The following is a 249,822-nucleotide window of genomic DNA, read 5'->3' on the forward strand; positions in this document are numbered from 1 at the left end:
ATCATGTAAATCTACTTATTTTGTTATCTATCGGTCCTCTGCTTTTATGGACTTCTTATGGCAACTGTTTTATGTTTGGGGACTGCGGATGAAATCTAGCAACAGTGCTAAGTCCAGTGTATGTCCATCAATATGCACTGTCCCGTGTAAATAAACAAATAAATAAATTAAAATAAACACATGCAAAAAAAAAAAAGGTTCTATCAAATCACCAAAGTTTTGAAATATGTGAGTATTTTCATTTATGTTCCTTCTATGTATCTGTTGAAGTTTGAACGTGTGGTTCCTGAACTTTTTGAGCCCTAAAGTGATAACACACAATCATTTCATAAAACACAGAATACAGCAATAATGACAATACATTTGTGTAGCAGAAATGAATCAATTATCATAGAATGAACCACCACCAGATGTATCATATAAGCCTTTGGAGTGAACCTGACCCTCAGGTTAGGAACTGAACTATCAAATAATGTTTGGACTTGTTGACACACATAAGTGCACTCACACATACAGTACACACACCAACACACAGCACAAACATACTATGAATGCACTCAACACTCTATTTGTAGCACTGAGCATACAGTATCTGAGTAACAGGGTTTTAACAGAAGAGACTGAAAGATGAAATTAAAGCAGATAATTATTTATTCATTCATTATATTTCCAGTAGCTTGAATATCATACTTGCACTAAAAGGATAAACTTAAATAGAGACAAAGAAAGCATCTGTTAGTAGAAATCTCTTTCTTAAATACAAAACCCTTTGCAATACTGTCGGAAAAAGAGCATCATTTTGGCAGTATAATGGGACTGCGTAGAACCAATACAAATCAAAGTAATATCATCCTGTGCATCAATTTATATTGTCCCTACACCCTCTAGGTTGTTGTACAATACCAAAGTTATACAACTCGCTGACGAGCAAATCAGAAAACAATCAGAATCCAAATTCATATGCACTTCTCTGTGCAGTTGGTTACAGTACAATGTACATTGTGCACAGCAAGGAGAAAATGAATATAGATATTCTCTACAGTAATCTATATTTAATACAGTCCTATCAACAAGTTAAACAATATCATGCACAATATTGCCTCTCTGTCTGCCTCAGAGGCTGCTTGTCCCTGTACAGTCAATTAAAGTATTTACAAATTCAACAAATACACGTCCTTAAAAAAAAATAAAACTTGATGCAAGTTAAGAGAAAAGAAATCTTGATCCCATCCAAAGGCCCTCAAGTGTAGTTAGTACAAGTGAACTTTTTTTTTTCCTAATGGGAATTGAATTTTGTACCATATCTGCACACATGCACACGCACGCACACAACCGATACTCAGATAATCATACATTCATACACTGCAGAAATACAATCAGGTACTGTACATACTGACTGCAGAGTTTGTGTACCAGAAATGGTTTTAAGATTTGAGCCCGATCCAGTGTGGCTATAGCAGGTTTTGCTTCTTGGAAGAATCAAAGCCAGTCCAGTGTCTCCAAGTCTTTAAAGAGAGATTTGAAGAAGGATGTACTGTATGAATTGAATGATTTGCTCCTCTCTCCACAGGGTCTTCTTCTCAAGCTTATGTTATCCATCCTGGGATATGACTTCTGCAGTCCAACTATTGTCTCTGTTCCAGTCACTGAACTCACTTCAGAATTGAGTTGTGGTTTTTTCTTTTTTTTTGAAGGAAAGGCACTACCTGCTGAAGGAGCACTGCAGGGACTGACACCAGAAGCTGTGATACCCTCAGAGTTTCCCCACCAGCCCTCAGATCAAGCTCAATAAGAGGATGTCACATGCAGGGCAAAGGTCATTTTGACATGCCATGCAGCATTTTCAGCTTCCTCCTCCATAGGTGCAGATGGATCATTCAACACAGTGGTGACAGATGAAGATGTGTCAATGCAGCAAATCTAAGGCGTGCTGTGTGCACTGCTCCCAGAATTCAGTTTACAGATAGTTCATTTATATAGAAGTATATATACACTCACTGTACATGATCTGCATTGTGCATTGTAAATGCATGTTGGAAATACATGAATTAATTACATTATTAAATACAGATTCCTGTACAAGCCTCTGTGTTGGAAAGAAATACATGGGATAATAATGATTTAGTGTAGACACTGATTACTATTTGAACATAGTAGATAATATAATAACTGATAACAAAAACAAGTATAGTTCAGACGAGCACTGCATAGTCCTGGTACAGCAAGAATGCAACACTAGTTAATATCAAAGTGTTAATTTATATAATATATAATATGGATTTAGGTAATATTGGGTGTTTCATGCACTGTTATTAAATTTATATGACTGGTTGTGCTATTTCCTATATAATGAGCTATGGGGTTTCCACACCACTCCATAGAGAGAGAGAGAAGATGTTCAAGTGAAAACAGAAATGCCTTTGCAGAGTCGTGGGTATTGAACGTGGCATGTGTGGCACCGGGGATGGACGTGTGATCATAAAGCCATGCAGTGTTGGGACAGAGAGATGTGGGGGATTGAGCAGTCAGTCAGTGCAGCGCCTCATGCTGGTCTGCGAGGACTGATCGGCTACACAAAAGAGTTCAAGGAGTTCATGGCGTTAATAGGAGACGGGGCCTCTGAGCTCTCGTGGCCCTCAGCAGTGTCCCTGCTGGCGCTCTTTCCGCTATACTGGCCGATAAACGAGCCATCCTCGTTGAACTGTCCGTCTCCTCCTTCCCCGTAGTCAACTAAACTGTCGTCACTGTCTTCTCTCTTAACCGTCCCATTAGACGGTGTGCGGCTCCCTTTTAACGGTTTATGGTCCTCATTGTCACTGAAGGAGAAAATAACATGCGGGTGTTACAGGTGAGATGATGTGACAGATGCAACAAGGAGATTAGTGGTTTACTTTTTTTTTAGATGGAGCACCAAACAGCCAATGGTTACTTTTACCACCATCTGCTGTGAGTTCAGAAGGTCACGATAAAGTTTTTTTTTCCATGTTGAAAGTAAGTTGACTTATTTTTTTTTAAACTAAACTCAGCAGCTTTCATTAGTATTCAACAGTGAACACTTCTGCCCACTGCACAGGAAGCAAATTTGAATTTGGCTTGCTCCATGTCTAAAAAACTGCAGCTATGAATGATTAGTTGGTTTCCATCAGGCAACAGGGGAATAACGCTCAAGCAATCATATCCTGTTCAAATTCCCCCTGAAACCAAAAAAATGAGGTGGTAAATGTGTTGTTTGACAAAAGCATTGCTCCCCTCCCCCGACCACCCAAAGACAGAGGTTGTGATGGAAAACAGAAAAATCCACAGCGATGGCATGAGTACGTAACACTTGGAAAGCAAAAGTTTTCAGCCAGACATCCCCCAAAGCAAGCATGATAATAATCACAAATTGGCAAAATGCATGGAAAATCTGCAAAGAAAGTTTTCTTTGGATATCAGATACGGTAGACAACATTCCACATCCATGAGTTGAATATCAATGGGATAAGATCAAAAAGCCATCATGATGCTGGGATATTCTTATAAATTATAATCAAATATGCAAAAGCATTTTTGAAAAAGGACAGTAAAACTGCAGATTGACTTCTCTATGCACCGTACATGATGAAGGCTTTATGACCAAATATTAAACTTGATGACAGCTGTGAAAACCTGGGATGTGTATACAGCGGGCATTTTTCTCCACAGTGACCGAACTATCCACTTAACCCTGCTTGCATGCTAGGTTTGCAGAATGATGACCCTCACACCCCCCCTCACACACCACCGTCACCCTTACCTTTCCTGAGACCTACACCCCTGGGTTCGGATGAGGAGATCCAGCTGATATCCCACACAACACAACAGTCACTCCTAGACATGATTGCACTATGCACACACTTTAAAAACAAGTTGTATGTAAGCGTGGCACTCGGACGGGTACAGCCATGTACATGTAGAGTCTGAACTGACAGTACGCTCTCCTGCAGTCACACAAGAACAGCTCAGTTGAGTTGAGTTATGCCTTTATTGACATACTTTAAGGTTCCAGCTGAGCCTAATGAAACAGCATGGATATCACTTTTACTCTCACAAAGGCACTATAATATTTGTACACTTTGCCTTGTGATTTATTGTCTACTGTGTTCTGTGATGTGTTTCTGTGGTGTAATAGGCTCTTCTTCATATCTTCCAAGACTATAAGTTTAACGATTCTACAGTTTTCTTATTGGCATAAAATCCCATGAAAAGACAAAAAAAAACCAATGAATTAATTGTGCTCACAAGTGTCATACATTTCATTCCCTTGTCGCATAGAGCTCCATTATTGTTCTAAATCTGCTAATAACATATGGCTAAATGGTTTAGCCATATGTTATTGTGGTTATTGTAAACCCAAAATGTTGCGCAGTGAAACATGCTCCTTCATTATGGACACTGTGGTCTATTTTTAGTCCCTCCTTTATCATTCTGCTGCTTTAAATGTGTAACAAGTTTAACATATCACCTGCGGAAAATAGCCCCCAATAAATGCATATTACAAAAAGCTACAGTATCCAGCTGTGATAGGAAAATGTTCTGCTTTTAAAACACAAAAGTATTTTTTTTAATGTTCTTAAAGATTTAAATCTTCGTTAAAAGTACTGAAATAGAATTACTCATTGTGGGTTTTGGTCTTTTTACAGAATTTTTTTGACAATAAAAAAGTAGAATTCTCCAGACTCATCCTTTAAGATGATTTCTTCTGGCCTGTTATTAACAGCATTAATTAGCTCTTGCATACTCTGTGATGTCTGCTTCTCTCAAACATGCTGATAATTTCATAGTAGATCCATATGCATCTATATATTGTATATCTATATATATGACCAGTAATTCCATTCAACACATTATTGCCTAGAGCAGATTTTTTCAGATCTTCACACCATGCACATCACATATTATATATATATATCTATATATATATACTGTATATATCGATATGTATTTATCACAGCAGAAAATCCATAGAATAGATTTATGTATACATAATACAAAAAGGAATATAAAATATAAAAGCAAGACATCTTATAAATCGACTTATATAAAAACAATATTCAAAAATGCTAGCTATACAGAAGTAAAGTGCTTCATTTTTCTTTATTCTGCGTGCGATTGGAGAAGCAGCCTAAAAAGAGGATGCCAACAAGCATACTGTAGCTTGGTAACTGCTGGAAGTGAGCAGGAATGATCGCTTCAATGATTTTCAATCCTCTGGGTGTCAGTAGCAATACACTAGGCAAAGTGTTAATACTATATACTTTACACACAATGTATTATGAGTAGCTTATTAGTTGAAATGGGATTTGACGATTGGGATCATTTTTTTGTGTGTGATGAAGATGAATCTAGCTTATTTTTTTCCTGACTGTCTGTTTTGAAGTTTTAGAACACCCAAACCCCTACATCCCTTGAACCTGAAGAATCCTGCTTCTCAAATGACACCACAATGTCAAGTCAAGTACATACAATACAGAGTCCAACATAAGTAGCATCCAGGACGTCCCAAAACCCAGGAGAGAAAAACAAAATCTTGTGCTTCACGGTGGTAGAGGTTGAAATGTGAGGGGGCACTTCTTCTTGTTTTGAATTTCTGTTACTGGTGATCCTGGATCATTTATTGGTCAGCTGTAAGGGTTGAGAGGAGGGAGGGAGTGCAGAGCTCCAGCCCTGCCAGAGAGAGGAGATCTGGGCACAAATCAGGGACGGGGCAAGGGTTGATGGGTAAAATTGGCTCTGGGGACTCCAGAGGCCGGAGCACTTTCTCTCACCTGTATTCCCCAAAAGTGCAGTCGTCTTCTTTCATGGGCTGGAACTCTGGGTCTGTGTGTGCGTCCTCCTTCTCTTTGACTGGTGGGAGAAGAGGAGAGAATTGAGAACAATGCAGCTTATGAAGCAGAGAAACCTGTGAGGGTGTAAACTCAGTCTGCACCCAGGACAGTATTTCTACCACACTGACACAATTTTTGTAACAAGATTTTGGCATTTTCTTGCAACTGGAGAGTTCTGTTTTACTAACAAAATTTAGAAATGTACTTTTCATATATTGTCTAAAAAAGTTCCCTGTTTTAATGGAAAACATTTTTTCCATAGATTTTCTGTGATAGCGAGTAATAACAATAATCATTTTGTGGTATACAATAAAGACATTATCTTTACACGGAGAAACCTTTCATGCGTTTATGGTGAGAATGGAAAAAATGTCAATAAAACACAAAACAATATCGTAATGTAATTGACCACCGGCAAATAAAGAAATAAAGAGTGGGTTTATATACGAGTGTGCCTACGATGGTCTCTGTCTGACTGCTCACCTGGGTATTTCCCTCCTTTATTCCTCTGGATGAAGCAGATAATGAGGAGGATGAGGATCAGCAGGGCGATGGCACACATGAGGCCAATGAACCATCCCTGAGTGGCGATGTCCACCTGTCTGCTTGCCACAGCTGGCCAGAGGAAGAGGAGAGGAACACTTAATTTATGGCTGGACTTTATTTTCTCCATTTTAAAGGAAAGACCAATGATCCATAATTATGTGTTAAAACAAAGATATAACATGTAATAAGTTAGCGTTTAATGTGTTTTAGCATTGTCCTAGCTCAAGTTAGAGATTTCAGTTTACGAGTGGACCATGACTGCTTATGGTTACAAATATGGGTTAGATTTAGGTTTGACCCAAATATAACTTTTATGTTAGACAAGTTAGAAATCTCTTAGATCGAGTTAATGGTGACCTGAAGTCATTGAAACCACATTAGTGCTGAATGTAGATCAATCTTTGTCTCACAGCCGCACACAAAGACTGCCACGGACACACAGAAACACAGACATACACACAATTACACACAAACGGGTAGGTTTACGGGGTTATATTAGGTTGGATATTATAGCACTAAACATATAGTATTTCACCTTTATATTAGAGTGAAATCCAATTTTCTAATTACCAAATCTACAAGACTGACTTGGTTATGCCGACATTAGGTAAACCAAACAATCATGCACGTTGTATCTACATCACTACAGTACATGCCTTGCATACGGAGCGAACCCATGCTTGACTGGGCTCAACAACACAAACTAATACACACTCTACACACGACACAGTGCAAGGCCAGGCCGAGGTGGAGGCGACCGCCCAGGAACTGCCTCACCTGGTACCGTAACCACTAGCTCCTCAGAGTGGTGGAGCGGCTGGTCCTGGTGACCTTTGGCCACCAGACGCACCCTATAGGCAAGGCCCCCCTTTAAGCCCTTCAGCATAACGTTCTGAGAGCCGTTCACAAGCTCTTTCTGCCATTCCTCTTCCCCTTCACCTGCAGGAAGGACGGTCATGAAGAGAGGTTTGATGGAACGAGCACAACTTCAAATGAGCCACAGAGGTCAGCACATCACTAGCTGGTTGATTAAAGAAGCATCTACAAGGATGAGATTACACTACGGCCTATGCTAACTGTTTTAACTTACTTTAACAGCTCAATCGTTAATTTAAAAGAATAGTTCACCCAAAATTCAAATTGCACTCATTATCTACTCACCCTCATGTCGACTAAGGGCTGGGAGAAGTTTCAGAGTCCTCCGTGGCTTCTCTGAATTACAGGGGGTCTCGGCGTAGCAGTGCATGTCCATATAACGGTTGCAAATGGATACCAACTGTCTTCGTTACAAAAAGACACACCAAAAAACATCCAAATACCTCCATGCTGCTCGTATGTAATGTCCGTCTTGTATAGAAGCCCCGAAATGCGAAATTGTTCCGAAAAAAATTAAATAAGTCTATATTTCAAGCTTGTTTGCAGCAGGAAACTCTTTTTCCTGGTCCGTCCAAATCTCGCGAGATTTGCGCCGCCGTCATTTCAGGGCTTCAATAAAAGACGGACATTACATACAAGCAGCATGGACGTATTTGGATGTTTTTTGGTGTGTCTTTTTGTTACGAAGAAAAAGTGGTATCCATTTGCAACCGTTATATGGACATGTACTGCTGCACAGAGCCCCGCTGTAACTCAGAAAGCCACGGATAACTCTGAAACTTCTCCCAGCCCTTAGTCCACATGAGGGTGAGTAGATAATGAGTGAAATTTCAATTTTGAGTGAACTATCCCTTTAATCTATATGAATGAGTTATTACTGAGGCCTTGGGAGCACAACGAACTATAATTTCACTCACTTCACAGCACATGTGTAGGATTTAGAAAAAAACGTAGGAACCTGCAACCAATTACAGAAATGTTACACCTCAAAAAGTTTCATAAGTCTCAATCGGGTAATAAAAACTAAATTGTTGTTCCCTTGAAACAGGGCAGTTGTGTTCAGTGTTAAATTGTTGTTTTCTCTGTTTGTTTTGAGTAATACCACACAAAATGTTTTTTAATGTCAGTCCATTACTTTGGTTCAGACTGAAATCATATCATCATATCCACAGGATGGACTGAAACAGAGGATGATTCATACTGTTGTCAGTTATCACCTTCATCATCTTCCCTGGTAAAGCCATGATGTGATTTTTAGTGAAGTTTTTTTCCATCTAGCTCCACTGTCAGATCAAAATCTCAGTTAATCCAAAACTTTATCGACAATCCCAATAGCATCAGTTGTACTTTGTGTTTTTAGCAAATATTAGCATGCTAGACTACAATGGTGCAAATATATAACACCTGTTAACAAGTTAGCATGGTCATTGTGAACATGTCAGCATGCTAATGTTAGCATTAGTGGCTGTTATTACAGCCTCACAGAGTCATGGCAGTTACAGCCTACACTTGTTTTCTGAACGCTGCACATGTGTTGTCAAATGGCTGACGCTGTTTTCATCATTTGGTCTGTTTGCATGTGTTCTCTTAAAGGTACATTGTGTAAGAATTACTCCCATCTAGCGGTTCAGTTGTAGATCGCAAACAACTCAGTCGTATTTTTCATGCTGCATTCACGTGAAATCGGTTAGATGGCAGACGGACAACAGCCGCTGCACGTAACGGCTTAAACAAGCCTCTATGTAAACAAGTGGTCCGTCAGCACGAGGCAAAACAATACACGTGACAATATGTTGTCATGGCGATGTGGTATTGTTGACCTGACCCACGTTTTACCGGCTTTCTCTCGACTTCTGTGACTAAAATGACATCTGGTTTGTTACTGACGGCCGTTTTTCCGACTGCACCTGAATGCAGCATCAGTGTAACGCTCCATCCCTCCTCACTGCGTTACCGCGGTGACTTTTCACAGACGCCACCTCGACCTGAGCCGACAGCTCCGGTGTCTCCGCTGAGTTTCCGTGGTTTCCTACTGTCACGCTGCCACTGAACGTAAAAACATGGCGACACCACATGGCAGCAGCACCGAGCTTACCCGCTCCATGGAGATATGAATGATATGAACGGCTCATTCAGAGCTGAAAGGAACACTTCACTTTGTTGATGGGGGGGATTACTGGTTAATGAAAAACAGACTTTTGAATGAAATAATCGATTACACAATGTACCTTTAAGTGACACAGGGTTGAGCTCTCAGGGCCGCTCATCATAACGTGAGGAAGAGCTAAATGTGAAAAAGGTCTGACTAATGGGATCTATGACCATGATATCTCCCTAATCTAATTCATTAGCAGTAGGTGTGAGAGAGCCATACTACAACAACATGGTGCTTGTCATCCTCACTGCAGGTGGATAAAAACAATGGAGAGCCCTCCAGTCAAAATCAATTGGCATAGCCGGAATGGTCGTGCTGCTTTTTGTGAAGTTTCTCTACATTAACTCCAGCAAAGATTATCACGGGGAAATGCGCGCAACTCTAGTCAATAACAGCACTGGGTAATTAGCAATCCAATCACAGGCAGCCTTGTTTATCACATCTGGGTCCACGTTGGCAGAAGCCAGCAGCGATATGACTGCCAATATTTCTATTCACCTGCACAAGCCAATAATGAAGTAGGGATCTCTTGCCACCTATGTGTAGAGCTAACACAAACAAAGACGCCGTTGCTTACTGTTTTGCACTATGTATTCTACATAAATGTTTTTTCCCGGGCCCCAGTATTCCCAACTGATCAGGGCCCCGTCCTCTCCGACCGAGGAGCTAACGTTCCCAAACGGACTCACAGGCCGCGCTGAGTACACAAGAAAGAAGACAACCATCAAGATATAGGTCTGTTGATCAAAGGACAATCCAATGACTGGCACTTAAAGGGATGGTTCACCCAAAATTCAAATTTCACTCATTATCTACTCACCCTCATGTCGACTAAGAGCTGTGAGAATTTTCAGAGTCCTCCGTTTCTTCTCTGAGTTATGGGGGGGTCCGCGCAGCAGTATTTGTCCATATAATGGTTGTCAATGGATACCAACTTTCTTCATCCAAAAAGACACACCAAAAAACATCCAAATACCTCCATACTGCTCATCTGTAATGTCCCTCTTGTATTGAAGCCCCGACATGAGAAATTGTTCCGCCGGTCAGTGCAAATCACGCGAGATTTGCACTGACACAGGAAGAGCAGTGAACTGAGACACTGGGAGCTTCCGCTACAAACAAGCTTAAAATATTTAACTTATTTAATTTTTTTCAGAACAATTTCTCATGTCGGGGCTTCAATACAAGAGGGACATTACAGACGAGCAGTATGGAGGTATTTGGATGTTTTTTGGTGTGTCTTTTTGGACGAAGAAAGTTGGTATCCATTCACAACCATCATATGGACAAATACTGCTGCGCGGACCCCCCCTCCTGTAACTCAGAGAAGGCACGGAGGACTCTGAAAATTCCCACAGCTCTTAGTCGACATGAGAGTGAGTAGATAATGAGTGAAATTTGAATTTTGGGTGAACTATCCCTTTAAATGCTTTCATTTCATTATAGTCTCTGAATCTAGACAATCACAGCCTTGTACTATAACAATGTCAAGTCAGGAGGAACCATGAGATGGGATGAGAGGTTTGAGGATTTCCTGTATACTACTGTCAGTATAGAGGGGTAAAGATTGCATAACACACAAGACACACAAAAAAACAAACACTTTCCACAGACAGGGACACGACAAACACTGAAGTCATGATACACACTGCACACAGATCACTGGCACGCCAAGCAAAGCCTCGCCATGCAGCGGGAAGCAGCACCAGCAAACACGGAAGAAATGAGAGGAGGTCAAAGTTGCCAGAGGCGCTTACAATAAAAAATGTAGCCAAGTGCTTTGAAAAGACTTGTGTAACTCTATCACATGACATTATAAAGGCACACATCACACGGCATCTTTATCTAACGTGGCTTTGAACTTCTCCAGCTTTGAACACACTGGAGCGTTTTTGGTGGGCAGCAGAATTTAAAAGAGGTAGGGGGGGAAATTCATGCTCGTGGTGGGTTTCTGAAGCCGCGGTTTGAACACAGAGAAACAACAGGACGGTGAGACATTCAGCTGGTCATGCTGTGTCATGCAAGAGTGAATGCAATGTAAAGTGATCGGTCTGAGGTTTCATAACAGCATGGGTCACCGTTTACAGCAATGTAACTGGATCACACGCATGTTCTACACTACAGGAACATGTGTGTGATCACTGGATGAAATAACTAAGTACAGTATGACATGTTTGTAAAATATCCAAAAATAAACTCAAAGTGCTGTGGAATGATGTGCATTAAACTATACATTGAACATTTCACATACACAAGTAACATTACATTATTAACAATCTGACGATTACGATCACAGCTAACATTTTCATCAATTCTTTTTCCATTCTTCCACTAAATTGTCTTGTCTAGAAAATGTCAGAAAATTGCTTGTTGTCTGCTGACTATTTCCAAAGAACAACATGGCCGATATAAAGGATAAAAGGGGTTTCTGAGTTGTTGTCATCTTGTCAATTGGTTTTTTCGACTAATTTATAAATGAAGTGGTGTTTTCAGCACTACTTTACAGAGAGCACTCACCATCAGAACACCATGCTTTACAACAAACTGCATTCTGGGGTCTGGGGTCAGTTTGTCAATGTGAACAATAAATCAAGACAGAGGGGCAGTTGTGTGTGAGTGTGATTACAACACATGCCACAACTCTCCTCTATAAGACCACACTTGATTTGTGTAATGTTTTGACCATCTGGCCTCCATTAGGTCTTACCATCATGTTTTTAATTTGATCTTTTTTTTTTATTGAATTTTTTTTATAAGAAATGAGAATGTGAAAAGCCAACTTTTCCAAAAATATTTATCTTTTGACTTTTTAACCATCCTGATGAAGGTCAGATGGATGAAAACACTGAGTAAAGTATGGTGAACTGAAGAGCTCTGTGATTAACTTTAATTTTTTTTGCTGGACTTGGACTTAAAATGTTTGGATCTTACTATATTGAAAACAAAAAACAAAAAAACACATTCATCACCTTAAATATACGTAAGTGTATGTTTCCAGCTGCAGAAACAAGAATACTGTTTCCATCAGCTTCTTTTAGTCGTCTACTTTTGTTGACTTACCTTCATCCATGATGGTGGATGCTTCCTGAGTAATGGCTGGACCTTCTCCCTCGCTTGTTTTCGCGTTCAAATAAAACTTGTAGCGTGTGTTGTACTTGAGGTTGGGCAAAGTGACTGAGGTCTCATTGGCCAGCAGGGCCAGCTGCTCCTCTGGGCCCAGCTCATTGGAGTTATTGACTACAGGGCGGAGGGAGGTCGGGTGACAAGAAAAAAACGGGATGGAAGGGGGGTGGAAGTAGTAAAGGTAAGTTGAATGGAAGGGGAGGAGGGGGTCGTAGATGGGGTTCGAGTGTCAAAATGACAAAGGTGGAAATGAAAGCATTTGAAGCACGGAGGTGTGGGGTTCAGAAGGTGTAGAAGGTGGGAGTGACAAAAGTTGACTTGTTAATTTGTGTTGTAATTTAAGCAAAATGACTTGTTTGAAATGATTTTAGACTATTCTCGTTATTCCTATCTGTCTCATTATCCGACTTTGAACAGAATGGCAGTACAGGACATGAAGAAGAATGACAAAACTACAAACTACATGACAGAAGGTGACATTTAACGCTGGGCTCACTGAGGCCTGAAGCTACTGTAGGATTCATTACTTTAAAAGCCTCACCTGGCTGATACTTGAGGGTGTAGCCAGTGATGCGTCCGTTACGCTCATGAGGAGGACTCCACTGAAGGGTTAAAGAGTCTGTGTTTGAGTTGGTGGCCACCAGAGAAGTCGGCATCCCAGGCGCTGTGGAGGGAAAAAAACACAAGATCATGAAAGCAAAGCTACTGTAGGGTAACATCATAATAATTATCTGAATCAATGACTGTGGAGGATTTTTAACCTTCACATAATAAAGTATAATGAAGTGAAACCTGCAACACCCACACACTGAGAACCAACTCCCAGCCATTCAACTTTTATTTTCATATATCTTTAATGGTTTGCAGTGGGAGTATTTCATTTATTGATCAAATGCATTTTAAACTGAATCCACTTGTCTCGTATTTAAAGATAACATGAGCTGTCATGATGCTGCGGCTGTGTTAAAAATGTAACCTACTTATTAAACACTGAAGGAAGGTCGGCTTTGTGATTTTCACCATAGATGGAAAGAATAATTACCATTTTGAAATTCCTTTACAATTCATACAGTAATATAACAGCAGACAGGTTTAAAAAAGAGAGTGCATGTCTTCTCTTACCTCCCTCAGGCGTCTCAAACTTCTGGGTGGGGCTTGGGGGACCTTCTCCTTTGCCATTAAAAACTCGAACATTAAAGGAGTAGAGACTGAAGGGGTGCAGGCCGGGCAGCAGGCCGCGGCTGTGGTTGCCACTGAAGGTCAGGATCAGCTTCTCCATGTGGTTGGGGTTGTGTTTGTGGAGGCTGCGCTCTCTCCAGTAGTACACCTACAAGATGCAGTTCAATTGTAGTGAGCATGGCTGTGTCTGGTGGCAAGGCAAGGTATCTTTATTTATATAGCACATTTCATACCAAGGCAACTCAATGTGCTTTATATAAAGACAAATTTTTTTTTTTTTAAAAAGAAAAAAGAATAGCATAAAACAGCATAAAAACAAAAAGCACAGAGTTAAAAGCAGGAGCAAAGAAGAATAAAAAAGTAAAATAAGAGAAAATAGATAAAGTTTAAAGTTATTAAAAAGAGCTCAGCTATATGCTCACAGTTGGGGCTGATCTCAGTTCTGCTGATAGTTTGCTCCAGTTGTGTGCAGCATAACAGCTAAATGCTGCTTCACCATGTCTGGTTTGAATTCTGTTCTCCACTATCTGACCTGAGTCAGTAGATGTCAGAGCTCTACTGGGTTTATACTCATTCATGTATTCTGGACCTAAACCATTCAGTGAGCAGAACTTTAAAATCTATTCTGTAGCTGACTGGGAGCCAGTGTAAGGTCTGAAGAACTGAGGTGATGTGATCTGATCTCTTTGTTCTGGTTAAAACTCCAGCTGCAGCTGTTTGATATTTTTTTGGGGGGAGTCCAGTCCGAAGACCGTTACAGTAGTCGAGTCTATTGGAGATGAAAGCATGAATCAGCTTCTCTTGATCTGTTTGGGACATACAACCCTTAAAACCCTGGTGGTGGGATTGTTGCACATGGTACATTGCATGTCGACCCTTAATACTGGACCTTATATCCTTTGAGATGTCCCCGGATCACTCTGGGAGGCACCGGCTCCCAGTGCACCTCCACCAGGGTGCTGTTCAGCGCCACAACGTGGACAATTTTTGGAGCTTCTGCAGGCACTGTACAACAGACAGGGGGACACAAGAGTTAAATCTAACAGCCAAAACACTGAGTAAAATGTTACATGTCAGACAGCCAAATGCATCAACTCAGGCTCTCGCACACAGTCCAAAAGAGTCCGTCGGCCTAACTCACAGTCCTCTCCAGAGTAGCCGTGGGCAATAGCGGGCTCGGGTCCAGCTCCGTGGTCGTTCACAGCCTGAACTTTCAGCTCATATGGAACAAATGTGGGCGTTCCAGAAACAACAAACTTGGAGTTGTTGGCCACGGTCACTGATGTCCAGTCGCTTTCCATTCCCTTCTGCCTCCACATTACTCTATAATGAAGCCCCGGAGCATTGGACTGGAAGCCTGTCAGCGGCTGCAGAAAAGAAAGTTTTCAGTGTTTTCAACTCAATTTTCAACAGAAAACTTAAAGAGTTTTAAATCATGTAATTTATGATTGTGTGGGCAGATTAGAAAGTAGAACATTTTGAAAAGAACAAAGGAAAGTAGTAGTAGTAGTAGAAGTAGTCCCTGGACACCACTAAATGCCTCAGGATTACAATGGATAGCCCTGTACAATTTTATTACCTTCCATGAAATTACAAGATTGTCACGTTCTGTTCCAAATCCCTGCACACCTGCTGGGTTCTCATCTGGAGCTGGAGAAATGATTAATACAGACAAAATGAAACATTATCCAACAGAAACCCTTCCAACCTTTCTCTGAGGCTCATTTCAGCATATTCACTTGTTTCTGAAATGAAGCATCCATCTTATATTAAAGGGATAGTTCACCCAACATTCAAATTTCACTCATTATCTACTCACCCTCATGTCGACTAAGAGCTGTGAGAATTTTCAGAGTTATCCGTGGCTTCTCTGAGTTACGGGGGGGGAGGGGGTCCGTGCAGCAGTATTTGTCCATATAATGGTTGTCAATGGATACCAACTTTCTTCGTCCAAAAAGACACACCAAAAAACATCCAAATACCTCCATACTGCTCGTCTGTAATGTCCCTCTTGTATTGAAGCCCCGACATGAGAAATTGTTCCGCCGGTGATTTGCACTGACACAGGCAGAGCAGTGAACCGAGACACTGGGAGCTTCTGCTACAAACAAGCTTAAAATATAGACTTATTTTATTTTTTTCTGAACAATTTCTCATGTCGGGGCTTCAATACAAGAGGGACATTACAGACGAGCAGTATGGAGGTATTTGGATGTTTTTTGGTGTGTCTTTTTGGACGAAGAAAGTTGGTATCCATTGACAACCATTATATGGACAAATACTGCTGCATGGAGCCACCCCGTAACTCAGAGAAGGCACGGAGGACTCTGAAAATTCTCACAGCTCTTAGTTGACATGAGGGTGAGTAGATAATGAGTGAAATTTGAATTTTGGGTGAACTATCCCTTTAATATGTTTATTCATGGTTTAATAGTGCTGGTGGATTCACTAGAGCTGAGTCTCTACCTGCAGCCTCTGTCTTGTACATCCTGGAGGGGAAGCTGGGGCGGCTGAGACCCACACCGTTGTAGGCCACCACTCTGAAGGTGTAGTGGACATAGGGGGACAGTTTGAGGTGAGCCGTTGTCCTGGTCCCAGGGACCTCAGTAAGGTTGTGCCAGTGACCTCGGTGGTGCAGCGCGTCTTCGTACTGGATCAGAAATTCTGTTTTTGAATTTGAAAGAAGAAAAAAAAAAAGAAAAAGAAAAGCACCATGCATAACTGAACAGTTGATACACAGCCTGATGTCACGATCACAACACTGGAACGAATGCCCTCATGGTTTATTTGGCGTCTGTTTCTCAAAAAGCAAAAGCTTTCGCCAAAATATGTCTAAATATGCTACTTCCAGCAGTGCAATGATGAGTGTTCACAACATGCTGACAACACTAATAGACAGTGGGGCGGTGACACATGCTGCACTGGTGGAACCAGACTCTTCTATGAATAGCTTGTTGTTTTTATACCAAGAAAACTTGTCACCACCGAAATGCATCATTACCTCTGATTCAGACCTACCAACTTCCTATGGATCTGTCTCTGAAACACAGCTTGGGTGTTTTCTTTCTTTCTTTCTTTGCAATCTGTGAAACTGAATTATGATTTTGTGCACATGTCTCCACACTCTGCTTGGGGGAGTCTAAATCTAAATACAGAACATGTAATTAATTGTGTCCATAATGTTGTGACTCATCGTGATATGAATCTAGAAACAGTGGATTTACTGTTAGAGGACATAATAAAACTGTCCTCACATGTTACATGCCTCATGACTGAGCTGTGAAAATATGTGAAAATCAGTTGAGTGGCCCTTTTTAAAACTGCTTCACTCTGAATGGGTTAATGGGTTTGTGTACACCCAAATACAAAGCCTCAGATACAAAGAGGCTCCACACACACACACACACACACACACACACACACACACACACACTTAAGACATACTCTGAATAGGACTGTTATGTTCATCCCCAGGGGTCCAAGTGAGCTGAACACTCCTCTTTTTCTGGTCCGTCAGCTCGAGGTCAGTTGGGGGGTCGGGTTGCTCTGGGGGGAGACGCATCACAAGGAGCAACATTAACACATTACACCGGGACAATATCCACAGTGATGTCCTATCACAGTTAAGGAGATGGAGGATCCATGCCATGACAAGATGAAGCAAAAACAAAACAGGTTTCATTCATTTGTTTCCATATAATTATTACATAGTATGTTGTTTGAACCGAGCACACGGTTTCTTTACATGTTATTTAAGTTATTTGATCTTCGATACGCATGCAGACGCCACATCATGCATATGAAACGGCTGATGCTCAGTCTCAGCATCTTCCATAATCACGCCGCATGAAATCGAGTCTCAGCCTCACCAGAGAGGCTAAATTGATGCTCATGTTTTGAAATTGCAGCGATAAAGTCAAATGCATGCTTTGAATAAATGAGCGACGAGCAAATGGTGCATTTGAAAATATCCCAAGTGCTGGAATGGAGAGAGATGTTTGCTTTATAAATTGTCTTCCCATTCAAGTGTGAGAGGAAATTGCTTCCCCTTGTGCCTAAATGTTTAATTTTTGCATCAGTGGCTTAATGAATTCAAAATTACAAAAATGAAAAGAAAAAAAAAAGGACTTGGGGGGAGTTGTGTAAAAAAAAAAAAGACAAACAAATCAACACTGGTAGATCAAAAAGGAAGAAAATAAATATTCAAAATGGTTCGTGATTGTCAAAAACAAACAGCATCTTCAGGCCACAACATGCTTCACTAAACAGAAACATGGAGAACAACACAAGGCCAACGTCAGCAGGGCACATCTGGATGGCCGTGCGTGCTTGCAGGTTTACCGTATAAAACAGCTGGTGTTGGTGTGGCCTCTGCCGGGTCGGGGGGGGGGGGCAGGAGTGAAATGAGGAGTTTAGTGGTCAGTCAGCCAGAAGACAACAAGAAGATTATCTGGCTCGCTAAGAAGGCAACAGTTAAATATTCATGCCGATGACAGGACAGGATAGCTGATTAAATCCGCTCCAGCCCTCTTAAGTAAACTCTCAGGCAATTAACCTTGGAGGACTGAAATTCAATCTGCTGCGCTGGTTAAGTTATTGGACAGATTCACTTTTCTGTGAAGACCTGAGATGGAGAGGTTACACTTTAATCATCCTGAGTTTTGTTTTACCAGTCAGTGAAAAATAGCTTCCACAAAGCAGTACATGTACATACCAACAACAGTGAGTTCAGCGCTGGCTGAGTCATGGTCCAGAGTGGTGTTCATGATGCAGGTGTATGTTCCCGCGTCGCTCTCCGTCACATCAGTGATGGTGAGGCTGTCGGAGTCTACAATCAGTCTGTTGAAAAGAGCAGTTCATACAGACAGATCAGCACCTCCACATTAAATATACTGATAAAGCTATTTCACTTGTTTTACCATCAGGTGGTCAAGATGAGAACAAGCACCCAAGCCGATACAAGAAAGGGAACAAAAGGTCATTTTAGGAGGTTGGGACCTCAAGCAGAGCCAGGCTCAGGGTGGGTGGGTGGGTGGCCGTCTGACTCGACCGGAAAAACCGCCATAAACAAATTCTAACTAGAACAGCTGATGTAAAATGACAGCAAACACGAGGTTAATGGTCTGGAACGTAGGAAAGCATCTGACCTTTCGTCATCAGGCAGCTCTCCATCATCTTTGAGCCAGGTCATGGTGGGGATGAGCGACGGGTCGTGTTTCACTTTACACTCAAACACCACAGACCGGCCCCTCTGGACCTCTTTGTACTCGGGCTGCCTCAGGATACGGGTGGGTTCTGGTGGGACGGGAGGGACGAGGTCAGGGACAGTCGAAACTCATTCTATAAACCCTATCAGCATCCTGTTCTGCACACCTTGTGTTTGGTATTGGGGTAGACATAAATAGTTTATATTGTGATTCAACTGAAGGTAATTTTTCTTCATAGAAATCTATAGGATTGTTTTAATTAATAAATTAATCATAACTCAATAAATTATTAAAAAGACTGACAGCTGTCTATTTAAGCTTTACAGTTTATGGTATTTGCTCACTTGCTGAAAGTTTGATGAGAAGCGTGCACCCCTTTCCTAACTACAAAAAGAAAATGAACAGGCCTGAATGATAATAATATAATTATAATCAACAATGCAATAATTGAATAAAAACAATGGAAGGACCAGAATGAACTATTCTTTGACTGATTTATACATTTGTTCAGTAAAGAAAAAATCATTTGAGTGCCTTACATTAAACAACATTGATATAGAGTACATTGTATTACTCAATACAATTCAATGTAGTTGTTCTTCAAGATGACTTGATGACAAGATGAAGTAATCTACAATTATAGAATCTGGAGCTCAGCTAATCATATAAAGAATCTCATAGAGGCATTGTTTTATTGTTTGTGTACTGTAAGGCTGCCCAAGTTAAAATACAATGGTGCATTGTTTTAAATGTTGCTGTCACAAGCAGTTGTGGGATGACATTATCTCTTATCCTTTCACAAGTGAATCCTACGTTAAAGGAGATAAGACAGCGAGCATTGAAACTCCTTCCTCAGCATTTAGAGAAGTGGACCAGCTCTTATCGTGGCTGCCACTTAGATATAAAGCAAGAAAAAAGAAGATTTTTTTGACCATTGTAACATTTTTGGTCGAGAGGTTACGTACAGTATGTGCTACATTGAAGAGGAAGAATGTGATTCAAGTCATACACATTTAAGTGATTCTTTTGTCCGTCATTTCCATTCTAAGCATCACACTGTAACACTGTGTCAGTTACTTGTAAACACAGAGATTTTCTGACCTTTGACCTCCAGGAAGACGTGATTCTCGTAGATACCAAGAGTGTTTCTGGCCACGCAGATGTATTTGCCGCTGTTTCGAGTCTGAGCTATGTGGATCTCTAAAGTCCCGTTGTCATGGTGGATGTAGGGGTCTCCGCCCAGGGTGCTGGACCGACTGTCTTTGAACCTGAGAGAAAAAAGAGAGAGGGCGAACCCACTGTGAGTGCTTGAAGCAACATAATTCCAGCGCCCCTCTATAAAAGTTCATTAACTCACCATGTAATTTCAGGGATGGGTGACCCAAAGGAGGCGCAGTCTATCAGGGCCCGGTGGTTTTTGATGACCTGGTAGACTTTGTTGGCTGGTGTCAGCACTCTGGGCGGCTCCACTGCAGCGAGGCAGCGGCAATTATTGACATGTTATTACACTCCAGAAATCAATGTAAATGGAAAACACAGCATTCAAACACAAATGGATCCAGTGCAGTGAACTCACAGAGGACGTTGACAAAGGCGTTGGCCAGGAGGTAGCCGTAGTCGTTGGACACGTTACACTGGTAGACGCCGCTGGACGCCGTCTGTACGTCGGTGAAGATGATGGTGTCGTCCTCCACCTTTCTGCTGAGGTCTCTGGGAGCGTCTGTTTGTGGATAACAGAGGGATGTGAGATGATACTCCGGCCTTGTGAATTTTGGTTGAAATCAATGAACATAACTATTGATGTGCGCTCTCATTCCTGCATCACACACTGGCTGTATTTCAAACTTCAGCTCTTTTTCAGTAGCAACCAAAACACGTCCACAAAGTTCAGTACTGAAAGAAATTATCAGCAGACAGATTCTGTGAGGGACACTACTTTTTAGCCTTGTTTTTGTATTAATTGATTTTACAAATTATAATTCTTTTAAGCTGTGTTTAATTTGTTGAAGTTCTGGGAATTAAACATTTAGTATTCTGGGAAATATTCAGTGTATTTGGTTTTTTGTTAAGGTAGATAATAAAACAGATACCTCTCATATTTGTGCACTAACAACAAAGCTGCTAACCAGTAACCATTTATCTAAGCTTAGAATAAAGACTAGAAACAGGGTGAGTCATCAAACTAATTAGCACAGAATATGTTGTGTTTTTTTAATCTTTAGAAAAACAAAATGTGGAAATAACAAGTTGTGAATTTACAGCTGGTTGTGTGCAGAGACTAATTTTTTTTGGTGGTCGCTGATAAAACATGAAAATAAGAGTTGTTTCACAAAATGTTGAACTAATCCTTTAAAATAAAATACTGTAAGACATGGACACAGCTTAGAGCAGTGGTTCCCAACCCTTTTTGGCTTGTGACCCCATTTTGACATCACAAATTTCTGGTGACCCCACGATCACGGCTGTCAGTCAAGATATTTCTATATGCTGCATTTTTGAACTCGATTTATATTCGAGAAAGTGAAAGTTTAGAATACAGTTATTTAAAGCAGAAGTAAGCGATCCGGTGGTTTTGGCTAACTTCTTGTCAGCCGATGGAGTTAGCAGTCCCCGCCCTCGTCCCTACGTCACCACATTCACGCGCATCCCTTGGCTGCACACACAGAGAGGACCGCCCCTTTATGCCGTTCTCTCTCCTCATTGGATAAAGGTTGTAGGATACAAGGAAAGTTTTCTCCTCGGCTTACAGCAGAGCAGAGTGACTGACAGACCCGTGTTTCAGACCAAACACTCTATATAAGTGATTGCTGTCGGAAGATATAACTATTTAAGACTTATATTAACACAAACATTCCGCTTACTTCTGCTTTAAGATTGTGTGTAATTTTAAAAAGAACAATAATTAGTTTAAAAAAATAATTTTATTTCTCAATTACTAGACATTTCAGGCCCCAGGTCCCAACCCCAAGGTTGAAAAACACTGGCTTAGAGCTTTGTCTAACTTTATACGTGATACAGAAAAAAACATCTTGCTCTTCATCACTGAGTTGTTTTACTGGCAGTATAAAAATGTAATGAGTGAGTAAATAAATAAAATCGTATTTCATATAATAGAATTTGATATTATATCAACTCATGAAAAATGACCACCTATACTGCAAATTCATTTTCAAAGCTGGTTGAGCTTTAGTCAGACGGAGCCGGTTGCACTCACTCTCCACGGCGATGCCGTTCATCGCCCAGGTGACAGAGGGTTTGGGCGTGCCGCTGGCCCTGCAGGTCAAAACGCCGTTCTCTCCTGGAGCTAGGACAAGGTTCCTGGGGGGGCTGCCGATCCAATATGGAGCAGCTGAAAATAGAACAGGAGGCTGGAGAATTAATCACCGAACACACTGCCCCTGTTGGCATCTGCGCATAAATCAATTATGAGACGGAGGGAGAGGGAGAGTGAAGTGACAGAAAAGAAGGAGCGACTGTGCCTCCTCCAACAGCGAGGCCTGGCCCCCCCGATTGGACAGCGTGCGTTTCATCATCACTGACACACACACACACACACGTTGATGAAAAGAAGGGGTCACCGCCGACACGTCTTTTCTTGCATTCAAAAAGAGTTTATTACAAGAAGAACAGTGTCTAAAAATGCCGAATCGTGGAGCATCTCTGGTGCCAAAATTAGATCTCTCTCTCTTGGCCTAAACCCCAAACCTTATATACGTTTTCTAAAACTCCACCTTTTTCCAATATAAGGATATGTCTGTCCAAGATGGTCAGACAAAGACAGGATCTAAAAACAGAATCTAACCTATGCCTTCTGACATTTAACCTCTTGACCAAGCTAACTTAAACATAGATACAGTGTCAAGTATCCCCAAAACTATGACCCACAGAGATGGGTAGATGACAAGGAACACATTTCTCAGGGTACATTCCACACTACTACTAGACACCTAATCTAAACATCTTGCTGTAAATGTATGTGTGTGCCTTTTCTCTCTTGTAACATCTGAATTTATTTATATTTATTCCATTTAACTGTAAACTGTTACTTATCACAAATGAAGTTCCTATCCAAATGGTGAATGACCTCTGACATATCCCTTAACTTTTAGGCTAAGAAAACACCATGAAGAACATAAGATAATTGAAGATATTAAAGCAAAAATGTTCAGGTGGATAATACACTACATACCTTTGACACTGACGCGGATGGTGTGGTGCACCGTGCCGTGCCGATTCCTGGCGGTGCAGCGGTATTCTCCGGCGTCCGACTCCGACACGTTGACGATGCGCAGCGTCTTCTGGTAGTGCAGGAAGAAGGTGCGCTTGGCGGGGAATTCGCCGCTCACTTTGGCCCAGGAGAGGTCGGGCGTGGGCCTGGATTCACAGTGGAAGAGAGAGAGAGAGAGAGAAAGGGGGGAAAAGGCAGAGGGATGTTGACACTGGAGCAGGTGGCCACTTGAGGCTCTCGGGACTGAAGTAATGGCCGATTCTTTCACTTACAGTCCGTCTGCAATGCACTCGACCTCCAGCACCTGTCCTCTCAACACCATCTTGGAACTGGAGGGGCCAGATGGGGTGAGGAAGGCTGGCTTCCTCTCATCCACTGGGTCTTCTGTGGTCACACACACACAGACACACACACACACACACACACACACACAGATGCACAAAGAAAGCTGTCACCATCTCTTCTGCATGAGTTCATCAGAGAGTGAGAATCTCAATCCTTTCTGGCTCTGCTAAGGTTTATAATAAAAAAAGCTCTGCTCACAATTTGCTCATGTTATAGTTACATGTTGTGTTCCTCCTCTAATAATAAAGACTAAAATTGACTTATTCTAAAATTGAGAATTAATAAAGATACAAAGATCTGATTTCTGCGACTGTGACTCATCAAAGAAGTAATCTGTGAAACTAAAAAAAATACTAAATCTAGGTAAATCTTTATGATAATATTTAAACAAAAATAGAAACTGAGCCATGACTAAAATGAAGCGAGATGAAAACAGCAGGTGACAGGAAGATAAACAGCTAGGAGTGCTCTAAAATTAGGCAGAGCAGGAGGAAAGAGTGATTTAAAGATGAGGACTGCAGCCGTTTGTTTGACAGGTGAGGAAAGAGGAAGAATTATAACTAATCCTCACTTTAAGGAGTCGTGTTAATATCAGATAGATTGTTTGTCATTGTTAATGTGTTCAAATTACCACCTTACTAATGTGTTTTTGTAGATATGTAGTTTGTTTTTTTCACATGTCTGCTCTGATTGTCAGAACTGTCCAGATGTCTCAGTTATGTAATCAGCTCAGGCGGCGCTGGAGTCATCATGCAGTGCTGGTTGAAGCGGTTCATAGGAGGAAGTGAATAGATATCAAAGGCGGGGGTGGGGGGGGGATTTGAATGGATAGAGCAGGAATACAGCGGGATACAGAATTACCATGAGATCTGAGGTTTAAAGGTTAGTGTCGGTGGGTAACAGCTCTGTGTGGGGGTAAACACTAGAGGGTGCCAGATCCCACCCCAGAATACACCAGTGTGATTATAGGAAGCCTCAGGGTTGTCAGGATGGAGGGTTAGTGTTAGTGGGTGAGAGCCAGAGTTGGAGCACTACTGTAGGTTGAGGGGGAGTAAACACTAGGGGATGCCAAAACTCACCACTAAATAAATCAGTGTCATTGTAAAAAGCTGCCATTGTGTCATTGATTGCATCCACTGTAACACAACAGAAAAATTGCACACGCCACAAGTTGAAATCATTAGAACAAAGAAAAAAAACAAAAACACATGCAACATGAAATTAAAACTGAACAGAACTAAACTTGAAATAAAATGAGGAGCCACCGTCACAAGACTCTTGTGGGAACAGCCCGTCGTCACGTCGACAACAAACACAGGACTGAATGAGAGTGGTCTTTGTTGTTGTGAGTGCAGACGTTTCGCACGAGAAATAAAACGAGCGCCGGCTTGGCAGAGCGCGCGGGGCGTCGTGAGAGAGAGAGTTCTGACAATATGTCTTTTCAGTGGGATGACGACCACTGGCGTCTCTCAGGATGGGATTAGAGATAGGACACGCTGTCTCCCTCCTACACAGCCCAGCTTCAACATACTACTGTAATTGAACCGCCTCACACAAACACACACACACCGTATACACACACACGTACGCTAGCGCTCTATTCGTCTCAGTCATGCTACCTCATTACATCTTCTGTGGATTTGGGCGCTTTCTTCTGCTCGCGCCGAGTCAGACTTACGGTTAAGGACCTTGACGGTGATGGGTTGTTTCTGCTGGATGGTTTGTGTGTGTGGGAAGCGGGCGTAGCAGATGTAGTCGTTCCTGGAATCCTCCCGGAGCACATTAGCAAAGTAAAGGTCTCCGTTCAGGGACTGGGACACCCTGGCGCTCTGAGGCAGCCTCTGGAAGTCTGAAATGTACAGCAATTTAAAATTCTCATGTGTCCGGTAGTTTAAATAAGTACTTGTTAAAGCTGCATGTCCTGCCTTCTTTAGAGATCCAATTTAGAGAAAGAAATCTAATCGTTTGGAGAATTTCTGCCTGAAGAAAAAGCCCCTGTTTTCAAAGTATCCTCAGGACTATCTGAGGTAAGAAAATCTATTTCAGAAAAGAAATGTGGTGGTTAAATTGATGAGTGAAAACCACAAGCGCAACTTTAATAACTTCCATTTGTCCTCAGGCATAAATCTCAGAGACAGAAATGTTAAAACCTGAAGAAATGAACCCAAACTGCTGCTGACTAGACAATCTCGTCACCAGGTCCAAGTGTCTTTCATCAGTGCACAATCTTCCTCAGCAGGTGCAGCTGCACAGGACTGATGAAGAAGTGGATACGATACAATGAAAAGCTACTTAGTGAAGCAGCTATTGAGGTCGACTTTGCAGCTGCAGAAGTTTTAATTTAAATTTCTGAGTCAATGTGGGGAAAAGTTTTTAATTACTAAGAAAAAATGAAGTTAGAAGATCCAGTTTTCTGTGTGATACATCAAAAGCTATAGAAAAGACACTGTGGTGGGGTGTTGTCAACTAAAGCTCAGTCTGTATCGCTACATTTGGGTGTGTGTGCGTGCTGATAGACTCAGATCTGACCTTCAACAGCCATATCAAATCAGTCACTAAAACATCAACAACTTAAGAACATATTCAGAATTAAGGGTTTTATGTCCCAAACAGATCAAGAAAAGCCGATTCATGCTTTCATCTCCAATAGACTCGACTACTGTCTTCTGACTGGACTCCCCCAAAAAAGAGTTTTAACCTGAACAAAGAGATCAGATCACATCACCCCAGTTCTTACGTCTCTATATTGGCTGCCAGTCAGCTACAGAATAGATTTTAAAGTTGTGCTCCTGGTCTACAAATCACTGAATGGTTTAGGTCCAGAATACATGAATGACATGTTAGTAGAGTATAAACCCAGTAGAGCTCTGAGATCTACTGACTCAGGTCAGATAGTGGAGCTCAGAGTTCAAACCAGACATGGTGAAGCAGCATTTAGCTGTTATGCTGCACACAAGTGGAACAAACTACCAGCAGAACTGAAATCAGCCCCAACGACTAAAGAACTTTAAACTTAATCTATTTTTCTTTTATTCTACTTTTTTAAAATTCTTCTTTGCTCTTGCTTTTAACTCTATGTTTACATTTTTTTTTTTCAATTTTTAAAAAATTGTTTGCTTTTATGCTGTTTTATGCTATTATTTTTAAATGTTTTGTCTTTATGGAAAGCACATTGAGTTGCCTTGGTATGATTTATCTGTATAAATAAAGATGCCTTGCCTTACATTTAAAAGTGCATAAAGTGATCAATTATGGTGTGCATGTTCGACTAAAAAGAAATCAATCTTCCATGAATAAAGTGCTTACTATTGTCCATCCAGAATATTATGGGAGGGGGCAAGCCAGCAGGGGGTTGGCACGGCAGCACCAAGGACACGCCCTCCTGAACGACGATTGGCTTGATTTTCTCCTTTGACCACAAGGGAGACCCTGGATTGGTTGAGGTGGGGGGGAAAAAAGAAAAAGAAACACACATCAGTGGAAGAGGAGTGTCATAACCTGAAGGCTGCTAATGGACTGTCGCTGACGTGATGACAGAGGTGACGAGGCGAGGTAAGAGGGACGGTGCCTGACTGAATGACAATATGCCGGAGGAAAAACACAGAGGGATGTTGGGCTCTGTCCACAAGCAGAGCCTGCACAGTAAAACATGCTGCTTTCTATTCTACATGCACCTTTACCTTTCAGGAGCACGCTTAAGATGGACAATGCAACTTAATTGTTGGAAAAAGAAAAGAAATGAATTGGTTTAACATGTTGTGAGATATGAATGGTATTAAAATGGTGGAGGAAAAGAAAAAAATGAGATCAAAAATGAGAAAAATGAGACTCACTGGACTGTCGGACGACTATGTTGTGGGAGACGGCGGTTCCATGTTTGTTTCTGGCTGTGCACTGGTACACCCCCTCGTAATACTCAGCCTTCTCCCTGCTGATGTCCACCACCAGGGTCCCAGAGTGGGGCTTCATGTTCACATTGGTGTCTTGTTCGATGTCAAAGTGGACTCCATTTCTAGTCCAGGAGAAACTGAGCAAAAAAAAAAGGGGTCATCAGCTAATAATCACTGTAAAGCACATGTGTCAAACTCAAGGCCCGCCATGTCATTTTATGTGGCCCGCGAGTGCTTAATTATGTCCAATTATCTTTGGCCCGCTTGATAGTATCTAATTAGTCAGTGCACGTCTATCATAGAAGTTAAAAAAATATTAATCAGTCAAAGTTCTTGATATTGGTTAATGGTTAATCATGTGCATCCCTAATTAGAAATGACTATGGAAAGCTGCAGATAGAGCCATTAGAAATGAATGCAACTGATTTTTTATTTTTTATTTAATGATTATTGTTGTTTTATATGCAATAACTTACAAGCTTTATTAGTTTTAGGTTCAATATGTGTAAAAAGGTAATTTCAATAATTTCTCAATAAACAACCATGTGGCCCTCAACTTGTACCATTTCTTTAATTCTGGCCCGCGGCGTATTTGAGTTTGACACCCCTGCTGTAAAGGGATGGATCATCAAATTTTAATCACCAATCTGAGTCCCATTGAATCTGATCAAACTGTTCCTGATGAGGCAGATATGTTTTAACCTCATAATAGATGAGGTTAAAACTTTTCAGGGATTTTAAAAGAGCGTCTCAAAAGAGTTCCTCAGATCCTAAACCCTTATCGGTTTACATGAGACTTGGTTTTAGAGTACGTGCAGGTTAAGAGCTACAGTACTGTATGAGATGTATTTTGCCAATGAGTTGAATACAAACACTTATGTGTGGGCTCGTGTTGGTGCCAGCAAATTAATGAGGTGTTACACTCAGATAAATAAAGGAAGGATGGTGGGATAATTTGGAGCAAAGGAATCAAATGAGCTCACACTGGCCTCTGGCAAGGATAGTGTGTACTGTACTGGAAAGGAAATATTCTTTATTTATTAGAAAGTTTGTATAAACTAAACCTGTATCCATCACACTTTAGACTGAATTTCTGGAGAGCTGCTGTCAGCTGAGGCCTCTTACTGAAAATTTGATAGGTGGGTGTTGAATCCACACCTGGAATATGTTTTTTCTTCTTCTAACAGCATCGCTAATGCAAAATCACAGTCCACAGATTCCTACCTGGGATGAGGCTTCCCCTTGGCATCGCAGTGGATTATAATGTTCTCCCGTGGGTCTACGATGTAATCCTTGGGGGACTGGTGAGTTATGGTCGGCGGCTGCGGCACTAAAGGCGATCAGAAAGAGAACGATATTTAATCATGACCTCCACTGCATGGCTAAGCTGTTTTTTGTGTTGCAGTATTGACCACACAAGCCGTCGCTGATACCAGCTGCATGCAGACTTACCACACCGGCTCAAACACACGGCAGTTTGCTGACAGGCACAAAAAAAAAACCCTCTGAGAACACGTACAGCAGCAAAAAAAAAAAGGCATGCAGACTGCTCAGGTACGTTTCACTTTATTGTAATGATCCGATGCTTTAATGTATTCCTGCCAGCACTGGGGAGATAACTAATGGACTATGACAGAACAAATGACATAAGAACTCATGCTGTCTGCAATATGGCTCTATGAAAAAGGCTCTACCGCTGCAGGAGCACACAACAAAAACAGCAAAAAAAACAAAAAACAACTTAGGGATCAATGCATGCAATATATTCCACTCCAAACCACACTCAGCATTTCATAACATAAAACAGACAAAATCTAATACAAAATATAGTCATAAAGCAAAATATAAACCTCAGTGCAAAACAGAAGAAAAAAAACACACACAAAAAAAACGGCGAACACAACCTCTGCAGTGATTTCACACGGTTTGACACTTACATCCTTCCAGAACTTTTGTGTTTTCCCCAAGAATCAGCAAACAAGAAAGAAAAAATTGTGACAGTAAAGAGAACCAGACATTAGTGGGGAAAAATCTGTTCCTGCATTATTTATGCTTCAGAACAAGCTCTGGACAAGGCCAGTTCCCACACGAGCAATGCCTGTCTCCAATGATGAACAGCTCCGACCAAGAAATAGAAGATGAAGGTCAGTCTGGAAAGCTCTTTGCTTTTCCACATCAGACGCAGCCAGAATGATTGTGTCTAACTGTTGCTTTATGAAACCAATTCAACTACATGTACAGTTGGTGTTTATGTTGAAAACAGGAATATGACTTTAGAGATCTGTTCAATCTAATGTCAATATAATAAAAGGCACAGCTTTAAATAATGTCAAATGCTGACTTGCTCTTGCAAAGATCTGCACCATTCTCATGTTGAGTTTGTATATATTTATATATAGTTTATTATTATATTATGTTATGTTTATTTATTTGATATGGACATCACAAATACATTGAGACTGTTCCAGTGGACAGAACAGATGCTTTGCTTGGGTGTGTTTAGCACATGGGCTAATTTTCAACACCAGTCCATAAGCGGCAATATACAGTATATATATATATTATTATATGTTAATGTTAATATAAGACAGCAAATCCTCAATTCAGAATTCAATTTCCTGCCAATCAACTCATACATTTACTGCAACAAGATAAAAAAAAACCTGACTCCTGTCATCAGTCCATGTTCTGTGTCTTGGATTTCAATGTGCTGCTGTGTGGTGTGTTCGTCATCTGTTGCCTTACGGTCTAGTGGGACCTCCAGCGCCGCGGCGAGGTGTCCCATTAACAGCACCAGCAGCGCTATGTCCATCCTCCTCCTCTCCATCATCGGCGTGTGATGCGTAAGGTCTGCCCCCTGATACGGTGACGTCCCGCCTCTCCGCTGGGTCACACAGTCTGAGGACACGTGCGCACTCTACAACTGTGAAAGACAGAAGGACAGAGAGAGAGAAACAAGAAGTGTCAGAGATGAGAGGGTGGAAGCTGCAGCACAGATTACTGAGTTGAAGAGCGCGTATAGTTACTGAGGCCATCAATCATAATACTGAGTTTGTTCCATTTTGTATCCATCGGCTGCTGAGAGAGAGACAAAGGGAGAATGAGCGAGACAGACACATATAGCTCTGGCCACAGATCGATGTTGGTTGCCATGCAGTGCAGTTTGCTGGAAGCTATCTTTTTGATCTAGTGCAGTCCAACGGGGACCGACGCGGCCCACATGGGCTCATTTTGCTCAGCTAATCACTGCCGCGGCCGTGATGCCATTAGGCTTCTCTGCCATATCGATCACATCAGCCCGGCAGATGACAAGCCAAGGGACAAGACGGAGAGGAGGGGGTACACACTTCACTTTCCATTCGTCTCTCAGCTTTATCTGACTGACTGAACGACTGACTCACTGAGCCAGAAGCAAACTGACCTGCAATTAGGTCACATTTCAGACCACGAGCCATCGTGCTTTCATGGGATGTCATGTTGCGGTGGGATGTGTCATAAGTGATGGAGCACATCTTCCATCTCTGACGTCTGCTCCAGTGGGGACAGACGGTAAAAAGTTCAACAGGGTGTTCAGGTTCAAGTTCAGGTTGGATCAGACTAACTGGCCACTGATTAAAGGGATAGTTCACCCAAAATTGAAATTTCACTCATTATCTACTCACCCTCATGTCGACTAAGGGCTGGGAGAAGTTTCAGAGTTATCCGTGGCTTCTCTGAGTTACAGGGGGTCTCGGCGTAGCAGTGCATGTCCATATAACGGTTGCAAATGGATACCAACCAACCATCCAAAACCTCCACGCTCCACGTATGTAATATCCATCTTGTATTGAAGCCCCAAAATGCAAAATTGTCCAGAAAAAAATTAAATAAGTCTATATTTCAAGCTTGTTTGTAGCGGAAGCTTTGACGGTTCGTCAAATTTGGACGAACCAGGGTCTGTCCTCTTCCCAGTTCGTCCATTTCGCATTTCGGGGCTTTAATACAAGACGGACATTACATACGAGCAGCATGGAGGTATTTGGATGTTTTTTGGTGTGTCTTTTTGTTACGAAGACAGTTGGTATCCATTTGCAACCGTTATATGGACATGCACTGCTACGCAGAGACCCCCTTTAACTCAGAGAAGCCACGGATAACTCTGAAACTTCTCCCAGCCCTTAGTCGACATGAGGGTGAGTAGATAATGAGTGAAATTTCAATTTTGGGTGAACTATCCTTTTAATGAAGTGAGGATTTTTCTTTTAATACAATCTCAACACAACTTGGACGGTAGACACACGGGGGAACAGACAGGAAACCAAAGCTGAAATGCGTGTTATCATATGAAGCATAGTGATTTTCTTTCCTCTTGTTGCCAGGCAGCTTGAGTGCTGCCTTATCACACCTCCATCCAACCAGAAGCAATTAAACCGAGTGTTTAGAATAATCGCCGTCATGGTCATCAAAACCAGACGATAACTCAAGCTTCAGAGAATAATACCAACCGCTGAGTTAAAATGACTTTGCTCATTGAATTTATATTCAGCTGCATAATTCAGCGCTGACACGATGAAATGATCAGTGTTATTCATTATTTTTATGTTCATGTGGATGGATAAAAAAAAGGAGGAAACGGAAACAGGAGAGGACGTGTTCTGTCTTTTAACAACAGCAGTCTGACCTGTTTTTTTTTTTTATCTGGCTCTCCTGCCTGTCTCACCCAAGGCATCCTCTGGCACAGTATTAAAATGTCACAGCTTAATTTAGAGCCCAGGCAGACTCATTTGCTGCGTTATCACAACACCACACGATCAAATTTGGGACATTACTGTATGAAAGAATCAAATCAAGCAGCATTTTTAAAAAAAAGGTGGAGCTGCGTGTAGCGGCCTCCTCCTGCCTTTTGGGTGTGAGCTGGGTCAGATGAGGTGGTGGGAGCCGTTGTCTGGGACTCTGGGCCAGACCGCGAGGCAGTCAGACCCTGACCCACTCCTCTCTGGGGGGAAGTGATAGATTTGTTAGTGTTGCCCTGCAGTGGTGATTCAGTACGGGCCCCAGAGCCGGCGTCTGGTAGCATGGGAAGAGACCCAGGCTAACGTCTGCTGCCCCAAGCTCCCACTATGTTTCTCTAGGGAGAGTCTGTTTTATTCGCTCAGGGCACCCAATCACGATGCTGTGTACACCATCAGGCAGCTCCATCTCGGGGTCTGACATACAAAGATCCAGGGTTGGGGGGTTGGGGGGTTGGGGGTGGGGGTGAGCGGTGGGATTTCATCAAGTTAATTTGCAGGCTGCAGGCTGAGGCAGAGATGCTGAGGCCAGCTCTGAGTAGAAAAGCTGCATCAGACTCTCACCTTCAATTTGTTATATCAAAAATTCATCATCAGCTGTCACTTACCCAAAATCCATCCAAAATGAGCAACATACAGTATTATACTGTGATCATTTCTCACCTCCAATCCTCCTTTCAAAAACTTTGTCACTGTGAACAAATTTAACAAAAAAAACTATAGTAATTTGAAAATTAAAGGGATAGATCACCCAAAATTCAAATTTCACTCATTATCTACTCACCCTCATGTCGACTAAGAGCTGTGAGAATCCTCCGTGGCTTCTCTGAGTTACGGGGGGGTCCGCGCAGCAGTATTTGTCCATATAATGGTTGTCAATGGATGCCAACTTTCTTCGTCCAAAAAGACACACCAAAAAACATCCAAATACGTCCATAGTGCTCGTCTGTAATGTCCCTCTTGTATTGAAGCCCCGACATGAGAAATTGTTCCGCCGGTCAGAGCAAATCACGCGAGATTTGCACTGACACAGGAAGAGCAGTGAACCGAGACACTGGGAGCTTCCGCTACAAACAAGCTTAAAATATAGACTTATTTAATTTTTTTCGGAACAATTTCTCATGTCGGGGCTTCAATACAAGAGGGACATTACAGACGAGCAGCATGGAGGTATTTGGATGTTTTTTGGTGTGTCTTTTTGGACGAAGAAAGTTGGTATCCATTGACAACCATTATATGGACAAATACTGCTGCGTGGACCCCCCCCCCGTAACTCAGAGAAGGAACGGAGGACTCTGAAAATTCTCACAGCTCTTAATCAACATGAGGGTGAGTAGATAATGAGTGAAATTTGAATTTTGGGTGAACTATCCCTTTAACATTTATATAAATAGATGAAGTACGGCCTGAACTTGGCAATGCACAGTCTCAGGCCTGTGACAGTGAGAGAATAAATGTGTTAATTATACATTTTACGGTGAATCCCCAAACGCCTGATGATTCTTATCTGGAAAGGAGCCAGCTCTTCATTCAGGATTCATTTCCCAATTTAATGAGGTGTAGCAGCTCAGCACCAGCCGGTCAGCATGTGCGTGTCTTTGTGTGCGTACTGTATATGTGCGCTGGTATTTGTTTGTTTGTGGGCACTATAATTATCCCTCTGAGCTGCAGTGATACAGGCCAAGCCCTCACATCCCTCTCAAGTGAGGGGCTCTAAAGACGATGAACCAGCCACTGGGGCTTTAAACTCCTCACATCCTGAGTGAATGGTGATCATAAAAATGATGAGAAATAGCCCCCATTTCAACCTATTCATGTAAAGATGTGGAGAATTCATGTTCTGTATTCTAAGACCTTCACTTTAGCTATAAGGCAAAAGCCTGCATAATGAATACACTTAAAGCTTCAAGTTAAAGAAGCCCTGCATCTTAAAGAAGCAGCTGCGATTCAAAGCCCACATCTTATGCAGAATACAATTCTTCGCGGGGACACACAATCAGAAGATATTCATCACTATTGTTGGGCCCTCCTATGCATCTTGTGCTGACAGAACTGGAAAAGCCAAAGTCAATAAAGCTCATTTCAGTGCAGGCTGCTGAGGCCAAGATAAAACCAGGGCTGTGTTTGGGGTGCTGTGCCAGGAGCTGTCAGGCGGCGGATAAAAATCGAACAGTAAATGGTCTCTTAGAGAGAAACACGACAGGTTGGGAAGGACACTTCCAGTGAGGATTTTTAGCTATTTTTCAAAACAGATGTGGTCAAGTAGATAATAAACTGAGGTGCTGTCTCACACGGAAAATTCAATACAATAGTGACTAAAGACACTGCCTCATGAAGACAACTTCAAGTGTACTTACTGGACCGTGAAGTGATTTTACCAGGGAAAGCTCCAGCTCCTTAAACCTGCATCAACTGATTTCTTTGTGCCACACGAGGGCAGCGGATACAAATTGTACAAACATACATTACGTTCTCACCCCCTGCTGGTAGTACGCAAAATATGTTGTTTTAAGTATCGCCTGTTTTCTCAATTGAGCCACGTCTGGGCTGATTGGTGGATAACGAAATCTATAAAACCAACAGGGATCCCAGCCTAGAGACTCTCTCCGCGGTTTTCCAGCCACAGCTGTGGTAGCCGTGTCCAGGGTTTTAGTTTCTTTGTTTTGACTGATGGATCATTTGATCTCTGGTTAGAGCTGGATTTAGAGGGAAGACACCAAATCCTATGAGCCATTGTGGGTGGGTCTTGTGTCTTCACTTCTTGTGTTGTTTTCTCTTTTTGTTGTTGTGTTGCTAGGTAGAGTCAGTCAAACTTCTTGTTCTTCTTGTTTGTTTGTTTTTTTTTTTCATTCCAAGGTTCTGGCTAAATTTTGTATGTTTGGAGACTTCAATTGTACTTAAATATCTCTGAGATCACATATCCCCATGATTTAAAGGGATAGTTCAACATTTTGGCAAATTGGCCCATTGCCATAATCGTTATAGTCATAGCAGTAGGACCGTTATCTTTATTTGTTGGTGCAAGCTATTTTTAGAACGGTGGAGCAGAGCCGCAAGCTGCTCAGAGCTACGCTACGGAGGCTTATGGGATGTCTTGGTTTCCCTCATTAAACTCATCAAATACACAATCCAACAACTCCAAAACGCTCTGGTGGACAAGTTGTGACCTGCACATTCACCACGATATGAGATAATAACACAATGTTACAAGTCCACGAGAGCGTTTTGGAGTTGTTGGATTGTGTATTTGATTAAAGGTACGAACCTACCCCTGGCAATGGGCCAATTTGCCAAAATGTTGAACTATGCCTTTAAGTAGATAAGTAGAACATTGACTCATCTTTTAGCTTTGTTTTTGGTCTCCACCCAATCCTGAGGGAAGCATCTGACTCTTTAGCTACTAACTATTCACTAGCTAGTTGCCAAGCCAGGCAACTAGCCAGCCTCCATGACACATGGTGATGTGTTTTTGCTTTCATTGAATCAACCCTTGATTAAACTGCATTAGAGTGACACAATAAGTTCACTCAATTTCCTAATGATTTTCCAGTGGTTCAGAAATTAATGAAAGTTAATGGCTGTTTGAAATGGGTGGAAAACACAAACCTGAAACACAATAGTGCAGTTAGCTATGATGCTAAAGAATTGTATTAAAAGAGGCCGACGTGAGCAAAATCACAGTTAAGGACCTTTAAATGCCAGTACACAAGCTGACTAGTTGCATTTCTGCAGAGGCAAACAATGTCAGCACAGTGAAAAGCTGTGACGTTAATTACTGTCTACAACTACATGAGACCACCTTCACTCAGGACTTGCCGCTATTCTCTCCGCTCATTTTGTCCGTGGAGAAAACACTCAGCACTTGTGTAAAAGCTGCATTGAGCTGTCTGGCCTCTCATTCAGCCAGCCTCTTCAATTACTCCATTGTCATTTTCCCATGGCCAGCTACTTCGCCATCCCAAAACTAATTGGTTTTGTGCACATGTCGGAGACGTAACACATGGGCAAAGACACATTCATGCACACTGGCTACGGAACGTGTGGGTCAGGACACGTCTCAGCACACAGATGGAGCTGACAGGGGCACGAGCACCGAGCACCGAAACACTCCAGTAGCATTCAGCGCTGCAGGAGGAAAAAAGAGCCCCCACTGAATCTCCCTTACAGCATCAGATAATACTACACCATATGCTTTATGCTAACCACTACAAAAGATATTGTCTCTGCCAAACAATAGTGATGCAACACTGCAACACCAAGAGAATGGCTGCTGTTGCATCAGTGGCATACAGTTTTCACATCTATGATGAAAGACAAGTCTCTCATGCAGGCACCCTAATTAACTCCTATAATCAGTGCTATTGATGGCTCAGGCAATCAGGGGTTTGTGAGCCTCGGTATGGCCTTAATGGAGCAGCGGGGATCCCCTGCAGACGGTTGAAAAGTGGGGGTATAATGATGAGAATGGGCTCAGCACTCAGGAAGGTGGTGATGAGAAAACGGATACGGTTGGAGGGGTTTATTTTTCGGAGGCTGCCGGCTTCTCCCACTGCAGCTCAGGATGTCTCTGCCTGCCATTCACACCCTGGGCTGCATCCCATTTCTCTGTGCCATTAAACAGCTACGGGGGGAGGGGAGGGGGAGTGAGGGTTGCTTCTGAAGGCTCTGCTGTAGGAGACAGAGGAGCAGTCCTTCAGGCAAAGTTTTCGAAAGTCACAATCGTACAGGATTTGAGCATTAAACAGAGTTGTCACTAATAGTCCTCCAGTGTCCTCTGCTTAAAACAAAAGCTGAGAGAAACATCCAGCAGCTGTCTTTAATTGCTTTATGGATTCACAGCTAATGTAGTGGACAGGCATTAGCAACGAACTATCGCTATTATGTATGAGGTTGAATGTTCACTGGCTTTGACTAATACCTCTCACAGGCCTATTATCTGCAGCTACAGGATCACAATGGAAATTCTGCGCGCCGGCATCAGCGTGCGTTTCCCATAATCTTCTCATTAGCTTTTATAATTGGGGATCGTATGCAAATAATTGGTGTGGTTAACATATGAATTGGGGTCCTGTTGTTCGGAAAGACCCCGCAGTTCAAAAACACTTTGTGTCCTTTCCATGTGCACTGTACAATACCAGACAACAAAGTGAGGATCTTTGATTCATCTCCTCCACTGTAAACCTGTTGTTTATATCCTCTTTTCTCTTGTCTGATAAATACTGCAAGCTCCAATTACTGAATACATGACTCATATTATTTATACATCTAAGCTTTGTCTATTGACATTTACTGAAAACAAACCATCTCATCTATGACGGACTCAAGAGACGGTCCATTAGTTTACATGTAGTAGACCTAAAATCTAAATTGGGCTTAGAGATGACATGTTTTTTGGTCTGAGTTACAAACTAGCAGTGTGGAGTTTTAAAAAAACATGGGAATTCACCAGGCAGAAGTGTTAACAAGTTGCACTGGGAAATTGGAGGCTCTGGTGTTGTTGGATCTTGATCCACAATAGGAAATACAAGTCACGATGTGTCTTGTCTCTGCTGGAACATTTGAACAGAAGTTTTTCAAAACTGTCTGAGTTAAGTCGGTAAAACTTTATGAAAGTTCAGTATCACAGCTCTGTATCCCTTTAAATATGCGTCGCTCTGTTTCCGATATCCCAGCTATCATTCCACTACAGCTTTTAATGCAAATCGGCATCAGCTACTAATGCAACGTGTCCGGCAATTTGTTTGGTCCTCCTCCTTTCACATTGGCATTCAATAAGCTTCCTCCCCATGCACGCCAAAAACACTCTGGGATTTTGCTTTCTGTCCCCTCTGCCCAAATGCTAATCACCGCCGGCGCCGGCACTTCTGAGGGGAGGGAGGGGGGGTCTTTTTAGCATGCAGATGGAAGCAGCACATCAAGATGAGATACAAGTGTTACGGAGGAAATCCCAGCCCTGTTCAATCTGAATGGAACTGAAAGGTGTTTTGCTTTCATCTCATCACATCACCGCAACCAGCTAAATATAACATAGTGTATAGTCGGTGAGACGCATCTTCACCGCATTGGTATGGGTGCATGAAAGCCTTTTCTCTCTCCTTAGGATAATTGCTGGTGGCAAATTAGAGGTCTTTCGATTTCTCCACAGCCTCGCGATGTAGTAACTGTTTAAACCATTAATTAATAAAGTAGCAATGGCAGCGAGGTTGCAGGAAGTTAAGTCTCCAAAGTACATTTGTACACTTGTCTGACACCTGACTTGTACAGTGGCTCATTACTGGAGAATTAAGGGAGCTGGGAGGAGCGTCTCTAAAAAGCATTCATTAAAATGAGATCAGGAGAGGAAGCACAGGGATGAATGAGCAACTGTAGATATGAACTTGACCTTTATTTGATAGCTGATCCCCACACTGTAATTACTGCTTAAGAGAGGATGCTTCAATATCCTCTAGCAGTGCTGCTCATGTGTATGTGTGTGTGTGAATTCATACTCCATTACATTCATTTGCATATGCATCTTCCTTGTTTATATGGAGTTCACAGTGGAAGGGTCAGTGTAGGATGTCACACACTTTGAGGATGGATCTTGAGAGCGCTCGCCCCGGCCACATGAGAGTGCTATGGGTGAGGCCATTCATATGCTGAGCAGAGGTTCATTATCATGAGCAAATGCAGGAAGAGTGGGAGGAATGCATGCCGACTGGCTTTCTGAATAGCTAAAAGGACTCTCAAAATCCCTGGCATACAACATCACAAGACACACTTTAGCTACAGAAACATAACAGCTTTGAGAAAGTAATCAACATAAAACCAATCTGCGGTGGGAGGACAAGCAAATCCTTTGAGACAGCAGACAGAAACCTTCATGCATGTGTGGAAACAGACACAAATGCTGTTCTTATAGTTATACAATATAAGCCATCAGGCCTCATAGTTTAGCAAATGAAAGAAAATGTTTTATTGCTAAATATAGGGACTCTCCAATAGACTTTCAAGCAGAGCAGACCCACTCAAAATTGCTCTCTAAAAGGGCACTCTGTATCCATGGCAATCTCCCCGGAGCTTTCAGATCTCCATGCTGACAAAAAGATGTCAACCCTCTCATCAAACACAGGCATATAGACAAAAAAAAGCAGAGGGACAAAGATGCCCAGACCCATTTGTCATCTCATAAGTAACCTTGGAGAGAAACTGTACGCTTGACATCTGCTCGGCTTTAAAAAACGTCTCAACCTCCTACAAGCTCAACAAAAGAGGTATGATTACAATCTCAGTTTGCCACCGTGTCTGCACCGGATGGCTTACTCCACGTGTGAAGGGGTCTCTCAAGATGGGGCCAATATGTGGAGTTTACTTTAAGCTTAGTGGTGCAACAAAAAGAGTCTGCGTGAGACAGGCAGTGCAGGAAATGTTCACCTCAAGCACACAAAAACCAGCAGCTGCGATGTTTTTGCACCATATGAATCCCCGTGGGTCATGTCAGCCAAGGTAACATACAGAAACAGTGTTTATATGTGATTGCTCCCAGTCAACAGTTAATGCAACCGGGTCTTTCTAGAAAAGCGCTGCTCTATAATACACACTCTACTGGTGGAATTTGAATTGTGCTGATACAGTACAGGCAGGCACGGAGCGATGGGTCATTTAGAGCTATGTGCACTTTGTATGGTACCATTCAGTCTAGCAAAATCTGCCGACAACATCAGATAACAAAGCGTGAACACTGACTGTGCAGTGGAACAATCTGTTACCACTGCTTGTTACCAGAACATGTCATTTGCCAGTGAAAATGTAGCAGGTGGACGGAGGCATCGAGGTCGAGTCCATGTCAGAACTCTCAATCATGGGATTCATTCACAGTGAGCGAAATGTTACATAAATCAAACTAGACAACCTCTTAATCACACAGATTAAAAGAACATGCTGAATTGAGACAAGACCTTCAGTCTACAGCCAAACTAGTGAGCTGGATGCTAACATCAGCATGCTATGAATGAGATAAAACTTTATCCTCCATTTGCATTAGATGGAAATTTGACAACAAAAATATAGAGAAAATACACAAAAGCCATTGTTGATGTTAGCATGTTTGTTCACAATATGTGTTTAGCATGCTAGCATTAAAGCTGTACAGAAAAGAAAATTGAATTTGAGCCCACTGTGGGTCCTAACATTAGTGTAATAACTCATCTATCAGACGATGTAGCCCAAACTTTGTGCCAAATTCTATTTTTAAGTAAATCTGGGATGAAAGTGTGTCGCATTGGATAATGCAGGCACACAAATTATGCGTCACCCTGCTCACGATTCATCAGCCACTGATATTGGATCCGTCATCCGTCAATCAAAACGTCTGAGACACACACACACCGAGCCTCAAACATTGAATATCCCGCCCGCTCGATAACGACCAATCAAATTTGTTTTCCTTACTCGGGTAAACTCGTGCAGCAACTCGTGGAAACTCGGCGCGACAAACAGGACAAACAGCCATTTCTGAAGACCTTTAACATTTGGGTGAGGCTCTTGGGGATGTCATCAGTTTTGCAACTTGGTCATTGGTCAGTGTTGGACAAACTCACATGGTACTTTGAAACATTTCACCACAAAACTATAAATATGAACCTCAGTGGTGAAAAGTGAGAGAAGATAGAGGGTTAAAATACGCTATACATGACCAGGAACTGGAGTCTTTGGGAGGTAATACAGTAGGCCTACATGTAAAAAAAAAAATCATGGCCATCTTCCTGTATTGTTGTTTCAGATGTTTCAGTCTCAACAAAACCATCCAAACACCAACACTCCCTTCGTCCATGCTGTTAACATGGCTAAAAAAAGAGCACATCGTACTGCTCCAGCAACATCAGATAAGAAGGCGTGCAGACTTGAGTGTGTGGCGCAACAATTTGTTACCACTGTGTTACTCGAACATGTAATTTAGCAGTGAGAAAGTAGCGGTGAGAAAATCCCCGGCAGGTGGACAGAGGCAGAGGGGTCTAGTGTTATTGAGTGCCACCTCCACATTCACAACGTACCACAATAGGCCTCTCCTGCCGCTCCCCTCCTCCTCCTCCAGCCCCTTCCACTCCACCCCACCTGTGTCTGTGAAAGGTCAGCGCAGAGGAGGGTCCTCACCCCCTCCCTGAACCCACAGCTCCCACTCCACAATCATCCCCAACACTGGAGCCCAGTGCCAGGAAACGCAATCAAAGAGGGGCTTCAGAGGGCTCCAGACCTCTCAAAACCCTCCATTGTCTCCAGAAGGCTTCCCCACACCGTGGCCGGTCTATATGTAACACTGTAAGAGGAGTTGCTCATTACTGCCCGTCCCCGGTTCCACTTTGTCTCCTTTGTGCAGCTGACAGAAGAATCCAGTTGCCATAGCCTGGCCAATAAAAGAGAGTGTAGTTACGTAAAAAAAAAAAAGAAGAAAAAAAGAAAAGAAAAGAAAAAGAAAGAAAGAAAATGAGAAAAGGGATTCATTTGTAGGAGTGGATGATGTGAAGACACATATGTTGCGTGTTGTGTTGGTGGAGTTGTTGGTCTGGCGTGAAGGCGACGCGTAATGCATAACTGTCACCTGAGAAATGGGTCTTTAATGGCATCTGTTTAAAATTTGCCATTCATCCCACGAGTTAGTGAGTATTGACTGATAGACACACCGCACCACAATGTGTGTGAATGTCAGAGCAATCCATTATCACATAAAGGAAGCACTATGTAGTAGCCCTCTCTCTCTCCCTCAGCCCCTCCTCAGCTCTATTCACATACTGCAGGTGAATACAAATCATTTCCCCTCCGCTGCTGTCCAAAAGGACTCACCATCCAATTTCAGACATAGAGGACACAAACAATAGTCCTTTCAAAGTGTGAGAAAATCAAATCAAGGCCTTTTTTTTTTTTTAAATGGAAGACGCAATCAGGAGTTAACCCTTCCAAGATGTTAAACTCGGAAAACAGAAAATTTGTTTTTTATCTTTCTCTCACAAAGACTCAATTGATCTATTTTTAACTTAAGTTTACACAATGGAAGTTCAATATTGATTAATGTGTTGCTTTTGATCGGGACAATGATGGCAGTACATCCTGTGTGTCAGTGCCACAGGTTGAGAAGCCTGTAAGGAGGAGATATTTCTGTTTCCTGTCAGGATCCTACCTGTGTGATTGTGCAGGTGCATGCAGAGTAGACTGCATCGTTACAGTAATTCATTCACACATCCAATAGTCAATTTTTCATATCATGCAAACTAACTGTCATACATCTTGTTATTGCTTTCTACTCAGTAACAGTCTTGTCCAAGAGAAGCTGGATAAACAACTCAACATGATCAGGCGTTTCCATTCTGATGACTGACTAATTGATTCACTGACTAATCATCCCGGCACTTGATTGAAGTTTGTAAGATATTTCCATCACTTGCATTTTCACTGAAAGCTATCAAAGCAATTGTTCTTAAACTGGACACATGATGCCATTCACTTTTGCTCATTGTCTATGAAACGTGTCTAAGCTTTTACAATGGTTTTCGTTTCGCATTTTCCATTAGTCATACTTGTCTGTCATTGTTTTTGTTGACAAATGAAAAAATAAAAGCAACACATCTTTGTGAAGGCAGCAGATGCTCCATAAATGATTTGCAACAATGAATTCACTCATTTAAATTGTTGAGATTTATAATGACTAATGGTCAGCCCTGCTTTGAAGTGACATTTTCTTTCCGGCTGAGTATTTGAGACATTTTATATTCACTCTGGTGTACACAGAGGCAGTGACTATGAATGATTAATCAATAATCAAATTAGACATCAATGAATACTCTCAAAGTTGACTATTAAATTGACTAATTGTTTCTATTGTATGTAACATCACTGAGTGACATATTACAAGTTGCAATTAATATCTGCACACACTGCTGTTCTCCAAAGCTGGCCGATATGAAGACTGACTCTTACAGAGTATAATTACACTAACCCATGCAGAGGATATAGACCTTGCTGCAGTCGGCCCCAGTTCGAATCCCGCAGCGGGCGGCTCTTTACTGCATTTCATTCCCCCTCTGTCTGCCTCCACATTTCCTGTCTCTCTCAACTGTACTATCGAATAAGGCAAAAAAAGCCCAAAAGGAAACTTAAAAATAAAAAAACACAACACATGCAGAAAATATGCTGAATGTGAGAATAATGTGTGTGCCACCCGGGCCGATCAAACACTCTCTTTTAGCCAAGTCTCAATGAGCTTTGATTACACTGGCCTGAGCTATGGCCACTCTTTTCCTCGACTCTGGTTTTCATATGCTAAACTCAACAAACAACTCATGGGGAAGTGAACAATTCATCAAAGATGGCCCTGAGCGAACCCCTCTGACTGCATTCTAATCAAAGAGTGGCGCTGTGGATTTTTTCATTATAAATCTTTGTCGTCCAAAGACTTTTGATGGAATTTGATCTAATTAAGTTCTTAGACTGAGAAATGTGTAATATTTTGTCAAAAAAACATGAAAAACAGAGAGACAACATCTCCCTTAAGCGAATGGAAATATTTTTTTGTTGAGAAGTAATTGGATGACCCCGTTTTATTTGAAGCACTGTTTTTAATGAAATGAAAAAGGGGGAATTTCTAAGATTAAAGAATACAATGAAAAGCCCCTGGTGGTGAGTGACTGATAGCGTGCTGGCACTTCATCAAGGCTTAGAGTGAGCATGTTTCTATCTGTCTCATGGGTCCAGATGACTGAAATGTAAGCTAATGAGTATTAATGATACTAATGAAGCTTACAGTAGCTTACTCATAGAGGAAGATCCTTTATGAGCTGTAACACTCTCCTCACAAGTTCAGTTGAGGATGTGAAGTGAAGACACAGCAGAGACTCAACACAGGGAAAAATAAGGTTTTCTGGTGCTACAGTTTAGAGATTTTCCCGATTCCATCCATCATTTGGAGAGTTTGAGTATGTTTGGAGTGGGTTTGGTGCTTTTTACCCAGAGGGCGATGCAGCACAGACAAAACAGTGCTCCATCCTTACACATCGCCTGGCCCCATCAGAAATAATGGCCCAGACAAGAACTGCTCCATCAGCCCTCATTTGTCAAACGGTGATTCCGGAGGAAGCATCGCTCCCATTTAACACTAACAGTCCGCCTGGCTTCCGCTAACAGCCTCTGTCCTGTGTCTGCGTTTGACGGGATGAGACCGGTCGCTAATGCGGGAGAAGTGTTGGCTGAGTGCTGGATAATGCCTGTGTAGTGGAGCTGGTGGGTTTTCTTTTTTCTAACTGCGTCAGTCTCTCAGTGCAGGCACAGAAAAGGTCAGCAGCGGGAGCTGATAACGGGCCGGCTGGACCCGGAGAGCTTGACTCGCCTCTGGGGAAGGAGACCATGGGGTGTTTCTGTTTGTTTGTGTCCCTCAGGGTCGAACATGACAGAGGAATGAATTACTACTTTAACAGATAATGGCCCCACTATCTGTGCAGGGACCGCCTCGCCCTCCACTGTCTACATATGAAGAATGGATAGTGAGTGTGCATTTTATGGTCTCTTGTACTGTACATGTAGCATAAATGTTAAACAGTGTTTCAGTTAATACTTGTTCTGGTAACACTTGACCTTCCTGATGCTGCAGCTGATGCAGTATCTGAGTTTCTACATCGCAAATCCCAACCTCTGGATACAAACAACACAACACAAGAAAAGACCAAACCTCTCTCACTAAAATGCTCTTAAAGCGACATTTTTGGACAATTTCACACAGTCAATTTCACAAACCAAATCAAAAAATACTTTGGTCGAAACGTCTGTGCTTGCCTGTCCTGCAATAAAAAAATTCAGTTTGCTGCTGTAGTCGTGCACCTCCTTAAGTTGCTTGCTTCTCCCTCTTTTTTTCACACACCAAATCACACACAACCTGATAAATACATAGACCACAAATTTGAAGACACATTTAAGGCCAGCTCTTGGTGTATGAGCAACACATTTTGCTCTTGATTATTTTTTTTTTATTTTTTTTTTTTACTAGCAAACGATAGAAAGATAGAATAAACTTTTATTGTCCCACAGGGGAAATTTGTTGTGGACTCAAGTGCATGGTAAAAGCTGCCTTAATATACATAAAATACAAATAAAATACACAATGTTCAAAACAATATGGTAATCATTTGCTATAGCCTATTAGCAAATATAGAACCAGAAAAAAATGTAGTTGTAGTTAGTTTATCATCTCTACGTGCCTTGATTTTAAAACCTTTAACACTCAGACCAGTTGTTTTCATTTCCCCTGGCTGATCAAACACCACATCTTGTGGTGGGAGCTAAAAAAAAAAAAAAAAAAAAAAGGGTAAGAAGTTTGGAAGTTATACAGTTGGCTGTGTGGACATTCTGTGTAATGACATTACAGTCAGTGCCATATAAATCACATTTCAGTTTAATTACACACACAACAGATTTTGGCTGATGTGTGGCATCAATGTTGGCTTTAAGGGCTCCAAGTTGGAGCTATTGCTTTTAATTAAAGTAAAAGCCTGTAATAAAAATCAAAGCCCCGACATTTGTAATTGTATGTTGGCATCGGAACCTTGGAACTCACAGGTTACAGGTCTCAATAATGGCATTAATAATGGCTTCTTTCTATTTAAGCATCTAAATAGCTACTCCATGATAGGCAGATAGGCAGTCATCAAGCACGACTTGACACATAAGTGGAATAAAACACGAATGTTATTAACTACACTCATGTCTTTCTGCTATGAAATGTCAAAATGTCACAATGAAAAAAACATTAGGAATAATAAAGATGGACATTCTCCTCCTTAGATGCAACAGTAGTAAGAGGAAAAGGTCAATAAAGCACAGTCTGCATGCCCACACATCCCTATAGAGTGGTCTAAACAGGCAGAATAAATTAAAACACCTGTGGAGATGTACCAATGTGACAGAGAGGCTTTCAATTATCCTGAACATTAAAATTCATAAAGGCCAAATCTAAAGATACTTAATGTGGGAATGGAAAGGATATAGATCCAATGCTGCTATTCTGCTTTCACACTCAATCCAACACCAACGATATGAATGAATAAAGATGGATACGTTTGTCTTTGATTCAGTAATTCAGTATCCAATGGTGTGGGAATGAAAACTAGAAACAGAACAAACAGATTGGTATAGATGGAGGCTTGATGTAATTTACCCAGCAGTAGAAACCCACCGACAGAAGCCTGTAAACAGCCGGCTGCTCCGGTCTGCTCTCACCTTTCATATTTAGTCATTCCTTTGCTCTCTCTATCTCCCTCTCTTTCTCAGAGGGGAGAGATTTCTCATTAGAATTGGCTTAGATGCAGGTGAGCGAGGGGTTACATCTAAATTCAGCCATTTGTATTCCACCACAACACCCGGGGAGTCGGCTGTTTGTATTGATGAGCAGATAGACTTGGCCTTGGACCAAGACCTGCACCTAACAGCCACATAAATCATTTGGTTTCTTAGAGGCCCTTCCAAACAGACAGATCCCACCAGCTTATGACGGCGCGAGGACAATCTTCTGTGTCCTGAAGCCGCGTCAATACTAAACACACCTTTGGAAACAATCTGCAGTGTGAAAATGGATTAGCTTTTTTCCAAGTCAAAAGGATTAAACAAAAATACCTTTAACCACACTGAATTTCTCAGATACAATGTTTGCTGGAAAAAAGAACATATTTTCCCTTAAGGTGGTAACATGGTCTGGATTTTAATCGCATGTGTGGCCACTGTGAGCATTATTTCCTTTACTACTTGCTCACTGTCTAAATAGCCTGAAGAGAAAAACCACTCAGGGCAAGTGGACTACAAGGTCTTATCTTGCTCTTGTTTTGGAAAATATTATATTCCTGTCAGGGCGGTCAAGTATTCTGTCGGAACATCTTTTTTTTCTGCAGCTGAAGTGAGAAACAGCTACTTAAGTATTATGCGTGGAGGGTACGAGCAACATCTTGGAAACAAGAAGTGGAGCACTCTATTGAAGGAAAAGCTTGACATTTTGGAAAATATGCTTTTTTGAAAACCGGATCACAAAATGAAGCTATAGAGCTAGAAAACTGGGAGCTCGGAAGCTTTTCTTACTGTAGTTGATATCATAGAGCACTGGAGGTCTTGGGACTGCTAGATCTTGAAGCCTTTGGGTAGTTATCATCAATGTGCTAACAGGTTTAGTTGAGGTTTAGCACAGAGTTATGTGCTACAGCTATTTCTTTGACAGAGCCAAGCTAGTCATATCCCTCTGCCTCCAGTCCATGTTAAAACACCCACCTGGGGGTTGTACAGTAGCTACTGCCTCCAATGCATCCGGAGCCCATTGGCCTGACTAGTGGGTTAAAGTTGTTAAGCTAATTCCATATCTGGCATTATATAAACAAATAAAAATAAACAACAACGGGAATGAGGTGTTCTTCAAAATGTCAAACTACGGTATTTCTCACTAAGAGCAAGGACTTTACTCTTTACAAAGGCAGAGGACAGTTAGCCTAAGAAATACAGAAATGGTGAACATGAGACAGTTACATTGTAATAGCTATGGAAGTTGTAGAACATTTATAAACTGGCTTTTTTTCCCGGTACAAAGATGTTGATTAAAATCTTTGAATTGCATGTACATAGTTGCCATGTTTATCTTTAGCTTAAGTTAGCTTTATACTTAGCATGAACTGCTAAATTCATATAAGATCAGGTGGTCTGACTCAGTCACTGCGATATGGCTCTGTGGAGCAGCACTGAAATAAGGAGACTGCAGTGCAAACTGCTGTTTAAAAATGACATTATAATATTAATTGAGTCATTGCAATGAGAAACAGGTACATACAGGGTGATGGAAAAACTGCATTCAGCTGTACAAATGAGAAATATATTGAGGCCGGGCCGGATAATTGAACAGACAGGACGAGTGGTGAAGGTAGATCGAGGCCTAGAGGAAGGTTGTCCAGGTGAGGGAAGGAGGAAGGAGATGGGGAGAGACAGAGACACCAGATATAGAAGAGTGTCTCCTCTCTCCTACTCTTCAGGCTGTCTGCTAAACAGTTAGCGAGTCAGATTTGCATGAAGCCGACTTTCCTCCACAAACCCTGGGAGATGGAGCAGGGGAGCAGAAGCCCCTCAGGACTGGCCTCGCAACCTCTTTCACATCACTCCGACTCTTTCTCTCTCTCTGTGTCTTTGTATCCATCTATTCATCCTGTTTGTTTATTCATGTCTTTCTTTCTGACACTTAGCTGCTTCTCCTGGCACCTCCCTATGTCTCTGTGTGCTATAGAACCACACAGACGCTGAAAAACACACACACATGCGCCCAGTCAATCCACGCACTGCCTCTTTCTCACACGCAGCAGCTCTTAAACGTAACGCGCACAGGCAGGAGTGTTGACACAGGGAACCGTCGGAGAATCGTCAAGACACGTATCAAAGAGACACCTAAGAGAAATATCCCGACGCGCTCATCTGAGACGACGTGCACAGCCCAGGGCCCCGCTGTGTGTGTACGAATCCCTCTACTCATCTGCAAACTCGTCTGATCTCAGAACTGCTGCTGCGCAATATCACTACGTTATAAGCACGTACATATGAGAGGCTCCTGTTTCACTCGTTCAGGTGCTTTCACGTTAATGGAATAGAGGTACTTATTGAGAGAGTGAGTGGCTCACAGTGCAGCATTCAGCACCACAAGTTACAGCCATTTTAACACATGACCATGAAACATCATTTGACAAATTCATAGAGAAATTCTGGTTTGTGAAAAATATTTGGAATAGGAAAAATTTGATTATTGCAAAAACCGATACTGATTACTTTTAACGGTACTTCAAAGTATTTCTGTGACATGACAGGAAATGAGGAAATGATATTCTGATCTACACAGGCAGGCAGACACAGTCCAACTGCAGACTTTCGCCTCCTCATACTAAATATTTGGTTGCAAATCCTTTGACTGGCTGAAATCTAAGACTCACAGACATCAGTAGAGGGCTGGCGTCGGCCCCGGCTCTGTTCTGCCAGGACTCTGCTGCAGCCATCTGCACTTCTTGCATGTGTCAGGGGATTTTTCATCTTTAGCCTGGACTCCAGCGAGTGAAACACATGATTAGCTGGTCTGAGGTCAGCTGACTGAGTTGGACAATAAAGAGTTGGGTACTAAAACGCCTCTTTAGCCAATTCTGTGTTTTGTTCGACTATTGGGGCAATAAAAGGAGATAAGAGCCCTACTGAACGTGCTGTTTGCTATATGCACTTAACGGGAGTGAACACAAACAGCTGCCATTAAAACTGATCATCAGCACTTTAAAGGGATAGTTCATTTTGGCAAATTGGCCCATTGCCATAATCCCTATAGTCATAGCAGTAGGTTCATTACCTTTATTTGTCGGTGCAAACTATTTTTAGAACGGCGGAGCAGAGCTGCTCAGAGCTACAGTACGCTACGGAGGCTAAAGGAATTTTTAGGTTTCCCTCATCAAACTCATCAAATACACAATCCAACAAGTCCAAAACACTTTCGTGGACCAGTTGTGACCTGCACAATCACCACGCTATGAGATAATAATGGAACGTTACGAAACTGAGCCGTTTTCGAGGTAAATACAGGGTAAATACGGAGTCTGCTTGCTGAAAAACTGTCCCTGAACACAACGCGCATCAGTGATTTTGCATGAATTTACCTCTAAAACAGCTCCGTCTCGTAACGTTCCGTTATTATCTCATAGTGTGGTGAATGTGCAGCTCACAACTTGTCCACCAGAGCATTTTGGAGTTGTTGGATTGTGTATTTGATGAGTTTGATGAGGGAAACCAAGAAATTCCCTTAGCCTCCATAGCGCCGTTCTAAAAATAGCTTACACCGACAATTAAAGGTAACGAACCTACTGCTATGACTGTAGCGATTATGGCAATGGGCCAATTTGCCAAAATGTTGAACTATCCCTTAAACCTCATAGTTTTCACTTCAGGGTGCCAGAATGGAGTCAAAGAGAGAGAAAATGCTTCCGTTCATAAATACTATGTGACTGCACTGTATAAGAAAAGATCACATTACGTAATTCCGTCTCAGAGATTTACAGTCACACGTATAGAACTATTTCTGGAGAGGCAGGGCTCAGATTGGGTGATACTCTATATTTTTTTTCATCCTCCCCCACCAAGCATCAAAACACACAAACAATAATAGCACACTCCCTGACGGCCACGTGAGAGAAACCAGTCAAAGACAGCAGTGTGGAGGTAAACAGAAACCTCTGCAGAGCTTCTATTGAAGGGCCTGGGACCTGAATGCTGCTGCTCACAATGGACGCTTCACGCCTCAGTGTGTTTCAAACCACCAATGCGGTCTGCAGCTCCTAAGTGTGGCCCTCTATGACTCGGGCCCATTGAAAACTGTGGACTCAGCCTCTCTCCGGCGGACAGGCACACACATTCACAACAACAACCCACACTCACTGCCACGGCACGGCTATGACAAGAGAGAAACGGGAAGAATGAGGCAAACAAGATTGACAGATGGGCACAGGCGAAAGCGAAAGATTGAAGCAGGCACACAAATGGATGAACTAGGAGTGAGATAGAGAGAATGAGAGGGAGGGAAAGAGAGAAATCCCCCCCTCCCCTCCGTATCGCCTAAAATAAAACAAGCGTAGCGCCGACAGCAGAGGCAGATGAGCTCCGAGCCGTCAGAGTCCCTTAACTCTCCTCTCTGCTGTGAGAGCGGCCTCCCCTCCCCTCGCCGCCGCGGCCCGGCCCGGCCCGGCGTGCAGCGCAGCGAGGTGGGATCCTTTCTTCACACTCGGCTGGGCGGTGGACACACATCACACCGTGTCACCTCCACTCACGGGGCATTAGATCAACTCCCCGCTGAATCACAGACACACTCTCAGCCCCGCAGAATGAGGGGATGAACTAGAGGTTACAGAGGGTCATTTTCAAAATGAGCTGCGAGTCAATTCTCTGGGCTCTAATGCACATGGAGACAAGGGAGACCTACTTCAGCTCTTAATTGTCCAAACTGCCATTAGGGGAACTTTTTCTATCTGTGCGAGGCTCCATTACGACACATTATGTGTCAATAAGAGCGGCACTAGGCACAGTTTAGGCTTTGAGTGCTGTTTTGTGATTTCTGAGTATTGACGCCCACTGTCACAGCAGTGGGCAAGGCGAGAGAGAGAGTGTGTTACCTTGACAACCATACGCATCAAACAGATAGTTGGACACCAGCGTACAGTGTTCTGTTTTTCATTCCCTGCCAAAAGCTGGCTGCCAGAATGGATGCCGACACAAAAACACACTTTGCCAGAGGAACAAATGCCAGTCAAGCAAGCGGTGACCTTTGCCTTCCAGTCGGAACAAAAGTAGAGACGCCACAATGGAGATCGGAGGAGAAAAGAAGTCGCAGCGGCAGGAAAGGTTCGGTTGTTGTTGAGGGACTTTGGAGGTCTGCAGAGAGTGTTAATATTAATACATTCACACTCTGGCTGTATCACAGATGAAGATATTTGGACTGGTGAGACTTGCCAAGCATGGCAAACAGACTGACACTTGTGTGCGTTCACATCCTACGGGAGGAAAATTCCTTGTTTGATTCTGAAAGGCCCGGAAGTTCATACTGTTTTGGAAAAAGAAATCGTGTTGCTGGTGGAGATGATCTGAAGAGAGTTGGGGGAAAAGGAATCAGACAACCAGGCTGGAGCAGAAATGTTTCTATCTTACCAGAGAAAGCCCTCGTTCCTCCTCCTCCCTGGCTGCTCGCCTTGTTGCTTCTTCCTCTGTGGCTGTCTTCAGTCTGGTTAAACAAAAAATGGAAGAGAATAACAAATTTTAGTATTCATAATTTAGATTTTCCCTCCTCTCCCTTTGTGGCAACCACCAGGACTTTAAAAACCAAGATAGGAAAATCCAGTGGTTCTTAATAAGGTTTCTGGGGAGAAAGTTTTGCAAAGCGATGCATGTTTTTTTTTTCCCGACATCCAGTGCATCAATTTAACTACACAATGGGCCCACTGCTCTGTGTTTGGGTTTATTATAAGCTGCTGAAATCCTCTTCATACAGGAGGTCTCCTGCTCTGCCACAGCCACACCACAGGTTGGCTGCCTCAACACCAGGACGCTCCCACATTAAACCTCTTCTTCTCATCAAAAGACCAGCGTCGGGGAAAGCAGGGATTCCTTTCTTTCTCTCTAAAGCGTAATCATCATCTGTGAGTGTGTTGGTTCTGTGGGAAATACACTTTAAACACTTCCAACAGTGACAAGTCTTGGTGGTGAAAAGAAAGCAAACACCCAAGCTGTGTAAACCAGAGTGTGGACAAGGATTTTCAGAGGCAGGAGTGTGTAATCCAAACTGATAGACACTAAAGCCTGTGGCTGAAAACTGGTGAGAGAGACATGTCTCCTCCTATGTCTCTCCTCTTGTCTTGTCTTATCTTCTTTATCTCTTGCTCTCTCTTCTCTGTCCTCCTCTCCTCTCCTTCTACCTGCAGCCATCCTCGCTCCTGTCCTCTGCTCTCACCCTCTTCCCTTTCACCTCGTCTCCTCTTTTGTCTTTCCTCTGATCTTCAGTCGTCTTCATTTCCCTCCTCTCTCCTCACTCGTTCTGTCTTATCTCCTGCTTTCTAACCTGCCATGACCAATCCCCTTTTCTCCTCTCCTCTCCTCTCTCATTTCATCTCCTTTCTTCTCTCCTATCTCCAAATTTTTCCAGCATTAAGGTCAGAACCCTGTGTGAGCGGTGAAAATATGCAGAAAGTCACGCTACATTTCAACAGCTGTTTGTCTTGACATCGCTTCAAAGTCGCATTGTGATTTCCCTCTCTGTTCTCTCACATGACAACTTTAAATATGGCAACATTAAAGTCTGAGATAAACTACCCTGCCCTCTTGTTTTTATCTCCTCTCATCATCATCTCACACCAGCTCCCTTCTCTTTATTACCCTCCTGTTCTTTTCTACCTGTTTAAGACATGTTCACATTAAAGTGAGGACGCTCGATCTCAGAAAGTGAAAGATGCTTGTTTTTGTCTCAAAAATGCTTCTTGAACCTGATGAACGAGACAAATCTTTGCACCAATCAGGAGAATCTGGGACTGAAACCACGAGCCAGAAAAGACTGAGACATCCTACTCTATTCTGTCTTTGTCTTTTCTCTCCTTTCTCTCCAACCATGTCCTCTCATCATCCTCTACTCCCTCACACTCTTCATCCTTAAGATCAAAAGCAGATGCAGATGTGGGCTACGCTATCAAACACAGTCAGGCATGTCAAATTAAAGGTTTATAGCCTACTAACCTACTACCCTGGCACCAAAGAGCACCCTCTTTTACTTTTTTTCCCCTTTACTCGAGTCACGCGTATTCATATTGACATATTTTATCTAATTTCAAATGACAACTGGTGACAACTCCAGGCTCTGATCATGTAAATGTGTTGGATAGCTGCCCTGTTCTGATCTTTCACACCCTCTTCTTTAATCCCCTCCTCTCTAATCACATCCTCCTCTCCTCACATCACCTTTCCTCCTCCTGCCTACGTCTTTAACTGCCAAATGTCTTTGTTTTGCTCGACTCTTTGTTTTCTTGCAACCCAGTCCTCTCTTCTAATCTCCTCCCTTCTCTTTCATCGCAGAGTTTCTCAGCTTTAAGGTGGAGAGCCCCCCTGCAGACAGCCGCACACAGTTTATATGCAGTGTTTTCAATTGGGAAAATGATTTTTGAGATTCATCTCCCAACATCTTTAAGGGCGATAAAAAAAAAATGTTTCATGTGACTTTCCTCAGCTGTTCTTTTCTCTTTTTATTTGTTCTTTTTCCTTCCTGTTCTGTTCAGCTCTTCTTTGTTTAATAGCCAAACTAACCCCCTCTCCTCCGACGCTGTCACAACCAACACAGACACACCAATGAACACAGACACACCAATCGGCAGTGATGGACAAAATGATTGAAGAAGCCAATCCAATTTACTTCTAGCCAAGACCGATCGACTTCAGTCTGCTGCTGTAAATAATAGTGTGGAAACCCCATTGAGAGGGGCCACTGTTTCCATTCAGTTAAATATGAACACAGCTGTCACTACACAGGCACAATTGTGAACTATTGGTTGACATTAATTTTGTTTCACACAATCACATGTTTTTGTTCTTTTTGTTTTTTTGTTGAGTCTATTATCACCTATGATTCAGGTTATTTCTAGCTAAATCTACGCTATTTACATCAAGCTATTCTAATTCACAGATCTGGAAAACCTTGACACCTGTATCTTCAGTAGCTTATTACCTCTTACACACTGTTACAACCAAATCTGATGTTCACACACCTCTGAATTCCAAAAGGAACCTGACCCAGATTTGAAAAACCACTGAAATACAGCATCGCATTATATTACTGCTGACACCTTACCTGAGCACAGACAGCACAGCTATCATCTTGTTCAGCTCTTGCAGTTCAACCTTATATAATTTCTGCCTCACTGTGCACTTACTAGATAGCTGCGAAACAGCTGATTACGGCCAAGATCTATGAATAAAACACAACAAAATGACCTTTTCCACATCCTGTGTGAATGGGCAGAAGGCTGATCCCATCAAACGCAGCCTCACCCCATGACATTGAGCCAGACATCCCACCAGCCCCACCTCTGCCCTTAGACACCACAGAGTCGGGGCTGAGCTCCGTCCAGCTCGGCTGCCATGGTGATAAGCATAGGAACGGAGGGCCAAGACTGAAAATAGCCGGAGATGGGATGCCGGCAGTCGGCAGTGAGCAGAAGTACAAAACGCCTCACAGCGAGAGACCCGCGGTGCCCTCAATACCTCAGGGAGCTCTCTCGTGCCATGAGTGCTGCTCAACAGAAAAGAAAGCTGAATCGTTGATGGACGTACAGCAGCATTTCACCACTAACAAAAGAGCCAAAGGCAAATAATCTGACACGATGATCTTAAAACATAAAGCTGCTCTTATCAATAATTTTAGGTACAATAAATCAGTAACATCATGACTATGTGATAAGGATAAACTCACAGACAACCCTGCTACCCTGTTCAGTTTTGAGCATCTTTTAGCGCTTTTGTTTTGGTTTTACTGTTGGTTAACTTCACTGTTGTAAACCATATGTGGAAAGGCACTGACAAAGCTACTTTGTATTGCCTGCCAATCACAAAACAGCAGACAAAATGGGCAGCTAGCTGGTGAATGTAGCGGTGTAGCAGTTAGCAGCTTAAGAACCCGATGTTTCAATCAGGAGTTGGTGGAGACCCAAACAGAGCTAAAAGACACATCAAAATTTATCAGGTGAACAAGGCCCCAAATGAGTGCTAATTCAGCTCCATGTGTGTTTGTTGTAGATAGTTCATATTTGTGTTTACAGCTTGTTGCGCCAAAAAAGTAACAGTAATAGAACAAGCTGTAAAAAGCTATATGTTTACTGTAAGAAGAAATTAAAATTGCATTACTAATGAGGACTCTTAGCTTGGTTGTTTTTACCAAACAAGCTGAACATCAAAATAAATTCAATGTATAAAGATTTAAAGGGACAACGAGGAGTTTTGGAAAAGCAAAGCGTTTTCACACTAGAGGTTCGAAGACGATCAGATACCGTCGTAGTCCCGACCATAAACGGCGATTCGGCGGCGTTATTATCATGACTCACGAAACCGAAAGTAAGGAAACGCTGGTCGGCTCACCCAGCATTTCCGCCACCACTAATAATAACAAAATAACGATAGAGACAAAACGATATATTTATCTAAAATGGAGCCATTAACAAGTGTGGGTAACGTAGATTCATCCACATTAATATGAGACTTTTTTATTGTCGCAGAATTTTTTGTTCCGCCGATGGAGAAACTCCTCGTTGTCCCTTTAATACTATGAATATGCTAAATAAACACAAACATGTCTTTTCATTTGTGAGCCATACACTGAAAAACACTTCAAGCCACTTAATTGTAATGCAGCAGCCTCCAAGGACATAGTATATGTTTCTGTTTGTCACATCATGCAAAATATGACACGTGTGCTTCCATGTTGAGTAAAGTAAGATGTCCACAGGCTGAATAAGCACCGCTCACTGCAGATGATACCAGGTAGTGAGGTGTCACATGTTTCTGTAATGACAGTCTGTTGGTTTTCTCCTCCAGGCTCTGTTGTTTTGATGTGTGTGTGCCCACCTGTGTGTGTGTTATGTGTGTGTCATCAGACCGGGGAAGGGGGCTCAGCCTGTGGGTTTAATTTTAGACTCTTTGCTAATGAGAGGCAGAGCGTGGCTGTGGACGATACCGCTTTCCCGATGAAGCATCATTACCACCAAAGACGGGAGAAATAATTAGAGCCGCAACACTTTTTTCCCCCTCCATATGAATTTACATAAGGGGACGTGGCTCGCAGAGACAGAGATCAGCCATTAAACTCAAGACAAGCTGCGATTCAGCAGAATAAACAGCAGAGTGAAGATGATATGTTGATGTTGCAAGTGCTGGAAAAGTGCAAACTATCCATGAAAATGTTCATAGCAAAGCTTAATGTCTCACTTGAGAAAAAAAGTCTGCGAAGGAAATTTTGAACCACACTGCAAGGAACATCCTCACACCTTCACCGACACCTTCACAGACAGAGCCAGTCAAAATCACATGGATTTGCCATTTAGGAGAAATTGTGAGGATCTTAAGATCGATTGATGATTATATACCTCACCAATTAATCTGCAGATTCTATTTCCTAAAGTTATTTACCTATCAATCGATGTTAAACTGTGAAAAACATACATTAATAAATAAATATACGTAACAACAGCAGCCTAGCCTAAAAACATTAGAGTAAGTAGAACATCTCTAAATTGAAAAGCTTAAATTTGGTGAAAAATTAAATATCAGAATAGTTTTTGGATCAATTTACTTCATCATCAACTGCATCACAATTGTTTAGCCTATAATCAACGGGTTGTTATGTTTGACCAGTACTCAATGACTCAAACTCACAATGTTAAAAACCAGAACAACAGTAAAACCTGCTATGTTTTTGAAGTGGCTCAGAAGCATCCAGGAGGTTTCATTATTTTAGGAGTTAGAGAAATCCACCTGCACCATCACCATCACCTGCTGATCTCCGGGAGCATCCCAGGCTTTACTTTCCACACCACAGGTGATTATACGCCTCATGATCCCCGTGAACAAAGTGGAGTATACATCACCTTTATCTGTGCACGTGTCAGTGAGAATAAATCCCCTCGGTGTGGGAGTCCGCTGCTTCAGAGTATAGTTCAGTTTGTCTTAATCCCGGTGGCTGCGTATTCCTCGATGTGTCTGCTGTGACTGAGTGACAGTAAAGAGAGAGGAGTCGATTCCCTCACAAAATCAACCCCCCACTCCCCCTCCCTCCCTCCCCCCTGCAACACACCCACAGCCCCTCCTCCCACGTCCCTCCCCTGACCCTCCCTCCCCTCTCACAGTGGGATTAAAACAACCTTTTGTCTCTCCACAATAGGGGTTAAACATTTCCTGGTATCACATGGACAGCAACCAGAATCCACAAAGTTACCGGGTGGGTTTTTCTTTTTTTTTCTTTATTTCTTTCTCTTTTTTTTTCTTTTTTTCTAAACATGTTTGCACATGAACATTAAATATTCAAAAAGTTATTTGTTTTGCATCAGACGCAACTGTCGGCAGGATGAAGCGATGACAGAGCATAACATCCTTTGCAATATGAATTTGGCAGAGCATAAAAGCAAAATTGACACTATAATTGTGGGTTAAATCAAATGGAGCCCAGTGTACACCACAATAACTGTCAGCTGCACTGATTGTGCTCGAGTCAATGCAGCTCTCTGGATGTTCAAAAGAGGGCGGAGGTGCAGCAGAGGCAGCACAGCAGCACAAATAAAAAAGGGAAAAAGCCTGGAGGCACATCCTGAGGACTTCCTTTCCCATACAGTGAGAAGCCAGAGAAAGTGCTCACCTACACTCAACAGATGTCCCCATGCAATCTAATCTAGTTGACTCGGTGAGGGGAAGCGTATTTATTGCCGACTCCTCGCCGGTATTATTGCCGCCCGTTTTAAAAGAATAGATGTGAAAAAGGTCTTTTGGTGTCCGTTAGCTATGGTTGCAGAGGACAACAAAGGTTTGAAAGAGTCACTATTCTCTGGGCTCGGCCCTAAATAATGGACCTCTCACCACAAAAGCACAGAAAATGTAACATAATCTGTCTCAAAGAACATTGTCCATCACAGAGAACAATGATTTTAGACTCCAGTATCCGAAAAACACAAAAACATTATTTTACACCTCGGCCATGCTCAGTTACACTGCTGGAATGTAACTAAATACACTTGTGTAACTGTACAACAACAAATTTGAGTTCTTTCACATTGAGTCTTTCCATTACATGTTTCTTCATGATGGTTTGAGCCATGTTCAGTTACATCAAAGACGTATTTCCCTCTTTTTTTTGTAATTAAAGGAATAAAGGAAGAAAAATAAATAAGTATGGGTTTGTTTATCTTCTCCCTCATCAATCATCTCACGAGTCTGCAGATTAGTGACCTTTCTGAGGGCCCCAAACCTTAGGTTGGGAACCACTGAACCAAACTGTCAAACAGTGTGTGGTTAGAACTAGCTCCGACTTGATCAGCTCCCACAACGCAATGCTGCCGACACGCCCATGCGTCTGTTGTAACGATATAATAATGTCATAATCCATAATGTATCAGTCCCAAGAAAACACTGCACTGCTGAACCAGTTCATTTACTTTTCATTCCCTGATAAGACATCTGTGTTCACAATCCTACTGTACAGCAGCCAAAACAGGACAGGACTTGTTGTTTTGGAACTTTTATTTATTTAGTTTCCACTGGTGTGTGGTACAGCTTCTAGGCAAATAACCACTTAATAATCCCACAAAGGCATATGACTTCTGTCTGCACCAAGAGGACGTACTCAATAGCTTCACAACATGCTCATTGTTGCATGGCGCTGAGACTCTATAATGTCCACCCACGTAGCGCGGTGAAACCATCAGAGCCACATTGGTGGTCGAGACGAGACCTGAAGCCTCTGAGTCTGCGCTGGAACTTCCACCTTAATTCGCTAATGAAAACTCCCTCAGTCGATTGATTTCTATGTAAACATAACTCAGCACATTAAGCTCCCTCAGCATCTAACGTCACCGCATGAGAAGCCATTAATTAAAAAAATGTTTCATAAATAAAAAGCATTCATCGTGGCAGAAATCTTTCAGAGATGATGGATGGCAGCGAGGTGTATGGATTATGGTATGAAATGAGTGAAAGGGACATAATTCATTGAGTGAGGGGCGTGATTGACCAAGTTTAATGGGCATTATTTCTGCACACTGACTCCGTTGAGCAGAGACACTGGGCGATCCCCGCCGACCCATTGCTCCTTCAGACTCACACTGAGACAGGAGCGGCAAGCCTCCCCGCTCTTTGTCACCACACCAATGGAAGAACGATATTTCAATAGCAACTGCATATTTCAATGGCAACTTTTAGCAGAACAAAGTTCACGCTGTGGTCTAGACCAAGCCCTCCTAACTAGACGTGCATGTGTGTGTGCAGTTGTGTGTTTCTATGTCTGTGTGAGTGTGTGTCCATGCATTGGGCTATCAGTGGGTGTTCGTGGTGAGGACTCCCTTTGAGTTTCCTATTCAGAAAAGTGAATGGAAGTGAAATATGATTGGCCCCGGGAAGAGAATAAGGGGCTGGGTTCACAAGGCTATCGAGGCAGGGTGGGGGGGTGAGGGTGGGGTGGGGGGGGCACTTCACCACTGTCAGAGACACACTGAAAGGACAAGTATAGATGATTTAGTCCTCTTAAGATCGCTGCGAACGCATTCCTACAAGTGATTTTCAACGCTTGTTTGTTTGAGTTCTCTCAACAGTTATTGTTTTGGAGGTCACATCACATCAGTAATTCCACTAATAAACCATGACAATGCCTTGATAAGACAGGACGGCACTGTCCTCTGGCACTCGCTCCACTTTCCACTTTGTCCTTGTCCGTGTGTCAATTTTCTCCTCGCCAACTCTGGCTGAACTCTTCGCGGCACAGCGAGACAGAGGAGTCTGGTGTCAAACGTATCACATGGCAACGCTATCGCGATAACTTGAGGTATCACGTTCACTATCGAAGATGCAACATGAAGGAATTTCACACCGTCATCAATCAAAAGTTTGCATCAATCAAAAGTTTGCATCAATCTGCAGCGTCACATTCAGGTTGTGTTGGACAATGAGGAAAACAAAGCGGTCGGGGTCTTAAGGGAATTTACATGAATTACAGCATGAGGCCTATAGGCACGGCCGCGACCTCTCCTCAGCTTTTTGAAACCAAACAAGACCGTGATCCCTCCCAGTCACACACACACACACACACACATACACGTATCCACAAAGACACGCTGATAGAGAATGGTGTGACCGGTTTCCATGGTGCCAGGAGGCTCACTGACAGGGCTGGAGTGTTAACATGCTCACGGACAACAGAGAGGATGATGGAGAGAAAAAGAAAAGGACAGAGGGAGAGAGAGAGGCAGAGAGAGCGCAGTAAAAAAAACAAAAAAACAAAGGAAGAGAGAATGGGAGAGATTTACCACACACAGGCAGCAGACCATCCCCGAGGTTAAGGACCTGTAGTGTCGTGTATCGTATTTCTTTTTAACTCAAAGTCCCTCACTGACACAAATCGAAACAGTTCAACTTAACAGAAGCCGGAGCAGCGGCAGCCTCTTCCTCTCTGACCCATACAGCATTAATGCTGTTGCTGTGTTGCACGTTATTGGAGGATCACTCTGCCTTTGATTCAATTTGGCTCTCATTTTTGTAGTTTTTGGCCGTCATTAACACTGCGCTTGCTGAGTCCATTGCTTAGATCTGGGAATGCAGCAGATATGACGGCTGACAGGACATGAAACGAGCAGCCGGACGATTATACCACTTTTAAATTTGAAGAAAGCAATCTCAAAATCCTGGATTTCTGCTGATACATGTGCGCAATCACTTTAAAAAGATAATCTGCTTAATATAATGCAACAGCAGGACTAAATAATTCTCAGTCATCTACAGTCAAAGGAAAACTGCACTTTATTATGACTTTTAATTTTGTAGCTCAGCCGCTTGGGTCCCAAGCTGATAACAGCTGATCCCTAGCAGAGGAAGCTAAAAGCTGTTTTTATACTGCTCAAATAAATATGCTAATGTATGTGTTACACAGACTTGACATAGACATAGACTCATTTAAATGTGTCACCATTTTCTGTTGTGATTTCTCATGAACGTATAGGTAGCTAGATTCCCCAACCTTACTCCCATCCACCGACCGGCTGTTTGTCCAGTAGCAGATCTAATAGAGGAGTTCAACAGCTGAAATGTAAGAGCTGATTCAGAAGTCTGGGACAGGGTTAGTCAGTATGAGTCAAGGAAGTATTGTACTCAACATCTCCTGACCTGACTTTTTAATATAAGATGCAAAGTACTCAATTATAGATTTACACCCAAACAGCCAAATAAGTAGCAAAATACTGAAAATAGGTCCAATAATAAAAGCAGAAGAGGCCAGATGATCAGACAGGCTGTAAACAAGAAAATATGTAAATAATAATCCCTCCCAGCTGAGGCAAACTGTGAATGCACAAGACCAGAAAGTACAGTGGGTTAAAGCTCAACCAGTAAAGCCATCTGTCAGTAACAGATGTTTCTATCAGACACTTTAGGTTATACTTTTACTGCCTCACTTCATTTTCTCTTCTACATAAGTTTGTCTGACCTGAGGTCTGTTTATCACTTACAATATATGATGGACTGAGTGCTTGTGTTTGTCCTCCTGTTGTTTCAATTTGGAGTAACACCGCTGTGCTAACATCTCAGTAATTACTTTGGTGAATATAACACACTCACATTCACAGGTCCTAGAAACTGAGGCCAGAGCTTCAGAATGAAAACACTAGTTGCAATTAACCAGAGTTTTTCGTCATCACACACTCTGTATCTCAGAAGAAGTAAAAAGCGAATAAACTTGTCAAGGAGAATAATGTACTTGTTATCCATATTATTTCTGTTTGACTGCACTGTTCCCTACGGTTCCTTTACTTTTGTTTGTATTGTCTGCTTGCACTTTGTTGTATTGAGCAGCTTCCCTGTGCAATATGGAATTATAATGATATTTCCACTGTGGTGGAGCCGAAGTTAAATCCATTGGCTTGTACACAGCATGTTTGATGATCTAACTCTGAGACTGTATTATATCAATGTTGTTGTGTTCACAGGTTTCATGACTTAAAGGGATAGTTCAACATTCTGGCAAATTTGCCTATTGCCATAATCCCTAAAGTCATAGGGGTAGGTTCATTACTTTTACATGTAATTATCGGTGCATGTTTTGTTTGTTTTTTTGAGATTTTGAGATCCAAGAGAGAATTTTGGAGTTGTTGGATTGTGTATTTGATGGGTTTGATGAGGGACAGGGGACCTACCATTCATCTCAATTGTGTTTGCTGAGCAGCTTGCGTCTCTGCCCCGCCGATCTCAAAACAACATGCACTGATAATTAAAGGTAATAAACCTATAGGGATTATGACAATAGGCAAATTTGGCAAAATGTTGAACTATCCCTTTAACTTGGTGAACACAAAGTAAACAGAAAGCTACAATAAACCATCTGAAACTGGTGTCCCTCCTCCTTTTTGCTATTGTTAGCTCGCCGTGAACGAGCCAGTGACTTTGAGTGACTTGCCAACAATAGTCATACAAGTATATGGCAACCATTCATGTGTTAATGAAGCAGGAGAGGAAACTCTACAGCCTGGTTTGATACAGTATGTATGGGGCAGGCCTCCAACTGCAGAGAGCACCAGCTGAGGACATGACGGGAGGTGGAAGAGATCCAAGTGTTTTCTGCAGGAAAAGAGGGGGAAAGGCCCACGGAGCGGCTCCTCTGCTCTATATGCACCATACCGCCACCAATAAGAAGATCATCCACGGTCCAGCGAGCATCGACAGACGTCAATAAACACACCCTGCCACACACACACACACACATACATTGGACACACACATGGCCCCCCTGTTCCTCTCTCAGTATGTACATGTGTGCTGATCCCTGCTCCCATATGTGTCTACAGAAGGTGTAGGCATGTGTGCACCTCCTTCGCTTCCCCACCAGGACCAATTTCCCTCCACCGTCTGTGTGGGAGTGTGAGATCGATGCTGCAAGGGGCGCGTCATCCTGGCTGTTCATTACTGCTGGCAAACGCTGCAGCCACAAGCACAAACAACAACAACAACGCGCCCCATTGACGTATCGCACGCTATCCACAGCCGGATGGGTGGACGGGTGGACGGCAGCTTCGTTTAATGCCGGGCAGTGACATTACACACAGCTATGAGTTAAAAAAAAAAGCAGAACTGCTCGGCTGCCATTCCTGATTAACATTTCATTACTTTTCATTAGTTTCATTAGCGAACCACAACAACAGCTGAGGGAGCCTGGAGTCGTCAGAAGCCATCTTTGAAGTGCATGTTTGTGGCAGCAGGAGGGGAATGAGATTTCCCTTCTTCTCCTCTTCTTCATCCTCACCCACGCTGTGTCCATCTCTCACACCACCTGTCTCCTCAAAACCACCTCAACCTCTCTAGAGGAGCTCACAGTCATCACATCCATTCCACACTAACACAAACAAGGTATGATGGAAGTAATGTCAAGTACTGTAAGAGGTAAACAGGACTAAAGCTGAGTCCAGACTACTTTTTCATTTAAAACATTTCAAATCATTTACACTCTTTCCTGATGGCTGTTTTCAATCCACAGCTTAAGACACATTTCACACAAACATCCATGTACACTACACACACATACACAGGAAGCAGATTGTCTACTCTGCAGTTGGATGGTTGCAGTAAATGATACAGACAAGGAAGAGAGAAGCAGCTGTAGCATTAAAATTAAGAATTCATCTACATGACAACTTCTAGAAAAGATGACAAGATGAGTAACACTTGGTGTATGTTGTGTTGCATTTATAGATGGTAGTTGTGACTGATAAGGCCTGGAGCAACTATAGAGGTCTACTTCATCGTTTCCAGACGTTTCTCTCCATCCAAACCACAACACAGCCCCAACGTTTTCACACAACTACAACAGGACCAGCAGCCTAAGATGAAGTTAAAGGGATAGTTCAACATTTTGGCAAATTGGCCCATTGCCACGATCCCTATAGTCTTACGGCTGAAATACACTGGGAACGGCCGCGACGCGCAACACCTGCAGCAGCTTGCGCCCATTTAGTCAATGGAAGCTCCTCCAGTGGCCATGTGACCAACGTGCACTCCAGCGGCCGTCGCGCGGCGTTGTTGTTGTTGTTGTTGTTGTTTCTATGAGACCAAAATTTCCACACCGTGGACAATAAATGAAACTAACTAACTAACTAAAACGAATATATTACATTTAAAAGTGAGTAAAATAAATGTCTCATGTACCAGAGGCAATGCCAGTAGCAGTGCAACATTATAGGGTTTGTTTTTTACATTGTACGATGTGGATCAATGATGCTGTAGTTAAACACTCCAGTTAATTGATACCGTTTTATATAGTCTGCACTTGCAAACCCTACATAGTCAGCAAATTACCTGTGACAAGGTGAAGCTGACAGCTGCGTCGCGTCATGTCCGTGCCTGGTGTAGCAGGTAAAAAACTCATTCCCAGTGTACTCCTGGCATTAGGAGTAGGTTCATAATTGGGTTCAACCTTTAATTGTCGGTGTGAGCTATTTTTAGAACGGTGGAGCAGAGCCGGTTTCCCTCATCAAACACATCAAATACACAATCCAACCACTCCAAAACGCTCTTGTGGACAAGTTGTGATGGAACGTTACGAGACAGAGTTGTTTTCGAGGTAAATGCTGATGGGCGTTGTCTTCAGGGGCAGTCTCTGCATTTGCCTTGAAAACAATTTGTAACGTTCTGTTATTATCTCATAGCGTGGTGAATGTGCAGGTCACAACTTGTCCACCAGAGCGTGTTGGAGTTGGTGGATTGTGTATTTGATGAATTTGATGAGGGAAACCAAGAATTCCATTAGCCTCCGTTGCGTAGCTCTGAGCAGCTCATGGCTAAAGGTAACAAACCTACTCCTATGACTATAGGGATTATGGCAATGGGCAAATTTGCCAAAATGTTGAACTATCCTTTTAAGCTTAGGTTCAGGGTTAGCTAACCCTCTTTTAAATCTAAAACATAGAATTGCTGACATACAGGTGCTAACACGCTCAGTCATGCGATATTCATCAGGTGCGATGCTCACCATCTTACCTGAGCATACTAACATGATACAGTAACGTGTGAATTTGAACTACACAAAAAGTACAGTACTGGTTGATAAAGTCATAAACCAAGAGAAAACAATACTTGAAATTGAGACCTGGTTGGTTGGTGCTGGGTAGAAATTCTGTAGCACTAGTTGTCAGGATATTTCTCTTACAAGCACAAATGTGACACTAGAGTTTCATGAGAATATTCAAAGTCAGTAGGATTTATTCTCTGGGGACAGAGACTCTGCATGAAATTTCAAAATCCATCAAATAGCTGCTGAGATTTTTAAGTCTGGACAGAGCAGTGACTGACCAATGATGAAGAGAAGTCTAACTTGCATGTATCTATGATGTTTTGCATCAGCTTAAAAACTGAACACTGCATCACTTGAACCTGCAGTGTAGTGAATGAGCAGAGGAAAGTGATAAAGCTTTCCACGGGCTAAATAAAAGCATTGGCTCAAACACACGGCTAGATGCAGCTTCAAAGATAGAACAGATGGCAAAGCAAAAGCCATGAGAGACACCTTGAAGCACCTGCATAATAGGAAATACATTATCATGCGGTGCTTCTCTTTTTTCATTAGCACAAACATAAAATTATGGGCTTTTTAGTGAGTCCAAAAACTGACGGGCTGATCTTTCACCTCCTCCTCGTCCTCTGACGTAGAGTCCATATGGCTCTAAATGAGTCAAGCTGAGAAAAGGAGCATTTATGTTCTCTCCCTCCGTCCAGATATTCTTGATATTCCTATATGAATAAATAACTTTGATACTAGTGAACCCAAGTGGAGACAGCTGGAAGGATGGGAGTGGCAGTGGCAGTGACGTGGGTTTGTGTGGAGGTGTGCTGAGACAGAGCTGAAGGGGTTTAATCAGCCTGTCTACAGCAGACTGACGCATGCACGCGCGCACACACACACGCACGCACGCACGTCAGGTTGCTACAGGTGCTGAGATAAAAATGCAGAGGGAAGGAGACAGAGATGTGAAATATAGCAAAGAAAGGAGATATGCCAAAGGCAGGAGCAAATGAGCAGAGCAGCAGAGGAAGAGACAGGAAGGTGTGGAGGTGTTTGCTTGTTAGCCACTGTCTGTGTGTACCCAGTGGACAGTACATATATTTATATGTGTGTGTGTGTGTGTGTGTGCAGTGGAAAGGGAGAAGTGTGTGTACATTCCTGCAACACGAATCTGAAAGTGTTTGCGCTTGTAAGTGCGCAAGTGTGAGCTTGTGTGTCTGTTTGACATAGGAGTACACAACACTGAAACACGAATCCCCTGTGAGTGTTAGTGTGTCTGTGTGTGTGTGTGTTCTTGTACAGCTATACATGTGAGGACCAGTTTGAGTTTTAAACCATCAGAGTGAGGACATTTTGGGAATGTGAGGACATTTTGGCCGATCCTCCTCACGTACTCTGTTTGAGGGTTAAGACTTTAGGTTAATAGGTTTAAATCTGGTTAAGAGTAATGGTTGAGGTTAGGCATTTGCTTTGGATGGTTAAAGGTATAATATGTAGGAATTCCCCCCATCTAGCAGTGCGGTTGCATATCTGAACGTATTCTTGATGTTGCATTCACGTGAAATGGGGCAGACGTCAGACAGACAACAGACGCTGCATGTAACAGGATAAACAAGCGTCTATGTAAACAAGTGGTCCGCCAGCACGAGGCAAAACAATAAAGGCATGACAATATGTTGTCATGGTGATGTCGTATTGTTTACCTGACCCACGTTTTATCGTCTTTCTCTCGTGGAGTAAAACGACATCCGGTTGGTTTGCCGACGGCCGTCTGCCTGACTGCACCTGAATGCAACACCAGTGCCTCCGTCCTTCCTCACACTACACAGTGGTGACAGTTTTAACAGGCCGAGCCGACAGCTACGCTGAGTTTCCGTGGTTACCTACGGTCACGCTGCCACTCAACGTAAAAAATGGCGATGCAACATGGCCGCCTCGGTTCGGTGCGTCGCCCACTTATGTATTTGTAACCACTTGTAACAACTCATTCGAAGGTACGAGAAAGCTTTCGTTTGTATGCGGGTGTGATTCGACTTCAGTTAAATACGTATTTATGAAAGCAATATTTGATTTTTGCTTATAAAAAGCCAAATAAGTTACATACTGGGGCTTTGAGGTTAGGGTAAGGGGCTAGGGAAAACCTTATGCCAATGAGTGTCCTCACAACTACAAACGTGTGTGTGTGCTATAGCCAGCAGCTGGCTAACTTAGCTGGAAACAGGGTGAAACAGCTTGGTCAGGTCTGCCCACCTGTTTCTCTGAAGCTCACTGACTTACATGTTGTGTTGTTTGCTGAACACAGGCGATAAGAGAAGGCTGTGTGTACTTGAACACATCTTGGCCACTACTGTATGTGAGAATCTAAAGTATGTGCACTACAGTACAGTAAATAACCACTGCCTGGTCATCTCAGAGTGTCCACCTGCCCCAGTGGAGGGAGACCAGACCACGCAGTCCTCCATCCGTCCTCTGCCTCTTTTCTCTCTCCACCTCTCCTTCCCTCCCCTCTTTATTTTTCCCAGACTCCCCTGCTCTTTGGTGCAGGTGACAGCGCGGGGACAATGGGATGATATCACTGGTCAGCTCCTCAGCAGCCTGCCTGCCTGCATGCCGCACAATAACAGACGGCTGCAGCAGCTCTAGTGTGGCACATTGTGAAGTTTGTGGGAGAGAGCGAGAGAGGAAAGGCTTTACAAAGAGAGGGTGAGAGACAGAGAGAGACAAACAGTGCTGCTCGACAAAGACTGAAGGAGGGTGGAGGGAGAGCGAGGAGCAGAGATACTGAGTTGTCTGTGTGTAGCATTATGTGAACACTATGGTGGTCGTGTGTGTATGCAAAGTACACTGAGCCTATAGCCTGTGTGTGTGTGTGTGTGTGTGTGTGTGTGTGTGTGTGTGTGTGTGTGTGTGTGCCTATAGCTGAATGAATGTGTGTGGGCAAGGACTGCAGCAGTCTGTGCTGCCTTTTAATTACACCACCGCTCCTTCCTCCTCACACACACACACAAAAACACACAGCACACGGCGCACCTGCCATGAGCCAGATTGGATTTACACTGCATCAATAATTCACCCACACATATATCCCCAAACACACGTGAAAAACACACACACACACACGCATACACTTGACACAGGTTGTCATTGAGTAACCGATAGCATTTAGAGGAGGCAGTGGTCACAGGCTGCAGGAGCACACACAGTGACACGGAGCAGATAACCGTGGTTGGAGGCTAAACATGTTCCGCTGAACTGATCCTGCATCAGTGCAGCTCACATTACCTCAGCTATTAAAGCTGAGTGAAAACAACATCCCTGGGCCTCCTGCTCCGGAGCTCCGTCATTAGGCTTCATGGGAGACAGGTTGAGCAGCAGCAGCCACTCAGTTGGAGAGAGCCTTTCATCTGCTGCCCTGCTTTCTACTATACCAGATGCAAAATGGCTTCTCTTACTGTTATTTCAGCCCCACTGCTTTTACTTAGCCAGAAGTGTTGTCTGTAATGAACACTTGACCGGTAACCAATGACAGGAAGAACTGATTAATGGGCGGCTAGACGATCAAATGTTCAGGTCAGGTGCTCTGGTTTCACAGTTAAAGCAGAAGTAAGCGGAATGTTTGTGTTAATATAAGTCTTAAATATAATATCTTCCGACAGCAATCACTTATATAGAGTGTTTGGTCTGAAACACGGGTCTGTAGTTGCGTTTACATCCACCTTTTTTTATTTGCATTTTCTTTTGTTCATGACGGTTAAGACTACACAAACACACACCATAACATCGTATATGTTTTGTAACGTTATCCCCCGCTCCATTTATTGATTTTTCACCGGCTTTGTTGTCAACAGATGCACATGGGCGAGAGGAGCGTAACCAAAACAGCGGAAAAGCGAGCAGACTTTCACAGTTCAACTGTCTTTCTGTGTAAATATCTCATGTTACAACATGAAAACCTGAGGCTTATATTCAAGTGCGGCCTATATGTATTTTCTTTTCAAATTTAGCTGGTGCGGCTTATACAGGTGCGTCTATAGTCCGGAAAGTACGTAAATTGTCCATGATGTTGAGTGTCAGCTGAGTGTCAACTGTTGGATACATTCACGCTCTCTTATGACGTAATCTCACGGTGCACTCCTCCTCTCCCAATAACATGAATGAAAACGGTCATAAATTCACATTTGCTTTTTGCGCATTTTCACAAAATCCGCTCTTAAATTCGATACATTTGGATGGAAATCCAGCTTGTCAGTCACTCTGCTCTGCTGTAAGCCAAGGAGAAAACTTTCCTTGTATCCTACAACCTTTATCTAATGAGGAGAGAGAACGGCATAAAGGGGCAGTCCTCTCTGTGTGTGCAGCCAAGGGATGCGCGTGAATGTGGTGACGTAGGGACGAGGGCGGGGACTGCTAACTCCATCTGCTGACAGGAAGTTAGCCAAAACCACCGGATCGCTTAGCCTACTTCTGCTTTAACACATCAGACACAGGAAGTTAAAATGTTGTTTCTGAATACATAAAAAAAAACAGTGGACAAGCTATTCTCTGTTCAACCTGTATATTTCATTTTGAGATCTGAAAAATGCCACTGCAGGTTTCTGTTCTGTTGACCTATAGCTGTGTCTGATCATTAATCAGCCGAGGGAGGAGGGAGACGGAGAGGAGGGCCAGGTCTCGGTACAGCGCTCTGCTCTCAGAGCCGGAGGGCTCAATGTGTTTTTGTTTTATTCATCTGTTTATACGTTAGAAAGACTGGGAACTATTTGCTATATATTTGAATAAGTTATTCAATATTCTCCTACATGGGAGAGGATATTATGCTGGTAATACACGGCGGACGAGGGGGCCAGAGGCTTTAATGTGTGTTTTGTTTACAGACGCTCATCTGTTCTAAACATCACACTTTAATCTTGTCGAATAAAGAGAACAAGCTGAAAGAGAAAAATCTAAACACCTTATTATATCTCTGCTGTGTGATTAGATGTAGATCATCAGACGTGATTACTGAGGATCTAACCTGTGTTTAGAGTCGGTTTTGATGTGCTCTCTTTGAATATTACACATGCTACAAACAATTACTAATTAACAATTACTCTTTCATCTCTGTTAAATGTCATTCCTCAGGGCTCCAGGTCATGTTTTCATAACAGCCTGTTTGGATTAACCAACAGTCTCAGCAAAAGATATTCAATTTACATGAATATAAAACAACAACTAAGCAATTTAGGAGGTGGAATAAAGTACTGTTTGTTGCTGATGATTAAAAAACCGCAAGTTCATTTTTCGTTAGTTCAATAATTGGCTCACGTTTTCATCGGTAGTAAATATACAAAAGGGACCAAAGTTGTCTGTAACTATATGTGACAGGAGCCATGTGGTTCCTGTCACAGGGAGAAATGTGCTGCTGAGTTAGATAGCACATGAAATAGAAGAATATTTATTCAAGTTAACAATAAGCAAATACATGAGAATTTAACAAGGACACGACTACTTTGTTTTACTATTTTACTACACTTTCTCCATTTTCTTAATCATTTCTAAAAACTGTGATGTCTTTACTGTATGTGGAAATGTAAAATGTAATATGAAATATAAAAAATCTAATATCTGGAAAATACAGACTTTTAAATTAAAATGTCCATGGGGCACCTTAAAGTCAGGCAGTTGAGCATGCTTACAGAACGTCTTAGAGATATAAACCAGTTGTACTACTTATACCAGTTACTAGTTAACTTTTTTTCTCCTTATATAAAATGTTTGCACATAAACAAACCAGAAACCTAATAACTCTATTTCAGACATTACAAATTAGGTTTTTCTTTTGGGTTTATGTTTATATTACTGCAAACTATCTTGTTATATAGTGCTGTCTGATATACAGAAATGATAGGCCAAAACTTTGGACCAGCACCAGTAAGTATCACTTTGTATCAGGATGGCCCATGAAATGAAACAAACTACATCCATAAATGTCCTATTGCAACTCAGATGGCGCCTGGATTAAAGTGAACACTTACAGAGCTCTCCTATTCAACCATCTTTATAATTTACAGTGGAAATGCTCATGTATTGATCAAACCACCCATTAGCACTGTCCAACAGGACTGTATTGGAAACACTTTAAGTGCATTCCTTTTAAATGTTTTGAGAAAATGGATCCCCAGCCTTCTCCGCTGGTATCTTATAATGCACTCATGGTGGATACATGCTTCCATTAGACTGAGGACTATATGAAAATCTTCCGTAATGCAAACCAACAATACCGGTCGACCTTGGAGGGTAATTCTTACTGAAATAATCTAATGCACTGTTGTTCTAAGAAGATCCTGTGGAGGGACGCTGGAATATTTTCTTGGGTCTAGTAATTTATTCACTTGGATGATGAACACAGGAGGGGGCAGGAATTTTGAGGAGTGTGTAACAATTGGGCTTTTCTTTCCCCAAATCTGCATAATTATTGAGGTTAATTCAACTCAGAGCTTGTGCACCATTGTCTTTGAATGTGGCTGCCACTGCTTAAATGAATAAATTAGTGACAAAACGAAGCAGACAGACAAGCTCTGCCTGAATGCACGGTGTCAAAGAAACTGGCTCCGAAGAAGAAGAAGAAGAAGAAGCTGCAGGAAAAAGCCTCCACTTGATTTACTGGGGACAACAGGCTTGTCATTTACGGGCCTGAGTTTTCTTCGTGATATGTTTTTCACTAGTATCTGTACAGTACATGCTTAGTTATTCACAACCTAGAGGGATTTCGACTGCTTCTACTGTCTGTGCGTTGAGTCTTTGTGGTCTGTGTTCCCTCTGACACACTCTTGATAAGAAAAACTAACGTCGCTACAGTTGTGACAAGAAACCGTGTATTCTTCAGGGGGATGATAAAAACAAAATGGGACAGATGCTCACCGCTGAAAAAAAAACAAAAAAGACAGATAACAGCACAGAGAGTGACATAATAAGAAAAGTGATGGAATATATGTTTTTGATTAACAGATCACTATCACTATTTAAATTCAAAATATAGCTGGAGGGGATTTGTTGCAGACTGGCTGTATTGACAGCGTGCTTTAAAGCGTTTCCCTTATTACCAACAGCAGATGTCTTTTATGGACAGGTTGGGGAGAAAACAGCAAATTGGTATTCAACAAACTCCTCTCAAAGATGCTGTGGAGCATGTACAGCCACAGAGTGCTTCACACGAATCATCTCCTTATCATATCTCAACACTTTGTTTTGTCAGAAAGTAAAAAAAAAAAGAAAAGGTACATGACCTTGGTGTGTGTTTCTATCCCCTTGAACACCAGTAGTTATTTAAAGGTTTTATTGGTGCATGTTACCTGTCTGTAATTATAATGTGAAGATATATTAGATTTTTTCAACTGTGTTTTGCTATATCATCATTCATTCACTGCATCCACTTGTAGAGGACCACAAGAGAAATTACAGTTGTTAACACATACATATCTTACAACCGCATTATGCTGGTGTTAATCTAAACTCGGACTTAACGATGACAAAAGGTCAGGGGCTGGTCAGAGTGAATTCATCCCAAGGGGGGCATGAATGTCAATATCGGATTTCTTGGCAATCCATCCAATCATTTCTCAGATAGCCTCACTAAAGGAAAAGTTACAGAATTATAAGGATGGTTACAGATAGCCTCACTAAAGGAAAAGTTGCAGAATTATAAGGATACATCCCACCACTCCGACATACCACCGTTTAGACGTACCGCTATCCCGACATACCGCTTTTCTGACACGCCATCATTCCACCATTCCGACAAGGTTTTCAATATAAGGACATGTGCGTTACTCAACAGGCGACTCCCTCCTACTTATCTGGAGTCTATACTTCTGGACTCTCTCCATCTATCTGTCCTGTCTAGCCTCCACCTTATCTTTTTTACTAAACTTATACAACTGCTTTCTTCATTGCCTAAACCCAACCAGTGCAAAATCTTTTGGGGAAAAAATACGCTATTAAAAGAGTTAAAAGCAGGATGTTTAAAAAAAGAAAAAAAATATCGTCATTCCGCCCATAGGAGGCAAGAATTGTCGGAATGATGGGACATTTGATAGAAAATTAAGTACTTGCCATTTAGACAATTAGAGGCCTTATGGACTGGTGGGGTATCGGAATGGTGGTTGCCTCCCATAAGGATTCATCCTCTACAATCAGCGTCTGTACGATACAGTATATATATATGTCACAATCTAAAAGCTGGTGAGACATTTCACACCGTCTAAGACAAACTTTGACCTGATGACGGCACTAAATAAAGAGTTCTGTACAGACCAAGGTCAGTTAATCGAGTCTGTGTTGTTGAGATGTTTCAGTCTGAACTACAATGGTTACTTCACTTGGTTTAAAATGAGCCATATGCTGTATTTACTGAAAAAAACAGATGCAAAGCTTTGCTCAAACAGCAGCACTGTTCTCTCAGCTCCACATTCGCTCCACTGCAGTGCTACCAACCCACTGCACAGGCAGAAATCAAACTGTACAATTGGTTTATACACCCACGGTTACTTCCCTCTCTCCCACTGTGACATCCCTCCTCTGAGGTGGGACCAGATTTGGGTTAATGCACTTAAACGTGTCCCTGTCTGGGCTTTTATGTGTGCAGTGCTGCCGTTATTTCTTCAGGCTCTTGACATGATGTATATATGTGTCCTTGACGTGACTGATGACCAACTGGAGACCCCAGAGAGCTCTTGTCAGAGTGGATAAGCCCCCTGAGTGGTGCTGGGGAGCCGGTGGACACCTCAGCTTCAGGAGGACGTCTGAGTGCTGCCTGTCTCCAGCAGCAAGTCCTTCTGGTCCTTCTCATGTCTGTGAAGGGCGGCTGACGAAGCGGGCCTGTCTGGGCCGGGTACCTCTGGCCTTTCAAGGTCTCTCTCTGCTTGAGTGCTCAATTAGTAACTAAGAGTCTTGCCGACAGACTACCATTAAGCCCTCCAGCAGTGCTGTTTCAACATTGTCTCAGTTGTTTTTGAAAGAGGGTGACTTCACCATGAACACCGGGCCCTGAGGACAGACAACGATGACAAGAAGTTGAGCCCCTTCAACTCACTGACAACAAGCGGCGAGACGCGAGGAGACAGGTACTAGTCACACAAAGGAAGCTAATCATTTAACTGCAGGGCTTTTTCTGATCCCCTGGTTAAGCCTCTGTAGTCAAGCTGTTTTCACTTCACTTTTTACTTCTTGATTTGTTGACATAAAGAGAAAAAGGTCTGAGAAGATCAGTTTCAAGAGGACACCTGCTACAGAGCTATCTGAGGTCACAGACTGCTGCCAAAAAACATCCACTAAAATTATCTTTTGGAGGATTCAGTCATTTTTGGGTATGATCCTTTTTTTTTCAGGTGGACAAATATTCAAACTGCAGGTTTTCTTGTCTATTCATCTGTTGTGGGTGTAGCTGCTGACAGGCTCATTGGATGCCACAGTAATCTCTGTATTCTAGTAAATATAAAACAGTCCCGGCCTTGGAAGAATAGCCTGGATCAGCACTTTATACTGCGTTTCCTCTCTCTATGCAGCGATCACAATGCCAGTTAAAGCCTGCCTGCTCCTTTTCCTTCCAGTGTGTACACATTATAGAGTGGCAAGTCAAAAAGCCCCACACAGTGGTAGGCATCCTGATCCCGGTGTGCCTTTCACATGTAAAACAGTTTCAGATGGGCCCAGCATTGTGCCACTATAATACAGCATCTGCTTTATGGCATGGAAAAAATGCATTGTCACCGAGCGGCAGTGAAAGAGCCATTGAAGGACAGCCAGGGGCTTCGCTAAAATACTGGGGCTTTGACCGTGACACAGACTGGTGGGTGGTGGTCAGCCGACCTGCACAGTACAGACACTGAGGTTGTGAGGGGGATAAAAAAAAAAGGGCCAAGATGGAAAATGAAAAATAAATGCACAAGAGTCAGTTCATTGAGGAACTTTACATTCCGGCCAAAGTTTGAAAACAGACGACTGAACTGCACAAACTAGTCGATAAACCGCATAACTTCATGGAGCTAAAACGTCTTTAATGAGGCCTTGTATCTGGTCTCAATGCAGCAGTGTTGTGGGTCAGACTGCTGCAGTGAGAACTGGAGCTCGGCCAGGTGGGAATGAGACACTAGAGACAGAAGATGCCCCTCATCCCTTAACTCTCCATTAAACATTTAGAGCAGTGCTCCTGCACTCAGAGCTCAGAGCTGCTATTGTGTGAATCTACAAGAGAAAAATGTCCCAGAGCTGCACATGTGTTGATTTAAGCTGCATCTAACAACAGTTTTGTAAGTCATCCAGGACAAAGCATGTTTAAGAAGTAAGAAAGCTTAGTTCTGTGTAGGAGATTAAGGTGAAGGAAGCAGAGGGATAAACAGAACAAGACCCTGGCAGGGGTTATTTAAAATTAGCCCATGGGGATTATGAAGATGTTATCTAGCATTATATTAATCCACGCACTGCCAAAGTTATGGGCTGAGTGGTTTGGTTGATCATCATGATCCAAGTTTAAAGCTTAGGAAATGACTGATCCATGTGTGACTGTCCCACTTCAAATCATCTAATCACTTCAGTGACACCATGAGAGCAAAGGCAAAGACAGGATAAAGCCTTTCTCATTAGAGCTGACATAACAATGCAATACATAGCGTGTCTGATGAATAGTGACAAATTAAAATGTCTCATTTTGTCTGACCAACAGTCCAAAACGTTACTCAGTTAATGAATATGTATAACTAATAAAAAATAATGTTTTAGAGGATGAAGCCAGTAAATGTTAATGTTGATGTTGATCGGACAATGATTCAATGATAAATAAATGATCAAAAAATCTGCTGATTAATTAAAGTGTTTCAGCTCTGCCATTTATAATCAGATACTTGTGTGTACTATTATAGCTAACTGTTAAATGTCTTAAGGTACATGAGAGCATGCACCTATGGACAATTTCACAGGTCTGTCATATGTGCAATACAAAAAAACCTTAATGTGGTATATAATGTGGTGAATTTATCAAGAACAGACATTCCTGCCTGACTGTGTTCCCTAAAGAAGTCTCTCATTGTGGAGTTTGAGTCATGTCAGTGCAGGAGGTCGTGACACGTGAGGGCACTTCATTCACCGAGGGCCAAAATATGTGGCTGAAAGCTCTGGAAAAAATGAGCAAGAAGAGCTTGTGGTAAGAATTCTTTGACATGCTGCTATCACCAAGGTCAAGAGTGGTCAATAAAGGCAAACAAAAACTTGACTCACAATAAATACCAATATTCAACTGTGAGTGCCATCCAGACCTCCCCAAATTGTCCAACCAAAAACAACTTATTTCCAGTCTGATCTAAGAAGCCAGTCAGTTCTTGGCACATATTCATGGCGAAAACAGAAAATTAACTCTTAAACACTGTTCTCTTGCCCTATTACCATATCAAGCACATGCCTCAGATTCTGCTAATTTTAGCATCACAAAACACAGATATGTTGAGGTTGCTCCAGTTTGAATTCACAGAGGCCCGGTGGTGAATGAAGGAGGTTAGGCATGCAATTGTCCAGTGTTATGTAAAAGAGCCACTTTTATACCATTTTACCATGTCTGATGTGAAAAAACAAGTGGCGTGTCAATCAAACTCCAGTGCTATGACAAGCTGTCCTGGGTGGTTTCTCTGTGGTCACCTACCCCATTATCCTTCAACCCCAAACAATATGAGTCACAGGAGTAAGAAGGGATGGCTTCACAGGACATTTAAAAAAAAAATAGACCCCCATCATAGCAGAGCATTAGATCGGTGGCGGGTTTTAATCAGAGTCCTCTTTTCATTCTTTAAACCAGCCACTGGAAGGAATTAATTCAACGGGGCAGTCAAGGACACGGCCCTGCCTCTGCTGCCAACGCCGCTTCCACTCGAAATTCATATCCAGAGTCCCATTTCAGCTGAATCACAGCTTAGATAAACAGACAGAGTGAAACAAATTCAGGAGCTTTTGTTTTGAGGCCATAGGAGCATTTTCTGCTCTCACTCCAGCTGCAATTTGATGCTAGACTGGGAAACAACCCTCAAACAATTGAATCCCATGAGAAAGCAAAGAAAACATAATAAGCTCTTCTAACTTTTGTTTTTTGTAGTGGAACAGAAAAGAAAAGCTATTGTCCAAACAAAGTTGCATAAGAGATAACAGAATACTGGAGGCTTTATTCAGATGGGCACAGATCAGTGATACCTTGAGGAAACGGGGAAAGGACACATGGGGACAGAACGTGTCCCCAGGCCTCCAGCAGGTGCATTGTTTCCAGCATCAAAGGAGAAGAGCCATATTTCAGACTTGGCTGCATCCTGGTGAGAGGGAGAGAGCATGTCCTGGTCACCGGCTCTTCCCCGTCTCTCACCTCGTCCTGACCCCCTCACTTTCCTTCACCTCCTCCTTCCTTGTTCCTTACCTCCTATAGGGCCAAACGACTGATCAATTGTGGCCTCCCGTTGTGACTTTTATTCTCTTCGCAAACGGACTCTTTCAAGGACTGTTAAACTGCTATGGCCACAGTAAACATGTACTTTCACTCCGTCACAAAACAGAGTGAAAAGAAAAACTCATACATCCAACCCACATCCTAAAGTTGGGACAAAAGGGAGGATACTTTACTGGGTTTTATTTTGTCTCTAAAAGCAGATTTGAGGAGGAGGGGGGACAGGGGAGGGGGGTTAAATTCTCTTCCAAAGCATGTTTTCTGTTCTCTAATCTGTCTGTTGTTTCCACCCATACAGACACACATCTAATTTGACTTCAAAGCACGGGGGACTGTGAGCGATACGGATGGAACTCTGCATGAAATCAGTTTTTCTATCATTATCTCCTCCCAAACAGGCTGATGTTACTGTAGCTATGTGCACCACTTCCTGCTGTGGCGCTGAGCGTTAACACAGGCTCCACTTTGGCAAAAAAAAATAAAGAAATAAATAAATCTCAAACTGCAGTGTCTGATTTGAACTTAATTTACCTGATTCTTTTCACTGTTTGCAGGATGACGTGAGCGACATACTACTGAACCTGCGGTGACGTCAGATTCTGTTTGCATGGGTTTCATCATGAACCCCCCCTGGAGTCAGCCCCGGCCTCAGATTACGGGAGTCTAGTTATCACTCTCTCCCAGGGTTGGGTTTTGGGTGCAGGGCCAGGGTAATCCTGAGGAGATTGACTTGCGACGCCCGAGGCTTAATTAGACATTTTTCACTGCTGGTGACTGTGGAGAATCCAATCAGCCCGACCTCCATGTAGCTTCCTTATTCTGGTCCGATTAGCCACTACAGCAGTGAATAACGCCTACATTAAAAGCAGTGTTGGAAACAGGGAAATATGCAAGAATATAATAAACGCTACTAGTTTGCCTGAGGCTCTGACTCTGGAGAAGATTGTCTAAACATGGAAGCTTGCTGAATTATAACAACCTAACCAACTAGCTGATGAGCTAACTTACCTAACTGACAACTAACATTAGCTTGCTAATACATTACCGATTTAGAGTAAAACAGAAAATGAGATAAGAACACATCTTGTGTGAATAGTTGAAAGCAGAATTTGACAAAGCACAACAGAATCAGACTCAGCAAACACAAAAGGCTCCCATAGAGTCAGGTACTGTGTGCATACTGTGAGCGGTGTGCACTGTCCAAGGACGTTTGAGTCCACGCGGTCGTAAAAATTGAGCTTTGCGTGGACGTGTCCGGCGGACATCCGATTTGGGTTGGCATTGAGTCCGTCTCAAGTCCTCCACCCAACTATGTGGGGGCCTTAAAGGGATAGTTCACCCGAAATTGAAATCGCACTCATTATCTACTCACCCTCATGTGGACTAAGGGCTGGGAGAAGTTTCAGACTCCTCCGTGGCTTCTCTGAGCTACAGGGGGTCTTGGCGTAGCAGTGCATGTCACACACCAAAAAACATCCAAATACCTCCATGCTGCTCGTATGTAATGTCCGTCTTGTATTGAAGCCCCGAAATGCGAAATTGTTCCGAACCAGGGTCCGTCCTCTTCCCAGTTCGTCCAAATTTGACAAACCGGGAAGAGGAGCTTCAAGAAGCTTCCGCTACAAAACAAGCTTGAAATATAGACTTATTCAATTTTTTTCGGGACAATTTCGCATTTCGGGTCTTTAGCACAAGACGGACATTACATACGAGCAGCATGGAGGTATTTGGATGTTTTTTGGTGTGTCTTTTTGGACGAAGAAAGTTGGCATCCATTGACAACCATTATATGGACAAATACTGCTGCTTACGAAGACAGTTGGTATCCATTTGCAACCGTACCATATGGACATGCACTGCTACGCCGAGACCCCCTGTAACTCAGAGAAGCCACAGAGGACTCTGAAACTTCTCCCAGCCCTTAGTCGACATGAGGGTGTCAGAGTGAGTAGATAATGAGTGAAATTTCAATTTTGGGTGAACTATCCCTTTAATGAAGAAACTGCAGACAAAAACACTAGGTCTGTGTGCAGTGATGGAGACTGTTCTGTTCCTCAAATGATTACATACAATAAACAAAAGCCATATTTTTAGCTTGAGATGTGAATGGCACCTTTTAATAAGACTACATCATCTTGTTGCAAATCTTTTCTTCTGTAATGGTTTAATGGCACCCGAACGGCAGAGCCAGCATCTCCACCTGTTCTCCACCTGTTCTCCTGACTAACTAACTCTCACACTCAACAGCTGTGGATGGAAACATAGTTGACAGTTTCCTTTGCTGAATTTCTACAGTTCAGATATCAATAACATCAACTATCTTTTAGTCAGAGATTCCATGCACTCATAATGAGTATGGATGTTAAGCTAACTGCAAAGCACACATTTCTTCATGTATGAACATACGAATAAAAATTAGGATCAACTAAGGATTGACAGCTGTATTTACAGCAAACTTTGCTTTAACACTGCACAACTGTATATGGACTGCATTTATCCTTTTATCTCATGACATTTACACATATACTATTCTTTACTAGCAAAGATATTTCAGTTTTAACAGTCAAATTTGAGTTTTTTTTTAAATCACCACCCACACACAAGACACTAGTGATGGATTTAAAAATAGCCTTCTGGTCCAGGTTCATGTTAAAAGCAAGTTAGCGAATGCAGATTTGAAATATACTCCAAGAGTGATATAGAAGGAACAGAGTCAGAAAGGAAAGGAAATAATCAGAGGAACAGAGACCAAGACAGAGAGACAGAAACACAGTGGTACAGATCGGTTCATAATCTGTTCTCAGGGCAGCAACGGCTCCTTCATTTAAATCACATGGCTACAAGCTGAGATTATAAAACAGGTTTTTAATAATTCTGTAAGTGCCGCACATATCATGGTCTCAGAGGAAGGCTGTGGAAATGAAACTACAATTTTTGTAATCATTATTATTCAATCAGGGAAGATTGAGATTTTTTTTACTGAGAGGGTTTTCTTTTACTAATTATGTAAAAGCTTCAGATGTTCACTTAAGTTTAGCTCAGATATCTGAAAAAAATTGCTATAAGCTTGGAGCAGCCAACTGCACCCCCCCAGTACATTAACAATTTCATCTGTTACTCCACACGTTCCCTGAAAGCAGTTGTGAACATCTAAAGATTGCCTCTTGACTCAGAACTAAGCCGTTCCCGCACCTTGAAATGTCAACTACAATCAAGACACTGACTTCCAGACTAAGAGCTTTATGAATTCCACCTCAGTGACACATCACAAATGACCGACGAGGGAAAGCGTCCTATTTTCCTACTCACAGGATCTGTGGAGGCGTGCTCTCTGTCACGCACAAGCCCCTTTGAGTAACACGTCCACCATGGCTCCGCACATGGAGAGATGTGGTCATTGTGCCTTGAGCCCTGAGAGGCCCGAAACCAGCCAACCCCGAAGACCCGAGCATTAGGTCTGCCTCAGACCGGAGTCTTTTCAACCTCTGCCAGCACAATACCGACTAAAGCAAATATAAGGAATGCCATTCATTTCCAAGATTCAGAAATACAATGGGGTGATTGTGTGTCAATACGGGGCACATGGAAACAACGATTTCCACCACTTTAAATCTCTGCAAACATAAAGATTATTAGTGTCATTTTCTCTCCGAGACTCTGCATTAACGCCGCAGAGCTTTGGCCATAAAACAGTGGCAGCCTGACAAAGACTCATTGATATTTCCACACAGACAAGCAGACTGCTGAAACAGCCCAGTGTTGGCCCAGACGCCTCTCGGCCACACTAGACATTTGACTGGGTTATCAGGCCAGCGAGCCTCTGAGGAGACTCTGATAAATGAAGTTGCCATTTGTCCGTCCTTCCCTCCTCACTGCTGTGCTTGCCCACAGCAAGGAATTATCTTAGTGACAATTACATTCCTCCAGCTCCTAAAGGATGCCCCGCACTGAGAAACCAGCAAAGGACTGACTGCAAGGAGATTATACTGATTGCTATTCCATTGCCTCGCATTTGATCTTCAATTTCTCTGGCGCGGCGCCCGGGCAGTCAACTCCATTGTGGATGCCCTGTTTTTTGGAAGGGTTTTTTTTTTTTGTTGATAAATAAAATTCACAGACATTTTTCTTTCCATGGTGCTTTAAAAATTATGACCATGATAAAAGCAATCCTGAAAGATGCTCAAACCTGTTTAGTGAGCTGTATTGTGTTTACAAGGGACAGCGAAACCAATTCAACATGGCATCCATAAAGCCTGGAGTACAGTAGAGCAGATAGGGCTGTTTTTACGTTTGACTGACATCTGTTCATTGCACCAGTTCAGATCAACAACATAACATATCCTAGTCCAAGATGTCTGCGGCTACAATTAATCATTATTTCCATTATCCATCAATCTGTGAATTCGTTTTTACCAATTTGTTTAGTTTGTACAATGCCAGAAATGACAAAATGCCAGGAGCACTGGATGATCGATGGTCTCTGTCCCACCACCAGTAAAAAAAACAAACAAATATGTTCAATTTAGAATGAGAGAAAACAGAGGAAAGCAGCAAATCCCCACATGTCAGAGGATGGAACCGAAAGCTGATTCACATACTTGATAAATGACTTGAAAAGGCAACATGGCAACATGATTATTTAGACTGACGATGATGAATTCAATTAACACATTTCCCACTGTAACCTCTGCACCCACTTTGGGCGGCTCAGCTGACTGCTGTAAAGGAGGGGAAGGGGATTTTGACAGCAGCACCAAATTTTATGATTCTAATGGTTTTCTGACCTCAATCTTCCCTAATCATTTTGAAGCCTGGACAAAGATTATCCGGGTATAGATTATGTTTTTTTCACAACACGTGGCAACAGCACAATAAAAAAAATATTTCAAAAAAACAGACAGTAGCTGAAGTCGGCACTGTGTTTTCTGCTTTTGATATCCCATGGGACACGCACATTTATCTTCTGCTGAATGGAGAAATCTTGGATCTACACTTGGATTTGTTTACCATCCCATTCCTTTGTCTCCCCCTGGAGAATTTTTTTTTCCCAGGATTCCTGTGGCTGTGTTTGGGGGGTTTAAGGGATGAAAAAGAGGGAAAAGAAAAGCCCATTGGTCTCAGCAGCACAGAAACAGCATCCAGAGCCAAGCTGTCATCCCACTTGGATTAAGGGCCCTTCACTGGTAGCTGCTGAGCTGCTAACATGGTGTCTTACCCCTGGGCCAGGGTGTGGGAGGGGGTACAGGGTGGAGCAGAGGGTAGGGGCATTAAGGGGCCTGGCCTAAATAAGACCTCGGGGTCAGGGAGCCTTCTGAACCATGGCAAAGCCACTTTGTGTTTCCATGTCAACTTTATTCATGAGCTGACAGCTAAGTGTCCCCTTCTTTCCTGTTGATTCAGCCACTGTTGCATCATGTGCTGGGGCGACGGAGATAATCTACGCCTTCGCCCCGCTTATCTCTGCAGACCCCCACTTCCACGACAAGTTTATAAGCTGTAACGTTCCACAGCAGCCTGTGGAGGCTTGTGCTGGAATTCTTGGTGGGGTCCGTCCTTTACATCTCCATCCCTGTTACGAGCAGAATAAAAGCCGTGCGGATGATATTTGCTGAGCTATTAGACATCACGAGTGGGCAGCGTCGCTGTGCCAACACAGAGTGGGATGTGTGGCCGAGAATTTCTTAAGCTCTATGCAAATAGGAGGAGGATGCTTAACTAGAAAGCATTCAAGTACATACTCCTTCCTGAATTCCCTGTGATTTTGGCGAGCCTACGCGCTGCCGGTGGAGCGCTGCCCACCTCCTGTTGTTCGGCGAACAGGAAAGGGAAGCACCGGTCCTTGTTATGTGCTGCCACTGGGCCACCGACTACCTCTCAAACATCTGCTGCCCATCCAAAGTTGGCCGGGGCTTCAACGGGGCCTGGAGGCTCTCGGTGGCGAGGACGGCCTCTCCAGACCCTCTTCAGCAGGAACAAAATGTGTGTTCAAACAAGAGGCTCCAGCACCAGAATTTCTATTGTGGGTCTCTTCGGGCATAACCCTGCATCACCCCCCTAACACTGCAAGAAAGAGGCTGGAACAGCCGCCCCACCAGTGTAGACGGGGGGGAAAACAGACCCCCTTTGTTCCCCCTGCCCCTTCTCAGCGTCGACTGAGGTACATGATCCACCCCCTCCTCCCCCCTCCACAATCCTGGAAGCTTCAAAACAGTCCCACTTTTTTACTTTCCCTCCCTTTGCTTCTTCAATTGGGGCGGGGCAAGACAGCAAGACATCTTAAAGACCCCCTCCCATGAAAATCGTGTTTTTCGTGCTTTTCACATGTTCCTGTGGCATTTCTCTTGTGTTAGAGGACATATCAGCAGAAAAGGAAGTGCAAAATTGCATTTCTGAGTTTTTCTGCCTTCAAATTGCTGTGAACCAATGGCAGACGCAAACTGGCAGTTTCAGGGAGACTGGGGTTGACGTGTCACAACCCCAGGGGAGGGCACTAGTGCTACAAGCTCCCGCCCCGCTCTGCATCTGGCTCAGAGGTGAAAGGCTTGACAGCTCAGTGTAGCTGTACAGCGCAGTCTCCGCCCGCCCTCCAGAGGTGCATTGCTAATGAGCTGCTGGTGCTGTGCAGAAGGAGAACCCTGGGAAATGGCACAGGTTTTGTGATTTTGGCTAAAAACTTCATAATCACAATTAAAGACCACAGAGAATGTTTTAAAATAAACAAAAATGGTCGCGGGAGGGGGACTTCATATTAAAAAATGCTTGGAGAACACATGTCAAACCTCGTCTTCATTTGTTCACCTCAGGTCCCTTAATTCAAGGTTGACTAGTGGGAGTCAGATCCAGTGCTACACAGAGCCAGTTAACCTGTCAGGCAGTCTGCCGGGAGCAGAGGGAACACAAAACCCACAATATTACATTCCATTATCCCGACCTCCCACTTCAAAAGGAGGAATCTATTGCCGTCGCTCTGTGGCGGTCGGTGTGGACAGAGAGGAGCGTCTCTGAATGCTTTGTTCTCACTAAGGGGTGTAATAACCCGATGTGGGCGATAACAGCGTTCCCCGGGCAACCTTGAGTGATTGAGCTTGATGACTGTCATGGTGTAAAAAGCTCTGGTGTAATGATTCAGTCACAGTGAAGCATCCAGGGACACCCGCACTGACCGCTACTCATCCGCCATCTGTCCAAACTGCCTACTGCCCAAAAATTACAAGCTAATCTAAAAGTGCAGCAGCATACCACAGTGTAAAGGGCTGCAAACTGACCACTTTATTACAGTAATCACTGGTTTATATGTTCAGTTATTCTTTTGGTTTAGAAAACATCCAGAAATAGTTGTTTTTCACGAAGTTGACATTTTCAGCAGTCTGAAACCAAAGGATACAGTGTTTTTGTTTGGTAAAATGAGTCAGTCAGGAAAATTGTTGCCAATCTTCAACCAATCACTGAATCAACAAATCGTTTCCTTTCAATATGCCAAAGCATCACAGGGCTGCGACCTCTGTTTGTTTCATCTCCAGTTTTCTTTGTCAATTATGTTTTGATGATTTGATCAGTCTTAAACTGACAGAGAAAGTGAAGTGTCCATCGAATAGTCTTTTTGCAGTGACAAAACACAGAAAAGAGCAGTAAATCCTCACATTTCAGAAACTGAAACCTGGATATTTTTCACACTTTGTCTTGATGAATATCTTAAATGATCGGGTCTGCAACCTGATCGTTGCAGCAGACCCGATCAATATTCATTATTCATCGTTATAGATTAGTCATTAAGAATTTATGTCATGTTTTGTCCAAGCAGCATCAAGACCCAAATTTACAATTACACGAAGCAGAAAATCCTGAAAATCTTCACTTTGGAGAGGCTGGAACTGCGACATGTTTGGAAGTCGCTTAAATGATTCATCAATTATCAAAAGACTTGCTGAATAATTTCCTCTCTGTCGACTCATCAACTGATTCTTTCGGGGAAAACTTAGCATAAGTCACCGAAGCGGCAGATAAAAGAGGAAAGAACAAAGCAACCGCACAGCTTCAAATCTAATTTACTCAGCCAACCCGTCTGAGTCCATCTCTGAGCAACACATAAATCACCTGGCATTCATTTTTCACAGTGATCTGTCTGTCACCATCACTCCTCTTAATATAATACAGGTCTAGGATGTAAACATCAACAGTTGCAGCTGTGTGGAGTGGATTCGCAGGAACGTGTCAATCCCCATTAGAGCTGCTGCCTAACTGAGTGTGAAACCCTAATTGCGCCAACCAGCTTGCAACCATGCAGACCCCACTCACAGAGGGACACAGAAAGTGAAACACACGTGTGTATGTATGTGTGTGTGTGCATGTGCGTGCGTGTGTGTATATCTTTCTTTACATGTCCTCATGCCCCTTGCATATATTTGTCCAAATTACCACCAAGCAAAGTGTTCAGGCAGCCGTGAAGCGGGCGGGGACACCTCTCCCGCTGCGGTCCTCTAATGAGGCGCTCATCAGTCCCAAAATGAGACGAACATGACTGTGACAAGGAGGTGCAGGCGTTGTCAGAGCGCTGAGCTGCTGTGTGTGACGGGGGGGGGGATCACCGGGAAGAATCACCCACACCGCGGTGACACTAATGGATAGGCATGGGCCTCCGTCAGGTCCCCGGAGGTTCGGCCTCATCACAGCTGAGCAGCACAGCTCTTCTATTCACAACGGCTGCTGGATCGTCTCCACTCAAAAAGTACACGTGTCTCTCCAGAACACACTCAATCATTCAGTCAATCAGCCGCAGTGACCAATGATGGCACGTTATTGAACTTGGCCCTGTGCAACTGTGCATGAAAAAGAAATTACTGTGCCACTTTATTATCTTCAACTGGGATCTCTCAGTTTTAATAGCCGGGCTCAGTGCTGTCTTCCACTATAATGAAAACACTGTTGTGGCTGACATATCTGCTGGAATCTGAGAACATACTGTACCAGTAAACAGGAAGTCAGATGACGACAAAAACCTCAATCACAGGGTCAGATGATCAGATATGTTTTGAACCAGCTCCTGGGTCAATTAAACTAGGGAGAGTAAATGAACTGCAATGATCCCCCAAACCATCCACTGTAAACATCAGCTGCTGTTCACAGACCAACACCAGTTCAACCTACTACAGTATGAAGTATGAAGCACCTGTGACCTAACTGTCTGATGGAGAGCTGAAACTATTCATTTTTATTATTGAAAAAATGCTGTTTATTTTCTAGGGCTGCCCCCCAAATAGTCGACCAAGCACTGGTCGACCAAAAAATCATTAGCCAAACAAAATCTCATTGGTCAATTGGTCGTAGGAAAAACAAAAAAACATTTGGAGCCGTGTCTTGTCAAAATTAAGTCAAAAGCAATATGATTTTGATTTAAAGGGATAGTTCAACATTTTGGCAAATGGGCCCATTGCCATAATCCCTATAGTCATAACAGTAGGTTCGTTACCTTTATTTGTCGGTGTAAGCTATTTTTAGAACGGCGGAGCAGAGCCATGAGCTGCTCAGAGCTACGCTACAGAGGCTAATGGGATTTCTTGGTTTCCCTCATCAAACTCATCAAATACACAATCCAAAAACTCCAAAACGCTCTGATGACCTGCACATTCATCACCCTATGAGATAATAACGTAACGTTACGAGACTGCGTTGTTTTAGAGGTAAATTCATGCAAAACCGCTGATGCGCATTGCCTTCAGGGACAGTTTTTCAGCAAGCAGTCTCTGTATTTACCTCGACAACGGCTCCGTCTCGTAACGTTCTGTTATCATCTCATATCGTGGTGAATGTGCAGGTCACAACTTGTCCACCAGAGTGTTTTGGAGTTGTTGGATTGTGTATTTGATGAGTTTGATGAGGGAAACCAAGAAATCCCATGAGCCTCCATAATGTAGCTCTGAGCAGCTCACGGCTCCGCCGTTCCAAAAATAGCTTGCACCGACAAATAAAGGTAACAAACCTACTGCTATGACTATAGGGATTATGGCAATGGGCCAAAACGTTGTTGTTGTTGTTTTTTCAAGGCACGGCAGATCTCTCTCTCTTTTTATTCAAAAGCGACTTTTACCGATCATGTTGTTACAGACATTTTTGGTTTAGAGACTCCGATGTAAAAGTATGTATCAGCGCTGTTTTCAACAATTAGCAGGTGCTGTCAGCGGTCGATTAGTCGACTAATCGCCATAAATGACGACTACTGGTCGACCAAGAAAATCTTTGGTCGGGGGCAGCCCTATTATTTTCTTGGTGTATGACATGTCAGAAAATGTATAATTTTTCCAACAAAGAGTGGAATCAAACTGTCACATGTGAGAAGCTGGAACCAGAGAATTTGTAACATTTCTGCTTGAAAAGGGTCGATTTTGCCAATTTGTTCAACACACAACTAATCAACAGTCATGTCTGTTACACTCATCAGAAAACCCATCAAAGCTAAATCAGAGAAATTATAGACCAGACTTCAAACTCAGACCCGCATCAAGCCATTAAATCAAGTGAAATTGTTGAGTTTTTCAATGCCATTCAATGGAAAGGTCTTTGAGTTTCTTCTTTTTTAAATGTCTATACCATACTATTAACTTCTAATGTCTGTCACGCTGACTGCACTTATTTGTTAAGGAATGTGAATATCCTTGAATCTCTGAATACAGCAAATAAACCGTCCTTGGTTAATTCATCAAAAGAAAAGTCTCTCAAGTTCACATCAGTTCCTCAGAGAAATGATGTCATTGTCATCACCAGAAGTGACACAGAACAAGTCTCTCTATCTATGAGACACTTTGTCTGGTCCATGTGGTTGGCGGAGTTCACAATGCCACAGACGGCAGCTTACAGAAGGAGCGTTGATCATTCTCGCAAAAAATACTCGGCGTGTTTCCCCGGCCCACGGAGTAAAATTAGTGGCATTTTCCCTCCCAACACCCAAGCTTTTCCCATAGCCCCCGGCCCGGGGAGCGGAGCTGCTGCTGCCCCGCCACTGGTTTTTCAGGTCAGCAGTGTGACTGACTGCTGCTCTCACAATAACTCCGGCCAACGTGTGTCATGATAATCCCTGAGTTATGCAAATCTGCCAGGCCTGGTGGTGCCGTTTGTGCTGAGGGTGAAAGTAAAGATGGCAGCCAAATGTAGGCCACTATCTTGTCCTGATTTCTCCACATTTGTGAAATGAGCTCGAAAAGTCCTGTCAGTGGAGCTCCGGTGGCCGTGGAGTGATGGCTGGCTCTTTCTCTCTCTCTCTGGGCTCTGGCTACATCCTGACTCACCACAATTCAAACTCAGACTGAGTGAGAAGGCCTCCGAAAAAAATAAAGAAAATTTAAAAAAAGCTCACAAACAGTCCCGGACGTGCATCTGTAAAGCGTTGTCACACATTTTGCCGCCTGTTTCTGAATGAATGCAAAGCAGACATAAGGCAAAGGATAGGGGGGACATTGTTATCTTCTTAAACAGATTAACAGTAGTCTGCCCGGGGTGAATAAACATTACTAGAAAGTGTGTCAGCCCTCTCAGAGAGCAGTATGAGCGGGAGCCTCAGACAATGAAGAGGGGGTCATTAGCATTGTATTAATGTGGCTATCTGAGCAGTTAGAGAAAGTGTGCAGCTATAGGCATGTGTGTTTGGGTGTGTATGAGTGAGAGTGTCTGGGGATGAGCAAAGGGGGGAGAGAGAGAGGAGGGAGGGGATGAGGAGGGGGGGAGGGTCCCCCCTTGACTGGAGCTTTGACCAAGAGGAGACAGAGGGGGGAGGAGGAGGGGGAGGAAGAGGGGATTGAGTGAGAATGGAGGGAGAGGAGAGGAGTGGGGGTCTTCCAGTGAAGCATTGTGAGATACATGGTGAATCAGAGAGTGATGTGAGTGTGATGAGGGGAAATTAGAGCAAATAAACTGAGTGGTCAGTCAAAACAAGACAGAGTGTGTGTGTGGAATTAAACATGTGGGGAGGAGATCAGCTTAGGACATGAGGGATTTTGTGTATGATGACAGCAATGTCATCAACACAAAACACACATACACACACAAAAAAAAAAACAGCTGCTGTCAAATACAGCAGGTCTGTCTGTCTTTTCTTCAGCGTGGTGGGAACAGAACAGATCGTATCACAGGTTCAAGCGGAGCAGTGACAGTACAGTGTCTCAGCATCTTCTCCAGCAGCTCGCCTCGCCGTGTGTCCGGCTGTAGGGTTTGACAGCCGTGCACACCTGCACCTGCTCCCCCCGCTGATGACCACCGAGCTGCCGCCTCGTCTTGAGAAGTGCGGCTGTGTATTTATAGAGATTCAGCTTTGAAAACAACCCCCGCGCGCACTGAGAGGAGAAGGAGAGAGAGAAAAAAAAAGCTGCAAAGAGCTCAGTGATTTTCCGGGCAGCCTTTCAGCATCCAGCTGAGTGTACCCCGGCTACTCCCCCCCCACCACCACCAGCACCAGCAGCACCACAAACTCCTGACACTGAACTGGAAGCTACACGACACGTGTTTATCGTGAATGGCATCGTTTAACTCACCTTATCTCTTCTCCTCCGCGGTGTGAACACACGAAGCCCGCTCTGCTCTCTCCGCTCCCCGGCCACGTAGCGCGACTCTCGGCTGTTTATTTACGTGCAGTCCCGTCCAGCGCCAGAGCCTCCCGCACTTGTCTCCTCTGCCTCAGTCACTGGTCCTCCTCTCCTCTCCTCTCCTCTCCCACCAGTTCACTGACACACACATACAAGCGGGCGGGGGCGCGCAGCAGCGCTCCGGGGCGTGCGCACGCCCTGTGCGCGCACTGCAGCGCCGCTGCCGATGTATGGTGGCCTCAAGGAAGAAAAAAAAACAAAAACATTGTAGCAAATTGTTATCCAAAATATTCCCGCTAATAATACCTACAGTAGTGTAACCCCCTGCACAGATGGACAACAGCTGGACCACTTTTAGGATAAAACAAGCCAAAAGTTGTCTTTTAATGCTCAGCAATGTTCTTTTCTGTTATTTAACAGCAGGGAGCAGCTTTTCAATTTAGCTGCTGTATAATCATTGTTAGGTTTAAGCGTCATGAAAATGCCAAAAGCACTAGCAATGTTCAACACAGAAATAATTCCAAGCCTTAAAGGCTCAATAATCCCTCACATTTTCATTAACAGGCAGGAAAAAAAGTGAAGTGAGGTGAAAACAAAACTGGAGTAAAACATCAAACCCACTACAATTGGTTGGATAGGAGTACTTTCACTGTTTAGACACTGAACTTCATCCCAGCTGTTGTGGATCTTAATTGCTTGGAGCCATTTGCATGCCCTGATACACTCTCTCATTTTGCCCTGAGAGCAGGATTGCACTAATAATCATACAGTAGCCTGCGGGATCAACCAAGACTCTGCAGGGTGAGGTCATGTGACTTTAAAAGCGACATTTTCCCTTTCGTTCAGTCTGCTGCCATGCTCTCCTTTTCTCAGTGCATGTCACACACATGCATTATCCCAGGCTTAGCAATGGTAGCCATCTGCAGCCATAGCACCAAACACACAGAGAGCAAGTGATGCAGTTATTACTGGGATAAGCCTGGTTTGGCAAGAATACAGGGTTTTCTGGTTGGAGTTGCCATCGAGACACTGGTTGATGGAGATTAGCTAAAATTAGGCTGAGGCACAGATCTGAAGCAAGATGATAATGTGTTGACAGTTAATAATCGTTTTCAAATGTGCTGAGGAGCACTTCATCAGAAGGTGCCTAAAGAATGAAACTAAATTGCCTTTTCAAAGGATAAAATCCATAATCCCCTCCAACGTTTTGTCACTTTCTTCGCTTCTCCATCTTTTCTATTGATATGTGAAACATAATTTCTAAAGGCGTTCTGCTTAAATAAACAGCAAGGACTCAAATCTGACTGGAAATCGAAAGAAAGAGGAGCTGACATGCAGCCAAGGTCATTTTCTGGACGTAATCCCCCGTGTGGAAAGCAGCAGTTTCCCTAATCAACCAGGGACCAGGGAATTCTTTTCCACATCTGCCTTCCCAGTGCCACACTGGAAGTATTGTAATTGCCCTTGCCTCTCATTTCAGAACGCCTCCAGATACGTCTGAATACCTTTAGAATCTCATTATAATATTCTCTTAATTTCCCCAATGCATATTATCCATAAAATACTCAATGGGATTTTTATAAGTTCATGGACACAGCACCATGGAAACAAAGTTGGCGCTTTGCAGCTTGCAAAGTGGATATTTTGTCAGGGCTTTGTGTTGGAATGCAAGAAAAAAAGAAACACCAGAGAAGACATCGTCTCTGCTTCACTGGTAACTCCAATTATTGTGCCCATTACTGCGGCAGCTCCTTGAAGTCCTCTGCTCGCCGAGATGCAAAACTTCACACATGGCGTGGGTATTGTGCAGGAGAGACAGAGTCATCACTTGGCCTGTTTTCTTCACTGATTCAGTGTTATTTCTCTATTCTTTCCAAAACAAAGTGGATAACAGATGCAGCACCGAGCCAAGCCAACCATGAAACGGCCTGGCTCCCATCAGAGGTGATGATTAAGTAACACAGATTCAACAGAGATCAGCAGGCTCGGATCACAGCAGCCTGAAACAGCATCAGTCAGAATCCAGAATGCAGTCTTTTGGTTATGATGAAACAAGAGCTCGGTTTTAACAGTGCTGTTTATCTGTTGTGTGAAAGTTTACCACTCTCTCAATGTCGTCATCTTGTGTTTGTCCTTCTATCACTTGTGCATCTGCCAGTTGTTGTTGTTTTTTCCAAATGTGGCGATCATATTTTAAATTAAACTCTTTATGTCGTATCTGAAAATCAGCCGCTCGCTCCAGAACTAATTAAGTGCTAATGAGCTGGGTGTGTGTGCTGAGGCTAAATGTTAGGTGTAATTGAGTAGCAGCCACCCTGAGGGTAGAACAGTTGTTACATAACAGCGGAAGATGGGGAGAACAACAGTACCTGTCAAAACCTCCTCGAGATACGCTCCAGACAGGCAGCGGAGAGGCGTATTGATATTCAGAGTCTGGAGGTTTGGCCAAAGGTGCAAGAGAAATCCAATTACTGATGTGATTACTGCTGGGGGACGAGTTCATGAGTCAGATCTGTTTACATCAGAGGGGGATGCATTTCCTCCCTCAGTCTGCTGTTTCATTACATTATGACTTCTCTATATTGAGTGGGAGCAGCCTTTACTGGATGCCTAATCATGTTAACTCACAGGGGGGCAAACGCCTGACATGAATCCACTAAATACAGCACAGTGACAACACGTGGAGCACCTGTGCCCCAGTGGGTAACATGTTGAATATCTAATCCATCCATCCATCCATCCAACCATCCATCCATCCATCCATATAGGGCAAGGGATGGTACAGTACTTGCTGAACGTCACCAGCCTGACAGAGACTTTACATATAGAGTCAAACAACCTCACATTCACATTCATGCCTAAGGGCAATTAAGTGTTTCCAATCCACCCTAATGTGCATGTCTTTGGATTGTGAGAGTAAGGCTGAGAACCTATAGAGAACCCATACAGGCACAGGAAGAACATGCAAATACCACCAAGAAAGGCCCCAGGCCTGGGAATCAAACACACAACTTTATTTCTGAGAGGCAACAGTATAAACCCCAGTAGTTACCCCCGTGCTGCGCTATGTTGAATAATACTGGAAACATCGCACATGTGAATCATTGGTTTGTGTTTTGATAGGCTTTTTCTTACTACATATAGTGAGAAATATTTGTAACGTATACCGCGGGTATAGTCACAGTCACGAGGTACCAGTGAGGAGAAGTAACAACATCTGGCGGTTAGCGGTACTGAAGTTAAACTCACTCACCCATAAGAGACGTGCTAACCCACTTACCAAGTGGCCATTGACCTCTTGGTGAAACGGTTAGCCTCGTCGCCTGCGGTGTGGGAGACCCGGGTTCACAACTCGCTCAGGGCAGGTCACAGAACAACTTCGGTCATATATATGGGCTAGGCTTAAGACCTTCCTCTATAACAGAGCTTTTAGTTAGGGCTGGTTCAGGTAGCTCTGAACCATTTTATAGCTACGCTGCTATAGGCTTAGACTGCTGGGGGACACATCTGGTTACATGGAGCCCTCTCCTCTCCTCTCCTCTCCTATTTTCTCCTTTCCTCTCCTCTTCTCTCCTCTCCGCATATTTTGAACTGTCATTATCATTATCTGTTGCATTTTGTAGTTTGGCCTTGGTGTCTCCACTCTCTGTGTTTCCACAGATCCACCGGAGCTCCATCGCCCCCCTACCCCCTCTTTTCTCCCCTGCTGTTATGTAAACCGGCCTGCGCTCCCCTCCTATGCACCAGTCTGTCATCAGGTACTCCCATTACTGTAAGCTGGCCTGCCCTCCCTGCTTTTCCTTCCACCAGAAGCTGCCTTAATCAACTCTTGTTAACATTTCTATGTTTTCCACATTCTGTGTTATAAACTGTTTTCTTGTCTGTAACAACATCTATTGCACGTCTGCCCGTCCTGGGTGAGGGATCCCTCCTCTGTTGCTCACCCTGAGGTTTCTCCAATTTTTCCCTGTTAAAAGGGTTTTCTATGGTGTTTTTCCTCAGTGGATGTGAGGGTCTAAGGGCAGAGGATGTTGTTATGATGCCTTGTAAAGCCCTTTGAGACAAACTGTTTTTTAAAAACGGGCTATACAAAAAAAAATTGCCTTACCTTGCCTTGCCTTGCCTAGGGCTGGGGCCCTTCTATATGGAGTTTGCATGTTCTCTCCGTGCATGTGTAGATTCTCTCTGGGTACTCCGGCTTCCTCCCACAGTCCAAAGACATACAGGTTAAGTTAATTGGCGCCTCTAAATTGCCCACAGGTTTTGAATGTGAGTGTGAATGGTCATCTGTCTGTCTGTAAATGTCCCTGTGATTGACTGGGGACCTGTCCAGGGTGTACCCGCCTTGCCCTAAGTCAGCTGAGATGGCTCCAGCTCCAGCTCCCCTGTGACCCTAGTGAGGATAAGCGGTACAGAAGATGAATGAATAAATTAATGAATATTTATATATATATATACTTTGTGATAATTTAATATCACTTGCGAACCATGAATGAAAAGACTGTAATGAATATCATCTTTTCTGTTAACAAGTTCAAGCTCTTGGCCATGGTCAGCACATCTGTGTTTTTACAGCACCATTCACTCCATGATGTTCTTCATTCAGCCCTGGGAATGTGTTTTTAATGACCACATATCTGGGTTTAATTATTCCTCACTGCTGTGTCAGAGTGTGAACTTGCTCTGAAAAGATGCCACCGGACCAAATTAAAAAGTAGAAAACACGTAAGGTCACCACTGAAAGTCGAAGTCATCAACCTCAGCGCCTGAATAAAAAGAAGCAAAGTCAGTGCATAGACAGCTTATAGTATTAACTCTAAATCCTAGAGTATGTGGGAAGACCTGTCTCACAGTTTGAAGTTAATAAACTGTCCCTTAGCTTTAAAAAAAAAACACATCTATGCTCTTTGCAGTCTCTCAGAAGCTTTGGTGCACTGAAAAAAGCTCCTTGATAATTTGTCACGGGGTTAACAGTTCTCCTTTATATTCTGCACCCATGACCTTCAGTGAAAGCCACAAAAGAAATCATTTAAAATATGTGTAACATGTTTGAGTGCAGTAAGGTGAATGCAGTGTGTAATGGCTTTCTCCTTATTCACTTAAGTCACTGTAGAGCAGGATGTTCCCAAGGTTAGACCAGATTCAGTGAAGTGACCAGAGGAGCAGGCCAGGCTCCCACAGATCACATAAAGATTTACTAATGGATGTGTATTTACAACATAGTGGACAGAGGATGCACTCAGATGCACTCATCTTGTCACACTGCTCCCTACAAGGTCAGCAGCAAAGAGGTGTGATCCACACCTTCTGGAAATTCATGCAACCAGGGATGCTATGCTAAAAAACAGCCTTCACTATCAGTCTGCTACTAATTGGAGTTTAATTTATTAACCTTCATGATTATGTCTGTGTTTTTATTTGTTAGTTTGTAATTCTCATATCTGTGTGAATCCATGTGTTGTTCTTAAATTAGTAGTCGGAAAATCTATACAGGTTTTCACCTGTATAGATTATACTACACGTAGATGGAAACTGAAATGTCAACATATTCTTCATATCATCAGATATTGATAGAACACACTAACCAATGTGTTCTAATTGTCCTCTTTTTGTATTGTGCATGATAGTATTGATGGGAGATTGTGGGAGGAAACAGTGCAGGGATTCTTAATCTGCTGCTTATCTGATGATTAGCTGCACTGTGTTGTAAGACTGGTGACTCTCCAGTCCATTCTCCAAAAATCTGATTTTCCACTTGCAGGATATGAGTTATATTGTTGTTGAGAAAAAGGCATCTCTTGAATACTTTATATTGATTATCTAAGTATTTAAGTGTCAATAAATGAATCTGGCAGCATATCATGGAACAACAACTTCCTCTCTTTCTGTGTGATGAGTCTATATTTAGGCTACTGCTGCTTTGCTTTTGTGTGTTAACTAGAGAAAGCTGTTAACCACATAATCATTTTCAAAGCACAGAACCTGTTACATTAGAGGAGATGAAAGCCCTTCATCAACTAATGATAGAGTTATTCTCTATTTTTTTGATATTCAAGATGTTATTTTTTTGCTGGGTTAACAATCAAACTAATATTTGTTAATGATAAAAAAAATTATATTCTTCTTTTATTCAAATGTTTTCCATGATTCTTTAATGTGACCTCTTGTATTCCTTTTGAATGACCTACATCCTGTGTTCTCTCCTCTACAGACCAGTGTTGATGCTGTTTGTTGTGTCCTCTGCCTTCTGCGGCCATCGCTGTGTTTTCATGCGTGTAAACAGTCGGTGGAGAGCCGTGTCAGTATAAGGTGTTTACGCTGGAGGGAAATGTGATCCATCACTGGCTGGGGCTTTTACCCAGGTGTCTGAGCACAGCCTTGCACAGTCATCTCATCTCGCCTTCCTCTCATTTATGACAGACAGCTCAGGGATGGGCCTTGAGATTACCCTCTCCTGGAAGATACAACCTTTACACACACAGAGAGAGAAAAAACAACTTATATTTGAGAAAGAAGGAGAACAGATACTGGCTGTTCCTGATGCGCCTACTGTGGTGATTTTCTATATTAGTATTTGAAGCTAATCAAGCTACGCACCTTGAAAAATTGAGGTGAGGGTGCATATCAGTCCAGATCTCTGTTGGAATAATTATGTAGTCATGTGTACAAGTTAGCAACTTAATATCTGCACGTCCCTGCGATGATCCACAGCAGCTTTCCTCAGATCACAATCAGCTAATCTTCATATAATTAGGAGGCAGGATGCAGCGAGGTTTGGTGATGGGTTTTTAATTACATACACTCTCAAACAGTCTTTATACACGATCAACAGGAGAACAGTGGAATTATATTAATCTGGGTAATATCTGTGTCCATTTTTTTTTACAACAGGTCCTCCGGGGCCAGTTATACAGTACTTGACCAGGTTTAACACGAAAATGAACATTTGCAGTGCATTTTTTTTTGTTGAAAAGCAGCAACACAGTATAATTTTTTTCAGCCATGAAAAATCAATAAGCGGGTGCCTCTTTTAAGTCAGTCTCAGCTAAAGCCTGAATGATTTCAACAAATGTTACAGTGAAGCAGAGTGGGGACTAAAACACAGCACTTCAAGGTAGAAAGGGCAAAAAGCGGCTTTTGAGAGGGGGCATCAAAGGGAATGAGGGCAGACTGAAGACAGCAGAAAATGTGCATAGCCGGTGGGGAATCCATAAAACCAAACAATCAAGCACACAATGATAAAAGCATTTGAAGCAACTAAAGTCAAACACTTTGAGGCTATATGATACATAAAAGTACATCCTTATGACAATCAGGGTCCATCTGGATATTTATTCAAATGTTATATACCTGTATATTTTTTTAGTGTATTACAATTAAATATGCAACTTCCATTTTGACTTGTCTCTGTGTAAAATGTAACTCTAACATGCATTTACATAAAACTGACTGTATGTAATACAGTAACACTTGAAGTGGGCCCTCATGCACCAATGTTACTATTATATATAAACACTGACAAGTCGCTGCATTGTTAAATGTGCAAATTTTAAGTCATTACAACGGAGAAATGTCAGACCTTGATTAGTCTATTTAAAAAAAAAAAAGAAAAGAAATTTCTCATCTTTTCTTTTGACATTATTACATGTTGGCAACTTAGCTTAACAAATACTTACATTACATTTCTTCCTATATAACCCATCTACAGATTTTTCTGTTAAAATACAAATACAGGTTCATGAGGATATATTGGTTGTCATAACAAATCTTTCTAAGGACAGCAAACGGTTAAAAGTGCTCACTTGGGAGAACAGTCTCTGGGCTACTGTATACGTTTACAGTATTCTGCTTTTTAAAAGGATACTTTAGGAAATACACTTAGTTCTTAAACATGCAGCTTTCCTACTTAAAGTTGGACGAGAGGATCATTACCGGTCTCAATTATCCTAGAGCTGGCAGCGGGGTATAGGTTAGCCTAGCATGACTGGAAACAAGAAAACAGCTTTTTAAGAAGGTACTGTTATTGTGGACAGAGCCAGACAGTCGTTTCCTCCCCTACTTTATGCTAAGCTAAGCAGCTACTTGATACTCACCGTAATGACATGACTTGGGGGTATTGATCTTATCATCCAGCTATGAGCAAAGAGGTGAATAAGTGCATTTCCCTGACATGCTGAACTGTTCCTTCAATCATACAAGATGCATTTGCCTGCACGGCTGACATCCCCTCTACGGGGAGTTCCCAAATCCACACATCATTTGACACGTCTTCTTTGAAACAGTGCTAAGTCGAGAGCTGCCAACCACAGTGGCAAACAGATGCTTTTTAGTTGCCAAAACTGTAACACATTAACACTAAGATTACCGACAAAGTCTGATGAGTGAGTGAGTGAGGAGGAAGGTAGTGTTTGGCATGTTGGATGCATTACATATTTGTGAATTTACACAATGTTCTTCAAAGCTACCAGTCGAGAAGTCCACAACTATGACACGCTAATCACATTAAAGGGATAGTAGCATTTTTTTTTAAAGTGAGGTTGTATGATCTACAAATAGCCCCAAAGTACTTTAATTGCAGTAGAAGACTCTCTACACTCCTCTACACCCGTTAGCAACGCCAGCCCATAGCCCTGCCCAGAGATTTACAACATACAGTGTTGTGAACAGACCCAAAGAAACAGCCTATTTTCGCGGCCTAAAAGAGGTTTTACTGAAAAAAAAATACACAGTTCCATTGTTCGCTATAATATAATTGTTTCCACCCCCTCAAAGTGCAGGAAAAACACAGTTTTTATTTGGACCTAACCAACTGCTGATCGGCGCTAACCCTGGGCGGAGGGATACGTGAGTTGGTTAGGTCCAAATAAAAACTGCGTTTTTCCTGCATTTTGAGGGGCTGGAACAAAATATATTATAGCGAACAATGGAACTGTGTATTTTTTTTCAGGTAAAACCTCTTTTAGGCCGCGAAAATAGGCCGTTTCTTTGGGTCTGTTCACAACACTGTATGTTGTAAATCTCTGGGCAGGGCTATGGGCTGGCGTTGCTAACGGGAGGAGTGCAGAGAGTCTTCTACTGCAATTAAAGTACTTAGGGGCTATTTGTAGATCATACAACCCCACTTTAAAAAAAAATGCTACTATCCCTTTAACCTGATGAGAAGAGTTTCCATGTGAGGTAAAGGTGGATTGTGGTAGATCTACAGCTTAGAGGAGTGAAAGGACGGACCATTATACATGTCCGCCCTCAGCCGGAGCCACTCTGCCATCCTCTGGACGGAGCTTTTCTCTTGGGTGAGGATGCCGGTGACCTTCCTCAGCTTCTCCTCGTTCCTCTCCAGGTAGCGGGCGCCCTCGGCCTGCAGCAGGTTCAGCTTATCGTGTCGGCTTTCGTCCATGGAGATGTCCTCGCTCATGTACGGGTTGAAGCGGAAGTAGGTGTCGGGGGGGAGGAAGGCGGCGAGCATGGCGTGAACCTCTGGAGGGGAGAGAGAGAGAGGTGAGAGGGAGGCCACAGACGACACAAATCGTAAACACGCAATTAACTTCTCCCATTTATGCAAACATTCAAATATTGTGTTAAGAGTGGAAAAGGCCACGCAAAGTATAAAGTAGACTGTCAACACTGTGACAGCGGTACATGTGTTCCAGAGAAAGCGCTTGAGGCTGAGAGTGTGAGGTAATAACAAGTGAACATGTCATGGCTGTTTTCATCTGAGAGGTTTAAAATCAACAACGTACAAATGCAAACAAACAGGCAGCTGCTAACAATAATGGGGTGGATGTGGGGTGACAGTCAGATTTTTTTTTCTGTCCATGTTCCCACAGTAGTTAAACAGAGCAAACACCGGACACAATGTCCAAATATGGCTTCTGTTCAAATGAGGTGATTTTAAGGCCAGAACTCTATAAAGAATAATTCACATGAGGATTACTTGCAGTGTTTCATTTTTTGTATTTTTTATATGATGTAAGGTTCCAGATTGGCCCTGAATGGAGGCATTTTTCCCTTAAAATTTGAGACAAGTGAATTTCTTTATCTACTTGCGCATGTGCAACCACTAAATTTGCTGGGTTTTTTTTTGTTTTGGTGAATCGTGGAAGGGGTAAGTAAGAAAGGTTTATTTATTTATATAGCACTTTTCACAGATAGAAATCACAAAGTGCTTCACAATAAAATAAAATACAACAGTAAAAACATAAAAATACAACACCAGGTGACTCAAAGAATCTGGAATTTGTCATTCGAGTTGGCAGGCCAATGTGTGAATGAAAAGGAGATGTGAATACAGGTGCATTTCAATTAATTAGAATATGACATAAAAGTTTATTTATGTCAGTAATTCAATTCAAAAAATGAAACTAATACATTGCATAGATCTATTACACACAGAATGAAACTTTTCCTGTCTTTTAATTTCTTTTAGTTCTAATGATTATGGCTTACATTTAACGAAAACCTAAAATTCAGTATCTCAAATAAATTGAATATAGACCAACTGAAAAACACAAACAAACAAAAAAACATTTTTAATATGGAAATGTTGGCCTTCTGAAAAGTGTGCCCATCTATATGCACTCAATACTTGGTTTGGGCTATTTGACTTGAACTACTGGAAACTAACTTTTCCATGATATTCTAATTTATTGAGATGCACCTGTATTTGCTTTGCAAGTCGCATTCCTAAAATCTTAAGTAAGGGACCACTATGCTCCTAGTAAGTTAGTAAGTTAGTCTGGAGCCCTGCTGTACTACATGAGTTGTACTGGTGGTGAGCATGTAAATAACCTACGCTGGCTGATGTTGAGAAGCTGTAGACTGTGGCAGCTTTTCCTCAATTCAAGTTAAAAAACTGAATCTGAAGTTCCTTTAGCAGTTGTGTGTAGCAGAGTGGAGTAGTAAACAACTCTGAGTCTGGTTGAATCAAGGTTGACTGTGATTGGCTTTCGTCTGACTGCCACTTGCACGGCTTCTCAACTTTCTCCAGTTGGGCGCTTTTTGAGTCTGTTGAGTTCAGCCTGGGGTGAAAGGCTTCAGATCCAGGTCTCTTTCAAAATAAATAGCAGCTGTTGCTCTGTTATATGTGTGAACACAAAGTTTGATGTAAATAAACTGCAGAACTTCCCTTGCCTGCAGGTGGAAACATCAAGACGTCTACATCGGCATGTCTAAACTGATGCTGCTGTTTCACTCCTTTTCTGAATCTGTAGATGCTGACCTGACGTGCACTGAAGTGGTCCGACATACCCAAACAGCTCAACCTAATCTGTGCTCCACCAAACATAACTTAAGTGAGATTGTGAACAAGGTATGAGCTACTTCCATAAGAAGCTTTGTTTAGATCTAAAAACCCACTTAGATCACCCTTATCTGCCCACAACAACAAACAAGCCCTGCTGATACAGCTCCAACAAAGTAGGAGGCCGGGACAGGAAGGGAGCTTTTGAAAAGAGGAAAATATGTGATAAACATTCTTACTAATCTGCTGTTTCTAAATAACAAAGGCCGTCGGAAAGCTGGGGGAGCGCTTAATCCCAAATACAGGAGGAGCAAGTGCAGAGAAGCATCTAGGTCACACACTGCACCACAGCAGCAGCAACAGGGAGGGGACCGAGCCAAATTTAGGCACAGTGGAGGTGCCCGTGTCCAGAGGTGATAAGGAGACAGAAGAGGTTGCCACCACAGTGGGCACAATGGGATGCATCCAGAACAAAGTCTAACCTGCAGTGCAGTATTTTCTGCACCGACATCAAAACTCAATTCATTCCCCTGGAAATGATGCAGAAACAGGGAACATCATTTATCTCTCTTACTAGTTAAAATGATTTCATCTACAGAAGCAGACAACATAATGCACGCATAATTAAATCTACAATACTAACAATACCAGTGGCTCATATTAGGTTACATAATATTTACATCAATATACTGTGTGGCTGGCCCCTGATGAGGTTCGTGTTTGGACCAGTTCTCCTCTTTGTTGATGCCACTTGTCTGTGTTTGTATGTGCTGGCAGGAGATGTCCAGATTTTTGGAACAGTTTCCCTTGGGTTGGGTTGGTGTTTTAAATTCAACAGAAATTATAGCTGCTGCACAACAATGGTCGGGGACGGGCAATTTTAGGCAAAATTAGGGCAATTTGGAAGTGAAAGTTCCAAAGCTGTAGCACATATGGTTGATTTGTTATGAATTTTCAAAGTTTTGAAATGTAGATGCTGTAACGCCACCATCAGGACTATTGTCTTGTGTTTCCAAGTGAGGACAGGACATCTCGCATTTTGATGTGTCATCGTCATCACCCTTGCTGGGGCTTGAACTCACAACCTCTGACACAAAGAATGAGCTCCTAACTCATTGAGAGTTAGACATATTGGCTAGAAGTGGAGCCCACCAGGCTTCACTTCACAAATAGACTCAGGTAGTCACCAGCCAGGCAGCAGTTGTCAACGCAGATTTAAAAAATTGTCAAAATGTCAGAAATACTGTTATCTAAACAAAAATTTGATAATACATAAATTGCATCTTGACAGCATGGAAATGTTGGTGATTTGTTTTTAATGATGATGTGAAAGTGTTTTACTTTATAAGAGAAAATGTGATGTTTAAAAATGCCACTCTTACATTGACTGCAGTTGTTCCCATGAGAGCAGAATTTAAAATGTTCTCAGAAATTCTGTTTCTGAGATAAAATTCTGATATTTGCCAAACTTCATCAACCACGACTCCAAAATATTGCCAATTTCTTCAGGAAGATTGAAAATGTATATGGCAAGAATTGGATGGTATATGTTTACAGTACTGTTTACAGTCAAATCTTTTCATTCACTGTAGGCTCAATTTTTGATAAATCGAACATCTGTGTGGATCGTTTGTGGAGGACACAAAATTATGGGAGGAGACAGGTTTAATACGTTTTACAGTAAAAAAAAAAAAAAAAAAAAACAGACTGATGGACTTTGTAATGAGTCTAAGTGGACAAAAGTTTCAGCAGTATTGGGCCTACATTTTGGTGAAAGGTTTAAAACTGTAGCATGTACCATTGGTTTGGTAGGAATTTAATTTTTTAATTTTCTATTTAAACGCTTATTGTCCTGGCAGCTTACACTGCACAGCCACTAATAATGACACTGTGCCTGCTGTGAATAAATGAGCTATAAAACATGCCTGACCTCTTTCAGTTATATCCAATCGACCTTACACAAACCATTTTTGCATTTTATGATCAAAGTAGAGATGAGACAATATGGAGTGCCATTTATTTATTGTCTCACTCACAAAGCACAATAATGTCCTGACTTTTAGACCCTCACATAAGTCAAGCTCTAAAGATAGAATCAAGATAGAATCAGGTCCAATTCAGATGGACATCAACATTCTGACAAGTCTAAATAACACAATGCATCTCTAAGGTTTCACAGCGACCGTCACTTACCTTCAGTGTCTGTGGCGCTGCTGATGACGTTGGTGAGTTTGGTTTTGAGGCTCGTGTAGGTGGCGCTGTTCTTCCCGGGGTTTTCGAATCGTCCTGTGCCCAGGGACACCACACACTCCAGAGGCGTGTTAGGCCACAAACACTTACACTCGTGGATAGCCAGAGCTGTGGGGTTGTTAATCAGCAGACCTCCATCCTGTGCACAAAACGGAAGAAGGGCCATGTTAGGGACTTGATTTACAGCCTCTCAATGGTGTTTTATGCCAGAGTCATGGCGAGACCAATTAATTGGCATTTGAAACCTAAAACCTTTCATGGATTTTAACAGTCAATAGATGAAAATTTTAAAGAACATCTGATGAAACAAAAAGAGCAGATCAATGTGCTGTTTTTCCATAGCTGTGTGTGTGTAAGTCTACAAAGCACAGAGCTAAATTGTTGTGTTTTTTTTTCTCTCACATTTTCAGTTAGACTGGCTTTGATATCGAACAAGCGCCCAGGAGTGCTTTTGCTAAGGATCCATAGTCTACCCAAGGCAATGGGGGAGTAACTGGAGAGGGTGTGGGGATTGTTGAATAGGCATGAGGCTGAGGGGCCGCGGGGCTGTGGGCTGGCAGCAGGATCAAACACACAGGGGCTAGTCCTCATTAAAGAGGCCAGGCTGGGGGGTGGGAGCTGCAGGGCCCCCGGGCTCCAGGGACACTCTGGGGGGAAGAGTGCTTGTTTATGTGACTGAGTGTGTCTGCGCATGTTTGATCGAAGGCTCATGCCTGCTTAGAGTCGATGCATATAATAATGCGGGTACGTGATTCTGACAGCGTGTGCCACATGGACTCATACACAGTAAAGCTTGGGGAGAGGGGGGAAGAGAGGGGGTGGGGTGGAGTGGGGGGTGTCCCTTCTTTCTGCGGCCTAATGACAGTTCTGTACAAATCTGTCAGAGTACACACAGCCTGCTGGAGAATGAGGGCTGCCTACAAAGGCAAAGATCTGCAAATCATCAGGGGAGATGGACTGAAAAATTGTATCATCAATCCAGAGAGGGGGAAAATAAAATTGCAAAGGAGACTGACAGTGGTTGTTAGACCGGGGCACCGTGTCAAGAAATAGCTCCAGTGATAGCAGGTGTTTTTGAATGACTTGTCTCTTTTAACATACTGCACATGGTGGTTCTCAATGAAAGTTACTAGTCAAACAAGACTAAGATTATACACACTCAGGTGCTCTGAACTGAATGCTATAGGAAGAACTGTCACATCTTCACTATTAACAATACTAACATGCTTCTGTTTTGCAGTTACTTTGCTCAGCATGCATGGATAAAGCTGATGAAGCCAAACCATTACAGTTGCAAAGATGAATTTATCATCCAATCAAGAGAAAATAAAGTGGCAACTACATCATACTCAAGGGACTATGAGGAGTTTTGGAAAGCTTAGTGTTTTCACACTACATTTCCCATGAGCCTCTGGGTGTACGGTGAAATTCTTGGACCGGCGCAAGACGGACGAAAGTGAAAACATTTGCCAAGAATGTTTCATTAATCAAGAACAAAAGTCAGAGTTTTGAAGATGATCAGATACCGTCGTAGTTCCGACCAAATACGATGCCAACTAGCGATCCGGTGGCGTTATTCCCATGACCCGTCGGGCAGAGTCCGGGAAACCAGGAAATTCTGGGCGAACCAAAAGCACTGCACTTCTCGGGGTCTCTTTAAATGATTGATAATTTTGCATCCATTATAAAGAAAGAAAGCCGAAATACTTTACATTTTCTGGTTTTCTTCTATGATAAACTGAAGACATGATAGTTTTGTACTGTTGGTCGGACAATACAAGACAGTTTGAGATGAGCACCATGGGCTCAGGGAATATGTGATGGGCAGTTCTACCTCATTTCTATTTTGAGAAAATGATTGACAGTTTAATCATTCATACAAGTAATTGGGAGTTGAAGCCCTACATTAGACACTTTTGACAAATTCTGACATGCTGATGGCACTATAGATAACAACTTAAGGTGTCTGCTCCCAGTTGTTGCCAATCCATTAATGGATGTTTGAAACATAGTTGTGAGTAGAATACATCCCTTGGGGAGGATTGAATGCCTGTGTGAATGTTCACAGCAATCCAACCAAAAGCTGTGGAGGTATTTCAAAGTGATGAATTGACTGACAGTCTCACTGTGTCATCCATTCTGCTGGAATGGCTAAAAATGAAGATGAAATGTGAAAAACTACAGAGTCAAACTGTCAGGTGAAGGAACTTTCTGTGATTTGTAAGAAGAAATCTGTTATGATAATGTATAATGTATAATGTATGAATCATTTAATGTTATATTAGGTTATTAAAGAGAAACTCTGGTGGTAGCTGAAGCCTGAGAGAGCAGCGCAACCATCTCACTAGCTCAGACGGACAAGGAGGGTTTCACTCTGTCACAAAGCATGGAAGAACTGCTGAGGTAGACATTTGTCCAAAGCATGTCATTATGCACCAGTAGGGTGTCTGGCAGACCAAGAAATGAATCACAGAAAAGGGAGAAAATGCCTGGATTGGAGTTCTTCCTAATGGAGACTTGCACTGCAGAGAGCACCAGACAGACCCAGCTGGAAACAAAACAACTAAGCAGTTTTCTTATCACTCACACCACTGAGTGGCTCCATTTTCTGAACTCAGTGGAAATTACGGCAACAGTCTGAGTCTAGTTATGGGTCCATTGTGCCGATAGCTGGGGGGCAAGTTTCACAGGCACAGTGGCCGGCCTTGCAGACGGAGCCAAGGCATGTAACATTAGGAGCCGACCGAACAATGCTCCTGTGAGTTGGGAGTTGAATGCTGTAACTTGTCTCCATTTCACTGCACCTGCTTCAGCAATTTCGAGCTGGTGAGTATAGTTGTGTCCATGGAGGAAAGTCTGGTTTTTTAGCACTGAGGGAGGTTTGTGGTGGTGCCACTGGAAGACATGTTGGATGTCTCTGTGTGTGGCACTCGGAGCCTTTCAAAAGATATTTCGCATCCATCATCTTCTTCTACGGTTGTCAAGAGCAAACAAGCTTCCTCAACAGAAGGTACCAGGCACAACATACAGTGAGAACAGTTTGGCAGTGGTAGAGCTTGGGCTCTTTAAAGCCACTTTTCAGTGAGATATCCATACTTGGTCCACTGCCACATTCTCACACAAGGGTGTCTTGAGGCCGGGGCATATTTGAATGAGGATTTAAGTTTGAAACAATGATCTACTTAGGACAAACTGCGAAGGAGCTTTGCATACAAAATGGCCAAACTCAAGCTGCCCGTCAAACACCCAGTATGACGCAAGGCAAAGGTCACTTGCCTTTATAAGGATTTAGAGCTGTAATGCTGCCTGTATTTACAATGACTCCATCCAACTGGGGAGAAACGTGCCATGTGTCCTCAGAGGGTAGACCCCCTGTCTGACATGTTTAACCCCAGAGTCTGACAGGAAACAGAATTATTTTGAAATGTTAAGTTTGGACTCCAGCTTCCTGAAAGGCTTAATGATTTCCTCCGACAGCCATTCTGGATTCCGGGGAAGCTCACTTGTCAATACTCCTGAGGATCAGGGCTCATCTAGCCTCGCCTTTTGCCCTTCGGGGGCTAATGGCTGATTTACAAATCGTCTCCTTATTTTCCTGTGCGCGAACAAGGCAAGTTCTCAGCTAATTAGGGTCTCCTGTACCTATGGGAACATGTTTCACTTCTTCAGATGGCCAATTAAACCCCAAAAAAAAAAAAAAGCTTTAAAAAAGAATAAGTTCTTACAGCATACTCTGAAATAAACTACACGGATGACATGAGCTGTAATAAATAAACAAAATTAAGATGTGCCTGATTTGTAGGCTCCTTGAATTGCTGTTTGAAATGTCTCTGCTGTCATTAACTTTTGGAAGCTTATCTTCATTGTGCCTGTTTAAGCTGTCTTAGAGGGGGAGTGCTGATTTGAATAGGAAAGAGGTGCTATCGTCAGGATCAGTAAAAGTCATTTCACGCCCCAGTGTATGTCAGCTCCCATTAGCTGGGACAACAAACTCCATCCTCTTCATTCAGCCTGTGTGCCTCTGTATCTCTCTCTCTCGCTCTCTCTCTCCGTCTCTAACCCTTGGGCAAGACTCAGCGCTGCCTTGTGCGACGGTCGGTCATTATGAGCGGCCACAACACAGAGGAACAGAGTGCTTGCTTAAATCTAAATGAGGTGAGCCTTGGAGATACGGTACATCTGGTGTAGCTTTCACATCACAGACCCAACACGCAGCTGTAGTCATTACGATTTCCTCTTTGGATGCTTTGACAGGGCTCGACTGAGGGGCACAGAGCGCTGTCATGACTTATTATGAGCCTCGACCAGTGACATTCCTTTCTCCCAAATGATTAATTGGGGAAGCATTACATAAGTCATGAGCATCTGAATGTGCCAGTCACAATAGCCACTCTGTTTTCTAGAGATGGTCGTTCAATCAACAATGTAGATAATTAGACGACTAGAAAAAATAAAAACTGTTGTTGTACTCTCAACACTTAGCATAAATCTTCACTGGGTAGAATCAATAGCCCTAAAAAGACAATCCTACCCACTCAGAGACCACAACAGTCTATCAGTGCAGATAAGACAACGTAGATAGTGTGGGGAGTGCCATTCTCAAGAGGCAGCCAGGTCAAGTCAGAGGTCTTCATGCCATATTATGTGATTACGTCGACCAGTTCTCCTCGTTGCCTTTTTTCTTTATAGGCCCCAAAGGTCACATTGAGGTTCAAGCCATCTTCCCAGGCTGTCAAGAGAGGAGGGACCCATCTGTGCCAAGTGCCAGCTCTGCCCCAGGCAGGGGCAAAGCAATTGTGATCTGCTGCGCAACAGTTACCTTTTCCCACACATTTGGTGAATACATGACCGCACATGTACACCCGGTATTGAAACAATGAATCATCTCCGCTTGCTGAAGCCATGCAGGTTAAGCTGTGAAAAAAACCCTTACCGTGATAGAACTGGATGCAGATCCCTAATGCTATTTACTCTGTCCACATTCCTTTGAGGCTTTATGTACATTATTTGACAACTTCATATTAGAAAGCATAATTTTTCTGTCAATCATAATAGGTCATCTACTGGACAATTTAAAGCTAATTTCCCCTGCTGTGCTGTTCAGCAGAGGAGGCTCAAACACACCCCTGCATACCAATACATCATAATGGGAGGTTTAAAGACTTATTCCAAGAAATCTCATCATGAGCCAGTGCAGTAAGAGGTCTGGTAAATGTGGTGCACTGTGAGGAGGAGAAGGGGTTTAGAGACAGGAAGACTCAGGAAAGCTTTCATACGGCAGCCAGTAAACGTAATCACTGCACCGGTCTAATCCCCAAATAAGTGTGCCAGTGCAATCAAGTGTTTGTGCATGTGTGAAAACACATCTGTACAAAGGAACAAAAAGCTCTGTCAATTGAGGAAACAGATAATGTGACAGTGAGAGAATCCATGTGTGCACAGTGGGAACTCAGGGGACCAACGATCCTCAGTCGGTCTCTGAAGAAGTATCTGTATCTGTCTGCAGCGGGGCTCATAAGTCTGAGCTCCGTCCTCCGGCAGCCTCTTGGTCGAGCTCTCGGGGCTTAACACAGGAGGGGAGAGCCGCGCCGGGATAAGGAAGTGGCTAAAAGTTAAGATTTATCTTTTCTGTCGCCTTTCTGAATCCAGCACCTCGCTGCTACGGTGCTGAGCATGTAATTTACAGCCAGTACCTTCACCTGCTGAGGTCTTTACGAGGAGGGGAAAAAAAAGGTGATCCAAAAAGGTTATGATTTCTTGAACTGCAGTTTCTGGATGGTATTTCATTTTGTCAGACCCCGGGCCTGTTTCTGCTCTTTGTTCACTCAAAAATCAAAATGTGCCACATTTAATGACTCATTTATGACTCATTCCCTCTGTCACTCATTAGCGACAAGTATGTGACGGCTGAAGCGACCTACTCCATTTCTGGCTGTGTGAAATCAATTTTTCCTGGGTGTGATGCCTTGTTGGGGCTCTCAAGAAGTTGCACAGGGGGGCGGTGGCTTACTGATCCCATGCCTTCCATTAAATGCTGGCAGAGGTGGGCACAAAACATGCTCCCATTCCTCCCCATCGCCTCAGGAGACGCCATGGCAACTAAGCAGAAAGAAATTGGGCGCTCCTCGCCATTCCACGCATGCCCTGGCATCATTATGAAACGTCTCAAGTCTTCTTCTTGTGTTCTTTAAAGGAGAGATAACTGAGAGAGCTTTAAAGTGGAACATGCGCCTCCTCTGTCCCTTCATCTCCTCTATTTATTCACTCTTTCCCCCCTTGTTCCTCCTTGCTAAGGCATCCCCTCCATGGCTGTGGTAGCAAGTGTGAGGCTTTGATAATACCATGGCTTCTCTGCTTCAAAGGTCTTGCTCCAAGTTACAATTTCCCCAATGTACCCAGTGTGAATCTGAAAGTTCTGGCTCTTTCGGATGGATTTCTGTTCCAGCCTCCGAAAATCAAAGAAGCATCAACGAACAATCACAACTTTCTTGAAACACTGCTTGAGAACTCGGGCATTCGTTCAGCACACGGCGTGGCGACTCTCTTGCGCACACCGTACAAAAGGGTGATTGTTTGGGGCTTGAATTAAGTGGAAAACTCCGTGGGCGTTGGTGGAAAAGAGCGAGATGACTCTCTCTCTTGGGAATCCTGACATCACACAGACAACATATTATGCTTACGACCGGTTTTTCGAAATAGCCAGTAAATTAAGTCATCGGGCTGGGTGGCACTCTCAATCTGACCAAAGATTCACAGTGACAGTGAAGTGGTTGAAAGCTGCGTAAAGCTGTGTGTTCAAAGGAGCATTATTCATTCATTTTTGAATTATCTTTATAAATACAGATCTTTGATTTCATCCAAGATTCCATCAAAAGTAAAAACTCTTTCATCCTGTTCTATGTTAGTTTAAGATGGTCTGCAAATTGGTGTTTGCTTAATCACTGAAAAATGAAAAGAAAAGAAAAGAAATCAAACTTCATATTGTGATAACAACATCTCATTATAAATAATGTTCTCACAAAATAGATTGCTAATAAAGACTTTATCAGTGCTTCAGTAAGCTTTGATTAAATCACATGTGACAGTTTTTTGTTAATTCTTAACCTTTAAAACTATAACTAATGGTTTTCTACATCCTCTTTTGATGGGTTTTTCTCTAAAAATGCCTTCAATTATGAACTCAAGATGTTTCATTTTTTGAGCTTTATTCTGGTTGAAGCAGTTGTTGAAGAGGTAATGAAGGTAGTAGTTAGTATAGGCAGAGTTTTCCTCTCCCAACTCTGTGCACCTCTGGATCACGGATAACAAGGAAACAGCAAACCCAACTGTGTTTAAACAGCAAAAGTTCATGGCCTCATGATACTGTTTGAATGTTAAAAATACTCACGTATAGCAGAGGTGCTGGTAGATAAACACAAAACCCCAAAATAAAAAGGTAGAAAGGTAAGTGGAACGAATGAGCTAAAGCCTGAATCGCATGGGAAATACGAGTCAAAGTTAAACACACCCTTGAAATATACTCTAAAGATTTATTACCCCGAGAAGAACATGAGTGGTGAAAAGAGGAAAAAAGTACATCTTTATAAGTCAGTGTGGAAGATTTCTTTTTTAATATCTTTTTTAAGAAAAAAACGAAATTCAAATAGAGCACCTGTAACCGTCAAATGTGTTAAATATATTAAACGACTGATAGTGTCTCATCTTCCCACAGTACAAGTTTTCCTGCTGGGTGCTGTCTAACAGCGGCTGGAAGAGCAGTTCCATAATTAGACTGTCTGTCTTTTCCCTTATAACGAGGACGATATAACAGTCAAACAGTTGTGTGTGTGATGAGGGAAGTGCTGCATTTGGATAATTTATGCGTCTCAGATTTGGGCGAGCCCTGCTAGAACGGCAAGCCGGGGAGATCTCCCAGCACAGGTGGGTTTTTCATCAACTAGTCTCTTTCATTCTCTCCTGCTGCATTCCTCCATTCACCCACACAACTAACACGGCCTCCAATTAAGAGCGCGGGAGCTCGTCCACGTGGGATATCGCCTTTGACGCAAACACATGCTCACTCGCACATATGCGCCTGCCACCCTTGATCTATGTCGAGTTTGTTTGTACGCCACATCTGTGTTTTGAATGTCAATTCAAGGAAATATTGACATCTGAATACGACGGGTCAAACACAGGCTACACCGACAGAATAATGACCTGTTGTTCTGTGCATGTGCAATATGTTACATCATGTGTGCTCTCAGTCTTGTTCAAAGCAACTATACTGTTTTGAGGTAAATAACATCCAGTGGCTTGTTTACTGAGATTCAACCATGTCACTTACTCATGTGGTTTCTTACTCCCCTGCCCTCTGACTGAGGCCTTACTTAAAAGGTAAAGAGCAGCAGTGCAGTGTGCATCGATCAATGAGAGGGTAGAGTGGACTGGCCGTTTGTTATGTTACTGATGGCTAATGCATACCTGTTTAGATGGAGATGGATGTAAGTGTGTTTCACAGCGACTCTACCCCTCACTCTCCTGTCAAAATGTAACTGACTGGAAATAAACACTGACAGGAAGGAAATGGAGATCCTCCCCTCTGCTTGCTGTGCAAAAGATTTTTCTCATTAGTCTTCTCAAAAGCCTTCTGACCGCACATGCCGTCAACACAGACTACACAGCGTTTAAAGGTATAGTATGTAGGAATTCCCCCCATCTAGCGGTGCGATTGCATATCGGAACGTATTCTTGATGTTGCATTCACGTGAAATCGGGCAGACGTCAGACAGACAACAGACGCTGCATGTAACAGGATAAACAAGCGTCTATGTAAACAAGTGGTCCGCCAGCACGAGGCAAAACAATACAGGCATGACAATATGTTGTCATGGTGATATTGTATTGTTTACCTGACTCAGGTTTTACCGTCTTTCTCTCGTCGAGTAAAATGACATCCGGTTGGTTTGCCGACGGCCGTCTGCCTGACTACCTGGAAAACTTTCTCCCCGAGCCGACAGCTCCGCTGAGTTTCCGTGGTTACCTACGGTCACGCTGCCACTCAACGTAAAAAATGGCGATGCAACATGGCCGCCTCGGTTCGGTGCGTCGCCCACTTATGTATTTGTAACCACTTGTAACAACTCATTCTAAGGTACGAGAAAGCTTTCATTTGTATGCGGGTGCGATTCGACTTCAGTGAAATACGTATTTATGAAAGCAATATTTGATTTTTACTAATAAAAAGCCAAATAAGTTACATACTGGGGCTTCAAGTCCTGCAGACCAACAATAAGCCCTCACAAAGGATGGCAGAGGTGCACCAATCACATGTCGGTACATATATTCATGCACTGCATGAACTGTTTGTAATGGTGGCGATGTACAGTAAGCCTGTGTGACAGTTGTGTCCAGGACAATCATCCTCTATAAAAGCATCAGTTAAAAGCTTAAACTCTAAATGTAGGATGTAAACCCACTGCTATGGGTCACACCACTTTACCTTTTCTGTAATGGGACACTGACAGGAAATGTTTCAGTGTTTACCTAAATGATTCCAAGCATCAAGCCTATCACGATCAGGGCCAGTCATACTGATACCCCCTGGCCTGCTGGTTTGAATGGGACTGACCTGGTGGAGATCGTTTCCCAAGGTGAACTCTTGGAAATACCCGGGAGCTGCCGATGTGGCTCGGATGGCCTGCCAGAGTTGGTGCTGGCAACCCCCCAGGTAGTGTGAGCGCACCCCGGGCAGCAGGTTGTAGTTTCTGAAGACATACGCCTTGAGGCCAGCGCCCCGGTTCACAATGGTGCTCACTGCTGCCACCTACAGGTAAGGGCATGACATACAGGGTGACCATCTTTTTCAGTATGAAGCAGCAGTTTCCAGATCGTGAGTACAGGCACAATATCTGACCTGGCATGCTGACAGATCTATTAACTATCATCTCTACACTGCTGATGCATCAAATCCTACACACTTCTTTGGCCACGCAGCTTAATATGACTTTAGAGTGCATTTTCCTTTCACTTTTCTAACAGAGAAATACAAGACTAAAGATTGAGAGAGGAGCTTTCTGTGTAATAGCCTAGTCACTGGTCAGCAGCATCCGAACAGAACATGCTGGAAGAATAAAGTTCACCTTGGGGCATTCAGGGTTTCTTGATGTCTCCACCAGGAGGTGAGAACCCATTTTCTCTCTGTGGAAAGAAGGAGGGAAGGAAGGATGAGTCATTTTCTGGCTTAGTGAATTTTGGACAGTACTGTGGCTTGTTATCGACATATTTTTGCAAGTTTCACAAAATCCTCCTGCATATCAGTTAATGGGACTTGAAATCATTTTGTGATCTGCATAATTATCTTAAGGGACCATTCTACTGAACCGAAGCCTTTCAGGATAATTATTATATTACACTTGATGTGACTGCTGACCATAGTTAAGCTCACAGTGAAGATTTTTATTCTTTAATATCTTCTTCCCAAAAATCCCAACCAGCCTCTGGTTTAAAGTAATTGCCATATATTATAATAATTAAAGGTTATAGCTACAACTTTGTCATCAAAACGATTAATTTTTCAAAAATGATAAATCCACAGAACGTCTAGAGGGGTGCAGAATAAAAGTATTGATTTTACTGAATTGTTTTTTTTATAGTACATAAATAATTGTTTTATCAATTTTGACGGGTCCAAAATATATAAATATTTACATCTGGTTACGTTGGCAACGTCGGCATGAAATTATCTCTGTGCCAACAGCATTAGTACGTTGATGTCGCTTGAGGTGGAGCTCAGGGGGGGCCAGATCCTGATAGCTCTGTGGAGAAATGGCACCGTGCTAATGCTAATGCTAACTAACGGTTAGCAGGTACTGTAACGTTTCCTGCTGACGGTTTGTCGGGCTTGTTGGTGAGAAATGTTTCAGATGTGTTTTCAGTCCGCTGTCAACACCAGAGCTGCTGCTCGTTAAATACAGTTAGCGTTTACTTAGCTTTAGCTACTAGCCACTCCCTATCGGCGTACCTGGCAACCATAGGGGTGGCAACCAGTACAACTGAAGGTTGGAGCGAGAGTGCGACACTTACTGGCCGGGAGAAATTAAACTTGTAGCTAACACCTTTAATTTTCAATATCTCTTGAAATTTGCTCCAGTCAGGTGAACATCATATCCGACTGTTAATTTTACATTTAGGCCTACTAGTTTGAAAATGTATTATCACACAATGATTATCACACAAATATCTGAGACAAAAATAGAGAGCAAGTATGATGTTGAAGATGTGCCAATTCCTTGCTACAAAATTTAGTTAATGTCTGGGTAGAATGAGAGGAGCATTTAAAAACAACAGGCTTTATGGGATTTGAACTGTTTTTTTTACCACATCCCTATCATGATATCTTAAAGCAGAAGTAAGTGGTCCGGTCGTTTTCGCTAATGCTGCGTTCCAGGCAGGCTTTTGAAATCGTAAATTACAGCTTCAAGTCACAACTTACGACTTTGTACCGTTTCAGGCAACCCACTCGTGTTTTTCCGACCTGTTTTACCGGTGAAAGTCACTATAACGGCCACTCGTAACTTCCGACCGGTGAACTCGTACCAGATCGAACTGGTACCACTTCACGGTCGGAAAAATACGAGTTTCCTTGAACGCACCATAACAGTCCTCGTCCCTACGTCGCCACAGTCACGGCGTTCCTTGGCTGCACACACAGCCCTGCATGCCGTTCTCTCTCCTCATTGGATAAAAACTGTAGGATATGATAAATGTTTTCTCCTCGGCTCAGAGCAGAGCAGAGTGACTGAGAGACCCGTGTTTCAGTCCAAACACTCTATGTAAGTGATTGCTGTCGGAAGATATAACTATTTAAAGTCCCACTCCCGCGACCCTTTTCGGCCATTTTAAAACCAGCTCATTAGCCATGCACATTAGCAATGCACCTCTGGGGGGTGGGCGGAGACTGCGCTGCTCTGCACCCGCCCAGCCACCTCCTCGCACCCCACCCCCCCGCTTGCTGACAGCTGGACATTGTACAATTACAGATTCAGCGCGTTTAACGTAAAACTCCACACTGGGATTCGATCCCAGACTGGAACATAGTCCTTGCTCATGGTGCAAGCTGCTCTACCAGGTGAGCTATACCTGTTATACTTTGACAGCTACACCTAGCTGTCAACCCTTTCACCTCTGAGCCAGATGCAGAGCGGGGCGGGAGCTTGTAGCACTAGTGCCCTCCCCTGGAGCTGTGACACGTCAGCTCCAGTCTCCCTGAAACTGCCAGTTTGCGTCTGCCATTGGTTCACAGCAATTTGAAGGCAGAAAAACTCAGAAATGCAATTTTGCACTTCCTTTTCTGCTGATATGTGCTCTAACACAAGAAAAATGCCACAGGAACATGTGAAAAGCTCAAAAAACACGATTTTCACGGGAGTGGGTCTTTAAGACTTATATTAACACAAATATATCACTTACTTCTGCTTTAACATTACCTGATTTCAACACATCCCTCTACTCTGTAATTAACAAAAACAGTTGAACTGACTTGAGGATGTTCTCCCAGGCTTCGCTGTCATAGAAAGCATGTTTCCAGCCCATCTTGACGGTGCCAACAATGACGTTCTGCTTGAAAACATCTGAGCCCAACTTGCGGTAAATATCATCACACTCGCTCAGTGGGATCTGGAACACACCCAACATGAACCCGAGGATAGCACCTGAGGAAAAAACAAACATAAAAACAAAGTGACTGAGAAGTCCTGGGAAAACAAACAGTCATACAACAACACTGTATTTTTCTAAACATTGGTAAGTGCTGCAGTCACTCTTTTTTTACATGTTAATCTGAAGGATAAATTGTCATGTTTTTCTAAGGATGAGGAGTTTTTGCAAAGCCAGATGCTGAAAGGATTTTCAGTTAAAGTAATGTTATCCACAGTTGAGCTATTCACAAGCAGTGGGTGGGAAAACATCACTGTAGGTAAATACTCCTCAAGTCCTTTGTCTTCATGATTAAGAGTGCGTGACAGGATTAACAAGCTATAACAGTGCTGTGAGGACAAAATTAGGGTGTACCTGAACGACGTGGGTGATCAAAGTGGCCAGATGTGGCCCAGATGGGTTTCAAATGTGTGAACATCATTTGATCAAGCAGTGTGATTACATTATGGTTTGACAACATTCACTAAATCTGAAAATGAAGTGCCTCCAACTGGTGATGATTTAGAGCGAGAGAACAGATAGGAGCTGAGCACAAACACAAACTTCTGCTGGCGATTAAGGTGAAATGTGATCTGCAAATAAAATACAGTTTTTCAATCTGCTGTGAAATGAAAGCAGATAAGTAGCAGACGGATAAGACCATGGTCCACAGCTCCACCTTGTGGTGAATCTCGAAAAAGTATGAATCCATTTATGGACCTTTCTTGAAACCAAGTGTAGACTAATCAATGGTAACATTTTAATTTTATTAATTATCTACAAATCTTAACACTACTTTGGTATGAAACTGATGTTATATCTGCAGGGTCGACAGCAGAGAGGCCCAGTCGGTGAAATCAAATCAGGTCAACAAAAAAAAAGCAACAAAGCAGCAAATGGGTCAGTGTGTGATAAGTGCTGCAGGTTTTCTCTGATAATCCACACACATGCACACACACACACACACAGATACAGAAGTAGGGCAGGAGAACAACATACCTGTGCTTACACCACAAATATAATCAAACAGTTGGTAAGTTGGTTTGCCAGTCAGGGCTTCAAGCTTTTGTAGAGTCTGAAGTGCAAGAAGACCTCTGAAAGATCAAAGTCAGACATATTACTATACACAGAGAGAGCCACCCGCTAATAACATTACACACAATGACTTAGAGTGTTTTTTTTTTACTGCTTTACATAAATTTACTTCACAAATTGAAAACCGCTGTTAGAAGCAGTAAATTGGTTTTCAACATATTCTGACATGTCCTTGGCTGCAGTGAATACTATGTAGTTCTGGATTTGATAGTGGTGAATGAAGCTGAAGTCGCACCTCAAACCGCCTCCGTCGATGGAGAGGATTCGTATTCCTCTGCCCTTCACAGGTTTGTGGTAGCCCACCAGAGAGAGGGCTTCTCTGACCGCGGCCCTCAGGCCTGGGTCGCTGGCCTGCTCCAGACGCAGAAGGCAGGGAATGACCTTCTCCTGAGGAACACATAAACATATTGTTGCAGCCAGGGGTGGAAATGAAAAAAGAAAAAACACGGCTAATCCAACATGATGGGGTCAGACCAGAACCGGCCCAGCACATTTACTTGCACAATGTGGGGCTGTGATAGGAAATAATGAGAGCATGGATTAGCCAGTTGTATAATGTTGGAGTTTCCCCACTACATTTTACATATTGTTATCTCTCTACTCCTGTGTTTGCCCTCATCGTCAGTCACACAGACTCCCTCTCATTCTGCCAGTTTCTCTTTTCGGTGACAAACAAGGACAGAAACAGACAATGATTTCTGAATGAGAGGTCAATCCCGCTGCCTCTGAGTGAAAATTGTTTTGCTGTTTTGCGAGTTATTATTTCATCACAATGACTTCAGCAAAGCAAACACTGCGTCAATAATGTGCCAGTGGACACAAAAGTAGACGACACCACCGTCATTAAGAAGGACAGAGGTGGTGAATATCACTGTGACTGCTGCGCGTAGGTGTTGTTAATCTAAACAAACCAAGGTTTAAAAGGTATGTGTACCTTTTAAACCTTGGTTTGTAAATAAAACATGATACCAAAAGAGGACAGAGGACATTCTTTTCTTTCTGAAGTCAGTCAGTAACCACAATGATGCCTCTTATTTCTGTTGCCATTCACAAAGCTATCAATATCATTCTTTCAAGGGTATGTGGAGTTCAACTCTGCTCTTGTTTCATAAAGGATTCATCTTCCTTACATAAAGTGACCTTGTTTTGAAATAAGTTGGTACTGAATGAGTTCCTGACTGGGGTTTAAGTAACCAATTATCCGTTCACATTGATTTACTTTAGTTTGTATCAGTTACACAGTTAGAAGATCATCATCGTATAAGTACCGTGTGAGAGGGTTTACTCCTCTGCAGGTCTGACAGTTACCAGACAGGACACTACACTAACACCACAACATGCTGACATGTTGCTATTTCTGAAAAACCAGTAGACAAGCTGTCCTCCATGCTGAGGATGGAGGTAGGCCTGTTCTATTTTATTCTGAGATGTAAATACCGGTCTGACTCTGTGTCGTGTGTCTAGCTGTCCACACCTGAAACGGCTCCTCTGAACTTCTCTAATCACATGTGATCTTTATAATAACTTCACCAATTTATGACATTGGGCTTTTTACTGTATGTGTACCTGGATACACTGGGGGGTGTCACTTCCTCTGCAACAAAGAAGTTAAAAGGATAGTTCAACATTTTGGCAAATTCTCCTATTGCCATTATCCATATAGTCAAAGGAGATTACCTTTAAATATCAGTGCATGTTGTTTTGAGATCCGCGGGGCAGAGATGCCAGATGCTCAGGTAACAAAATGGAGGTGAACGGTACAGGTCCCCTGTCCCTCATCAAACACACAATCCAACAACTACAAAACGATCTCGTGGACAAGTTGTAACCTGCACATTCACCACACAAGGCTCTCCACTTGTGCAGACAGAGCCTTCTCAGTAGCGGCCCCTAAGCTGTGAACAGCCTACCTCTCCATGTTAGAGCTGCACAGTCTGTTGAGCATTTTAAAACACTCCTGAAAACTTATCTTTTCTACTTGGCATTCACTCCCATCTAAGGGAGTAATATTGGCTCTCTCTCTTACTCGCTTTTTTATTCTCTCTTTTATTCTAAATTTGTTTTGAATTGAGTTCTTATTATTCCTTGTTTTGTTTTTATTTATTATAATGTTTATGACTAACTGTACTGTATTTTTACGACTGTACAGCACTTTGGTCGACTGAGGTTGTTTTAAATGTGCTTTATAAATAAACTGTGACTTGACTTGACGATATGAAATAATCATGTTATAATTATGTAACACATGAAGCAAATACTCAAAACTACAGTACTTGCGTTTTTGAAGTCACTCCGCCCAGCAGCCGTGTCTGGAATGTAGTTCCAGCCAAGCATTTGCCTTGGAAACAACGTTTTGGAGTTGTTGGATTGTGTATTTGATGAGTTTTGAGGGATAGGGGACCTGTACCGTTCACCTCCATTGTGTTCACTGAGCAGCTGGCATCTCTGCCCTGCGGTTCTCAAAACAACATGCACCGATAATTAAAGGTAATGAACCTACCCCCATGACTATAGAGATTATGGCAATAGGTGAATTTGCCAATAACATTGAACTATTCCTTTAAGAGGACCATTGCCTTGTGTGATGATGTGTCGGGAAGTGCTTCTCTGTTCACAAAAGGAACATCCCTCTCCCAGATGCCATGGCAGATAAGGCTGAGTAATAAATAAATGCAGCAGTATGCAGCCTGCGTATAGTTGCACAGGTCTGACTATAAACGGAGAGCAGCCCTTAATCCGTTGACACAGCTGAGATACTGACATTTTGCCTGGTATGGGAAAATTTCCACACAGAACACGCAGAAGGCCATTATCTACATTATTCACATACTACAGCTGTTTCCTGACTCCAGAATATCACACATTAATGTATGTATAAAAAAACCTGCTGCTGTAAACACTGTCTTTACAAGATGAGCTAGTGAAAAACGTAATAAGTAACACTCTTGACATGTTAAGCTGCATCAGACAAGTTGCTGACAAAGGCATCAGTATGCAGGATGTTAGCATTCTGGGTAAAAAAAGAAAAGAAAGGAAATGTAAACCTGGTTGGATTTCTCACCTTTAGAGCAACACCACGAGTCTCTGGGAACTCCAGGAGATGGTAGCTGAGGTCCTCCACCCTGTTGATGTAGACCCTCACATCTGACGCCCTGTGTAGAGCCTGGACCAGGGCTCGAGTTCGATTGTCCACACTCACCCTGGCAATGATCTGGGAACCAGACAAATATGGAATCAGTTAGATCTTTTTATTAATTGCCTACGATCCATGCTGTGAGTACTATGACATGACATTTAACTACCTCAATAGTTAAGTTACAGTAGCTACCAAAATCAAACTTTCAAGCAATGCTTCCAGTGGAGCAACCCTATCAAATATTATTGTATTAACACAACACTATTAACACAAACATAATCAAACTGCTAATAAGGCCAAGTGTAACACGCAAATTGCAAGGGCTGTGTGTGTTTACCAACAAATATAATCATCACCTTTTTCTATTCAAAAATTTAAATAAAAAAGTGACTAATTCAACTGAAACTGTGCTGTCTGCCAAAATGATGGCAACATTTTTTTTTACCTAGCCCCAAATCTGTATAGATCTGGATATGGAATATTTTTGTGCAACCACTTTGGTGATAAATTTGTTCCCATAATCACCTCATTAAACAACCATCTGATGGTAAACTGAGTTATAATAATGAATAATACTTTAATCAAGGTTACTAAACATGGTCTAAAAAATCATGCATAATTCACTGAGGTGAGCAACAAATGAATGACTTTTCACCAAACTGCCACTGAGTGATTGTTATCATACTGCCAACAGACAAATTCCTTCTTGGTCCTACCACCAAATAGTTTGTGTGACCTTGATGGTCCTACATGTTGCGTGTCTGGCCCTCGGATTAAATGTAACAATAGAACTGCACCATCATCTGCATCACATTGTTCAACTGTACATCACCAGCTGAAGGATGTAGGTCGTGCTATGCTTTTGCTATCTGCAAAGTCACATATTAGATCATGTTTCAAAATACTCAATCCATCCGCACCATAAACTAAATGTCAGGTGTGTTTATATAGCATGGCCTACAAAATACACATCCTAATGCAGCCCACCCCCTATCTCCTCAAGTGGGTTATTTTTAAAAACAGATTCCCAGAACTCAGCCAGCACATCAGTGCACTGCATTACCATTAGACATATAGAGTAGCAAGAACTCAATGTGTGAACAGCAGGCACCCTGCTATAGTATACCAGATACTCAGAACTGTCTGATGAAGGGGTTACGTAGCCCTCACACATACTGTAGAAACAGGTCATATTTAGGATCTGTGTCTACACTATAAAGACAAAATGTTTACATAAAGCACTATGCCACTGAAAACTCCATGGCACACCCATAGAATAATCGATGCTTACTAGAAATATGAGCTGTCCAACAAAAAGAGATGAATTATTAATTAAAATATTACCGTGTTGTTGTCCTACCTTTTCCCTTTGGAGTAGAAGTTTCTTAGCTTTCTCTTCAGCAGCCTTTTGTTCCTTAGTAATTGTTGCCTCAACCTGCTTCACTGCTTGATCCTCAAACTTCTTCTCCTCCACTTGAGCGGTCTTGGACTCTCCCGTCCTGAATTTGGGGACCAGGGGGGCAATGTAGCTCCCTACAAAGGCCTGCACAGTAGGCGCCGAGTAGGACAGGTAGTGTCCTAAACCCTTCTTGGAGGAAGGAGGGGTAACTGGGGCAGCAGAGTCTTTTTTATCAGACACTGGCACGAGGTCATTCGTTTGTTGGCCCTGAGAGGAAGCAGAGGAGTAGTCAGCATTGTCCACTTTCTTGTCCTGAGGCTTTGTACTGCTGCCAAAGTATGAGTTGATGTGATGGGCCACGTAGTTGTAGGTCTCATCCAAGCTGACTGAGAAGGTGCTGGGGTGGAAAAGTGCAGTGGTTTGTTTGGAGGTTGTGCTCTTGTTGTCGGCGACGCTCGATGGAGATTTAAGCTCCTCTTCCTTCCTTTCAACGCCGGCTTTGACAGCAGGAACAACACGCCTGAGTCTTTTCTCCCTTAGTTCACGCACAGTCAAAACTGCGTCAGTGGTATTTGCTTGTGCAGAGTTATGAGCGGAGGTAGTGGCACTTGAATCGACTGCAGCGGTGGAACTAGGAGCAGGAGGACTGACAGAAGATGAGTTAGTTGTAGGTTTGGGTGTGGTGGATGTGGATGTGGATATGGAGGGAGGAACAGCATCAGTGAGCACAGGAGTAGCTGTGACTGCATTCTCCTCAGCTTTTGGCGTCGACTCAACACTGACCTCCGCCTTGGTCAAACCCTTGGGTTTGAGTCTGGCAATTTTGGAGAGAAGTTCTGTATGCGTCCCACTGACAGCTTTAGAAACTGTGTCCAGTGTGCTCCTGACCCGTGACATGTGTTGGCTCAGACCGGCAGACCAACGTGAGGCTGAAGTGTTCAAGTACAAGGTACTGGTGTGAAGTCCAAGTCTTTGTCTGACCTGGTTAGCTTTATAGAGCCATCCTTTACGACCCCGGCTCCTCGGGTGGTGGAAACAGCAAACCCTGTAGCAAGCGGACTGTTGTTGTACATGAAGCCTACAGTGAGAGGTACCAGACAACGGAGGTGATGCTGCTGACTTGCGAGGATGGGTCTGCCACAAAACAAACGCTCTGTTTACTTTCACCCAGGTATTTGGAGCCCATCTACGACTCATTCTTTTGGGTCATAAAAGTTGATGCCATCCAAAAAAAAAAAGTAGATCTATTCTCTCCCTTTTCATTCACCTGGTGATGGACAACAGAAAAATGATGTTTACATGCAAGAGAGAAAACAGACGTGATGAAAATGACAAATGAAGTCACTAAGACTGCTCCTAAACCTGGCTTGGAGGCAGTTTTCAGTATTCTTCAAAAGTAAAAGCTCTTCCGTAACTGGTTGAAATTGAGAAGTAAACACAACAGCCAACTTCTACTCAGAAAAACATATTTCAACATCAGAACCTAGCTGCTAGCACGGAGTGCAGCCGCTAGCTGACTCGCTAACATTCATACAGGCTACACAAAACACAACAAACCATACCTGTCTTCTTAAAATGGCTCCGTTTCAACCCAGAAATCCTTTAAACTTATTGGCGAGTCACCGTCATTTGTTAACGTTAAGACAAACGTTTAAGAGTTTAGAAACACACAGGGTCATTCGACCTGACACTTTATTTCCAGAGTGACGTGACGACGTCAGTCAAAAGAAAAACAATGGTCACGTGACGATCATTGTGCCGTGCGATTGGCTGTCTATCACTTGGCCCCTTAAATGGAGTCTGTTGATTGGTTGAGAGAATTCTCCCCACCGCCGACGGTAGCTTTAACTTTACGTACGGCGTATTCCGAATCCCGTACAGACAGGCGGGATCAGCATACAAAGTTAAGAGTCAGTCCCCACCCACGCGGGACTCCTAAAAGCACAAATGAGGCGCCACGTAGCTGCTACTTGGAAATGTGATGATGACCGACATACCCAAACAACTACAAAAAATATGGCTCAAAACTATGTGAAGTGTACAACTAGTGAAAAAACAAAACAATATATTTATACCAGAATAATCATCAGAATATTACAGCGAACAAGGATATGATATAAACTACTTGCACGCCACATACTTTTTTTAATATGTAATATTCGTGGATAATAGCATTTATTCTCAGTACTGAGTAGGCTAACTTACATCAGTTTTACCTTCATGTATTAAACAAACGTCTTCTAGAATCTATATGAAAGTGATTAGAAATGCTGCAAACACAGGCTGCAACACTCGTCAACATCAGGGTCACTATCGGTCAGTTGAGGGGGGGGTATTACTGTACTGACGGACGGTAGAGGGCAGAAACGCACCAACGTACCAGGTCTGCCTACCATGATACAGCGAAAGGCTCGAAGAAGTGACGGAAACGATGCTGCTGCTAACAACTGTCCCTCGATAATAGTCATAACAAACACGGTCATGTTTAACATTGGCTAAACAGCTGATAGGCAGTGTGAGTGCTACAGAACCAGCTCTTCTGTCAAACCTACGGAAGGTAGGTGCTGTAAACCTACAATGAATGAGAATGTGTGGTTGTGTTAGCCGCCGTCAGCTAACGTGGTGAGTGATGTCTGGGATGATGGGTGAGATGTTAGCATCGCTCTGAATGAGATCACAGGCCTGCACCAAGAAACAGGGACAGGACTTCAAGTTGTAACACTTCACTTTCAACTCTGGTTTTTTTTTTAGTCCGACAGCAGTGGCTCTCTCTTGTTACCAGGTAAATCACCATGGTAACTAGGGATGAACTCCTAACCTGCTCCAGAGCTGGTTAGCATCAAAATAATCAAACCTGGTGTCAGATTTGTAAAAACCTTTATTTTGTCCGTGAAAACAACAAAGATGTAGGCCTATGTGCTTTCTTTATTGTTGTTGTTGTTGTTGTTGTTGTTTTTTTAAATCAGCTATTTGTTGATTGATATTATTGATTGAGAACTACTGTTACCTGGCTAACATGTGGCATGTGGAATGGATGATGGTGTGGTGTGCTGGTGTAGTGCGATACTAGTGGCAGGATAAACTGTCACACACTGCATTTTTTTTTTAAATTTCCTAAATAAGTAAAGGTTTCATTAATATGGAACTGGGCTTCAAACAATATTGAGGCTCTGACTTACATTTATAACACACTTTAACAACAATAAGAAGCACAAAACTGGAGAACTAATCACCCAATGTTGTAATGAAAGATTCTATTAAAGTTGCAGCTAACTGCACACTTAATAAAATAACTTCAGCCTCTTGCAATATTGTGAACACCTCTGCTTTGTTGCAAGCATCAAACATTTACCGATGACAAACTGCTAATTTTCTCTCTCCGTTCCAGGACATCAGAGGGATGGCAACTGCACAGTCTGCTGTAACGTTTGCAGTGTGCATCCTCATGATAACAGAGCTGATACTTGCCAAGAAGGACTACTATGATATACTGGGAGTGCCTAGAGATGCCACTGAGCGACAGATAAAGAAGGCTTTCCACAGGCTCGCCATGAAGTATCACCCTGATAAGAACAGGAGTCCAGATGCTGAAGCCAAATTCAGGGAAATCGCTGAAGGTACAGTTGATTTGTAATTTTTGGTATTGCTCAGGTGTGTAACGATTCATCGTTTTCTGACACACTGGAATATTATTGTTTCTTGTAACCTAACATTTTTATCCAGCATGCATATATACAGAGTATTGTTTAGACTGTTTGCATTTCAAATTAAGACCTCTGGAGCATTTGGCCAAAGGTAGGTAATGTTCAGACTTGCTGTGACTGATGTTAAAGGGATAGTTCACCCAAAATTCAAATTTCACTCTTTATCTACTCACCCTCATGTCCTCCGTGCCTTCTCTGAGTTACAGGGAGGTCCGCGCAGCAGTATTTGTCCATATAATGGTTGTCAATGGATACCAACTTTCTTCGTCCAAAAAGACACACCAAAAAACATCCAAATACCTCCATACTGCTCGTCTGTAATGTCCCTCTTAAATTGAAGCCCCGACATGAGAAATTGTTCCGCTGGTCAGTGCACACAGGAAGAGCAGTGAACTGAGACACTGGGAGCTTCGGCTACAAACAAGCTTAAAATATAGACTTCTTAAATTTTTTTCGGAAGAATTTCTCATGTTGGGGCTTCAATACAAGAGGGACATTACAGACGAGCAGCATGGAGGTATTTGGATGTTTTTTGGTGTGTCTTTTTGGACGAAGAAAGTTGGTATCGATTGACAACCTTTATATGGACAAATACCGCTGCGTGGACCCCCCCGTAACTCAGAGAAGGCACGAAGGACTCTGAAAATTCTCACAGCTCTTAGTCGACATGAGGGTGAGTAGATAATGGGTGAAATTTGAATTTTGGGTGAACTATCCCTTTAAGCTTTTGCGATTGTAGCATAACCTTTTCAAAATGCTGATGAAACACAGTATTAACATCTCCAGCCTAAACTGAATCTTTGCTCTGAATCTTGTCATGTGCAGCTTATGAAACTTTGTCAGATGAAACCAGGAGAAGAGAATATAACCAGTTCGGTGACACCTCTGCGTACTCCACTCAAGGCAGGCCTACGCAGGGAGCGCATCAACCTTTCAGCTTCAACTTTGATGACATATTCAAAGACTTCGACATCTACAGCCAGAATAGGCACGCCCGCCACAGAAGACACTTTGATGAACACTCCAGGTCTCACAAGGATTCACACAGCAGACACAAGAGACACTTTCAGGGAGGTTTTGGAGCAGGTATCTTTGATGACATGTTTGAAGACATAGAGAAAATGTTTACTTTTGACAGACACACCAAACAGACTGAAAACAGGTTTCATGGTGCATCAAAACAACATTGTAGAACAGTGACTCAACGCAGAGGGAATATGGTAACCACCTACACCGACTGCACTGCACCCTAAGATGCAGTGTACGGTGACTTAAGTAAGACTTTAATTTGCCTTAAGGGGATACAATACTGTTGTATTGATTGGGTAACTGAAAACCACTTGGTTCAAATGCTGTGAAATTTGAACTGCGACACTGAGGACTGACATTCAGGCACAGAATGACAGGAACTGACTAAACAGTTTATTTTACTTAGGTCTAAATTCAAATAAGCTATGTTTTTCAAGCTACTCTCAGTGTGGACTTGTAAATGATTGTAGTAATTTTTCACTTCTTGTGAGAGTCCTTTCCTTTGTCAGTATTTTTTCAAGCACCTTCTTTTTATAGCCGAGTCTGACAACATTGTACTGTTTAAAGAAATAGAATAGACCTGGCACACACCTGCATGTGTCATTTCACTGCTACTACACCTGCCACTCTGTTTTGGTATAGTTTTAGTTTCTATTGTATAGGTTTTGCCATTGTAAGTTTCAAATCACAGCCGAAGGCAGAGACAAAAGAGTTTTGCTTATGGTTGTCAAATGGGGAGCAACGTCAACAAAGACCTGGAAGCCTACACACGTTGGAGTGTTCAGTGTGTATTTTTGGGGTTGCACTACATTTTGTTGGAATGTGTCTACTCTATGGTGTCAGTGTCACTTTTGTAGACCACATTTTAATGTTTGTGGTTAAATCTCCAGCAGTAATTGTAAAAGAATTGTAAATGACCCTAAAATATGATTAGACAAGAGGTATGCGTGATTATAGAAATGTTTATGATTATTCCGATCATATTTGGAGTGGCCTCAATAGACCTGTAATAAAGTGAAGACCAAGTTTAATTTTTGAGGTCATACTTTGTTGTGTTTAATTTGATAATACTGACAAAGTCCTGGTTACACCTTATAATCAGTCCAAAAGAAAATAACCAAAAATGCTCCAACTTAAAAGATAATCCGAGTTAAATAAACACTTTTTAGTAGATTGTTATATTATACACTGCAGTTGGATTATTTTGTTCAACCCTGTATATTGCCAGTCCTTTTCAAGGCCATTCTGTGTGACATAATGTGGGTTTGGCTGTTGTTTACTAGTTTCACATCAGATAGCTGATTGCCAGACCCTTTTCAATCCTAAAAATCACATTGGCAAGAAAGAGATTTATTGCAGTATTGCAGGTTTTGTGTGTATCCCAAGAATGTCAAAAGATAGATCAAGGTCACCTTCAATACAATGAAAAGTCCCAAATTTCAATTTAACCCACTCTTTACTTTGTAAATGTAACTGTTTTAAATGGAAAACATTGTAACAGGTCTACAGTTTCACTACATTAAATTGAACCACAATCCCTGAAATGTAGGTACTGAAAACCCTTTGACTGTCTGTGGACCACTTGAACCATAACCTGCAGTGTACTAGAGGGGTTGTGACCAGTTTATTGGGTCAATATCAAGTGAAAGAATACTGCAGTGCAAATCTGAAGAAATAATTGTTATATATATATATATATATATATATATATATATATATATATATATATATGTAGGCTATATATATATATATGTATGTACAATTAAGCATTGATATGACCAGTTGCTGAAACACACGTGTTACCTCATTCCTGTTAACTAGATAGTGACATTCTCTGTTGATATTGTGCTGTGCAATATTTATTTTCTTCATTGATATTATTGTTGTAAAATATCCAGTAGCACTTTAAATTTTGTATACATTTCCAGATACATGTGTTGTTCTTAAAGAATGTTTGGAGAAATAAAACATAGACAACAAAATAAGGGTTTGTTTTTTTTTGGTCTGTAACAATGAGAATGTTGTCCCCTTTCATTTTGGACACAATAATCAGCAAAAATACCTCCTATATAAATGCAGAGACTCCAAAACAACTACAGTGAAATTGAAATAGAGAAACAAATGAGCACACAACTGATGTTAAACCTACAGTAAATGCTCAATCTTCCATAATTAAATAGGTGGTCATACAGGTGTCATAATAAATGTACGCATTTCATTCATGTGTGCCTCAAGCATAGACTGTAAAAGTAAATATTTTGGTGCTCACCTTAGTTACCGTTGCGTAGAGGAAAAATTTGCATCTTTCCTCTCATTAGTGCAACACGACTATGATGTCACCCGTAGGAAATGTAGTCCAGGAAAAATCAAACCCCGAAGTCACGGTTGTCGAGTGGGTCGCCAGTGAACTCAAACTCCCATGATGCAACTCTCACAAACTGTTTGCGCAGTTGTCGGCAGAACCAAAGCCAGTAGCAGCAGAAGCTGAGGGACATTGAATGACTTTGTGCCCGTGTGTGGCAGGGTAAAGAAAGTTGTCTTTTTGACAGGTTTAGTATCGAAGCTAATGGAGGCCCTCATACCTGTCATAAACAAGCTGCAAGATGTTTTTAACACGGTTGGCGCGGATATTATTCAACTGCCGCAGATAGTGGTCGTAGGGACTCAGGTAAGAAACGTCACTTTGCTTAGGGGCTAGCAACTTAGTTAGCCTGCGTCAACTTATTGTTTTGCCTGCTTCTCTTTACCACAGTTTTTCTTTCACTTTCGTTCAGGGACAGTAGACATAAATAATTACACTGGCTTTACATACGTTTCACGTTATACGCTCATCTAAGGTTAAATCATCAGATAAGTAGTGAGCTGGAAGCAAAGTTAGCATTAGCTACATGTGATCTCACATTTAAACTAATTGTTTGGGTTGACAGGGAACACACAAGTATACCTTTTAGATCACTATCTTGCAAATAAAACCAAAGTCCGATCCTCAGATTTTAATTGCTACACATTAATAGGGTTACTTGATATGATTTGATGGTTAGCTTAGCGTTAAGTGTATGTAACATTACAAGACTACAGAAATAGTTTTTGGTCGATCCACAGTCCAAACTCCTACACATTCAGTCAGTGATGTCTGACAAAGATAGGCATCAGCTCTTCTCCTGTGAGAGGCTGAAATCAGCAAACTTTATTTGTCTTATTGACTGAAATTATTAATCAGTTAACAATGTTAAGGATTAATTAGGTCAATCAACTACAGTAATTGATCAGTCATTTCAGCTCTGAGCATACACATATTCCTCTCCTCATACCCCTTGCACTACTGAGCATCTGTCTTAATGCAAAACATGATTTACTACTGTAAACCATCCATTCACACACAGTCCTGCTCTAAGCTGCATTTCTTGTTTCACTTAATTAGCATATTAATTGATAGTGAAACACATCATTACATGCAACCCTTCATCTAACTAAAACAACCAATACAGTGATACAATTAAATAGCTCTGGAATAATTCTTACCATAGCAAAGGAATGTTTAGTTTTTGTTGATGCTATTTTAAAGGTGTTGATAGTGGTATTTAGTCCACCCTTGTGAATACAAATGGGGTCAGGAAATTATTACAAAAACCACCTGAGTATAATGTAGCAAAGTACCGGTGAGCAACACCACAAACCAATAATAAGCACAAACCTGAATCAACACCTCTGTTTTCTAAAACAATTTCACCCTGACCACCTGACTACCCTGTGTACACATCAGAGCCTAATTGGTTTAAAGTGGCAGGTTTTTTTTTTTTTCAAACACGTTCACTTTCACTGGTCGACTAATAGGATGTGGCTGTCTCAGACCTTTTGGCAGGAATCTCAGGGCATTACAGTGAGACAAAGCAAGCCAAAGGATGGTTTAAATGCCTGATTTATTATGTGCGTCCTTGCCAGGGCTCAGCAAAGGCCCAGATCTGCTGAGAGTTTTACTTAAGGACAGGTGCAACCAACGCTATGTAAGAAGTATTAATCATTGGGGCAGCAAAACAACATCTCTTTTATAGCTCAACAGAAAATAACACATGTTCAGCCCTCCTCTTCCACCAAGGAAGAAAGAGATCTCAGCTAGCCAAGTGAGCTAGGTGAGGTATTTCAGCTCACCAGATCTCATTAAGACTTACACTACCACACGTCAATGAACAAGGAATGACTGACTCGTGGCAGCCAATGCTTGTGTGAGTGAATACTGTGCACAAGGTGAAGCCGCCACAAGATTTGTGTCTCACCCCAAAGTGACACTCGGTGCTGCCAATTTTCTGTCGTTTATGTTTATGTTCCTGAGCTGTTGGAAAAGTTTGGGCAGTGATAAAGGGCTAATGGCGTTGAAGTAAATCACATACAGTCAGTCTGAGGTCTGATGTCTTTGCTCACATTTTTACTACCTGGTTTTGTTTATGACGGTGTTGTTGTTATTGTCCACAGAGCAGTGGGAAGAGTTCTGTTCTGGAGAGCCTGGTTGGGAGGGACATCCTGCCACGCGGCACTGGCGTCGTCACACGCCGGCCTCTCATCCTACAGCTCGTCCACATCGATGCAGACGACCGCCGGAAAACCAGTGAAGAGAATGGTAACGTCACTGTAACCTCTGCTTCCTCTGGATATCTGGCTGTTCGGCCTCCCTATGTATTGACTTCTCCAACTAACTAAACTGTTTGATCGTCAGTGTTTCAGTATATATACGCAGAATTATGTGTGTGCACTGTGCTTTGTCTGGTATTTGTATTTCCTCTCTCATCAGGAAATGTTGTATTGAGCAAAATGAAGTTCCTCTAAATTCGCAAACAATCCAGCCCGATCAATGAATGTGGATCTGGCAGGTTGAACATTATTCAGTCTATCTATCTACTGATATGAGTCATATAAAGTCAGCAGTATTTTATTTTATACAATGCTCTGCTCTCGATCACCAAAAGGATTATTGTTTCTAACATTTAAATCAAACAACAAACATCACCACAGCAAGAAACACAAGTAAAAGTCATGTTATACAGTTTTAAGTTAGTGAAGACGCACCACAGTCAAATATTATTGTAAATACATATGTAAAGTACCAAAAATGAAGATGCTCTACATGCAAAATGGAACATTTGGGAATATTTTATTATGTAATATCATTATGCCACATCATGTATTTATCTTATTATTATTGATGCATCAATGTTTAAGCATTACTTTAAATTTCCAACAGTTTTATATAAATCCCATGTCACTAAAGCTATTATATGAATGTAGTGAAGTGTACTCAGAGTCTGCGCTGATATCTTTCACTTGTGAATGAAAAGAACAGGGGAGTAAAATGTGCCAAGATCCTGCATTTATTTAAAGCTGATCTGTGGAAATGGCCTCAGAGTGACTCTGCATTGCTGCAGAGTGTCGTGCAGGAGCTGCAGATAGACGGGCTAACCCTTTTGTCTCCTGTCGTCTCTCTTAAACCACAGAATCCAAGAAAAATGGACGCCTTTACAGAGGTCTCCTTTTCCTTGTTCTATTTATTTTTGTGTTTGTACATTACATAACACCCCCCCCCCCCCTTCTCTCTTTCTTTTGCCCATTCTGCCTTGTATTTGTGTAGCTCCTTCCAAAGCTGCCAAACCATGTGGCCTCACTTGATTCAGCTCATGCCCCCCCCCCCTCACCCCTCCATGCAGGATGGCCTCTGTCAGTTTAAATTAGACCAAGAAAGTGTGCAACTTCCTGCTGAAAATAATCATTTTTTACACCTTCCTCCAAGAGCACCTTTAATATCCTCAAATAGCAGCTTCCTCTAAAGATGACTAACAGACTCCATACTACTGAGGTTGTTTCCTTGTTTTGGAGCAACTTCAATTTCAGCAGCAAGTAATGACATTGTTTTTAAAAATACTGTGACAGTCTCTAGGTCTCCTCTTCCCGAAATGCACATGCTTTTTTTTTTTTTTCCGTTGCTTGAGGCTGTAATTTGCTTTCATTACTTTTTGTGTGAAAACCACAGTCGTTCCACTGTTTTGTAAACTCTTCAGCTGGTGATCTCTGACTGAAGAGTTTTTCCGTCCCACCCTTGCCAAAAGAGAAATCATCCCCCCGAGACATTTAACAGATTAATAGTAAAAATAGTAACACTCTTCTAAAAGCCACATCTGTCACATCAGTGACCCCAACATCTGTGCTCGATTTTGTTCTCTTGCAGGCATCGAAGGAGAAGAATGGGGCAAATTCCTACACACCAAAAACAAGGTAGGTGCCGTTAATGGGATCTTCCTGCATGGAAGCACTGCATGGAAACATGAATATTTGATCAGCCTGGGTGTGATACCCTTGATCTCTTCCCTTTATTGATTCAGTCGTATTTATAAACCCAGCTACAGTGATATTGTGGAATGTTTTCAACAACAACATTTATCGGTAATGACATCAGGTACACACCCTCTCACCAGCTGAAATGTTCATGTAGTTGAAGTGTGAAAGCGCTCTGAGGTAGAATTGTGCCTTTTTATGCTTTACACAGTTCTCCATGTTTAAACAAAGAAACCCTTATGATGTGCTAAGTCCCATGACACTGACTCTGAGAAAATCTCTCTTTGTAAATTATCCCCTTCATGTTCTTATGTTTTTGTCCCTCTGATGTTATTGTTGTAAGTATCAAAAACTACTGCCTACAGATGTTGGAGTCTTTACCTTTCTACCTTTCTTACCGTTCAATTGTCCTTTCAGATCTACACAGACTTTGAAGAGATCAGGCAAGAAATAGAAGCAGAGACAGACAGAATTTCCGGCAATAACAAGGTATGTTAATTACATGTATGAGGAGGCAACGACAGGAAATGTTATCCAAGGCAAACCTAAATGATATTATTAACTGACCTACTGATATCAGTCCAGTCAAGTAGCTGAATCATTTCCCACTGTTTTTCCTCTCAGGGTATCAGTGATGAGCCCATTCACCTGAAAATCTTCTCCCCGTATGTCGTCAACCTCACGCTGGTGGATCTTCCCGGCATTACAAAGGTGAGATGGTTTCAGTTTCGCTCCCTGGTGTTCAGACCTGTTTCATTTATGAACTCATGATGGTACTGTGCAACTGTGTATCTGCAGGTCTGGTTAATCCTTAAAAAGGATGCATTCAGTTTTTACCTTGATAGTTTTTCCCTGTCTGTTGTTGTAACACTGGTTATAACCTCTAGGACCTGAATCGTTATTATGACCACCTTATTGAGTATCATTGTTGTTTTATTGTCACTGCTAGCCACAGTGAGACATAATGGCAATTTAAATTAATACAAATAAAATGTATTGGTATATTCACCCAATTATCCTCCACTTATCTGGGTTCAGGTCACATTAATTGATTAATAATAAGGATTATTGCTTTGATGTCCTCATTATATGTTATGACCAGTTGGTGGTTCGATCCCAGCATCCACCAGTCCAAATAAAATGTCCTTGGGCAAGATACTGAACCCAAAATTTCCCCCAATATAGCATTAGTATGTGAATGTATTTTTTTTTCAAACACAACATATTTGAATAGGTGAATATACCATAGTGTGAAGTGCTTTAAGTGGTCATTAGTGTAAATGCAGTCCATTTACAATTTACCAAAGTCACATTTTAAATAGTAAACACACTGTGTCGTGGTATTAAATCAGTGTGTATTTGTTACTTCAGGTGCCTGTGGGAGACCAGCCCAAAGACATCGAGATCCAGATCAGAGAACTGATCTTCAAGTACATCTCGAACCCCAACTCCATCATCCTCGCTGTGACTGCTGCCAACACAGACATGGCAACCTCAGAGGCCCTCAAAGTGGCCCGCGAGGTCGACCCTGACGGTAAACGGCCTTCTTGTTTTCATCGTTAATATCCCAGCCATATATTTGTGGCCCTCCTTATCTCAGCAGTGTTTTGTAGCCATGTGTGTACATCTGTGTGTTCAGGCAGGAGGACCCTCGCCGTTGTGACAAAGCTGGACCTGATGGATGCCGGGACAGACGCCATGGACATATTAATGGGCAGAGTGATTCCTGTCAAACTGGGCATTATTGGAGTAGTTAATAGGTAACACCACACTAATATGTTCGACCCTAATGTGGCGATGTTCAGTGCAGACATACAAAATGCAAAATAAGTCAGCACCATATCGTGAGTATTGTTTTGTTTTTGTGTATTTTAGGAGTCAGCTTGATATCAATCAAAAGAAGATAGTGGCAGACGCAATCCGCGACGAATACGCCTTCCTACAGAAGAAGTACCCCTCACTCGCAAACAGAAATGGAACCAAATACCTGGCGAGAACATTGAACAGGTGTGGATTTCAGAATTTATATTAAATCTATTTTTATTTAATAGACAGCCACATTTTCTTGTTTGTTAATCGATCTCAATGACACAAAATCTGATATAATAGAATACATGTGTCTCATCTGATTAACTTCCTGTTGTTGACCTTTTTAAATGTTTCCCTTCCATGACGTAGGTTACTGATGCACCACATCAGAGACTGCCTGCCTGAGCTGAAGACCAGGATCAATGTGCTGGCAGCCCAGTACCAGTCTTTACTCAACAGTTACGGCGAACCCGTCGACGACAAGAGCGCCACGTTGCTGCAGCTCATCACCAAGTTTGCTGCGGAGTACTGCCACACCATAGAGGGCACGGCCAAGTACATCGAGACAGCTGAACTGTGAGTTACACAACTCTCTGACCTGCATCAACCTTCACACGCCACTGAGGGGTGCTGGCACCCGGCCTCTCCTGAATGATCTGATTCTCCTGGTATGTTTACTGTGGCTCACTCCCTTTTTTCTTTTTTCTTTTTTTCAGATGTGGTGGAGCAAGAATCTGTTATATATTTCATGAGACATTTGGTCGCACGTTGGAGTCGGTCGACCCTCTGGGTGGTCTGACAACTATCGACGTGCTCACAGCAATCAGAAATGCAACGGTGTGTTTTGTTTTGTTTTTTTCTTGCTACATCTCTAACTTGTCCTCTTACATTGAACATTTTTTAGGACATGTTTTCATTGTGCTCGACAGGGCCCGAGGCCTGCTTTGTTCGTGCCTGAGGTTTCGTTTGAGTTGCTGGTGAAGAGGCAGGTGAAGCGTCTGGAGGAGCCCAGTCTTCGCTGTGTGGAGCTGGTTCATGAGGAGATGCAGAGGATCATCCAACACTGCAGCAACTACAGCACACAGGTGGAAAACAAGCTGAGATGTTCACACACTTAAAGGGATAGTTCAATATTTTTGGCAAATTGGCCCATTGCCATAATTCCTATAGTTTTAGGACTACGGTAGGTTCATTACCTTTATTTGTCGGTGCAAGCTATTTTTGGAACAGCGGAGCAGAGCCATGAGCTGCTCAGAGCTACGCTACAGAGGCTAATGGGATTTCTTGGTTTTCCTCATCAAACTCATCAAATACACAATCCAACAACTCCAAAAAGCTCTCGTGGACAAGTTGTGACCTGCACATTCACCAGAACGTTACCAGACAGAGTTGTTAAAACTGCCCTCAACAGGAGCGCGCATCAGCGGTTTTGCATTAATTTACCTCTAAAACAACTCTGTCTGGTAACGTTGTGTTATTATCTCATAGCGTGGTGAATGTGCAGCTCACAACTTGTCCACAAGAGCATTTTGGAGTTGTTGGATTGTGTATTTGATGAGTTTGATGAGGGAAACCAAGAAATGCCATTAGCCTCTGTAGCGTAGCTCTGAGCAACTCACGGCTCTGCTCCACCGTTCTAAAAACAGCTTGCACAGACAATGAAAGGTAACGAACCTACTGTTAAAACTATAGGGATTATGGCAATGGGCCAATTTGCCAAAATGTTGAACTATCCCTTTAAACCTAAAGCACAGTGGTATCCTGTACACACACAGAACTGTGACTCTGACAGAGGTTCTACTGTTTGTTTATCTCTGCAGGAGTTGCTGAGGTTTCCAAAGCTCCATGATGCCATAGTAGAAGTGGTCACCTCCTTACTCAGGAAGAGACTCCCCGTCACCAATGAAATGGTCAGGACCTGCTCCACATGAACAACTCTGAAGGGAAGTTTATTCACAGCCCCGTCTCATTAATCAATGTCCTGAATTTCTTTGCAGGTTCATAACCTGGTTGCCATCGAGCTGGCCTACATCAACACAAAGCACCCTGACTTTGCTGATGCCTGCGGCCTCATGAACAATAACATAGAAGTAAGATAAACAAACTCTCACAGACGCTGTCCTCATGTAATACAGTTATTAAATGTGTTGCCATGTATTTCTCTGCTAGAATCTCAGGCTGATTGTGTTAGTTGTGCTCTAGTGAAGATGTGGCCTCTCACTGATCTTGATCCTTTTGTGGATTTCACTGGCAGCACAGAAACCGGGAACATTCCCTCTTCTTTTCTGTGTTCGTTGTTTGATTTGTCAAACTTGTTTTTTTTATAGGAGCAGAGACGTAACAGAATGAGAGACCTGCCACCTGCCGTCCCCAGAGACAAGGTACAGTCTGTCTCTATGAGTCACACATCCTCTTTTTTTCTCCTAACAGGCTATAACAGGTTTTTCTTTCTTATCAGTGATGCCTTCATGCATTCAGTCTGCTCTTTCTGAATTAACCAACTTCAGAATTTCCTCCCAAATTCAACCTAACTCAGTCATGGTTTTCACATTATGTGAAGTTCCTACTCACCTCCACTTGTAGCCCCTGCCAGGTTTCTGTCTACTCTTCTCTTCTGATGTCTTTCTTTAGTCCCTTAGAGGCCCAGGTGGGCAGTCTGTCTCCCCCACTGAGCCTCCTGCCCCCGAGGGCGAGGCCGTCAAGGTGTGTCCCGTTCACTCACTGCCTGCCCGCGTTTAACCTCCACCCACCTCCAAGTCCTCACCACACTGTGACACTGCCGTGGTGTTTTAGGAGCAGTTTTACCTTCACTGATCCCACCTGTGATCTTCACACTTTTCTGCTGCATGGTTTTTTTTCTGATTGAAGAAACACAGCAGCCCCACACTCAGTGGATGTGTCATGTTTCATTTAAAAAAAAAAAAACTTGATGTGGTCATCAGGTAATTTTATAAAAAACAATCAAGAATGCTGTTATGAATAGTCATTTTCACTCAGACTTTTATGGACACTTGACTTTGATATAATATAAGCATTTTTACTATTTAAAGCCATGTTTCCAGAGGCTTTATAGAACACACTGTATAATTTAGTCTGTGTTAAAGGCACAGAACAAATGGACATCTGATGATTTAAAAAATGAATTATGGAATTTAATTAATTAAAATATATGAATGTTTCTGATTTATCAGATTTTTTTCTTGTTTCTTGCCTTTGTTCACTATTCTGTCAACAATGTACAGCTCTACCTCTCGCAGTACAATATTGTCCTAATAATGCATCCCAGGGTGCAATAACACAGTTTGCTGGTTTGAGTTCTTCTCTTTTTACCTTGGGAAGTTCATCTTTGAGCTGCTTGAGTTACAATATGAACTGGAAATATTGGGATGTTCTTAGATGTTGGTGGTGTAGAAACCAGTGTAGATAAATCTCTTCTGCTCTGCTATCATCAAATCAGCCAATCCCAAAACTGGCGTTATGTAATCTGTGCTCATGCCTGCCAGTATTTTCCACTAATCTCCTTGCTTGGTCAGTTTTAACTGAATAATCAACAAAAGTCTGGATGAACTTCTTTGGAGTGAAAACAAAGAAGGCCTGGTGCATGCTTGTGTTAAAAAGAAATGTAACATATTCATGGCACTGTTGTTGATTTAACCCATTTTCCTGATTTCCTGTACTCAAGTTGTGTTTCCAGACCCTGAGCAGGATCGTCACACCTCCTCACCCGGTCTCTCTCTCTCTCTCTCTCTCTCTCTCTCTCTCTCTCTCTCTCTCTCTCTCTCTCTCTCTCCCTCCTCCCTGCAGGCAGCAGCAGGCAGTTCTCAGAGCGGCTCCGTCAGCGAGCAGACAGACGGAGGGACGGGGAACTGGAGGGGGATGTTGAGGAAGGGAGAGGAGGGTGCAGCCGGTGACAGGGCTGTGACTGCAAATCTGCCTCCTGTCAGCCCACAGAAGGGCGGCCACGCTGTCAACCTCCTAGATGTGGTGAGTCATGATGGCAGGTAGCTTCCACTCACTAATGGAGCTTTGCAGTTTCTATACTGTAGCTTAAAAATCATAATGTGACTTGTTTGGTATTTAAAAACTAAGAAAACCTTTATTGTCGCATCACATTCAATGATGCAACGCATGGTGGGGAGTCTTCAGAAAAAAACAGCAAGTGAAAAACAACTTACATCTCAGAACAGAATTTAACCTAATCTGATCCCTGATTTCCTGCAAGGACCCAGACGGAGTCAGAGAAACCACTTCTTCTATTTATTTTGATATTTGTAGCCCATCAGCCAAAAGTTGAACTCAAACCTACACCCCAGATGTCCTTGTTATCAAAGAGAGGTATAATAAAGAAAATATATGAATAAATCAGTTGGAGGAGAATTACTGAAATTAATTACTCAACTCAGGTTGGATAGTTATACATTGTTCTGCAGCAGTTCACTGATACATTCAAATCCATGGATGTTTTTCTTCTGCACCTCTGCAGGCTTCAGTGTTGGTGAGACATCAGGGACTTAAAGCAGAGACGGTTGAAGTGACGACTGAACACGGCCACAATATGTCTCTTAAAATTTTCAACAATTTAACAACAGATGAAGAGTTTGTATAAGGATGTCTGTCAGTTCAGCACCGTGGACAGTGTCACGGTTTTATTAATGCACACGAGCACATGATCAGTGTGGCTCCCAGGTTAACAACAGTGTGTGCCAACATTTTCATCAATAACCTCCAAAAGTCAGTCAAATTATTATGCATCTTTAACAAATATACCCATAATCCATAAAACTACTAATGTTAAAGGGATAGTTCAACATTTTGGCAAATTGGCCCATTGCCATAATCCCTATAGTTTTAGGAGTAGGTTTGTTACCTTCAGTTGTCGGTGCAAGCTGTTTTTAGAATGGCGGAGCAGAGCCGTGAGCTGCTCAGAGCTATGCTACGGAGGCTAATGGGATTCCTTGGTTTCCCTCATCAAATACACAATCCAACAACTCCAAAATGCTCTGGTGGACAAGTTGTGACCTGCACATTCACCACGCTATGAGATAATAACGGAACATTACAAGACAGAGTTGTTTTTGAGGCAAATACAGAGACTGCTTGCTGAAAAACTGCCCCTGACGGGAACACATATCAGCAGTTTTACATGAATCTACCTCGAAAAGGTGAATGTGCAGGTCACAACTTGTCCACGAGAGCATTTTGGAGTTGTTGGATTGTATTTGATGAGTTTGATGAGGGAAACCAAGAAATCCCATTAGCCTCCGTAGTGTAGCTCTAAAGTTCTAGTTCTAAAAACAGCTTGCACCGGCAATTAAAAGTAACGAACCTACTCCTAAGACTATAGGGATTACCGGTATGGCAATTGGCCAATTTGCCAAAATGTTGAACTATCCCTTTAAAAGTTAATATAAACAAAATGACAAAGTCTACGTCATCACATCACACTGTAGCTGCTTAAAGTCTCTGTTATACTGACAGTTTCATACGTGATTTAACTGTTGTCCATGTTTCCATTTCTCTGATCACGTCCCACTCGGTGCATTAACATGGACATTCGGTGTCTTTTCATCTGCAGCCCGTCCCAGTGTCCAGGAAGTTGTCGGCTCGGGAACAGAGGGACTGTGAAGTAATCGAGAGACTCATCAAGTCATACTTCCTTATCGTGCGGAAAAACATCCAAGACAGGTACACATTTAATTCTCCTTGCTTATTTTTTCAGCTACTTATTTTTTGAAAAGTTTGCGTGAGTGGTCCCCTCTAACGAGCTTCACCGTATCTTCATCCCATCTCCCGTCCTCCTGGTTGGCCCCAGTGTACCGAAGGCAGTGATGCACTTCCTGGTGAACCATGTGAAGGACTGCCTGCAGAGTGAGCTGGTGGGTCAGTTATACAAGACGGCCCTGCTGAACGACCTGCTGACAGAGTCTGAGGACATGGCCCAGAGACGCAACGAAGCTGCTGACATGCTCAAGGTAACAGATCTGTCAAAAGAGTCACTATGGATAGCAGCGAGATCCAGTATCAGTCACACACTCATTGCTCAATAAAATATTTAGATATCACTTCTGTCATTGAAACAGATTTCTTTCAGTATATCAGTAGCATTAGAGGAAAGACAGAGAGATTTTAAGATTGCTTGTTTAAAGTGATTCACCTGCTCTAATCGTTCCTCCTGATCCCCTCTTATTCACCTTCAACCTTAGTGATAGGGAACAAAATGCACTGATGTTTTTCTAAAGCTTCAGCTGCCTGAGATAGTCTTTGTGATCTAAGTGTTTAGCTCTTAGTGTTTCCCTGTTGAGCTACAGCTACGGCATTGTAACAAAACTGCAGAAACATTGCACTTGATTTTCACCTTTGAGTTTCCACCTCATCAAATATCGATCCAAATGATTGCACAGAAAGAGGCTGTAGATGTTGACCCTGTCACTTGTGTTGTAAAATTCATTATTTAGACCATTAATTAGACCATTAAAATTCCAGCTTGAACAGCAGGCTTGATTACAGCTGTTGAAACCAATTTGAGTCTTCACGTAAGATAAGACGTGATAAGATATTTCTGTATTAGTCCCATGATGAGGAAGTTTTACAGCGTTGCAGCAGTAAAAATAGAAGTATATCAATGATTAGATATAACATTGATTTAGATTAACTGTAACTCAGTAAACTCAGAGGAAGATGTCCCAAATATTGTACATGTAGGTCTAGTTGAAAGTAGACACAGTACAGCCCAAAACACAATAATAGAATAAGTGATGTAATTCACACACTTTTCCCTCTCCACTCCTGTGTGCAGGCGCTGCAGAAAGCCAGCCAGGTGATCGCAGAGATCAGAGAAACCCACATGTGGTGAGAGCTGCCTCTCTTCAGCAGGCTCTCTTCATCCCTCATGGACCATCCAGCCCCCCCTCCCTCCCCCAACTCCTCCTCCTCCTCCTCCTCCCCCCAGCCGAGTCTCCCAGCACTTTGACTGCAGAGACAACCTGAAAAATGCACTGGTGTGGATATGTGTATATCTAAACATAGTTTTAATGTACAGAAGGAACTTGATTGAATTGTTGAAGGGCGGTACATATCATCGGCATCAGACAATGCCCCTGTCCTAGATGGTTATATTTTTCTTATGTAATTAAAACAGTAAATATACAGATCATGTTATACATCACCACTATGTGGAGCCTTGCTGAGGAATGTCTGCTCTTAATGTAGATTCCAATTAAAGTTAGAAATGAAAACACACGCTGCGATATGTAGATGCTCTGTATCATGTTAACTCCTTCAGTGGAAACACAGATTGTTCCAAAGAGATGCACTTAACCTAGATATTTTTACTGTGGAAATACACTGGCATTTTTACACATTCTTCTGAACAGTATTGTTTTTATGTCGACATGTAAAAGCTAAATTAGACCCATTCTTGTCCCTGTTTACATGTCCTTACACAGAAAGATCCTATTTACACTTTAGGGGTTTCACTATTTTCAATGAGGTGTGTGTGTAGGTTTGTGTATAAATGTGTTCTGTTCCACATCTGTATGTCGGACAAAATCACATTGACAGAGAGGCAGCAGAGTGGATGTAACGACTTATTTATTTCTTCCATATCATGATAATTGACACGTAACTCAACACAACAAAAAAATGAATACACGCACGGCAGAGACGTGAGCCAATCACTGGTGTCTGGCTCTGCCTCGTCCTCGTCCTCGTCCATTGGCTGCTTTACCTCAGCCGGGCCTTGCCTTTGCCACGACCTTTGGCACTGAAAGAAGACAGGGGAAAAACACAGCGGACAGGGAGGTTACAACAAGCGGAGGCAGATTATTCACAGCACTCGTAAAACAAGTCAATGAACAAGGTGATGGAAAAACTGAATTTGAACCAAACTGCATTTCATATGCTACCACTTAAAACAACATGGAAATAAAATCTGTTTCAAGCACAGATCATCTGTAAAAGACTAAAAATCTGCATTTTTCTCTGGTGCTGTTTTTGTCTGATGCTCCATGAATAGAAATTGCAAACATATGATGCAATGAGTCCAATGAAGGGGTAGAACAACTGGCTATATGGGTATAATTCCGGTTATCACTATGATAAATTTGGAAAGCAATGGAGGTTGAATTGACATGTGAAAAGAAATAGCTTTTTATAAATATACTCTCCACAGCTCCTTGGAAAAGACAAGACGAGATCTGGACAGAAGCAGAAACAGCAGTATTTGTCGTGAGTGGGAGTCAGAAGTACACCCACTCAGTGTTTTCTGTACTTACTTCTGGTGATCCTGGACTCGGCAAAGAAGCTGGTTAATCTGAAAAGACACTTAAGGTTTACTAAGCATTTAAAACAACACATACAGTACAGGATACCTGACACGTCCAGCAGAGGCTGCTAATATTATTCTTCATAAACCAAAACATAATCTGTAATTTAGGACCTGTACCTTTAATTCTATGTCTTTCACGTGCTGTGTTTGTCAATTCTCCTTCATTAAAGAGGGAAACCGTCTTTGTTTTGTCACTAGGACCGTCATCACTTGATGATTTATTATAAAGACTTTCCTCCTGAGTGTTGAGTTACTTACGTCGTACTTCTGTCTTCTGAGTTTCTCGCCGAGGTCGAACTTCTCAGCCTCCAGCCCCATCAGCCACTGCCACAGCTCGTTGGCCTTCTCCCTGTACACAAACCATCAGTCATCATCAGTCACCACCATGCAAAATAAATGTATCTGTTATAAGACAGAGTATAAACTTTCACACAGTGTCCAAGTACACATGAAACCCTGCACAGCTGTGTCGTACTTGAGTTTGTCCTCGCCCAGATGATCAACTTGGAGAGCCTTCTTGCGCTCAGCCAGGATCTTCTTCTTCTTCTCTCTCTCTGTTTGTTTCTTGGCTCCTTTTCTCTGGTCAGTCTGTTTCAGTCAAATTATTTAAAAAAACACACACTTCAGTCGCTTTGAACACAGCACTAAAAAGAGACGGGTTTTGAATTCATTTTTTTGTGAAAAAGAAAGAGATTAAAACTTTTTTCATTATGAAAATCATATTGCTATTATATTGCAGTGGTAGTATGTATTTAATGTAGATCTATGGGTAAATGTAAAAATGCAACAATGTAAGCATTACAAGTAAAAGTACCAACATTTTGTGTGTTATTGCATTGTGTTCTGTATATATTGCATTATAATGTCTCAATAAATTAAATAGATAAGTATATAATGAATTAAGTTAAAAAATACCATTTTCACCTCTCAAACATAGAGGAGTAGACGTATAAAGCAGCTAATCTTGTGGAAACACAAGATAATCAACGTTATGTCATTGTCTGCACACAATTCTCTATACTTTTCCAACTATGTTTGTTCTCTGTTACTTTGAAAATGATTAAAGGTTGTTAAAGTGGTGGTGCCACCATGAAAGGGAGGGTATTTAAACATCCCATATTGTATAAGATTAGATCTCCCTGTCTTTTTTGATAATGAGGCAAATCAAGGTTCTATATTAATATGGTGAAAGTATCAAAGCCTCAGTCCACAGAGAAATGCTCACTGCTTGTATTCAGAAACTGGGCCGTCTGGACTTCTAAAACTTTGTGATGTCACAGCCCAAAGCCCGCCCATGTGGACCATCCAGCTTTGTAAGGATTTGTTTACCTGAAATCTGCTGGATTTTTACTGGATATCTCAGAAAAAAGTCAGCCAATCGGAACAAAGACTCGGGGCGTCCTCTTTTTTTGATTGGCTCACTGACCTGTGGTTACTAAAGCAGGGATCAAAACTTCAAATACACCATGGAAAGGTGTTAATATGGGAACCTTCAACATTTAACTGCTAAAAAGTCACCACTTGAGATGGTGTTGTTGAGTTTTAGAGTTGCCGCTGTCTTTGGCTCATGTCATCATCAGCTTGTATCAGGTCAAGCAGCAGCTGGTCTTGTGTCTGTGACTTCTCTTATCACCTCTGGGCATTATGTTTCACATTTGAATACTTGAAGCCATAAGAGGCTGAGTGACCTTCTGTCCAGCGCCGTACTGCTGAGACATGTTGGACAGAGCCTTCTTCTTCTTGGCGTCGTCATCGTGCTTCTTCCTCTGCTCCTCCATCTCCTTCCGCTCCTTCTCCTCCTGCGTGCCAGCACAGGAGAAACAGTAAGAGAGACACCCATGTCCTCACCATGTCAGGTGGTAGAAACTGTAGAGTAGCTCATACCGCCAGTCTGGCCTGCCTCTCCTTCTCCCTCTCTGCCCTGATCCTCTGCTGCTCTGCTCTCTCTGCACGACGCTTATCCTGCAACACACACACACAAACCGTTAAGGCTGGGACGATATGCTTTTCTCCCAATTCAATTCTTCTACGATTTTTTGGATGGCGATTCGATTTAAATTGCGATTCTACGATATTGCCGATTCTCTCGATTTTTAGTCTGCATTTTTAACATTTATCTGCACACAAATACTGTAGGAGCCTATAAATTAACATACTCCATTATAAAGTGAGCTTTATATCCTTATAACCCTTTTCAAAACCTGTATTCTCTGTATGTAAAAAAGGCTAACAAATGCACATTGCACAATATTTAAAAAAAATCTTTTTTTTTTTTTCAAAAATAATTTTTAAAAAAGAAAATCGATTTTGGAAAAGAACAATCTATTTAAAAATCGTCAAAAAAGATATTGCGATATTTATGTGAATCGATTTTTTTCTCCCACCCCTACAAACCGTCCACGGTCACGGTGGCGTGGTGGATGCAACAGGGGCACCAGGATCGTTCCCTGAGGGACACACACTCACAATTCTGTTGACGAGGGCGATGAGCTCCTCCTCCTCTTTCTTCCTCTGGACGAAGTGAGCCTCGATCAGAGACTGCAGCTCAGCCAGATCTTTCTCAGTACGCTTCCTGTGGATGTCCTGCCATCACACCAACACACACCGTTAGAAATGAGTGTGTTGTTTGCTAAAGTGACGTCTCTGTCAAGATGGCGGAAACGTCTACTCACATCAAAATCCACTTTATCTCCATCGGGGATCTTTGGAGCGCTGATATTTGACATGAACCTGCAGAAGTGAACAGTTTGTTATTGTATAATCTGCATCAAGTGGTGCTTTAGATTCTAATTAAAGAACGTTTTAGATGCTTACTTCGGCTTTGGCTTTGAGTCGTCTGGGACAAGGAAAAGAAAAAAGCAGGAATCATGAATAAATTGACAAGTAGGAAGGAAAGTATTCATTTAATAAGTTATAAGCAAACACCAGAGCATCACCAGATTATATTGTCATCTGCCTCTTGTGCTGATGATCAGTAACATGAATAATAGTTTGCAATTTAAACAGAAGTAGTAGTAGAAAAACACAAACTAATGCATCTTGCTTACCTCCATCCCTTCAGCAGCAGAACAACGGTATGGACAAAAGAAAAAAACAAATAATTGATCAGAATCTATTATGATTCACACACTGAAGAGATCTGATTAAGAAGAATATTAAAATTAATGAACAAATAGTGAAGAAAGCGTTGAAATGATTACATACTGAGCCTCCTCCACGACGTCTTCTGTGTCAGACATTTTGTTATAGATGAGATCTGCAAAATGGATCCTATTAGTCTATTTTTAGACTGCCAAACATTTCTGATCACTAGACAATGCAGCTATGGCAACAGTTCACATAGTCTACAATGTGTCAGAGTCAGTGAGTGTTGACCCCAATATATCATCTCACTGTGTTAAAAGTAGCAACATTAATAAAAAATACGTAGAACAGATGTGTTTTTGATGTCAATCATATAGTTTCTAGTGCAGCCAGTGCAGCTGTCAGGTAATTTAAGTGAAATAGTTTAATATAACCTCTTAAATAGAGTGAATTCAAAGTATAAAGTGACATGGATTGAAAATACTCATTCATATTGTATTCCTGCAGTATTCAAGTAAATATACTCTACTTTCAGATCATCACTCTACAGAGAACAGATGTGTTATTAGTGTTTAAAAGTAAGTGACTGCATCTGAAAAATCAATGCTTCTAAATTGTAAATAATGTAACTATTCATGTTAGTATTTATGGCTGCAGCTCAGTCACATCTGGTTCAAACAATGGGAAATGATGTGAAGTCATTTCTGTCACATATACGTAACCATAACACAGTGATAAATGTCAATAATTTATTCAGTCACCCTCAACTCCCAAAATTTTCATTTCAACATTCCTGGCTAAATGAGGCTGTAATGTAAAGTAGGGACATGGAGCGTCCTTACCTGTGACCCAGACAGAAGGAGCTCAGAGTCCAGCAACAGAGTTCAGCTCCTTGAGCTTCACAAACAGGTTCAGCATCAAGGATACATAGTCCAGCCCTTCTTACTCATGTGACTGCAGCACCCTATGGCCGGTCAGTTTATTGTTAGACAGTTGGACATTACAGCTCTGTCACACACTCTCTCTCTCACACACACACACACACACACACACACACACACACACACACACACACACACTGCAGGTACAATCATGCCCTGGTAAAACGTCATATATCAATCGGAGCTTTCAGCAGCCTCTCAAGTTTCAACACACCATCATTTCCCAAGTGTTTAGGAAAGAGGTGAAGCAACCCCCCTACCCTTACCCAACAGGTAAAAACAGACAACATGAAAACAGTTGTGGTAAAAGCAGAGCAACGCAACAACACAGACTTTTTTTCTCCTTTTTTCTTTATTGCTGAAGCAAGCACAAACAATAGATTCAAACAGTCAAACGAAGCAAGGAAGTCCACTACAACGATATCGAATGACTTGACAACACATTTTGGCAGGATTCAACCCATGTCCACTGCTGACTGATAGAAACACCAGGATACAATATAAAGACAATTACAGGCATTACTATTGAAATGGTCTTGCAAGCCTTCAGTGCTGACAGTGGCATGTAAACTGATGATGGAGAGGAAAGACGTCAGACTGTTACCTGCTTGTCACACAGAGCTGCATTTGGTCTCTGAATAGTTACAGTGAATATTCACTTGCACATGCATTTACTCATCTTGTGCTTACATTACATAATAATGTGATTTTTTTTTTTTTTTTAAACTGCCACAATCATAAAGGAAACAGACCCAGCTGGTGTTAACAGATGTGTTGAACTGCTCTGGGCAGATTGTACCACTGACTTACTTCTGTAAGGAAACCAATGTCTTTATTATTAGTTATCAAGTCATTTATAGATGCTTTATAGATCAGATGAAGGTTGAGAAGAAAGACAGAATCTCCTTAACTGGTGTCATTATTTGTACGTATTGATGTATTCACAAGGTTGGTAATCCATAAAGTTGACCCATCCCTCAACTCATTGTAGCTTGTTAGCATGCTAACATTTGCTAACTAGCAATCAACACGAAGTAAAGCAGAGGATGATGGGAGTATGGTTAGTTCAGAGCTGTTTGCTCATAAAGCAAAGTGTTGGAGGATCACCACCAGAGTCGTGAGAAATCATCCTGAGAGGATGAGACATGAATTCTCTACCATGAATGTCACAGCAATCCAGCCAATAATTGCAGATACATTTCACTCAGAACCCCAAATATCAACCTCATGGTGACGCCAGAGGAAAACTCAGGGGGTCACCAAGGTCAGCAGGCTTCATCCTCTGGGAACCATCAATGTCTGTACAAGAGTTCATGACAATCTGTGCAGTAGATGTCGAGACCCGCTGTCTGACAGCCTCATCACTGACCCATAATGCATTAGTAAATGATTTATTAACCATTGAATTCATTACATATAAATCCTGAGGGATGAGGGATGCCTTATTAGAAAGCAGTACCAACTGTAGACACCATTCAGAGAATCTTCACGACCTAATATCTTATAAAGAGACCTATAAAACAACAGTCAGTGATTTATTAACCACTACAAAAGAAGGCATGACCTACTATTCAAAAACCCTCAAGAGTCCCTCGTGAGGAAGTGGTACAGTACAAGCTGATGGAACAAACTCAATATGTACAGGCTTATTACCCAACCTCCAGCTGAGTGGCAGTTTACTGTAGTATCTATGGAGTCTAAACGGTGACCAGCATCCCAAAAAGCGGTGAATGTGTTGTGCTTATTACTGTTTTTAAATGCTGTATGACAATGAGTTCAAAGCCCAAATGCGTCAGAGGGGGAGTGGACATGTGGACGTGTCAGTGTAGCTTGAAAGAAACGTAACACTGAAGCATCCTGACAGGTATCTATCTCTGCAATTAGCTAAAGCTGTAATAACACCTGACCAGATGGACACAACATCATCTCCTCCATTTAACATGTGGTTCAGCATATCTTAATGACATCATTGAATTTCTTATTAAAAAATATGAAGTCAAGTCTCATGGATACATGTGAATGTCAAGGTTGGCGATGACGATGAAGCTGGAAAACTTTGATGATGGGATCCTTCCCGGTGACTCATCCCAGTCTGTCGTCTTTTCCTCATTCTGGTGTGAAACTCAGGTGTGCTGAAGGGAAATGGATGCACATACAGTAGCAGAGCCTTCAGGCAAGGCTTGATTTAGATGGGGATGTCAATGGTTACGGTCTTACGCCCGCTAATAGACACAGAGAGAAAGAGAGACACACATTAAAGATCTATTAGTCGCTGTGTCGCATTCAAAACTGCCTGGTTTACTAAAATTTACGAGGTGCCAAACGAGATTTGCCTCAGGGCTGTTAATCAGAGCTTTTACATCCATACTTCTCTATACTGTGTGTGTGTGAGTGAGTCCTCCTGTTGGTGACACATACCCTGCCATCAAAGGCAGGACAGCTCTCTATGTATGTGATTGAAAGCTGTAACTTTGTCATTTGCCCTTTACTCCATTGCTCTGTGGTCTATTTCTGATGGAGAAGCAGTGACCATCGCTATTTAGGGTCAAAGCTGATGCCCGACAAACACTTTTCCACTCCAATTGTTCACACTCTCACTGTGGAGGCTCGTCCGAAGAAATGTGACGTTTGATCATAAGGGAGGCCTAGACGCCCCATGAACGCTGACTGTCTTTTGTCACGATCAATGTACGTTTAGACTCTTGACTCTGCTTCCGGGCTGTGGGGATGCATGGAAGGTCTTTATCATTAGCACTGTGTGGATAAGCCCAGTGATCGAGGCCGATTTGCTGCTTAAACAGTTAGTAATCCTCCCCAGCAGTCAGTTGTAATGTGAAAATCAAGCAGCTGCACTCTGGTATGTCCGACGGCTCGCCGACACTGGGCTGCCCAGGTGCCACCAGGGGAACAGTGCAGTGCAAAGACATGACAGCCATGCCAGGAGCCTGCAAGCTGCTTTATACTGGGAAACAAGGTCAGGGTGAGGGTTTTCTTTAAATATAGATCACAGTGCCACAGAGCCGAGCCAGTGGCCGATGATCTCTTAACAGCAGATTTGATTTACAGCTAGCAGCTACATGGCACAAAGGAAGGGGCTGTAGTGTCCACTGGGACTATAAATCAGTCATGGCCTGCCCTCCTCACCCAGGAAATGGTTTGAAGGGCAGAGACGACTCTGCTTAACTCTGCTTCCCTCAGGACTGATCAGGACAAATCCCGGTTTTACATGTAGTTAACATTTTAGACTTAGTGGTGGCTGGAAGTATTTAGTTAATTTTCATTCACATAACTAAAAATAGCAACTGCTAAAATAAGAGACCTGCATTAAAAACATTAAAAAGTAGCATTACTTAACTATAGCAGAGACTTTGGACCCAAAATTATGTTTAAATAACGTATTTCTCACACTTTTCTCTCACACAAACAATGGCAAATGATCAAAGTTTTTGCTTGTTGAATCATTTGTTCTATTCATACTCTGCTTGTGCTCATATTAGCTCTGTGGAAATATTCCTGCACTGCACGTCAGCAGAGAAACACCGTCCAGAAAACAAGAGGGGGAATTTTGCCCTAAAAATACAGTGACTTTGAAACACGCCCTGTCAACATGACACGCTGATAACAGAGATATATTACTATATATATAATATAATGTTAAACTGAACAAGGACTGATTTCCCCTCTGAAAGCACAAACGTTTAATGGCCATTATGGAGATTATCAATAACTGTTTGAGTGTCCATGTGAGAGTGACAGACTTGAGAAATTGTGCACCAATAGTTAAAGTAAAAGATGTATTAAAACTAAATGTACCCATCATGCAGCACAGTAGGCCCAGCCATTGTTGTTATTGGATATTATTGGATTATTCCCACTGGTAAATTGAGAGTGTCTCAGTGGCGGCATGCAGCTAATTCCAAAACGTCATTGATAGAAACTGTTCGTTGTATGTGTAAAACCTCAATCTCAAGTTAATTTTTAGTAGAGGAGTGGAGCAGCATGTAGCCTAATGGAAATGCTCACATACAATACCTCAAGATTGTACTTAGGTTCAGTTCTTGTGTAAATGTACCTATTTACATTTTAACCATTTAACTTACCATTTGTAACAAACTTGCTCTTTCCTCCAACTGCCACCTGTAAACAAAAGGGAATCAGGGAAAGAGGTGAGAGAAAGAACTTTGATAATGCATATTTTGTATATTTATGAAACAATCCCTCATCTTATTCTGGGATTCATTTTGAGTCTTGTGTTTGGACTCTAGGAAGTAAAGTTTCTGAGGGACCAGCTCTGATTTGATTGGTTGATAACAGACTCTCATAGCAGGGACGTCAGGTATTTTGTCTCTATAGTGTTAAAGAGGCCTGTAAAACCAAAAATTGGGTGAGGTCCGACATCAAATAGTCTTTTTAAAGCGCTCTAAATAAAATACATTGGCATTCAAACATGACCACATGCACTCAACTATAATGTCCTCACTTCAATGCGGCTACTATCTTGGTATGAAAAAAGCTGTCCATACTCAGCAGAGCCAAAATGTCCTGTAACAATATATTCTGTCGATCGCATTCATGTTTGAAAATAATCCATGTTATAAATGAACGACAACATCAGAGCAAAGGAATACTATTTATGTCCTCAAAGCCAGTCTGGGAATGGGAACCAATGACAGCAGGTAGATAACAGAGTGACAGTTCACTGAGTGCGTGAAGGAGACACAGAAACCCACACATCACATCAAGTTCAGTATTTTACATTTCAGTTCAGGCAGCTCAACCAGAGAATCAAACTGTAATATATATCCTGCTTGTAACAAATTCTTGTATACATATTTATGGACTGGATTCATGGTTTAATTGACTGAATTTAGGGACTGTATGAAAATTATTATTGGAAGAGAGTCTGATGTTTCAACTCAACAAAACAAGCCCTTCTCTCCTCTTAAGTTGGAGAAAAACTGCAACATCCTCACTCTAATATGTCACAATAATGGAATACTAAATAGAATAAATACTAAATCACTTAATTATTATACTGAGATGTTTTATAAACTAATCTGAACAACATTACAGCAGCAAACAACTATTTTCTATGTAAAGACAATGAGGTGTGATAGCATAATAAAGCTGAGAGTGAAGTAACAGCCCCTCTACGTGTGTTGTAATCTGAGCTGTCTGCGTGTAACATGACTGTGATTCCCCCTTGTTAAACCTCTGCTCCTCCCCACATTTAAAAGGCTCAGTGATCGGCCACAGGTGAGGCAGCTCGGTGCAGCGTTCAGGTGAAAGCCACTTTCCTCCACTGAAGAAACCTCGGCTTTAAGTGATTAGACTCGGGCACAGGTGGATCGGTCATGGGGACTATAATTGGGGACTTTTAATTTTTACTGGCTCCATCAGTGTTGTTATCGACTCCATCATCAGCGCCATTCAACACATTTGAAAAGTCCAAGGCTTAATTTTGTCGCCAGTCCAACCATGGAGCCAGTTGTAGCAGCGTTACGTTGTTAGCTGCCCTCTGCTGTCTGTAAGCTGTAAGCTAAGGAGGAAGCCAGGTGACGTCGTGCGTGCAGTGACAGATCTGTGTCTGGATGGATGGACAGTCACACAGGAGACAGGCTGTTTGTTCCTGTGGTAACACTTTAGATGAGGGAACACATATTCACCATTAACTAGGTGCTTATTAATATGCATATAAGTAGCTTACCAGCTCCTTATTAGTAATTATTAACTCCTAATTATGGCTTATTCATTGTAAATTAAAGCAGAAGTAAGTGATATATTTGTGTTAATATAAGTCTTAAATAGTTATATCTTCCGACAGCAATCACTTACATAGAGTGTTTGGTCTGAAACACGGGTCTCTCAGTCCCTCTGCTCTGCTCTGAGCCGAGGAGAAAACATTTATCGTATCCTACAGTTTTTATCCAATGAGGAGAGAGAACGGCATGCAGGGCTGTGTGTGCAGCCAAGGAACGCCGTGAATGTGGCGACATAGGGACGAGGACTGTTATGGTGCGTTCAAGGAAACTCGTATTTTTCCGACCGTGAAGTCGTACCAGTTCGATCTGGTACGAGTTCACCGGTCGGAAGTTACGAGTGGCCGTTATAGTGACTTTCACCGATAAAACAGGTCGGAAAAACACGAGTGGGTTGCCTGGAACGCTACAAAGTCGTAAGTTGTGACTTGAAGCTGTAATTTACGATTTCAAAAGCCTGCCTGGAACGCAGCATTAGCGAAAATGACCGGACCACTTACTTCTGCTTTAATTCATGGTGTAATAGAGGTAGAATAAGGCTATGTAGAATAAGGTGTTAATACGTGCTTAATAATTACTAATAAGGAGCTAGTAAGCTACTTATATGCATATTAATAAGCACCTAGTTAATGGTGAATATGTGTTCCTTAAGTGTTACTGTTCCTGTGATACCGATAGTCAGTGTTGTTGTTGTTGTTTTACCCATCATGCTACAGGGGATCATCACTGTAACTAGTCTGCTGAAGACCAGTTTTTAAGGATGTACTTACTGGAACCCAAACCGCGATCGTCTCTAAACCTAACCAAGTAGTTTTGTGTCTCAGCCTCCCCAAACTGTGACTATTCCACTGGGATTTATTATCATGGTGGCCTGGCAATGGGGCGCTCCACTGGTACAAACAACCCTGTGTTGTTTGGGGGGATTTATGTGTACCCAAAATGCTTCCATGGTGCTATTAGAGGTTAGAAACCCCACAGACAACCTTTAATCATTGTTTTGTTGATGAGGGAGGAACAAAATAGTTCATAACTCTGCAACTGGAAAAAAAAAATCTGTTCTCTCTGCCCCACTTTCTGTCCTCCTCGTCCCTCAATAATGTCCACACAGTCCCTTAACAAAAGATTTTGGCTGAATAGTGTTTAGCTTTTGAACTGCCTGAACTGAGAAAAAACACAACTCCAACCATCTGTGCTTTAACATCCCAAAATGAGTCAGACCATGCCGAGTGGAACGTGCACTGTTACCTCTTTCACCCGTCTATTAGGTAGACTGATTGAAACAAACAAACAAACAGGATCATGTCACTGTAAATCCTTTAAAGCATTAACATCAGCCTCCCTTTCACTCAGTGAAACAGGTGTGTGCGTGTTACCTTGGCAGGCGCAGAGCCCTTCTTGGTTTCCCACATGCCACGCTTGTTACCAGCGTCACCTGGTTTCACGTCCTGCCATAAAAAAAAACAACCACCATGCTCCTTTTAGTCCTGATGGGAGAATTGAGATTCTTGATATAACTGAAGAGAAATAGTGTTATCAACCAAATGTACCCACACGGAAAGAGCCTATAGGTTTGAATATATGTGACATACATAAAATTGGCCTTTTTCATATATACAGAACGCATATATGCTATATATATATATATATATATGGTGCATATATGCTGCATATAGCCTATGCCACATATATGCATCATATATGCACAGATAAACTGCATATAGTTTTTATATATGCGCATATCCTCCTGAAGATACAGATAATTTTATGTATGTCACATATATTCAAACCTATAGGTTCTTTCCATGTGGGTATTTGAAGTATCCAAAGAAAAAGTACTCTGCCTATTTAAAATTTGATAGTCTGGAGTAGAAATTACAAAATGTACCTCTGACATACAATATTAGTTCAGTATTTGCAATCACAAGTATATTATGACCTCTATCTAATGCTCATGATTATTAGTTGTCATTATAAAGAGATGTAGGTGTACAAAGTGGTACCTTCACCAGTTTGAAGAGTGGAGAAACAGCAGGAAAAGTGTTTTGAGTGAAGGAAGCTGAGGCATTAGCAGAGGGGAAAGAAAGGTAGAGGACAATTACACAAGTCAACAGTAAACAGTAAACACACAGGAGGGAGTAGAGACATTACAGAGAGACAGGCTACAGACTAGACTGCACTGCTGTACAGCTGGGTCCCATCAGGGGGAAGTGTTGCTGCAGAAGTAAAGGCAAGGTTATAAGCGTTCTCCCCACCCTCCCCAAGACGTCCCACACTAAAGATATCTTGCTCGTAAATTTTCGTCTTAGAACAATGTTGCACTTCATCCAGCAATGCCGCCGCCCATGGACATAGTGTAATGTCTCCAGACGACCTGTTGGGATTAGCAGCTGATGTCCTACTTTAGGAGAAGGACACAGTGTCCGCCAAGCACCCAGCTCCAAACCACCTCATCAACTTAATGGTATTTTATCATAGTAAATAAACTACATCAATAATGAAATGCACTTGTTGGTAGTTTTGTCACAGTTGTGGAATTAGATAATAATGTCTTTATGTGATAAATGTGAAAGGACATGACCTTATGCCCTTGCCTGAAGGACACTTTGATTGTTTAGCCACAGTGAAACAGAAGTATGTTGTTGTTGTTGTTGTTGTTTTTGGACAGAAACTAGCGTCACTATTTTTTGCAAAGACTTTATGATTTAAGGGCTGTTTAGATTGTGATACAATCTTGAAATACCTATAGTCAGTGTGATTGATGTGTAGCACAGAGGGGCATAGAAACCACTAGACAAGAAGGCACATTGGTGTTCAAGCTGTTATTGCCAACAATGGGGAATAATACTCTACTTTAAATCCACTCTACTTTAGGCTACTTTACTTATACTAAAACACTACATTATAACCTTCAGGCCATGTGTAGGATCACACAGAGATGTGGTTAGGTGAAGTGTCCATGTGGTGTCACTAGACTCCTGATACTGTCTGGGGGCTGGTGGGGTATAAAGGCTCCGTCCAACAAAAGGCTGGCGTGCTGATGTGCCAATGAGCACATTAGCGTGTACAGAATATCGAGGGATTACTTTGTTAAAGTAACACTGGTGTCTATTTTACAATAGAGTGTGTGATCAGGAGCAGGATTTATCAGGCCTTACTGCTGGCTTTGCTGCTGCCGCTGCGGGTGCTGCTGCTGCTCCCGCTGCGGGTGCTGCCTTCTCCGGCTCTGCAGGCTTTGCCATCCAACTGTTGACACGTCCAGCCACGCCTCCTTTGATACCAGCCACATCCTGGGAAAAGAGACATCTCAGATATACGGGATCACGTAGTGAAGTAAAGCCGTCTATCCTTCTCACTCTCTCAATCCCTCACCTTGTTGGCAGGGGCCGGGCTTTCGGAGGAGCCGCCGACGTTGCCCTTCTCCCACATGCTCTTGATGCTGCGCGTGCCTCCTGTCGGAATATCTCCCACCGCGGCCTTGGAGGGGGATTTGGTGTCTTTGCCTCCCTGTGGACACAGATGATGGATTTCACAACTCAGCACGAAACTTGTGCACCAAAGCTGGAAAGTTTTCTTTGTACGTTTATCAAAGTAGAGTACTGCTGTTCCTGGGTTGAGTATTTCCATGTAGAGCTACTTTACTTTTTTTTTCCTTCTACAGTATGTTTGATGTGTATTTACAGTATAGTCACTTCACAGATCGAGGTTTTAGATTAAAGACAATATGTATGAGTTGTTGGCACTAAACCTCTCACACTGTTAAAATAACTGTTTTATGTACAAAGTGGTGAAAGTGCCCAATGCTTCACAAAAAGCAAAGAGTCAGTCCAAAAGATAAATCCAAATTATGTGACATACTGTAGCACATATTTCCCAGCCCATTAATCATCTCACTGCCCTTCAGATACATTCCTGTGACTTTTGGAGAGGACTCAACTACTGTTTGGGAACACTGAGCTGAACTATGTGTGTGTAACTGTAAATGAAATGGTTCAAACTAACTAGCTCTAAAGATTTTATATAAAATAAAATAAAATAAAACATAATTGGTAAGGGATAATTTTATTTGTACATTTTACTGATAATGACTGTGTCCTTTCACACTAGGATTTTGAATGCAGGCTTTTACATTATGGCATCAGTCCTTTGACTTAATAATAATAATAATAATTTTATTATTACCATTTTTTTTTACAATCTGGTCCGACTTGTTCAGCTTCCACAGGCTTCCTCTCCTCAACCTGGACTCACTAAAGCTCCGGCTAATTGCACTGAAAATGGACCCAAATGCCGAAGCAGAATCATTATTATCAGAATGAGCCAGGCAGCGGTCGGAGATGACATCATCCAGGTCAGAGGTCAGTAGGTCAACCTACAGACCCCGGATGTTGATAACAGGTCACCCCGGACTCAGAGGGGAATAGCACTAGCGTATCATAACAAAATATTGGTGAAATGAACAAGTTTCACGGCAGATAATGTGTTATTTAGAGGCTGCATTGCGTGCCCGTGTATTCGCATTATACGGATATACGCAGCTCTTGGCTGGAGCTAATTTCGTCGGAACGAAGTTATCTGGGTGAGTAAATTATCGTATTTTATGCTAGAAATAAGGTCCAGATTGTAAAAAAAATGGTAATTATCCTTTAAGAATCTGAATACTTTGCTCCACTCCTGCTAAGTGTCACGTCTCACCTGGAGGGCAGAGGTGTACTGCTCTAGTCTGTTTCCGATCTTGGAGACAATTGGAGTGTGTGACACTCTGGCTGCACTGCTGCAAGGATGAAAAACACACTGGGTATTAATATGGTTCATCAACCCCTGCTTCATTCATTTGTGTTATTTCTATACTGCACTAAACCACTAAATACGTCTCACCTTTTCTGGGCGGATTTGCTCAAGAATTCTGCCTTCGCCCCGATCTGCACACAACAAGACAACATGGTTAAAGTCATAAACCAGTTTGTCAGACATGAATGAATTTAGACTTGGTCAAGACGTCCTGGCTTCACTCCTGTCTCCAGGACGACCTCACAGAGAGGCAGACCAGTCCGTCCCTGGGAAGGTCTCTCGTTGTGTTGGCTGGTGCGTGAGTGATGGAGCAGGAGAGTTTGGTTGTACGAGAGCCAGGGGACACACACACAGACACACACAACTCTCAACATTCCTCCAAAAATACTCCGGCAAGAAAATTACCCAGTCACGGTCTCGTTCACTGCCATATTTGAGGAGAGCTCAGACTCCAGAGCACATCTTTTTTTAATTCTCGTCAACTATCACTATACGGCTGATACCAAAGGAATTTAGAACATAAATTGACAAAAAGAAAGTAGCAAAACCAACAATCATTAGGCAATAAAACGTGTTTGACCATAGAGGGAAAAGGAAGGGGAGACAACAACAACAACAACATCATTTGTGAGTGTAAAGACAGACTGAGACCAAAACTTGTCTTCTTTAGCCTGGAGTTAGACATGATTAATACCACTCTCATGTTTGGTAAATATGAAGCTGCAGTCAGCAGCTGGTTCAATGAGCTCTGCATAAAGACTGGAAACAGAAAGTCTGGCTCATAAAATTAGCCTTACAGCACATTTTCAGTTCACTAATTAATATGTTAAATTTTATTTGTTTACCCCATAAAACGGTGTAGATTATAACTTAAAATTAAATAAAATAGTAGGCCGGTTTTTTCCCTCATTCTCATCTTTCAGGCTAAGCTTCAAGCTATAGTTCATATTTCATCATCAAATGTCAGAATTATTTAAAAACTTTCAAAATGATCTCTTAACTATGTTCTGTAGATTTTTTTCCCAATACATATTGAAATGGAAAGTAAAGTGTCTGATGGACCAAGGTACGTTTTATCAGTCTGTTTTCTGGGAATAATTGACATAAGGAGAAACCAGAAACAAGCCGTTTTTTCGTTTTTTCGTTTTGGAAAAAAAAACGGAAATCAAAATTTCAGTTTGTTTTCTCGTTTTTGGTTCTTATTTAACAAAACAAATTTACCACTCAATATTTTGTTTCCGTGGGTGGGCGGGTCCTAGTGTGCTTCCTTGCCCTGTGCCCTTCAAAATAAAAGTTCCTCAATTTGATAATGTCGACAAAAATATTACTGTAGGCTAGTAGGCTACAGACACTAGCAGACGTAGAGGACCCCATCACCCACAGTCAAGACTGACACGGCTTCAAATAACAATAATAGTAGGCTATTCATAATGAAAATGAGAACTTATGAAGTTATGATGACTTCAGTGTAGATGTTTAGCCACAAGGTGGCGCAGTTATTACACGAAGAGTAGATCTGAGGGCTTTACTACGACGGAGGCTCACAACATTTCGTGTGTATTATTGAAAGCGAGGGGTGTGCCTATAGGCTAGTGAGTACAGAGTGTCTACTCTGTACAGTGATAAAGACTGTACAGTAACTTACTGTACTGTAGCGAGATTCACGCAACACGTGAAATGTGAGTGACAGTGATCACAAACGAGAGCATTATGACTGATAGCTCCCCTGGTAGAACAGCTCCCTCAGTAAGCTGAGTCATCCGTTAGTGTGGGTTTGAGTCTCAGTTTAGGTTGTACCATTAATTAATGTGTTTTCTTTTCATCATTATGATCACATAAGGCTTAAGTTTGAGCAAATAAATGAGCAAATGAGCATTAATTCTCCGCCGGGCCGAGGCACCAACTTCCCTGCTTGTGTACGTATTTGTCTGCAACGGCTTATGACACGCGCCTTCCCTGCAGACTGACAGCCCAGGACAGGTGCTGAAGTGTGGGAGAGGAGGGAGAGACTGGGCTCCGCGGGGCTCTTGCAACTTGCGGCGGATCAGGAAGGGTGGAGGACCGACATGACAGGGGGTCTTGGTCTCCTGGTACCTGTGCTGGCCAGGAAAATGCACAGTGTACACGTGTACATATTTAAGTACACGTTCACATCCCTATAAACATGTACACAAGCAGGGAAGTTGGTGCCTCGGCCCGGCGGAGAATTAATGCTCATTTGGTCATTTATTTGCTCAAACTTAAGCCTTATGTGATCATAATGATGATGAGAAAAGAAAACACATTAATTAATGGTACAACCTAAACTGAGACTCAAACCCACACTAGTGGATGAATCAGCTTAATGAGTGAGCTGTTCTACCAGGGGAGCTATCAGTCATAATGCTCTCGTTTGTGATCACTGTCACTCACATTTCACGCGTTGCGTGAATCTCGCTCCCCGCGAGTGAAATGGCCACTTTGAAGTAGTATCTATATATTGAACGAAGTTACTGTACAGTCACTGTACAGAGTAGACACTCTGTAGCCTACTCACTAGCCTATAGGCACACCCCTCGCTTTCAATAATACACACGAAATGTTGTGAGCCTCCGTCGTAGTAAAGCCCTCAGATCTACTCTTCGTGTAATAACTGCGCCACCTTGTGGCTAAACATCTACACTGAAGTCATCATAACTTCATAAGTTCTCATTTTCATTATGAATAGCCTACTATTATTGTTATTTGAAGCCGTGTCAGTCTTGACTGTGGGTGATGGGGTCCTCTACGTCTGCTAGTGTCTGTAGCCTACTAGCCTACAGTAATATTTTTGTCGACATTATTAAATTGAGGAACTTTTATTTTGAAGGGCACAGGGCAAGGAAGCACACTAGGACCCGCCCACCCACGGAAACAAAATATTGAGTGGTAAATTTGTTTTGTTAAATAAGAACCAAAAACGAGAAAACAAACTGAAATTTTGATTTCCGTTTTTTTTTCCAAAACGAAAAAACGAAAAAACGGCTTGTTTCTGGATTCTCCTTATGTCAATTATTCCCAGAAAACAGACTGATAAAACGTACCTTGGTCCTGATGTGTACTTTGCTTTCTTGATATGGATTTGTCTGTGTGAAGTGTTTGCACAGTGTTTGATGAATGGTTTCACTTTAAATCCATGTCCTCCTACAGAGAGTTTCAACATGGGACCCATTTTAAACGTCTCTTCACTTAGTTATGGTGGGATCTATCAACGCAGATGAATGGTATTTGTTTTAAGCACTCAAAAGTATTTTAAGAATAAATGTCTCCATGGCTCTGGATAACCCACAGACCATAATGTCACCAGTTTCTAATGTCAGATTGTTTCATAAAAGTTGCCCACTGATTTCTGAGAATTATCTACGGTAACCAGGACCAGGACAATAATGTGGGCATACAAAACATTTTTTGGGGGGTTAGATGGTTGAGTGAGAGGATGTTATTTTCCTTATGAATTATTGTGACTTTTGTAACTTTTTTCTTTCCTTGAACCACGGCTCCAAACTCACCTTGGACGAGCCTTTGGGACTGATAGCAAAGACAGGTTTTGAGGTGTCTTCCTCTTTCTGTTTCTTTTTCTCTGCAGCTTCCGCCCTCCTCTTCTCTATCTCCTCCTTCATCCTCTTCCTCTCCTCCTGTAATGAAAACCTCACTTTAGTATGGCACTGTATGCACTGTCATTGAGTCCACACTCCTCTCACAGTGACACTCCTCGTGCTCTCATCTCTCACCTGCTCTTTGGCTTTTTTCTCCTCCAGCTCCTGTTTCTTCTGCTTCTCCTCCTCCTCCAGGATCTTCTTCCTGTCCTCTCTCTTCTTCTTCAGCTCCTCCAGCTCGGCCTCTGCGCCCTGCTGCTTCATCTTCATCTTCTCAAACTCCTCGCTCTCGGCGTCGGTTCGCCGGCGCTTCAGCTCCTGCAGTTTACGTTCGGCCTCCTGACGCTCCAGATCATCTGCCTTGGTGGAGGCGGGGGTGTCCCTGCTCACAGACACAGTTGTTTTATGACCAACACATGTTATCATTTTCTTTTTTTATATACCAATTGTTTATCTGAGAGTCTCATCTCATTATGATGATGCATATAGTACAAATACATCTGAATCTATGGATGGATCACTGGATGGACACTCTGTCTGGAGTCAAATGTTGGAAGAGTCGATTCTTGTTCAGAAGACAAGACAAAATACTGTGACTGCATGACTTTGACCTTTGGCTTTTTCTGTTTGTGCCCATCCGATGGCAACTTCTAGCTCTGATCAGACACATTTATAAGACAACATGTAGCATATATGAGCAATTTAAAAGAAAGAAGAAACTACAAAACATTGGGTGTTACTTGAACTAGGATTCAGAGAGGATTTACCTTGATGTTTTCTTAAGCTTATTCTCAACGAAAGCTCCGTTCTGTTTGGCTGGTTCATTCTTACAAAAAGAGAGAAAGAAGTTCAATGTTACATATTGAGACTTTTCCTACTGAATGAAGAACTCAGGTAAAGGTCAGTTCTGATTTACCTTTTCCTTAAAACCAAATTTCTTCGGCTTCTCCTCCTTTACACGGATGACAAAAAAAGAAACAAGATGAATAACATAATAATAACACTTGAAACCCTATTTTTTTCTTTTCTTAAAATGGAAAAAAAAGAAAAGGGGGGTGGTGGTGGGGTTATAATAAAAGAAAAAAAAAAACAGGAAAAAAAAAAACACTTGAAACCCCTCAAAAACAAAAACCAGCGTTTAGACTAGGCTACAGTGGAGTCCTGAATGCAGCACAGGGGTGAAAAGAGGACACACACGTCACTCTGTGATTATCCTCTAAACACTGTGATCTACAGCCACAACACTAAACTATCACACAGCAAATAAAACCTGGATGAATCAAACATGAAGTCACTTAATCCACAGAATTAATCCACAGGATTAAAGGACTAGTGTCACATTAAAACCTCTGTTTTTGGGGACAGGCCTCATTTCAGTTTTCCAGGTTTTGCGCTGTTAGTAAAAAAAAAAAACACATCCATACCTCCTCTTTCTTCTTCTTCTCCTCCATCTCTCGCTTTTTTCGTTTATCCTCTTCCTCTTTTTTCTTCTTCTCCTCAGCCTCCTTTTTCCGCTTTTCCTCTTCTTCTTTCTTCTTTCCCTCCATCTCCTTTTTCCGCCTCTCCTCCTCCTCTTTCTTTTTCTTTTCGTCCTGCTCCTTCTTCATCTTCTTTTCCTCCTCCTCTTTCTTCTTCTTATCCTCCATATCTTTCTTTCGTTTTTCCTCCTCCTCTTTCTTCTTCTTGCCCTCCATTTCTTTTTTCTGTTTTTCCTCCTCTTCTTTCTTCTGTCTATCCTCCGTCTCCCTTTTTTGTTTTTCCATTTCTTCTTTTTTCATTTTTTCCTCCATCTCTTTTTTCTGCTTTTCTTCTTCCTCCGTTTTCAGCCTCTCTTCGTTTTGCTTTTGTTGCTGTTCCTCCTCTTCCCGCCTTTTCCTCTCCTCCTCCTCTCTTTTTAGCTTTTCCTCCATTTCCCTCTTTTGCTGTTGCTCCTGTTCTATCCTCTGCTTTTCCTCAATTTCTTTTTGCTGTTTTTCCTCCTCTTCTTTTCTCTTCCTTTCTTCCTCCTCCTTGCCAGCAGCTTCCTCAGCATCTTTCTTTCCTAGATCAACCTCAGCCTCTGTCTCCTCCTGTGAGAGGAATGATGTTCATTAATTTTTGCTCATTTTCTGTCCATGTATCAGTAGAATAAAACACTAAAATAAGAGATCACATCTCATTTCTTATGGCTGATGACCTCAACTCCACAACAGATTCCTAAAAACAGGTTCAAAAAATAAAATTTGGAATCTCCTCTTTACCTTCTCCTCTTCCTCTTTCCTCCAGGAGTTTGTATCACTCACTGCCACCTCCTCCTGGGCAGGCTTCTCCTCCTCCTTCTTCTCCTCCTCTTGCGCTCCATCTGTGCTGGTTTCGTCTGTGTCATTGGTGCCAACGGTGGGGTCGAACTCCTTCTGTCTCTCCATGGCCTCCTTCATTCTCTTCTGCCTGCGCTCCTCCCTCTTGGCCAGGCGCTCCAGCAAAGCCTGGTCATCATCCGTTCCTCCAGCGCTGCTGGTGGTGGTAGACTCAGACTCGCCCTCTATGAGACTGCAAAAACATGAAATCCACTTTTTTTCATAAAGCAGTGGAGCCTGAGATTTAGGTCAAATCATAATCAAAGCTGAATCTCTAAATCCCCAAGTACACTTCATCATATTTTATGATGAAGTGTGATAAACCCACATCTAAGTGTTTGACTGGATCGTTCTTCTGTGGCTAATCAGGGAAGAAGCATTCAAAGAACCACATACAATAATAACCCCTGGACTCAGTTCAAATGTTGAGGCTGGAAGTGATTATCAATACCAAGAGTTTAAAATCTCATCATACAAAGCTGACCATGTGATGTAAAGTGCACAAAGTAGGCTAATTCATTAACAAACATTATCACAGGAGAAAATTCAATATAAAAAAAAGTGAACTGAGAAATGGTCAAATGATCGAACGTAGCTACTCTTCAATCTTAGATGAGAAAACTAGTAATTATTATTCAACTTGTTTTAATTTACCCATGTGGGCACTGGGCTGTAATATAATATGTGGCTGTTGATTTGTCATCGCCCTGATAAAATAAATTACATTGTGAATAGTTTTCATATTGGAGAATGTTTTTCCAAAGGCCCATGCCTTAACTGTGAAAAAAAATTAATTGCCCCAGCTGTTTAACTGTCTTTATTGTCCAGTATGATTCTGTTGGTTAAAACAAGTTGGTAACACTTTACTTGAATAGGTATTCATAAGATTTACATAACACTGTCATAACCATGACATAACAGCTGTCATAAACATCAATGAATACTTATGACAGCTGTCGTTAAGTGTCATTATGTCACTTTTAATGCAAAGTTGACATTGTTTGAGATGTTTTTGTTCTGACAACTTGACATAAAGACAATTTAAACTGTCATAGCAGACCTAATGGCCAAACTTTAAAAATGATGTCAAGTTCTCATAACAAGGACATCTCAAATAATGTCAACTTTGCATCAAAAGTGACATAACTTACCGAATGACACTTAACGACAGCTGTCATAAGTATTCATTGATGTTTATGACAGCTGTTATGTCATGGTTACGACAGTTTTATGTCAATCTTATGAATACCTATTCAAGTAAAGTGTTACCAACAAGATTTGTGTTGTGTTTAAGAAGTGAACTATTCCGTTTTTATAAAGACCCTCTACAGTATTACAGGCCCCTCATTACATTGTACCTGTTTGTGGTGATCTCATCAGTGGTACCAGAATCCTCCAAGTCCCTCATCTTCTTCCTCTCCTCCCTCGCACGTCTCCTTCGCTCCCGTGCTTCCTCCTCATCATCATCGTTGGCACCACCCACACTGAAACATCACACACACACCAAGGCCCAGAATAAACTACATTTATTTGGGTATTTCTAGTCTTTCTCTGCTATGTTCTTTTCTTTAGTGGTTGTTGCTTCACAAGCGCTTTGGCCATAATTTCCACAAGACAAAACGTTGTAATGGATAATGCACTCTCTGTGCAATGTCCCGTCTCCTGGACAGATAGACAGAAGACAACACTGAATCGTCAAATTTCTTTTAAGAAGCCTTGTAAAACATTACTGTATCAGCACATTTCTTAATAACTTGGATGAACCCAAAGTGTTTTTTTAAGGCCCCCGTGAAATAATACATTTTCCGAGCTTTAATCCTGTATGCACATACTGTAGTTGTTGATATTTGCTATAATGTCGATAGCGTGAATTACATTTTTTTATATAATAACTGAGAAAACGTGTGCACTAAAGGGAGACTGAGACGTAAACATATTATCACGGTGCATGGAACATACTCCAATTGGGTATGGGTTTAAACCTGTCGCTATCTCCAATGATGACAATCTCTGTACTAGGTTACAGAGTACAGAGTGAGATGAAGGAAAGCAGACCATGTTGTGGTCGGACAAAGGATGAAAAAAAGATGAGGAGATACAGTAATACGTCATTTTGGAATGAAAACAGTCCAAGATGTAGAATTAGAGACGGGAGACAATGCCAAATTGTTGCCGTCCTGTCTTCCCCTCCATCCTCCACATCTCTCAACATCTTGCCATTGACCTTTATCCAACTGCGAAAACATTCACAGTGAGACTCTTGAGCATGCCACACTGTATCTCCCTGAGCGTTACCAGGCTTTATGAGGCAGGGAGAAAGCTTGAAACGCCCCATTGATAGCGCATGGGCATTATTTAACTGTGCTCATCTTGAATCCGCAGCACAATGATTTACAGATGTTGCTAGAGGAGGAGGTGGATGGGAACCACAAGAATCTTTTCTGTGTTTAGAACAGAGACGGAAATCCACCAAATCCTCGGGCAGAGGCTCCTACATGAAAGAAAGAAATCAATGGGGAAGTGATTTAATTTGATATAACTCAGTCTCCACCCAAAGCCAAAGGGCCTGCTGTGTTACATTTCCTGATTAGTCACCTGAGGGGTGAGAAACAAAATAAAAGGAGGGAAACGGTGAGGGCTTTTTTGGCCGACTGGGGAAACAGAGAGAGAAGAAAGAAAAGAGACAAAAAAAAAAACTTCACTCAAACTGTCAAAGACCGGAGCATTCAGAGAAGGTCGCGTTGTGCCGAAATAAAAATGGAAGTAAAAACATTCCAGCGTCTGCAGTGTTTCCTCGGGCTGCAGAGAGGAGCCGAGAGGCGGGAGGGTGATGAGAGGAAGGAAAAAGAAAAAGAAAAAAAGGCAAAGCCAGGCTGGGCTGGCACGGCTGGCAGAGCTGGCTGCAAGACTGTGAGAAAATTCCTTTTGAGGCTCTGATAGGACATCTGACATGACAGCAACAGACTTCTGTGCTGAAAGAAAATGATGTGTGAGATGTAGTCATGGCCAAAGTTTGCCATCATCCATTAGTGAATGAAACTGATCATGTTCTCTGTTTTTTTTAATATTTAAAGAAATTATTAGACTGTTTTGTTGAGAGTCATAGCACTTGGTTAAGAGCGAAAGATTATGGTGTGATTCAATACAGAAAAAAATCCCAGTGACTTCCAACACAGCCAGTTTGTTTACATTAAACCAAACCAAACCAAACCAAACTAAAACAGACCATAGACCATTGTTTGGAAATGAACTATAGCATGCACATTATGAACACCTGCAGCCACTCATTGTAGAGATGTAGATTTTTTAAAAAGGTCACAAATGTATTGTGTCATTAAACAGAAAGAGAAAAAAGAAGCTAAAGAAATCCCAGTAAATCGTGCATTTGTCAGGAAGTGTATGATGGTCTAATCAGTAGCTGTGACGGCAGGATGGTGTTTACAGTTTACAGTCAAGTTAAAATAAACTACAATGCCCACATTCATTGTGATTCACAACAATGGAGTTCTGTGGCTCAGAGGAACAAGGCAGCGCTTGTTGTTACTGGGATAAATTCATTGTTTTTCCCATGAAGCAGGGTGATGATACTGCCACCATCACTGCATTACTAGAGTGGTGAAATGTGGCTTGTTAACAGCAGCAGCTGACAGCGGCAGGTGTAATCAATTGCGCTAATTAACTCTCCACTTTACCTGAGCTCATGACATCACATGTAGCCTAGTCCCCAGGCTGTCACAATGGTTTGTATTGTTTCACAGTGGCCCTTAAAGGGATAGTAGCATTTTTTTAAAGTGGGGTTGTATGATCTACAAATAGCCCCTAAGTACTTTAATTGCAGTAGAAGACTCTCTGCGCTCCTCCCGTTAGCAACGCCAGCCCATAGCCCTGCCCAGAGATTTACAACATACAGTGTTGTGAACAGACCCAAAGAAACTGCCTATTTTCACGGCCTAAAAGAGGTTTTACCTGAAAAAAAAATACACAGTTCCATTGTTCGCTATAATATAATTTTTTCCAGCCCCTCAAAGTGCAGGAAAAACACAGTTTTTATTTGGACCTAACCAACTCACGTATCCCTTCGCCCAGGGTTAGCGCCCGCCGATCAGCAGTTGGTTAGGTCCAAATAAAAACTACTGTTGATTTGACACTATGGATACAGCCTATCACACGTCTCATTTTTCTTCACTCCCATCTAGTCTAGCTTTACACATCAGAGTGTATCTTACTCCCACAGTGGATGACAGCGATGCCTAAAACTGCACTGTAATAGTGTGAGAACAAAGAGAGAGGGAGGGGGTGAGGGAGGGAGCGACATCGAGTGAGAGACAAATCCAAACAGCAGTAAAACAGACTGACTCCCTAATGAGTGAAACATCCAGTAGAGATCATGAAGCCGTCATCGCCTGAGCACCGTCCAAGTCCCGTCTGCTCCTCTCTGCTGCTCCATGTGGAGTCACACAGCCACTCACACATCCCTCATGCAGAAACACATACACAGTGTGACTTCCTCATGAGCAGCTGTCTAATAACTGTCAACAACTTCAGATATGGTTTTACCCTGATTAAACTTGATTCAAAGGGGTAGTTCAACATTTTGGCAAATTGGCCCATTGCCATAATCGCTATAATGTAGTCATAGCAGTAGGTTTAATTGTCGGTGCAAGCTATTTTTAGAACGGTGGAGCAGAGCGGTGAGCTGCTCAGAGCTACGCTATGGAGGCTCATGGGATTTCTTGGTTTCCCTCATCAAACTCATCAAATACACAATCCAACAACTCCAAAACGCTCTGGTGGACAAGTTGTGACCTGCACATTCACCATGCTATGAGTTAATAACAGAATGTTACCAGACTGAGTTGTTTTAGAGGGAAATTCATGCAAAACCACTGATGCATGTTGCCTTCAGGAACAGTTTTTCAGCAAGCAGTCTCTGTATTTACCTCGAAAACAACTCTGTCTGGTAACGTTCCAAACGAACCTACTGCTAGGCATTATGGCAATGGGCCAATTTGCCAAAATGTTGAACTATCCCAGACTTATTTCATGTGTTTATCTGTATACTTATCTGTCTGCATGTCTTCTCCATATGTGTATTTGTTATGTCAGGAGGATGTTCACCTACGTGTCAGACTCGCGCTGCTCTCTCCTCTGCCTCCTCTGCTCCATGCGGCGCTCAAAGTCATCATCCATGATGCCAAAAAGATTCCTTCCTCCTTTCTCACTGAAAGACACAGGTACAGTACATATCCACGTCATGTTTCTTTAAAAAAATAACGAATGGATTGATGATTCATTCAAGCACTTCATTCATTCAAATCTTTTGGTACAGTCGGATCCTATATCCACATTAGGTGACTCCATGGTAATTCTACACCTTTGAGGTGTTTCATACAAAGTAACTAACCCTCGTTATGATGGGGCAACCACATAAGAAGAACTTCCTAAAATATGTCCCATCAGATGAAATATAAAAGTACATGGCACCTCCAACATAAACTTAATTGCATTGGTAAAAGTTAAATTAAAAAAACTGCAGCGCCTGTTGGTTTACAGTGTCTTACCAGTAGCTGAAGTTTAGTCCATGGACAGCACCGTCTCTCCTCTCGTCATATATCAACCTCTACAGTCTGGTTTATATCTCAGCCCCTCTGCAGCATGAAGAATTCCTGCTTGTTCTGTCAGTGGCTTTAACTACCAGAAAAGGCAAAGCCTGCCTCTCTGCTCCCCTCTCCTCCTCTCTCAGCCTCCCTCCTCCTCCTCAACCTGACTCCTGCTCTCTCCCTCTGTCTCACTTTCCTCCTCCCTGATCTCCGTCTTCAGACTCTCAAGTTGTTTCTCTTGGTTTGTCTCATTTTGGGATCTTTAATCTGTCATGCTTCATGTTTCCTCCAACATCTGCGATTCTACAACCCATAGTTCCTCCTGATCTCCTTAAGGCCACTTTGTTCAGGGCTGATGTATAGAAGTCTGGCTGAGTAAAGCTTCCTCTATCTAATGTTACATCTAATCTCATCAACTATTTAGGCTTCTTTTCATTGCAGTCTTTGCTAAATACTGCTGGCAATATGACTTTGCACATGTATCACTTCATGTCTGTATTTATTATTTTTTAGATCCGTAAGACTAAATATTTGACAAAAGAATTAACCCACAAATATACAGTATTTCCTGATTACAGAAGGGGCCTGTAGAGCCTGGACAGCTTACAGGTTCATCTGAATTACATATTAACCAGTGAACTCTTAACTCCCCAGATGAGGCACATTTAAAAATCATTACAGATTCTGAGTTATAGATAAAATTAAAACTCTACTATAAGGCTGCCAAAGTATATAATGCTATAAGGAAGTAGATTGATTGCCAAATCTACTTCCCCAAACCTCCACTAATAAATTTGTATTTGTCTTACACATATGGTACCAAGACATGAACTGCAAGTATGTTGATGTAGAGCAAGAAGTCAGATATACAGTATTATAATCTTCAATGTTTTTGGATATAATCTTTGAATGAACTGGGCGTACAGTATAGAGTTGGAAGCACCATCTAATCCATTGTAAAAAATAAATAAATAAAAAAAAGCAGTAGATTTCCCTTTGGCTATAAAGAAGAAGCAGGTTCATATAGTCTTTGAAACAAATGTAACCATATGTTAACACCTTTAGCCCTGAGCACCATTACCAAGCTCCTGCCAATAAAAACTTAAATGAATGAAGTTTTTCTTCTCAACTTTGAATATTTTCCAGCTGCATAATAATCAACTGCAATCAACCACCTTCAGAGCACCTCGTTGAAGTCTGTGAGAAAGTCTGGTGGCAGCTCCAGCCAACAGATGCAGTGCACGGTGGTGTGAAAACACAGAGGAACTGTGATGTTTCAGAAAGATTAACAACTCTGTCCCAGGAAAATGAAACCAAAGAAAACCTCCAAGCTCCCAGACATTTTGGCCCAGTCCAGTTCCGGTGTTTGAATGTACATAATTACAGTCTGGGACAGAATCAGGTCTTGATCATGATTACCAAAAGATGCAACATTAACTAATGGTACTGTTTTTGTTTGAAGAAATTAAAATATTATGACTCATAATAATAATGTAGTCCAATAGACTGTAGCCTACACTATCTAGGCAGATTTAATAAGAAACTTTATATCTTTCCATGCAGCTTCTTAGATTAATAACTCCCTTAAAACCAAGATACTTAAATAAAGGCATCCAACTGACATGGACCCTCTCTGGGAGAAATAGTTTAAATCCCTGAAACCACACAATTGCTATTTAATTGCCCTATTGCACAATTTAAAGCAGCAGAGAGACACCTAATTAATGACTCAACGAAGTGATCAAGGTACCAGCAGGCCAACCTTCTGACAAACTGTCCTAATTACTGTTGTGCCTTATATACTGAGAATGAGACAAAAGACAGTGGTGTTGAGAGCGGGCTGAAAGAAACGATGCAGAGGTTTCTGTTCAGTATCATGAGGAAACCATCAATCTTCTTCTCTACCAATATAAAAAGAGTTCTGGGAATCCCGATGCCGTAAGTTCAGAGTCAGGTTGACATCACACTTCATTCTGTTTATATCATGCAGCGTTGTGTGTTTTCTCCTCCACTGCACTGATATAACACACTGGGAATATAGTATTTATGTCCTGAGCAGTTGAAAGCCAGATGAGCGCAACATTATAATCCTTCTCAGTACCATAAAGAGGGCCACTTCAACATCAGCCCTTTATTTTAGTCTCTGTATCTTCAGATCTGAAGAGGAGCCCACCATCAGTGAGCAACAGATAGTAATGGGGCTGAGGCATATAACAGTTTAGTTCTGACAACGGCTGATACTATATATAGTCATAGAGGCTTACAGACACGAATGAGCCTAAAGAGGCCTTTTCAAAAACATCCTTTACATCTCTAACAAGACAAGATTTATTGCAACCTATACATCTTACTTCAGGATTAAACATAGAAGTGGTTGTTAATGTTCTATTGAATAAACCACTAATTATGCCTTTTCTTCTTCTTTTTAGAGCTGGGAGAATATACTCAAACTTTGGGTATGAAGTTGAATAAATAACCTACTTTTTAAAAAAATGTTTTGTCAAAATACAAAAAACAACCCTTATCACATTAAAGGATGATGGTACTCAGCCCCAACACTCTCCACACTGACATAAAACTTTACTAATAGGTCACATAGCTTTCATCTACATCTATGTTCATTTTAATAGGCACTGGACCTCAGACTTCAGTGGGCTGAGGTCATTGTTTTGTGCATGTTCTAAATCAGCATTGATCAGCTGTATTTAACACTCCATAATATAGGTGTAAGCATACTTAAAGCAGAAGTAAGCGGAATGTTTGTGTTAATATAAGTCTTCAATAGTTATATCTTCCGACAGCAATCACTTATATAGAAACACGGGTCTGTCAGTCACTCTTCTCTGAGCCGAGGAGAAAACTTTCCTTGTATCCTACAACCTTTATCCAATGAGGAGACAGAACGGCATAAAGGGGCGGTCCTCTCTGTGTGTGCAGCCAAGGGATGTGGTGATGTGGCGACGAGGGCGGGGACTGCTAACTCCATCGGCTGACAAGAAGTTAGCCAAAACCACCGGATCGCTTACTTCTGCTTTAAGTGTTTATTAGTGCACTTATGGAACTACTATTACTCATAAGTGGATGATGTTGTAAAAACAAATACTGAATGACATAGTTGAAATATTTTATCTTTACTGAAGAAGTAAAAAATGTTGACAGATACTGTGTATCAATAAACATGTATGTAGTGCTAAGTAGTGGGGTTTAAGTGGTACCACTATCCTTCTGTCTGTCATTGACCAGAATTCACAAACATTTGTGTGTGTGGGAGCAGGTAAACCCCCAGAGATGGAAAAGGGTCTAGGCTTGGTTTCTTAAACAGAAGAAGCTGAATAAAGGTACTGACTGGTTGATGTGCATTGGAGGTGAAGTCACTCGCAAATTTGATGTGAAATAATGATTCTAAATGTATCATACTGGTGCATATAGCTGAATCACAATGCTTCGACATACTGACAAAATAACTGGTCTCCTGGTCTGATCTGCTCCACTGGACCAGCATTACTTAACTACTATGTCAAGGTCACAGGTGTTCTCCCACGGTTCAACTGCATCTGCAGCCATAATGACCACAATTAATTTAGTTGTCATTAATATCATTATTATGGGCCCCATCCTCACAACCATTTTCACATTACCCAAATTTCTGATGAATGTATAAGAGTAAAATATAATTTGTCCAGGCCCAAGCTAAGAAAATTCTCTTTCAGTCACCTGAGACTGATATCCATTACTGCCTCACAGCTGGTCTACATGGGACCACACCAAGTCTGAGGATGACAAAGGCTGCTCTGTGTTCCTGAGGCAGGTGCTGGAGCCCGGTGGACTCTGTGGAGCTGCAGCCTAACAGCTCACAGACATGTCAGAGTCGCAGTCCAGTCCTGTTTGGATTGGCCGAGGTCCAGCACAGCCAGCAGAGCTCTGCATTTCTAAAGTTTGAGAAACCATCACTCTAGCAGGTAGCCCCAATGTGCACACACACACACACACACACACACACACACACACACACACACACACACACACACACACACACACACACACACACACACACACACACACACACTAACACACAGTCCTCATAATAATTTCTCTATGAGCTTGTATGAATTATTCCATGCAAATAAACAATCGAAATACAAAAGCACATCCCTTTGGATAAAATAATTGATAATATTGGTGTTACTCATTACCTTACACAAAGAGATTCTTGTTATCTCCTCATTTACACATGTGCAGTATATCATAGGCTTCCCCACTTCCTACAAATAGCTCCCACATGATGGGTGCCCATGGCAGTTTATAATTCATACATCTGTAAATGATTTGCTCTGACTCTGAGGGGATCAGACGCCGGTGGTGCAGGCCGTCTGTGTCTCTACATCACCACGGTCAGTCTGCTCTCATGCAACTATAGCAGCTCATCACCAGTGGAATAGCACTCCTAATGCTCAGCACACAACTCTCATAGATATTCATTTAGATTTTTGCTACAAATCAACTGTCATATGAGGAAAACAGTGCAGTGACAAGGAAAGAATTCTGGTTTTCTGCCGGCAGCATGTAGTTGTCTGGCACAAATATTAAATGGCAGACTGACAAAATATAGTTGATATGGATTCTGTTAAAGGTCTCAATCTGAAAATTGAATAAAGTAGCCTACTGTATAGATACCTATCAACAGCAAGATTATATTACCTAGATGACAGCACTGCACCTCAACACACACATGCGAAGTTGTCAATAGCGTTGAGATAGTGGGTCAGTGCCCATACACACACAGATCAGTTACAAATACTGTAATGACTTAAGACAAGCGTTCATAACAAGGGGGAGGGCTTGACTTAGCATAAAGTCTATAGAGGACTGTGACTGTGTCTTATCACTGCCAGGCGCTGATCTTAACAGTTCAAATGTATGATGATGAACAAACGTATCCAGAGGATAAACACAATTCCAGATTCAGATGTGAAGTCAGACAATGTCAGCTGCAGCTTGTAAGGAAAATATCATCTGAATTTGACATCTTACCTGCTATGGTACTTTTTTTTTTTTTTTTTTAGGCTACAGCCATTTTAATGAAGATCAATAATAGACTGCTGGCCCTAAAGTAGTTGCAGAGTACATGGGAGTCCACTAAATGCTTCAAGGCATATTTAAGGACACACTATTGAATCTATGATCTATATTTAAAGCAGAAGTAAGCGGAATGTTTGTGTTAATATAAGTCTTAAATAGTTATATCTTCCGACAGCAATCACTTATATAGAGTGTTTGGTCTGAAACACGGGTCTGTCAGTCACTCTGCTCTGCTCTGAGCCGAGGAGAAAACTTTCCTTGTATCCTACAACCTTTATCCAATGAGGAGAGAGAACGGCATGAAGGGGCGGTCCTCTCTGTGTGTGCAGCCAAGGGATGCACGTGAATGTGGTGATGTAGGGACGAGGACCAATAGATCCATGACGAGGGCGGGGACTGCTAACTCCACCGGCTGACAGGAAGTTAGCCAAAACGACCGGATTGCTTACTTCTGCTTTAATTTGAGAGAATGTATACAACATACTATATACATATATAGCCTATATATATAGCCTATAACGTTCATTCTATATCCACCAATATTGCAAGCATTGACTATGAATCATTCTTTCAATATTATTGAATTTAACTGGGTGATCTTTTAAGTGTGATAAATGGACAATTTTGAACAAAAATCTGTTTGCTTTTAGAAGTAGCCTATCCAATACCAGTGTTGCCCATCATAAGTCGTTAAATCACAGTAAGCCCACATTTGAGCCCTTTGTTTCTGAAGCCAAAGGGATTTAGCTTGAAAATTCCTCAAGTGGTCCACTGAAGGTTATAATAAGTCTTATAAGACATTAGTGGTCTGTATGCAATACACAAGTTAAAAGACTCCTACTAAAAGCCCCATAATTACATCAATTGCATGGTCCTCCTTCGTGTTTGTATTCAACCCAGCATTGTGTACATGCCATGTGCTATTTGTATATTGTCTGGCTTTGTAATTACTTGCTTGATGATGGCGTCCCTATAGTGGGTCTTCCAGTGTATTAATCAGACATCAAAAGAAGGCAGAGGAAAGCATTATGTTGTATTAAAGACCAGGCTTATTATGGATGATTTACATTTGGTTTGGCAATTTGCAGCCGACCTCACATCTTCATTCTGGAAATGTTCAGGAAAGACATGCAGGCAGCTGGATCTAAGTATCTGTGCAGCTCTGTCTCTCAATCCATCACAACTTGTGCATGTAGGAAAAGGGAAGCCAGACAACAGCAAATACTTTTTCCTTTTTTCATGGCTGTAATGGCGTTTATAAGGATAAACAAGAGACATTAATCCTAGAGCAATTATTTTCTGTATACACTACCAGTCAGTGGACACACCTTTGGTCTTTCTTTATGTTTTATTACTTTCTACATTGTGGATTCATACTGGAGACATCAAAACTACGAAGGAAAACATTATGGAATTGTGGTAAACAGAAAAGTATTAATTAAAACAAAAGTGTTATCTGTCACCTGACCTAAACCCAACTAAGATGAGTTGGACCGCGGTGCAGAGTGAAGGCAAAACAGCCAACAAGAGCTCAGCTCCTCTGGGCTCAACTCCTTCAAGACTGTTGGAAAACTGTTCCAGGTGACGACCTCATGAAGCTGATGACAGAATCAAAAGTGTGCAAAAAGCTGTCATCAAATCAAAAGTTGGTTACTGCGAAAAATCTAATAGCCTATATATTCTGCTATGTTTAATGAACACATTCTTGTTTAGGTTACTACACCATTCCTAGTGTGTTCCTTCATAGTTTTTTTTTTTTAGTTTATAGAAATAAAGAAAAACCATTGAATGAAAAGGTGTGTCCAAGCTTTTGACTGGTAGTGTAACTCCCTGGATACTGTTTGGCACCATTTGTGAGGTCTGTGATTTTGAACATTTTAAAGACATTTGTACAGTATGCTCCACAAATGCCCTGCAAACAAACATCTTCAGGCTTTGTTGACTGCTAACTGAGCTAGAGATTGTAGCTAGCTGCCTGTGGCTAACATGCTTCTAATACGTTCATTAATCTTTTTACTTTTACTCTTTTGGAGGTTTATATTAATGGTGTTTCTATTTGTATGTGGAACTTAAACATTCAGTTAAATACGACTGACTTTTTTTGGTAAGAGTAGCTGTAGTTTCACAGGTAGCTCTGACCTCAAAGACAGACGTGGTTCTCCATGAAAGATAGAGAAAGTGCTTCAGCACGTTTATGGATAAACAGTTGCCAAAGAGGCGTTTGCAATCAATCACAAAGTCGCAGCTGCTTACTCCACATGACCAAACATGGTCACATACGAAAAAGTCCCTGACCAGCATACAAATTCCACTCAGTTTACAAGTCACAACATACTGCAGTGTTGACCTTTCTGCGACTCATTATGATGTTTGTGTATAGTTTGGTTCAAATGTAGGGTGTGTTGTTCTGTGGCCAACAACCATCAAGTGCTGAATTGAAGATTAGAGAGAGTTTTACCATCTCTAAACAGAGAATCAGGCTCAGCAGGACACACACTGAGGCTCTTCATCTCTGCAGCTCAGCTTTGTTTTAACAAGCAAGAGGACACAAGGAATCCATCATCAGCTGACAGATGAACCTTAAACAAATGGAGATTGTTGTTTGCTTGCTGTATTCTGTTCATGATGAAAACTGGTCTGAGTGATCAATGAAACTCAAAGACAAATATCTTTGGTTACACAAGATGAAAAAAAAAAAAAAGGTCCAAATTCAAAGCTGAGTTACAGTTTCCTCCTCAACCAAGGGCTCAATGGAAATAGATGCAGGCATGTGCACTCCCTGTTCCGCATCCCATCAGCTGAGCTGGTGTACTCGGCCTCCTTTTAAGGAAGTACACAGGCAGTGTTAGTTGTAGTGTCCCAGCTTGGCAAGGTGCAAGGCCATGGACAGAGAGCATGGTTTACTCTAGGAAATACCTTCTGCTATACAAAGTGGGAATCCAAGAATAACCTCTTTCCATTGTGATTGTCATGAATTCACTTTCCATAATACGACTGGAAGGTACCTCATTGTCAAAACAGTGGTATACTGTAGCAACAGGTGGACATTTCAACAAACAATAAGTATGATAGAAAAGGAAGGTATTCTTACTTGTGACTACTGTAAGCATGACAGCCGACTGATTACTGATGAATGACTTTATTAATGCCAGGACCGTTCATTCCAACATTCATCTCTACCTCTCCTGTAATTTGCTCATGTGGAAATCCATTTCCTCTCCCATTTAAAGTGTCCCATCTGCACAAAAGGAGAGCAGTCAAGCCTTCTCCTTCTCCTAGTCACACTAGTCTACAAAGGTGCATTTGTGCTCAGACTAAAAGCTGCTCAATCCCCCTGTATCGGTATCTGATTTCAATTCCAACATCAGCCTCTTCTTAATGATGATGGGGAACATAAGTCACCCACAGATAAACATGTCGTAAAATAAATCTGGTAACTCTTAGTCTGTATGTTGTTTATGCTGCGTTCACATACAGTAGACACAAACACGTATGGAAGACTTGAAGCAAATTCTATTATTGGTCACTTCCCTGCTTCATACGAAGTGTAAACAAACATTTCAAAGTAGATTTTTCATTCCGTGACAGGGCGAAGGGAAGAGATTCTCTGGAAACCCAACACGTTTCCAGTCCCCAAGGAGATGAACCAATGGTCATTAACTCACACACTCCAGCCCCATGTGATTGTAGCCTTTATCTTCAATACCATCTAAGGAATAGGAGACTCACTTGGCATGTCCACTACAGCAAACAGCTTTTCCACAGCCAGTCTGCTCAGTGTATCAGTAACAGGCACTAAGTCAAATTATAGTTTTCACTCCTGTGTTGGACAATGAACTGTACTGATCCCCACAGAGAGAGGAAAATAGAGGATTGTGTTATTGAGTTAAACCTGTGTGGGTCCTAATTTACTTATAACATTTCACAACTGCAACTTGGATACATTGCATTGCCCATTCAGGGTCCCTCTGCAGAAACATACAATCTTAGTTCTATGTTTTCATCCTCATGTATTGTAGAATATCTGAATTAAAAAAGTACGTCCAACGTACTGTAACATTTATGAACCAATTTCCCAGCATTTTGGAAAAAATACATCGTTGTCATTAATATATTTTGTTGTGAGAGAAAATAAATTCTCTTCGTATGCCATATTGTCCATTTGTTATTGAAATTTCTTTATTTGGAAAAACCCCTTGAGATGAATCATCTCATTTTCGAGGGGGTCCAAAAATCTTTACTTGGGGCAAGACATTTCAACATAATCTATATAGAATTAGCACTCTGAAATCCATTCTTTACATTTTGACCCCAATGAATGTCTGTATTCATGACAGATATGAGACCAACCCACTTGCAACTTTTCAAAAGCTTAAGAGTAGAATAGAGATAAACCTAACCTAATGTCTAACAACAAGTAAATTGTAGTATTTTGAATATAGAATACCTGTTCCTGGTCTATACCCACTGGCTTAGATCTGTTCTTGTTAATGAACCACACACCTACTCTGGCATGACATTAAAAGATGTACTGAAACCTCCTACGACTTCACCGCTCACATAATCCGCAACCGTGGTTAAAAAATCATACAATTCCTCCACAAAAGTCACTCTGAATAGACAAAGTTACAAGATAGCATCATAAAAAACTTACCAGGCCTGCAGAGCAAAGTGACTGATTTGTCTGGAAATCAGCAGAGGGAGAGGAACCAGAGGTTTATAAGCACAGAGTGAAGAACAGCCCCGCCTGCTCAAGCTGCAGCTCAGTCATGTCTATCTGTGTGTGTATGTGTGTCTGTGTGTGTGCAATTTAACTTTAGGGATGTGTTTCAACTCTCATGCCACTGATTAATGTAATTTATACACTCAGAGATCATAATCTAGTGTGCGTTCTATAGGATATGGTCTTCAATCAATAAGATAAAGATTTCAGAGAAAATCATACATTTTGTGGCAGGTTTCTTTTCTACATTATTCTGAACCACCCAGTCTGAATAATAAAATGTGTAGTCCCACATACTAGACTTCTTATCATTTTCAAAGCAATTTGAGAACAAGCTTAAATCCTCTCACACCTATATCTTGCTAGTATGAATGCATAATTTGGTAAGAAAATGACTACCGGATCTAAAATGTACTTCAGATACCTGGATTGTTCATACAGGTTACAGGTACAGTATGTGAACACTACGGTCCACGAAGTAAGATATCCACAATAAAACAAAGTATCTTTGCCACCACATACAGTAGATTCGAGTAAGAATCGTGCTGATCATCACGTCCATTTAAGAGCATTTTCAACCAATTAGAAGGTTTGTCCCTGGCTCAGCCCCACTGGTTTGGCCACATTACAGAAAATGGTTTAGAAATGAAGAGCCACTCCTCTGGATCCGTCTGTGGTAGCCAAACACACTTGTTCATTGTTTGCAGTGGGCTCAAGGCAACCAGAATCCAAATTGAAGGCATATCTGTGCTTCCCAAAAACATTGTTGTTTATTCTAATTTGTTCCTATTGCTCATCTCTAGATTTACAGCTAAGATATTATCACAGTGACTGTTGTTAAATAATGATATGACAAAATGAAACTGTCGTAAGAGAAGAAATGAGAAAAAAAACTGAAGTGATATTTTATGAAAATTTTATTCCCTTTATTCAACCATCCTAACTCTCCCAATGGAAGCTGTAGGAAAAACTCCACAACTTACAAATATCAGTGTTGTCTACCCTTAAGTATCATCAGATGTTCTTGACTTTCCCTTTCCCCTGTTGACCTAACAGACCAGTGTACAAAAAAACAGAGAAACAGAAACTGGGAAAGCAGGAGACACAAATGATGCACAGTACTGTAACACAAAACACAATACAACATGCATGTACCTGTACCACATACAGCAGTAACATTAGCAGTAACATAAAATGACAAGATGGCGCTGATGTAATAACAAATGTGCAGACTCATGAGTGCTTTGTAACATTTTCACTTGTTATTAACATAAGTAACATCAAATAGCTGAATGTGCATGATAATAATTTAGATTTTTAAATTAACATCACATAGTGCTTGTTTTTTCAGAACTGAAGTGTAGCTACATTTATCCAAAATGATGATACTCATCACTCCTGGTTAGATTTCTGTAACAAGGAGATACATTTTTAAAAATTTCCTCATCCCCTAAAAAGTGCAAACCAGTTATCCAAAAATAAAAATGCATTTTTAAACTCAATGTAATGTGTGCCAGATAAAACAACTTCACCTGTATTTACCTTAACTAAGCAGGACATTTAAAAGCACGAATAACACACATTGGAAATCAAGAGATTCCAGTGTTTTGCATATTTACAGCATTTCTGTGGATCAATTAACCCATTCTTAAAATGAACAGCTTGGGTATCAATTTCTATGAGGTAAGTTTTGTTAATGGAGTGCTCTTACTCTCAAATGAACTCACTGTAAGACCTGAATCTGAGCATGAGGTTAATACTGAAGGCACATTTTAAAAATGTAATGGAATATTCCATAAAGCTTATCATTGTATTAGAAAATCACCATTTACCAAAAGAAAAATGTTTTTTTTTTGTTCAAGATTTTTCAACTTCACTACATAACTATTAATCTGCAATGGTAAAGTCATTGGGTAAACAATAAATAAATAACCACTTAAGGGTCACCATACAGGCAAACGTAGGGACAATTTGCTTAAAAAATAAGATATGAACCAAATTTGCCCTCAGTGCTTACACATAATACACAGTGCTGAAACATTTACAGTACATTGCTGGAAGCCTTCCCATCCCAGTCTGACCTGCAACAACAGATAACACCTGTTCATTCACTCTAACAACATCTCCTGTTGTGTACATTGTCTAATGTTATATCGAGAGTTATTTGACTATTTAAAAGGGGCTGTGGAGAGGCAAGAACAGAGCTATGTTAAGTCTTACAGTCTCTTTCGTGAATTCAAGTTGCTGGTTTGGCTTTCCCCTGGTCCTCCACCTTTTTAATGGCTGCCTGAATCTTTGCCTGGTCTCCCAGGAGCTGCCGTGGTTTCACAGGCTTAAGGTTTTCATCCAGCTCAAGTAGCACAGGTACCCCGGTAGGTAAAGTCACGCCTGCTATATCCTCATCTGATACACCTGTTGAAATAAGAGAAGTAATATTAAAAACATGCTTAATGACAATCGAAGCACAACCAGGGTTGCTTTAATTTTGCATTAGTGCAGTAAGATGATGTTTTACGATAGAAGGTGCCAGCCAATTAGCTTTGATTTTTTAAAATTTGATTTGAAATTCTTTATTCAGTCACATCACACAATAGCAAACGTTATCGACACAAACATTATCGACAAAATAGTGACTGAAAAGGCACAGGCAGAAGCATAATGCTTATATTAAAGGGACAACGAGGAGTTTTGAAAAAGCAAAGCGTTTTCACACTACATTTATGAGCCTCCGGCCGCACCGTGAAATTCTTTGACCGGCGCAAGACAGACTCATGTTTTCATTCATCAAGAATTAAAGTCAGAGGTTCGAAGACGATCACATACCGTCGTAGTTCCGACCATAAATGGCGATTCAGCTGCGTTATTCTCATGACTCGCCACGAAACCGAAAGTAAAGAAACGCTGGTCGGCTCGACCAGCATTTCCGCCACCGCTAATAATAACAAAATAACGATAGAGACAAAACGATATATTTATCGAAAATGGGCCCATTAACAAGTGTGGGTAACGTAGATTCATCCACATTAACGTGAGACTTTTTTATAACCAAATAGAAACTCCTCGTTGTCCCTTTAATGCCTGTCCTACATACCAAATTAAGCTACCCAGAATTCTTACAATATAAAAAACAAACACACTTACAATAAGACATAAGACAACAACTAACAAACAAACAAGCAAACGAACAAACAAAACAAAACGTTCATGTATAACAGGAGCACAGTCCAAGCCTGTATAGATCCTGTGCTGCAAATTATTATGTAACAGTCAATATGTGTTAAGTTACTGAGTGGCCTGTGGCGCATGGAGCCCCGGTAGCTTACAAGTGTTTTGAAAGGTCAGCGTAGATTTCATGGCCTCGGCCAAATGTAACATAAACTCAGTGGCCTTTTTGTGCAGGTTCAACTTTCCATTTCTGGAACTAAAACAAGTCCTTCCTCAATTCACTGACTAAAAAAAGCAGTTTGTAAAGACTCAAACAGTAATCCGGCAACTATTGCTGAATTCAACTGCATTCACTGCACACAAACAGAAGCTGAGAGAGGCACTTTTTAAAAAATAGGTTGTCTAGCAGCAGGCAGCATACCTTCCAGGTGTTTCAGCAGAGCCCTGCAGCTGTTTCCATGAGCAGCAATGAGAACAGTCCTGCCCTTCTTTATCTCTGGCACCACAGTGCTATCCCAGTATGGCAGCAGTCTCTCCAACACCTCCTTCAGGCTCTCTGCACGGGGAAGGGCGTCCTTTGGCACATCGCAGGTGGCGTACCTGCGGTCATTGTAGATTTCCAGAAAGTACGGATGGGATTCATCAATCGGAGGTGGGGTGATGTCGTAGCTCCGTCTCCACAGCTTCACCTGTTCCTCTCCGTGCTTCAAAGCCATCTCTGCCCGGTTCAAGCCAATCAGGGCACCATAGTGGCGCTCATTAAGTCTCCAGGACTTGATGACAGAGACCCACTCCTGGCCCATGGCCTCCAGCACCAGCCAGGCTGTCTGGATGGACCGGCTGAGTATGGAGGTGAATACTAAGTCGAACTTGTAGCCCTGCTCTTTCAAAAGCTTGCCACAGTCCTGGGCCTCTTTCACCCCATCTTCACTCAGCTTCTGGTCGACCCAGCTGCAGAAGCGGTTCTCTTTGTTCCAGGCCCCCTCACCATGCCTCAGCAGAAAGAGTCTGTACTTGGACATCCGAAGCCTCTGCAGCAGAAACCTGCACACATTAAATGAACAGCATAAATTAACATGAAAGATGATATGAACAGAAGTAAACAAATGATATATTACATGAATTAAAACAGATAACTGCTTAGTTACAGTGTATGTATGGTCTCACTAAGTCACTGGTCTGTGTGTCTGATCTGAGTTCAGCAGCAGAGACTTGGAGCCAGCAAAAGGTTAGAGGTTACGTTATAAAGGTGACAGGCAGATAGCTCTAACTGTTACCCTTCTTAACCAGCCTTATTCGTAGGTTTACTACTGATCAACAGATAACAACACCTAACTGCAAATACGTGCAAAGCTTTTATTGGATGCTACTGCAAAGCTTTTTTAGCTAACGTTAACATGAAAGGATGGATGGACGTGTTGCTCTGTAGCCTAAATGTCCATTGCTGTTTGTATTAATGCCGCTTGGACTGAGGCAAAGACAGGACCACGTACGAAAAACAAAACAACAGACGTGTGGCAACCTCTTCCATAATGACCTGAATATTTCAAAAACGTCGTTCTTACCCTGTGTGGGTTTTAAATCCGGCCTTAATGTGGATGGTACAGCCGAAAGTGTTGACAGTACTCGGCCAGGCTATGTACAGTACAGCGTTCCTGTAAACGTCATGACTGACGTTGGAATTGTCCAATCAGAACGGCGGAAATCACATGTGGGCGGGGCCTTCGACCAACGCTATGCCCATATTAGGAGTAGCAGTAGTAACGGTCGTGGTAGGAGAGAGAGGGGGAGGGGGAGGGAGAAGGAACCGCTGTCAGCCATGGTCCAGGAGAGGTAAAGTTGGCGGGATGTAAGTAACTGTTGATGTTTTTAAGTATGAACTCTACATTTTTTTTAATTCGTAAGAGTTTTTGTGTTTGTAAGAGAAAGACAGCAGTTTAATTGAACTTTGCTTAGAGGCAGAGGAAGGGTCGTGGTGTGTGAACCAGTATAACAGGGCACAGGTGTGTGGGAACACTATGGCAATGTAAATAATATCACCAAAATCAAAATTTGTTATTGTACTGTAAGTAACACTAAGTTGTAAAGGACGAAAAATAATGCTTTGTCCTCAAGTCTGGGAAGGTTCTGCCATTTTTACTCCAACACAATTAGCCTATGTTATGTAACTTGTGGCAGAAATGTTTAGGCCTAAATGTTGTTTCAGAGTGAATCATATGAGTGGTGTTGACTGTTCACTCTGGAACCAGGCCTACATTTGTGTTTTAGAACATTTTTATTTACCCCTCACAAAATAAATAATAGCCTAAGCCTACCTATTTTGATAATCAATTTATTTTCTTTTAGAGATTCAGATGGATGATTCACAAAACTTTCTGACATTTTATTTTCCTATAAAGCATTAAAAAAAAAAATGAATTTAAAGATTAAAAAAAAAAAGAGAAAGATATTAATCACTCAGCCTACTTGACATTAAGTGTAGCCCTAACCTTATCAAAAAATGAGTCTCAACAAAAATACCAAACTAAAAATGTAATCCCCCTCATGGGGAATACTAGCTTTTGGACCACACATGGTGGATGAGTTCCCATAATTCGCTTTTGAACTACTGTACTTTTATTTCCTGTAACACAGGGATAGGCAGTATGGCGGAGATCACTTTATTGATGTTCATGTTGCGTTAACACACCACCTTCTGAAAAACCAACTGAGAACTTGATCATGGATAATACCAAATCAGTTTTGTTGGGTTGTTGCCAAAATCATTAAATACCGATTGTTGCTATATTGTTATTGCAGATAATTGCCCATGGAATAATGGGATTTTTTTTTTTTACAGTAAACTAAATCAGACGTTAACTTGACCAGTACAATACAAATACGTATTTAAACACTGCTGTTAGGAGAGTCTCTCCATCGGAAGGCACAGATGACCAGTCTTGTTTGAGCAAAGTCAGTTACATTTTAATATTTGATGCAAAATTCACAATGCTGCTTCTTTTAATCAAAGTGTCGTAGGTTTAATGCCACCGTCATTTTCAAGGATGCTCACCTTGATGTGACTCCATGAACAGTTTACTGTCAAAATGAGCTGGAATGTGTTTTCGTTCTCTATCTCGATCCCACAGGCATTTTGCTCTTTGTGGATAACACAAGAACAAACACATGTTGACCTACATGTTTTATGTTGCCTTGATTCTGAGTCTTTCGTGGGCAAGATCAAAGTATAACAATTCATACTCATTAACTTAAAGCCAATAGTGGTGCTCTATTCATGAGGCTAAAAACTACAAAACCGCTCAGATACATTTATACATATGTTTTATACAGTTTGCATTATGCAATTATATAAAAAACAACATGTATTCATTAAAGTGTAACAAGTTAATCTTTTCACAAACAGTTAAACATGAACTTGCAAGAACCTTCTTGTTAAACTGATCTTCATTTTCACTGTTACTATAAAGTGAACAATAGTCACAGGATTCACTGCTTTCACCTGCCATAGAGCAGTTAACATTTTCACAAGGAGATCAGCTTGAAATCTACTGTCCAGCGTTGAACAGCTTCTTTCTGCCCTCCATGCCAGACATGGCATCCACGTTCTTACGCCAGTCAGTCACTTCCTCTTTCTGTGGGGGGAAAGTATAGAGAGATTACGTGAGATAACGTAATTCTCATAAGAATGCAATTTTAGTACTGTGATCATTTTGTCGTAGTCAACATTTTGGTTACCACCAATTGGAGAAGGCAATGAGGTTCATGCATACGTAAAAGATGAATGAAAAAAAACCTAACCCTAACCCTAACCCTGACACCATGTAATTTTATTTTTTACTCCCACTAAAGCAAATGAAATCCCTCTCAAGTTGTAAGTGTAGTGTCACCAGTGATTGGTTGAAGTGGTGGCAACCAATATGTAATAAATAGCCTAATAAAACAAAGATCTGTTTGTTTTTTAAGTTGTAATGAAAAAAAAGCAGTCTTACCAATTGTACAGGTTGTCAGTTTAATATAGTTTCAGCTGTTTTGCATTTTGACCACTTGTTTTTATTATAGGCCCTATATTAGGAATCCCAAATTGCAGTCTAGATACTGAGTGGATGAAGTGAATAAATGATCACATGATCTGTTGAAATAAGCTGTAAGTAAAGCCAGAAACCCTTACCTTCTCATCCTCCTTCTTTACAGTCTTGAGGTTGGCCTTGAAGTCCACAGACTCTTTGACCTTAGAGCCCAGAAGAGCTCCCAGCATGGCGTCAGCCGACACCCTCACCCTCCTCAGGTTTGGTCTCTTCATCTTGCCCTTCAACTCAAAGATCTTCTGAGAAAGGTCCTGTATCTTTTTTTCCACACAAGAGACACCAGCCGCTCAACATCCCCTTAGTATACAGTCATTACATTTATAAGATGCTAAATTTTAAGCAAACGAGGATGTAGCTAAAATGGTTATATTTAACAATTATTACTTACCTCCCTCTCATTTTTTGTAACTTTAGAGTTAATGTCATACCGCTCTTCATCAACAACATCGATTTTCTGGTGTAGTTCTTTGCAAAGATTCTGTGGACACAATCTTCATTGCATTAGACTCAAGTTATTTCTTCGGATAATATCACTGAACGTTTAAAGGGATAGTTCAACATTTTGGCAAATTGGCCCATTGCCATAATCCCTATAGTCATAGCAGTAGGTTCGTTACCTTTATTTGTCGGTACAAGCTATTTTTAGAACGGCGGAGCAGAGCCGCGAGCTGCTCCGGAGGCTCATGGGATTTCTTGGTTTCCCTCATCAAACTCATCAAATACACAATCCAACAACTCCAAAATGCTCTCGTGGACCAGTTGTGACCTGCACATTCACCACGCTATGAGATAATAACGGTACGTTATGAGACTGAGTTGTTTTCAAGGTAAATGCAGAGACTGCTTGCCGAAAAACTGCCCCTGACGGAAACACACATCAGCAGTTTTGCATGAATTGACCTCGAAAACAACTCTGTCTCGTAACGTTCCATTATTACCTAGCGTGGTGAATGTGCAGGTCACAACTTGTCCACTAGAGTGTTTTGGAGTTGTTGGATTGTGTATTTGATGAGTTTGATGAGAGAAACCAAGAAATCCTGAATAGCATAGCTCTGAGCAGCTTGACAAACCGACAAATAAAGGTAAGGAACCTCCTGCTATGACTATAGGGATTATAGCCAAAATGTTGAACTATCCCTCTAAAACTGTAAGGACAGTATGTTGTTTACAAAACAACCTCAAATATGAATCTATAAATGAATCTATTCTATACACATTAACCCAAATATCCTGCATTGCATTTCTTACACTGTAATTCCCTATGGTACCACTGGCAGTATTATGAATTATTGAATTATTCCTGGCAAAAGATTTTACATGGTGAGGTTTTCAAATGTTATTTCCCAGTGGTTTGAGCTACATAAACCACAGTAAACAGTTGTTTATGGGTGGCTGCAGACATCTGAAAACCCCTGCAAATGAAGCCAAAGCTAAGGACTTATGGTCAGATATCATTTGGCGTAGGTGGGAAAAGTGATTTTGGGTGTTGAGACAGTCATGTGATATAATGTTGACGTTCATTACAGTCCCAGCCATGAAAAGCGCCTTACGTGGATCAGGGTGCTTCAGTGATAACTTTACCTGTAGGTCCTGCACAGACAGGCCTGACACTTGGAGCGATGGGACTCTCTCAGCAAGGGTTCTCTCTCGTTCATCTTTTTTGGCTTGTTTGTCATTCTCCAGCATGCTCATGGCTTTCTTTATCAGTTTGGTCTGGTGCACAGCACATATACATGCAAACACAGTCAAGCAGATAATGTATGGATTACAGGACTTGAATGTTTTTACAGCATCACTATCCAAGGACTGACACACGGACACATAAATACCTTCAAGAACAGTCTGCGAGATGCAGAGATCTTTGGCTTTGGTTTCTGGAAGAGAAGATGGAGTGCTGTTCATTCACATTTTTGGAAATGAACTTCACCTGTATTTTCTGCATTTTTCCTGGAGTTAGTAAAACTCTCCACACATTTACTAATGTATAATGGTTGAATTAACTGAGAGAGGCAGGCTCATGTAAACACAAGCAGTGTTGAGTTTATAGACATTTAACTTTATAAACTCACTGGTATTTCCAATGTATTACTGGCTACTCTTATGTTTATTTGTCACTTTTTTCCTTCTGGAAACTGTTCAAGTGCTTAAATTTGTTTTCACTCCCAGTAGAAACTGCAGATGATGTTCATTATTTCTGAAAATAACGACTAACATCCCAAGACGAATGGGACTGGAGCTTTCTTACACTTTTATATTTAAATTATGGAATATATTTTTGTTTGTTGGATAATAAAGTCAGTCAATTCTGTGAATGGTGATAACAAACACACAGATATAATGTACAATGCAATTCATAGAGTTCATAGAGTCGCACATGATGCCATGAATTTAGAACCAAAATGAATCAATCAACTCACCGGTGGTCTGTTGAATTAGGATGGAGGTGTCCATAAGAGAAAATGAAAAGGTTAAATTGTTTACATTTCTGTAATTTTGAATACCATGCATGAGTGCAGACATCATGACAATTAATAAGATGTGGATACTTACGCCTCAGACATGGTTGCAGTTTTTTGTGTCCCCCTGTGAATTCAAAAAAGATAGGAAGGGGAAATGATTAGGTTTTAAAATAATAATACACACACATCCATTGACAAGTATATTTACAGTTTTCTGTACTTCAAAAATTGAAGGACTGAGCATCAGTTTCATCAGTGCAGAGTTAGAGACCCTATTGATTGTGAATCCACAGCAGAAACACAAACAGCGTATGACATTGTCTAAAGGTCAGACCTATAAGAAAATACTTTGTTATGCTATGTTTTTTTTTTACACTTAAGAACAGTTTAATTGAAAACAATATCCTTCTTAATTCCACATAATTATATTGAAATGGCTCAACAAAAGTTTAAGCAATTGTAACAGGATAACACCGATGTGTTATTTATAACTTCAACATGAACTGAGGATGGCAGCTGATCTTGAAATGAAATTCAATCACTTCTTAAAACAAGAGAGCTGTCATTTATTAGGGAAATGAAATTCAGTTGTAAGAAATGATAACTTGTATTACAGTAACATAAATGCCATTTTCTGATGACTTTGGACATGGATCAGTGGTCACACTTTATATCAATAGTAATAGTAGTAAAAAGCCTTCATTCTGCGTTTTTATCCTCTGATAATAACTCTGTAAAATGTAATATTTTGAAGTCCTTACCTTTTACGACAGATGACAAATACTCACAGACTTCTTTTTCTGAGACGAGGCGGACAGTAAGAGGGGAGATATATAGATTCTAGAGCTCATGTGAGTGGCTCACTAAAATAGACCCTCTGTCCTCACCATTCTTGAGCTGCGTCTCTCACATCTCATACGTATGAGGTGTGAAGGTTCTGGTTGGGCCTTTGATGATTTCTTAGTGCCTCTGTCTCCTCGCTAAGGAGAAAACCCTGAAAACTGAAGGAGCTTGAGTCCAACTTTATGCGAATGATATAAAACAAAAGTTGGGCCTGTGTACAATCCAAAGTGGCTATAAAATCACACATCTGCAGGATTTTGTTATGTTTTTATTGAGACACCATCACCTTATATCAAGTACATAAGCAAATTATAAGCAAAATACAATGACAATGTACTTCCACTGCAACAACTGTAACAGTCACTGAAAATATACTGTTTGATTTGGATTCCTAGCAATATATGTTCAAAAATAAAATAGATTACACATTGTTTATAAATGATAAAGGTTAAACAATTACTCTCCACAACCATCAGGACTTTGGGCCCACGATCCCTGGACTGTAATGGTTTCAAAGGATTATACTGCCATCTTGAGGCTGTAGTGAAGAATTACTGCAAACAGACATGGCTTTGCTAATACACAACAGGCCATAAGGAAATAGGTTCAAATCAAGTCATCTGAATACAGCACTGTTTCTGCCCATTCTATAACTAAAAGTTAAAAACAACTTGAAGCCTTCATACCTACTAAAATATTCAACAATAAAGAATATTATGGTAAATTGTGTTAAAAGGAAGATGACTTAAACAAGAAATGATTATTTTTCTTTAGTTCCCAGAGGCGTCAAACAGCTTCTTCCTTCCCTCCATACCAGACATGGCCTCCACATTCTTACGCCAGTCGGTCACCTCCTCCTGTGGGACACAAAACACAAACATCCAGGATAAAACTGGTCATTTGATCAAGAACAGCCTCTACCTGGAGATTTTTGAGACTGGTGCAAAAGCCTGGCTTACCTTCTCCTCTTCCTTCTTCACTGTTTTCAGGTTGGCCTTGAAGTCGATGGATTCTTTGTGTTTGGAGCCCAGCAGGACACTCAGCATGGCCTCAGCTGAGATCTTCACTCTCCTTAGGGTTGGTTTCTTAAACTTGCTCTGAATCTCAATGATCTTCAGATTCATCTCTTTAATCTGGGCAGGGGATTGTGGGATAGAGAGGACTGTAACCTACTGTCAGACTAAGTTCCTGAGATCCCTACAATTAACCCCACCTCCAAAAGCTTGGATTTATCAATATTTCATCTGATAATTAATCCTGAATTGAGACCATAACATTGAATTACGAAACAGTGAGTTGTTTTAAAGAAGAGATCAACTCAAAATCCTTTTTTTTCCCTTCAGATTTTTCTCTCAATGGATGATGTTTACCCTCATGTAAAGATTTGGAGAAAACTTGTAAGTAAACACAACAAATTTTAATTTTAATTTGTTCTTTCAACGTTACCCAATCAACACTTACATTTTACAAATCAAAATATATACCCAGCGGTCAAAGCAAAAAAACGGAGCATTGTAATAGGTTTGACACCAGAAATGATATCTAGGAACTTCAAGGATTAAAACCTGGGTGGACAACCCGGTCAACTAGCTGCTGGAAAGCTACAGGGGCGCCAAAACCCCTTTCTTGGGTATTTTTGCTGGTGAAATTATGTAAATGCAAATATTTAGGTACTACAATGGCATAAATAGTCATATAGTTTATAATCTGTATGCAGGATGTACAGCATTGATTGTCCATGACAATTTTCCCTCCGGGGACATTAAAGTTTATTTTGATTGATTTGACAACTATACAATTTGGCAGAGAGTATCTTGACACATAGGGGGAGGCATGAAAAAAAGATTCTGGGGTTTGTTGCAACTCGATTTTAAGATATCACCCTCAACAAAGACATAAAAAAGTACTGTTCGCCTGACAAATTCTCATGAAAATTGTTATTTTTCAGCACTTAATGGAGAATATCTATGCCCAACATGTATATAGAAAACTTCCTTAATTCATAAGCTTCCATTTGAGTCCTATATAGCCTTTCTACTAGCTACTGGAAAGCTACAGGCTGTCTCCAAACAATGCAACACCTATTGTGAAAAACTACATGTTAACTGGCATGATCAGAAAACATTCTATTTCTGGTCTCCCCAAAGTGAACAGATAGATAGAGAAGACCGTTGGCCACAGCAAGTGGGGCTTTGGAGATAGAAAGGCTATCTTGGACTCAAATGGAAGCTTATGAATTAAGGAAGTTTTCTATATACATGTTAGGCATAGATATTCTCCATAAATTGCTGAAAAATAATAATTTTCATGAGAATTTGTCAGGCGAACAGTACTTTTTTTGGTCTTTTTTGGGATGTTGAAGGTGATATCTTAAAATTGAGTTGCAACAAACCCAGAATCTTTTTTTCATGCCTCCCCCTATGTGTCAAGATACTCTCTGCCAAATTGTATGTATGACTATTTATGCCATTGTAGTACCTAAATATTTGCATTTACATAATTTCGCCAGCAAAATTACCCAAGAAGAGGGGTTTTGGCACCCAGGTTTTAATCCTTGAAGTTCCTAGATATCATTTCTGGCGTCAAACCTTTTACAACGCTCCGTGTCTGTTTTCCAAAAAACTGGGATTTTGCCCCCTGGGTAATAGCACTTAATAAACATTTTGAAATCATTTAATATAATAATTAGAAAACATAATAATTAGAAAACAGTTTCAATCGCTACGTTTGTAAAACTGTGCTGAGGTCTAAATTAATTGGGGTGACTGTTTGGATTCTTCAAAGGCTTCTTATCTCTATTCTGCCACTTGGAGGCAGTGTTTACTCATGGTAAGACTCATGTTGACAGTAAAGCCATTAGATCCAGTAACCATAACATCAATCTTATTATCTTGACATTTATTTCTGAGTAGCTCACCTCCTTCTCATTTTTGGTGACCTTGAGGCCAATATCATAGTGCTCCTCATCTACAACATCAATCTTCTGGTGTAAGTCTCTACATAGATCCTGTAAACAAAAAAAAAAGGATTTGACACACCTCCAGTAGTATAAGAATATGGCATGAAGAAAAACATGTTATAATGAAGTGGAATACCTGCAGCTCTTGCAAAGACAGACCGGACAGATTTAGAGGAGGAACTCTTTCTGCCAAAGCATCGTCTCTCTCCTGTATCTTCTGCTCTTTCTCATCCTGCAGCAGCTGAGCAGCAACTGTCAACAGTCTGATCTGAGCAAGGAATCGAAATTAATTCATTGAAAACGTCCTCTCCTTATTTTATTGAAATATAGACAAAATATAGATAGAAATATGCTGAACATCCAAATAATTACCACAGTTGTCATTGTCTGTTTTATGATTCTTGATACTGAACTTGACAGTGACATAATTTTCAAAACTGTATCATATATACTGTGTATGTAAATTGTATTGTATAATGCAGTTACCATTCTCATATTATAAGGCACTGTACACACCACCTTGTGCGATATGCTGACATGCAACTTTAAAAGCTCAAGTTTAGAGTGCAAAGTCCTGCTCTAACATTTCGAAGTGTTCATAATACTGTAAATATGTCTAAAATCACTGCAAATTAAGAAAAATACTTACCTTCAACCCCAGTTTACGAGAGGAGGAGATCTTTGATTTTCTCTATAATTCACACACAAAGACAACATTACATATCCTCAGTCTATTGTGGAGCACAGCATATTTGTTTATGTAATTTTTTTAGTATGAAAATATAGGATTGAACAAATAGGGTTTTTAATACTCACAGGTCTGTTGGGGCAATAACAAGAGGGAGGAAATATGTATAAACATATTTACGTAATGAATATTGACACATACTGTACATTTTGAAACAGTCAATAAACACATGAAATGAAGCTCAAAGTGATAATACTCACGCGTCAGCCATTTTTGATTGCCTTCAATTCCTGCTCTGAAAGATGGAAATGTGGTGAAATTTTATTACTAACATAGTCAGCTACTTATTGAACGAAGACAACGATGTATATATGTGAGGCAGAATCCTTAGCAATGTTCACCACCATGTACTTTGAAATAGTGCAAATAGAATACATTCTTTTTATATTCAACACCTGTTCAACACAGCTGATTAATATTCAGACTACCCTGGTCAAAGTATTTCACCTACTCCAAACATTCATTTACCCTTTTAAGCTGCGTGTTAGGTAGCGTTCACTTGCGCAATCGTTTCCTTTGTGCATTATAGAAGCTCTTTAACGTTATATATGTATTATTTAAGAGGATGATAATATTGTATACTTCATACAAGCATTTTTTGAGATTGAGAATGATTTACTTCTTTGCGATCATCCTTTTTCACATGTAACAACAAAATGAAGGAGAAATTAACATTTAATGATTTAAAAAAAACCTTAAAAACCAATGTATTAGAACTAAACTCAAGTTTTGGACCATAAGCATACATTCTCAAAAGATTAATCAAAAATATTAAAAACAAATTCGCTTAGAACACTTTTGTGTCAGATACAAAAAGTGCTGAGTCACTGCACGGGTTAACATAACTGACAAGAGTCTCTGCATAGGTGACAAAAAAGGTGAATGACCAGATAATCCACAGGCATGTAAAATGACAATGATCAAATTGCTGCTAATGATAATCACAAGACACGGTTCTTGCTTAGAGATTTCATAGACTCTAAAGAAGAAGCAGCAGTTTTTAACATGCTTAAAAAAATGACTTCCTATTGACAGATTTAAGTCCAAAACATCTACATGCCCATTGCCCAACATACAGAGACATAACATCTATTCTAAAGGATCAGAAGAGCAGCTCTGTACCTTAGTGAAGCCAGACAGCCGCTTGAGCTGCACCTCAAAACTCAACAAAAGCGCGTGTGAGGGGGGGAAGCATCGACTTTCTGAGACGATGAGGAAAAATCAATCAAATTTATAGTGTCTGTGCCAAATGTGGATGGCTCACTAAAATAGACTCCTGTGTGTGCTACTGCTACTGTCTGTCCACCGACAGTGACATTAACTGTTGCACATACGTAGCCTCACCACAATATTCAGACAGGAAAGGGCATCATAAAACTGCATTTATGGGCTTAAACCTCTGGGAATTTTGTGTCAGTGTAACAGCACCTGTCGGTGGAAGCGACAGTGAGCGTTACAACTCTCTGTCACATATTTGCATTTCTTCATTTGGATTTTAGATGAAAGTTTTCGAGACTTTCTATCTATATCTTTGTTCTCTTCTTCCACATTTTTAAGTATCAAACAAACAGCATGGTCCAAGTGTGACTCTGAGTCTGGACTACCTCAAGTGTTGCCAGCTCAGATTGAGGAAGTCTTTAATTCCCACTATCTCTGCATCTAATGGCCACATGAGCTGCAAGTCTTGGCTTTGTTCATGAAGGTTTGTAAATCCAGATTCTTCAAGAAACAAATTAGGAGCTGTAAAGATTCAAATAAAATCATGACAGTGGTGTCATGATTGTTGCACCGTATTTAGAGATTTCCTCTTGTCTTTTATCTTCTGCCATCAGTTCGAATGGAGTTAGAAGTAACACAGTGATCAGGGCCTATCCTCAGTCCACCTGACTGTTATATAGACATCACTGTTCCTTTCCACGTACGTGGGAACAGATGGTTGTCTGACATATTGCATGACCACCTTGGAGGAATAACAAAGCCAAAAGATGGTTGGGTTTTATTTAGGGGAGCGGAGGAACAAGGACAGGTGCTTGATGGTTTGTAAACCGAGCCAGCCAATCTGCGTCATTGTTGAAACAGCGAGTCAAATGTTCAAAAGGCTGTGACTCACGCTCTCACAAAGAAAAGGTAGGCAGTGAACGTTTGAAGTGAAGCAGTGAAGCACCCATCAGATACTATCTTTAGATGACTCCGAACTTTGCACATACAGTAGTGTCACAGTGATTCAGCATTGCTCTCCCTGAAAGTTGAGGAAGTCAAGAAAAATGTGCAAAAGCGATGTGGAGGCCGATTTATCCAGACTTTAATCTCTAATTTACCGTAGACCAATCTCCTGCCAGATCCTCTTGTGGAATCTTTTTGTGAAACTCTCCCTGCCAGCTAGATCAGCCTTGAATCCTTTAAGAACTGGGCAATTTCTCATCCCACAATTTAAATACAAGATTCAAGATTCCTTGCCAAGATTCTCCTCCAGTGCTCATGTGGACCAAATGTAACAAGGTGGAAGCTAAGATAAGGGCAGAGATCAGGGCGATGGATGGATATGTAGCGCATCACACTTTTAAGCAGGTGAATGGACACAGACACACAACTAGCACAGTCTGTTTCTTTTTTCATTACTTCAACTGGGCCAACAATCTATTTCCGTCTGTATTTCTGTCATCTCTCCATGAATTTCAATGCCAACTGGTTTATTACTTTCTGTGTAGTTCTTCTGACAAGAAACTAACTAACCAACCAAGCAACAAACAGACGCAGATGAAAACATTACCTCCTTGTAGGGGGTAATTATTAAAATTGTTGTCATTGAAATTCTCATCTGTCTCTGATTATGTCCAATTGATATTTTTAGTAGTCTTGTTGATTGCTAATGTGTGTTCTGGCTGCTTCTTGCTCTTTTACTGAGGGGTTTATTGCAGCCCTGAACCTGCGACCTCTCTTATTTTTGGACGTTCGCAGTTCTTAACATGAATGCTACGTCGACTTTGATTTACAAAGATGATTTAACAACTTTGTTCCCAGCTGCTGCTGTTGACAACTGCCAAGTCCTGGGACTTTTACTACCGTCTGTCTTATTGTTAAAAAGAAAAGTGCAGCATCGGTTTTGTATGTTAATCAGAAGTGTTTATTATTATGACATGAACCAATCTATTCCAGGCATTTCCAGATCAAGAAACACAGCAAATGTGAAAAGTGTTCCTATTGTCCAGTCAAAGCCCAGGCATTTTTTGGTTGGTACCAACAACATAAAACCAGGACAAAGTGCAGCTTGTCTATAAGCAAATTATACGTAGTATTTTCCTCCTTTGAATCTTTATTTTTGAACATTGTAAAGATGTCTTCACACACACTCATACATACATGTGGTTTTGCTAATTATAACACATTAACATTGTTTTTATCTCTAATTCTCATTAATTGTAAACCAGCATTCGTATTTAAAAGGTCCATAAATACATATCTACTGCCCAGCATTAAACAGCTTCTTCCTGCCTTCCATCCCAGACATGGCCTCCACGTTCTTACGCCAGTCAGTCACTTCCTCTTTCTGTTCATAAGAAGAAAATTATTCTCAGTAATTCTGTATTTTCACAAAATATCCCCATGGTTACGTGAGCACCACCACCACCACCACAGCACTGTGATGTCATTCAGACCTAATTTGAACCCTGGAGGAGTCTTAAAACGTGCTGCTCTTACCTTCTCCTCCTCTTTCTTCACAGTCTTGAGGTTGGCCTTGAAGTCCACAGACTCTTTGACCTTAGCGCCCAGCAGCGCTCCCAGCATGGCGTCGGCCGAGATCTTCACCCTTTTGAGAGCTGGTCGCTTCATCTTGCCCCTCAGCTCAGAGATCTTCTGAGACAGATTCTCAATCTGCAGGAAACAACAATGAGTAAGTTGAAGTTTCTACAGTAGTTGTGCACAGAACAAATTCCAGCAGATCACAATGAAAAGATATTTTTAGAAACAATACACACTACATAAATCAAAAGATGAATGAATGAACATACCTCCTTGTTATTTTTAGCCACCTTAGCGTCAATGTCATATCGCTCCTCATCCACCACATCAATCTTATGGTGCAGTTCTTTGCACAGAGCCTGTAGACAGAAAGACAATCAAATCAAATTCCAATCAAATAAGATTCCTGACAACCCTGCTGTCATCTGCTTTATTGCAAGGGATTTTTTTCTTCCTGTGCTGATACTTATCAAATGCACTAAGGGAGGGAGTGTTCTGGTAATGTGTTGATAGTTACACTCAGTGGTTACTAATACTTTCTAATAGTATGAGTTATTCATGACATGAACATAACTCTAAATAGTAGTGTCAGCTAAATGCCGAAATGTCGAGGCACCCGACCTCTAATACAGCTACTGCGTATGGACACAGCAGGTATAGTCATTATAGGAGCGCTTATGTGGATCATTTGAACCATGCCGTGTCACTGGAGTACAATGGGCGGCTCACACAGTCACCTGAACATACCTGAAGATCCTGTAAGGACAAACCAGACAGCTGGAGTGGAGGAACTCTCTCACTCAAAGCTGCTTCTCTCTCCATCATCTTTTCCTCCTTCTCCTTCTCCAACATTACCGACGCCATTTTCAGCAGTTTGGTCTAAATTAGATTGCACATTTTATTTTTATTGAGCCATTGATTTAGCAGCAAGCTATTAATGGTTAGGTTGTCACTTATATTGTAGTAAATAACGGGAGAGCAAAAGAGAAATGAGGCAGTACCTTGAGAGCCAGTCTGCGAGACGCAGAGATCTTTGATTTTTTCTACACATAACACAGTGGACAAAATCTTCAGGAAGCAGTTATAACAGTTATATAAAATGACACACATGGTTTCTGGATAAAGTTTTTTTTTTCTTTTATAGTAATGATTATAACTTACTGGTCTGTAGAGGAGATTGAAATATGGGGGGAAATATGTACAGTATGTTAGAAATGACATAATGAAGATCTGAAGGATGACAATGATTTTACAAATGCAAACAATATAGAACTTACGCCTCAGACATGGTGGGATGCTTTTCGTCTCTTAAAAAAAATTAAAGACAAATGCATTATTCAGAGACACTAGTAGATGCAGTAGTACCATTACACACATGCAGTACTGTAGCATCTTTGAAGTACTTTCTATGAACAAGAGTTTAATTATGTCGTGATTCATGACCCAGCCTTTTAGTTTCTACTACTGGACAAACTTTTTATTCACCTTCTCTCTACTGAGCTAGTTCACCAGACCTTGGGATGGTAATAATAGTCTTTAAATGAGCAGCACGGCATGCTTCAGTGCTACTGATTGTTTGAGTGATACTCTGTCTTGCCAACTGGAGTAACTGGCAGACAGACAGTTTCTAACATAATGTCTAAAATATCTCATGTTTGTAAAAATCGGATAAACATTTGTTAAGATAATTGATTGGTTTGTTGCTACCAGGTACAGTCAAAGCTAGTTCTATCTACAGTAAATTACTGGAACAAATCCAAACATTAAATGAATAAATTAAAGGTTCCTTTACATTAAAAGTGATGCCTATCTTATTTAGGTTTTTTCATATCTAATAATATGCATAATAAGGCTCCTGCTATTCATTACATTAAGGCAACAGGTGATATGATGTAATTGTCTCATACAGTCTTAAGTCACAGTATCATCATCACAGACATCAACATACCTTTTTTTTAAGAGAAGAAAACCTGTTGGCGTGAGGAGTCTCTGTCTTTCACTGACAGAAGGAAAACTCAAGTCAAACTTAATGACTCCTATTGCCTTCTCTGAGTGGCCAACTAAAATAGCCTCATCTGTCCTGACAGCCAGTATACTGTATATCTTCGACATGGGAGCCCAGAACATGCTCCCATTGCTCAGCACTTAGATTGCAAGATGGTAGAGCTGCTTTGACTTTGACACCAGTAATCAAAATCTGTTTTTACTGCAGGTTGATTCCAGTGTCTTGATTTTTACATTTGCTGAGGGAGGTTAAATGTTAAAATGAAATCTGAACAAAGCCACAGAGACAAAAGAGACAAGTGATTGTTTAATCAGCATCACATGTGTTACAGATAGTGTGACAGTGCCATCATCTGTGTAATATAGATACTGCACTAACTCCTGAAGCTCATCAGCCTTTTCTTTAACACAACTTCAATATAGATAGTGCGTACTATACATTTAATATTATCACAATCAGTGGTTTTTACAAACAAGTTTATATTAAATGAATTTTACAGTTTTTTAATACAGTATAATCTAAATAGTGCATCAATTTATTTTCTATTTAGTCTTTTACATGTGGCTATGGTTGATATCATTCTTGACAAAACCAGTTCTGTCTCATCCTGTAATGGAAACCCTCTTGTTTGTGGCCAGTAATTCTGAAAAAAAGATGAACAAAAGGGTTTAATCAAAAAACATTTCAACACAGGATTTAGTTTAGGAAAGATGTGATGTTAACACAGGCTTGTGTTACGTACGTCAGCACCTTTTATTGTCCGGAAGTGAACAGCTTCTTCCTGCCCTCCATACCAGACATGGCCTCCACGTTCTTACGCCAGTCAGTCACCTCTTCCCTCTGTAAAATAGAGATTCAGGAGGTTGTAACTATGGTTGTGGGGTACTTCATCATGCACTGCATATCTTCCACCAGTTATACCTTCTCTTCATCCTTCTTCACTGTCTTAAGGTTGGCCTTGAAATCAGATTTCAGTTTGGTGGTTTCGGTGCATGCACCCAGCATGTCCTCTGTTGTTTTCTTCACCCTCTTCAGGTTTGGCCGTTTTGCACCCTTCAGCTCAGAGATCTTTTGATTCAGCACTTGGATCTACGCCACAAACATCACACATTGTAGATTAACCAAAAATTGTCTATCTACTCCACAAAACCAGGTCAGAAAAAAGCATGGATTTATTCATCACTTACTGTACCTCTTTATCATTTCTGGCTACTTTGAGCTCCATATCGTAACGTGTTTCATCTACAACATCAATCTTACGATGTAGTTCTTTACAAAGATCCTGCACATAAGCAGAAACAACCATCAAAAAAAGATGTAAAATGATGATGATCAACTCTGAAGAATGTGTTGAGCCAGTACCTGCAGCTCCTGGACTGACAGACCTGACAGCTTCAGCGCAGGGAAGCTCTCGCTCACAGCTCTTTGTTTCTCTCTTTCTTTCTCTTCACTTTCAGTCACCAGCATAGAAGCTGCCCTCTTCAGCAGCTTGGACTGTAGAATAACAACTTAATGAATGAAGTCCACAGCATACTGTTTAATAGTCTCCCATGGGGCCTGTAGGTCTACACTTACCTTCAAATGCAGTCGGCGAGTTGCTGAATATTTTGACTTTTTCTGTGACAAAGACAAACACTTTATACACTACATATCAATGCAATTGGTTTAAGCTTGAAATGAAATTTATGAATTTTTACTGAACACATAATTAGTCATTATGAAAGGAACTGTTCTGACTCACCGGACTTCATCGTCATGTTTCATGAAAAGTAGACAAAAGACATTTTTTTTTATTATTTAGGAATCCACAGGAAACAGGGGGAAAAGCTTCCAAAACAGGTCAGTGATTATACACAGAAAAAAAAAAGAAGGAAGCCGTCATAAGAAGGTGAATGTAGTCAAATGTCTCTAATTGTACAGATTGTTGTTTACTGTAAGAAGCTAATACTCACCCCTCAGACATGGTTGCAGTTTATGGGACCTTTGGAGCAGAAACAACATATATTAAAGTATTATACTTAACACAGATACGTATATAATGTGACTTATTATTATAATATTACTTATCAGTATTTATCAAAATGTGTATTTTCCATAACTGGACAACAATGAATATGGCAAATACAGCTAGTTAACAGTTGAATAGATTTAATTAGTCTACTTTTTCTCAGGGGCTTTCAGATAGTATTCTTCTAGGACCAGATGATCCTTCCTTTTGTTATAAAGGGCTGAGTAGAGAGTCTGTTGCATGGCTATATTTGGATACATTTCCCCCCACGCTTTGGCATGTCCTAGCAGCTGCTATGGCCTTGATGCTGCCAGAGAGAGCCAAGCTGCACAATGATTTGGCAGCCAAGCAAGGAACAATTCCAAACCCACAGGAACTGCCAGAGCACTTCAAAACACAGAACCATCCCGACCCTTGAGGAGTAGATTATTGTTTACTTTCTATTCAATTAGCTTGTTTCTTGTATTTTATTCTCATTTCCAGTTCAGCTGACTGAAATGAAAAATGTAACACTTCTTTTTGCCATTTATTCAACCCAGGCAGTTCACATCACTGAATAGATGGAGGATTGACATAGAAACAAGCGTATTAGTGCGTCTGACACAACACAGTATATCCAAATTAAATAAAGCCAGCCTGACAGGGTGTGAAAGTCAAGGTAAACAAGCAAAGCAGCAGAGGATTTTAGGAAGCCTGCAACCTTGCCCTCCACCCCAGGAGGTTGCCAGTTTATATGAGCCAGCCATCATCACTTATCACACCAGCTTTTACACAACGATGGGTCAAGTGTTGCCACCAATACTTTGGCATGCAGTTTAAGCCTCAGGTTACATTTCCTCACTTAGAGGATCAAGAGATCGTCAAGAAGCTCGTGGTGTTGTCGAAGTCAAAGCCGGAGAGACAAGTTTGAAAAGTTGCTTTAAGACCTTGTCAAAAGTAGCGACATAGCAGAGATTCCCTCACATAAATACCAACCACAGTATCTGTTGTCGGGGGCATGCTGATATGCAGTGTTCACTACTCTCTACAATAAAACCAGACTAAGTGCCCCAGACAAACATATAGATGTAAAGACAGGTAGGAAGATACCCAGGCTACTGTCACAGCAGGAGAAGAAGTGTTATAGTTTTCCAATGTCTGGTTAAAGAGCACACTTTAAGGTTTATAATACATCTGACTGCCCGTCACCTTCTTGTGATAAATAGCAGGTTGATTATTGTAACTTACCTTGAATATAAGAGGAAATCAGAGAGTGCAGCAACAGCTGTGAGTCCGGAAAACAAAAAGCACTTTATGGTTATTAGTGAAAGATTTACGTATACAAAGTCTGATCTGAATGGCTTGCTAAAATAGACCCCCCTGTCCACCTGACAATTGCTGCATCACAATGCGCAATCCCTTTTTGATTTGCCCTCAACCCATGACCCATTTACCTCATGCGATAGCACTGCACAAGGTCACACCTCACACATCCCAATGTTATCCACTGGGCTGATATCAGGTGCCCTGAGTGTGTTTGTTCTGGTGTCGTAGCACTTACTGACAGTAGCTTCCATCAACACATTGTTTAAAATGTGCGTTTTAAAGTCTGATTTAGGTTGACCTTTGTCAATCTGTTTCAAATCTCCTAATGAAAAAAAAGTAACTTCATTGTCTGTCAGCGAGCCTACAACCACCCAATCAGATGAGGCTGCTTGCTTTGAGCTAAATGTTAACGTTAGCATGCTAATATGCTCAGATGACGACACTGGACTGAAAGTCAGACGGTCATCAAAGTCAGTAATGACAATCCTTCCACTGGTTATTGAGACATATTAGTCTGTCAGTTCAGACTGTCTTTGCTGTCCCCAGAGCCACATGACGAGCATGGCTAAAGAATTAACGGTGTGACTGTAGGTCTTGAATGCCACCCAGTATTGAAACTTATTGAGATCTTATTTGAACTTTAACTAATTAAGCACTACTACATGCTTCTCTTACATTATAAAAGACTATGATGTTTTAATAAGACATTATAGGACATTTTCAAATTATTTAGATTGCATGTCAGATGGTACAGTGCCACAAATGATATGATCACACATAAGTAACACTTAGAGTGTATGTTTTTTATTATTATTATTTTAAAATAACTTATTTAGTTCCTCAAAAGAGAATCTGAGGCAAGCGATTTTTCAGATTGAAATAGACTTTTTTTTTTTACATATAAAAACACTCTGAAAATACAAATACAGAAATGTTAAAATGAACCTTAGTACACAAGAATCAGTGGCAGTGACCAACATCAACATAACACAAGCTACTGTACAGTGATCAGTTCTTGAGGACAAAACCAAACTTCCTTCAATACAGTACTCACTGAACTGTTTATGTGTAAGGTGGATAGGAAGTTTTGTTTTTGCTGTTTCTGTGTTTAACTTTGAAGTATTGTTGGGTTGTTGCATCTGTTGTTGTTTTTGCGATGCTTTGGAAAAGAATTTTCCCTCTGGGACAACAAAATCAAAGTCGGAAGTCAGTCAGTCTGTTAAATAAATCAGGCACATTCATACAAATCAGTTCGATTAAGCCAAGATTAAGCAAAATATGTTATGCTGTCTTACAGTGTTTTTATTTTTATACTTTAAAATGTTAAAAATAGTATTGGCACAAATCTTTTTGGCAAAATCTCAAACACTGTACATCTCATAGCTGTGAAAGCGATGATTTTTATATTTGGATCGTAGCGGCACCATGGCTTCTGAATTGTAATTGCCGTGACACCACTATCACAGCGAGGACAGATTAAAGACAACGTCTACGGTCTATTCTGGTCAGATTTTAGTGGCTCATGACTGTCCGTCTGCCTGTCTGCCTTTGTGTTATGTAAACTGATACAGTTGAAGCTGTCCAATAGAAGACACAGTAAGACTGAGACAAAGCGACAGGAATTAACACACATTTCTGTCCTATAGAATATAAACCCTGGTAGCCAAACAGTGAATAGCTGAAGGTTTAGCGGTCAAAATCCTTGGCTGTCCGCTGGTTTCATGTGTTGATCCCCTGAACTTCGATGTTCTGTATATGCATATTATGGATGTCTATTTAGGTCATGTTGCCTGAGAATAGACTGAACTTTGTGGTGGTGTGGTTCATGGGGTGTTTTTCCTTTCTGCAGAGGTTTAGATGCTTATTTTGTTATCACTGCAGAGCTGGTTGGGGATCTCTGCTGCGTCTCTTTCGCCCATCATTTCCTGTAACACCTCTACTGTTTATTGTTCTACTGTTTCTACTACTGTTTTTGGTCTTTCTCTGAAAATAATCCAAATGAAGGTAATTGCAAATGCAATGCAGATAGGCCTACTGTTTCAACTTGAAATTTACTATTTATAAATGTGGTCACTGCTACCACCTAGTGACTGTTTGATGTTTTGACATTGGTTTGCAGTTGGCTTCAGTCTGCAGTGTGCACACAAACCCTTTCTCACATAATTTCCATAGAGCATGACGCTGTTGGAGAGCATATTTTCAGCTTGTGCAATGCTCCTGCTGAGAGAGGAAAAGAAACCCTGTTTGATAAGGGCATCCTTCCTGTGGGTGTCAGATGCCAGTACCTGATAAGTATGAAACTATCCGTACTGGTTAACAAAAGATGATCAGAGTGAGCGTTCGTTAAAGAAAACTCTTGAGCCATCTTTATCACCAGCAACTTACTTCACATCGTTTTTTAAAGCTTTTCCACCTTTATTGTGGCCCTGCTGTACAGCAGCACAGAATGATCAATGTTCCTTTTTTCTGTTTTTGCTTCAGTGCTGTACTCACAGTGTCGTCCTCTTTTTGGATTCTGAACAAACGTCTCAACTGCAGTCAACCGGTGAGGATTCAGTCTGTTGTACAAAATGAGTACTGTATACACAGGCAAAGTTTGATTAAGTTAATATGATGTATTAGTCCAAGCGTCATGAACTGACTATCTTGTATTTCTTTCACAGGGACTTGACCGCTGCCAGATCAGTGAGTTTTTTTATTTGTCAGATGATTAAAATGAAGTTCAGACACTTCCTCTGTAGAGTTCAGTTGATATGTTGAGGATGGAAACTTTTTGTGCATATGGTCAGTGTCTTTACATTGGGCTGTTTCATCCAAGCGGAGATTTGGTGTTATTCTCAGAAAGGTGGACACACATAAACGGCGAAGAAAGAAAATAATCTTTTCTGTATAGTCCTTGGTACAGGAACTTTTGGTAACACTTTATTTGACGCCTATCCCTGTGATGCATTATAACCATACTTATAATGGGTTATAATGCAGTTATAGCACATTATAACTATAGTTATAAACACTCATAAATTATCATAAGGCTTTATAACAATAAGCATAACACATTATAGAGCATTATAACTCTATTATAATACTTGACCTTTTAAGCCATTATAAAATGCTAATTCTTATTGTTGAGTGTTTATAATGATAGTTGTACACGTTTATAAGCCAATTATAACACATTATAACTATATTTATAATGCATTATCATGTGGGCATTGTCAGCAAGTTACTAACAATTATAACATATTATAATACCTGACCTTATAAGTCATGATAAAATGCTTTATAGTGTGTTATGATTATTGTTATCATTTATGAGTATTTATAACTATAGTTATACAGTGCCACTGCATTATAAGTATGGTTATAATGCGTTATAGAGATAGGCGTCAAATAAAGTGTTATTGAACTTTTTATTATATAATGATTCGTACATAATTATACTGTATTTTACTATTTCGAATTTGCAACATAGCTGGTTACTAAAGTCACATAAGGCATAAATGTAGTGAAGTAAAAAAGTAAGCTATTGAGTATAAGAAGGTTCTGTAAATGATTGTGACGGACACTAAATGTCACACTAGACAACCAACAAAGCCATGCCAGTGTCTTGAAATTCGGCCTTGGGCTTACCCGCTGAGACTTGTCTGCACAGATTATACAGACTGAGTTGGTAAAAAATTTTAGATGTAGGAATTCTAGGAGGTGATAGGTGTGTACTGCACTGTGCCATCTGACCTGTGGGCAATCACTGTGTGGTCACTGTGTTATAAAATTTAAGATTCAGAAGGCCAGCGGTTGAACAAGGAAGGACTCAGATGCACAAACACAAAGACACACACATGTAGTACATCCTCTTAACACTCACTCTGCAAGACCAGATGACCAAATACAGAACAGAGACACTCATATTGCAACACTGGTGGAAGATGTGGTCCTGCTCTCTCTGTACAGGATGTCATGACTCCATTCAGAAAAGAGTTGTTGCTGCTATATTGCTCAAAATCTCTCTGCTCTTTTGAATTGTCACTGACTGTTGCATATTGTGTGTTATCTTCTACCATTGCACACATTAGGGAAACATACCTGCAATACCTGCAGTGCTTGAGTGAGACCGGCAATAGAAACGTGAATATGGATAGAATGTTTAGTTGCTATAATATGTAGATAACATACCATGTTGTTCTTTAATTTTACTTTTACTTTAATCCGATGCGATATACAATGCAATACACCTGGCACTTTAAACTGAGTGCACTTTAGGGCACCGTGCAATACAACTTGGTACCCATGTACTCCTGCACTTTAGCACCTGTCACTTTGGCCCAGCACTTTTGCACCTTGCGCTTTATTTCTCAAACTGTCCAGGTTCCATTACTGGCCTGATTATCTGACGTGTTTTTTATCTTGTTGTCTGCTTTGTCATGTCGCATATATAACTGTGTTCTCCTGTCACTGTATTGTTTTTATATTTTGGGACTCCGGATGGAAATTAGCATTGATGCTATAATCCGGCACATTTACATGTTTTTATATGTACATTGATGTGCACTGTCCCATCCAAATAAACAAATAAAGTAAAAGTAAAGTATAATCGAAATATAATAATATAAAGTCCATACCCTTAATGCCAGGTAACTGTTCAGACAAGCATGTGGTTGAACAGCGAGCTCCCTCTGCTCCAGAGTTGGATCTTAAGCATGTTGGAGTTGGGATGGACAAACATGGTACGGTCCCTGTTGTGAATTTGACATGGATACTTCAGTCCAATGGTAAGTGCTAAAGTACCACACTGTATTTTAAAACCACAGTATTTCTCAACATAGCACACAAGAAAGCTTCATGTAAAACATACACTTCTCTTCACAGCAGGTGTATTAATCCTTACTGGATCTAAGATAACCATTCTGGATGAACGTACAAATCAAAGTATGTGCGTGCAGTTTTCCTACAAAATCCGCAGTCAAATGAATACTTACAATCAAAGGGTAAGACACTAACACACTGACCCTAACTTTTACCAAAGCAGAACCAACCAATGAACTCATCTGTATTCATACTAGATTATAATACTGCAGTTATTGTTTCTGTGTTAGTGGAATTTTTCCTTGGATGGAGTCGTGATGGAGCCTGGACAAACATATACGGTGTCAGTTGTTAACTTACCAGAACAGAAGCGCGGAAACAACCGCATCAAAAAGCAGATTACCTTCCCAGGCAAGTTTCCTCCATGCCCCGTGCCAACATTAAAGGGACAGTTCAACATTTTGGCAAATTGGCCCATTGCCATAATCCCTATAGTCATAGCAGTAGGTTCGTTACCTTTAATTGTCGGTGCAAGCTATTTTTAGAACGGCGGAGCAGAGCCGCGAGCTGCTCAGAGCTACGCTACGGAGGCTAATGGGATTTCTTGGTTTCCTTCATCAAACTCATCAAATACACAATCCAACAACTCCAAAACGCTCTGGTGGACAAGTTGTGACCTGCACATTCACCACACTATGAGATAATAACAGAATGTTACAAGACAGAGTTGATTTAGAGGCAAATGCAGGGACTGCTTGCCGAAAAACTGCCCCTGACGACAACGGGCTTCAACAGCTTTGCATGAATTTACCATTTTGGAGTTGTTGGGTTGTGTATGTGATGAGTTTGATGAGGGAAACCAAGAAATCCCATTAGCCTGCGTAGTGTAGCTCTGAGCAGCTCGCGGCTCTGCTCCGCCGTTCTAAAAATAGCTTGCACCGACAATTAAAGGTAAGGAACCTACTGCTATGACTATAGGGATTATGGCAATGGGCCAATTTGCCAAAATGTTGAACTATCCCTTTAAAGAACACAGTTTTTGTGTGATATCATTTTTGATTTAAAGTATAATAAGATATAGCTTCAGCCTCCACCCGCCTTTCTGTGTTGTTTAATTTGTTGCTGTTTTTCCACACACACAACTGTTTGTGCTATATCTAACTGATCTAAATCATTTTTATAGCAGGGTTCTAACAGTTTTTTCCATTATCAAATACATTTTAATTTATGGATCAACTATGTATTTGATAGTCGTCTTTTTTTGAGAAATAATCTTTTTTTTTTTTTTTCCTGAAAATGACAATTAGGTGTAATAACTGTCCAATTGATTTTCAGGATGCAATGACAGCAGAATCCAAACAGCCAGATTCTGTCTTGAAAATGGTAAATTTCTCATTCTTCACATTTCAAGAGGTTTAGTGGAGTAGCCTGAACCCTGGTCCATCTGGTCATTGTACTGGGCCTGTTTTGTTGTTTCAGGTACCATGTGGGAGCCTAAGATTACCCCCAATATGTCTGTTGATGAGGAACACAGAAAGTTGTCCATTGTGGTGAGTTTTGAGGCAGCACAGTATTCAGAGACATACCAAGTATCCATCAGCTGCCAGGCTCTCCATCATTCAAAGAATGTGTCCAAGGTAATTCTACTGTATATGTTACTAATTTTACCAATGATGACAACTGTGTGGTGAGACGTGTTGTGTGCCGCCATCAAATGATTTAATGTTTTTTACTATGTTATACTGTAAAGTGCACATGCTAAGCAAATGTGCATGTTGTTATTCCCTTAAACAAACAGGAAAATAGAACGTCACTGAATGTGACATTTGAGTTTGGGTTGTGGCAGCTTCCTCAGTGTGAAATGCTGTTAAAGGTGAGTTCAGTTTGACACTTTCCCTGTCAGTCAATATTGTTATCTTACATGTCAAAAGCCGACTTCATTCTGTTGTTTCAAAGATTCAGCCGTATTTTCCACGATGCAAAAATCACTGTTGGAGCCACGAGAAAATACATGATTACTGCCCATGTGAGTACATTTTTTAATTTATATGGTGTGAAGAAGGTCTTTAGTGACTCCATGGTACAGAGCATAAACTCTTTTGGCTCATTTGACCTTTTAAAATAAACTGCTCACTTGTGCCCCCTTGCTACTGTATAGAAGTCTTTGAGTTTTCTTTTCTAATTTGTTTGATTTGAAAAATTTTTAAGGCCCAAAAAGATTAAATGATCATTTGTTTAACCAAGATGCAAAAAAATCCAAAAGTTGATGTAAATAGTAAATAGTCTGCAATATTTCATTTGTTTTCATCTTTCCTTTCCCATTCATCTCAAATCCATGAGATTTATTCTGTGATGTAGTAGGAGGGGTCCTGATCCACAGTTTGGGAGTCAATGATCTAATGATAATTTAATGAACTTTATGGGCGTGTAAAGGTATTCAGCTAATTATATATGTTTGTGTTTTTAGATTATTCATCACGGACTCTAATCATAAAGGCAGTCGTGGGGCTGCTGTTCGTTGAAGTTTGCCTTTTTTATTTCCTGTGGAGAGCACTTCATAAAGGTTCACCCTCTTATTATTACCCCCTGAATAGAAAGTGCAACTTGACTATAAAGGTAATCAGTGGTCTCCATTTTTCTTTCAGGTTCTGTGAACACATCCTCACCTGCTGCCAAAGACCAAGCGGAGGGTTATCAGCTGCAGAAACTTCCCCAGGTGTTTCATGGACTTGACCGCTGCAAAGTCTGTGAGTTTCTTTTTTTGGCTTTTTTCAAACATTACAGAGATCTGGTGGTGTGTTTAGGAGTATTCAATAATTTTAAAATATTGACATCATTGATATTTTGTGATGTTATCAATAAGAATAGAAAGAAATAGAAATAGAAAACACAACTCCAACAGAATAGAAGTTTAATGACTCCATCCTTCTCTCAGATTCTGTGAACACGTGCACCGCTGCTACCAAAGACCAACCAGAGAGTTTTCAGCTGCAAGCGAGAAAACGAGTGCTCATCATCTACTCCCTCGACCACCCGCTGTACAAAAATATTGTTCTTAAGCTGTGTGGCTTCCTGGTGGCCAAATGTGGAACTGAAGTGGTCTTGGATCTACTGGACTCTGCCAGACTGGGAGTGTTGGGAAGTATTCAGTGGTTGGACTGGCACAGAGAGCAGATAGAAAGCTCTACAGATAAGATACTGATCCTGTGCTCACCAGGGGTACAAGCCAAATGGAGAGCCATGTGCGGAGGCAAACAGGTTTTTCTGAGAGAGGACATCCACTCACCTGTCGGTGACATGCTCACTCCAGCCCTCAGCCTCATGGTGCCCCATTTTATTCGATCCGCTTCCTTTGAAAAATACATAGTGGCTTATTTTGATGACGTTTGTTCAGAGGAAGACGTTCCCTCACCTTTAAACATCACAGTACGGTACAAGCTGATGAAGCAGTTTGAGGAGGTCTTTTTCAGGATCCTGGACAAAGAAAAGCATGAACCAGGCAGAGTGAATCACATTGAAGGACTTTCAGAGGAAGAGTATCATCTGTGTCCATCAGGTAGAGCCCTGCAGCAAGCTATAGAGGCCTTCCATGAATACCAGCTGGTGCATCCACATTGGTTTGAGGAGGAGTTACTGGAGAGCTCAGAGGTGGAGGTTGAGGAGACCTCAGCTGAAATCTGTGACAATGTGACATCACAAAACCTCGTATTGTGCACCTGACTCCCTAAAAGACATCAGCCATGTAAAAATAAAAGAAAGTGATCTCACTGGCAGACACACAGGGCATCTACATGGCTGATTAGCTCCAAATCTTGAATTCAATTGTCTTATTATTGAGGACATGCTTCCAATTTGATTTGATTCCAATAGGGTCTTGAGACAAAGTGGATCCAGCCGAACGTCTGAGGACAGTCCATCAGTCGTACTGTGTGATGACAGTTATGTCCTGATTCACAGGCCAAGCTCCTTGACAACCTCATAAGAAAAACAGAAATCTGTCCATGTCCTTGTGGATACTGACCATGAAATAAAAAACAATGAATTTGTTGTTAAATGTTATATCGAGGCAGAAAGCTGGAGCATTAATTGTGTCTTTACAACCTTTATAGAGAAAATATATACTGTAGATTTTTTATCGAGGGATTGCAAATATGTTTATGTTGTTGTACCATATTCTGTATTCTATTATGGGTCAATGACGTGACGCAACCCAGTGTCTAGACTCAAATGTGAAATAAATGTAATCTACTTTTGCAATGCAAGACTATGGTTCTTGACAAATTTTACATAATGTGTCACATTATTTAGAAGAAAAGAATAAACTAGAAAAAGAAAGCATTTCCTGCAGAAAATGCGTGTGAATGCTGTAAGCAGCTGAACGCTATTGCTGAAGCAATGCTGAATAAGCTGAAGAAATCATTGAAACAAAGTTGAATTAGCTGAAGAACTGTTGAAAAAGTCTAACGTTGAAGCTGAAATATATAACTTGAAGATTAATGCCTTTTTAAGGACAAAAAGCAGTAGAAATGTAAAAAAAAAAAAAAAAAAGGAGAAGAAAATGTTAAAATCCTGCATGTTGAAGATGTTTAACAGTTGAAGAGTTGAAATCTGCAGCTAGCCACAGCAAGGAAAACTGATGAACCAGCAGTAACATAGCTGAAGCAACAAGTGAGAATAGATTAAAAAGAAGGAACATGTAAGCAGGAAGCTGATTGACATGACGTGATGGAAAAAATCCTGAATTGTTTAGGTTTAAGTGTAATAAATGTGTGTTTAGTCTAAAAGCAGTAGAAATGTTGAAAAGGCAGAGGAATGTGTTGGAAAATCCTGCATTATTAAGTCTAACAGTTGAGGAGTCTGCAGTCAGCTGCAAAAAGCACTGCTACAGAAAACAGATAAACAAGTGCTAACATGGCTAAAGTAATAAGTGAAAATAGATTAACAAATGGAACCTGTAAGAAGGAGGTTTATTTTGTATGAAATGATTGGAAATTATTTAAATTGTTGAAGATTAGCATAAAGAAATTGAAAAGCTGAAGTCTACTCAAATATATTTAAACATGACAGCATGAATACATTGTTGGACTATTACTAATATAGATTAAACAATATCTAGGTGGTTGGAAATTATTTGAATTGTTGAAGATTGTGGTGAAAGAAAAATTAACATTTTAAGTACACTCAAATTACTCTAATAAAAATTATATGTGTGTTGGATATGTGTGTATGGTCAGTGTGTGTCCGTGTGTGTGTGTGTGTGTGTGTGTGTGTGTGTGTGTGTGTGTGTGTGTGTGTGTGTGTGTGTGTTGGATATGTGTGTATGGTCAGTGTGTGTCCGTGTGTGTGTGTGTGTGTGTGTGTCCGTGTGTGTGTGTGTGTGTGTGTGTGTTGGATATGTGTGTATGGTCAGTGTGTGTCCATTTGTGTGTGTGACCGACAGACAGTCAAATAGAGAGAATGTGTGTGCGTTGCCATGGTGACGTTGCCATGGTGAGGTTACCATGGTGAGGTTGCCATGTTGAGGTTACCATGTAACTGTTGGCTGGTGGCTTTAAGGTATGGTGGCAGCTTTAACCATAGGCTTTAACTGCTCTGTGACACCCTCAAACAGATCTAATGTACGACAAATCTGTACTTAGTACGAGCAAAAGGTTTACATTTTCCGAACCATAAGACCTTGCTGAACGCGTCCATGTCACTTTGGTGTTTCTAGAGTAAAAATTGTTGATTGGGTCGCAGGTTGGAAACTTTGGGACGTTTAGAAAATCAGCGCCTACTTTTGAATGGGAGTCAATGGGAGGAGAGAGGGAAATGGCTGCACTCGGAGGCTCCCAGTTTAAATTGTGTTCGTCTCTCTGGTTTTTTGAGCACATGAAGAGATCAAGGATGAGCTTGTCTACAAGCATGCCCGAAATTATGTGTGTAGAGTGTAATCTGTGGCCGTGCTGGCAGGATAGAGAGAAAAATGTGAGAGGATTTTTAGACCCTCTGTCACTCTACCAACTGCCAACGTCCGAACATTCCGTCCCATTGACTTTCATGTTAAATCTGAATTTTGTCAGAAATTTTAATGATTTTAAAACTATACATATATCTGAAACTGTTGAAGATATCAATAAGCTGAGATATAGCTGAATAGTTGAAAGGTTTGTGAACAGTTTAAAAGTTGAATGAAGTCTGTAGCTGAAAGTATGCTGAAGCTATTAGAGGCTGAATGAAGCAGAAGATTTGAAGAGTTTGACGACTGTTTCAATGTATTCCTATGGGAAAAAAATTGCAGAAAAAGTTAAATATTTTAAAAAGTATAAATAGTATGAAAGAGAAAAATAATAGCATAAATGTCCTGAAAAAGCTGCACGTTTTGATATATGAATTGTTGAAATAGCACAAAGTATGATGAAGTAGTTAAACACAGAAAAAGGGAAGAAGACTCAGAATAATAATAACTAGAAAAAGATAGCATTTCCTGCAGAAAATGCGTGTGAATGCTGAAAGCAGCTGAACGCTGTTGCTGAAGCAATGCTGAATGAGCTGAAGAAATTGTTGAATCAATGCTAAATTAGTTGACGAAACTGCTAAAGCAATGTTGAAAAGACTAATGCTAGAGTAGAGTAGAGTAGAGTAGAGTAGAGTAGAGTAGAGTAGAGTAGAGTAGAGAGTAGAGGAATACTTTATTCATCCCTAGGAGGGAAAAAGCTGAAACATATAACTTGTAGTGTGAGATGAATGCCTTTTTAAAGGTAAAAAGCAGTAGAAATGCTAAAGGGAGAAGAAAACATTGAAATTCTGCATGTTTAAATGTAATGGTTAAATAGTTGAAATCTGTAGCTAACCTGACAGGAAGGACAACTGATGAACCAGCACTAACATAGCCGAAGCAATGGCTGAGAATATATTTAAAAGTAGAAGATGTGAGACTTTGTATGAAATGGCTGGAAATTACTTGAATTGTCAAAGAAGAGTTTGAAAAATTCCTGAATTTGGAAAAAAGTTAATGCCTACTGAAATACATTGTAAACTGACAGCAGAAGAACATTGTTGAAGAATATAGATGGAGCATTAGCTGAGGAGTAGAACATGTAAACAGCGGGTTTAATGGTGTGAAATGGTTGAGAAGAGCCTCAGTAGTTTAGGATACGTGTAAAACAATGTGTTCAACATGACCAAAATGGGGAAATGTGTATTTTCAGTTTAAATAGCTAAAGAACAAAATTAACAGCAACGAGTCCATTAACTACAACAGGAAGATAGAGAGGTACATACAAAACAGTCAGACAACTGTAGGAAAAGTGTGTGTGTGTGTGTGTGTGTGTGTGTGTGTGTGTGTGTGTGTGTGTGTGTGTGTGTGTGTGTGTGTGTGTAAGATATACATAAAGTTCTGACCTGACAACTGTATGAAATGTGTGTGTGTTGGACGTGTGTGTCTGTTTGTGTATGGTTAGTGTGTGTCCATTTGTGTGTGTGTTTGTTGTGTGTGCATGTGTGTCTGTTTGTGTGTAATTGTGTAAATTGTGTATGTGTTTGGTAAGTGGTTGTATGTTTGTTGGGTGTGTGTGTGTGTGTGTGTGTGTGTGTAGGTGTGTGTGTGTTTGTGTGTGTGTGGTAGTTAGTGTGTGTCCATTTGTGTGTGTGTTGGATGTGTGTGTATGGTGAGTGTGTGTCCATTTGTGTGTGTGTCTCCATTTGTGTGTGTGTGTGTGTGTGTGTATGGTGTGTGTGTGTGTGTGTGTGTTTGTAGTAGTTAGTGTGTGTCCATTTGTGTGTGTGTGTTGGATGTGTATGCATGGTGAGTGTGTGTCCATTTGTGTGTGTGTGTGTGTGTGTGTTGGATGTGTGTGTATGGTGAGTGTGTGTCCATTTGTGTGTGTGTGTGTGTGTGTGTGTCCATTTGTGTGTGTGTGTGTGTGTGTGTTGGATGTGTGTGTGTGTGTGTGTGTGTGGTAGTTAGTGTGTGTCCATTTGTGTGTGTGTGTGTGTGTGTGTGTGTGTGTTGGATGTGTGTGTATGGTGTGTGTGTGTGTGTGTGTGTGTAGTAGTTAGTGTGTGTCCATTTGTGTGTGTGTGTGTTGGATGTGTATGCATGGTGAGTGTGTGTCCATTTGTGTGTGTGTGTGTTGGATGTGTGTGTATGGTGAGTGTGTGTCCATTTGTGTGTGTGTGTCCATTTGTGTGTGTGTTGGATGTGTGTGTGTGTGTGTGTGTGTGTGTATGACCGACAGACAGTCAGACAGAGAGAATGTGTGTGCGTTGCCATGGTGACGTTGCCATGGTGAGGTTACCATGGTGAGGTTGCCATGGTGAGGTTACCATGGTGAGGTTGCCATGTTGAGGTTACCATGTAACTGTTGGCTGGTGGCTTTAAGGTATGGTGGCAGCTTTAACCATAGGCTTTAACTGCTCTGTGACACCCTCAAACAGATCTAATGTACGACAAATCTGTACTTAGTACGAGCAAAAGGTATACATTTTCCGAACCATAAGACCTTGCTGAACGCGTCCGTGTCACTTTGGTGTTTCTAGAGTAAAAATTGTTGATTGTGTCGCAGGTTGGAAACTTTGGGACGTTTAGAAAATCAGCGCCTACTTTTGAATGGGAGTCAATGAGAGGAGAGAGGGAAATGGCTGCACTCGGAGGCTCCCAGTTTAAATTGTGTTCGTCTCTCTGGTTTCTTGAGCACATGAAGAGATCAAGGATGAGCTTGTCTACAAGCATGCCCGAAATTATGTGTGTAAAGTGTAATCTGTGGCCGTACTGACAGGATAGAGAGAAAAATGTGAGAGGATTTTTAGACCCTCTGTCACTCTACCAACTGCCAACGTCCGAACATTCCGTCCCATTGACTTTCATGTTAAATCTGAATTTTGTCAGAAATTTTAATGATTTTAAAACTATACATATATCTGAAACTGTTGAAGATATCAATAAGCTGAGATATAGCTGAATAGTTGAAAGGTTTGTGAACAGTTTAAAAGTTGAATGAAGTCTGTAGCTGAAAGTATGCTGAAGCTATTAGAGGCTGAATGAAGCAGAAGATTTGAAGAGTTTGACGACTGTTTCAATGTATTCCTATGGGAAAAAAATTGCAGAAAAAGTTAAATATTTTAAAAAGTATAAATAGTATGAAAGAGAAAAATAATAGCATAAATGTCCTGAAAAAGCTGCACGTTTTGATATATGAATTGTTGAAATAGCACAAAGTATGAAGAAGTAGTTAAACACAGAAAAAGGGAAGAAGACTCAGAATAATAATAATAATAATAAGTTTAAAGAAACAAAATGGCCGAACAGAATAACAATACTGTGAATGCTTCCAGCATTCACACTAATAATAATAATAAGTTTAAAGAAACAAAATGGCCGAACAGAATAACAATACTGTGAATGCTTCCAGCATTCACACTAATAAATACTGCAAAAAATCAATTTCAATTCAATGTTTGTGTCAAGATATGTCAGGAAAGTATACTTTTTATAAGTACACTTAAATTCACTGTAGGTGGATAACATTAAATATCTATCATTATTTTATGGTTACACAATTTGACATTTTCAGGGTCTTCAAATGCCATTTTAAATTACCTAAACCCAACATGAATACACAATGTACTACATTTTGACAAATCTGATGCATACTATAATATAAATAATTTTTTATTTGTCACTGATCCTAATATTGCTTGCCTAGATATCTGCTTTGCACAAAATGCAGTATTTCTTGCCAGTTGCAGGTTGAATCCCACTGACTGAATCGATTCGTAGTAGTTGAGACCACAGGGATCTGTGGTTGATGCTTGTGGGCTGTGTCAACAGTGTTTGGGTCAAAGTTCAACCTACTGAGCAAAGTCTCAAGCATTTTTGTTGCACCGGAGAAGGTGAGCACTAAACTCTTTTGTGTCACTAAACTTGTTTGTAGAGACAATGTTTTGAATGTAATGTGTAATTAACTTAAAATCTGAACTGGTCTCCATCTTTATGTTGATTATTTCATTACGGTTTATTGATGTAGCTTTGCAGATGGTTTGACATGCCTGTGCATTTACTGAAGTTTCTCTAATCCTTCCGGTGTCTTCGATGAAGTATTGGATTAAAAACTTAAGCTGTTGAATTTAGAACGTCTGAACAAAGAAGCTGTACAGTGTTAATTGCATTTTTTTTTTCTTGTTTTCTTTTTGTCCTATAAATTACTAACTGCTAAGATAATAATCTCTAGTGCATTGATGCACTAAAGTAGGAGAAGACAACAATACAGAGCCCAGCTTTGGAATTTGGGTGCAAGTTTTTGAGGCCCCAAACAGGGGAGGCTGTTGGGAATTACTGCCAACTAACTGAAGCAAAGAAAATCTCCTCAATGGCTGAATAGGGCTTGTGCCTTGCAGACACAGAAAACACACTGCAGGGGTGCGACACAGTTGGGGGATCTTATTCGTCTTCCTAGAGACTGAGGTAATGTTATTTATTGTCTTCATTTTGACAAGCACACCCCAAGTAAGTTTTCATTTAAAAAAAAATGTCGACCAAGATTGTTGACAATAAGGGAGTCTGGGAGAACTAAACCAGTCTTATTGTTTGTATAGATGAGGCTTTGATTGAGTCAGCATGTTTTAGAGTTTATTTTACTTTTAAACCTTAATCAAAATATTAGAGCATAAATGTAACTATTATTTGACTAACAGTCTTAAGCCAGCATTACCTATACACTATAATTGTCAACATATCGAGCAATTGAATATAAACTTCCCAAGTACTATTTGGAATACTACAGAGGAGACAATAACCACAGTTAATCAATGACAGGCTGCAATAGTCAAAGACAATTGACCAATATAAGTCACTGAAAGATCAGTGTCAGCTGACTACAACAGTCCAGGCCGTCGGTCCAGCCCTACAGTCTGTCTGACTGAGTGGTCATATTTCTACCGCTGGTCAGACAAGACAGACAGACACACACAGTCTATGGACAGTTCATGGACCTCTGTATGCAAGTAGCCTATGTAGGTTATTGTGGCTGAATTTGCCTTAAAGGGATAGTTCACCCAAAATTCAAATTTCACTCATTATCTACTCACCCTCATGTCAACTAAGAACTGGGAGAATTTTCAGAGTCCTCCGTTCCTTCTCTGAGTTACGGGGGGGTCCGCGCAGCAGTATTTGTCCATATAATGGTTGTCAATGGATACCAACTTTCTTCGTCCAAAAAGACACACCAAAAAACATCCAAATACCTCCATACTGCTTGTCTGTAATGTCCCTCTTGTATTGAAGCCCCGACATGAGAAATTGTTCCGAAAAAAATTAAATAAGTCTATATTTTAAGCTTGTTTGTAGCGGAAGCTCCCAGTGTCTCAGTTCACTGCTCTTCCACCGGCGGAACAATTTCTCATGTCGAGGCTTCAATACCAGAGGGACATTACAGACGAGCAGTATGGAGGTATTTGGATGTTTTTTGGTGTGTCTTTTTGGACGAAGAAAGTTGGTATCCATTGACAACCATTATATGGACAAATACTGCTGCGCGGACCCCCCCGTAACTCAGAGAAGGGACGGAGGACTCTGAAAATTCTCACAGCTCTTAGACGACATGAGGGTGAGTAGATAATGAGTGAAATTTGAATTTTGGGTGAACTATCCCTTTAATTTATGTTACTTTGTGAAGATTTGATTTCTGAATTTGTCCATTGCTATTTTATGTTTTTGTTTATGTGATTACATCCATGCCCTGATTATTAAACATTTAAATGAGAGGTTACTCAGCAGTTTAGCTCAGGACCTGCAGGGAAGGACAGGAGTGTGTCCAATACACTGAGTGCTGCTTCAATCACAGCAAATGAACTATTTTCATGACATGCACCATTATTTCTAAAGGAGGCAAAGCAATAACTTTCTGACACACCAAGCAGAAGAGAACAGAGGTTTGACCTTCGTATCGAGGTCAACATGCTCAGGATATCTTTACATTATCTGGCTTATCTTCTACCTTACATTGTGTGTCCTTAATCTCTAACTTTAGCAGAAAAGCTCAGCTGACTCGGTTAACTTTGTGTTTTTTCTATCCAGCTGTGTTTTTATGTGATAGAGACAGAATTGTTAATAATGAGCAAGATAGTCAGAAGCATAAATTAGGTTCTGAATATGACAAGTGCATCAAAAAAATTTAAGCTTCTACCTAGGAGAGTATTTTACAGTTTAGACCTATTTTATCATTAACATGTGACGCAGGCACATCTGATATGTTCAACTATTGTATTAATCATTTTCTGTAATTATTTGTCACTTTATTGTGAACTCTTCAGTTCCCGTAAAGATGCTGTAGAAATGATGACACAGATTTTCAGTTCCACCTTTTTGTACTCTGGAGCAGGTCAGGGCAGCGTACGATGCCACAGAGATAAACCCAGAGTTAAACTGGAAGTTAAGTTTCCTTGTTAACCTTAAATCCTGCTTCATAGTGCAGACCTTAGGTAAGTGGGAGTGAAAGAGAGAGGCCAACTGTAGCTGCAATAAAGTTTTTTGTCCACTGAAATACTAGAGGGCTTTTAATTTGAAACCATTACAGGAAGTTTAGAAATACAGTAACTTTAAAGCAGTACTTTCAATTTTGGTTGAGTTTGGCGGCGCCAGTGCCCCAAAGCGGTAGTGTTTTGCCTGAAGGAAGACTCCATCTCCCATGAGCACTAGCACGTAGCGCCGTAAACATCCTGATCTCCCGGTGCATGGAAATTAACATAAGACGTCCAAACTAAGTTTCTGTTACCAGCGGATCATTTCTCAGTAAACACACATACACAATCAGACGGAAAGGTGCCGCATTGCCTGCTCCCTCCTCGTCGTGACTCGTGAAAGTGAAAGTGAAACTTAAGTGAGAGCTGGGTTCCTACCATGCTCCTCAAAGCTGCTTAGTGCCAGTGAAGGTGATACAGACCATAATGATACAGACCCCCTCAGGCCATGACAGAGGTGTCATTCAACCTGTTGTAAGTCGATGTACCATCACAAAAGTTATGAAAATATTATATGAAGGTTGAAAAGTTCCTTAGTGTTGCTTTAATGTAATCAGAGATAAAGACCTCCCTCTGATAGAATATATGTTGCTGCAGTTGAGGAAACTGAACTTGTGGATCCGGTTTTGGGCTGTGTATGAGACAGGTTAGAAATTTAGATTGTATCTTTCAAAACAGTTAATTTATTATGTAACTGAAATCACTGCACTGTCGCCTGAACAGAATGAACATGTTGAAGAGAGCCTCTGCCCTGATCCTGAGGAGAGGAACAACCTATCAGAGCACATGGTGCAGAAATGGTATGCATCTCCTTATTGAAAAGTTCTATTATAATGATAATAATTGTGTTAATAATTGTACACTCACCCTGATCTCTTCTCTCAGAGAGTTTCTTCAGAGTTCATCCGTCTGTATCACAGGCGCTGGCAGAAAACAAACCAGTTGTTGCACTCGAGAGCACTATCATCACACATGGCATGCCCTATCCACACAACCTGAGGTATCCACACTGTCTGTCATGTTTCATCAGACCGATCAGGTCAAATTGTTTGAATTGTTGATAATTGACCGATGTCATGTGTTCATGCAGCACAGCCAAGGAGGTGGAGTCTATTGTACGAGCTGAAGGAGCAACTCCAGCCACAGTGGGAGTGATAGAAGGCAGAGTCCATGTCGGTCTGTCGTCAGAGGAGCTAGACCACCTTGCCCGATGCAAGAGCTCCCTGAAGGTGTCCCGTCGTGATCTTCCATTCGTCATCAGCAAAGTGAGACTGCAGTACATTCACCTCAGATAGGAACGTCTGTGTAGGACAGCATGCAGACAGTTTGACTGGAACTAATGCAAATTAGATAATAAAGTCTAGGTGACCTTAAGTCTAGGTAATCTTTACACCACAGCAGTTTTGTTATTTTTTGTTTTGTTTTTTTGAGTGGGGGGACATTTTATCGCATCCCACCACTGGAAACTCAAATCAGTCACTGTCTACAACACATGAACCCTGCCTTGGTATCATCCGCATGGATTTTCTGACTTGATCATTGATTGTGGTCTTGCAGTCATGTATGTATCTGTTGTTTTTTCAGGGGCTCTCTGGAGGAACAACAGTGTCCGCCACTATGATAGCAGCACATCGAGCTGGCATCCCTGTGTTTGTCACAGGAGGCATTGGAGGAGTTCACAGAGACGGAGAAAACAGTAAGAGGACACACATTAACCATCATGCATCATAAGTAGTTTAGTATGAACACAGAGAGAGGGATACAGTGCTCATTGCATCATGGGATTCCCCTCAGCAGTCTTGGCCTATAGCAGCAAGTAAGAGCTGGTACAGGGATCACCTGAGCCACACAGAACTACACTGAGGTCTTATTGAGAGGGAACAGAGCTGTTATTTCATTTCAGTCTGGATTTGATGTGACAGATAGGCTGCTTAAGGCCTGGTGACAAGTTAGTTCACTCTGAGGCCTTCATGTGTTGTGTGTTTGTTTTTGTGAAGAAGAATAGGATGTAAATATTTTAGTCAAAGTTATACAAAACCTTACCATATGTCACCACTGACTAAATGATTATTCCTCCAGGTCTGGACATCAGTGCAGACCTGACAGAGCTGGGCAGGACTCCCATTGCTGTGGTCTCTGCTGGGATCAAATCTATTCTGGACATTGGGCGCACCCTTGAATTCCTTGTAAGAATGTGAAAATCACATAGAGTCTGTTCCCATTTTAGTGTGTACTTTAGACAGCCAATTATGTATTATGTATCATACATTTTTGTATCTCACTGATTGAGATGTGTGACTTCGACTTAAATCGTCATACTACGGGTTGTTTCATCTGCTTTGTATCTTTACTCAGGAAACCCATGGTGTCTGTGTGGCCACTTATGGAAAGTCAAAGAATTTTCCAGCTTTCTTCTCTCCGCAAAGTGGGTTCACCTCCCCTTGCCAAGTCGGCAACCCCACACAGGCCGCAAAACTCATTGGTATATCAGCATTTTGTATCCTATATCTTTGTCTTTGTACTAACAGATTCATCGGCTATCATCACTTAATTATGCCAAGCTCAGATATTACTGTAACAAATAGCATTCTGGGTACAGAACATGTTTAAAGGTTCAACATTTTGGCAAATTGGCCCATTGCCATAATCCCTATAGTCTTAGAGGTTTGGTACCTTTAATTGTCGTTGCAAGCTATTTCTAGAACGGCGGAGCAGTGCCGTGAGCTGCTCAGAGCTACGCCACAGAGGCTAATGGGATTTCTTGGTTTCCCTCATCAAACTCATCAAATACACAATCCAACAACTCCAAAACGCTCTCGTGGACAAGTTCTGACCTGCACATTCACCAGCAGCTTGCGGCTCTGGTCCACCATTCTAAAAATAGCTTGCACTGACAATTAAAGGTAACGAACATACTGCTAAGACTATAGGGATTATGGCCAATGAGACAATTTGTCAAAATGTTGAACTATCCCTTTAAGTCAGTGTACCCATTATACAGTTGGTTCATCTCATTACTCTTTTATTATTAGTCTGTTTTCTATGTATTTCAGAGAGTGCTCTGTCCCTGGGTCTTCAAAGTGGTGTCTTGCTAGCGGTGCCCATCCCAGAGGAGCATGCAGCTGCAGGCCAGCAGATTGAACAAGCCATACAGGCTGCGGTGACAGAGGCAAGGTACAGAAAGTCTCTGTAGCTGTGTTGCTTGAACAGCGAGCGGCCGTTTCTGTCTGTCAGACATTAGGTCAGTCACATGAGCAGAAGATTGTGGTGATGTCAAAGTGATCAACAAAGGTGGGAAATGATCACTTTCTGTTGTTTCTGTGATTTCACGCAGTGCTAAAGGTATCAGAGGAAGAGATGTGACACCGTTCATTCTTCAGAAGGTCAACGAGTTGACTGAGGGAAAGTCCCTTCAGGCCAGTATCCTTCAGAAAATCTGAGTGACTGAGAACTCATGCAGAGAATGTGATCATATCAAATCCCAAAGACACAAAATGACTAATAGACGGATAGTCTCTGTGTCCTGCAATGTTAAATGTCTACCTTTGAGCGAAATCACACTGTCCTTAACCTGCCATGTCTTAAGACATTGCTCTCATTCATAACAATGCTAGAGTTGGAAGTCAGATAGCCTGTGCACTGTCGAAAGAAATGAATGAGACAAAGTTAAAAAACCAAACTCCTGATTCTGGAAAACATCCATCACAGTCAGAGTCAGATATTGTAAGTTTAAACACGTATGATGAACTTCTTTCCAAATTTTTGTCAAAGACAGTGCATGTAGCGCTGTTTTTTTTCTTTTTTCTACAGGTTGTCATAGGTGGAATAAATGTGGATTTCATTGCCAAACCAAAAGCAAAAACATTACAGGTAAGTTTAACTTGTGTTCATCACACGGTCCCAGATCACGTGAAACTATATATACGTATATATATGACAACATTTGTGCCCCCTCAGTTTGGACAGACTAACCCTGGAAGTGTCTGTCAGTCATTTGGTGGAGTAGGACGGAACATCGCTGGTGAGTTGTTTTTTTTGTTTTTTTTTTTTAAATCTCATTATGTTGATTCACATTCACGTCAGTAGTTTCAACTTGACAAACATTTCTTTGGTGTTGTCCTTCAAGACTCCCTGAGTCGGTTGGGCCAAAGACCTCTGTTCATCTCAGCTATTGGAGCTGATTCACACAGTGATGCAGTGTTAAACTACTGTAAACATATGGTATGTGAGTATCAACAGCTGACGGTGGCTAAGCACGATTAAAGTCCCCTTGTCTGAAATGTGTAAGTGTTGTGTTTGTCTTATCTCTTTAAGAACACAAGTGGTGTGGCCAGGCTCAAAGAGCACAGCACGGCCACTTACTGTGTGGTTATTGCTGAGAGTGGAGAAATGAGTCTTGGACTGGGAGACATGGACATTCACACCCAAATCACAGAGCAGTATGTAAGTGTTGCTGACCAAGGCATTTGCTTTAAGTCAGACTAGTCCAGGCTCGTGATCCTTACATCCTTTCATCATATCAAACCACACATCCTAATGTTATTCATGGTGTTGTGATAGAGACATTAGGTCAAGGTCAAGGTCAAGGTCAAGTTTATTTATATAGCACCTTGAACCAAAGTGCTTTACAGTTAAAACAATTTCAATTACAGTTTAAACATCAGATAAAAACACAATAATAAAAGCACAATAAATAAAATAAACATTGGATAAAACATTGGATAAAAGCACAACATACAATAAAACTGTAATGATAAAACAATCGGTCAAGGGTTAAAAGCCCGGGAGAAGAGGTGGGTTTTCAATAGAGATTTAAAATGTACTAAGTTTGGAGCTGTTCTGATTCCATTAGATTACACCCATTAGTTAGTTACCTCTGTTTATAGTCATTTTCATTGTCAGTGGACAAAGGATTTACAGGGAATGATGCACATACAAGGATGATCATATGTCATCATTATGCAATATATCTATCATTTATTGATAGCCATGCCATTTCAAAATAAAAACCACAATCATCTGGACCTGAAATCTTTAAATCTCTGATCCCCACATTCACTAACTATGCAACTATATAGCATCTAACTCTATAACTTATATAACTCTCCAATGGAATTACATTGTTTGTTAGAGTGCTTGCTCCAACCTCTCAGATTCTTATATTTGATGGTTTTCTTTGTCCTTAAAACATAACGACTTGAATACCTTTGTGTTTTCAACATAATATGACGTTTTGTTTTTTTTTTAAATCATTTTATTGATGAAAACAATTTATTAAAAGCAAATAACCATTAGTTGCAAGTTGTAACCCAATTTAATTAAAAAAATGTATTTCAAGGTAGAGTCTGTAGGATTTTTTATGCATGAGAAATCCTGCTTAATCATCACCTACTGGGCTTCTGCTCATGTGTGGTGGTCATGGGCAAGAGGCGTACACAGTTGAACCTGAGAGGAGGGGCCCAAATTGAATGTTGTGATTACAAACTGCAATGAACAAACCTACTTTTAATGCATCTATCTTTGAACAAAGTCGGATTTTTTCTTGTATTTCAAAATATAAACATACATAGTACTATTTCTTGATTGTCTTTAAATATCTTTTAATAGGTATCCCAGTTTGAGAAGCAGCTTTCCTCGGCCACTCTTGTGTGTCTCGATGGAAATATCCCTGTGGGCACCATCAACTATGTGTGTCATGTTGCCAAGAAGCACAACATCAATGGTAAACATTGAGAAAACAGTAAAATGATTACAAAAGATTGTGGATGGAAACTCTCATTGATTTTGATCTAACTCCATCATTGTGTGTCACAGTTTGGTATGAGCCCACCGATGCAGGAAAGGCTCGTAAGCCTTTCCTTTCAGACGCCTGGAAATCTCTGTCCTATTCATCCCCAAACCTGGTGGAGTTGTGCACCATGAACAAAACACTGGGTATTCAAACGCCTGAAGGTAAACAAAAGTCCACTCAGAGGCTAAAAACAGTATTTAATGCTTCAGCTGTAGACTCATTTCCCCTTTTTTAACCCTGACACATTTCCACTCACAGTTATTTAAGTTAGGTTTCTTGTGAAAAATGCAAATTGTGCGTGTGAGTAGCTGCGGATGTGGTTTTGTCTTGTGGGTTGACAGTGTTGCCAAGCTCTCTCGAGGAGGTGCTGAACGTTGCTATGGCTCTCTCGCGCCCCCTTCTGGAGCATCTCCACTGTCTGGTGGTGACTCTCGGGGTTCATGGTGTGTTGCTGTGTGGAGAGCACAGTGCAGGCTCAGTCAACCTGCAGCCAAGAAAACAGAGGAGGGTAAGAGCTGTCTATATTCCAACTGATAGTGGAGATGATGATGATGATTTCCAGGGGGGAAAAAATGTGAATATAACTTTTGCACTTGGTTTTTCAGAGAAGACAGCTTTGTGCAGTACACTACCCAGCGCTCACTGTGACTGCAGAGGACACAATAAACGTATCAGGAGCAGGGGATAGGTGCTAAAAATTTACTTGACCCACTTCCTCTTCATTTCTCTTTTTTTTAACACCTTTTCTTTCTGCTGCTACAGTTTCAGCTTCTTCTCATTTCCCATGACCTCTATTCTCCCTCCTCACAAAATTGTGCCAGAACAATTCAAACAAAAGACACTGATTCCCACTCTGTCTGCAGTCTTGCAGGTGCTTTGATAGCAGGGATTCTCCAGCAACAACACACAGACACCTGTGTTCGAATGGGTCTCCTGGCTGCACGGCTGTCCCTGGCATCGCCGCACCCTATTGCCCCCACACTAAACTTAGACTTTGTGGATCCCACCAAAGTCCAGAACTGGCCCAAACCACGCTTCAGGTGGATGGACTAAAAATAATTACAGCTGATTTCTTATTCAAGAAATGTGTTTGAAGTATGATTTATACATGGTATGTTGTGTTATGTTTCTTAAAGTGTGTGATTGGATTAATGTGAAGCAAGTGTGTGAATCTGTGAGCAAATAAGGTTGAGACACCATAAAAAAAAAACAAATAAATACAACTTTTATTCAATGTTTTAGATTGTTCAAATAGATATCTTGCAAAAACCACACAAAAAAACAAATGTTTTTCTTTTCTTTTCTTTTTTACTTGAGCTCATGTTTACATTCCTTGCAAATGATGTGAGGTTATACTACAAGGTAGTCTGCTGGCTTAATTTCCTATAATACAGAAAAGTACAGGTTCAACTGTATTGTACTGGTGGAACTATTCAGCATTGTTTCTTAAAAGAATAGATTAGATTTACATGAAATAAAAGGCTATTGTTGCAATGCTATTCACGAGTCACTCTAGCAAAAAAGTAAAACTTTTCCAGACCTCTGATATTATCTAAACTGTCCCTGGATCTCAGATAATAAGCTTATCACCTTATGAATAGGTTAGTTATCCCATCTATTCACATGCTCATTCAGGTCCAGAGTGTGATTATTAATTAATGATATTATTAGGAATGATTGGATTGAATAAGAGCCCCTGAAATGTAAATAGAGTGTTGTATATGTCACCCAAATTTTTTATCACACAACAACCTCTGGTTATATGAATATAAACATTTTTTAACAAAAAAAAATCATAATATAGATATGATTGAAGATGTTGTGACCATGCATGTTAATAATATATGAATATACAATACATGTTGACATATAGTTACATTGTGGGAAACTGGTATCCGATTTTGAATCCATTTTTTTAATAACATGACATATACTGACAGGCTTTGAGATGGACATGTGTACAATAGCAAACATAGGCCTACATAAACATAAACATTAATTTTCGTATTAAGCAGACATATCAATATATGGAATTGTTACAATTTCTAATAGTTTCGAGGAAGATTTATAAATATATGCTTTTGTTCTACATGTGCATACAGGTTATGGGGAGAAATTCAATATTCATATAGCCTATTTCATTTGCGTGTGGGGAGTCAGGAACTATATTAACTTAGCCGAGATAACTCTGTAAACAATTCATCATGAAATTAGTATGATGGAATCAAACTACAGTGTATTTGCTGGTGGGCTGCTCCTTAAAACCATGACAGTCTGTGAATGCTCAAATAAAGAACCTCTCATTTACGTCAGTACGGCACATTTTTAGAAACGCCTAAAACTCAATGTCCCATAAAGAAGCTGACCGTCTGCGCAGGCGCAGTGGGACAGAATACTTGCCCCATTCCCTCCTCCCAACTTTAATGCTAGCTAAGATGGTGGTTTGAGCGTAAATTGTCTCCACAATACCAAGGAAAGAAAGGGGCAAAAACATCTTTATAGCCTTTCAATAACAACAGACCAACATAGCTACGGTTTCTTAAGTAACCGTTAATAGAAATTTTGACATTTCAGACACATTGGCTCGCAGTCTCCGCCCAACCTGGTGCGACTCCCTCGGAGTGGAATCTAAGCTAAATACGGACAGGGTGAGTGACGCTAGCGTTAGCCGGGCTGCTAGCCGGACTAGCCAGCCCCAGTTCTCCATCAGTAATTAAAGGACATCTGTGTCTGTTGCGACTTCACAGACCGACACAACAGCATCCTCGAGTTCACCGCATCACTATCCGGGCTGTGTTACTGTCGTGAGTGCGGTGTCAGTTGTTTATGTTGCCAACAACCTGCCTCCAGTGCAGCGTTAGCCTGTGTAGGCCGCACCGTACGTTTTCATGATAATGTAGCAGGCTAGCGGTTAGCACGAATCAAGCTGTCAGTTAATATGTAGGAGAAGGCGTAACGTTGTGTCATGCGTTTTTAAAAACGTTCAACACTAATATCTAGTCGGTTTTAGTCTCAGTTTGTTGTGTTTTTGTGATTAAACGACCAGTTCCCCCTGGATACTCGCTTTTTAGTCAGACCGGCTTCTTTTACCCAATTGCGGCTAATGTTAGCTTAGCCCAGCGTTAGTCAAATAACATCTGTCATAATGTACGATCCACCAGACAGAGCAGCTAAAGTTACCAGCCTGGCTAACTAGGTACTCTGGCTTCACACACGACACAGCTAGTCAGCGGGGATCTGTGAGTTGGGCTGTGACGTTGTTTTACCTGTGAATTTGTGAGCAAAATACTGCTGGTAATGTTGGCATTTCCCTGTTACCGTCCAGTTCTGCTCTACACTGGCCATTTTTTAAATATATATATATATCAGCATTGGGTTATGATGGCAGCGGTACTGTCACGCAGAAACCGGGCTGGTGTTTGACTGATTGTCTGCTCATTAATAAACAGTTTTTCTAAATTTCCCTCTTAACATCCATCATGACGTGTCGACTAAGGTACTGTCATCCTCTGAGAGATACCACAACATCCGCATCAGAGCTGACTTTAGCTTGTGCTTTAGGATGTAGATTAATTTCTCAGTTCTCTAAATCAGGCCAATATATTTCAGCTGCACTGCAATAAACCGGGCCTCTTTGATGTCTATAATGATACGTGTTTGTTTTAACCGTCAGCTTTCATTCAAAAGTTATTATTGTGTTTCATGTACTAGCCACCGAACAAATTATTCTTGCATCTGAAACAATAACTCATTTACTCACTAAAAACAAACCGTCAGCAACTGTTCACATACGTGACAAATAATATCAGTCATTGTACAACTGAAAATGAAAGATGCCTCATCTTCTCAGGCTTCAGCTTCTACAATGTGAGGATTTGCTGCCTATCTTTCATTGCAAACTCTATATTTTTTTTGCTGTTGTTACTATTAGCTAATCAAAACAATAACTGAACATCAACCCAAGCTTCACTGTTGTTATTCTGTAGGTTAAATGATTATATTCAGTAAACTGTGAAAGTTGTATCCCTACCAGCAGGTACATTTTCAGATGATCAACGGATCATTCCAGCTTCAATATACCTAGAGCTTTTTGGGATACTTAATCTACCCTTGATGGTATAAATAGAGTAGACAGAATATAAGAAATGTCGTGCAACTCAACACTACCACAAACTACAGCCTCCTAAAGTTGAATCAACACCTCCGTAAAAAAAAGTGAAATCAAAAACTGTATCTGCCATTTGAAGTAAAAGTACTGCATTAGACAACAGTGGTGTTAAGGTGGTATACCTATTTAACTAACCATTGTAACTGAGTGTAGTGTTTGCTCTGCTGCTGACTAGGTTAAACTCTGCATGAAAGATATTTATATACATATATTTCAGTTTGTGCTGAGTCTGATTTTATGAACGATGCAGTGATAAACTCTGCTGCAGATGCTGCACCATCCTGCTATGTTTTGGGACAACAAGTTTAATAAGTCGAAAGATTTGGTTTTTGTTGTCATTGTTTTCACACTCAGGCTCTTCTCTTTTGTTTCCTTAGCCCTGTGCTCTGTGACCAGCTTCAACACTCACCCTCGCCACGCCATAGGATGTCCCACAGCCCTGAAATGAAGGACGACCCCATGGAGTGCCCTCTGTGCATGGAGCCGCTGGAGATTGATGACGTCAACTTCTTCCCCTGCACCTGTGGCTACCAGATCTGCCGCTTTTGTTGGCATCGCATCCGCACAGACGAGAACGGCCTCTGCCCCGCCTGTAGAAAGGTGAGGGAGTCGCAGCAGACAAATAAAGTCACAAGTCGAGGTTGATTTGTGTGTGTGATGTGTTCAGTAAAGCAGATGTGATGATGTTGAGTGTCTACTACTAATAGGGTGGAAATGACCAATTCAGCTGTCTTTTCAAACAGGCTGTTTTGTTTCAGTATAAGTTCATCATCAGTTTAAATGTAGAGCCTCAGTAGTTTGTTGTCTGTTAACTACCTCACTAACAACTAACTGCCTTGGTTACTATATACTTCACAAGGACACATCATTTAGACTAGCAAGGCTTTTTTTTCCCCAAAAGATGGACAAAAAAATTCTTTGTTTTTTCTCTGCGTAGCCGTACCCAGAGGACCCGGCTGTGTACAAGCCTCTGTCACAGGAGGAGATCCAAAGGATAAAGAATGAAAAGAAGCAGAAACAGAACGAGAAGAAGCAGAAGGTGACAGAAAACCGCAAGCATCTGGCCAGTGTCAGAGTGGTCCAGAGAAATCTGGTGTTTGTGGTGGGGCTCTCGCAGCGACTTGCCGACCCAGAGGTATGTACTGACTCAGTTAGTGACAACTGAAAGCATTTTGATGGGAAGTGATTCACTGATGTATATATAACTGTCTCTTATTGCAACCTACCCCTCAAACCCTAAGTATAAAAAAGAGCACTCTGATGCTGGTGTAACTGTTATTTTTCGCATTGTGTCCACAGGTCCTAAAACGACCAGAGTATTTTGGGAGGTTTGGGAAAATCCATAAAGTGGTCATCAACAATAGCACATCTTACGCAGGTTCACAGGTGAGAGGTTCAATCCAACTGACAGGATGTATTTGTAATTGATTAACAGAGGTTAATCGATATTTGTTTTTAAATAGAGGAACAGTTGCTCTCTGTCAGTGTGAAACAGATGTTACAGATGTTTTTAGATCTTGGTTTTTGACAGGGACAGTGCACAGCTCTAAGCCATACCAGAGTTAGCATTAGCAACAAAGACATTTTCATCAGTTTTTTTATACATGCTATATTTTTGTTCAAGTTATCTTTTACATTTATTACTCATGTTTCATTTTGTAAATAATTAGGTCCAGATACAAATAATGAAGTGACAGTGCATCTGTTTTGACATGTGTCTTCTGTTTTTTCAGGGGCCGAGTGCCAGCGCTTATGTTACTTACATCCGCTCTGAAGATGCTCTAAGAGCAATACAGTGTGTGAACAATGTGGTTGTTGATGGCAGAACACTCAAGGTGAGAAGTTCACCACAGTGCGTGTCAGTTTTAGTTGGGTTTTTTTTTTTTTTCATTGTGTAGTCTGGCTTTGGCTTTTTTTGTTTTTCATTTTCACAAAAGCCACATGACCAGTTTTCTGTAAATTCTGCTTCTAAGTCAGTCTATTTGTAAGATGCAACATATACATATTATTTTCAACAATTTACACTGAAAAATGAAAAAAAAGAATTATGCTTAGTCATTGAAAGGAAGGTACGTGACCTTTTGCACATTTTCTTTTATGTTATGTTACTCAGCATATAAATGTTTTTGTTACAGGCTTCTTTAGGCACAACAAAGTACTGCAGTTACTTCCTTAAAAGTATGCAGTGTCCCAAACCTGATTGTATGTATCTACATGAGCTGGGGGATGAAGCGGCTAGCTTTACTAAAGAGGAGATGCAGGTAAAGTCTGAGAATGAAACTTAATCCCGTGTGGGCTGTGAATGTTTGAAATGGCAGTTGTCTCATCTTGTGTCATCTGTTTTTAGGCGGGAAAACATCAAGAGTATGAGCAGAAACTCCTCCAAGACCTCTATAAAATTAACCCTAGCTTTCTACAACCTCCGGCATGTGGCACAGAGAAGTCAAAGAGTAAATCCAACTCCACACAGAGGTTGTAATTGAGTTCTTCTATGCTTTTCCTCCAATTACATCCACAGTACGTCTTGATTATTTTGCTTAACTTGATTCTCCCCCTCCTTTGTAACAGAACCAATGGCAATGGTAAAGATGGGTGGCCGACACTGTCAGGGCATAACAAACTGGCCAATGGGCTTTCAGAGGACCGCAAGTCCCCTCCGCTGCTAGACTATCTAGACCAAGAAGTTCTCACTTCAGATGGGCTAGATACAGAGCTGGGTCCTGGTCAGCACACTGCTCTGTCCCCTTTCTCCTCTAACTGTGACAGTAACAGGTAATACCAACCATTCTGGGAAAGTAAGAATAATCATTTTTGGTACATCTGTATCTAATCTGTCTTTGTGTTTGCAGTCCCAGTGACAAACCTCCAGAATCAATTGGTATAGTGAACGGAGAGACTTCACAACAGGTAAATTGGCCTCACCTACTGTTATTTCATTTACATGTAATGATGGTGAATCAGACCTGAGAGGGACCACCTAACTTTTGTTCCTCTCTCTCTCTCTAGATACCCACCAGTGACTCCCCCTCCCCTCCCCCGGGCTTAACCAAGCCCAGCCTGGTGGTGCCCATCAGTGTGTCAGACCTCACAGCCCGTTCACCTTTCGAGGGCGCGGCAGCTGAGTCCCAGTCGCTCTTTTCAGACAACAGCAACTTCAGACATCCTAACCCTCTCCCCGCTGGCCTGCCCCCCTTCCCCAGCTCCCCCCGCGGCAGCTCAGACTGGCCCATGACCCCTGAACCACAGAGCCTCTTCACGTCAGGTAAAATGGAGATTTAACTGAAATATTTCTTATACACAATGGTCACACTTTTCTAACTATGATGCCACAAAGTCACAGCATCAAGTTGTTTTCATAATTCTGTGCCTATTGGCATTATGCACCATAATATTGACTGTAAATGTGGTGTCAAATTCATTTTTAGCATTTCCTGCTTCCCTGCCTATGTTGTAAATTGCCCTTGATGATAAAACCAGCAAACTGCTTCAAAGGGCAGCCCCACAGATTAGTCAAACATCTTAGTCAACATGAATGTATGTAGCTGTAACTCATTAGTCATTACTGAATGACGCATCTCTGGCTCTGCTGTAGCGCTCACAAAGATGTTTTTACTAAGATTTTAAAAGGTCCTCTGTATGACGACATCCATCCTCAAAAGAAAGGGATCCGAGAGACTGTTTGAGGAATAGAGCCTGTTGCCAGCCACCACTACTTTGGTATACAAGGCTAAAAATAATGTACCCAAAATAAAAAGGTTACTCGTATTGATCCTTTTAATTACAGTCACAACCCTGCTCTTCTTTGAAAGGTAACTCTTTAAATTTTATAACAAGACAAAAGAATGAGTGTAAGAATGAGTGAACCAAAGTTACAAGGCAAACAGTGTAGGGATGTAATTTTTTTTTAAAAAGTATTTATTTTTCACAATAAAAGCGACTGTAAGGCCTTTGATATATTTGTGTGCAAAACACTTTTCTGTGTCAACAGCTGCAGTGAGAGGGGGCCACATGCTGCACACAGGTAGAGCTGAGAGACTTAGAGCTGATAACATGTGTGGTTTGTCATGTTTGAGTGAAGATTGGGTGTAATACAAACACGTTTTAAAGAGGAACTAAGCAGGATTTCTCCCGTGGCTATGCTACATTTTTAACTTAATTAAAAAGCTCTCGAGTAATTGTGATAGTTAACTACATGACTTGTGACTTGTTACGAGCGAGAACGGAGGCTCTCTGTCTTCACCTGGCGTCTCATGGCTGAAAACCAACCTTGAAACATCAGTGTAGTACCTGGCCGCCGCCCCAGTGTCCCACAGACGCGCTCCGTAACCCGGAATCTTTTGTTAAGACTACACAAATATACACGTCATAACATCGTATATGTTATATAACGTTATCTATCGCTCCATGGATTGATTTTTTTTGCCTGCTTTGTTGTAAAAAATGCACATGGCTGAGAGGATGGTTAGCAAAACAGAGGAAAGGCGACCAGACTTGCATAGTTTCCCTTTAAGAAGTAGATACAAGGGTTAGGAGATGTAGCTCTGCAGCAGCAGATCAAGTTAAATCTAAGTCTGAGGAATCTGATGGCTGTTTGTCGACAAAGAATTTCTCCGGCAGCTCCTCTAACTGTGTCCGTGCTCTCTCCCCACAGACACAATACCAGTGTCTTCCTCCACAGACTGGCAGGCGGCGTTCGGCTTCGGCTCGTCCAGTAAACAGCAGGACGACGACCTGGGCTTCGATCCTTTCGACGTCACCCGCAAGGCTCTGGCCGACCTGATAGAGAAGGAGCTGTCGGTCCAGGATCAGAGTCCCCTGTCCCCGGGGCCCTTCTCCCACGGGAGCAATCACGGCCCCGGCCTGCCGCCCCTCAACCCGGGCGCCGCCTCGCACCACTTCCCCAGCGGCCTGCCACGCCTCCCCCAGCTCCACCACAGAGCCATCTACAGCTCCTTCAGTTTCCCCGGCAGCCAGAACAGCCAGGCCAGTCAGCAGCAGCCCGCCGCCAGACACCCGTGGATGGGCGTCCCCACACGAAATAACCTCACACACTTGAACCACTCAGCCAGTGCTGCCTCACACAGTAACTTCCTGGACCTGAATCTGCCCCCTCAGCACAACACAGGGCTGGGAGGGATCCCCATCTCAGGTACCAGCCTGTGGCTCCTCTCCCTGTCCTGTGGATGTAGTTCATGTTAAAACAGAGATCAGACGTGTTACATAACATTATTGAGTGTCACACTGCCATGCTGCGTTGTGATCCGTGTCTTGATTAACTTTTATTGACCTTAGAGAGGAAAACAAAAACCTGGGTAGCTGCAGTTCTGCAGTCAGCCACTAGTCTGTGATCAAGACACCTGAGAAGCTGACGCATCTGTTTGTCTCTCCTCTCCTGCAGAAAACAGTGGCTCTATAGACGGCTTAAATGTGAAAGAGTGGCAGGACGGCCTGAGGGCTCTTCTGCCCAACATCAATATCAACTTCGGGGGTCTCCCAAACTCCTCTTCCTCCTCGTCCTCCTCATCCTCCAACAGTGTTAATCACATTGGTGGGCCAGCGGGGCCAGCAGGCATTGCACACAGCCTGAGCTGGGACGGCACAGCCAGTTGGATGGACCCTGCTATCATCACAGGTAACAACTCAATTATATAGATGAATCAATATCAGTGGATATGAAATTGATAACATTTTTAATATCCAAATAATTCTCTAATTAAATTCTCACATGTACTGGATCTTAACAAACACATAAAAAGGAGAATGCTCATCATACGTTCCTAAAGCCCCTCAGGTTGCTTTTATTTTTCAACCATTTGGTCCAAAAAATGAGCTGTTTATGAAAAATGACTTTGTTTACCACATAAAATAGTTCTTATTTAGTCATTTTGTCATTTGAGTTTTGGACCAGTGAAAATTTCACTTTGGCCCCTGGGAAATTGTAATGGTGTTTTCATAGTTATGTATATAACTTTTGTTATCTTTATTGGACAGAAAATACATTGAAAATATATCAGCAGGCGAATCACTCCTTAAAGTTGTTAGTTGTTAGCTGTTCAGGTCAGTTCATTGTGTCCACTTCTCCTATCACCATGGACGCTCCTCTGTTCATACTTAGAGGTCTGCACGTGGAGGTGGACACATTCTACACATGCCCACTAGAAAACATGGTATCCTCCTGACTGCCAGAATAAAAGCTCTTTATTTGTTGTATTTATCTGATCAACATTAAAAAGTCTAAAAAGACATGACATTGATTAAAAAGAGACAAACCGAGAATGGGAAATTAACTGTGCACACGCATAATGCATTTTGTGACTAAAATTTGAGACAATGCGAGTAAATTTTTCGTCTACTCGCGCATGTGCGACCAGTAAATTTGCCGATTTTTTAATGACCACTGTGATTGGCTAATGTGTGAAAAGAAATGTGTGTTTCTCTTCTCTACATCTCGGAGGAGACGTCTTTCCACAGCAGAGCTCTGTGTGACACAGCAGGAGACACACAGACCGGCGACCCGCGCGCGTGTGCTGAATGTCACCTGCATTATTTTTTTTCCGACGGCTCGCTACAAACCTTAAACATCCCATAATATGCTCGCGCTCTCAGCAGCGGTACTCAAATCGTCACAAGGCAACGAAGCAGGTTGACTCGTGCTGCAGAACGAGTCTGTTCTAGGATGAGTTTACCACAAGTGGTGTGTCTGCTTGTTCTGTTATTGGTCAGTGAAGCCTAAACATTAACTTTATATTTTCAATATTTAAACTGTTTCACAATAAAATGTGAATTTAAAACATTATAGTTTCTGCATTTATCTTATCATTTATCTTATTTATAAGTAACTTATTTATTAGTAATACAGTGAAAATTAGAGGAAATGTGAAAATCTAGTTTGCAAGTCGATTTCGGTGTGTGCCCCTAAATTTGAAGTTAGGGGCCACTGTGCTCCTAGTAAAAAAAAGTTAGTCTGGAGCCCTGACTCATATTTTTCATCCATGTAGTTATGGAAACCATGAGCCTTTAGATGCAGCATCACATGAGAGACATAAGAGATGTGGACCATATATAGAGATCATATATACATATAGATGAATCCACCAATTATTTACTGAATGAATATCAGATAATACTGATATATATTGCTGAAAATTAAATATTTAATTTCTGTTTTTGTCTGATTAGCAGTCAAAAACCCAACAATATTGGAAATATGACAAAAGCAGCAAAACCTCATATTTACAAAGCTGCTGTTTAAATAAGTACTCAAACAAATAATCAGTTATCAAATGTTTACTGATTAATTTTCTGATAATCAATGAATCTTCAGCTCTGACGTCAGCTGTGTGAATCTGTCACTCAGCGGTAGTTTATATTAACAGTAACTCCTGACAATCATAATGACTTTTAATAAATCAACTCTCAGTGTCATCACTCATCTCTAATGTGATATGTCTCCCACCCCCTCCCTCAGGCATCCCAGCTTCAGCCGGCAGCAGTTTAGACTGTCTCCAGGACGACAACCCACCACACTGGCTCAAGTCCCTGCAGGCGCTCACAGAGATGGACGGCCCGGCCAGCTCAGCGGTGCCCGCCCCCCCCCCAGCCCCTCCACAGCGGCCTCCTGGACGCCCACCTCCCCCTCCACCACAGAGCCGCCGGCTGGGCTCCCTACCTGCCCCCTCCCACAGCCAACCCCGCCAGCCAGTTCCACTCCCCTCCCCCCGGCTTCCAGACGGCCTTCAGACCCCCGGGACAGCCCGCCACAGAGCTGCTACAGAGTGCCGCCGTGGACCGCCACTGAACACAGACTACAGCAGACACCCATCCATTCCCCCACTACCACTTTATACCCACTCATCCTGTACCCTTGCCCCTCCCCCCGCCCCCGCCCCGCCCCTCCCAATGCAATACACACCAATCTGCAGAGTATGAAAAATTATTAACAAAGTAACAATCATGCTTTCTTCTTTTTCTCTTCCTCCTTCCTTTTTGTCTACTCCGAAGGCCTATTTGTTTTTGTTTTTGTTTGTGGCACACGAGTTATCAGTACCCTTTGTCTGCTACCATCACCACTCCTTAGACCTAGTTCTGGGCGTAACTTGGAGATTAATTGTGTAGCTTGCTGTTTAAAGGAGAGCACAAGAAACAGTATAGCGTCGAAAGCGCCCAGCGGTGGCACGAGAGTTCACAAACTGGTGATGAAACAAATTAGCTGAAGTGAGGTCTTTTTTTAAAAGTAACTAATGAGTAAGCATGAACAACATTTGTGTTTTTTGAAAGTTGAAGTCGCGATTAGTTTTTGAGGAATGAAGCAAGCTGTGAATCTGCTCTTTGAAGCTTTGCCCCAAAGACCCTCATTCTCCCCACTTAAAACAGGAGACTGTGAAACGGTTAACTCTTACAGCTGAGTTGTGAATAAGACGAGGTGAGAGAGAGAAAGAAAAGGGGTTGGCACTTAGCTTTTTTCAGAGTGGTTTTAAAAAAAATGCATAAAAAAAGGTTAAAAAAAGCAGCTGAGATTTGGTGAGTAGAGAGTGAATGCAGATGACAACAGGGGAGTTGAGGGCACAGGCTATGCACGGGCTCCCTGTTAGGTAGGGACACAAATGGTCTGCTTGAGAGGCCACTTGGCCCACATTCCCTTTAGTGGAGGGCTCCCACTGGCCCCGTCCTGCTGGAGGGAGGATTTTGCTGAACCTCTGTATCAGAGGATAGAGCACTGCCTAACGGCGGGGAGCCAGGGCTCTGGGAGATCGTGGCACACATCCTGAGCACTAGGGTTAGACTCGTACTCAAAGTGCCACTGTGTGGTACCTACAGTAGCTAGCCCTAACACGGACAGCCACCAGGTAGACATGACAATGACTTAGATGGGTGAGGAAATGTCAAAACATACTAATGAGGGTAGCCAAAGGGTAAAACAGGTCCCTTTGTTTGACCCAACGAGGGCTTAAACGAGGCCTTAAACTGGACAGATGAGAGAAAGGAGCTGGAGCGATTGGAAGGGGGTGGAGTCTAGCGTCAACGATTGCTGAAAAAATATGCAATATTGTATTTGACTTCGGCAACTTGTATGCGAGCGTGCGTCACAGAGGAAGGTGCTGCAAGACGATACCAAGTACTGTAGTAGTGATTTCAGGAGCTCTCAGCCTTTAGGATTTGAGATCGACCTCTTCGACCACCGCCTTTTTTCTTTTTGAAGTCTTAATTCTGATCCGTGTTTGCTCTGTCTCTCTCTTTCTCTTCTCTTCTCTCTCTCTCTCTCTCTTATCAACCCCCACCCCAACCCACCCCCCCCACCCCCCACCTCCCCCCCTCCTGCTGTTCTCTATTTAACAGTATTCACAAAAATGAACAAACTCATCCAGGAGAAACCAACACAGAGTCATACAGTGGGTTTTAACATGATGTTGCGAGGAAAAAAAAAACACATTGAGGCGCTTAAAAGGAAGTGAACTGTCCTCTGCAGGTCTGGAAAAATGAACCTTAAATAAAACTGAAGTCAGAGCTGGTGTTTGTCGGCTGTTGTGTTCCCACCATCCCGACTCAAGCATGTGCACTCATGAATATTTAAACTTCAAAGTACTCACCACGGTACTGTATCAGTCCCATCTTATAAGAGAGGTCACTGTGTCTTACTGCCTGGTTCTTATTCCAACAGCTCCCACTAGGGGGCAGATCCCTATCTGTCAGTGATGAAGCTCTGCAGTCAAACTTGAGTCGAGTAAAAAACGCACAAGGTTACGCACAATGACACGAGGTAGACGCCACAGCTTTTCAGATACAAATACATGACTTTCCTTCTGGTTACTATTTAAACGCATTTTACCATACAAGGCTCATTCAGTCGGCAGATTGAAAGTTTCTGCAGATCAGAGGGAGATGATATCCTAGTTTTCAGTGTCAGCAGCACGTGTGCAGATCACAGTCCTTCAGTTTGCAGCTCTGCTCTCTCACCGGCCAATGCAGCAGTGAGATACCTGCAGCAGAGACTTTTTGTCCTGTAGGACTTATGACAGACACAAGGAGGAGCACAGGCAACGCTGCTTCACTGTTTCTGCAGTTAGGAATCAGCTGCCTCTCAATATATTTATCAGACTTTCTTCAATAACAACACATTTAGTCCAGAGGTTTTCAGAGTCTGTGACTGTGACAAAACTGTGCTCCCAGCCTCTGCCAGCTGTGCAGAAAGAAAATGTTTTTGCTCATCTTTTTTGTGGTTTCAAATATTTCACAGTTTCAATGAACAAATGAAAGCAGAGGGGACAACTAAGTAAGAAATACAGAAATTGTGGGGGGGGGGGGGAAACAATGTAAACAAAAATCAAATAACATGTTTAAGTGATTAAAAATACAAAACCACCAATACAAGGTTTGGTCAAAGAACACTGATGTGAGTAGAAATCAATGTGTTGTAGCTTGAACACATGGAGTCTGTTAGCTGTAGGCTGTAGGCTACAGGTTTTTATGGCACTAGGTCAACTAAGGCAACATTTTAGCAAAGTGGCACCATTAATAAGTAAAAACCCAATTAGTGACTAGGTATGTGTGGGTGTGCATAAAAATATCACTGAACAGATGTAATGTTGAGAGGAAATTCAAAACCTAAATCTGTTATAAGGAGCCTCTTTTATTTATATTTTTTTATTTATATGCAGATTTCTTTGTGATGGCATGAAACTCTAAATCTGCCTTTAAATCATAAATCATAATATAAAGATATCATAATTGAAATCCAGATCCACATGATGTTTCTCAGCTCACACTCCACTTAATGATTATCTGATTACTACTAAACATTTTTTTATTTTTCAGTTGATTGACTACTGGATTGTAATTCGTAAACTGGATGTGTAGTTGAAAGAGACACCATCGGGCTGTTTGGCGGGGGCTGTTGACACCCCCGCCCCTCCCCTCCCTGTTCTCTGGCTCAAGGTGCTGAGGAGGCACCAGCAGAGGAAGGTGAGTGTGTGTGAATAATGCAGGCAGGCAGCAGATTCAGGGGCTGTGACAATGAGTCAGCAGCAGCACAGAGGAGGAGGAGGAGGAGGGGGGCGAGGGGAGGGGGGGGGGGGGCTCTGCTGAGAGTGTTCCCGGACCAACACACACACATGCAGACACTGCACTGAAACATAATGGAGGTATCTTTGTGATGATGCATGCCTGACACATTCAAGAATAGCATCTGTTTATTTTCTACTGCTGTTAGAAAATAACCCCGGTGTTTGGCTTGTTTCTGCTCAGCTGCAGAAACACGCTGATGACTGAAAGTGGCCTAAAAGCAAAAAAGCTGGACTTAATCACTAAGTACTTTGTGAAAGACAGTGTTGTCAATGATTGGTTTATTGATTAACCTGCTTTGCTGACACTGCATATTAACGTTCATTATCATCAAGGGCAATCAGGAGGAACCGGGAAGAGAGCATGAATGATGAAGCAGAAGAGATGGGATAGATAGATAGAGAGAGGGGAATCAACTTTTAGTGGTAAAGCCCCGCCGCGTGTGCAAGAGTAAGCTGCAGTAAATTCGTATTTAATTCAGAAGGGTCAGTAAATGTCTACCAGCAGCATTTAACTACAGCCAGGTGTTACATCAGGACAAGTAAGGGAGGGAAAAAAAAGTCCTGAATCCTTACTCGTGTCCTCTGCAGGGGTTCGGTCTGTTAAACTGCTGAAATCTGGCTTTCCTCAAGGACTGCAGCTACAGCAGGAGGGCATGTGGAGAGGGCACGGTGGAGCTGCAGTGGCTGCCGCTCCACCAGGCTCTGTGCACTCACTGGCCTGGATGGATTATGAGACAACATCCCCAGACGGCCCGGACTGCAGGTGAACTGTTTGTCATCGTTTTGCGTCTCTTTCAGGGACATTTTGCAGGTGACTGAGGTGTCTCAGATGCCGCTGAAGCTTCCTGCAGCAGCAGATCCACACTGACTGGAATACTGCAGCATAATGCTGTATATAAAGTGAGGCCTGAGAGGCAGGTAACAACAGGGATTGTCCCGACTGTTAGTCTTACTAATGTCTTCTCTGGACCTCTCTCCCCTTTACTTCAATAAACTGCAGCACAGCACCTGCAACCAGGAGACTTGATGAGTTAGACGGGAGCTGGCATTGTGTGTGTCTCTCCACAGTTTGTTTTGTATTTGTTTGAGACAGAAGGACGGCTCAAGGGCTTTCTTTATTAGATAAATGAGGAGTTTATATTGTTTTTAGATGAGATGTGAGCTTTTTCAAATATGCAGAGAATGAACAGAACTGTTCAACTCGCAAGGGAACGTTGTCAAGGATAAGAAAAATGAAACAAATCTCCCACACTGTCGCAACATACCGCTGGGGTAGCTCTAGTGTGTGTGTGCCAAGGAGCCTGAGTCTTCAGTGTGGCGGGCCCCTGACCTCACGGGCCCCTGAGGCTGCTCACTGGTCCTGTCTGACAAAACCCAGTTCAATTATGTGAATTTAAACAACAGCTGGAAAAACGGAGGTGTTCTTAAACATCAGACTCGTAGTGGTGATGTCAATGTGCTGGATATGCATACATGTATATATACAGTGTGGGACCACTTTCCCTTTCACTTGAATGAGAGAGTTGTCTGAGACTTTTCCAGGCCCTGGTCTGGCTGCTTGCATGGGAAACCTGCAGGGACTGCTCTCAGCAGAAAGCACTCTCTCCATTTGTCAGCCTTTGACAAGCTCTCTCACCAGTGCAGCTGCCTGCACTGCAAAAAATTACAGCTTTGACAAGTTATTTAGTTGAACTGATCCATCAAAACCAGAGGTGAAATAATTTGACTGTTAATTATTTAGTTAGATGGAAAAAGAAATAGTATCAGCAATTTTGGTAATTGTCTTTTTTTGTTGCCAAAACTGTGTTTGGTAACTTCTTTTCCTTCACTTTTTATTGTTGTTAACTGAACATCTTTAGGTTACGCATCATATGTTCAGATTGAATGATAATATAATATTAATCCGTAAAATAATCAATAAATGTTCAGTTCAGTCCTGATTAAAACATTGAAAACCATGTTGAACAAATACAATGTGATAGAGACAGATGGTAGTTTTATGGAATGATTAAAAAAAAAGACCGAAAGAAAAGAGACAAATAGTTTAAGCTGACTGACACCAGTCACATTTAGATGAGACTCATCTAAAGATTCAACCACGGTGAGGTGGATATTTTTTACAGTGTGCACAACTCTCAGCTGACCCGCACAAGCCTTTACTGTAAATTCCACCAGCAGTCCAGTTAATGTGTCCTGGCCAGAAAAACTGACATGCTCCTCCATCATCATACAATAGGTAATGGCTCTGCTATATGGGGTCTTTATGTCGCGCAACATGGACAGTGGTTTATGTCCAACTATGTCTCTGTGTCCTTTACTGCAACCTCAAAAGATTCATACCATGTATGTTTTATTTTCTCTTTGGGCTTTCCTAAGATGCAGCTGTTCACTAGTCATCAGTATTTACCCTGCCCATCTTAACCTCAATAAGGCAAACAGTATCTGAGTGAATGAGCCCCCATACAGCCTTTCTCCAAAAGGAGTACTCAGAAAATGATGGTAAAGGAGAGAGACTCGGATCAAAGTTCAAAGTTTCTTTATTGTCATTTTATAGGCTACATACCACAGAGGAGAATGCACACAACAAAAATAATAGCAAAAGTTCGGTAACATTTTACTTGACACCTATCTCTATAACGCATTATAACCATACTTATAATGAGTTATAATGCAGTTACAGCACTGTATAACTATAGTTATAAACACTCATAAATGATCATAATGCTTTATAACAATAATCACAACACACTATAAAGCATTTTATCATGACTTATAAGGTCAGGTATTATAATACGTTATAATTGTTAGTAACTCGCTGACAATGCCAATGTCGATAATGCATTATAAATATAGTTATAATGTGTTATAATTGGCTTATAAACGTGTATAACTATCATTATAAACACTCATAAATTACAATAAGGCTTTATAACAATAAGCATAACACATTATAGAGCAGTTTATAATGGCTTATAAGGTCAAGTATTATAATAGAGTTATAATGCTCTATAATGTGTTATGCTTATTGTTATAAAGCCTTATGATCATTTATGAGTGTTTATAACTATAGTTATACAGTGCTATAACTTCATTATAAATCATTATAAACATGGTTATAATGCATTATAGAGATAGGCGTCAAATAAAGTGTTACCAAAAGTTCTTTTTCTCTGCAAAAGTTAGCATGCTAACGAGCTAGGCCTGGCCCGTCACTTTCCGATAGCGACTCACTCCGGCATCCAAGCTGCCCTGAAGTAGCACTGCTCAGGAGATACATTATCGTCTCTTGAATTATAGGGGAGAGTGGGGTAATGTGAGACACCGGGTAATGTGAGACACCCCCTATATCTAGAAAACGGAACACATTTATGGTCATCTGACCATTATGTTTTCAAGCCCCTTCCATTTCCCCATGGTCATGGAGGAGAGGACCTGATGATGCTGTGGAAAGCATGTTTTTTTCACAAAAATATGATTTTTGCATGTAAAAGTAAATTTTCTTGCTGTCAACTTAATCAACTGTTGTGCCAAAGCAAATTGATTCACGTAAAAAAACGTATATGATACATGATGATAAACTACCAACACATAAAACCATGTGATGATGCTGGCTGAAAATTAGCCTGAATTTCTAAGAGAGGTCGTTTTTTCTAAAATGGGGGTGTTGGGGTAAAGTGAGACAAATGCTGCGGGGTAAAGTGAGACCATGGATGTATTATAATAAATCCATGAGTGAGACACTGTGAGCACACCACACACAAAGATTTACACTAGAATCTCGTCCCCCAAGCCAGAAATCTCACATGATCAAACATGATCTGTAGCCACACTGCTTTGTTATGCTATGTGCTCTCAGTCAGCTCACTTCTTTATTGGTTACATTCAATTTTAGTCACATTCCACTTTGTCGGCTCCCCTCCACACACAAGAGGACTTTTGATTGAAATGGTCACAATTGTCGGGTCCTACAATCTGACCCCCAGACTATCTAACTGGGTCTATCTGTCATTTGAATGTTAATTAAAACATTCTGTGTCGTATTTGATTTTGTTCTTCAGTCACTTTGTGTTGAGAAAAAAAAAAGTGCTTAATTGACCAATCCCCATGATTCTGTTACTAGTCCGACATTAGTTTTGGGAAGTGTGGTTGTCAAGCTAGCTGTCAGGACTCTAACTGTTACAACATGTGTTGTTATGGTAGTTTCAGAGTGGAAAAAGTAAGTGGATCAGTTTACCCCATTGATTTCTCTGGTTTGTCTCAGTTTACCCCTGAGCTGGGGTAAAGTGAGACACAAGACCACTTTTTTTAAAACTATCATATTTTCACTGTCCTTCGTCCTGAATACATTCTGAGAATTTCCATTGCTAGGAAACATCCTGAATTAATGGGAAATGTGTAAATTGTACTGATAAATCATTTTAGCTCGCTTAGAGGGGAGCAAATGTAAAAAGTGTCTCACTTTACCCCACTCTCCCCTAAAGACAATGATTTCTGAAATGAATTATAAAGTCGGAAACTACATTTGAAACTCAGTTCCTCGGCGCAACACCAGATGTTGGATGGAGGACTTACAGTTGTGGTTTTACTGGGGGAGGCTGTTAATTAGTGTAAATGACCTTTTTCCAGTCGTTGTGCTAAAATAATCTAGCTGGCTGCTAGCTCCAGCTTCATATCTGTCTCACAGACATCAATCTTCTCATCACACTCTCAGCAAGAAAGCAAATAAACATGTTTTCCTGCATGTCAAACTACTCCTTTAATAGACCTTTGCTTTTCCCACCAGTGACCCAGGAGGTGTCGAGTGCTTAACACCCTTTCCGACGTCACCGTGACCTTTGGCGGTGGGTCAGACTCCAGTCAGCACGGACAAACAATGATCAGGTTGTGTGGATCTCAGCACAGAGCGAATGCTGTGTGGTGATATCCTTTTTGTGGTTTTGTGTTTGCCTGCCTCCTTGAGCGCCGCGTGGTGATGTAATTGAAGGGGAAGGTCACAGCGCCGGGTTCGTTGACGTTTGTTGAAGTTTTGAATTTTCTCCACGGACGAGCACGCTGACACTGCACACTGAGCAGGAGGAGCATGTAAACTGAGATCCACATCGCCTGAAACCACAAGGACATTTCCAGACTGGGGGCACTGACATTAGCTGTGTCCTCCTCCCACAACAGAAATCTATATTACAGTTCCTCTCAATCCTTTTCCTCATTTTTCTAAATATTAACCTCAAATCTCTGAACAATAACACATCAGGATTTCTCATTCATTTAATCAAATTGCTTTGTATTGATAAGAATAAATCACATTATGTCTCGTTGATCAATTGACCATTGATCAGCTTCTGTCATTGTTTAACCATTGCATATAGAAATCTATATTATATAAAATATATATGAATGAATGAATTTATTTATTTCGGTATATATCAAGCTTATATAACCGAAAGGGTGTAGGTTGAAGCCAAAGCTTATATACCCCTACCCCTTTTACCTTAAAATGTTTTTAAAAAATTTTTTTATACGCATTAATACAAAAGGATCAGATCACAGACATTTGAAATTAATCAGTACACTTAAATTTCTGATCACAACAAAATAAAGAATTGTACACAGCGCCTAACCCAAAATAGTACAAAATCATTGAACTTAATTTTCCATACTGTAACGAGAAATTATGTTGTTCTCATAAAGTCTTTTAAAGCCGACTAGAGTACAGCATAATTTAATATTTTCAGGACAATTATTCCAGATGTTAACCCCTCTAACAGAAAGACAGTGATTTTTTACAGTAGTTCGAGTCTTTGGTTTCTCAAATAATAGTGGTCTTCTCAGGTTATAACTGGAATCCTTCATTTTAAACAGATTCTGGATATCTTGAGGAAGAAGGTTATTTTTTGCTTTGTAGCCTACATGGTTTGTATTGTAATGTAATCAACTAAGTCCCTGAATTTCAAAATGTTCAAGTGACTAAATAGTGGGTACGTTGGCTCACGGAAAGGTTTATTACTGATTATTCTTATGGCCCTTTTTTGCAATAAAAAAAATTGAATTTGCTATATATAGCTACATATTGTATTTTTTTGAACTTTTTGACTACTTTGACCAAAATGATGACAAAACACTTTTTCATTTTGGTGACAATGGCCAAACAAAAGTCTGTCAAAAGACAAAAACTACGGTTTTGAAACATAAATAAAATATTTTGGGTGAATTACTACATTTTGCAAACATGCAAAAATGTTGTGACAGTTGCACTTATAGCTTAGAGAATGTTAAGACTGTTCAGACTAAAAATGAACCAAAGCGACTGAGAAAAAAACTCTCACAAGTAATTTAAGTGAATGATCCTCACAAACCCAGAGCCTGACAGGACGGAGCGTGAGTCAGTGACAGAGAGACAAGATAATCTGACGTGGGGTTTACTGACGAATGAGTATTAGATTTAAGATTTATAGTGTTAATGTGCTCAATAAGTCTGTCTCTCAGTGAAAAGAGCCAGTCATCTTGTGATCGGGCCAGCGTGGTAATACGATGAACATGGTAAACATTATATCCTCTGAACGGCAGGATGTTAGCACGCTGATGTTAGCGCTGCTCAACACAAAACGGCGCTGTGTCTCAGAGCTGCTGGCGTATCTGTGGCTCTGTGTCTTTCCATCGCTGGTGGGTGGATGGACAGATCACTATATAGATTGATCATTTTATGGATACGTGGAGGCATCGTCGACAAACAGACTGTATTGATCTTTGTTCACAGTCGATGTACTCAGTCATGCATTATTCCTTGAACATTGTGTGATGGTAGATATTACACTACAGGATGAGCGAGTGTGTCTGCGTCAATGGAAATTGAATAAACTGGCAGATAAAAAGATCAGTGGTTAATTCATGATGAACTCCTCCCTTCTAATCCTGCCACCGCCACCTTCGCTGGATCGCGTTGTCTTTTCTGTATCACCTCGGTGATGTGGGCCTGTCAGTGGCCCGGGGTAAAGAGGTACATTTAACTGGCCTGGGTTTTCGCTGAGACCATTTGTGGACTTCCACAAGGACGAGGAAATTATGGACATGCCCTTAATTATTAAACAAGTGTGTCAGCAGCCCGGCCTGATGGAGGTAATGCAAAGAGGAAGTGGGCCAGAGAGAGGGCCTCGGGGATCAGGGGGGGATAGGAGATGAACCGGTGGGCTTGGGCCTTGGGGGTGGGGTGATGTTAGGCCCAAGGGCTTTGGCTCAAGCTTGGGAGATCCAATACTGCTGTCCAAGCTATTTTGCTCATTGTTAACATTGTGGACCTACATGAGGCTGTTAGAGGTGGACTGCTGTGCACAGGCATCTCAGTGATGTGGTTTTACACCGTGATAAAGCAGAGGACAAGTGCGATTTGATACAGAACCATCACACGATACTGTGCACCAACAGCTGATTGGGCCACAATGAAAAGCCCCTTGAGAAACTTTTTGGATGACGTCAACAGAAAGGCGTTTTTTTTTTTGTACAAGGGATATGGGATGAGTGTATGTCTTCAAAGGAATCGATCAAGGGAGCCAGAGGCCTGACTCAGGCAAAACGGCACATCCACTGTGTGTGTGTGTGTGTGTGTGTGTGCGTGCGCGCGTCTGTAATAAACAGAATGGAAGACAGCACATTACAGCACACAGTACATTTACACCCAAACATGCCCGTGAGCTCTCACTCTGTGATAACAACACATTTGCCTAAGACTCGATTTCATTCAAGTGGAAGTTTGTAAGAGGCTGTGGAGCGTAGACGATGGTGGAGGAGGAGGAGGAGGAGGAGGAGGAAGGTGTTAAGCTTGTTGGAGTCCTACTGCACCACTGACCGACAGCACCTCAATTAGTCCAACATGCTGATCAGGGATTACCAGGACAGTGGCTTAAACCAGAGTTTCAATTACATGTTTCTCATTTGCATGTTGAGGCTGACATCAGAGTGCAAGAGCTGATCTGAGAGCTGATCCACCAAATAGTATAAATAGATAAGCAAGTAACAAATCCCATAAAAGAAACACTAAGATGAACAATCAGTTAATTCAGCTAATAAGTGCTGATGGTGCAAGTTCCAGAGTGTTTTTGAAAGAGAGTGCGTTCATTATGATTATACATTTATGAAATTAAAAGGAGTGGTTCTTTTTACTCATTATTTTAAATAAACAAAACCATAACCTTAGGATAGGTCAGAGGTGTAGTTTATGGATGTTGTTGCTGTAATGTTCTGTGAGTTATTGCTTTGTAAGATTTACATTCAGGCATTCGTCAGTCAATCTAATGTGCATGTCACCACCATGCTGTCCTTCATGACAAGTACAGTTATTGAGTTCTCAAATTTGAGAGGCTGCAGTCACCAGTCATTAGCCATTTTTCCATAGGCTAAAGCAGTGTTTTTCAACCTTGGGGTCGGGACCCCATGTAGGGCCACCTGGAATTCAAATGGGGTCGCCTGAAATGTCTAGTAATTGATAAAAAAAATAAATATTAAAGCAGAAGTAAGTGGAATATTTGTGTTAATATAAGTCTTAAATAGTTATATCTTCTGACAGCAATCACTTACATAGAGTGTTTGGTCTGAAACACGGGTCTGTCAGTCACTCTGCTCTGCTGTAAGCCGAGGAGAAAACTTTCCTTGTATCCTACAACCTTTATCCAATGAGGAGAGAGAACGGCATAAAGGGGCGGTCCTCTCTGTGTGTGCAGCCAAGGGATGCGCGTGAATGTGGTGACATAGGGACGAGGGCGGGGACTGCT

General features: G+C 41.5%; 14 protein-coding genes and 1 long non-coding RNA gene across 42 annotated transcripts; 5 read left to right on the forward strand and 10 right to left on the reverse strand.

Moving 5' to 3' along the window:
• Positions 1-633: 633 nt before the first annotated feature.
• Positions 634-90,622, reverse strand: LOC146985274 (neuronal cell adhesion molecule-like). 20 transcript variants are annotated; one of them, XM_085778142.1, is made up of 30 exons: positions 90,465-90,622; positions 51,872-51,944; positions 30,141-30,318; positions 28,620-28,725; positions 27,339-27,532; positions 26,812-26,934; positions 25,184-25,354; positions 24,585-24,641; positions 23,433-23,544; positions 23,122-23,306; positions 22,147-22,281; positions 20,509-20,652; positions 20,290-20,401; positions 20,034-20,200; positions 18,873-19,020; positions 18,440-18,564; positions 18,067-18,096; positions 17,170-17,271; positions 16,192-16,389; positions 15,305-15,375; positions 14,867-15,092; positions 14,615-14,730; positions 13,669-13,873; positions 13,088-13,210; positions 12,484-12,660; positions 10,001-10,120; positions 7,170-7,331; positions 6,330-6,461; positions 5,787-5,865; positions 634-2,816 (listed from the first exon to the last, which is right to left on the reverse strand). In XM_085778142.1, the coding sequence occupies exons 3-30, from the start codon at positions 30,223-30,225 to the stop codon at positions 2,570-2,572; spliced, it is 3,852 nt and encodes a 1,283-aa protein (XP_085634268.1). In that variant the 5' UTR covers positions 30,226-30,318; positions 51,872-51,944; positions 90,465-90,622; the 3' UTR covers positions 634-2,569. The 20 variants fall into 20 exon arrangements, with proteins under 20 accessions (XP_085634268.1, XP_085634270.1, XP_085634269.1 ...); XM_085778149.1 differs by lacking the exon at positions 634-2,816 and adding an exon at positions 5,408-5,685; XM_085778147.1 differs by lacking the exon at positions 634-2,816 and adding an exon at positions 5,408-5,703.
• A 9,015-nt stretch (positions 90,623-99,637) lies between these two features.
• On the reverse strand, positions 99,638-124,029 carry LOC146985275 (calcium-independent phospholipase A2-gamma-like). The gene is made up of 10 exons (XM_085778164.1): positions 123,872-124,029; positions 122,271-123,576; positions 120,836-120,985; positions 118,010-118,161; positions 117,679-117,773; positions 116,525-116,696; positions 114,126-114,183; positions 113,615-113,809; positions 103,948-104,143; positions 99,638-99,992 (listed from the first exon to the last, which is right to left on the reverse strand). The coding sequence occupies exons 2-10, from the start codon at positions 123,504-123,506 to the stop codon at positions 99,715-99,717; spliced, it is 2,532 nt and encodes an 843-aa protein (XP_085634290.1). The 5' UTR covers positions 123,507-123,576; positions 123,872-124,029; the 3' UTR covers positions 99,638-99,714.
• A 620-nt stretch (positions 124,030-124,649) lies between these two features.
• Positions 124,650-127,754, forward strand: dnajb9a (DnaJ heat shock protein family (Hsp40) member B9a). 2 transcript variants are annotated; one of them, XM_085778166.1, is made up of 3 exons: positions 124,650-124,875; positions 125,706-125,926; positions 126,839-127,754. In XM_085778166.1, exons 2-3 carry the CDS (start codon positions 125,710-125,712, stop codon positions 127,264-127,266), a joined length of 645 nt encoding a protein of 214 aa, XP_085634292.1. In that variant the 5' UTR covers positions 124,650-124,875; positions 125,706-125,709; the 3' UTR covers positions 127,267-127,754. The 2 variants fall into 2 exon arrangements, with proteins under 2 accessions (XP_085634292.1, XP_085634291.1); XM_085778165.1 differs by having other exon boundaries at positions 124,651-124,866; positions 125,698-125,926.
• Positions 127,755-129,518: 1,764 nt separating this feature from the next.
• dnm1l (dynamin 1-like) lies at positions 129,519-142,407 on the forward strand. Of its 4 annotated transcripts, XM_085778169.1 has the most exons (20): positions 129,519-129,710; positions 131,513-131,657; positions 132,529-132,558; positions 133,257-133,303; positions 133,781-133,852; positions 133,988-134,074; positions 134,735-134,897; positions 135,003-135,123; positions 135,239-135,370; positions 135,542-135,748; positions 135,889-136,009; positions 136,102-136,257; positions 136,993-137,082; positions 137,170-137,262; positions 137,500-137,553; positions 137,804-137,875; positions 138,977-139,156; positions 140,748-140,857; positions 140,985-141,144; positions 141,969-142,407. In XM_085778169.1, the coding sequence occupies exons 1-20, from the start codon at positions 129,609-129,611 to the stop codon at positions 142,023-142,025; spliced, it is 2,199 nt and encodes a 732-aa protein (XP_085634295.1). In that variant the 5' UTR covers positions 129,519-129,608; the 3' UTR covers positions 142,026-142,407. The 4 variants fall into 4 exon arrangements, with proteins under 4 accessions (XP_085634295.1, XP_085634297.1, XP_085634296.1 ...); XM_085778171.1 differs by lacking the exon at positions 137,804-137,875; XM_085778170.1 differs by lacking the exon at positions 132,529-132,558.
• Positions 142,408-142,744: 337 nt separating this feature from the next.
• tnnt2d (troponin T2d, cardiac) lies at positions 142,745-146,553 on the reverse strand. Its single transcript, XM_085778178.1, has 9 exons — positions 146,313-146,553; positions 146,171-146,228; positions 145,965-146,081; positions 145,383-145,460; positions 145,187-145,297; positions 143,974-144,086; positions 143,757-143,847; positions 143,446-143,483; positions 142,745-142,934 (listed from the first exon to the last, which is right to left on the reverse strand). The coding sequence occupies exons 1-9, from the start codon at positions 146,399-146,401 to the stop codon at positions 142,895-142,897; spliced, it is 735 nt and encodes a 244-aa protein (XP_085634304.1). The 5' UTR covers positions 146,402-146,553; the 3' UTR covers positions 142,745-142,894.
• A 1,324-nt stretch (positions 146,554-147,877) lies between these two features.
• Positions 147,878-179,392, reverse strand: cald1b (caldesmon 1b). 2 transcript variants are annotated; one of them, XM_085778174.1, is made up of 16 exons: positions 179,354-179,392; positions 169,143-169,241; positions 165,379-165,504; positions 163,925-164,213; positions 163,109-163,753; positions 162,601-162,636; positions 162,452-162,510; positions 161,820-162,066; positions 161,598-161,723; positions 158,158-158,201; positions 157,975-158,053; positions 156,652-156,786; positions 156,438-156,569; positions 154,656-154,727; positions 151,624-151,660; positions 147,878-149,745 (listed from the first exon to the last, which is right to left on the reverse strand). In XM_085778174.1, the coding sequence occupies exons 2-16, from the start codon at positions 169,208-169,210 to the stop codon at positions 149,729-149,731; spliced, it is 2,112 nt and encodes a 703-aa protein (XP_085634300.1). In that variant the 5' UTR covers positions 169,211-169,241; positions 179,354-179,392; the 3' UTR covers positions 147,878-149,728. The 2 variants fall into 2 exon arrangements, with proteins under 2 accessions (XP_085634300.1, XP_085634299.1); XM_085778173.1 differs by lacking the exon at positions 179,354-179,392 and adding an exon at positions 169,582-169,725.
• Positions 179,393-180,324: 932 nt separating this feature from the next.
• bpgm (2,3-bisphosphoglycerate mutase) lies at positions 180,325-184,256 on the reverse strand. Of its 2 annotated transcripts, none has more exons than XM_085778167.1 (3): positions 184,153-184,256; positions 183,009-183,631; positions 180,325-181,834 (listed from the first exon to the last, which is right to left on the reverse strand). In XM_085778167.1, the coding sequence occupies exons 2-3, from the start codon at positions 183,607-183,609 to the stop codon at positions 181,659-181,661; spliced, it is 777 nt and encodes a 258-aa protein (XP_085634293.1). In that variant the 5' UTR covers positions 183,610-183,631; positions 184,153-184,256; the 3' UTR covers positions 180,325-181,658. The 2 variants fall into 2 exon arrangements, with proteins under 2 accessions (XP_085634293.1, XP_085634294.1); XM_085778168.1 differs by lacking the exon at positions 184,153-184,256 and adding an exon at positions 183,736-183,811.
• A 1,279-nt stretch (positions 184,257-185,535) lies between these two features.
• Positions 185,536-188,558, reverse strand: LOC146985281 (troponin I, slow skeletal muscle-like). 2 transcript variants are annotated; one of them, XM_085778181.1, is made up of 5 exons: positions 188,502-188,558; positions 188,254-188,385; positions 187,061-187,150; positions 186,756-186,929; positions 185,536-186,219 (listed from the first exon to the last, which is right to left on the reverse strand). In XM_085778181.1, exons 2-5 carry the CDS (start codon positions 188,362-188,364, stop codon positions 186,133-186,135), a joined length of 462 nt encoding a protein of 153 aa, XP_085634307.1. In that variant the 5' UTR covers positions 188,365-188,385; positions 188,502-188,558; the 3' UTR covers positions 185,536-186,132. The 2 variants fall into 2 exon arrangements, with proteins under 2 accessions (XP_085634307.1, XP_085634306.1); XM_085778180.1 differs by lacking the exon at positions 188,502-188,558 and having other exon boundaries at positions 185,928-186,219; positions 187,061-187,163; positions 188,254-188,360.
• Positions 188,559-190,462: 1,904 nt separating this feature from the next.
• LOC146985282 (troponin I, slow skeletal muscle-like) lies at positions 190,463-193,892 on the reverse strand. The gene is made up of 7 exons (XM_085780423.1): positions 193,882-193,892; positions 193,750-193,753; positions 193,583-193,624; positions 193,070-193,201; positions 192,892-192,981; positions 190,934-191,107; positions 190,463-190,831 (listed from the first exon to the last, which is right to left on the reverse strand). The coding sequence occupies exons 1-7, from the start codon at positions 193,890-193,892 to the stop codon at positions 190,745-190,747; spliced, it is 540 nt and encodes a 179-aa protein (XP_085636549.1). The 3' UTR covers positions 190,463-190,744.
• A 2,900-nt stretch (positions 193,893-196,792) lies between these two features.
• Positions 196,793-198,730, reverse strand: LOC146985283 (troponin I, slow skeletal muscle-like). The gene is made up of 6 exons (XM_085778179.1): positions 198,696-198,730; positions 198,424-198,465; positions 198,170-198,301; positions 197,692-197,781; positions 197,381-197,554; positions 196,793-197,228 (listed from the first exon to the last, which is right to left on the reverse strand). Exons 3-6 carry the CDS (start codon positions 198,284-198,286, stop codon positions 197,142-197,144), a joined length of 468 nt encoding a protein of 155 aa, XP_085634305.1. The 5' UTR covers positions 198,287-198,301; positions 198,424-198,465; positions 198,696-198,730; the 3' UTR covers positions 196,793-197,141.
• A 1,015-nt stretch (positions 198,731-199,745) lies between these two features.
• LOC146985284 (troponin I, slow skeletal muscle-like) lies at positions 199,746-202,839 on the reverse strand. Its single transcript, XM_085778182.1, has 8 exons — positions 202,663-202,839; positions 201,376-201,408; positions 201,003-201,044; positions 200,790-200,921; positions 200,620-200,709; positions 200,349-200,516; positions 200,178-200,267; positions 199,746-200,070 (listed from the first exon to the last, which is right to left on the reverse strand). Exons 4-7 carry the CDS (start codon positions 200,892-200,894, stop codon positions 200,181-200,183), a joined length of 450 nt encoding a protein of 149 aa, XP_085634308.1. The 5' UTR covers positions 200,895-200,921; positions 201,003-201,044; positions 201,376-201,408; positions 202,663-202,839; the 3' UTR covers positions 199,746-200,070; positions 200,178-200,180.
• Positions 202,840-205,171: 2,332 nt separating this feature from the next.
• On the forward strand, positions 205,172-211,617 carry LOC146985285 (interleukin-17 receptor A). Its single transcript, XM_085778183.1, is given in 12 exon segments — positions 205,172-205,285; positions 205,404-205,425; positions 207,372-207,509; positions 207,607-207,725; positions 207,834-207,954; positions 208,879-208,926; positions 209,023-209,180; positions 209,342-209,416; positions 209,500-209,569; positions 210,011-210,106; positions 210,479-211,241; positions 211,243-211,617. Coding segments are annotated over 12 exon segments (1,809 nt in total). The 5' UTR covers positions 205,172-205,186; the 3' UTR covers positions 211,343-211,617.
• A 5,784-nt stretch (positions 211,618-217,401) lies between these two features.
• On the forward strand, positions 217,402-227,188 carry LOC146985286 (uncharacterized). Of its 2 annotated transcripts, XM_085778176.1 has the most exons (20): positions 217,402-217,416; positions 217,921-217,987; positions 220,765-220,841; positions 220,927-221,041; positions 221,132-221,306; positions 221,626-221,737; positions 222,121-222,227; positions 222,397-222,523; positions 223,095-223,215; positions 223,376-223,461; positions 223,628-223,764; positions 223,852-223,911; positions 223,999-224,062; positions 224,168-224,262; positions 224,356-224,484; positions 225,649-225,763; positions 225,856-225,993; positions 226,174-226,340; positions 226,438-226,520; positions 226,696-227,188. In XM_085778176.1, the coding sequence occupies exons 3-20, from the start codon at positions 220,766-220,768 to the stop codon at positions 226,883-226,885; spliced, it is 2,097 nt and encodes a 698-aa protein (XP_085634302.1). In that variant the 5' UTR covers positions 217,402-217,416; positions 217,921-217,987; position 220,765; the 3' UTR covers positions 226,886-227,188. The 2 variants fall into 2 exon arrangements, with proteins under 2 accessions (XP_085634302.1, XP_085634301.1); XM_085778175.1 differs by lacking the exons at positions 217,402-217,416; positions 217,921-217,987 and having other exon boundaries at positions 220,696-220,841.
• Positions 227,189-228,240: 1,052 nt separating this feature from the next.
• Positions 228,241-237,951, forward strand: cnot4a (CCR4-NOT transcription complex, subunit 4a). The gene is given in 14 exon segments (XM_085778215.1): positions 228,241-228,480; positions 230,378-230,600; positions 230,938-231,135; positions 231,300-231,386; positions 231,734-231,835; positions 232,136-232,261; positions 232,348-232,472; positions 232,569-232,772; positions 232,850-232,907; positions 233,007-233,262; positions 234,652-235,149; positions 235,399-235,632; positions 237,469-237,590; positions 237,592-237,951. Coding segments are annotated over 13 exon segments (2,391 nt in total). The 5' UTR covers positions 228,241-228,480; positions 230,378-230,426; the 3' UTR covers positions 237,799-237,951.
• A 1,132-nt stretch (positions 237,952-239,083) lies between these two features.
• On the reverse strand, positions 239,084-239,423 carry LOC146985288 (uncharacterized). Its single transcript, XR_015035964.1, has 2 exons — positions 239,289-239,423; positions 239,084-239,239 (listed from the first exon to the last, which is right to left on the reverse strand). It is a non-coding gene; the product is annotated as an uncharacterized LOC146985288 (long non-coding RNA).
• Positions 239,424-249,822: the final 10,399 nt, after the last annotated feature.

This window comes from Trachurus japonicus, chromosome 6 (genome assembly GCF_045865225.1).
Source record: "Trachurus japonicus isolate A0001 chromosome 6, Traja_1.0".
Taxonomy (NCBI): Eukaryota; Metazoa; Chordata; class Actinopteri; order Carangiformes; family Carangidae; genus Trachurus; species Trachurus japonicus.

What these genes read in the sequence shown, in the direction of transcription:
- LOC146985282 (XM_085780423.1), bottom strand. An exon ending in CTCGTAAACTGGGGTTGAAG is followed by an intron (nt 193,202 to 193,582) that starts GTAAGTATTTTT and finishes TTCCTTGCTCAG; the next exon opens with ATCAGACTGTTGACAGTTGC. An exon ending in TGAAGAAGGAAGAGGAGAAG is followed by an intron (nt 190,832 to 190,933) that starts GTAAGCCAGGCT and finishes TGTGTCCCACAG; the next exon opens with GAGGAGGTGACCGACTGGCG.
- LOC146985275 (XM_085778164.1), bottom strand. Translation starts at nt 123,506, where the DNA reads ATGAGTCGTAGATGGGCTCCAAATACCTGGGTGAAAGTAAACAGAGCG. An exon ending in ATCGACGGAGGCGGTTTGAG is followed by an intron (nt 117,774 to 118,009) that starts GTGCGACTTCAG and finishes TTGATCTTTCAG; the next exon opens with AGGTCTTCTTGCACTTCAGA. An exon ending in TGGGAAACGATCTCCACCAG is followed by an intron (nt 104,144 to 113,614) that starts GTCAGTCCCATT and finishes TTTTGTGCACAG; the next exon opens with GATGGAGGTCTGCTGATTAA.
- LOC146985284 (XM_085778182.1), bottom strand. Translation starts at nt 200,894, where the DNA reads ATGCTGGTGACTGAAAGTGAAGAGAAAGAAAGAGAGAAACAAAGAGCT. An exon ending in TGTCAGTCCAGGAGCTGCAG is followed by an intron (nt 200,710 to 200,789) that starts GTACTGGCTCAA and finishes GCTTATGTGCAG; the next exon opens with GATCTTTGTAAAGAACTACA. An exon ending in TAGCCAGAAATGATAAAGAG is followed by an intron (nt 200,517 to 200,619) that starts GTACAGTAAGTG and finishes TTTGTGGCGTAG; the next exon opens with ATCCAAGTGCTGAATCAAAA.
- LOC146985274 (XM_085778142.1), bottom strand. Translation starts at nt 30,225, where the DNA reads ATGATGGAGAGGAGGAGGATGGACATAGCGCTGCTGGTGCTGTTAATG. An exon ending in TGACACTGATTTATTTAGTG is followed by an intron (nt 23,545 to 24,584) that starts GTGAGTTTTGGC and finishes GTGTGACCACAG; the next exon opens with AAGACCCAGTGGATGAGAGG. An exon ending in CCCATCCCTGAAATTACATG is followed by an intron (nt 20,201 to 20,289) that starts GTGAGTTAATGA and finishes TTTTTCTCTCAG; the next exon opens with GTTCAAAGACAGTCGGTCCA.
- LOC146985286 (XM_085778176.1), top strand. Translation starts at nt 220,766, where the DNA reads ATGAACATGTTGAAGAGAGCCTCTGCCCTGATCCTGAGGAGAGGAACA. An exon ending in GCTGCGGTGACAGAGGCAAG is followed by an intron (nt 223,216 to 223,375) that starts GTACAGAAAGTC and finishes GATTTCACGCAG; the next exon opens with TGCTAAAGGTATCAGAGGAA. An exon ending in GGGAAAGTCCCTTCAGGCCA is followed by an intron (nt 223,462 to 223,627) that starts GTATCCTTCAGA and finishes CCATGTCTTAAG; the next exon opens with ACATTGCTCTCATTCATAAC.
- LOC146985283 (XM_085778179.1), bottom strand. Translation starts at nt 198,286, where the DNA reads ATGGCGTCGGTAATGTTGGAGAAGGAGAAGGAGGAAAAGATGATGGAG. An exon ending in TGGCTAAAAATAACAAGGAG is followed by an intron (nt 197,555 to 197,691) that starts GTATGTTCATTC and finishes TGTTTCCTGCAG; the next exon opens with ATTGAGAATCTGTCTCAGAA. An exon ending in TGAAGAAAGAGGAGGAGAAG is followed by an intron (nt 197,229 to 197,380) that starts GTAAGAGCAGCA and finishes TCTTATGAACAG; the next exon opens with AAAGAGGAAGTGACTGACTG.
- tnnt2d (XM_085778178.1), bottom strand. Translation starts at nt 146,401, where the DNA reads ATGAATACTTTCCTTCCTACTTGTCAATTTATTCATGATTCCTGCTTT. An exon ending in AGAGGCAGGCCAGACTGGCG is followed by an intron (nt 145,298 to 145,382) that starts GTATGAGCTACT and finishes GCTGGCACGCAG; the next exon opens with GAGGAGAAGGAGCGGAAGGA. An exon ending in AGTACGGCGCTGGACAGAAG is followed by an intron (nt 144,087 to 145,186) that starts GTCACTCAGCCT and finishes TGACTGAAACAG; the next exon opens with ACTGACCAGAGAAAAGGAGC.
- LOC146985281 (XM_085778181.1), bottom strand. Translation starts at nt 188,364, where the DNA reads ATGAGCATGCTGGAGAATGACAAACAAGCCAAAAAAGATGAACGAGAG. An exon ending in TTACAAAAAATGAGAGGGAG is followed by an intron (nt 186,930 to 187,060) that starts GTAAGTAATAAT and finishes GTGGAAAAAAAG; the next exon opens with ATACAGGACCTTTCTCAGAA. An exon ending in TAAAGAAGGAGGATGAGAAG is followed by an intron (nt 186,220 to 186,755) that starts GTAAGGGTTTCT and finishes TTCCCCCCACAG; the next exon opens with AAAGAGGAAGTGACTGACTG.
- dnm1l (XM_085778169.1), top strand. Translation starts at nt 129,609, where the DNA reads ATGGAGGCCCTCATACCTGTCATAAACAAGCTGCAAGATGTTTTTAAC. An exon ending in GCAGCAACTACAGCACACAG is followed by an intron (nt 136,258 to 136,992) that starts GTGGAAAACAAG and finishes TTATCTCTGCAG; the next exon opens with GAGTTGCTGAGGTTTCCAAA. An exon ending in CCGAGGGCGAGGCCGTCAAG is followed by an intron (nt 137,876 to 138,976) that starts GTGTGTCCCGTT and finishes TCCTCCCTGCAG; the next exon opens with GCAGCAGCAGGCAGTTCTCA.
- cald1b (XM_085778174.1), bottom strand. Translation starts at nt 169,210, where the DNA reads ATGGATGATGACTTTGAGCGCCGCATGGAGCAGAGGAGGCAGAGGAGA. An exon ending in AGAAAAAAGCCAAAGAGCAG is followed by an intron (nt 161,724 to 161,819) that starts GTGAGAGATGAG and finishes TTTTCATTACAG; the next exon opens with GAGGAGAGGAAGAGGATGAA. An exon ending in AGCAAATCCGCCCAGAAAAG is followed by an intron (nt 158,054 to 158,157) that starts GTGAGACGTATT and finishes TCATCCTTGCAG; the next exon opens with CAGTGCAGCCAGAGTGTCAC.
- dnajb9a (XM_085778166.1), top strand. Translation starts at nt 125,710, where the DNA reads ATGGCAACTGCACAGTCTGCTGTAACGTTTGCAGTGTGCATCCTCATG. An exon ending in ATTCAGGGAAATCGCTGAAG is followed by an intron (nt 125,927 to 126,838) that starts GTACAGTTGATT and finishes TGTCATGTGCAG; the next exon opens with CTTATGAAACTTTGTCAGAT.
- bpgm (XM_085778167.1), bottom strand. Translation starts at nt 183,609, where the DNA reads ATGTCCAAGTACAGACTCTTTCTGCTGAGGCATGGTGAGGGGGCCTGG. An exon ending in TCTGCTGAAACACCTGGAAG is followed by an intron (nt 181,835 to 183,008) that starts GTATGCTGCCTG and finishes TTATTTCAACAG; the next exon opens with GTGTATCAGATGAGGATATA.